This window comes from Prionailurus viverrinus, chromosome C2 (assembly GCF_022837055.1).
Source record: "Prionailurus viverrinus isolate Anna chromosome C2, UM_Priviv_1.0, whole genome shotgun sequence".
In the NCBI taxonomy this organism is placed as follows: Eukaryota; Metazoa; Chordata; class Mammalia; order Carnivora; family Felidae; genus Prionailurus; species Prionailurus viverrinus.
Genome location: NC_062569.1, coordinates 34,201,655 through 34,490,012, shown reverse-complemented (window position 1 = coordinate 34,490,012; position 288,358 = coordinate 34,201,655). Strand labels below are relative to the sequence as shown.

Here is a 288,358-nt window from a genome sequence, read left to right as displayed (position 1 = left end):
AACAAGCCTGAACTTTGCTGAGTTCTACTCTGTATGCGCACAGACTAGGCTCTTATCCATCTCCCAAACAAAATGCCATCTCCCAGACTTGACAGGGACACCAGCTCCATCTAGAAATGAGGAATCTCAGAAATCACATTAATTTTTTTTTTAATTTTTTTTTCAACGTTTATTTATTTTTGGGACAGAGAGAGACAGAGCATGAACGGGGGAGGGGCAGAGAGAGAGGGAGACACAGAATCGGAAACAGGCTCCAGGCTCTGAGCCATCAGCCCAGAGCCCGACGCGGGGCTTGAACTCACGGACCGCGAGATCGTGACCTGGCTGAAGTCGGATGCTTAACCGACTGCGCCACCCAGGCGCCCCAGAAATCACATTAATTTAGCCAGTCTGATCCCAGGAGACTCAACAGCACAGCAAAATCTCATGGAGAGGGGAGCCTAGGTAGCTCAGTTGGTTAAGTGACTGACTCTTGATTTGGGCTCAGGTCATGATCTTGTGTTTCCTAAGATCAAGCCCATTGTTGGGCTCTGTGCTGGCAGCGGGGAGCCTGCTTGGGATTCTCTATCTCCTCTCTGCCCCTCCCCACCTCCCAAAATAAATAAAGTTAAAAAAAATTTTTTTTAATCTCATGGAGAAAGTTTTTAAGGAGTGGATTTCCAGATCCTCTTCAAACTGTCCAGCTTCTGCCTCTCTGGGGCTGGTGCTTGGCGATCCACGTCTGTGTGTATAAGTCAGTTCCTCCAGATGATTCTGATAAAGACTATGAACCCACATTAGGGAACCACCGCTGTGCCCAATTGAATGGAAACTGAAGTTTCTCCAAGTGGACTCCACAAAAATACAGATTCCAAAGAATCCTCCTTTGGGACCACATGGACTCACAAAGAGCCTGGTTCAAACAGCAGATGTTTGTGTGAGTGTGTGTGTGTATGGGGGTGGGGGGAATACATGTTTGTTTTTGTGTGCTTTTGTTGTGCTGTTGTCTGTGCACGTGTCAGTCCTCTTTGGCCACAAGTAACATAAATCCACCAGAGCTGGCTTAAACCAAACAGTGCGGGTGAGAGGTTGTTATAAGGACTTGTAAGGGAGCGCTGGAGCCCTGGGAGGGGTGACAGCCAGACTTCCTGAAGGGCTAGAACAGGGGCTGGGGTGATGGCGGCAGCCCAGGTAGCTTCCTGCCACAGACTAACTTTTCTTGCTGCCTCTTCAAGCCTCTCCTCTGCTCTGTCCAAGGGAGGACCTCAGGGGGCACCTGGGTGGCTCAGTCAGTTAAGCGTCTGACTTCGGCTCAGGTCATGATCTTGCGGTTTGTGAGTTCAAGCACCATCTGTGCTGACAGCCCAGAGCCTGGAACCCCCTTCAGATTCTGTGTCTCCCCCTCTCTCTGCTCCCCTCCCCAGCTCACACTATCTCTCAAAAATAAATAAACGTTTAAAAATTTTTTTGAGGACCTCAATTATAGCTATTATCTCTGAGTCCCAATTCCACTTTCCTGTGAGAGAGAAACTGGCTCACCTGGGTCAGATCTTATCCTGGAGGTCCACCGGTGGTCCTGTCAACTGGAGCCACTGGCAAGGTGGCAGGTCCTGTAGGTATTTCTGAGGGTCTCTTCCTAGGGGGAGAGGGCAGCCACGGCACTCATTGGAGGGTAAGAAGACAACCCCTGAACTCTGCTTTGCTTCAGTCTGGCCCCTCCAACCATGCAATAAGTAGTGAGCTGCACTCCAAATGCCACCTGGGAAGTCAAAAAAAATATTGCACCCAGGCTCTACATCTGGGGTGAAAACTCCATCAAGAGTTTCAAAGCAACCCAGGTGAATCTAATATACAGCAAGGGTTGAGAATCATATAAATAACCAAATAGGAAACCTATAGCCAATTTAGCCATTACTTAAATACACAGCTTCAAAAATACAACTAATTAAGAGGATAATAATTAAAACCTAATGGGTTGCATATGACTGATTTTCATCTAAATTGGAAAGTGACATCTTAATCCAAATTTCAAATGCCATGATTACTAACATTTAACATTTTCTAAACCTCTTGATATAAATGTTCAGTTACATTCCTAAAGAAACGTGCCTTTTCTAGAGATCCTAAACCACTAGAACAAAGGATGCCTCCCCATGGCTTTGGTTGACTGACCCCAGCCCCCCCCCCCCCCCCCCATAGACCACCTGCCCCTTCTTTTCCAAGGTCTCCAGCTTGTTGGGGCAATCTGAAAGCTCCCAACGCTGAATCGCACTGACCTTGTTTGCTCATGCCCACAGGCCTGTGCTTCAGGATTCCCACCCAGGAGCATCTGACACAGGAGACCAAAGAGGAGAGGTTGTGCCTCCTTCATCAAGCTAGCTAACAATGATCAAAACTTTGTCCTAGTTCATGGCAAGCTTGAGGAGTGTCTTCATTTTGTTTTGCCTTGTTTTCCCTCCTGGTGAATTCCCAAACAATTTATCAGCCAAACAGCAAATATTTCATAAACAGCTATGATGTGCAAGGCACAGAGTAAAAAGAGAAGTATCATCTCCGAGAGATCCAGTCACTGGCAGAAGTGCAACAGCGACCCCTCTAGGCCTGGCCTTGCGTGGATCCCAACAGCATATGAAAGGGATCCCTTTCTCAGCTTCCTGTTCTTCCCAGCCTGGCCCAGGGCTGGGACTCAAGCAAATGGGAGAGGGAAAGGATGACAGGACGGAAAAGGGAGCTGTCATGCTTGGTTGAATGCAGGAATGGGGGTGGGAGTTGGGGGATGCTGCTCTTCCCAAGCTTGAACCACCCTGAGAACTGTTTCCTGGCCCCAGCACCAGGTAGCACAGACGGCAAGACCAAATTGCCTTCAGAAAACTGGGAAAGGCAGTCACACAAAGGCCAGTGGCTGATGCAGGCTGTACAGGCTGGGCATACATACCATGACCACTTTGAGGTACAGAAAGGGCTTGGAGATGCCAAAAACAGCCTAAGGTAGCACTTTTCAAAGTGTGGAGCCCAGACCATCAGTATCACCTGGGATCTTGTTTGAAATACAAACTCTCAGCACCACCTCAGACACACTGAATCAGCAACTCTAGGGGGTGGGAACAGCAACCCAAGGCCTCCAGGTTATTCTGATCCACACTGAAGTTTGAGAGCCATTGGTCCACTCTAGGGAATGCAAGGAGGGAAGGCACTTACTTGTCCCAGATAGCCCACTCCTGAAACACAGAGTAAGTCTAACCTCTTCCAGGCTCTTAGATCTCTAAGCAGGTTCCATGACCTCAGATGTCACCCCAGCAAGAATTACTGCCACTGTCCTCCCCACCACCCACCCCCTATAACCCATCCCCCACCCCACCCCACCCCCACAGACTCTCCCTGTCAGAGATGACTCACAGCCCAGGCACAATGACACAGAGCCAGGGGCCTCTCTGGAGGCTGGGGATATGGAGAGAAACATCACCCTGCCTGGAGTCCTAGGGCAGTTAGTTACCAGTGTTTTTCTTTTCTTTTTTTTTTTTTTTTTTTTAGTTTTTTTTAATGTTTATTTATTTCTGAGAGAGAGAGGGAGGGAGAGAGAGAGAGCAAGAGCCAGTATGAGCGGGGGAAGGGCAAAGAGCGAGGGAGACAGAGGATCTGAAGCCCGCTCCATGCTGATGGCAGCAGGGCTTGAACCCACAAACCGTGAGATCATGACCTGAGCTGAAGTTGGTTGCTTAACTGACTGAGCCACCCAGGTGCCCCACCAGTGTTTTTCAAAGGCCTTCAGCACTTGCCCACTTACCTACACATGCTGCTGGGAAATTCCAGCCCCTGAGCTTTGGAGTGGGACTTGCTTGGTACACTGCTGGACAAAGGTGGTCAATCAAAAACAGGCTCCAAAGGAAAGTGAAGCTAGGCATATTCATATCTACCAAGTGATTCTCAAAGTGGTGTCTGTGGACCAGCAGCATCAGCATTACCTGGAAAACGTAAACTATGAGACCCCACTCCACCTACAGAATCAGAAAATCTGGGGGTGGGGCTCAGCAATCTGGGCTCGTTCTTGTTTTTTTTTTTAATTTTTAACGTTTATTTTCAAGAGAGAGAGAGAGAGTTGAGCCAGGGCACGGGCAGAGAGAGGGAAACACAGAATCCGAAGCAGACTCCAGGCTCTGAGCTGAGAGCACGGAACCCTACGCGGGGTTCGAACTCAGGAACTGTGAGATCATGGCCTCAGCCGAAGTCGGACACCCAACCGACTGAGCCACCCAGGGGCCCCAGCAATCCGTGCTTTAACCAGCCCTCCAGGAGACTCTGAGGCTCCCTTACCCAAATGTGAGGACCACTGGCGGGGAGCTGATTTCAGCTCATCCAGGAGCCAGCCCAGCAGCGGGGTGCCTAGCTGACTTAAAGGATTAGGACCACCCCACCCCCCCCCACCCCCCCGCGGGCTGTCGGCCCGGAGGCCGGGGACTGCAACGTCCCCACCGCGTAGCCGAGCTGCCCCCCAGTCCGCGGTCCCTGCCAAGTGTCGCGGGGTCTGCAGGCCCGGGGCCGCAGGCAGTGGCCTCGCGGGGAGGAATGACGGCCGTGAGACTCCACTCTGACTTATTTTGTTCCATTCCGGGAGGAATAATTTGTTTCGTATTGGAATCAAAGCGCCTCTCGCGGCGCTTCCGTTTTATCCCGGCCGCCCTGGGGCGGGGCGGGAGGAAGAGGCTCGGCCCCGCGCCGCGGCTGCTTCCCATTAGCGCGGGCATGGTCCCCATTACGCTGCGGAGCCTGTCCCAGCTAACCGGACGCAGCTGACCCGCCCCTGCGCCGCGACACCCAGAGACTCATCCCTCCCCACCCTGATGGCAGATGGCCCCGGTGGCGGGATCCGACCCAGGCCGTCCAAAGAGCTCACCTCCGCGGCTTGGCAGGCACGGTTCCTGCCATCACCCCGTTGGAGGTGCTCCTTGGGGTCAGACACTGCCCTTCGGAGGGCACTTCCAGGCCTCATCTTTTCAGTGGAAGTTGGTTCAGGGGGCTCCTCCACGCCAAGCGCGGAGCCCAACGTGGGGCTTGAACTCACAACCCCAAGATCAAGATCTGAGCTGAGATCAAGAGGAGGACGGACACTTGGGGGCGGACGGACACTTGGGGGCGCCCGGGTGGCTCCGTCCGTTGAGCCTTAGACTCGATTTCGGCTCAGGTCATGATCTCATGGGTTCGTGAGTTCCAGCCCGGTATCCGCGGCATTTGCTCTGACAACACAGAGCCTGCTTGGAATTCTCTTTCACACTCTTTCTCTGCTCCTCCCCTGTCCGCTCTCTCTTTCTCTCAAAAAATAAATAAGCTTAAAAAAAAAAAAAAAAGTCAGACACTTAACCAACGGAGCCACCCAGGCACCCCCCCCCCCAAATTTTTCACTATTAAGAAAGAACAGGGGCACCTGGGTGGCTCAGTCGGTTGAGCAACCGACTTGATTTTGGCTCAGGTCATGTTCTCATGGTTCCTGGGGGAGTCAAGCTCTGCACTGACAACAAGGAGCCTGCTTGGGATTCTGTCTCCCTCTCTCTCTGTCCCTCCCTTTCCCTCTTTCTCTCTCAAAATAAGTAAACAAAAGAAAGAAAGAAAGAAAGAGAGAGAGAGAGAGAGAGAGAGAGAGAGAGAGAAAGAAAAGAAAGAACGAACGAACACATTGCAGTGGGGATCTTTGATATTTGTTTCTTTCCTTTAAATTGTTGAGGGGTGCCTGGGTGGCTCAGTTGGTCAAGTGTGGGACTCTAGCTCAGGTCATGATCTCACTGTTTGTGGGTTCGAGCCCCGTGTCAGGCTCTGTGCTGACAGCTCAGAGCCTGGAGCCTGCTTCCCATTCTGTGTCTCCCTCTCTCTCTGCCCCTCCCCTGCTCATGCTCTGTCTCTTTCTCTCTCAAAAATAAACATGAAAAAATGTTAATTGTTGAGTGTATACTATATTTTAATAACTTTTGTGTGATTATATAGGCAATAGATATTTTTTGCAGGGAATGTGAAAAAGCCAGGACATTATAAAAATAAATAAAAATCAACTATCATCCATCCCAACTCCCCTTTTGTTCATCAAGCTTTTCTTACTTCTGAACTCTTAATATCATGCATCCCTAGATTCCTACAACTTCACTCACTTTCATCTTGCTTTGTATTTAATAGTTGCTTGTCTTTTCAATACTTCTTCATTATGATATCATTGAAACAAAGGCCAAACCTTTTTCATCTGGATAATAACCATAACAGCTACTTTTTACTGGGTACCTAGTCTGTAACAGACCTAATACAATGTTATCTCACTGAATTCCCATAAACTATATTATATTTCCTATTATTATATGAGAAAAGTTAGGCTGAACAAACTTAAATAACTTGTGCAAGGTCATGCACGCATCTTGTAAATACCAGCCTTGGAACAGAAGTGACATCACATTCATGCCCTCTCCCTGTGTGAGCTTAGAGTAGAATTGCATTGATAGATGACCGCTAAAATCTCTTCTGATTCAGGACTATATTAATCTAGTTGTGATTAATAACCTGCTGTATCTCTGCATCAATTACAATACTTCCAAATCACTTTAAGAATTTAAACAGTGAGGGCTTTACTATTTCACAAAAGAGAAGACTTTGAGGTTAGTGGCTCCAGGCTCTGGATACAGTCACTCAAAGACTTGAGCAGGAGCCCTGCTACTTGTTAGCTTTTACCTCTGTGGACTATAGCAGGTCCAAGCATCACATTTAGATTTTAAAATGTCCAATGGGAGGGGCTCCCGGATGGCTCAGTCACTTGAATGTCTGACTCTTGATTTCAGCTCAGGTCATGATCCAAGTCATGGGATGGAACCGTATGTTGGTTCAGCGTGGAGCCTGCTTCAGATTCTCCCTCTCTCTCTCTCTCTCCTTCTGCCCCTCTCCCCCACTCATGCTCTGTCTCCCTCTAAAATAAAATTTTAAAAAATAGGGGTACCTGGGTAGCTCAGTCGGTTAAGCATTAAGTGTCCAACTTCGGCTCAGGTGATGATCTCATGGTTTGTGGGTTTGAGCCCTGCATCCGACTTTCTGCTGTCAGCACAGAGCCTGCTTTGGATCCTCTGTCCCCCTGTCTCTCTGCCCCTCATCCCATGTGCGCTCTCTCTCTCTCTCTCTCTCTCTCTCTCTCTCTCTCTCCTCAAAAATACATAAACATTTTTTTAATGTTTATTTATTCTTGAGAGGAGAGAGACAGAGTGGGAGTAAGGGAGGGTCAGAGAGAGAGGGAGACATAGAATCTGAAGCAGGCTCCAGGCTCTGAGCTGTCAGCACAGAGCCTGACGCAGGGCTTGAATCCACGGACCATGAGATCATGACCTGAGCCAAAGTCGGACGCTTAACCGACTGAGCCACCCAGGTGCCCCAGTACATAAACATTTTTAAAAAATAAAATAAATAAAATGTCCAATGGGAAAAGGACCCATTTCTTTGAGGCTCTCTCTTAGGAGTCTGGACCACTTTCCCAGAAGCCCTCAGCAGACCTCCCTGCTCATCTCATGGGCCAAGGCTGAGCCACACGCGTGTTCCTATTTGCTGGCAAAAAAATGAGACCACTGTGGCTGGCTCAGACAAATTGGGGTCTGGCCCAGAGTGGAGCCAGGGTCTCTGCAGTATTTGAGTTGCATCCCTAAACCTGCATCCCTGAGCAAAATTAGGGTTCTCTGAAGAAGGAGAGGGGGGAATTGGCTGGGGGGCAGCTAGCACCATAATCTTAAAGGGGAATATACCAATAAAGTAATGAATGTGAGCTAAAGTGAAAGCAATTTGAAATTTTCCTCCCCGCCGCCATGCACACTTGGAATATTATTACTCTTCTTTAAATATGTCTATAGTTTTTTAAGATTTTATTTATTTTTTTTTTTTTTTTTTTTAAATTTTTTTTTTTTTCAACGTTTATTTATTTTTGGGACAGAGAGACAGAGCATGAACGGGGGAGGGGCAGAGAGAGAGGGAGACACAGAATCGGAAACAAGCTCCAGGCTCCGAGCCATCAGCCCAGAGCCCGACGCGGGGCTCGAACTCACGGACCGCGAGATCGTGACCTGGCTGAAGTCGGACGCTTAACCGACTGCGCCACCCAGGCGCCCCTAAGATTTTATTTTTAAGTAATCTCTACATCCAATGTGGGACTCGAACTTACACCCAGAGATCAAGCATCACATGCTCCACTGACTGAGTCAGCCAGGCGCCCCTATGTCTATAGACTTAAGTAAATTAGTTAAATGACAATTGTCAAATGATAGTGTTTTAGTTAGACTCTGAAATTTCTTTGGGGAAAGAAAAAGGGACTCAATTCCATGGCCTGGAGACCAGACTACCCTCAAGATCAGAGGTTTCTCTGTGGTCTGGCCTTGTCTCTCCTGGACTGCCTGGTCTCCCCCAGGGACTCCCTGCTTCTCAGCATGTCCCCCTAGTCTCTACTTTCTCAACTGGGTCCCTCCTGGGTTTACTGGCCACTGAGGCCCCTCCAATTCCCACTTCCTCTGCAAATTGACAACCTCTTTTGGAAATTCCTAATTCCAATCGCCAAGACTAGTGACTCTGTTTGGGGCTGATAATCCTGCCAAGACAAGCCACCTGAGAGGTTGCTGGCCTGGCCAGCATCTGGAGTGGCTGCCCTGGGGAAATGAGCTACCCCAGCTCCAATCGGCTCTGACCAAGACAGGGAACAGAGTCACTTGCCACAAAACCCGACTGTTGAAATGTGCCCCTTTGGGAAGTCCCAGTAGGGATGGGGCAGGGCACTTCCCATTAGGTCTGACACCTGAAATTCATTTTGCTTTTCTATAACCAAACGTGCACTCCAGGTAAGTCAACCCTATCTAATTCAATTCTGAGCATATAGTCGGTGCTCAATAAGTACCAACTAGTTAGTCAACTCATCCCAAGGAGTTGCTATAGGCCAGTGTTTATCCAACTTTAACATGCATGCAAACCACCTAGAGCTTATGAAAATGCAGGTGTTAATTCAGAAGATCTAGAGTGGGGCCTGCAGTCCTAAAACACTCACAGGCAATACCCTTGCAGATCCTCTGGAGCACACTTTCAGCAGCAAAGTTGTGGGCAACCTTTGGGCTTCCTTCCAACCCAGGATATATATAGTGTTAAGACTCCATCAGCGTGCACCCTCCCCTGCCGCCAGACTGCCTGTGACTTGCCCCCATCAACCAGACACTTTCCTCCTTCAGTTCCTTTGCTTGGACATTTCCTCTGCTTCAAAGTCCTCCCTTAGTTCCATGTTCTCCAGATCACCACAGCACTACCGATATTTGGGACCAAATCATTCTTTGTTGTAAAGGGCTGTCCCGTATGCTGGAAGATGTTTAGCAACATTCCTGGTGTTAAAAAGAAAACCATATGCCCAAAATGGCATCACTTGGGCCAGGCCAAGTCACCAAACCCGGAGCTTACCTGACCTAACTGCAGTTTCAATCTCCCCCTGAAATGTAAGTCTCCAGGCACCTGGGTGGCTCAGTCGGGTAAGCTTCTGACTCTTGCTTTCTGCCGAGGTCATGATCTCACGGTTCCTGAGATCAAGACCCTCCTCCGGTTCTGGCTGACAGCACAGAACCTGCTTGAGACTCTCTTTCTCTCACTCTCTCTCTCTGCTTCTCCCCCTCTCAAAATAAAAAAATAAGCTTAAAAAAAACAAGAGGGGGGCCTGGGTGGCTCAGGCAGTTAAGCGTCTGACTTTGGCTCAGGTCATGATCTCATGGTTTGGGAGTTCAAGCTCCGTGTTGGGTTCTGCATTGGCAGCACAGAGCCTGCTTGGGATTCTCTCTCTCTCTCTCTCTCTCTCTGCCCCTCCCCTGTGCTTTCTGTCGTTGTCAAAACAAACAAACAAACAAACAAAAACAACAGCTAAACTTAAAAAAGAAAAGAAAGAAATGTCTCAACCAATCAGTCAGGAATTTTCTGAGAAGCACCGATGAGGTAACATGTCACATAGGCCCTCTCCATCCCCCAAAGGAAGATGAAGTAATCCACCTAATAAGACTCCCTCTCTTTCCCTGTAAGGGAAGCTACCCTTGTTGTGAACAATCCTATCTTTTCCTTCACTAATAACTTTCTTACCCCACCCTCCTTCCCATAAAAACTCACAATTTTGTGTAACTCCCCAGAGCTCCCTTCTGCTTGCTAAATGAAATGCTGCCTGGTTCATGAATCACTTAATAAAGCCAATTAGATCTTCATACTTACTGAGTTGAATTTTTGTTCTTCAACAGTAGTCTCTACCTGTTAGATGCCGGTAGCTCCCTTCCTCAGCTGTGACAACCAAAAATGTCTCCAGCCACTGCCATGTGTCTCCTGGGGGACAAAATCACCCCTGGTTGAGAACCACTGCCCTAAGACTTTGAATCAGAATCTACATTTTAACAAGATCCAAGGCAATTCACACGCATATTAAAATTTGAGAAGCATCGCTCTACGATACAGCTGTAGTCCCTTCACCCTCTCCTCTGAACTCTCACCCCCTTTGCTACCTGTGCCTCTTACTGGACAAGTCCTCACACCTCTCCTGTACTGGCATTTAGCTGTAGCTGGGAGGCCCAGCTTAAGCCCCACGTGTTCTCAATGCAGGAATGCAGGTATGCCTAGAGGAGGCGCACACTGAAATTGTTTCTATCTGGCATCTATTCTCCTTTCTTCTTCTAAGAGAACCTTGACGTCCTTCCTTTTTTTTTAAAGATTTTATTTTTAACTAATCTCTACACCCAACATGGGGCTCAAACTCACAACCCCGAGATCAAGAGTCGCACTTTCCACCAACTGGGCTAGCCAGGCGCCCTGAGAACCTTGATGTTCTATGGGAGAATGACCTCCCCTCACTCTCATTTCAGTGGTCCAGATGGGGCCACCTCTATTCTCATGGGAGAGGATATTGATTTCAACCCATCTTCCACACAGATTGCTTTGGTAGCAGGCAAGTGAATTATATGCCAAGGAGACCTAATTCCAGAACTTTTGTGGGGACTAAAGACAAAGGGAAGATCCCGTTCCACCAAGACTGGTGGCTATGAGGAAGATAAAAACCTGGAAGTTTTGGGGTCAGCCAAGTGGAAAAAGTCAGCCTGATTGAAGCCAACACAAAAGAAAGGACTGAGTTCTGACCACAATGTTTGAGCTCATGGCTCCAGCCATACCTGAAGACTTGCCATGAGTTTTCAGTGATATAAAGTAATACATTTCCTTTAAAATTTTTCAATTTTTTTTTTTTTTTTTTTTTTTTTTTTTGACAGAGAGAAAGAGAAAGGGAATATGAGCTGGGGAGAGGCAGGGAGAGACAGAGACACAGAATCTGAAGCAGGCTCCAGGCTCCGAGCCATCAGCACAGAGCCTGATGCGGGGCTCGAACTCACAAACTTTGAGATCATGACCTGAGCTGAAGCTGGATGTTTAACCGACTGAGCCACCCAGATGCCCCAATAAATTTCCTTTAAAACAATTTTTTTGAGCAGCTTGAGTTTCCATCACTGCAAACAGCAGACTCCCGGCTAACGTGTGTTAGCTGTCTAAGGAGTCAGGGCTGTCTGAGGAGTCGGGTCATCACGGATATGTGCCGGGATCCTATGCAGCCACAGGCTGAGTTAGAAATCTTCATCAGGAGGGTCCTAAGACCCCCAACTACCAGCAGTACCGCATCCGTGCCCAGGTCACCAGATGCAACCCCGATGCGAGGGAGGGAGCATCCTCCTACCCCTGCCAAGGTCACAGCCCGGCTGCAGTGAGACCACAACTGTGAGGTCCCTGTGGATCCTTGAGGACTGCCACTTTGACGGCTTGGCAGATGCCCCCTGGATTGAAAATAGCCTCAAGCCAGGATAGGGAAGAGCCACCACCCTCAAGTGACTTCATAGGCAGCAAAGTTCCACAAGGGGGCAGGGCAGTCCAGAGCAGACCAAGGTGGGAGAAATGTGTTTATGAGTTCTCTGAAAATTCCCCTGGTGAGTCGGGCGGCACTGTGGGGACAGGATAGCTCTGCAGCAAACTGAGGTCTTGCATTCTGCAGATAGAGACTGAAGTCACTGAAGTCAGGGTTAGAGCTGGGTACCCTTAACACCCACCGGCGGGAAAGGCTCAGTGGACTTTAGTTTAGTAATGTTCCTGAGGATGCCCTGGGGAGGAGGCAGAGGCTCAGAGGGAACAGCCACATGCTACACTGGGGCTCCCAGCTTCACCAGCATGGCAGTGAGACAGCAGCGATGCCAGGCCCAAAGGGACAGCAAACAACTCGGCTGTAATGTGTGGGGACCAATGTCACAAGGGCCCTGACATCAAGCAGGATGGGGATTAGTCAGAATCGGTATCATTTGAAGAGGACCACAGCTGCGCTGTTTCTCTCAGTGTATTTGTGGAATGGCATTAGGTCCTCTGTGTGTGGTCTCAGACCTCTCCCGGGCACGCTGGCAGGGAAGGGAAAGTCCGGTGTGCGTGAGTAAACTTGGAAGGGAATCCCAGCAGCAGGGACCTATAGGAGCCAGGCTCTTCCTGGAGCCTCCTAGCGGCTAGGAGCCTGGGGACAGCTAAGGGTGAGGTCTGAGGCATCCTCTCAAGCCAGGATAGGACATCCACAGTTCAGTCATGTGGCCTCTCCCCTGAGCATAAATATAAGTGCCTCAACCTGCAACAACTTAGGAAGCAGAAACCAAACTCCAGCAGGTAAACAAACTGGTGGGAAATGTGCTTTGCAAGTCGAAGCACCAGAGGAAACTCTAGACTCAGAGGCTCTGCGACCAAAAGCCCCTCACACATCACACAGCCCAAGTCCCTCAGGAAGCCAAAAACCTGAGAAGGCAGGGGACTTGCCCAAGGTCACACAATAAGTTGGTGACAGAGCCAGGAGCCAAAGGCAAGCCTCTCGATCCCCAAGTCTGGGGCTCTGTGCCATGTGCTATAGGACTCCCCTCCTGAGGGAAACCTCTATATTTCAGATGAGAAAGACACAAGGATTTTTGTGCCATGTGTTTATCTTTGCATCTGGACTTCACACACTGGAATCTCAGAGTGGAAGCTCATTGCTATCACTTCCTCACAATAATGTCTATTGCCCTGACCTATAAAACTGCAGCCTTTTTAACCCAAACCAGCCGGAGCCACTGCTGAGTTAGATGATAACAGCAGGAGCCATTATTTACGGAACACTGGTCAAAGTTCTCCAGTGCAAAAGGTGAGAGATTTTAAGGAATTGGCTCATGAGATTTTGGGGTCTGGCCAGTCTGAAATCCTGAATCCTGTAAGGCATACATACCACCAGGCTGGAAATTGCAGCAGGAGTCCATGTTGCAATCTCAAGTCCAAAGGCAGTCTGAAGCAGACTTTCTTCCTCCTGAGGGGACTGCAGTCTTTTCCTCCAAGACCTTCATCTGTTTCGAGGCTCTCTCACATTACTGAAAGGTAATCTGCTTTATTCAATGTCAATCACATCTAAAAAATAACCACAGAGCAGCATCTAGACTGGTGTTTGACCAAAGAGCTGGGTATCGTAACCTAGACAAGTGACACATTAAAAAAAAAAAAAAGAAAGAAAAGAAAAGAAATCACAGGGGCACCTGGCTGGTTCAGTGGTACAGCATGGGACTCGTTCTCGGGGTTGTGAGTTCAAGCCCCATGCTGGGTGCAGAGCCCACTCAAAAATAAATTAGTTGAGTAAGTAATTAAAATAACCATCACAAAGGGGCGCCTGGGTGGCGCAGTCGGTTAAGTGTCCGACTTCAGCCAGGTCACGATCTCGTGGTCCGTGAGTTCGAGCCCCGCGTCGGGCTCTGGGCTGATGGCTCAGAGCCTGGAGCCTGTTTCCCATTCTGTGTCTCCCTCTCTCTCTGCCCCTCCCCCGTTCATGCTCTGTCTCTCTCTGTCCCAAAAATAAATAAACGTTGAAAAAAAAAAAAAAAGTTTAAAATAACCATCACAACCTGTTACTCAGTGCCAGGCACTCAGATAATCCCCAAAACAACCCTATAGGCAGTCATCATCATCCCCACTTTACAAAAGACAAAACCAAGGGCTTAAACCGCAGAAACCACAATAAGTGGGGGACCAGGTCTGAAACCCCAGTCTCCTATCCTTGTCCATAACTTCCTCCTACCTCATCCCTTCCTCTTACTCAGTTGCTAGAGCACCAAAAGATGCATCTAGGCTACGGGTTCTCAGTTACGGATGCACATTAGAATCGCTGGTAAAACTGATTTAAAAAACAAACAAAAACCAACATTCAGACCTCCAGCCCCCACCTTACCCCCCCACCCCAAGACCCTGATTCTGTTCATCAGAGGAAGGGCCCTGAGTGTCAATATTTTAACCTCCCACTCTCCTAATGGGCAGTGAGGCCGAGAATCCCTATTCTAAAAAATAAAAAAATAAAATTATGTTTATTTATTTTTGAGGGGTAGGGGGAGAGGCAGAGAGAGAGGGAGACACAGAATCACACAAGCGCTGACAGCACAGAGCCTGACACAGGGCTCAAACCCAGGAACCTCGAGATCATGACTTGAGTCAAAGACGCTTAACTAACTGAGCCACCCAGGCACCCCAAGAATCCCTATTCTAGACGGTGGGACAGTGAAAGGCATGAGTACCTCTCTTTTGAGGAGTGTAGATTGCGCAACAGAAAATACACAACTTAAAGGAAATCAAGTGGTTATAAAGTAGCCTGTGGGAAAACTAACAAATATTTTTCCTCTCTCAGCATGAAATTAGCCATTTCCTCTCTCATTTTAAAGTAGCTTACAGAGAGTACTTCCTTAATTATTTAATTGGAAATACAAAAGGGGGAAAGTGAGTATACTTTATTCCGGCAATAAACATGTTGTAAGCACCTGCTGAGTATCGGCCACCATGCCGGACTGCCAGCAGTCACGTCTATCAAGGTGCCTATCCTTAGCCAGCTAGTCATTGAGTGGGCAGTCAGAACCACAAAACAATGTGGGAAGTAGACAGAGACCTGTCCCGAAGGTCCCAAAGTCCAGAGATGGTGCCCAGCCACAGAGCAGGGACGTGAAACACGGAGCTTGATACTGTGAAGCCTGCGTTTTCAGAGACTTCCACTCTGAGTGGATGTCCCTCCCTGATCACCAAGGCCTCAGGGTGCTCACGGCAGCCAGCCCCTGGTGAAGGGAATCATCCAGGGCTCCTAGATGCCCGATAGGACCCATACTGTCCTTGCCTGTTCCACCAGTCCTTAGTGAAATACGAAAAACTTCCATTTAGAGATTCTTGGTGTTAAAATGCCCCCTTCTTTTCTGAAGTGATCATAGCATTTGTTTTGGCCAATGTCCTGATGTGCCAAAGCAAGTCTGTGTTGTTTCCCCAATAACTATAGGGGATACTTCACAGGCTCATGAACTCCAAAAACCTGGGAACCACTACATGAGACAATGGCTCTAGGCCGCATACGAGTGGGAATCTCTGGGAACCTCAGACTCTGCACCCAGACTTGTCCCCACTCTGTCTACCCATAGGCTTTCTCAATAAACTGCATGACACGCCCAGATTGTCAGCTCTTTGAAAGAGAACACCGAAGTTTTGGAGCATGATATTTGCAGAATTGTTGAACTGGCTATTTTTGTGGGCTTATGAGGAACAAACAAATACAGTCTCATACTATGTAAGGTAGAAAACAAGGATAGCATAACAAACCAGGAGAGCGGCCCACAACCTTTGGTTTCTCCCGCCCCAGACCTGGGATCTGGCCCATCAACTGAAAAAGGGAATCACCCATGGTAAGAGTGGCTACCAATAATACATTAAGGTAAATCTACTACAATAAAATAAAATTGTCTTTGAGTAGGCAACAACCTTATGAGGACAAAAAGGACAAAAAATTTAATCAAATTTAATCAAAAAGAGACAGTGAGAAACCTTGGGGGAAGCCCCTTGCCACCCTCTGATGGGAGGGCTCCACCAGCTATAAAGCTGCCTCTAGCAGGGTTCCAACCTTGGGGTGGATGGGCCAATCCTGCCAACATCAGGAAGGGTGTGGACTTGACCCTTAACGGAAGGCTCCTGCCAGGATGACGGAAAGAGAACTAGCACACCTGCACTCCCAGGGATCACAGGCCTATGTTCAAGGGAAGGGGAGGACTTCCAACGGAAACAGTATTTTCTTTTCCCTTTTTTTTTTTTTCACAATGACTATGCATCATTTTTATAATCACAAAGGCCCTTTCAAGATTAGAATAAAAAGAACAATATAGGGAACACCTGGGTGGTTCAGTGGGTTGATTGCGGCCTCTTGATGTCAGCTCAGGTCAGGATCCCAGGGTCGTGGGATGGAGCCCCACAGTCGGCTCAGGGCTGGGCATGGAGCCTGATTGAGATTCTCTCTCAATCTTTCCCCCGCTCCTCTCCCCGGCTCGTGCTCTAACTCGCTCTAAAATAAAAAATTACAAATTAGAAAAATAAAAAAAATATATAGATGGGGTGAGGAGGGGACTACAGAGGGCCACTACACCAACCACGAAGGCAAGAAACTTGAGTTCCAACACCAAGAACTATCCTGTTTTGTCATTCCTCAGCTCTTCAAAACCGATCCCCACCTAATCGTGCAAATTTCCAAAGATCCAGGCTCCCAGCCACTAAGTGAAGTAGACTGAGGATCTGCTTTAGGGGCTGGCCTAGAAAGAGACGCCCAAAACCAGGATCCCTCGGGCAAGTGACCCCTAAGGTATGTCTGGTTCGAAGCCTGCGGCCGCCAGGTGTCACCCTAACCTCTGCTCCCACTGCTGCCGGCTTTGCCTTCCCCTAAGGTCTGGGGGCAGGGCGTCCACCCACGCGGCGCACGCCGGGACGCGCCTAGTGCCGGTGAACCCGTAGAACTCGACCCAAATGCAAAGGCACCGCTTGCTTTTACCCCCCAAACTCTAGTACCGGGCAGGGACATCAGGTCCCCGCGAGGACACTGGAACAGCCCTCGGCCCCGCCTTCTGACCTCCTTCCGCGCGGAGAAGGGGGGTCAGATGAGACCCGAGGTGGGCCCGGGGAAGAAGCCAGGCCGTCCAAAAATGAGGAGACCTCACGCTTGAAAAGTCACGTTTGTGGATGACAAGGTGGGAGAAGAGGCCAGAACCCCGACCTTCCTCCCTTTTCCCCGCCAGCCTCGCCCTGCGCTCCGCCCTCCCTCTGCCCTCCTTCCTCTTCCCGCCTGGGGCAGAAGCAGAAGTGTCTGAATGCCGGCAGGAAACGGGCCCGGAGCTCCCGGGGTTCCCAGCGCGCCAGGCCAGGGGGTAGGTCCTGCGCGCAGCCGAGCGAGGCGCCGACTCGCGCGGCAGGGACGCCGGGCCAACGAGGCCCGCCAGGGGGCGCTGCGGCGCAGGCCGGCTGCCGGGGGCGTGGCCGGCAGACGCGGAGGGCGTCGCCGCTGGTCACACTTCCTCAGAAAGAAGCCGAGGGACCTTGAGCCCAGAGTAGGGAGAAGCTCTTTGGCTGCTACCCCCAGCAGGATTCGCGTTGGGCCCTGAGGGCAGGTCCTCTGTCTTGCCGGCTGCTGCACCGTCACTTCCTGGAACAGTGCATAATAAATACCGTATTCACCAAATATTGATTGAAAGCCTGCTAATGCCAGGAAATGTCCTTGGCACTGGGGATAAATGAGTGAACAAAACAAAGCCCAGGCTCTTGTGAGGTTTATATTCTGTTGCGGGTGCAGGGAGGGGAGGCAGGAAAGACGAGCAATAAGATAGAAGTAGTAAAAAGCAGCACATGGATGTCAGAGGGAATAAATGCTATGTAAAGCAGAGTAAGGGGATAAGGAGTTGTAGAGTGGAGTGGGGATTGTTATTTTCTGCAGTGTTGTCAGGGAAGGCCTCTCAGAGGGAGACGCTTTAGCAGGTACCTAAAAGAAGGGGCGACAGCACCCAAGCAGCTAGCTGAGGTAAGAGCAGAAAAATAACAAACACTTCACACTTGTGTGAATGAGTTTTCCAAGTAGGGCACCGAACCGGGCAATGGTTCCTCTGAGACACCTAGGCGCCCTCTCTCCAGACTTGTCTGCCCCCCTTCAACCATCCATCCATCCATCCATCCATCTATCCATTTTCTTAGTCAGCAGTTGGGGGAGCACCTGCCTACTTTATGCTGGACTGTATGCTGGGTGTATTTCATTTTCATATCCTCTACAGCCAGGATATGGAAGTAAAAAAGACATACTGCTTGAAAGAAAAAAGGGCCTCCACCTTCACTCTGGTGGGACAGAGACTGTCACAGCCTTCCTGGAGAGTAATTTGATAACTTTTTTTTTTTTTTTTTTTTTTAAGATTTTCAAGCAATCTATACTCCCAACGTGGAGCTCAAACTCACAACCCCAAGATCGGGAGTTGCCAGTTCTTCCAACTGAGCCAGTCAGGCGCCCCAACAGCATCTTACTTGTAAATGTACTTACCCTTTGTAGATGGAACTAGAATGTATTATGCTAAGCAAAATAAGTCAGTCAGAGAAAGACAAATATCATATGACTTCACTCATATGTGGAATTTAAGAAACAAAACAGATGAACATAGGGGAAGGGAAGCAAAAATAAGATAAAAACAGAGAGGGAGACAAACCATAAGAGACTTTTAAATACAGACAACAAACTGAGGGTTGTTGGCAGGGTGTTGGGTGGGGGGATGGGCTAAATGGGTGATGGGCATTAAGGAGGGCACTTGTTGGGATGAGCACTGGGTGTTACGTGTGAGTGATGAATCACTAAATTCTATTCCTGAAATCATTATTACACTATATGCTGACTAACTTGGATTTAAATAAAAATAAGTAAATAAACTTACCCATTGAACCAAATGCCTCAATATGGGACTACTGACTGGAGCTAGATTGACTGGGTTTTTGTTTTTGTTTTTTAAAGTTTATTTATTTATTCTGAGAGAAAGAGAAAGCAAGTTGGGTGAGGGGCAGAGAATGGGGGTGGGGGGTGGGGGAAAAGTGAGAATCTCAAGCAGCTCCACACCATCAGTACATAGCCCCATGCAGGGATGGAACTCACAAACGGTAAGATCATGACCTGAGCCAAAGTTGGAGGCTTAACCAACTGAGCCACCCAGGTGCCCCATTGTTTTTGTTTTTTAGGTAAACTCTACACACCCAATGTGGGGCTTGAACTCACAGCCTCAAGAACAAGAGTCATATGTTCTGTTGACTGAGCCAGCCAGGTGCCCCTAGAATGTCTGGAATGACTGGGTTTTAACTCCAGCCCCATCTCTTATCAGGTCTAGGACCCAGGAAATATTGTCTACCTGTATGCCTAAGCCTTCACATGTATAAAATTAAGCTAATAATAATGATACCTAACTCAGGATTTTTGAGAAAATACATCACAATGGTTTAGAGCAGTGCCTGGCTCATAGCAAGTGTTAGCTATCATTATTTGCTTCGGCAAATAGTAACTACTTGACAAACTACTTGACAAAAAACACAATTTGACCTGTTCACCAAAATGCTCTCTATAAGGTCATCTGCTTAGCTACATTTTGTCGCAACCTCAATAGGGACATGACTAGGCAGATTGTGATGAACACCTTCTATAGAATAAAATATAACTTTAGGAAGATCTTGCCAATAGAGACATCTTGAGACCCGTATCAGCAAGTCAGACCAAATGTCAAAAAATGGTGAGTCCTGTGCAATGCTGGAATGTGTGTCATGGGAGGACTGAGGAGGAATTGGCTCTAGGGGCCTCACTTCCTCCCATGAGAGCTAGTTTGACCTGTTATCTGAATAGTCAGTCAACATCAATCAAAATTTTAAAATACACGTAGTTTTTGACCCAGCAATTCTACTTTTAGGAGCTTATTGTAAACATATACTAGCGCATTTGCACAAAGACTCATGAACGAGGTTTGTGGCAGTCTTGTCAAAGATGGAACCAACTTTGGGGCACCGGGGGGCTCAGTCAGTTAACCACCTGGCTCTTGATTTTGGCTCAGGTCATGATCTTATGGTGTGAGGGATCAAGCCCCACATCAAATTCTCTCTCTCTCAAAATAAATATAAACAAACGTAAAAAAAAAAAAAAGATGAAAACAACCTAAATGTCTGTCAACAGAGGAATAGTTAAATAAATTATGATGCATTTATCCAATGATTGTGTAGACATTAAAGTTAATGAAGCCGATATGGAAAAATCTCCAAGATGAATGAAATTAAAAACACAAATTAACTGGGGTACCTGGGTAGCTCAGTTGGTTAAGTGGCTGACTTTGGTTCAGGTCATGATCTCATGGCCTGTGAGTTTGAGCCCTGCATCAGCCTGGAGCCTGCTTCAGATTCTGTATCTCCCTTTCTCTCCTCCCCTCCCCCCCTCAAAAAAATAAATAAACCTTGGAAAAAGGGGGGGGGGGAATTGGGTGGCTGGAAAATAGAGGTAGGAGGGAAACATTTCATTGAATATTGTTTTGTGCCTTTTGAACTTTGAGCACTGTGAATAATTATTCATTCAAAACAAACAACAATAACAACAACAACAACAACAACAAAACAACCAGTCCTAGCAGGCCTCTTGGTATATCCTATAAAATATCCCATTCTAACCAAAGCATTAATATAACAAGAATTAGACAGATAAATGAACTCAGCAGTACAGGTTCCTCCTCCAAAAGTCTTCCCTATTCTTGTTAAGTTATTGTCTCAGGACATTTTATCTGAGCAAAGATCTGGGGAGGCATTCAGTAACACTAGACGGAAAGTCTGAGGTGCTGGTCTGAGCTTCCTGAGGAATCAGTGAAGCTTCCCAGAGGGGGAAGTCAGGGACCCAGTGGCAGGAGCTTAGTGGCACCCTGAGGAGGCAAAACTAATCCAAGTAGGAGACAGAGGAGACAGAACTGAAGAGCCACAAAGTGAGACTGGAGTGCAGATGGCCAAGAGGCAATCGGTCAGCTAAGTTGGGGAAGAGGGTAAGCTGCAGTGGAACAGAACATCCTCCAGGGTCTGGAAACTAAAGAGGAGAAGAAGGAGTGGCCCATTTACCATGTCTCCCATGACCAAATTTGTGCTCCCCATGCCTGCAACTCTGGACTCTGCAAGGTAGAAGGTTCTAGTCCCCAAACGGGCTACACTCTTGCCAAAGAATACAAGTTCCCACTGAACTACAAGCTACGGCTCCTCACTAGCATCCTGCCGATGACAGAAACAGTCACCATTGTGGAAAAGGCAACTGACCCTGATCAGCAGAAGGAGGTAGAACTACTTTTACACAGTGAACAAAGGGGAACACATGTGGAACCACTGACAGTTTGGATTAGATCATTCTTTGCTGGGGAAGACAGTAGTATGCATTGTAGGATATTCAGCAGCATCACCAGCCCCTACCTGCTAATACCAGTAACACTCTCACAGCTATGACAATGAAAAATGTCTCCAGGCATTGCCAGATGTCACCTAGGGAGCAAAATCATTGTCAGCTGAGAACCACTAATATAACTAATAACAGCAAAACTTTTCTTCAAAAAGAGATCAAGTTAAAATGGAATCATACAAAAATCCTCAGTTAAAACCAGAGGAGGCAGAAAAAAGGGGACAGACAAATAAAGAACAAGAATAAAAATAGGAAAAAGTTACAAGTATGGTGAATATTAATCCAGTGATATTAGTAATCACTTTAAATGTGAATTGTCTGGGGCGCCTGGGTGGCGCAGTCGGTTAAGCGTCCGACTTCAGCCAGGTCACGATCTCACGGTCCGCGAGTTCGAGCCCCGCGTCAGGCTCTGGGCTGACTGCTCAGAGCCTGGAGCCTGTTTCCGATTCTGTGTCTCCCTCTCTCTCTGCCCCTCCCCCGTTCATGCTCTGTCTCTCTCTGTCCCAAAAATAAATAAAAACTTTAAATGTGAATTGTCTCAAGAGAATCAGAAGACAAGCTACAAATAGGGAGAAAATACCTGAGAACTCTCCTACTTTCTGCTCAATTTTGCTGTAAGCTTAAAACTGCTCTAAAAACAAGAATATTTTGCAAATAGTTTTCAAATGTGAATCATCTAAATACACAGATTAAAAAACAGAGATTGTGGGGCGCCTGGGTGGCTCAGTCGGCATCTGTATTCGGCTCAGGTCATGATCTCATGGCCTGTGAGTTCAAGCCCCATGTCAGGCTCTGTGCTGACAGCTCAGAACCTGCAGCCTTCTTTGAATTCTATGTCTCCCTCTCTCTCTGCCTCTCCCCCACTCATGCTCTGCCTCTCTCTCTTTGTCTCTCTCTCTCTCAAAAATAAGTAAACATTAAAAAAAAAACCACAGAGATTGTGAGGACAAAAAAATGGAAAGATATTCCACACTCATGGATAGGAAGAACAAATATTGTTAAAATGTAGATTCTATCCAAAGCAATCTACACATTCAATGCAATCCCTGTCAAAATACCAAAAGCATTTTTCACAGTACTAGAACAGACACTCTTGAAAATTTTTTGAAGATTTTATTTTTAAGTAATCTCTACACCTAACATGGGGCTCAAACTCACAACCCTAAGATCAAAAGTTGCATGTTCCTCCAGCTGAGCCAGCCAAGCACCCCAACAGTCCTAAAATTTTTTTTTTTTTTTTTAATTTTTTTTTCCAATGTTTTTTATTTATTTTTGAGACAGAGAGAGACAGAGCATGAATGGGGGAGGGGCAGAGAGAGAGGGAGGCACAGAATCGGAAACAGGCTCCAGGCTCTGAGCCATCAGCCCAGAGCCTGACGCGGGGCTCGAACTCACGGACCGCGAGATCGTGACCTGGCTGAAGTCGGACGCTTAACCGACTGCGCCACCCAGGCGCCCCCAGTCCTAAAATTTGTATGGAGTCACAAAAGACCTCGAATCGCCAAAGTAAACTTGCAAAAGAAAAGCAAAACTGGAGGCATCACAATTCTGGACTTCAAGTTATATTACAAAGCTGTAGTAATGAAAACAGTATAGTACTGGCACAAAAATGGACACATGGATCAAAGAACCGAATAGAAAACCCAGAAATAAACTTACAATTATATAGTCAATTAATCTTCGACAAAACAGGAAAGACTATCCAATGGGAAAAAGTCTCCTCAACAAACAGTGTCAGGAAAAAAACTGGACAGCAACACGCACAAGAATGAAACTGGACCACTTTCTTACATCATGCATGAAGATAAACTCAAAATGAATTAAACATCTAAATGTGAGACAGGAAACCATTAAAATCCTAGAAGAGAAGAGAGCACAGGCAGTAGCTTGTCTGACATTGGTCACAGCAACTTTTTTCTAGATAGGTCCCCTGAGGCAAGGGAAATAAAAGCAAAAATAAACTATTGGGACTACATCAAAATAAAAATGTTCTGTACAGCAAAGCAAACAATCAACAAAACTAAAAGGCAACCTATGGAATGGGAGACAATATTTGCAAATAACATATCCAATGAAGGGTTGGTATCCAAAATATATAAAGAACTATGCAACTCAACACCAAAAAAACAAATAATCCAATTTAAAAATGGGCATAAGACATGAACAGACATTTCTTCAAAGAAAGCATACACAGATAGCCAACAAACACATGAAAAGATGTTCAATATCACTTATCATCAGAGAAATGTGAATCAAAACCACAATCAGATATCACCTCACATCTGCCAGAATGGCTAAAATCAACAATATAAGAAACAATAAGTGTTGGGAAGGATGTGGAGAAAAGGAACCCTCATGCACTATTGGTGGGAATGCAAATTGGTGCAGCCACTCTGGAAAACTATATGGAGGGTCCCCCAAAAAGTTAAAAATAGAACTACCCTATGATCTAGCAATAGCACTACTGGGTATTTACCCAAAGAATACAAAAACAGTAATTCAAAAGGATATATGCACCCCTGTGTTTATAGCAGCATTATTTATAATAGCCAAGATATGGCTGCAGACCAAGTGTCCATAGATTGATGAATTGATAAAGAAGATGTGGTATACATATACAATGGAATATTATTCAGCCATAAAAAGAATGACATCTTGACATTTGCAACAACACAGATGGAGCTAGAGAGTAAAATGCTAAGCAAATAAGTCAGAGAAAGAGAAATACCATATGATTTCATTTATTTGTGGATTTTAAGAAACAAAACAAACTAGCAATAGGAAAAAAAGAGAGGGAGAGAGAGAGAGAGAGAAGAAACAGATGCTTAACTGTAGAGAACAGTTACCAGTTACCATACCCCTGATGGTTACCAGCAGGGAGGTGGGAGGGGGGGGATGGGTGAAATAGGTGATGGGGATTAAGGAGTGCCCTTGCTGTGATGAGCACTGGGTGACCTATGGAATTGTTGAATCACTATATTGTACACTTGAAACTAATATTACACTGTACGTTAACTATACTGAAATTAAAATAAAACTTAAAAAACAAAAAAAGAGAGATTGTCCAAATGGGCAAAAATCCTTAGAACTAATATCGTACCTAACAGTGAGAAACTGGATGCTTTTCCCCCAAAATTGGGAACAAGTCAAGGATGCCTTCTGTCACCATTCTTTTTTTTTTTTTTTTTTTTCCCATTTCATCTGCCTGGGTGGCTCAGTCAGTTAAGCATCCAACTCCAGTTCAGGTCATGAAATCACGGTTCGTGAGTTCAAGCCCCACATAGGGCTCTCTGCTGTCAGCACAAAGTCTGCTTCAGATCCTCTGTCCACCTTTCTCACTGACTCCCTCTCTCACTGTCTCTCAAAAATAAATAAATAAGTCATATATATATATATATATGTTATATATGTATATAAAGTAGTAGGAGAAATATATATAATTTATATAAATAAATAAAATAAATAAGCCACACACACACACACACACACATATATATATATATATATAAAGTAGTAGGAGAAATATATATAAATTTATTTATTTATTTATTTGTTTATGATAGTATTAAAGTATTATGTGGCCCTTATGTGGTCTCTAGTGCTTGGGAGGAGGCAGAACTGAGTCTCCGAGAATGTGAAAACATTATCTCAAAAAGACAGTAGCAGCTACCGTGTCAAGTTTGACAGCCCAAGCCACACCCAGGGCATACACACAGCTGTGTGTGGTCGGGCTTGGGCTCTAGCTCTCGGGGAAGAACAGGGGGTGAAAACAGCTTTGTGACAACTGAGCAAAGAGGAGCCAGCGTAGAAGGGTCTGGTGGGAGGAAAGGGGAAGGTGAAGGAAGGAATCTTGCTCTCCTTTCTCCTCCTACTTAGTGGCTGAGGCGTGTGACCCCAGCAAGGGGCCAAAGTAGGAGGTACCTACTTGGATCCCATTAGGGAGAGGCCACTCCAGGACTGGTTAACTGGCATTGCCAGGCAGTGGAGTACCAGCCATAAGAATAGAGACAAGCTGTTCCAATTTCTGCACAGCTTGTTTCCCGGCCTCTAGTACTTTCCTCGTGATTGTCTCCTGGCTTTCATAATCCAGGATGACTTCCTTAGTGTTGAGGGAGAAGCTAAAGGCTCAAAGTCCATGGCGCTTTGCAACTAGAACTTCTGGTACTGTGCTCATGCTGACAGCATCTGCCCCCACCCAGCTTCTGCAGCAGGTGAGGCCACAGTCTCATAGGTGGGGCCCACCACCATCACATACGTGCCTTGCTGAAGCTTTCTCTGCCCCCCCCCCCCCCCCATTTGTTTCCAGGCACCGTGAGCCTTCTGCCTCACATCCCGGTCATAGGCCTCAGACATGACAGGGAAACAAGTTCCAAACCTGTCATCATTGGGCCTTCTGAGAGGGCTCGAACCACAGAAACCAGGTAGGTTGATGTGATGACAGATCAGCATGATGTCTCCAACCTCAAACTTGGAGCTGCATCAGTGATCACCAGGGTGTCCACACCCGGAAGGCAGAAAACCCTCACTGGGATTGTCACCTTTGAGAGCAGGTCGACTTCATCCCTGTGGAACCCCGCCTGCATCATCACTCAGGATCTGCCATTCAGGAATGCAGACCCATGGGTGTTTGGCTGGCACTGTGCTTTGGGGAAAGTTTGGTATCTCACTCTAGTGAAGATCTAGGCCCGAATCAACTGATTGGCCAGACCTCCTAACCCAGGACCACAGATCGCTGCCACTTGAGGCCAGTGTTTGGTGTGGTACAGGGGCCATTTTGCAGTGTTCTGATATGCTTCATATGTAAATCCATTCTCCCTGGTCCCACAGACTCCCTCTCCGGGAGCCTGCCCTTCTACACTCAGATACACTCTGCTGAGCTGTTGTCGCTGGGTAGGGTGAGGCACATGGTCGTTCTCTCACCCCTCTTTTTTTTTTTCCAAATGTTTATTTATTTACTTTTGAGAGAGACAGCATGAGTGGGGGAGGGGCAGAGAGAGAGGGAGAAAGAGAAACTCAAGCAGGCTCCCCACTGTCAGCGCAGAGGCGGATGTGGGGCTCAAACTCACGAACCTTGAGATCACAACCTGAGCCCAAATCAAGAGTCAGTCCCTTAACTGACTGAGCTACCCAGGTGCCCCGTTCTCTCACCCCTCTTAATCAACCTTGTGCTAGGAGTCCTAGTTACTACAATAAGACAAGAAAAGGAAAAAAAAGATATGCAGACGGGGGGCACCTGGTGGCTTAGTCAGTAGTAGGGCATGCCACTCCTGATCCCAGGGCTGTGAGTTCATGTCCCATAATGGGCTTAGAGCTTACTTAAAAGAAAAAGAAAAAAAAAAAAAAAAGATATGCAGATTGGGAAGGAGTTACAGGTGACATGATTATCTATGTAGAAAACCCCAAAATGACTTCTGGAGTTAATAAATAAATATAGCAAAGTGTTAACTCATACTGATGTAAACAAATGATTAAATAAATGAATGAATAGGGGAGAAGTGATAAATCTCCTATGCAGAAGAATTCCAAATAATTTATGTTAAAGTCCTAAACCGCAGTACTTGTGACTGTGACTTTACTTGGAAAGTCTTCGCAGATGGGATCAAGTTAAGATGAGATCACTAGGGTAGGCCCCCATCCAATATAATTGGTATTCTTATAACAGAGGGACACAGACAAAGACAACAGGGGAAGAACACCTGGTGCCAGTGGGAGCAGGCACACTGGAGTGTTACATAACAAACCAAGGAAACCCAAGGTTTGCCAGCAGCACCAGAAGCTAGGAGGGGGCACAGATGAACTTCTCTAGAAACTTCAGAGAGATGGGGCGCCTATATAGCTCAGTTGGTTGGGCATCCGACTTCAGATCAGGTCATGATCTCACAGTTGGTGGGTTTGAGCCCCATGTTGGGCTCTGTACTGACAGCTCAGAGCCTGGAGCCTGCTTCAGATTCTGTGTGTGTCTCTCTCTCTGCCCCTCCCCCACTCACCCAGGCGCGTGTGCTCTCTCTCTCTCTCAAAAATAAATAAATAGGGGCGCCTGGGTGGCGCAGTCGGTTAAGCGTCCGACTTCAGCCAGGTCACGATCTCGCGGTCTGTGAGTTCGAGCCCCGCGTCAGGCTCTGGGCTGATGGCTCAGAGCCTGGAGCCTGCTTCCGATTCTGTGTCTCCCTCTCTCGCTGCCCCTCCCCCGTTCATGCTCTGTCTCTCTCTGTCCCAAAAAAAATAAATAAATAAAAAATAAAAATAAATAAAAATAAATAAATAAATAAATAAATAAGCATTTAGAAACTTCAGAGAGAACATGGCCTTGCTGACACCTTGATTTCAGACTTCCAGCCCCCAGAACTGTGAGAGAATAAATTTCTGTCATTTTAAGCCACCTAGTTTGTGTTAGTTTGTTACTCAACCCTAGAAATTAATACACCCCCTGAAGGAACCTGAACATAACTCCCTACTCCTCCTTTATGTGTATGTTGGACATAGTGACTTCTTTCTAATGAGAACAGTATGGAAAGAGGGAAAAAGAGTACTTTGACCGTGGAGAAACCTGACCACCTCAGCCAGGGGATTAATGTCAGTATCAACAATGATAACTCATACTGATGGTGTGTACCTTGATATGATATAATGAACATGGGTCTTTTTCTCTGTGGTTGTCTTCCCTGAAACCTATAATGTCAAGCTAACCATGAGAGAAACATTGGAGAAATTCCAATAGAAGAGCATGGTACAGAAGGGACTAGTGCTCCTCAAAATTGTCAAGACCATCAAATCCAAGGAAAGTCTGAGAAACTCTCATAGCCAAGAAGAGCCCAAGGAGATAACGCACAGCAATATGGTATCTTGAATGGGATCCTGAATCAGAAAAAGGACATTAGGTAAAAATCAAAATCCATTTAAAGTTTCTGAAAAGACAGTAAAACACAAATACTGCCAAAATGTCAATATTCTAAAAAAAAAAAATTTTGTAAAAGTTAACAGCATTTTTTAAAAAGGGATCAAGTTTATTGTGGTATTTGCTCTAGAAAAATTTATCAATGGATCCTTATACCAGCTCTAGTGGTCACTATAATAGGTCAATTGTTTTCCACTGAAGTTTTGTGTTCTTTGTAGCAAGATTGTTCCAAGTGACTCCTTTACTTGGTGATTGTGGATGAAAAATGAGATCCAGAAAGCCAATCTGGCCAGGTGATCCCTTAGAAATATACAGAAAGAATGAAATCCTGACTAACACAGAGCAGTTGTATATAATCATTTTAGTTAAAAAAAAAAAAATCATCCTTATAGGGGAAATACTATTTTTTCACTACACATTACATTATGGAAACTAAGGCACGGAGAAATTTAATAATCTTCCCAGATCATATAGCAAGTAAGTGGTCTAGCTGAAATTTGAGTCTAAGTTCCAGACTCTGGATCTAGACACTCTAGCATAGCGTGGGAAGCCAAACTGTAATAGAGAATTTCATGATACTTTATGAAATCAGAAGAAGAGGAAGTCTGAAGGGATGTTTTATGCAAGTCATAATAAACTATCCCAACCCCACAACTTAGTACATTTTTAGAGAAAGCATAGCATAGGGATTCAAAATGTGGGCTCTGGAACCAGGCTGCCAGAGCCCAAATCCCAGCTCTGCCACTATCTTGCTGTATGATCAAGACAAGTTACTTAGCTTCTGTGGTCAGCACAATAATGTTGTCTCTAAAGATGTCCATGTCCTAATCCCCAGAACCTGAGAATATGTTAGGTTACATAGCGAAGGAGAATTAAAGTTGCAGATGGAATTAAAGGGACTAAAGAACTGACCTTAAGATAAGGAGATTGTCCTGGGTTTCCTGGGGTAGGCCCAATGGGATCACAAAGGTCCTTAAAAGTGGATGAAGTCCCCAGAGAAAAAGAGATGTGACAATAGAAGCAAGATCGAAGTGATAATGTATAAGAACTCAGTCCACCAATGCTGGCTTTAAAGTCGGAAGGGAGAGGGTGCCTGGGTGGCTCAGTCCATTGAACCTCCGGCTCTTGAGTTCAAGCCCTGTATTGGGCTTTACGCTGACAATGCACAGCCTGCTTGGAATTCTTTGTCTACCCTCCCCCCATCTCAAAATGGATAAACTTAAAATAATAATAATAATAATAATAATAAATAAATAGAAGACCAAAGCAAAAAAAAGTTGGAAGGGAACCATGAGCCAAGGGATGCAGGCAGCCTCTAAAAACTGCAAGGAAAGGGCGCGTGGGTGGCTCAGTCTGTTAAGTGTCCTACTTTGGCTCAGATCATGATCTCATGGTTCAAGAGTTCAAGCCCTGTATCCGGCTTTGTGCTGACACTGCACAGAGCCTGCTTGGGATTCTCTCTCTCTCCCTCTCTCTCTGCCCCTCCCTCACTTGCACTTTACTCTCTCTCTCTCTCTCTCTCTCTCTGATAAATTAACTTTAAAAAATAATAATAAAATAGAAAAATAAAAGCTGCAAGGAAACAGATTTTTCCTTAAAGACTTCCAGAGGAAAGCAGCCTCACTTACACCTTAATTTCAGTCCAGTGAGACCTGTTTCAAACCTCTGACCTCAAGTATTCTAAGATAAATTTCTATTGTTTTAAGTCACATAGCTTGTGGTGTTTTATTATAGTAGCAGTGGAAAGCTAACACACCTTCTCCATTTCAGTTTCCTCACTTATAAAATAAATTTTTCTCATTATCTCTATTGTGAAATTAGAAAAGAAAATATAGGGGCACCTTGCTGGCTCAATTGGCAGGGCATGCAACTCTTAATCTCAGAGTGGTGAGTTCAAGTCCCACATTGGGTGTAGAGATAAGGAAGGAAGGAAGGAAGGAAGGAAGGAAGGAAGGAAAGGAAGGAAGATGGGAAGGAAGGAAGGAGAGAAAGGAAGGAAGGAAAAAAGAAAGGAAGGAAGGAGAGGAAGGAAGATGGGAAGGAATGCAGGAAGGAGAAAAGAAAGGAAGGAAGGAAGGAAGGAAGGGAAAAAAAAGGAAGGAATGAAGGAAGGAGAAAAGGAAGGAAGGAAAAAAAGGAAGGAAGGAGAGGAAGGAAGGAAAAAAGAAAGGAAGGAAGGAAGGAGGAAAAAGAGAGAGTGAGAAAGAGATAAAGAAAATACAGATAGAACCATAAAAGAATGCCCAGCACATAGTAAATTGCTGAAAAATGCTAGAAAAATAGTAAAATAAACAACTGAGGGAAGAAACCACAACAGATGCTAAAAAGATTAAATGAAATGTTGTTCAGTAACAGGATGTTAGAATGGTGACCAAGCGTTACCTCACAGTTTACATACTAAATGCAAAAAGGGGAAGTGTCTACAATGGAGAAATCTAGCAACCACCATCTAAACTCAGTCTTCAAACATAACATCGCCAGAGGTAGAACAACCTAACACTGATGTCCCTCCTGATAGGAGGCAATGTTAAAGTACATTATCTTTGAAATATTTCTCACCAGAAAAGTTAACCTGAATCTAATCAAGCTGTAGAGCTGACTTTCAGTTGGCAGGAAATACAAAGAATAGAGGAAGAAGTTAAATAACAACACGAAGAAACATCGAGATAAATCCGGAATGTGGGGACACCGTAGAACTGCCCTTGTCTCTTCAAAAATGTTGCATCATAAAATAAAAAAGGCTGTGAGGGAGTGGTTCTCTCCTCCACAAAGTCGTTCAGGAGACCAGGCCTACCCCATCTGTGATGCTGCCATCACTAACACACCTCCTATAAGGAAGAGAAAGGGGACGAGCAGAATCTTGCGTGGTGGCTTTTAAAAGGTCACCTGAGAAAGTGGTACCCATCAGCTTCCACTGGCATTTCTTTGACCATAATTTCACTTGACCCCCATCTAACTGCAGGAGGGTTGGGAAAGTGGCTGGAAGCTTGGAGAAAAGAGGAAATGGGTTCAGGGTGCATCTAGCCAGCCTCCCCACACATATAACACCCTTTTACCCTTCCAGAAGTTCAGGTCTCAGCATGGCCTCTGCCAGGGAATCCTGAGCTGTGCACTCCCTCAGTGCTGAGCCCTTTCTCCATCTGACACGGACCGGTAACCCAGTGTCCTCCTTTCTCTCCTCATCCCCAATAGTCAGTCAGTCTCCAAAGACCAACATCTCCAACCTTACATATCTCTAAACAGCCATCACCTCTCTGACCACAACTGCCAGGGCTCAGTGCATCAGCCTCCCATCTGGCCTCCCTTCATGCAAGGCTCTTGCTCTCAAAGGATTTATATTCTTGTGTAAGGCTGAAAGTGAGCAAATAAATAAAAAGACAAAATAATTTAAGATGATGGTAGGTGGTAGGTACGAAGGAAGCAGAGGCTGAAGTGATAAAGAATGACTATCTAGGGGTGGGGAAGAAGAGCTAAATTACACAGGGTGGTCAGTGAAAGCCACCCTGAGGATGTAGCTGTGGCAGATAGCGATACCCAGAATCATCCAGAAGAACACTATTTCCATTCTGTGTAAACCCTGACACTCCCTCTTCAACTCCCTCTTCCATGTTCCCTCCACTTGAAGTTGGACAGGTCTTTTGACTTGCTCAACTAATAAAGTACAGCAGAAGTGATGCTATGTGACTTCTGTCATAAAAGACAGTACAGCTGGGGCACCTGGGTGGCTCAGTTGGTTAAGCGTCCAACTCTTGATTTTGCTCAGGTCATGATCTGAGGGTTTGTGAAATCGAGCCCCATATCAGGCTCTGCACTAACATTGTGGAGCCTGCTTGGGATTCTCTCTCCCTCCCCCTCTCTCTGCCCCTCCCCCACTCGTGCATGCTCGAGCTCCGCCTCTCTCCCTCTCTCAAAATAAATAAATAAACTTAGAAAAAAAAAAGTGAAAGACAACACAACTTCCATCTAAATCTTTTGGGACACTTCTCTAGAAACCAAGCCACATGAACAACTGAGGCCCCCCAGGCTTCCACGCTGCCCGCCGTGTGGGTAAGCCATCTTAGAAGCAGATCCCCAGTTCTCTGGTGATTTGCCCCAGCTGATGCTGCTTGGAACAAAAATGCATCTTTCCCATCAAGCCAAGCCCAAATTACAGATATATAAGCAAAATAAATGACTTCTGTTTTGAAGCCACTGAGTTTTGGAAGGTTTCATTATAGAACAATAGTACTGGACTGAGGCCTAAATACTAAGGAGCCAGCCATGAGGAAATCCTCATGGAGCATTTTAAGCATTGCCAACAACAAATCCTGTGGTGCTGAGACAGGAACAAGCTTAGTACGCTGAAGGAACAGACACAGCCGTGGGGCTGAGGGAGAGAGCAGCACACGTGTGACTGGAGAGAACGGCTGAGCCCACATTGCACAGAGCCTCGCTCACCATGGGAAGAAGTTAGAAACGAATCAAAAGTGCAGTGGGAGTCTTTGGAGCGAAGTGAGAGGGGATTTGTCTCGTCCTTGAAAAGACGGCTCTGGCCGCTGTGAGGAGGGCTGTCTGTAGGCAGACAAGCGTGGAAGCCGGGAGACCAGTTAGCAGACCACTGCACTTGTCCACGATGTCCATAGAGGCAGCAGGCCCTACTGATGGAAATGATAAGAAGTGAGGGAGAAGGAAAAATAAACACAAACTTCTAGGTTTTTCTCTCAAGCAGCCGGGTGAATAACAATGGTACTGGCTGGATGGGCAAGGCTTGGGGAAGAGCAGAGAGGGTAGTGGTGGGGGGAGACTTCCCGTTCCCTCAGGATGTTGGATTTCGATGTGGTTAGAGAAAGAATTCAAGCTGGTTAAATAATTCTCACTAAGCAGTTATGGGCAGGCTAGTACAGAGCTTCTGGGTCTGATGGGAGTGGAAATTCTGATAAGTACTTGGCTTTTCTTAAGAATTCCTTTCTGGTTTTCGTTTGCCTATATAGCTTTAAGAACCTCCATGCAGAGTGTGGTTGTTACAATTGCTGTGGCAAACATCCCAGTTGGAAGCTGAAACACACCCAAAGGAGGAAATTGAACTCAACATGGAGGGGACCCAGCCAGGCACTTTCCCAAACCATACTCCATTAGCCAGTCTGGAGAAGAGCTCCTGAGTGTCCAAGAGGAGGGAACTGGGCTTTAGGTGTTCACTGAAAGAAAGACTAAAAAAAGAGGGCAAAGAACAACGAGCTTCTGGAAGGACTCTCAAAGCAGGAAAAGACCTAAGCTGCTAGAAGCAGCTGCTGGATCTCCTATGGGGAGAGGGAGAAGGAGGGGTATGGGGTGGCCCCAGAGGAGAAGAAGGGATCCTAGGCCAGGCCACAACTATATGTCTTCCTCACCTTTCCTTCCTTGCCTTTTTCCTTACTTCCTCCCCTTTCTTCTCCAGCCACAGTTGGAGGAGCTAGCCCATTCCATTCAACTCTCTCCTTCCACAGGATGCACCACTCCCAGAGCTGAGAAGGAAGGTTACTCTCTTCACCTGGTCTTCAGCAAAGATCATTCATCCATCTTGGGCTTCTTGGAGATCACATCACAGGATCCCATGTTGCACCGGTCAGCAGAGGGAAGCAGGGTGTTCAGCCAGTCTCTATACAGGCAAAGAATGGGCAATCACAACAGCAGGGACGGGTCACTCAGTGACCTGAGTCCCTTTGCCGATTCCCACTCAGAGTCCCAATTCCACTAACTCCTCTTGTCTGTATTTTTCATGTTTGTTTCAATTTTTTCCCAACTGTCTCCTCCGAGGGCTCACAGTACCTGCTGCCCAAATATTACTTCTTCACTCTCTCTCCAAAATATGGCAAGGGGTCTCAAGAGCCAATGATAACACATACCTGGACATTGCTTCATTTATTCATTCAATAAGTCTAGGGATGCCTGGGTGGTTCAGTCAATTAAGTGACCGGCTTTGGCTAAGGTCATGGTCTCTCAGTTTGTGAGTTCGAGCCCCACATCAGGCTCAGTGCTGACAGCTCAGAGCCTGCAGCCTGCTTTGGATTCCGTGTCTCCCTCTCTCTTTGCCCCTCTCCTGCCCACACTCTGTCTCTCAAAATAATAAATAAACATTAAAAAAATAAGTCTTTATTGAGCTCCTACCACATAGGATTATGAAAAAGGCTTGACAGTGATCCAAGTGAAAGATAATGGAAACTTGGACCAGTATGGAGGTAATGAAAAGTGGTTGGATGGTAGATATATTTTGAATGGTAGAGCAAACAGGATTCCCTAATGGACTGGACATGAGGTGTGAAGGAAGAAGGGAAGGATGCATGGGGTGCCAGGCTGGCTCAGTCTGTGGAGCATATAACTCTTGAGCTCAGGGTCATGAGTTTGAGCCCCACATTGGCCATAGAATTTACTTAAATAAAAAAAAATTTTTTTTAAGAAGAGAGGGGCACCTGGGTGGTTCAGTCGGTCAGTGTCCGACTCTTGATTTTGGCTCAGGTCATGATCTCACAGTTTGTGAGATGGAGCCCCGTGTTGGGCTCTGCACTGTCAGTGCTTGGGATTCTCTCGCTCTGTCTCTCTCTGCCCCTCCCCCCCCCCCCACTAAATAATCATTTTTTTAAAAAAAGAAGAGAAGGATGCCTCCAAGTTTTTGGCCTACACATCTTTAAGAGGCTATGCCTCTGTATTGCCATTTTCTGCCATAGGAAAGACTGCAAGACAAGTAAATTGAAAGAAATAAATCAATGGGGACATGTTAAGTTTGAGATGCTTATTTAGACATTCCAGTGGTAATATTCAGATAGCAGTCCAAAGTTCCTGAGAAAGGTCCAGGCTATATAAGTAAAAATTTTCAAAACCTTAGCCTGCCTTTCTCTGTTCATAAGTAAAAAGAAATATTGGAATTAGAGGAGCCTACAGAATCTCAACCAGTAAACATCAGGAAGTATAAGATTAAGCAAGATATCTAGAAATGCTGTGACTAACATTGCCTGACAGAGTTGGAGAGTCACCTCTCCCAAAGACTAAGTGAGATAATGTATTTAAATAGACTTTAGAGCTTCTAAGCTCCTATACACATGGGCACCATTACTAAATCTGTCTACAGCAGTCTCCTAACCCATAGAGACTAATGTAGGAATAGTCTTACCCCTGCTAAAATGGAAATCCACCAATGGTCTTTCCAGGTCCCTTCCCTCACAAGGGCAATATGACTATTAAAAACCAAACACCCTTTCCTCTCTCAGTAAACTTTTTTCATCCCTTTACCTGGGCCTATCCCTTTTCCTATTTACAAAATAAAAGCTTCCATGCATATTAATGAAAACAAACAGAGGGTAGGGAAAAGGGAGTAGGGAAAAGAGCAAGACCTTATATAGCAATAACCAACCTTAAATTTCTTGTTATGTGTTTTTGGGTTTTTTTTTTAATTTGTTGTACCGTGCCTGGATGGCTGTCGGAAAAGCAAGCTTTTTTTTTTTTTTTTTAAATATTTATTTATTTTTGAGAGAGAGAAAGACAGAGCATGAGTGGGAGAGGAGCAGAGAGAGACGGACACAGAATCTGAAACAGGCTCCAGGCTCCCAGCTGTCAGCACAGAGTCTGATGCAGGGCTCAAACCCACGAACCGTGAGACCGTGACCTGAGCCAAAGTCTCACGCTTAACCAACTGAGCCACCCAGACGCCCCAGAAAGTCATGCGACTCTTAACCTCAGGGTCATGGGTTCAAGCCACATGTTGGGTATAGAGATTACTAAAGAAAATTCAGAGGGGATGCCTGTGTAGCTCAGTCGGATAACGGTCGAACTTCTGCTCAGGTCATGATCTCACAGTTCATGAGTTCGAGCCCCACATGGGGCTCTCTGCTGTCAGTGCAGAGCCCACTTCAGATCCTCTGTCCCCCTCTCTCTCTGCCTTTCCCCTGCTTGTGCATGCACTCTCATAAATAAATAAATAAATAAATAAATAAATAAATAATTTTGTTGCTTTATTTTGAAATGTTTGCTGTCAGTGTAATTATTGTTCTTTTGTTGATTATTTGTTTTCTCTCTCTAGATGTTTGGGTGGGGTTTTTTTTTCCATTTGGGTTTTTTTTTTTTAAATAGACTTTTTTTTTTTTTTTTTTTGCAAAAGGCTGAATCACCTATGCCTGTTACTTATCTCTTAAGTGTCTTTTATTTTATTTATTTTTTTTAATTTTTTTTTTCAACGTTTATTTATTTTGGGGACAGAGAGAGACAGAGCATGAACGGGGGAGGGGCAGAGAGAGAGGGAGACACAGAATCGGAAACAGGCTCCAGGCTCTGAGCCATCAGCCCAGAGCCTGACGCGGGGCTGGAACTCCCGGACCGCGAGATCGTGACCTGGCTGAAGTCGGACGCTTAACCCACTGCGCCACCCAGGCGCCCCTAAATAGACTTTTTTTAAGAGTAGTTTTAGATTCACAGCAAAATTGAGTGGAAAATACAGAAAGCTCCTATTTACCTCGTATGATATAATGATTTATAAGAAATATGTATTTGGCCATATAGTTCTCAGATATATTTGGTCTTCATAATATATATTTCCCAGATATATGTATTCTTCCTCCATAGTTTCTGAAAACGCTTCAGAGACATAAAAGTGAAATGGGTGTCTTATTATTGAAGGTGACTGTTGGACCCCACCCAAGGGTGGGATCTGATTGCCAGATGGACGCACCAGGTGATTAAACGGTTGTAACTTTCAGTCCCACCCCTTTCACAGAGGTGAGAGGAGTTAGTGGTTGATTCAGCCAATGACCAATGACTTAGACAATCATGATTATGTAACGAAACCTTCATAAAAACCCAAGAGGAGAGCTTTTTGGTCTTTTTATTCCAGAGAGCTTTCACACTTAGGGAACCATATGTTTCCACATACCACCAGGTCAGGCCCCAAGCTGCACAGGGACAGAAGCTCCTTTGTTGGGGAACTTGCTGTATGTATCTCTTCATCTGGCCGTTGATTCATATCCTTTATCATATCTTTTTATGTATCATTTCCTTTAATAGAAAACATAAGTGTTTCCCTGAGTTCTGTGAGCCGCTTTAGTAAATTAATCCAGCCTAAGGAGGAGGTTGTTGGAATTTCCAGTGTGTAGCTAGTAGGTCAGAAACACAGGTGATAGTGTGGGGCTTGTGACTGGTGTCTGAAGTGGGAGGTGGGGGCAATCTTGTACAACTAAACTCTTAACCTATGGAACCTGATGCTATCTCTGGGTCGGTAGTGTTAGAATTGAGTTAAATTTTTGGACACCCTGCTGGTATCCAAGAATTGCCTGGTGTTTTGTGGGGTGAACCCCTACACATTGGGTCTGAGAATTCTAAAAGACCCCCTGACACCTAAACACAGACTGTCAACATCCTATACCAGAGTGCTACATTTGTGGGGTGCCTAGGCGACCCAGTCAGTTGAGCATCTGACTCTTGATTTTGGCTAAGGTCATAAACCCAGGGTCATGTGATGGAGCCCGGTGTTAGTCTCTGGGCTGACCATGCAGCCTGTTTATGATTCTTTCTCTCTAACAAACTGAGTGTTGATTGGTGGGGCGGCGGGAAGAGGAAGAGGGAAGGAGAAATTGCAAGATGAGCATTGAGGAGGGCACTTGTTGGGATGAGCACTGGGTGTTATTTACAAGTGATGAATCATGGGAACCTACTCCCAAAGCCAAGAGCACACTGTATATATAACACTGTATGTTAGCTAACTTGACAATAAATTATGTTAAAAAAATTGTCTCTCTCTAAAAAAGAAGTATTCTTGACCATTGATACCTTTGTTACAACCAATGAACCTATATTAACATTATTATCACTCAGAGTAGACTCACTCTTGGTGTTGTACATTCTATGAGTTTGGACAAATGTATAATGCTATTCATCCACCATTATAGGATCATACAGAATAGTCTCACTCCCCTAAAAATCCTGTGCTCCACCTATTCATCTATCTTCCTCAATAACACCTGCCAACCACTGATCTTTTCACCATCTCCATGGTTTTCAGAATTTTTTTTGCATTTTTACAGACTGTCATATACTTGGAATCAAACAATATGTTTGTTGCCTTTTCAAGATTGGCTTCTTTCACTTAGTAATACGCATTTAAGTTTCCTCCATATCTTTTTATGAGTTAATAGCTTATTTCTTTTTTAGCTCTGGATAGTCCACATATTGATGTAAAATGTTTGTTTACCTGTTAACCTACTCAGTCACTGGTTGTTCTCTGGATGCTTTTAACATCATCTCCCTACCTTTGATCTTCTGCAATTTCCCTAAAAAGAGTGTAAGGTGAATTTATTTACATTTTTTATTTATATTTATTCCTGGGATTCATTCTAATTTCTGAATCAGAGGATTCATATTTTTCATCAGTTCTGGGAAATTTCTCAGGCACTTTATCTTTGAATAGTGTCTTTTCTCTATTTTCTCCATGCTTTTATTCTAGAAGCCAGTTGTCTATATGTTAGACCTTCTCATTGCATCATTCATTTTTCCTAACATTTCTTTGTTTCTCTGTATTATATTCTGAATAATTCCTACAGATCTATCTTCTAGTTTATTAACTTCCTCTTTAATTATATCTAATTTGCTTTTTGACCTGTTCACTTAGTGTTTTAAATACTTCACTCTTTTTTAAAATTTATTTATTTATTTTGAGAAATAGAATGCAAGAGAGGCAGAGAGAGAAGGAGAGAGACAGAATCCCAAGCAGGCTCTGCACTGTCAGCATGGAGCCTGTGTGTTCGTTGAACACACGAACTGTGAGATCATAATCTCAGCTGAAATCAAGAGTTGGACGCTTAACCAACTGAGCCATGCAGGCACCTCAATATTTTACTTATTTTTTATTGAAGTATAGTTGAGATACAATGTTATATTAATTTTGGTGTTATATATATATTTTTTAATGGTAAAAAACACAGAACATAAAATCTACCATCCTATCCATTTTTAAGTGTACATTTCAGGAGTATTAAGTATATTTACATTATTGTGCAGCCAGAATCCAGAACTTTTTCATCTTACAAAACTGAAACTCTGTAGCCACCAAACAGCAAATCCTCATTTTCCCTTCCCCCTGGTAACCACCATTCAACTTTCTGTTTCTATGAATTTGACTACTTTGTGATTTTTTAAAGATTTTATTTCATTTCATTTCATCCCATTTCATTTCATTTCATGTCATGTCATTTTATATAATCTCTACACCCAACGTGGAGCTCGAACTTACAACTCCAAGGTCAAAAGTCATACACTCCACTGACTGAGCAGCCCTATGCTCCAAATTTGACTATTCTGGATACCTCATATAAGTGGGATTATACAGGGCACTTGGCTGGCTCACTCAGAGGAGCATGTGACTCTTGATCTCAGGGTTCTGAGTTTGAGCTCCATGTTGGGTATAGAGATTACTAAAAAAATAAAATAAACTTTAGAAAAAAGGGAGATCATACAGTATTTATCTTTTTGCAACTATCTTATTTCAGATAGTATAATGTTCCCAAAATTCATCCATGTTGTAACATGTAACAGAATTTCTTTTTAAGGTTAATAATATTCCATTGTATGTACATACCAGCTTGTTTATCATTCATTCATCAATGGACACTTGGGTTGCTTCTGCATTTTATTTATTGGAAACAATGCTGCTATAAACATGAATGTGAAAATATCTCTTTGGGGTATATCCATGGAAGTCGGATTTCTGGATCATATGGTAACTGCCATACTGTTTTCCACAGCACCTGTAATATTTTACATTCCTACCAACAATACACAAAGCTTCCGGTTTCTCCACTTCCTCATCAACACTTGTTATTTTCTGCATGTAGGGTTGCATAATGTTTGTTTAGGGCAGAATAAAGCACAATTGTCTTGGAACAACAAACATAGACTCCTCAATTTTGAAGTTCCTCATTTTTGAGGGAAGTTTCCAACCACCCTACTGTAGTTGATTGTTCTTTGGCCAACCTGAGATACAGACTGAAAGGGGAGTTTCATGGATGTGTGAAAATAAGGTGCAATAGTGTTTCCCCACAGCTTCTGTAGGTCAGTCCTCAGAGAAATTTGAAAATAGACTTCTGGGACACCTGGGTGGCTCAGTCAGTTAAGCGTCTGACTCTTGATTTCAGCTCAGGTCGTGATCTCACAGTTGTGAGATTGAGCCCTGAGTGTGGCTCTATGCCCAGGGTGGAGCCTTCTTAAGATTCTCTCTCTTCCTCTCCGTCTGCTCCTCCCACTCTTGTGCACGGGCTCTCTCTCTCTCTCCCTCAAAAGAAGAAAGAAAGAAAGAAAGAAAGAAAGAAAGAAAGAGAGAGAGAAAGAAAGAAAGAGAGAAAGAAAGGAAGAAAGAAAAAATGACAATTTTATTTTATTTTATTTTTTGGAGCTCAGAACCCTGGGTTTTACTTCTGGTACTTTGGCTCAGAGGATTTGTGATGTTAGGCAAACTTCCTCCAGGAATTTTCTTTTTCAGGGAATACAGCTAACTCATCTCTGGCTCCAAGGCTGGCACAATGGCTGTCACAGTTCTCTGAATGTTTGTTCTTGCTTATCTGTGCATTGTTTTGTTTTATTTTTTAATTGTCTTTATAGAACAGTGAAAAATCCACCTTTATGGGAAGTCTTTGCATTTCTATGTGGTTCTTTGCACCACGGCAAGCTAGACAGAAACATGACTCTGTGATTCCCACTCAGGGAAATATGTGGAAATGAAATGACTCTTGCTATGGCAGCGAGACCACTGGGTGGGAAGAAAGGTGTACATGGCACCAGTGATGAAGTTTTGGGGTGATGGTGGGGTGGTCCGGAGCTGACGCCCAATAAAGAATTCTTGAAGACATCTTTGGTACAAAAAGGTGATTTTAGAGTTCCCCAGCGCTGGCTGCTCCCTGGTCCCTGTCGCAACCACAGCTGAAGAACAACCACAGTTCGAATTGTTCACGAAGGCTGGCAGTGATGGGGCCAAGACTGGGAACTGCGCCTTCCCCAGAGACTGTTCATGGTACTCTGGCTCAAGGGAGTCCCCTTCAACATCACCACTGTTGACACGAAAAGGCTGAGTGAAACAATACAGAAGATGTCCCAGGAGGGTAGCTCCCAGTCCTGCCATATGGCACCGAAGTGCACACAGACACCAACAAGACTGAGGAGTTTTTGGAGGTGGTGCTGTGCCCTCCCAGGTACCCCAAGCTGGCAGCTCTGAACCCTGGATCCAACACGGCTGGACAAAAAATATTTGCCAGATTTTCTGCTTACATCGAGAATTCCAACCCAGCACTCAATGAAAATTTGGAGAAGAGGCTCCTGAAAGCCCTGAGAGAGATATTAGGCAATACCTTGGGGACCTCTAAAGCTAGGACGGTCCTTCAGAACTGTCCCAAATTAAGGCAAAGGGGCATGTGTTTGTACTGCATATTTACTAGTCATTGGATGCCACCTGTCGCCAGGGAGGGGCTTAGAATTGGCAAAGCAGCTACATGCAACTGAAAGCAGCTCTCTGTATAAGCTGTCAGCAGACAACATTCCTGGCAACTGTCTGAAGTGCCTTGTCCTAAAGAAAAGCACGTGGATAACATCCCACAGTATCCAATACACCCTTATACTCCTATTCCCTTCTCCAGAAACAAAAACCATGACCTGTGTGTCTCTCTCCAGATCTATGTTTTTAAAGTCATTTGCATATATATTTTCATATACATGTGTATATGTATAGAGCTTTTCTTTTTTTACTTCAAATGATTCATAAGAGGGGCGCCTGGGTGGCTCAGTCGGTTGAACGGCCAACTTTGGCTCAGGTCATGATCTCGCGGTCCGTGAGTTCGACCCCGCGTCGGGCTCTGTGCTGACAGCTCAGAGCCTTGAGATTGTTTCGGATTCTGTGTCTCCCTGTCTCTGACCCTCCCCTGTTCATGCTCTGTCTCTCTCTGTCTCAAAAATAAATAAACGTTACGAAAAAAAAAATTTTTTTTAATGATTCATAAGACATGCATCGTTCTATTGCTTTGTTCACTTGTGTTGGAGATCTTTCCATTCAGGTACAAATAACTCTCTCTTTTGTTAACAACTGCATAATATTCCATATTGTGGATGTCCAATTTCATCAAATACTTTTTTGACATCTATTGGAGTGATCGTATAGTCATCCTCAAGTTTATCTGACTCTCAAGATTGTTTGAATTGAAAATGCATGAGCACAGCAAAGAACATTTCATTTTATTTTATTATTTTTTTAAGTAAACTCTACACCCAGTGTGAGGCTCAAGCTTACAACACTGAGATCAAGAGTCACGTGTTCTACGGACTCAGCCATTCAGGCATTTATTATTTATAAATATTTATTTATTATTTATAAATAAATAATGTTTATTTGTGTGCATGTGTATGTGTGTGTGTGTGTGTGTGTGAGAGAGAGAGAGAGAGAGAGAGAGAGAGAGAATGAGCAAGCAGAGGAGGGGCAGAGAAAGACAGAGAAAGAATCCCAAGCAGGCTATGTGCTGTCAGTGCAGAGCCAGAGGCAGGGCTTGAACTCCTGAACTGGGACACCATGACTTGAGCTAAAATCAATAGTCTGAATGCTTAACCAACTGAGCCACCCAGCGGCTCCCAGATTTAAAATTGTGAAATAAAAAAAAAAAAAAAGCATAAAACTATTAGAGGAAAATATGAAAATAATACCATAACCTCAGTTTATAATGGAAACATTTTCCAAGCATAAAATGAAACCCAGAAACCATGAAGGAAATTTTTGACTTTTTTTTTTTTTTTTTTTTTTTTTTTTTTTTTTTTTTTCGTAGGCTCCACACCCAGCATAGAGCCCAACAAGGGGCTTGAACTCACCTCTCTGAGATCAAGACCTGAGCTGAGATCAAGAGTCCAATGCCTAACCTGACTGAGTCACCCAGGCTCATAAAATTTAAAACCTTGTAGGCAACTAAACACTCACACAAAACAAAAAAAGAAGATTGTAAGACGAGTGATAAGTTAGGAAAATATATTTGAAATGCATATAAGCATCTAAATCACTAATACACAAGATATATAATGAATAAAGAAGAGAGGTGGCTAGGTGGCTCAGTTGGTTAAGCGTCTGGCTCTTTAGCTCAGGTCCTGATCTCATGGTTAGTGGGTTTGAGCGCCACATCAGGCTCTACACTGGCAGTGAGGAGCCTGCTTGGGATTCTCTCTGTCCCTCTCTCTCTGCCCCTCCCCTGCTCTCCCATGTTCTCTCTCTCTCTCTCTCTCAAAATAAATAAATAAACTGAAAAAAAGAAAAAAGGATTTAAACGTCAGGGGCACCTGGCTGGTTCAGTCAGTAGAGGATGCAATGCTTGATCTAGGGGTCTTGAGTTCCAGTCCCACATTGGATGTAGAGCTTACTTATAAATAAATAAATAAATATTTTTTAAAAGAATATAAACATCAGTAATATCCATTACTGGCCAAGCTATGGAAGAATGGATGCTCTATTTTATTGGTGAACAGAAAAGAAATTGGTAAAGGCAGCTTAGCAATTTCTTTCCAGAATTTAAGTAGTCATCTTTTTTTTTCTTTTTTTTTTTTTAGGGAGAAAGAGAGAGTGCTTGTGTGTAAGTAGGGGAGAGGGACAGAGGGAGAGAGAGAGAGAGACAGAATCTTAAGCGGGTTCCACACTCAGCGTGGAGTCCTACGCAGAGCTCAGTCCCACCACTGTGGGATCATGACCTGAGCCAAAATCAAGAGCTGGACATTCAACCAGCTGAGCCACCAAGGCACCCTAAGTGGGCAGATTTTGGCCCATAAATTTTACCTCTCTAAATTGATCCTAAAGAAATACACATGTGTACAGGGAAGTAAATGCAATATCTTGAATGCGGTACAGTTTGTTATTGCAAAAGGTTTGAAATAACCTAAATATCCATTAATGAGGACATTTAGTCGAATTACAATACAGTCATGCTGTAAAATACTAAACAGTAATTTAAAAGAATCAGACAGAGCTGATGTTGAAGTCTTCAATAAACACATAGTATGAAGAAAAAAACCTGATCATATATTTAAATATGTATACATACATATATACACATATATATCCTTATTTAAACATATATATGCATGCATGTGCACACATACAACAACCTTCATCAGTGGCTATAAACTTGGGAGGGTACAGAATTGATCCTTGGGTAAAGTAACACTTCCACTTCTTATACATATTTTTCAGTGTGATTTGAAAATATTACAATGAGTCTACATTATTTTTGTGATTTAAAAAACAAATTCAAAAAGGAAAAGTTAATACTGATTGATAAGATAGTACCAAAGAATATAAAAAACAGCTGTAATCCCATCATTTAAAAAACATTTCTTTCTCAGGGTGACTGGATGCCTCAGTTGGTTGAGTGTCTGACTTTGTCTCAGGTCATGATCTCACAGTTCGCGGATTCAAATCCCACGTCGGGCTCTGTGCTGACAGCTCATAGCCTGGAGCCTGCTTCGGATTCTGTGTCTCCCTCTCTCTCTGCCCCTTCCCCACTCGTGTTCTGTCTCTGTGTCTATTAAAAATAAATAAACAGTAAAAAAAATTTTATTTTTTTTCTTTTTTAGTTTTTAAAGTAAACTCTACCCCCAATGTGGGGCTCAAACTCAGACTCCGAGATCAAGAATCCAATGCTCTATGGACTGGGCCAGCCAGATGGCCCTGTAATCCCACCATTAAGAGAAAATCTGTCAACATTTTTTCAAAGATTTTATTTATTTAAAAAAAAAATTTCTGGGGCGCCTGGGTGGCACAGGCGGTTAAGCGTCCGACTTCAGCCTGGTCACGATCTCGCGGTCCCGGAGTTCGAGCCCCGCGTTGGGCTCTGGGCTGATGGCTCAGAGCCTGGAGCCTGTTTCCGACTCTGTGTCTCCCTCTCTCTCTGCCCCTCCCCCGTTCATGCTCTGTCTCTCTCTGTCCCAAAAATAAATAAACGTTCAAAAAAAAAAATTTTTTTTTTAATTTTTTCAGTTTATTTGTTTTGAAGGAGAGAGAGCACAAGCAGGGGAAGGGCAGAGAGAGAGGTAGAGAGAGAATCTGAAGTAGGCTTTGCACTCTCAGCACAAAGCCGGATGTGGGGCTTGAACCCATGAGATCATGAGCTGAGCAGATATCAAGAGTCAGGCACTTAACTGACTGAGCCACCCAGGCGCCCCAAGATTTTTTTTAAGTAATTTGTGCACCCTAAGGAGGGGCTCAAACTCACAACCTGGAGATCAAAAGTCACATGCTCCACAGACTGAGCCAATCAGGCACCCACAACTGCCAACATTTTAATATAAATCTTTTCAGCTCCTTTTCTTTGTATAACTAATTTTTTAACCTAGATACAGACTGAACAGTATTCAAATTCTGTTTTTCTTTCTTCACTTTTTCTCTACAAGTTGTCTAAGGTGGCATTCTCCTTCTTTCATTAAAGTTATTATTTTCATTCAGTTTCTCCCTCTGGGTGAAAGTCAAAGCCCTGAGCTCAGGAAGGACACTCCTCTGCTGATCACTAAACCAGAAACTCCAGATCCTAGCCCCAGGGCAAAGGAACGGTTTAGGGGGAGCCACTACCACCCAGTACTATGAGCATCAGACTACTTTGGGTCTCATGGTAAGCTGAAGGTACACCAAGATGCTGGGCCTGAGGACCAGGGGATCAAACTAGGGGGCCAAGGAGCCCTGAGTATGGCTGACTGGGTTGTTGAAAAGAACTGCTAGAACACAATCAGTAAAGGAAGTATAGCCAAGGTGAGGCTCCGCACTGCTGGGGAATCCCGACTCCACAGAGACTGAACTTTGCCCCCTTCATGTGAGTTGCAGGACAGCATGAGTTGAAAGCGGGACTTTCCGCGCAACGTGCTTTCTGCAGTAGGAAAACCTTACACTTTCGCTTAGTTCACAGGGGTGAGTGTTTACTTAGACATCAAGGGTAAATCCACACTTGTGGTTTACAAAAGATTCTTGAACAACACTCCTTTAGACTTAGACAATGACGAGCAGGAGCAGGTCCAACTTTCGCTTGGTCTTAGCTAGACTGCCCGCAGCATCCTTCAGGCCCCAGCAGCACCTGCGCAGAACGGCCTGGAGCAGAACCAGCACGTAGGTGAGCAGGTGGAGGCATTATGGAGGATGGAAGGGGAACCACCAGTTGCATTAGCCTCTGAATATAATCTAATTGTAATTCTGCACAGTATGGGATAAGAATCTATGGACAAGTTTATAATAAGAGGAAATAAACATTTAGTTTATAAGAGTCAGGAAGGAGGCAGGAGAACTGATTACAGAACAGAAAAGGAAAGTTACCAAGACTATGAAATGTTTTAAAATCTCTTTCCAGTAACCATTTCTCAATAGATACATATCAAATAGTTATGTTATACACTTTGTTTTTTATGTTGTACGCTTTAAACTAATACAATGTTACCTATCAATTACACCTCGGTAAAACTTGGAAATTTTTTTTTCAACGTTTTATTTTATTTTTGGGACAGAGAGAGACAGAGCATGAACGGGGGAGGGGCAGAGAGAGAGGGAGACACAGAATCGGAAACAGGCTCCAGGCTCTGAGCCATCAGCCCAGAGCCTGACTCGGGGCTGGAACTCCCTGACCGTGAGATCGTGACCTGGCTGAAGTCTGACGCTTAACCGACTGCGCCACCCAGGTGCCCCAAAACTTGGAAATTTTTTAAATGCAAACCCGTTCCTTAAAGTAAAAGGGTCCTCTGGTCCCTCCCCTCCACCCACCCCCATCCCCCCACCCAGTCTAGACCCTAAAGATTTTAACTTTTTGTTTCTTTGTAGGTTTTAGGACCAGCACGGAGCCCAGCACGGAGCCCAGCATGGGGCTTGAACTCAGGACTCTGAGATCAAGATCTAATCTGAGATCAAGAGTCAGATGCTTAACTGCCTGAGTCACATAGACTCTAAATGCCCTAGACCCTAAAAGATTTTAGCAGTACCATTAGTAAACATACCTGCTGATTTGTAAATGAACACTATTGCAGTAAGATGGTCTTTGGCATGGCCAAGGTCTTCGTAATTCCCACCACCTCTATATTTTCCCAGCTCTTCTACAAAGTAAGGAGCTTCATAAATGTTTGTGGTTGATGGCAAAGTTGAGTTTCTGTTGTCAATTCTGATAATTCTCCCCCAAGGAGTAGGGAAAAGTCAGAAATGATGCAAATAATCGACTCCATGAATATATCTATTTTTTATTTTTATTTTTGTAAGTAAGCTGCATGCCCAGCATTCAAGAGTGCCATGCTCTACTGACTGAACCAGCCAGGCACCCCTCCATGAATATATTTGGTTTTGAAGCATATGTGTATTGTGATAATTTTTTTGGTAAATTAGCCTTTATTGGTAGTCACCCAGCATGTTTAATAGTTAATCCAGGAATGTCCTTCTCACTAAAGATGTTGTAAGTGTGTCTAAAAGATCCTTCTGGTAGGGGCGCCTGGGTGGCTCAGTCGGTTAGGCGGGTGGCTCAGTCGGTTAGGTGGCCAACTTCGGCTCGGGTCATGATCTCACGGTCCGTGAGTTCGAGCCCCGCATTGGGCTCTGCGCTGACCACTCAGAGCCTGGAGCCTGTTTCAGATTCTGTGTCTCCCTCTCTCTCTGACCCTCCCCCGTTCATGCTCTGTCTCTCTCTGTCTCAAAAGTAAATAAACGTTAAAAAAAAAATTAAAAAAAATAAATAAAAGATCCTTCTGGTACAAACTTCCTCTCACTGATCCTGTGGTGTATGTGACATAGAGTCCACCAATCAAATCCTCTCTTTTAGGGCTTTGACATTTGAACAAACTGAGAGGAGGGGTATGACCTTTGATCTCAGTGGGCTAAGAAATTGGGTAGAGCTCTAAAGCCCAAAGGGAATTTATTTATGGTCCATATGGTAGATTCAAAAAGGGATACTGTGATTCAATTCCTTCATACATTATTCACTTAACAAACATTTCCTGAGCATGCAATATACACCAGACACTGTACGAGACGCTTGCACACACTCATTTCATTTAACAGATGAGGACAAATTCAAAACCTTTCAAGAAATTTGCTCAAGTTCACACAGTCAGTCTAAAAGATCTAGGTTTCGGGAAGCCTGGCTGGCTCATTTGGAAGAGCATGCAACTCTTGATCTCAGTGTCATGAGTTCAATCCCCACGTTGGGTGTAAAAATTACTAAATAAATAAGTAAATCAATTAACCTTTAAAAAATAAAAATAAAAAATAAAATAAAAGGGCAATTTTCAAGCCCCTGTGTCCTGACTAGCACTGTCCCCAGTCCTAGTGCTTTATTTACTATTCCACAGTTGATTCTCCAAAACTTGCCCACATCCAGTATTAGGGGTGAATTGGGGAAAAGAAAAAAAAGACTCTTGTTAAACAGATGAGGTTGACTTAAAAAGTAGAACTAATTTTATTTCAATAAAGTGAGTACTAAAATTTATCTACAGTCCCTGAGAACACATTGCTGGTAAAAGCAGAGTCTGGAAAGGAAGATTTCTTAGGAGAAAATGGATAAAGACACACACACACCAACACACAGAATTCTCCCTAGATCAGAGGAGATGACGTTCAAATAGCCACTAGAAAGCTGATGGTTGGGGCGCCTGGGTGGCTTGGTCGGTTAAGCGTCTGACTTCGGCTCAGGTCATGATCTCGCGGTCCGTGAGTTCAAGCCCCGCGTCGGGCTCTGTGCTGACAGCTCAGAGCCTGGAGCCTGTTTCAGATTCTGTGTCTCCCTCTCTCTCTGCCCCTCCCCTGTTCATGCTCTGTCTCTCTCTGTCTCAAAAATAAATAAACGTTAAAAAAAAAAAAAAAGATTTGAAAGCTGATGGTTGAGGTGTTTGAAATGAATGAAGTAAACAGTGAGACTCCTGGCTGCAGGTGAAAGAAACCCAGCTCAACTAGCTTAGACAACCACAGAAAAAGCCTCAAGGGCAAGTGCATCTAACTAGCTCTCTCTCTTCCTCCTTTTTTTCTTGTCTGTACATCTCTCTGCATGTCAACTCCACTCTCGCTCCGACAAGTTCCTACAAGTGAATTCAAGGATAGCTGTTGGCAGTTTTCAGACCACATCTCCCAACTACCCCACCCGAGAGCTTCGCTCCTTCTCTTAGTGCCAATTCAAACATCCTGGTGTAGGATCTGGGGCTTAGAGAGGGGGAAGGGGAAGGCAGCCAGTGGCTTTAATTATCCAGAAGAAATGGGAAGACGTGAGCCTGCAATTAAACAACTAAATGTCCTCCACATGGAAGTCTAATTTTCATTGGCCTCTGTTCTTTCTTGTTACAATTACATCACTGTTTCCACAAATTTGGGGAAAATATGGATAAAACAGGAGGTTAATGGGCTCAACTGTATCTTTCATCTATTTTAACAGCATTATTTTCATCTATGGGTATATTCTATTGATTAGCTTTTATGCCTTTTAGGCCTTGAGGGACTGTGACACATGGAAGTTTGAGAATGCTGATCATCTCTGCCAGAGATCATCTCTGCTGATCATCTCTGCTGATCATTTCTGCTGATAAGTAACTGCCAGAGATATTTTGGTAGATATTTTTCTTTTTACAATGACTCATCTTCTTCTTTTTTAAAAAGACTTATTTTTTTTTATGTTAATTTAATTTTGAGAGAAAGAGGGAGAGTGCATGCATGTGCGAGAGCAGAGACTAGGAAGAGAGAGAGCAGGAGAGAGAGAATCCCAAGCAGGATCCACACTGTCAGCACAGAGCCCAACTGGGTCTTAATCCCATGAACTGTTAGATCATGACCTGAGCTGAAATCAAGACTGGGCCCCTTAACCGACTGAGCCATCCAGGCGCCCCTTGACTGATCTTATATTTCTGTTATGTGGTCTATTAACAAGAATAATTCCAAGGACTTAAATATAACATTTCAAAATTAATAAAGCATTGTATACCCCACCAGATAGATTCAGTGTTTGCTTGCAAAAGAATTCACTAGAGCCTTAGATTTGCATTGTTTTTCTCACTTAGCATAGAAAAAAGGAAGAAGGGGGGCCCAAACAGGGGTGGAGGGCCTGATTGACTCCCTGCCTTATCAGACACCCTGTGACCTTCGGTAGGTCCTTTACTCATTTAAGTTTCTGTATCATTCTCTCTGAAATGGATGATATTTCCCATTTGACAGGGGTATTAGGAGGAGTAGAGATAATAGATGTCTAGCACAGGGTATAAGAGGCTTAACAAATGATGCTTTTTATTGATTTTGGCCAAAACCACATCCTATAGATGCCCTGAAAGATCCTTATCCCAGGTCAGGAGGACTCAGCAATGCTCCAGTACACATTCACCTGCCCCAGTTACACAGAAAGGAATCAATCACCAGTGTATAGGGATCTTTCTTCTCTGAGCCCAAACTGCCCAACACAGCTCATGGTCTGTTTGATCTTCCTATTACTCTGCCATAGGACGTGTCTTACATTGTTAACTCAAACTGTGAACTCCCACATTGTTCACATGTTTCACCATCAGTTGCCAAACTGACCTCATTTCCCACCAAGCTAACTTCATTTCCGTTTTTGATAGGGTTACTAAACTGAATGGGTTCCGAGAATACTGCTGACACAGTATATCTGGATTCTGCAAAGGGGATGATAAGGTCCCGTGGTCTCTCTGTGGCCAGGACAGCCAGAAAAAGTAGTAGAAAGGTTAGATAGCAGAAGTCATAACTGCTACGAAGTCTATCCACTCATCCACATAGCAAATATTTATTGAGAGCCTGTGTGGGGCACTGGTAAGGCTCTATGGATAGAAGAGAACGAAACAGACAAAACTTTTGGAGCTTTCATTCTGGTGGTGGGAAATGAGACAATGAACACGCAAATCATCTGGAAATTTTTAAAGCTGATACGTGTTACCAAGAGAATAGCATACTTGGGGCAAAAGAGGGGTGCTCCTTTAAGTATAGTAGTCTAATGCTCTAAAGAATGAGGATGGGGCACCTGGCTGGTTCAGTTGGGAGAGCATGCGACCCTTGATCTTGGGGTTGTAAGGTCGAGCCCCATGCTGGGTGTAGAGATTATTTAAAAAATAAAATCTTGGGGGGTGCCAGGGTTGAGCATCTGACATCAAGTTGGTTGAACATCCGACTTCAGCTCAGGTCATGATCCCGAGGTTTGTGGGTTCAAGCCACGCATCGGGCTCTGTGTTGAAAGCTCAGAGCTGGAGCCTGCTTTGGGTTCTGTGTCTCCCTGTCTCTCTGCATCTCTCTCCCTCTCTCTCAAAAATAAATAAACATGAAAAAAATTTTTAATTAATAAAATAAAATCTTGGGGCACTTGGGTGGCTCAGATGGTTAAGTGTCCAACTCTTGATTTCAGCTCAAATCATGATCTCACAGTTCATGGGACAGAGCCCCACGTGGGGCTTTGTGCTGGCAACAAGGAGCCTGTTTGGGATTCTCTCTCCCTCTCTCTCCACCCCTCCTCCTCTTCTCTCTCTCAAAATAAATAAACTTAAAAAAATAAAGAGAGGGGCGCCTGGGTGGCGCAGTCGGTTAAGCGTCCGACTTCAGCCAGGTCACGATCTCGCGGTCCGTGAGTTCGAGCCCCGCGTCGGGCTCTGGGCTGATGGCTCAGAGCCTGGAGCCTGTTTCCGATTCTGTGTCTCCCTCTCTCTCTGCCCCTCCACCGTTCATGCTCTGTCTCCCTCTGTCTCAAAAATAAATAAAGGTTAAAAATTAAAAAAAACAAAAAACAAAAAAAAACAAGGAAGAACTTTAAAAATTAGCAGAACTATCTAATGATGGAATAAGTTGCCACAAAAAACAGTGTGGTAGGAGGTAGAAAATATACATACTAGTTAGGAAGACTCAATATTATAAAGATATCAAGTCACAATAAACTAATCTATACATTTAACATAACCAGGATTAAAATATCAAGTTTTCTTGGTGCCTAGGTGGTTCAGTCGGTTGAGTGTCCGATTCCAGCTCAGATCATGATCTTACGGTTCCTGAGTTCTAGCCCCACATTGGGCTCACTGCTGTCTATGGATAGCACACTTCGGATCCTCTGTCTCCCTCTCTCTCTGCCCCTCTCTCACTCATGCTCTCTCTTTCTCAAAAATAAATAAGATATTTAAAAAGTACGCCTTTAAAAGAATCGAATTTTCTTAACTAGGCAATTATTGTTTTAAGTATTTATTTATTTATTTATTTATTTATTTATTTTTAGTAGTCTCCACACCCAATGTGGGGCTTGAACTCAGGATGCTGAGATCAACAGTCGCATGCTCTTCTGACTGAGCCAGCCAGGTGCCCCCCCTAATTAGACAACTTTTTAAAATTAATACTCCAAGAATATCTGAGAAAATTCTGAAAAATAATTCTGAAAAAAAAGCAGACTACTTATTTCTAGATATTAAGCATATTAAACATAGAATAATTAAAAGAGTACAGTATAGGAATGGGACTAGTCAGATAGAACCATGAACCAAAATTAAAAGCCCAGAGGTGTGGGGCACCTGGGTTGCTCAGTTAAGCATCTAACTTCACCTCAGGTCATGATCTCTTGGGTTTGTGAGTTCTAGCCCCACGTGGGGCTCTCTGCTGTCATCCTGGCACCTGTTTCAGATCCTCTGTCCCCCTCTCTCTTGACCCTCCCCTGCTCACTCTCTCTCAAAAAAATAAGTAATCTTAAAAAAATAAAACAAACAACCCAGAGGTGCCTGGGTGGATCAGTTGGTTGAGCATCTGACTCTTGATTTTGGCTCAGGTCATGATCCCAGGTCATGATATCAAGCCCCAAGTCAGGCTCCACCATGAGCATGGAGCCTGCTTGGGATTCTTTCTCTCTGCCCCTCTCCCCTGCTCACGCTCTCTCTTTCTCTAAAATAAAAAATAAATAATAAATAAAATTAAGGGTGCCTGGATGGCTCAGGCAGTTAAGTGTTTGATCTTACTTTCTGCTCAGGTCATGATCTCTCAGTTTGTGAGAGAGAGTCCCACATCAGGCTCAGTGCTAACACTGCAGAACCTGCTTGGGATTCTCTCTCTCTCTCTCTCTCTCTGCCCCTCCCCTGCTTCCTCTCTCTTTCAATTTTTTTTTTTACATTTATTTATTTTTGAGAGACAGAGTACAAGTGGGGGAGGGGCAGAGTGAGAGGGAGACACAGAATCTGAAGCAGGCTCCAGGCTCTGAGCTGTCAGCACAGAGCCGGATGCGGGGCTCAAACTCACGAGCCATGAGATCATGACCTGAGCTGAAGTCGGACGCTTAACCGACTGAGCCACCCAGGCGCCCCTGAGGTTTATTTATTTTTGAGAGAGAGAGGCAGAGCGCAAATGAGGGAGGGGCAGAGGGCAAGGGAGACACAGAATCTGAAGCAGGCTCTAGGCTCTGAACTGTCAGCACAGAGTCCGGTGTGGGGCTCGAACCCACAAACCTGAAGATCCTGACCTGAGGGGAAGTCGGACACTCAACCGACTGAGCCACCCAGGTGCCCCTCTCTCTTTTTCTTTTTTTTTTTTTAATGTTTTTATTTCTTTTTGAGACAGAGAGAGACAGAGCATGGGCAGGGGAGGGGCAGAGAGAGAGGGAGACACTGAATCCGAAGCAGGCTCCAGGCTCTGAGCCCGCCGCACAGAGCCCAACAAGGGGCTCGAACTCACAGACTGCGAGATCATGACCTGAGCTGAAGTCGGACGATTAACCAACTGAACCACCCAGGAGCTACTCCCCTCTCTTTTTCAAATAAATAAACATTTAAATATGTATGTGTAAAATTATATCTATAACTTTTATATACTGAGTTTATCATAAAAACAGTATTCTTAGACACCTGGCTGCCTCAATCCATAGAGCATGCCTCTCTTAATCTCAGGGTCATAAATTCAAGCCCCATGTTGGGTGTGGAATCTGCTTTAAAAAACATAGTATTCTGGCACAAAAACAGACACACAGACCAATGGAATAGAATAGAAACTCCAGAACTAGACCCACAAACGTATGGCCAACTCATCTTTGACAAAGCAGGAAAGAACATCCAATGGAAAAAAGACTGCCTCTTTAACAAATGGTGCTGGGAGAACTGGACAGCAACATGCAGAAGGTTGAGACTAGACCACTTTCTCACACCATTCACAAAAATAAACTCAAAATGGATAAAAGACCTAAATGTGAGACAGGAAACCATCAAAACCTTAGAGGAGAAAGCAGTAAAAGACCTCTCTGACCTCAGCTGTAGCAATCTCTTCCTCGACACATCCCCAAAGGCAAGGGAATTAAAAGCAAAAGTGAATTACTGGGACCTTATGAAGATAAAAAGCTTCTGCACAGCAAAGGAAACAACCAACAAAACTAAAAGGCAACCAACGGAATGGGAAAAGATATTCGCAAATGACATATCGGACAAAGGGCTAGTATCCAAAATCTATAAAGAGCTCACCAAACTCCACACCCGAAAAACAAATAACCCAGTGAAGAAATGGGCAGAAAACATGAACAGTCACTTCTCTAAAGAAGACATCCGGATGGCCAACAGGCACATGAAAAGATGTTCAGCGTCGCTCCTTATCAGGGAAATACAAATCAAAACCACACTCAGGTATCACCTCACGCCAGTCACAGTGGCCAAAATGAACAAATCAGGAGACTATAGATGCTGGAGAGGATGTGGAGAAACGGGAACCCTCTTGCACTGTTGGTGGGAATGCAAATTGGTGCAGCCGCTCTGGAAAGCAGTGTGGAGGTTCCTCAGAAAATTAAAAATAGACCTACCCTATGACCCAGCAATAGCACTGCTAGGAATTTATCCAAGGGATACAGGAGTACTGATGCATAGGGCCACTTGTACCCCAATGTTCATAGCAGCACTCTCAACAATAGCCAAATTATGGAAAGAGCCTAAATGTCCATCAACTGATGAATGGATAAAGAAATTGTGGTTTATATACACAATGGAATTCTACGTGGCAATGAGAAAAAATGAAATATGGCCTTTTGTAGCAACGTGGATGGAACTGGAGAGTGTGATGCTAAGTGAAATAAGCCATACAGAGAAAGACAGATACCATATGGTTTCACTCTTATGTGGATCCTGAGAAACTTAACAGGAACCCATGGGGGAGGGGAAGAAAAAAAAAAAAAAAAAGAGGTTAGAATGGGAGAGAGCCAAAGCATAAGAGACGGTTAAAAACTGAGAACAAACTGAGGGTTGATGGGGGGTGGGAGGGAGGGGAGGGTGGGTGATGGGTATTGAGGAGGGCACCTTTTGGGATGAGCACTGGGTGTTGTATGGAAACCAATTTGTCAATAAATTTCATATTAAAAAATAATAAAAAAGGGGCGCCTGGGTGGCGCAGTCGGTTAAGCGTCCGACTTCAGCCAGGTCACGATCTCGCGGTCTGTGAGTTCGAGCCCCGCGTCGGGCTCTGGGCTGATGGCTCAGAGCCTGGAGCCTGTTTCCGATTCTGTATCTCCCTCTCTCTCTGCCCCTCCCCCGTTCATGCTCTGTCTCTCTCTGTCCCAAAAAAATAAATAAACGTTGAAAAAAAAAAAACAATAAAAAATAAATAAAAATTCTTACTTATGTAAAAAAAAAAAACATAGTCTTCTAAATCAATTGGGGAAAGACAGATTATTCAAAAAAAGGTCTTGGAGAAACTGAAGAGCAAAAATAAAATTGGACCATTGCCTCATACTTTATAGCAAAATAAATTCTGGATGGAGCAAAGGCTGAAATGTGAAAACTGAAAGAACAAAGGTACCAGAAGAAAACACCGGAGAATTTATATATGTATATATATATATATATGTATATATATATGTATACGTATATATATATGTATATATATATATACACACACACACATATATATAACATCTTGCTGTGGACAAGCCTTCTTCAGTATTGTAAAACAGACACACAAATAAATACATAAAACAAAAAGCTCTAAAAGAAAATACTAGGGGTGCCTGGGTGGCTCAGTCGGTTAAGCATCCGACTTCAGCTCAGGTCACCATCTCACGGTCCGTGAGTTTGAGCCCCGTGTCGGGCCTGGGCTGACAGCTCAGAGCCTGGAGCCTGCTTCCAATTCTGTGTCTCCCTCTCTCTCTGCCCCTCCCCCGTTCATGCTCTGTCTCTCTCTCTCTGTCTCAAAAATAAATAAACGTTAAAAAAAAATTTTTTTTTAAAGAAAATACTAATAACCTCCAGTTTTTTACCCCATCTTTATAAGACTATGATTGAAAATTGAAATTGTGTATATTTAAGATATACATGTTTTTATATACATATACATTGTGATTAGCACAATCAAGCTAATTAACATATTCATCCCCTCATCTAGTTACTCTTTTTTTGGTGCTGGTGAGAACCCTTGAGATCTACTCTCAGCAAATGTCAAGTATACATTATTTTTTTAATGTTTATTTATTTACTTTTGAGAGAGAGAGGGTGGCAGCAAGGGCAGAGAGAGGATGGAAAGAGAATCCCAAGCAGGCTCTGTGATGTCAGTGCATGAACCATGGGATCATGATCTGAGCTGAAATCAAGAGTTGGCCACTGACTGTGCCACCCAGGTGCCCCTCAAGTACATAATATATTATTATGAACTCTAGTCACCATGCTATACATTAAGTTTCCAGAATTTATCTTAGAGCCGAAAATTTGCACCTTTGACCAATATCTTCCCATTTCTCCCACTCTCAATCTCTAGTAATCACCATTCTTTTTTTTTTTTTTTTTAAGATTTTATTTGTTTAAAGTAATCTCTACACCCAACATAAGGCTCAGCCCAAAACCCCAAGATCAAGGGTAGCATGCTCTACTCACTGGGCCAGCCAGACGCCCCTCACCACTCTTATCTCTGTTACTATGTGTTCTACTTTTACAGATTCCACATATAAGTGAGATCATGTAGTATTTGTCTGTCTCTTATTAAATCAGGCTAATCAAAAATATATACATTATAATATACATTTCAAGTGTAGATATTGACAAGAAAAGCTGCAAAAAGAAAAACAAATAGGTAAAGGATATAAACAGCCCATACATAGAAAAATAAATACAAAAGGCCCTCATATATATGAGAGGATGCTCAACTTCATTCATAATAAAAGGACTACAAATGAAAACAGCTAGGGGTAACTATTTTTGATCTACCAAATTGGCAAAGTTTTTTTTTAAATGTTTATTCATTTATTTTGAGAGAGAGAGTAAAGACATTGACAGAGAGAGAGCAGTGGAAAGGGGGAGAAAAAGAGAGAATCCTAAGCAGGCTCCATGCTGCCATCGAGGAGCCTCACCCAGGGTTCGATGTCACAAACTGTGAAATCATGACCTGAGCCGGAATCAAGAGATAGACACTTAACTAATGGAACCACCCAGGTTTCCTGGCAAAAGTTTTTGGTTTTTTGTTGTTTTTTTGTTGTTTTTTAAGTCATTAATATCCTGGTAACTGCATGGGGAAAAATTACTCTCATAATTGAAGAAAGGAACACAAATTCATAAAGTCTCTACTGACAGCAACTGGCTATGTTTATCAAAATTACAAATGCAGGGCATCTAGGTGGCTCAGCCAGTTGAGTGCCCAACTTGGGCTCAGGTCATGATCTCCTGAGTTGGAGCCCTGCGTCGGGTTCTGTGCTGACAAGCAGAGCCTGGAGCCTGCTTTGGATTCTGTGTCTCCCTCTCTCTCTGCCCCTCCCCAATTCATGTTCCGTCCTCTCTCTCAAAAATAAATAAATATTACCAAAAAAATTAAAATTTATATATATATGTGTATATATATATATACATATATATATATATATATATATATATATATGCATAAAAGGACACCTGGTTGCCTCAGTTGGTTATATATGAGACTCTTAATCTTGGGGTCATGAGTTCAAGTCCCACATTACGCATAGAGCTAAAAAAATTAGTATATGTGCTTGTAAAAAGCATAGACTATCTCTAGAAGGCTACACATGAAAGTGATAGTGTTTGCCCCTGGGGAGGTGAACTGAGGGACTTGAAGGAGACAGATGGGGATGGAAGAGAGACTTTCTCCTCATTATATATATTCTTTAATGCCATTTGATTTTTTAAAAAATTCTATATTGCTCAAATATTATCTAATTTTAAAAATAGATTACAATCAAAAGTATGGGGTAAAATGTTTATATATGTGCGTGTACAAGTATAGAAAATGGCATCCTCACCATCCTGTAACAGTCCTTATCAATGGTAGGAAGGTGGGAGATTCCAGGTGAAGTTTAGCTTTTTACTTTTATACTCTGCCATATTGTTTCAATGTGTTACATTAAGCATACATTACTTTTCTATTTAAAAACAGGGCACCTGGGTGGCTCAGGCGGGTTAAGCATCCTCTGACTCTTGATTTCATGGGTTCAAGTCCTGAGTCAGGCTCCACATTGACAGCCCGGAGCCTGCTTGGGATTCTCCCTCTCTCTGTGTCCATCCTCTGATCACACATGCAAAATAAGCTCTCTGTCTCACTCTCAAAATAAATAAATAAACTTAAAAATTTTTTAATGAAAAAAATAAAAACACATAGTAGGTTCTTCACCAGAAAAGTGTTGGTACAAAGCCAAAAAGGCTGGGGCACCTGAGTGGTTCAGTCAGTTAAACATCCAACTTCAGCTCAGGTTATGATCTCACGGTTCATGGGTTCGAGCCCCACATCTCCCATCGGGCTCTATGCTGACAGCTCCAAGCCTAGAACCTGCTTTGGATTCTGTGTCTTCCTCTCTCTGTACCTCCCCCACTCCTGCTCTCTCTCTCTCTCTCTGTCTCTCAAATAAATATTAAAAAAAATTTTTTAATAAAAAAAAAAACAAAGCTGAAAAGACTACTTACAACGTGCTTTGAAGGAAGAGTTCCATGTTGGTAGGGAATTTCAGGCCAGATGGCAGCCGTCAGTAAAAAGAAAACACTCTTTAGTTCTATACTCTGTAACCCTGGGTGGACTGGCCTTATTACTCCAACTGGATTATAAACTCCTTAAGGACAGGGAGCCTGAATTTTGCTTTTTAAAAAAATGCCCCTCACAGTGCCTGGGTAGCTCAGTCACTTAAGTATCCAACTCTTGGTTTCGGCTCAGGTCATGATCTCACAGTTCATGAATCGAGCCCTGCATGGGGCTCCTTGATGTCAGTGCAGAACCTGCTTGGGATTCGCCCTCTCCCTCCCTGTCTTCCCCTCCCCTGCTCATGCTCTCTTTCTCTCAAAATAAGTAAATAAACTTTTTAAAATAAATAAGTAAATAAATAAAAATTCTTAAAAATAGCCCTCAGCTTTCAAAGAGAAAGCATAAAGGTACATCCACTTGCCAAATAAAGGGTGTCACTTGAATGCGGGGACGTGTTTTTTCACAGCTGACATAGTGCAGAATCAGTGCCCAGAGCTGTAAGGTCACATACTGTTGTTCTAACCTTTCCTATCACAAAGAGAAATGTAACACCATTTTCCTGGTAAAGAAAGCTCAGTCAGCACATTTTGGCTTTGGTGTGGTAAAACACGAGTTTATTTGTTCACAGTTAATGGACCAAGAAGGGTTGATCAGTACATTGCCAGGATCTCAGTCTACAGGACACCAACTACTATAGGTCTGGAAGCTACGACCTTTTCCTGGGTGCCCACTTAGTTATCTAATTAATTATCTAATTAGTTATCATTGATCCCTGTGGCATAAACCTTGACCTTAATAAACGTGTACTGACTGAATGAATGCAATCATGTATAAATACATGCCCAAATGAATAGACAAATTATGGGATAAACAGATGCATAAATGCATGCATTAATTAATGAATGAAACATTTTTTCATGGGGCAGACAGACATACATAGGCCAGGGATACTGATCCTGCCCTTACTGACTGACTTAGAAAGTAGAAATAGATACAAATTGCCTGAGACTGGGGACCAAAAGCAGCCCCGCTTCCTGGTCAGCGCCCAAGAGTGTGCCTAGCCAAGCAGAACACATAGCACAGGGTCAGAACTGCACAGACCCAGATGGGCTCCTGCCAAGGAACATTTTATCCCTCTTAAGGGCCAAAATACAACCGCTATTCAAAGAAATACCTACCTGAGTCCCCTGATTAAAAATATTTGGTTTCCTCTGTATTTGGCCCTTTATGATTCCAGATATTCTATCCCCATTTTTTATTCACACCAGGAAACGTGAATATGTCCGAATGTGATCATGCCCACGTTTTTGCATGTGTGTGCACATGTGGGTGTGCCTCTTAGTCTCCTCGACCTCCCCACCCCAGCCAAACCCACCACAGAGCAACAGAAAATAGCAATTATAGCTCAAAAACTAAAACGTGCAAAAGTCTAAAGTGGTCAAGGGGCATCCGGGTGGCTCAGTCGGTTAAGCCTCTGACCCGATTTTGGCTCAGGTTATGATCTCATGGTTCTGAGATGGAGTCCTGAGTCCTGTTCAGAGCAGACCCAGGAGCCTGCTTGAGATTCTTTCTCTTCCTGCCTCCCTCTCTGCCCCTCCCCCTCTTATTCTCTCTCTCCCTGTCTCAAAGTAAATAAATAAGCTTAAAAAAAAAAAAGACTGAAGTGGTCAAGATAAAAGACTATTGGGATAGTCAGCAGAGCATGTGACTCTTGATCTCATGTTGTGAGTTCAATCCCTGCGTTGGCTCTAGAGATAACTACAAAAAAGAAAAGGTAAAAGACTATATTAAATACTGTCTTAAAAGAAGGAAATCCAGGCTTACCTATTAAACTAACAAAGTTTTCTTTTTTAATTAGAATGTTCCATGTTAACTGTGGTCAAAGCAGGGAAACTGGCAAATTCCTGTTGGTGGTGGTATAAATTGGTAAAGCCCTTGGGAGAGCAATTGAGCAATGCATTGTGAAAGTTTTAATATTCCTACCCTATGTCCCACTGATTTCACTTCTTCTTACAAGGATATGATGCAAGAGAAATAATTTCTTATTCTTAGAACATAATTCAAAAACATTTTTTAAAGTTTATTTATTTTGAGAGAAAGGGAGAGCCCATGTGTGCATGGGTGGCGGGGGGGGGGGTGGGGTGGTGAGGAGGGGCAGAAAGAAAGAGAATCCCAAATCCCAAGCAGGTTTCTCACTTCTCCATGAGCTGGACTCAGGGCTTGATCCCACAACTGTGAGATCATGACCTGAGCCGAAATCAAGAGTTGGCACTCAACCAACTGAGCCACTCAAGTGCCCCTCAAAAAATGTTTTTAAGGATGGGAGTTACACAGGTATCTTATTTATTTAGTTGTTTGTGGGTTTATCTTATGTATGTATGTATGTATGTGTGTATATATTTAAATTTTAAGTAGGTTCCAGACCCAGTGTGGGGCTTGAACTCACAACCCTAAAATCAAGTTACAAGCTCTACTGACTAAGCCAGATAGGCACCCCTATTTATTTTTTAAGGCTCCATTTATTGTTTAAGCCATTTTTTAAAAGTTTACTTATTTTCAGAGAGAGAGAGAGAGCATAGGAGAGCAGGGAAGGGACAGAGAGAAAGAGAGAGAGAAAGAGAGAGGAAGAGAGAGAATCCCAAGCAGGCTCCAAGCTATCAACTTGAATCTGGATACAGGGCTTGAACTCACAAACTGTGAGATCATGACCCAAGCCAAAACCAAGAATCAAACATTCAACCCACTGAGCCACCCATGTGCCCAGTTTAAGCCATTTTTTAAAAGCAATCTCTATCCCTTCATGGGACTCAAACTCATGACCCTGAGATCAAGAGTTAGATGTTCTCCTGACTGAACCAGCCAGGTGCCCCCAAAAGCATTTTTTTAAGGCTCATTTATTTTTGAGAGAGAGAGAAAGAGTGTGAGCAGGAGAGGTGGAGAGAGAGAGGGAGACACAGAATCCTAAGCAGGCACCAGGCTCTGAGCTGTCAGCACAGAGCCCAACACAAGGCTTGAACTCATGAACTGTGAGAACATGACCTGAGCTAAAGTCAGACCCTTAACTGACTGAGCCACCCAGGTTCCCCTAAATAAACTTTAAATAGCAAGCCCTACCAACCCCAACTTCTCTCCAGGATGTTATCTGCCTTCTCTGCTTTCTCTCCATAGTACTTTTTATATATTCATGTTTGGCTGAATTTCCCCTGAAAAAAATTTAAGCAAATAGGTATCCTTAGTGTTCTTGAATAAGTCCTTACACATAGTAGACATTCAACAAATATCTATTTACTTTTTTTAAAACAAGAAATTTGTTTCAACAACAAGATGCTGACTTGAAGGGAAAAGTATCTAGGATTCACTTCTCTTAGAGTAATTTATCCCTACTTAAAGACAGAGTGCCCTATATCTAACAGCTATGTACAAAAATGTTATAAAATTGCCCTTGGTTTTACAATGATAAATGAAAAACATTAAAATTCTCCAATCACACAAGGTATGCAAGGATTTTTATGTTGCTCATTTTTTGTTGAACAGTGAGATCAAAATAACTTACTGGAATGTAAAAAAAAAGAGCTGAATGAGCATGCCACTAATGGAGAAAGGGGCTATTATCACAGAACCAGTATTTTTCCCCATCCCATCTCCATGTGACATGCACCAAACATAACATTGGCCATTTAATTAAAAAAAAAAAAAAAAAAAACACCTGCAATATGCTTGTGCACATCCACAGTACCTTAATGTACAATAAAGGAACGGGGAAGGGGAAAATGAAAGAATAGAGAAAACTATAGTACTCAGGATGTGGTGGAACCAAATTGTGGCTTTCTAATCGAGAATGCCTTCTTGGTCTGGAGGAACAGAGTTCTGGAGTGAAGTGGCAGGTTCCCTTTTCAGGATATGCCTCCCGTCAGCTGCTGGAACACATCAACTGTATCTTCACCCTCCGTTTCCAACTGTGCAGGCGTGTCTGTTTCATTAATTGGCTGCCCATCAAATCAGAATCTGATGTGCTTCATGGACAAATCCTGCCATTCACAAAAGGCTTTCGTTAGTTTACTAAGCAGTGTGTGCCTCTTAATCTTACCCTGCACCACAGAATCATCCTGCCCTGTCACCGTCAAATTCATACGATCATTGTTCTCAGTCTTGACTCCTTCCTTGGGCTTTTTGCGGGCCTCACTGAGTGCTGGGGTCTCTTCAGCTGCTGCTTCACAAGAGGTACCAGATCCGCACTTAACTAGCATACTAGCAGCACCAGGAGCAGCAGAAGGAGGTGGCAACAGTGGAGGAGGGAGACCTTAATGACTTCTTTATAACAGTGAAAATGAAAACAAACCACTAAAGACAAAAAAAAAAAAGCAATAACGATTAGGTACATTTTGGCATAGTCCTGTGATTAACTCTTTTGTCGTCATTACAAATGTAATTATGATAGGGGCACCTGAGTGGCCCTGTCAGTGAAGACTCCAACTTTGGCTCAGGTCATGATTTCATGGTTCTTGGGTTCAAACCCCGCATCAGGCTCTGTGCTGACAGCTCAGAGCCTGGAGCCTGCTTTGGATTCTGTGTCTCCCTCTCTCTCTGCTCCTCCCCCACTGGTGCTCTGTCTCTCTCTCTCAAATATAAATAAACATTTTTAAAAATGTAATTATTATAATTATATCAACTTGGAAAACAGACACCCTGTTAAGGGGGAACGCAAACTGCAAAATAGTACATAGGTGTGGTAGATTGTTACAGTGATGGCCCCAATGAACCATGCTGTATGTATCCGTATTTCATGAAGTCCCCTCTCACGCAGACTTTGGGTTTGGCCAAGTGACTTGCTTTGGACAATGGGACATTAGCAACGAGCCAGACTGCAGCTTGAAAACTGTTTGCACAGTGGGTCTTTTAACCTTTCTCTCTTCCTGCATCTGGAACCCTACTCCACAGGTAACATGCTGGAGGAAATGTACCACCCATGCCCATAGACAGCACTGACATACAAATGAGGCCATATTATACCATCCAGCCCCAGCTGAACCGCCAGAAGATTGCAGTGGCATAAATGACACTAGTTAATGATAACAGAAGAAATCCCCCCAGTTGATTCCTACCCAACTTGATGACTCACAGAATTGTAAGCAAGTAAAAGGGTTGTAGTGTTAAGCACTACATTTGGGGTCGTTTGATATAATTTCCATTTTGTTAAAGTAAGTGTGCATATGGAGAAGGAAAGTAGCAAAACTGTTTACATAAAAAAGAACTCACAGCAACCCTGTGATGAAAGAAACTCAGGTGAAGAAATCTCTTGACTAGGCATAACTTGACCCCACCTACCAGCAGAGGTGGGGTAACAACAAAAATAAGCACACAAATGAGTACGGAGGTTCTGTTTAGAGTGATGAAAAAGCTTTGTAAATAGTGGTGATGGTTTACAACATTGTGGTTTTAATTAATGTCATTAAATTTATATATTTTTTTAATCTTTATTTACTTTTGAGAGAGAGACAGAGTGTGAGCAGGGGAGGAGCTGAGGGGAGGGAGACACAGATCAGAGGCAGGCTCCAGGCCCTGAGCTGCCAGCACAGAGCCCGACTTGGGGGCCCAAACTCACGGACCTGAGCTGAAGTCGGATGCTTAACCGACTGAGCCACCCAGGCACCCCATAAATTTATATATATTTTTAAATGGATAAGGGGCACCTGGCTGCCTCAATCGGTGGAGCATATGACTCAGTCTCGGGGTTGTGAGTTCGAGCCCCACGTTGGGTGTAAGATCACTTAGAAATAAAAAATCTTTGGGGGTGCCTGGGTGGCTCAGTTGGTTGAGTGTCTGACTCTTGATCTCAGAGTTGTGAGTTTGAGCCCCATGTTAGGCACAGAGATTACTTAAAATAAAATCTTAGGAGCACCTCGGTGACTCAGTTGGTTAAGCATCTGACTTTGGCTCAGGTCATGGTCTCAGGGTTCATGGGTTCATGGGTTCATGGGTTCATGGGTTCGAGCCCCGTGTCAGGCTCTGTGCTGTCAGTTCTGAGCCAGCAGCCTGCTTCAGATTCTGGGTCTCCCTGTCTGTCTGCCCCTCCCCTGCTTGCTCTGTGTCTCTCAAAAATGAATAAACATCGGGGCACCTAGGTGGCTCAGTAGGTTAAGCATCTGACTTCGGCTCAGGTCATCATCTTGTGGTTCGTGGGCTCAAGCCCTGCATCCGGCTCTGTGCTGACAGCTCAGAGCCTGTTTCAGATTCTGCATCTCCCTCTCTCTCTGCCCCTCCCCCACTTGTGCTCTGTCTCTGTCTCAAAGATAAATAAACATTTAAATTTTTTTTAAATGAATAAACATTAAAAAAAATTTTTTTTAATCATTAAAAGATGGCAAGTTTCATGATGTATGTATCGTACCACAAAACCATATAACCAAAGTCGCCTGTCACAAACTTCCTCCCCAAAACAGGAATTTTTCTCTAACATACTGTTTAAGGGACTGCTCACCATGAACTAACAGTGAGCCAGTATGTGCTCCAGGTCATTTTCTTTTTCCACACAGATTTAGGCTGAGTGATGCAATCTGACCTCACCATCCTTTCAACTGCCATGAAGGTCAAGATGGGGGTGCTGGAGCTTACCTTCTGGCCAGATCCCCATACAACTCAAAGCTCTCTCCCATGAGGCATCAGGGTGCAGGATGCATTTACAGCCACACCCATAACCAAGAATTCTTGTTTCAAAACACCCTTCCTTGACTCCTACAGCAAGATGTGACATTCACAACCATAATCTGGCACTTACCCTTTTGCCTTCTGCTCTAACACAACCCTGGTTTTAGGCAACTCTATGAAACCAAACAACGGGTGGCAAATCTGGCAGAACTTTCCGGGTAGAGGAAGGGACACACTTGAAAACAGCTCTTCACTCTCAGTCCCTACGCGAATGAGCCCTTCAAGCAGTTCCAGGGCCTCCCTGGTGTCCTGTATGGGGCTGGGGATCCCACTTCTAAATGGTCAGTAGCCCTCTCACAGGGAAGGTGTTTGCCGAGTGCTTTCCTGGTTGGCTATTTTATCCTAAACTTGGATCTGCTGGGACTGACTCATCCCTCCCTCGAGGCACCGATACTCAGAATCAGGGGCACAGCAGCTGCTGCAAAATCCCGGCCTGGCTTGGAGCTTTCTCTCCTCTTCCCTGGAATGTACTGTAGCCCAGTCCTTGCTGCCTACCTCAGGTTCTCCAGTGCCTGGCCAATTCAGCACGGAGATTTAGTTTTATTTTTTTATTTTTATTTTTTTGGTTCCCTGCACAAGCATACATTTGTTACTAATTCCCTTACTCCTCATCCTTGTAGGCTGTCTTGAGCCCTTCTTTCTGGGAGGTACTTTCCCTGTGCTCCACGGTCCTGGTAATTACCCCTTCTAACCGTATTACAGGACCTTATTTTTTCCCCACTGCCTCTTTCCTTCCATTGTTGTGCAGAGGGAGGGGAGGCTGCTGAGTGTGCAAGGAGAATTGGATTAGGTAGTTGAATATCTCAGCAGCTCTCTTCCTGATTCTGCCTCTGCCCTTAAGGTCTCACTTCCAACAGCCCCACACCCGGTCCACACTGTCATCCACCTGCAAAACAGCGGATGAGCCCCAAGTGTAAGAGAAATCAATTAAGGATGCCTTGGCTGAGGTGATGAAAGGGAGGTTTTGGGACATTGCAAAGGTCATAGCATTGCAGGAGAGAAAAAAGTTTCCCTCAACCCTCGTAGGGAGGGTTGATCAGAAAATTAAATTGACAGATTAACAGGAGAAATAAAAATTTTACATGTACATGGAAGCCTTCCCAAGAAAAGACCCAAAGAAGTGACCAGAGCAAGAAGGTTTTATACCTTTTAGAGCTATAGAAATTTGTGAAGAATTGACAAGGGGTTTGGGCTAGGGGTAGTAAATGGTGAAGAAGTAACTTGGAAGATAAGAGCTAGTTTAACAAGGCTTTTTTACACAGCCTTCTCGGCCCTTATTTCTCTGTCCCTGGTAATTAGAATGTCCTCCTGTCTAATAGTATAGGGAGGGTACCTTTCACAGAGGAGTTTTATGACCTGTTTCAGGGAAGAAGGTGGGAGAGGTCAGAGTGACCCTCTTGCTTTTGTGGCTTCCTTCAGCTAGGGGCACCTGGCTGGCTCAGTCCATAGAGCCTGCGACTCTTGATCTCAGGATGGTACGTTTGAGCCCCACATTGGGTGTACAGGTTACTTAAAAATAAAACCTCGGGATGCCTGAGTGGCTCAGTCGGTTAAGCGTCCGACTTTGGCTCAGGTCATGATCTCACGGTTTGTGAGTTCCAGAAGGCTTCAGGCTTTCTGCTGTCAGCAGAGAGCCCACTTGGGACTTTCTGTCCCCCTCTCCCTCTGCCCCTCCCCCACTCACGGTCTCTCTCTCTCTCTCTCTCTCTAATAAACATTTTTAAAAATCTTTTTAAAAATGAATTAAATAAAACCTTAGAAAATTCCTTCAGCTTAAAATATTTTTAATAAGTCAAAATGCCATATTTTTGGGTAGCATGTCCTGGCCCTTATCAGCATGTTACTATTTACTAAGGTGAATGTGGATGATTCTGACATTACAAAATGAACTAAAGAGATTATAGACCAGGGCGGGGGGCGGCTGGGTGGGTTGGGTGCCTCAGTCGGTTAAGCATCCCGCTTTGGCTGAGGTCATGATCTCACAGTTTGTGGGTTCCAGCTTCCAGTCAGGCTGTGTGCTGACAGTTTGGAGCCTGGAGCCTGCGTGGGATTCTGTGTCTCCCTCTCGCTATGCTGCTTCCCCATTTGTGTTCTATCTCTCTCTGTCTCTCAAAAATAAATAAACACTAAAAAGAGAGAGAGAGATCATACACAGGAAAAAAAACAGTAATGTTGGTAAGAAAAGTAATTTGGTTCAGAGAAATCAATACCGAGAAAACGTATGTAAAATTTCCATTCTGGGACTATTTTCTCAATGATTACTTTCATTCTTTTTGGACAGTCGCCTCTGAAAATCTGAGAAGTTATGTAGAATCTTATCTCCAGGAAAATGCGCATACACATAGAAACCAAACCTTAGGTATTCACTGCCTCCCCGAGTTCCAGAGCCACACGAATGCCTGGTGAAGTGATGTCAGGAATCCGGAGCAGTGATCAGGCCTTTCCTTCTTTGTAAATCCCATCAAAAGTTCAGAGCAGTTCGGAGAAAGCATTCATTTGTTCATTCATTCAACAAGTAACTCTTTGAGAAACTTCCAAGTGTCAGGCCCCACGCTGGGCCACATTGTGAGGCAGAAAGAGGTGAATCGGACACAGTGCCTGCTCCCGGGAAGCGCACGTCTGGCGGGGGAGACCCACAGAGAACAGACAATACGTGTACAGTGATGGGGGAGGGGCGGTGGGAGCCCCGAGGGGAGGGGCAGAACTATTTCCCACAGCCCCCCCCCCCCCCGCCCGCCTACGGCAGTCAGTTCCTATACCTCTGACTACAATACAAAGAAAAGCGATTTTAAAAGCCCAAGTATTCCCTGAGGGGCTAGCAGAGTAGTCCCGGGCAGAGCTCTCACCTCACCCCTACCCCCACCCTGGCCCCATCCAGCTTCCACACCTCCTCTGGGATGGAGTCGGCTTGCCTATCTCTCCCCACAGGCTACCAGGCTGTCGCCCACCCCCAGGCCCCTGCCCCAACACACACATACCTTCCCCATGGGGGGCTGCTCCCCAGTCCTCTGACCAGCTTTTAAATAAGTAACCAAAATGGGGCACCTGGGTGGCTCAGTCGATCGGGCGGCCGATTTTGGTTCAGGTCATGATCTCGTGGTCCGTGGGTTGGAGCCCCGCGTCGGGCTCTGTGCTGACAGCTCAGAGCCTGGAGCCTGCCTTGGATTCTGTGTACCCCCCTCTCTTTGCCCCTCCCCCACTCGTGCTCTGTGTCTCAAAAATAAATGCTTAAAAAAAAATTAAGCAAATAACCAATCCTCTTTGCACCTCCTCCTTTCTTTGTTTAAACCCTGTTCACATTACTAGTTGAACTGCCTGGAAACAAGGAGTAACAAAAATAGCTAACTTTAAGGAAGTTACAGATTTGTAAGTAATGGCGAGAGTCCTGGTGTGAGCTGGTCTTTGTTCACAGGACCTAGAGCTGGGCTGGACTGGGCTGGGCTGGACCTGGGACTGGCCAAGCTTCCTCTCACCTCTTTTCTGAATTCTCCCTTCCTTCAGGGCCTCAGGGAAAAGTCTTCCTGGAAGTTTGGGTGTCAGCAATTCTGCCTGTCTGCGTTGGATTCTGCACCTGCTTATCCAAGGTGCTTGCCTATCACACCTTGGTCCACCTGCCCCTGAACACTCCTTTGCAGGCTCTGGCTGACCCTCTTCCCTTCCTGGGTTCAGCTCCTGACTCCTGAGGGAGAACGTCCCTCTCCTCCTAGGTCTTGGAAGAGTCCTCCCCAGGGCTCTGGGCCCTTTTGTCCTGACAAGCTTTCACCACTCCTAGTCTCTGACTTGGATACCTGGAAGTCCTACTGTAATGTGCATTTGCTTTGTAGACCACTCTACTCCAGTTTAGAAGATGAATACATTTATGGTTTGTAAGATAAAAGCAAAACCTTTTATAAATTTGTTCAGGAAAGGGGCGCCTGGGTGGCTCAGTCGGTTAAGCGGCCGACTTTGGCTCAGGTCATGATCTCACGGTCAGTGAGTTCAAGCCCCGCATCGGGCTCTGTGCTGACAGCTCAGAGCCTGGAGCCTGTTTCAGATCCTGTGTCTCCCTCTCTCTGACCCTCCCCCATTCATGCTCTGTCTCTCTCTGTCTCAAAAATAAATAAACGTTAAAAAAAAACTTTTTTTTTTTTAAATTTGTTCAGGAAAGATAATGAGTACAACATGTGTGTGTTGAACATGGAAAGGATGGAAGGACTAAGAGACACCTAATATCTTTGAGGTACTAAGTAGTACATGAGACACTGGAACTCTAAATATTCATGATATCCAGGGCGCCTGGATGGCTCAGTCAGTTAAGCATCCGACTTCGGCTCAGGTCATGATCTCACAGTCCATGAGTTCGAGCCCCACATCAGGCTCTGTGCTGACAGCTTGGAGCCTGGAGCCTGCTTCAGATTCTGTGTCTCTCTTTCTCTGACCTTCCCCCGTTCATGCTCTGTCTCTCTCTGTCTCAAAAATAAATAAACATTAAATAAATAAATAAATAAATATTCATGATGTCCTAAATATGCATAAGACACTGAATATTCATGTGTGAAGTCTTAAAGCAGAAGATGATAACCTGGGATGCCCAGGTGGCTCAGCTGGTTAAACATCCGACTCTTGATTTTCTCACCGTTTGTGAGACAAATCCCCAAGTAGGGCTCTGCACTGACAGTGTGGAGCCTGCTCAGATTCTCTCTCTCTGCCCCTCCCCTGCTTGCAAGCGTGCTCTCTCTGTCTCTCAAAATAAATAAATAAACAGAAAGAAAGAAAGAAAGAAAGAAAGAAAGAAAGAAAAGAATATGACAACCAGTCTGGCCTGGCCCCATCCTCTGACCAGAATAGACGAATAAAACCCATAGCTGCTTGGGGTGCTTGGCTGGCTCAGTTGGTAGAGCATGAGACTCCTGATTTGGGGGTTGTAAGTTCGAACTCCATGTTGGGTGTAGAGTTTACTTTACAGAAAATCAAATCAAATAAAATAATAAAATAAAATGAAATAAAATAATAGAATAAAGTCTTTAAAACCCATAACTGCTCACCTGGCTAATTGATGAGCAACATTGGTGGCCAGGTGTACTGGCCTGTGCATTTCTTTGGTGTCAGTGTGTGTCACTGATCCAGGGAAACTCCCATCTGTTGAGCATATGTTTGCTCCAACCTCAACTCTGGTCCTCGTAACTGTACCATTAGCAAGGAAGGCTGATGCGGCCAAGAGACAGAACATACAAACATTGTAATCCATGCCAGGATTCAGGTGGTGTCATGCTTCCACCCCATCGCATCTTATCCTAAATACACCATCCTACCCCCTTCCCCTTGCTTCTCCCTATATATTTTTCCTTAATTTTTTTTTTTAATTTTTTTTTCAATGTTTATTATTTTATTTTTGGGACAGAGAGAGACAGAGCATGAACGGGGGAGGGGCAGAGAGAGAGGGAGACACAGAATCGGAAACAGGCTCCAGGCTCTGAGCCATCAGCCCAGAGCCCGACTCGGGGCTTGAACTCACGGACCGCGAGATCGTGACCTGGCTGAAGTTGGACGCTTAACTGACTGCGCCACCCAGGCGCCCCTATTTTTCCTTAATTTAATAACGCACATGATTTGAACATTACCCTGGCTTTAAGACCTTTTCTGTTCCATGCCCTCTGACATAGCTGGCTTGAGTGCACTTGGAAGCTACTATTCCATCACTGTGTGACACCTACTCTCACAGCCCTTGTTTCTCCAAATCCTACCTAGCTGGCTATGACATTGAAGCTCAGCATGGGCTCCCATCTTGGATATAGTTTGCCGCCATCATTTCTCCCTTCCTCTCACCCACTGTCCTCTCAATAGCAGTCCTTCCCCTAATCCCCACCACAGTCTAGGGGGCCTAGAGGCTAATTTACCACAGATAACACAAGTCCTGTGTTAGGACAGGGCAAGGCTCAGGCCTCCCACATCTACAAGGAATACAAAGCCCATTCTCTCAACTGCAGGTGAGCCCTTTGCTATTCCTGTATGGTGGTTGTTGTGGTTATTGTTGTTGTTGTTGTTTTTCTTTTCTCAGTGTTAGGACCTCCTCTGCTATCAACTCCTTGAAGTCAGAGACTATTCCTATCTTCATTGTCCCAGCTTTTACCACAGGGTCTAAGACATACCACCTGCTCTGTAACTGCTAAACTCACTGTGTATTAATTATGCATTTTATTCATTCATCTGGAAAGTTCATTTATCTAGTCCATAACCAAGTTACATTTATCTAGTCTATAACCAAGTCCTAGCAGCTCCACCAAAATTGTTCTTAAATCTGGGTGCCTGGGTGGCTCAGTTGGTTAAGTGTCTGCCTTCAGCTCTGGTCATGATCTCACAGTTTGTGAGTTTAAGTCCTGCATCAGGCTCTATGCTGACAGCTCAGATCTTGGAGCCCGTTCAGCTTCTGTGTCTCCATCTCTCTCTGCCCCTCCCTTGCTCATGTCTGTGTGTGTGTGTGTGTGTGTGTGTGCGCGCTCTCTCTCTCTCTCTCTCTCTCTCTCTGTCAAAAATAAATAAACATTAAAAAAATTTTGTTAATTGTTCTTAAATCTTCTTCTCTTCCTCTCTTTTTCCACCCCATCACATTCTGGTCTAAACTTCTTGAGCTAGGTATTTTTCTACCTAGGAATATATCATAGCTTTCCTGCTTTCTCTATAAACTCCATTAACCTTTCTCCACACAGCTGATACCGTGATCTTAGAGAGATGAAAGGAAGAGGGAAAGAAGGAAGTAAAGAAGGAAAGTAAACAGCCAGCTTCATACTTCTGGAACCCTTGAAACGTGGCGTATTCCAGGCAAATTTCCCAATCATGGAAGAAGTGTGTCTGTGGCCCCACAAATATATTTCTGTTCTTTTTGTTTGTTTGTTTGTTTGTTTTTAAAGTAAGCTGTACACCCATTGTGGGGCTTGAACTCAAGCAACTCCTGAGATCACAAGTCCCATGCTCTACCAACTGAGCCAGCCAGGCACCCCCCTTTCTGTTCTTTTTCAAAGAAAGAAATTAGGGGGAGAGCCTGACTGGCTCATGGATGGAGCATGTGACTCTTGATCTTGGGGTTGTGAGTTTGAGCCCCACAATGGGTATAGAGATTAGTTAAATAAATAAAATTAAAAAAAATAATAAACTGAAACACTTTCAGGGTGCCTGGGCGGCTCAGTCAGTTGAGCATCTGATTGGGGCTCTGGTCATTATCTCACAATTTGTGAGTTCGAGCCCTGCATGGGGCTCACTGTTGTCAGCTCAGAGCCCTCTTTGGATCCTCTGTCTCCCTCTCTCTCTGCCCGCCCCCACCCCCCCCACTCATGCTCTTTCTCTGTCTCAAAAATAAATAAACATTAAAAAATAATAATAATAAAATAAAGTGAGGTGCTTTCAAAAAAATAAGAATGTTAAAATAAATAAATCAAGGAAATTAATTGGCTTTCTACCCTTCCTTTCACAGTTACTGTTAGTTGCAAATAACAGAGATCCAACTAAAACCTGCACTAGGGAAACGTGGAGTCATTAGCTCAAACAGTTGTGAGAAGTGTTGCCGATCTTCTGGCTTTAGGCCCGTCTAGACCCAGAATTTCAAATGATGTTCTTTCTCCTTCTCTTAGCTCTCTTTTACTCTGTATTTCAGTTTCATTTTCTAACCTCTTCTCTTCACATAATGGAAGACAGCTCTAGCTTCCCTTGATCTTCTGTCTGTAGTCCCAGGAGAAAAGAGACCCCTGCCATTTATGGATGATGATAAAGATGACTTCAGTTGGCTGAGTTGAAGTCACCTGTTCCTCCCTGAACCAATCATATTTATTATATGGTTAGGTCCCCTATTTATGCCTGGGGGTAGAGACAGAGCTCTCCCATAAGGAGTTTACCAAGCCCCTGTGGCATCAGGGATTGGGGCTTCCAAAGGAAAAATGGGGCCAGAAACAACAGAGGTCAAGGCACTTTTTTATAGAGTAGGAGTGGGAAGAGATTTCACATGTGTCCAACTTCTGGTCTCTCTTTATTGATAGTGGGTTGGTGGGTGCTTTTTCCCTTCCTCAAAAGCTGTAAGCTCCACCAGGGCAAGGATCTCTACAGCTTCCGCTCTCAGTTTTGGTCATCCTTGCTCTTCTAGCACATGGTAGACATTCACTTCTTCATTTATTCAGGGGGGAAAAAAAGGTGCTAAAGACACAGGTAAAAAAGATATGTGTCCTTGTACTCAAGGAGTAACAACTTATACATCTGCATTGGGCCAGTGTTTTTCAAATCAGAAGACTCATCAGGTGGTAAAATGAACTTGGTGGATTGCAACTGCAATTAAAAAAATTTTTTTGTTTCATTTTATTTATTTGAGAGGGAGAGAGAGAGAGAGAGAGAGAGAGAGAGAGAGAGAACAAGTCGGGGGAAGGGCAGGGGGAAAGAGAGAGAATCCCAAGCAGGCTCCATGCTCAGCACAGAGCCCGACACAGGGCTTGATCCCACGATCTTGGGATCATGACCTGAGCTGAAACCAAGAGTCAGACGCTTAACTGACTGAGCCACCCAGGTACCCCACAAGGACAATTTTTAAAACGTGAAATACAGGGGCAGCTGGGTGGCTCAGTTGGTTGAGCAACTGACCTCAGCACAGGTCATGATCTCACGGTTTGTGAGTTAGAGCCCTGCATTGGTCTCTCTACTGTCAATGCAGAGCCTGCTTCAGATCCTCTGTAACCACGCCCCTCGCTGCCCCTCCCCTGTTCATGCTGTCTCTCTCAAAAATAAATAGTAATACAGTTTAAAAAATCAGCTTGTGGGGCGCCTGGGTGGCGCAGTCGGTTAAGCGTCCGACTTCAGCCAGGTCACGATCTCGCGGTCCATGAGTTCGAGCCCCGCGTCGTGCTCTGGGCTGATGGCTCGGAGCCTGGAGCCTGTTTCCGATTCTGTGTCTCCCTCTCTCTCTGCCCCTCCCCCGTTCATGCTCTGTCTCTCTCTGTCACAAAAATAAATAAACGTTGAAAAAAAAAATTAAAAAAAAATAAAATAAAATAAAATTGTTTAAAAAAAATCAGCTTGTTCTGTTAAAAAAAAAAAACACCCCATGAAATAGAATAGAATAGAAAATACAAATGGACGACTAGACAACATCAGAGTGCATCACACACAATAGGGATATTTTTCTATTACATTTTTATTTCATTATAAACATCATAAATACACACACACACACACGCACACACACACAATGTACTGAGTTGCAGTGTGAAGTGCATTTCTTACTGGGAGCTGGTCAAAAGTTTCAAAAAGTCTCCCTTAAGGGCTGCCTGTACTGAAGTGTGATAAGATAGTATCCCTCCAGTTGAGAGCAACCCAGAGCTCCAGATATTAAGTCATGTCACTGGAAAATAACACCTGGGAAGCTCATTCAAAGAACCAGAGTGGAAGTGGAGACACAATTTCAGGATGCTGTTGCAGGGTGAACTCTGGATTTCTGTGCTTTGTTTGGCTTGTGCTACATCCTCAAGGCCATTTTATCATATGTACATTCAGGTGTGTGCTTTCTTTGTCTTTCTCTCTCTCTTTTTCCCCCACATAACAAATGACTTAACAGTTTTCAAAGTTGAATACAAAATTAAAGAAATTTTTTTTTCTGTTAGGTACGGTGGGTACCATTATGTACCATATGTAGTTACCCTAAATTGTATATTCCTAGAAAAAAACACTGAATTAACTCTTTTTCCTGGAGGACGGCAGTTAGTATGGCATGGAAGGACCAGGGGCTATTGCCCTGAACAAAATCTCTACTTCAGCAATTGCTGGCTCTGTGGATTCAGAAGAAACCTAATCTCCATTTGCTGAACATGGTCTCAGCAAGGTCCTGTCCTTGGTGAACATGGTCCTCAGCAAGGTCATCTACGGGAGGTATAAAAATAAACACTGTATCTTTGGAGAAAACCACAAGCCCAAAATGGTGTCACTTGGGCCACCCAAGTTACCAAACCCAAGCTAACATGATTGCAGTTGCAACCTCCCCGCAAAATGCATATCTTCACCTGTCAGTTAGCAATTTCCTCATAAGCACCAATGAGATAATCTGTCACCTGGGCCCTCTCCATTCCCCAAAGGAAGATGAGGTAATCTCTATAATAAGACTCTTACCCTTCCACATATGGGAAGGTGATTTTGCCTGAAACAATCCTTTTTTTTTTTAGGTTTATTTATTTATTTTGAGATTGAGCACAAGCAGGGGAGAAGCAGAGAGGAGGAGATGGAGAATCCCAAGCACGTTCCTTGCTGTCAGTGCAGAGCCTCACGCGGGGCTCAAACTCATGACCTGAGATGAAATCAAGAGCCACCCAGATGGCCCAACAATCCTATCTTTTTAAAACTTTCTTTCCCTATTCTGCTTTTGATAAAAACCTTCCATTTTGTACAAATCCTCAGAGTTCCCCTCCACTTGCTAGATAGGATACTGCCCAATTCATGATTTTTTTTTAACGTTTATTTTATTTTATTTTATTAATTTTTTTTTCAACGTTTATTTATTTTTGGGGGGACAGAGAGAGACAGAGCATGAACGGGGGAGGGGCAGAGAGAGAGGGAGACACAGAATCGGAAACAGGCTCCAGGCTCTGAGCCATCAGCCCAGAGCCCAGACGCGGGGCTCTAACTCACGGACCGCGAGATCGAGACCTGGCTGAAGTCGGACGCTTAACCGACTGCGCCACCCAGGCGCCGCTTAACGTTTATTTATTATTGAGAAACAGAGAGAGCATGAGGATGGGAGGGGCAGAGAGAGGAGGAAACAGAATCTGAAGCAGGCCCCAGGCTCCGAGCTGTCAGCACAGACCACGACACAGGGCTTGAACTCACAAACGCAAGATCATGACCTGAGCTGAAATGAAATCAGACACTTAACCGACTGAGTCACCCAGGTGCCCCATGAACTATTTTTAAAAGCCTGGCTGGCTCAGACAGTAGAGCATGCAACTTTCAATCTCAGGGTTGTAAGTTCAAGCCCCATGTTGGGTGTGGAAATTACATAAAAGCAAAATCTTTAAAAATAAATAAATAAAAATTAAAAAGCCAATTCGTTCATTAAAATTTACTCAGTTGGCTTTTTGGTGTTTAACAATAGCCTGTCTCTAAGAGTTTAGCATCCAGTGGAGTTATAAGTACATAAATAAATAGTCAAAATATAACCCCTAGATGTTAATGTAGTTTATCTGTAATAATTTTATTTATTTATTCATTGATTCATTCATTCATGTATTCTTTATTTTTACAGTTTCTTTTTTTTAAGTTTATTCATTTAGAGACAGAGAGATAGCATGAGCAGGGGAGGGGCAGAGAGAGAAGGAAAGAGAGGATCCAAGCAGGCTCTGAGCTGTCAGCACAAGGCCTGATGCAGGGCTCGATCCCATGATCCGTAACATCACGACCAGAGCTGGGAACAAGAGTTGACACTTAACCAATTGAGGCACCCAGGTGCCCCAATAAATTCATTTATGTTTTTCAGTCATTCAATACTTCCAAAAATATGCTTTGAAGTTATCTAGGTGGCAGACTTTGCTGGGGATGAAAAGACCAAGAAGACATTATCCTCGCCTTGAAGGAGTTTAATCCCACAGTGTTCAGTGCCAAGGTGTACACAATATTCCATAAGAGTTAGGCCCAGTTATTAAGGAGTCAGGCATATCTGAATCCAATATTAGGTACATTGCTTCCCAGGTCTTGTTAAAGCTTTCTGAGCCTCAGTTATCTGAAATAACATATGCATTGGAAAATGCATACAGTCATAGATCTACATCATTGGCTATTAGGAAGATTAAATGAACAAATTCAGAACTTTAGTCGGCACTAATAGTAGAGAAGCACTTGATAAATGTATTCTATTCATCTTTAAAAAACAAAACAAACAAACAAAAAAACCACTCTTCAGTGTTTACAACTTTGTATAGAAAATCAGATGCTGCAAATCAGATGTAGTTTTGAAAAACTAAACACTGAAATTCATAAATGAGTGAATAAATGTAAATGCAGATGAGATGTAGATAATAGTTGTAGATACAAAAGATTCTTTGTGTTTAAATTCTGAATTATTGGGGCTTCCCGGTGGCTCAGTTGGTTAAGCACCAACTTCAGCTCAGTCATGATGTTGTGGTTCTTGGGTTCGAGCCCCGCATTAGGCTGTGTGTTGACAGCTCAGAGCCTGGAGCCTGCTTCGGATTCTGTCTCCCTCTCTCTGCCCCTCCCCCCTTGCTCTCTGTCTCTGTATCTTTCTCTCTCTCTCTCTATCTCTCTCTCTCAAAAATAAATTGGGGCGCCTGGGTGGCTCAGTCGGTTAAGCGGCCGACTTCAGCTCAGGTCATGATCTCGCATGACCGTGAGTTCGAGCCCCGTGTCGGGCCCTGTGCTGACAGCTCAGAGCCGGGAGCCTGTTTCAGATTCTGTGTCTCCCTCTCTCTGACCCTCCCCCGTTCATGCTCTGTCTCTCTCTCTGTCTCAAAAATAAATAAACGTTAAAAAAAAAATTAAAAAAAATAAAAATAAATAAAATTTTTTTTAAAATTTAAAAATAAATTCTGAACTATTTTAGTGGGTTTTTTCCCCCTTTAGGTTATGTGTTTCTCAAATGTGAGTCTACATCAGTAGGCTAGGCTGGGTTTGCTGCAATTATAAAGAGCTCCTAAACCTCATTGGTTTAACATGGCAAAGGTTTATTTCTAGTTCACACACAGCCTGCATCAGCTCCTGTTGGCTCTCAGGGTAGCTGTCCTTCATGTGTTGGCTCCGAGATCCTGCTCCTTTCTTGTGGTACCTTCATATTAGCTAGTGAGAAAGAGAGAAAAACTCCCACCATTTCTTGAATGCTTCCACAAAGAGGGTGAGGTAACAGATAACATTTCTTCTCACATTTCACTGGCCAAAGGAAGGCTCATGGCTTTACTCAACTTCAAGAGTTCCATATGACTTCAGAGGACCAGGGAAGTACAATCCTCCCAAGTGCTCTGGAGGGTAAGAGAACCAGAAATATTATCTAGTGTGGTAATGTCCACCTAGGGCATCCCATGCTTTCTACACCCCACCTGGTCTTTTTTTGGTTTTTAAATGACCATGTTCCCTCCTGCCATAGGACCCCTAACTTGGCTATTTTCTGGACCACTTTTTGCTCCCATTCTTTGCCTGGTCTACCCTTCCTTTAGACCGAGGCAAGTTTTCCCTTCTTTAGGGAAACTTTTGCTTTCCTCCCCCATTATTATTTACTTTCACAGCATCAGGCACCCCCACGTTATGGCACTTAGTTGTAATTTGCAGTTAATCATGTGATGACTTCATTAATGACTGTTTCTTCCTCTGCAGCATATGCTGTAGGAATCATGTTGTTTTGCTCAGCCCTGTATCTCGACTTATTCCAGTGTCTGGGACTGTTGCTGAGTGAATGAAGAAGTGAATATTCTCAAGGGTCTGGGAACACTTTTTACCCTCCAAAATGTCTGTGTATCATGGATTTGAAAAACACAGCCTTGTATGAAATTCTCTTGGCAGCTGTTAAGGAGATACTTGACAAATACTTGCTGATTTCATCCTGAAAGTTGAGTCTAGATGGAACATCCCTAAACCCTCTGAGTGTGTAAGTCTTGATCTTGTAAGAGAAACAGTATTTATCTGCCCTTTGACCAATGTGAGGGTGAGAACTAGGGAAGTCATTTCACATTTCACTCTGGTCCCCACCCTTTCAGATTGAGTAATCCAGATTTTTGTTTTCAAGACCCATCCTACACCTGCAAGCTTCCCCATTCATTTGCATAGGTATTTCAAGACTGCTCTAGACCTGTGAGCTCGGCCTGACTTCAGTATCAAAAGCTGGTGTAAAAAACCAAACTACCTACATTTGGAAAGAAAGACTTGTTTAAGAAGCAGCAGAAATTAGAGTAAATCAACTCTTCATTTTATTGTTTGCTTAAGGAAAAAAGTTGTGATGGAGCCCATTTTTTTAGCCAAAATAATGTCCTTTGAAGTTAGGGCTTTGTTTTGTAAATACCCTTGTGAGCTGCCTGAGGAGCTGAAAATAAGCTCCTCAATAAAAATTCAGTAATGAATGAATCAGGGTGAAACTGCAAATAGGCCACTGGCATTGGAGCTTGAGAAATTTCTGCCTCTGATGCCTTCCTAAGAGGCCAGAAAATTCTTGATCCGATGTGTTCAGGTAGCAGATTATTTTTGATGTTAGTTTAATTACATTACATTATCTTCCTTATTTATAAACACAGGCTAAATTGGGGTGCCTGGGGGGCTCAGTCGGTTAAGTGCCCGACTTCGGCTCAGGTCATGATCTCACGGTTCATGGGTTCGAGCCCCGCATCTGTGCTAACAGCTCAGAGCCTGGAGCCTATTTCAGATTCTGTGTCTCCCTCTCTCTCTGCCCCTTCCCCACTCGCACTCTGTCTCAAAAATAAATAAACATTAAAAAAAAAAAAAAAAACCAGGTTAAATTGGAGTCCCGGGTAGCTTGTCTGAAACAACAAACAGGGCAGTGCCTTTGTTGATAAATAGTTTTCATTCCAGAAGGCAGAGTCACACCCAACCCCCCTGGGAACCGGGGCGACAATCTTTGATCTGGCTAACTCTGCATACCAGCCCTAACTCGTTTTAAAAGTGCCTGATTTATTGTTTTTCAACATTCAACTTCTATTTCTTCAGTGTATGACACCATTCAAGAGTTGCAAGTTAATAGGATTGAAGGCTAATTGCACTTAAAATACTGTGTGACCAGACTCCCTCATTTTGCAAAGGTGGTCTTTGAACTCACTTCCTGTCCTTCTAGGGCCCTCAATGCCAAGCTGACTCCCTCACTAGGCTCCACCCCTTCCTCTCTTGCTTTTTTCCTCTCCTTTCTCAGGGATAGTTGTATCTCTCACTAAATTACCCCCCTTTTATACATTTTCTTTATATATATATCTTATGTATTAAATACATATTGTATATATAACTGTTCCTTATGATAATATTTCCTTATAAACTATATATATATGTATATATATACATACATATATATATGTGATCATGACACCTGAACATGCTAAGAATTTCAACTAGCATAAAGGAGAATAACCATCAAAATTAAGCCTCTAGCTATCTTTCCTCCAGGTACCCCTGTTAGTTTATGTCCTTCTGATGATAATCTAAGCATAACCAAACACTACCATATTTTACTGTTCTGTTTCTTACATATCTCATTGAATAGTGTTTTGGAGACTGGCTCAGATCAGTTCATATAGAAATGCCTCATTCTTTTAAGAGTTGTATAATATCACATAATTCAGCTATAATCTCTGCATGTGTGCATGTCTAAGTGTTTTATTACATTTTCCTTTAAAGCCTTATGTATCTCTTACTTTGCGTTCCAGGAAAATGTAGTGTCCGGTGCCCCTTGAGTAACCTCTGCACCTCATCTGCCTCTCCCTTTCTATCCTCTTCCTCCCATGGTTGGTAGTCCTGGTCTGTGTATGGTTTCAACCTTTTTGTGCTGGTCTTGGAAGGCAGTTGAAGAAGACAAGAGGAGAGAGAGAGGCAGCATTCCCACAGCTGAAGGCAGGACAGGATGTTTGAAGCTTTGTTGGTTCTCTGATAAGTGAGACCAGCATCCAGGCCTCCTCCTTTAGAATTTAGGAATGATAACCACTTGCTCTATGACTTTGTACAAGTTTTATTGCCTGTAAGGGCTTTAATTTATCTCTGGGTAAGATGAGTAGGCTGTATAATGTGATTTCTAAGTCTCCAGGCTCCAAGTCTAAAATTTTAAGAAAATACTTTCTAATAATCCGCTGGTGTGAGTGTTAAGAGTATATCCCCTTTTGAGGCAGCTAGGTGGTTCAGTTGGTTAAGCATCCAGCTTCAGGTCATGACCTCACAGTTCATGAGTTGGAGCCCCACATTGGGTTCTCTGCTGTCAGCATGGAGCCTGCTTCAAATCCTCTCCCCCTCTTTCTCTGCCCCTCCCCTGCTAATTCTCTCTCTCAAAATCAATAAATAAACTTAAGAAAAAAGAGTATATCCCCTTTTCATTTATTTTGGGAGAGAGGGGGGCAGAAAGAGAGAGAGAGAGAAAGAGAGAGAGAATCCCAAGCAGGCTCTGCAGTCTGCACAGAGCTCAATGCAGGGCTCAAATTCATCAACGGTGAGATCATGATCTGAGCAGAAATAAACAGTTGGATGCTCAACTGACTGAGTCACCCAGGCACCCCTAGATATTTATAATTTTGAAGGATATTGACCAATTACCATCTTAAGGGATATACTCTTTTTTAAAAAAAAAATTTTTTTAAGGGATATACTCTTGGGCCGTTTGGGTGGCTTAGTTAAGCAACTGACTCTTGGTTTCATCTCAGATCATGATCTCACAGTTCGTGGGATTGAGCCCACATCCGGCTCTGCACTGACAGCATGGAGCCTGCCTGGGATTCTCTGCCTCTCTCTCTCTCTCTCTCTCTCTCTCTCTCTCTCTCTCTCTCAAATAAATAAACAAACATTAAAAAAATTTACAGATATCTATGCCTGTTGATCTAGTAATTTTATTTTTAGGCACTTATTCTGCAGTTACACTTGCATATGCACAAAGTAATATAAATTCAAAGTTGTTCATTGTAGCATTGTTTGTATAGGAAGAGATTGGAAACAGTCTATACATTAACAAGTGACTGGATGATTATAGTATATCCTTACAATGGAACACTATATAGTAAAAAAGAAAAAGAATGCAGATACAATGAAATACTATCTAGCAACGAGAATGAACAAAGTACTGTTACATTCAGTAGAGTATAAATATCAAAACAATGTAGGGGAAAGGTAGAGCAAAAGAAGCTAAACATAAAAAAAGCACACCAGGGGGTGTCTGTCCTGGCTGGCTCAGTTGGTGAAGCATGACACTCTTGATCTTGGGTTTGCAAGTTAGAGCCCCATATCAGGTACAGAGAATACTTAAAAAATAAAAAAGTCCTGAGGTGCCTGGGTGGCTCAGTCAGTTAAGCATCCAACTCTCGATTTTGGCTCAGGTCATGATCTCATGGTTTATGAGTTTGAGCCCACATTGAGCTCTCTGCTGTCAGCACAGAGCCCCCTTTGGATCTTCTGTCCCCCTCTCTCTTTGCCTCTCCCCAGCTTGCGTGCACATGCTCTCTCTCAAAAATAAATTTAAAAAATTACAAGAAATAAATAAATAACATTAAAAAAAACTTTAAGAAAGCAGATTAAAATACACATCCATGAGCAAAAAGAAAGAAAGAAAGAAAGAAAGAAAGAAAGAAAGAGGCACCTGGGTGGCTCAGTCGGTTGAGCGGCTGACTTCTGCTCCAGTCATGATCTCGCGGTCTGTGAGTTTGAGCCCCGCGCTGGGCTCTGTGCTGACATCTCAGAGCCTGGAGCCTGTTTTGGATTCTGTGTCTCCCTCTCTCTGACCCTCCCCCGTTTATGCTCTGTCTCTCTCTGTCTCAAAAATAAATAAATGTTAAAAAAAAATTAAAAGAAAGAAAGAAAGAAAGAAAGAAAGAAAGAAAGAAAGAAAGAAGCAGGCTCTGCACTGTGATTGCAGAGTCCAATTTGGGGCTCGAACTCGGGAGCCATGACATGGTGACCTGAGCTGAAGTCTGACATTTAACTGACTCAGCCACCCAGCACCCCTAATGAATCAATCTATTTAATTAAACGTTCAAAACCAATAACACCACCAACAGTGAAAGTTCAAAAACAGAAAAAGGAAATGTCCAGTGTTAGAAGCTGGGATAATAGTTGTCTCTGGGGACAGGGCAGTGAGTGGAAGGGGTTCAGAGAAGTGGGTTTTAAGATATTCTTCACGGGGTGCCTGGATGACTCTGTGGATAGAGCATATAACTCTTGATCTTGGGGTTATAAGTTTGAGCCCCTCCCAAACTGGGTGTAGAGATTACTTCAAAAAATTAAAAAAAAAAAAGATGTTCCTCATGTTCTCTTTATTGATTTGGGAACTAGTTACACAGGTGTGTTCAGTTTGTGAAAATTTATGATGTATGTGTAGTACAATTCTACACATCCATAAAAGTTTAAAAAGAATATAGTTACTGTATATGCTCTGATATAAGACAACCTGATATATATTACACGAAAAAAGCAAGTATGAATCAAATACTTCCATTTGTGTAAAAAAAAATAAATAAAAGGAGGGAAATAGGGGTGCCTGGGTGGCTCAGTCAGTTAAGTGTCTGACTTTTTTTTAAGATTATTTCTTTTCTTTTTTTTATTAATAATTTATCTTTTAATTTACATCCAAGTTAGTTAGCGTATGGTGCAACAATGATTTCTGGAGTAGATTCCTTAATGCCCTTTGCCCATTTAGCCCATCCCCCCTCCCACAACCCCTCCAGTAACCCTCTGTTCTCCATATTTAAGAGTCTCTTATGTTTTGTCCCCCTCCTTGTGTTTATATTATTTTTGCTTCCTTTATCTTATGTTCATCTGTTTTGTATCTTTTTTTTTTTAACATTTATTTATTATTGAGAGACAGACACAGAGCGTGAGCAGGGGAGGGGTAGAGAGAGGTAGACACAGAATCTGAAGCAGGCTCCAGGCTCTGAGCTGTCAGCACAGAGCCCAACGCAGGACTCGAGCTCACAAACTGCGAGATCATAACCTGAGCCGAAGTCGGTCGCCCAACCAACTAAACCACCCAGGCGCCCCTGTTTTGTCTCTTAAAGTCTTCGTATGAGTGAAGTCATATGATATTTGTCTTTCTCTGACTGACTAATTTTGCTTAGCATAATCCCCTCCAGTTCCATCCACGTACTTACAAATGGCAAGATTTCATTCTTTTTGATTACCGAGTAGTATTCCATCTTGTATATATACCACATCTTATTTATCCATTCATCCATCGATGGACATTTGGGCTCTTTCCATACTTTGGCTATTGTTGATAGTGCTGCTATAAACATTGGGGTGCATGTGCCCTTTCGAAACAGCATACCTGTACCCCTTGGATAAATACCTAGTAGTGCAATTGCTGGGACTTAGGGTAGTTCTATTTTTAATTTTTTGAGAAACCTCCGTGGTGTTTTCCAGAGTGGCTGCACCAGTTTGGATTCCCACCAGCAGTGCAAAAGAGAACCTCTTTCTCTGCATCCTCACCAACATCTGTTGTTGCCTGAGTTGTTAATGTTAGCCATTCTGAGTGTCTAACTGTTGGTTTTGGTCCAGGTCATAATTGCAGTTCATGGGTTCTAGCCCCAAGTCCGGGCTCCATGCTGACAGTGTGGAGCTTGTTTGGGATTCTCTCTCTCCTTCTCTCTCTGCCCCTCCCCTGCTCTTTCTCTCTCAATAAATAAACTTAAAAAAAGTAGGGAACTATATCTGTACTTGCTTATATGTGCATACAATACCTCTGAAGGATGCTCAAGAAACTGACAACATTGGTTTTGTGAAGAGAGTTTCATAGCTGAGAGAATTTTACTGCCGTTAGGTTGTACATTTTGAATTTCAAATCATGTGAATATATTACTTATACAATGAAAAGAAAACACTCAAATTCTAAAACACTCATAAAAAAGTTCTGTGATCTTAGGAAATACTCAGAAGTACTTGGAAAGAAAGAAAATAGGGGGAATAAAACCACCAAAAGATTATATGTTGAAGGTATAACACAGAAATCAGTGATGGGAAAGTGGGGGACATGAAGAACACTTGATTCTTCTAAAATTGGACAGGGGTGCTAGGGTGCCTCAGTTGGTTAAGCACCTAATCTTGGCTCAGGTCATGATCTTGCAGTTTGTGGGTTCCAGCCCCAAGTCCCGCTCTGTGCTGACAGCTCAGAGCCTGGAGCCTGCTTCAGATTCTGTGTCTCCCTCTCTCTCTGCTCCTCCTCCACTCCTGCTCTGTGTTTGTCTCTCAAAAACGAATAAAAATGTTTAAAAAATTAAAAAAATAATAAAATTGGACAGATAGAACCTTCTCTTTATGTTCACAACTTTACTTATTTATTTTTAGAGTTTATTTACCTGTTTTGGGCCGTCTGGGTGGCTCAGTTGGTTAAGCATCCCACTTCAGCTCAGGTCATGATCTCACAGTTCGTGGGTTCAAGCCCTGCATGGGGCTCTGTGCTGACAGCTCAGAGCCTGGAGCCTGCTTCACATTCTGTGTCTCCCTCTCTCTCTGCCCCTCCCCTTCTTGTTCTCTGTCTCTCTCTTAAAAAAGTAAACAAACATTTAAAAAATTTACGAAAATGTAAAAAAAAAATTAAAAAAAATAAAAGGGGGGCCGTCTGGGTGGCTCAGTCGGTTGAGCATCTGACTTCAACTCAGGTCATGATCTCACAGTCTGTGGGTTCAAGCCCCGCATCAGGCTCTGTGCTGACAGCCCAGAGCCTGGAGCCTACTGATCCTGTGTCTCCTTCTCTCTCTGCCTCTTCCCCATTCTCACTTTGTCTCACTCTGTCTCTCAAAAATAAATAAATGTAAAAAAAAATTTTTTTTTTAAATTTATGAAAAGTTTATTTATCTTTTTTTTTTTTAATTCTTTTTTTTTTTTTCTGAAATTTATTGACAAATTGGTTTCCATACAACACCCAGTGCTCATCCCAAAAGGTGCCCTCCTCAATACCCATCACCCACCCTCTCCTCCCTCCCACCCCCCATCAACCCTCAGTTTGTTCTCAGTTTTTAACAGTCTCTTATGCTTTGGCTCTCTTCCATTCTAACCTCTTTTTTTTTTTTTTTTCCTTCCCCTCCCCCATGGGTTCCCGTTAAGTTTCTCAGGATCCACATAAGAGTGAAACCATATGGTATCTGTCTTTCTCTGTATGGCTTATTTCACTTAGCATCACACTCTCCAGTTCCATCCACGTTGCTACAAAGGGCCATATTTCATTTTTTCTCATTGCCATGTAATATTCCATTGTGTATATAAACCACAATTTCTTTATCCATTCATCAGTTGATGGACAGTTTATTTATCTTTTTTAGTAATTCTACACCCAGTGTGGGGCTTGAACTCACACCTAAGATCAAGAGTCGCATGCTCTTCTGACTGAAACAGCCAGGCACGCCTGTGTTTACAACTTTAACTACTATTTAAGAACTAGTCACAAATTGTTTTTTCTTTTAAAACTGTGTTTACTAGGGGTGCCTGGCTGGTTCAATTAGTACAGCATGTGACTCTTGACCTTGGGGTCATGAGTTCATGTCCCATGTTTGGCATAGAACTTACTTAAAAAAATAAAGTAAAACTATTTATTGGATTAAAAGAATAAGTTAATGCATACACTGGTTATAACAAGGAAGACAATTTGGGACACCTGGGTGGCTCAGTTGGTTGAGCAACTGATTCTTGGTTTTGGCTCAGGTCATGATCTTGAAGTTCATGAATTCCAGCCCTGCGTGGGGCTCTGTATTGACAGTGCAGAGCCTGCTTGGGATTGCCTCTTTCTCCCTGTTTCTCTGACCTCCCCTGCTTGTGCATGCACTCTCTCTCTCTCTCAAAATAACTAAATCAAGTTAAAAAAAATGAGTAAGATAATTCAAAGATCTACACATATTAAAAAAGATAACTCCCTCCCACCCAAGTCTTCCTCTTTCAGCCCTCTGAGGCATCCAATGTGATCAGCCTACTGTAATTCCTTCCACCCCTTTCTCTATATTCATATAAACATATATAAATGGTCAACAATAAACTAAAAGGATCATACCACTCTTTATCACTCTACAATTTGCGTTTTTGATTTTAATAATATATCTGGACATCCCTCTGGGTCAATACAAATAGTTCTAACTCATTTTCATCATCGAATAATATTCCATAGTATGGATGCAGGGCAACTGATTCATGGATCCCATTATCTATGGACGATCAGCTTGTTCCCAGTTTGTTTGTGTTTGTTTTACACCACAAACAATATGATAAGCATCTGTCTTAGGTTCCTGTGGTTACTTTAACAAATTATCACAAACTGGGGGACTTAAAACAGAAAGTTATTCTCTCATAATTCCTAAGTCTACAAGGCTGAAATAAAGGAATTGGCAGGGTTGTTTCCTTCTAGACACTCTGAAGGAGAATTTGTTCTATGCCCCTCTTCCAGCTTCTGGTAGCTGCCAGTGATCCTTGGCGTTCTTTGGCTTGTTCTTTCCCATCTCTGCCTCGTTGTTTTTTGTTTTTTTTTTTTGTCCCTGCCTCATCTTTCACATCACCTTTGTCTCTGTGTCTCTGTATCTCAAATCTCCTTCGGCCTTTCCCTTACAAGGACACTTGTCATTGGATATAGGGCCCGTCCTAATTCTAACATGATCTCATTTCAAGATCCTTAACTTAATTACATGTGTAAAGATCCTTTTTCCAAATAAGGCTATGTTCCCAGGTTTTGGGTGGACATATCTGTAGAAGGGTCAACATTCAACCCACTGCAGCATTCTTGTGTATATCCTTATGGATATTTTCTTTAGCTTTTCCACAGGGCAGAGTTAATGTATTTTTTGGTCAGTTGGCAAGTGTGTGTATTTTAAAGGCTAATAAATATTCCCAGGTTACTTCTAGAAAGTTTGCAGCTATTATACTTCTATCAGAGGTGTACCAGGGCTCCTTTCCCCAGGTATCATTGATTGCTTTTGTTAATGTTTGCCAGTCTAATGAGGGAAAATGGATTATTGTTTTAATGTTTTTCCATAACTATTAGTGAAATAAGCGTCTTTTTAATGGACCACTAGGATTTTCTCTTCCATTAATTGCCTGCTTGTATACCTTGCCTATATTTTTATAAAACCGATCCAGCTGGGTTAAAAAAAAAAAATCCATTTATAGGGGCATGTGGCTGGCTCATTTGGTAGAGTATGTGACTGCTGCTTTCTGGGTTGTGAGTTCAAGCCCCATCTTGGGCAGGAGAGCTTACTTAAAAAAAATCCATTTTTAGAAACTCTTACGTTTCTGATACATAGAGATATGTATGTTAGAGATACAATGTGTTTCCCATTTTTTTAAAAGTTATTGTTTTAAGTTTATTTATTTTGAAAGCAAGGGCGGGCGGTGGGGTGCAGAGTGAAAGAGAAGGAGAGAGAGAATCCCAAACAGCCTCTGTACTGTCAGCAAAGAGCTGGATGCAGGGCTCAACATAACAAACTGTGAGATCATGACCTGAGCTGAAACCAAGAGATAGACATTTAACCAACTGAGCCATCAAGGTGGCCCTGTCTGCCATACATTTTGTTGTTTTATTCCATTTTTCTTTGTCTTGTCATTGTGATGTCATGCAAAACTTTCACAATACTTATGTAGACAATTTTTTTCTTTAATGATTCTGGGCTTCCTGTCTGGCTTAAAATTTCCCCCTCACGAAATAAATGTCATATCACTATTCTTTAAAAAATTCCCTCTAAGTGTTTGTTTCACATATATATACATATATATGTAAAATATTTATTTAAGTAATCTCTACCCCCAAAGTGGGGCTCTAACTCATGACCCCCAGATCAAGAGTTGCATGCTCTTCCAGCTGAACCAGCCAGGCGCCCCTGTTTTGTATATTTTTATATCTTTAATTCTTCTGGAATTTATTTTTGAATGTGGTATGGTTCTAGCTTTGATATATTATAAATATTCAATTAAACTAGGATAATTTATCAAACTACTGTTTTACCACTGGGCTGTTTGCCATCTTTGCTTTATAGTAGGTTCTACTTCTAGATTCCATCCTCGGTTACTCAAATATTTGCTTGAGCTATTATAGCAGCGAAAGTTAAAATAACTCTAAAATATAGTAACTTTACAATAAGTTAAGATTTTAGCTTTTCAGTAAGTGAAATTGAAGTGTGCCTCTAAGAAAGTCTATAAAATTTCCTGGTAGAGGTCCAAAGATAACAGGAGATAAGGTATGCAAAGGGGGCTGTGTAAACTATAAGGCACTACATACAAATGATAGCTGTTACTGTCGCAAAAATGAACACACAGAAAAATAATCTTGGGCTTGGAAGGCTGTACTTCTGCTTTTATGACCATTAATATAGCAGGACTTGAAGAACCAGCTGTGAAGCAGCCAATCTAGCAACTCCATCTCCAGAAGTGGAGTGACAGAAGAAGGGGGAAAAGCGATGGGCTGCGCCCAGTCAGCGAGGAGTCAGTTCAAAGTTCCAGAACGGAATTCGGGAGAGGGACTGGGAAGCGAAAGCCAACAAGGAAATCTAGAGCAGAGGGGTGTCTCGGGAGGGGGCTACGAAAGACGGGGCAGGTGGCGGTTCTCTGCTGAAGGCGGCCTGTTGGAGATCCCCAATCCCACTGTCTTCCAGAAGCCACAAAGAGGAGCCGAAACGGCGAGCAGTAGCGTCCCGGGAGGGCAGAGAGCCCGAGAGAACTAGGCGGCAGTACCGCCTCTCCCTCTGCCCTGCCGGGCCAGTCCCGCAGGTCTGGCGGCGGCCGCTGCGGGACCGGGGATTGGTCCGAGCAGCGCGCGGGGCGGGGCGAAGGTTGCTGGAAGGCCAGCCGGGGAGGTGGGCGCGCGCGCGGGCACGGCGGCGGCGCGCGCGTGCTCCGTCGGTCGGTGCGGCGGCGGCGGCAGAGCGGGCCATGGCTGTGGGTGGCGGGCCAGTGTAACGCCGCGCGGGGCAGGCGGGAGGCGACCGGGAGAGGCAGGGATGGGGGTGCCTCAGCGGGACGGTCGCGGTGGCCTGGGCTGCTGACCGCGTAACCGGAGCTAGGAGTCTGCGGCGGCGGAACACCGGGCAGGTGAGAGCGGCTGCGCGGGACCCGGATGCGGCGCAGCCGAGTGGCGGCGCGGTCGCGGCGGCGGGTGAGGTGCCCCCGCGCGGGCGGGCGGCGCGCTCTAGCCCGCCACAGCCTGCGGCGCCGGCGAGTTGTGTACCCGCGGCGCGCTTCCTGCCGTCGCGGAGGACACCCGCCCGCCGGCCTGCGGGGGCGCTTCGCTCGACTGCGGCCCTCCCGGGGCTCTCTTAGGTGAGCGGCGCTTCCTGGCCACAGGGCGGCCGAGACGCGACCGGTAGCCCCGGCCGCTGGCGCTTTTGGTGGCGTTCCTGAAGGGCCCTCTCTGGAGAGGCGGCGCCCTCGCCCTGTCTCTCCTCCGCCTTTGCGGACGTCCCCGCGGCTTCTCCACCCTCAGGTGCCTTTTTGTGTAGAAGTGCATTTTAGGGGCGGGGATCCTGGGCTGTTGGGGTACGGTCGTGTTTTCAAATTCCACCGCCTCCACTGACCAGCCCTGGGACCTTGGGCCCAAGTGTCCCGATTTGTTAATGGGAATAATAATAATACGTACTTCACAGGGTTGTTTTGAGGATAGGACCGGATGATGTGCATGACCGATCAGCCAGAGCTCGGTAAGTGGTAAGCTATTAGGAGCAACCCTGGTGCAGCATCTTTTCTCGTTAGCCATTGCTGATTCCAGGCTGCGGGTGTACGTTTGGGGGCACATTTATTTACAGACTGCTCTGGTGTTGCAGTAACCTCCACTGAAATTGCCTAATATTGGAGACTGTTCTCTTACAGTGGCCAAAATAGAATCGTCTATTTCCCATACTAGAATCTTGTAGTCTCTTTCTTGCTAAGGCTTACTTGGTCTACCTGTCTCAGGTGCTGAGTGGCAATTGTTGAAATAAGACCGAAAGAATTTTAGGATTCGCTTAGGATGGAAAATGGTGGGACACACAAACTGGAAGTGCTTTGCAGTTTAAATAATCTTAAGTCACACTTAACTGTCACTTGTTACAGAGTATAAACACACGAGGAATATGGAAACAGACTCATTTTTCTGCGTTGCTACATCCGAAGGGAGTGACAAGTGCTTTTGTAAACATCATTGTGGGTAGTGTTAGTGTCTGGTGAAGTCATCATAATTAAATTAGATGAGTACTTACTTTGAAGCACTGAGTGAATGTTTGGAAATGTGATTCCTAATAAAATCATCTCCGAGTCAGTATTCTCAGCAGTTCATTAATCATTTGGGGATTTTTATGCAACGCTGTAAGGTTTTTATGGTAAAAGCAGAACTGTTTAAGTCATGATAATGTAGCATAAGACAGTGGTCAGGATAAAGATCTTAGTTTCAGAAGGCAAGTGTAGAAACAAGTAATAATCATAAGCTTTAAAAATGAAAATTGTATTCACTAAAGCAAAAATGACTAACAACAAAAAAACTTTGTTTTACACCCCCTGATTCATACTCTGATGAGGATCTTTGACCTTCAGGGTGTTTTTTAGAAGTGTAGAAAATTGAGTTGTCTTTTAATTTATTGCCATTTTGCACCTCTTGACTGTGTTTTCTACTTTGTAAAGAGACTCATCCACAGAGACTTTGATTCAACGTATTTTTGAATGTGAACAAAATACACAGAAAAAAAATTAAAATTAGACCTTGTAATCTAAGATACGTTCTTCCTAAATTGTGATTTTTCCTCTTGTCTCACTTTAGATTGGTGAACCTGACAGTAGAAGCACTACTGTGCTAGCTGCTGAAAAGGCTAGGGGTCAGAAGTCCCATCTTGCTTCGTTCTAGGCCTGGACTTGGGTCCCTAATAGCTGGGGCTTTGGGGATGTCACTCAAGTCTTTTTGGTTTTGCCTTAGTCTTTTTATTTATAGAGTTTGAGTGGGTGTGTGTCACAAGGTTTGGGAGGGTGGTGATGGACTAGTGAATCACATTATATAGAAGAACCTTCCAGGATACTGCACTTTTATGGTTTCCTTCTCTTCACTCCCTTTCTCTCCTTTTGTTGATTTTTCCTTCTCCCTGAATTCAAAACATCCTAATGCCTTAGCGCTTCCAAGCCATTCCCTCGACTTAAAAAAAAACTTTTTTTAAAGTAAGATCTGTGCCCAGTGCAGGGTTTGAACTCACAACCCCAAGATCAGGAGTCACATGCTCTGCTGCCTATGCCAGCCCAGTGCCCCTATCCCCTCTACTTTTTTCTTTTCTTAAAAAAATTTTTTTTGAGTGTAGTTAACACACGGTGTTACATTAATTTCAGGTATACCACATAGTGATTCAACAAGTGTATACATTACATAATGCTGTGCTCACCACAAGTGTGGCTACCATCTGTTGCCATACAATACTATTACAATATCACTATGTTCCCTCTACTGTTTTTCTACCTGTACTCTCTCCAGGTGATCTCATCATGTCCACTGTCCATGTGCTGTTGACGTTCAGATTTTTTTTTTTTAATATTTTTAAACGTTTATTCATTTTTGACAGACAGAGCATGAGAGGGGAAGAGGCAGAGAGAGGGAGACACAGAATCTGAAGCAGGCTCTAGGCTCTGAGCTCTCAGCACAGAGCCCGAGACGGGGCTCGAATTCACAGACTGAGATATCATGACCTGAGCTGAAGTCGGATGCTCAACCGACTGAGCCACCCAGGCGCCCCCCCCTTTTTTTTTTTTTTTTTAAATATTTTTAAACGTTTATTCATTTTTGACAGACAGAGCATGAGAGGGGAAGGGACGTTCAGATTTTTTTAAAAGATTTATTTATTTTGAGACAGCGAGCAAGAGTGTGGTGAAGGGAGTGGGAGAGACAGAATCCCAAGCATGCTCTGTGCTATCAGAGCAGAGCCTGATGTGGGGTTCGATCTCACAAACTGTGAGATTGTGATCTGAGCTGAAATCAAGAGTTGGACTCTCAACTGACTAGCCACCCAGGTGCCCGACGCTCAGATTTTTATCTTCAGTCCTGAACTTTAGATTTCTTTTACTGCCTTTGTGGTATCTTCACTCCATTTGCCTTTAGGCATCCAAAACTGAACATGTTCAGAGTGGAGCTCTTGATTTGTTTCTCAGCCTTTTCCTTCCTCAGCACCCCTCTGCCCTCCTCCTCCACCCCCGTTAAGTGAAAAATCTGGTGGTCATTCTTAATTCATCCCTTTGCCTCACTGCGCCTCCATTCCCCACATAATCAGTCCTTCAGCAAACCCTGTCAATTTTACCTCCAAAATACATTTCAGGTATATTTACTTCTTTGTTTTTATTGCCACCAACCCATTTCTTCTTGGGCAGTAGCTTCTTACCTGGTCTCTTGCCTCTGGTCTTGCTTTGCTGTTTCAAATAGTGATCAGAGTGATCTTTACTCACTTTCCTGCTTCAGTGGCTTATTACACTAAGAAGTAAATCCATACTCTTTACTTGCATTTTCTGCTATTATCTTGCTTATTTACTTATTTATTTGTTATGGCTTTTTTCCCCTTCGGCATACTCTAAACTCTCTGAGGGCTAGGATCTTGTCTGTCTTCTATATTGGTATTCTTGGTAACCAGAACAGTGCCTAAAACATTTAATGTTGAATGAATGAATGTGTGAATGAAATAAGTCAGTCTTTTTTTTTTTTTAACGTTTATTTATTTTTGAGACAGAGACAGACAGAGCATGAAGGGGGGAGGGGCAGAGAGAGAGGGAGACACAGAATCGGAAGCAGGCTCCAGGCTCTGAGCCATCAGCCCAGAGCCTGACGCGGGGCTCGAACTCACGGACCGCGAGATCGTGACTCGAGCTGAAGTTGGACGCTTGACCGACTGTGCCACCCAGGCGCCCCCAGTCTTTTGATTATAAGTTCAGCATGTGTTGAACAAACTTATTCTTTTTGGTCCCAGATTTGTGCAAATAAGGAAGTAATCAGAGGGCCTAGAGGTATTCTGTTAGGCATCCTTATTCCTCAGTCTTGGTTAAGGGGTGCTGTACCTCCTGAAGAGGCTAGACATTAAGCCACTAATAACAACAAATGTGATTTTTATTCATTGTGTACTGGTTCATTAGTATTTTTGTAAATAAGGAACCAAACAGGTTTTCCAGGCTTGTGTTCTTTTGAGACATTGAATTTTGGTCTTGACTGGAGGGGATTGGTTCTAGAATGTGATACTTTCATTTAGTATTGCATACCAAATCCGATAGGGTAGCAGTTGGAATGTTTGCAGAGAGCAGGTGTGTTTATTTCAATTACACTATTTAAAAAAACAAAAACAAAAACGGAGACCCCTGATCCTCTGTGTGTGTGTGTGTGTGTGTGTGTGTGTGTGTGTGTGTGTATGTGTGTATGTGTGTATCCATCCTCTCAACCATTTGATTTGGAATTATCATGTCTTGGGGATAAATTCTTACCATTTGGTTTCTTTCTTTTTTTTCAGGATTTTATTTTTGAAGCATGGGATTCTGTCTCTCCCTCTCTCTCTGCCTTTCCCCCACTTGAACTCTCTTATTCAAAAGAAATAAAATATTAAAAAAGAGTGTATAATTCCATTGTCAGAGTAGAAATAGAGAAAAAATATGTTGGAGGAGAAAAGCTTAGATTAGAAGAATAATGCTGACTTAACATTTAGTGAAAGAGAAGAAGAAAAGGAACATAGGTGAGAATATCATCAGTTTTTTTGGCTGACATAAGACAACTTCCCTTATCACTCCTCTTACCTCTCACTGCCCTCCCCAGATTTTGTCACCTGGATTTTTTTCCCTCTCCTCACTCTTCATTCCCTGATTGGTATGGGCTCTTTTTCTAAGGAGTACCTGTGAGCCTTCAGTAGTTTAATGTCTGCTGTAATGCTTTGAGAGGAAACTATCCTTTTCTTGAAGAGGCCTGCCTTCTCCTAGTCAAGGTCTGTCTGCCTACATTTTCTAGCCATTGGGTCCAGCTTTCTCTTTAGACTGGCTCCAAACTGGTGCACTTCCTTTTTAAGTTGTTGTTCTACCATAGATTCCATAGTAGCCTTTATGTTATCTCCAGGTTAAATAGTTCTGAGTCACAAGCTTCTAGTTGAGAGAGAGAAAAATGAAAGGGATTAGATGTGTGGTTGGGTGTGTATAGTGTGTTTGTTCTAGTTGCTCTGATAATGCAGATTGTGTCTCTAATTTAGACCTTTCTTTTTCAATAGGCTTGTTTATTATTATTCATTAAATAAACACTTTTTATATAAATTTCATATAAATATATAATTTTTGTATAATATATGATGTACAGTAAATATATAATACACTTTTAGATACATATTTTTAAATATTAAAATCAATTATTATTATATTATCCACAATCAGCATGGAGGCAGACATGGGGCTGGATCCCAGGACCCTAGGATCATGACCTGAGCCAAAATCAAGAGTCGGACACTCAACTGACTGAGCCACTCAGGTGCCCCTATTTTTTTAGATGACCAAAGAGATTTTGATAAAAAGGCATTTCTAAAAGAGGATGACATTGAATTAAAAAAAATTTATATACAGTAAAACTCTAATTTTTAAAATTAATTGAAAATGTTTTCAGTACAGTTAATGTACAGGGTATTAGTTTTAGGTGTACGGTGTAAATGATTAAACAATTGTATTCATTACTCAGTGCTCATTGTGATAAGTATAATCTTTATTGCCTATCACCTAATTTCACCCATCTCCCACCCACCACTCCTCTGGCGACCATCAGTTTGTTCTCTGTAGTTAAGTCTGTTTCTTTGGTTTGTCAAAACTTAATTTTTTTCGGGGCGCCTGGGTGGCGCAGTCGGTTAAGCGTCCGACTTCAGCCAGGTCACGATCTCACGGTTCGTGAGTTCGAGCCCCGCGTCAGGCTCTGGGCTGATGGCTCAGAGCCTGGAGCCTGCTTCCGATTCTGTGTCTCCCTCTCTCTCTGCCCCTCCCCTGTTCATGCTCTGTCTCTCTCTGTCCAAAAATAAATAAACGTTGAAAAAAAACTTAATTTTTTTCATATACAGTCCTGAGGGTTTTTTTTTTTTTTATTAAATGTTTATTTATTTTGAGGGAGAGAGAGTATGAGCCAGGGAGGAGCAGGGAGAGAGGGAGAGAGAGAATCCCAAGCAGGCTCCATGTTGTCAGCGCAGAGCTTAACATGGGGTTCAAATCTCACAAACCCTGAAATTGTGACCTGAGCCAAAAATCAAGAGTCAGATGCTTAACCGACTGAGCCACTCAGGCGTTCCCCTCCTGAGTTTTAACACATGCATAGATTTTTGTAATTATAGCCACCACTAACAGTATACAGAACAATTCCAACACCTCAAAGAATTCCCTTGTGTTACTCCTTTGTAGTCCTCTCCCTTCTCATTCTGAGCACTTGGATTCATTTTATTTATTTATAAAAATATTTATTCATTTTTGAGAGAGAGCGAGACAGAGGGTGAGTCGGGGAGAGGCAGAAAGAGAGGGAAACACAGAATTCGAAGTAGGCTCTGAAGCAGGCTCCAGGCTCTGAGCTGTCAGCATGAAGCCTGACCCAGGTCTCAAACCCATGAACCATGAGATCATGACCTGAGCCGAAGTCAGATGCTTAACTGAGCCACCCAGGCGCCCTTATTTGTGTTTTAAAGAGAAAATTTTTCATGGCTAGAATATGTTAGAACTAGAATGAGTGGATAACTGATCACCCTAATTGTTGGTTTTCTTTTGGAAATATAAATGAGATAATTCCAGTCTTCAACATGCAATAAACTAATTATCCTTGTAGATGAAGGAATGTTTAAAAAGGCTTTAAATTAAAAAAATACTGTATAACTTCTGAAAACTGTCAAGTGAGGTGAATCCCATAATGTCAGCTTATATAAAGGACCATCTAAGAGAATTTGGAGGCTAAGTCTGTGATAATAATGGATTCATCTCTCTGGTAAATCTAGACTTCCCATTTACTGCTCTTGGCAGGGTTAGCTGGAGATTAATTTTGCCAAGGATTATGTTATGAAGTCTCAGTTTTTCTTCCTAACTTCTCTCTAGCATTGTCACTTTCTGCTAGCCTACTTTTTCCTAGCACTTAAAGTTGTTTTTAGCCTAGGGATTGAAGGGAGGATATGCTATCTGTATAACTATGGTGTGTTGCAAATGTAGCTTTCATTTATCTTATATATATTAGTTTCAACCTAAAGCAGTTAATAATGTAGAAACTTCATCATTTCCTTACAAAATTCACAAATCCTTACCCTGAATCCTGGCTTCAGGATCTGTTTTCCCCCACCTCTTCACCAAGAATGCATACCTCCTCATTTCCTGCAGTATTTAAAGCAGTTCGCTTGAGGTTATTATCATTGCCCTTTTAACTGGTGTATTTACTGCTGGACCATCCCCTCTGTTGTGGTATTGCTAGAGCCAGGTCTGCAACTCACAGTCCTCTGGTGCAAGCTAGGAAGAACTGACATGCTTGTTCCTGACTCTAGCTTGTCCTCCCCTGGTGCTGGAATCACTTGGGAGACCACCAGGCAAATGCTTACTTGTCTTCAGGGGAAATGCGATCCTGATTATCCATGCCTTCAGGAGAAGGATTATGTGGATTAAAAGAAATCCATGAGTAATCCAGAAGCTTTATTTAAACTGCAGTTTAACCACATTCCTGACGATAGTTTTTCCTTGCATTTCTAATAACTGTAATATTTACTAATTTCGTATCTATCTCCTACCATATAGAAGTATTGGCAATTGTGAAGTAGGGAAAGGATGGGAGGGGTCAAAGGAATTAGATAATGAACAGGCTTTGCCCTACATAATTTGGTGTTGACTGGGTGGTTTAACCACAGTGCTTACTAGACCTCGAAGACCTGAATTCCATGAATTCCTTACCTGCTGAGCCACTGGAAGAAATTTGAGGTGACTGTCAACAAAAGGGCAAACTCCATTTTGAGACATTTGCTCCTTACTAGTTTAAATGATTGAGCTTTCATGATTTAAATAATGAGTACTTCAGACCATCAGAATTATAAGTTTAATGCAATTTGAAGTTTTCTTTAATGTTTATTTAAAAATTTAACTTTTCAACAATTTTCAGAGGAATTAAACTGAAAAACTGCAGTTTGAAATAGAGATTGTCTCTCTCTCTTTTTTTTTTTTTTTTTTTTGGAGTTTATTTTGAGAGAGAGAGAGAGCTGGGGCAAGAGCAGGGGAGGGGCAGAGAGAGAGGGAGAAAGAGAATTCCAAGCAGGCTCCCCACACTCAGTGCGGAGCCTGATACAGGGCTTAGAGTCAACAAACCATGAGATCATGACCTGAGCTGAAACTAAGAGTGGGATGCTTAACGGACTGAGCCATCCAGGCGCCCCGAGATGCTCAGTTTTTGTAGCCAGACCACTTACTACTACCTCTGACAAGTTACTTACACAGTAATTAATTTCTATTAAAAAAAATTTTTTTTTTAACATTTATTTATTTTTGAGACAGAGAGAGACAGAGCATGAACGGGGGAGGGTCAGAGAGAGGGAGACACAGAATCTGAAACAGGCTCCAGGCTCTGAGCTGTCAGCACAGAGCCCGACGCGGGGCTCGAACTCACGGAGTGCGAGATCATGACCTGAGGTGAAGTCGGCTGCTTAACCAACTGAGCCACCCAGGCGCCCCTAATTTCTATTAAACCGTTGAAATATGGTCAGTTAAAATTGTGTATTTTTTTTTTTTTTGGTGCAAAAATGTGTTACTAAAGCATGAGGACAGGGCCCATGGGCAGATAATAGCTGCCTAAAATTTTGTACTCTTGAACTACCAATTTAGTGTAGGTCTTGTATTTATATACTAATAAAAGCAGTGTTTATAAATCATTACAAATTGCTGCTGTTATGTTATCTGAACAAAAATTATAATTTGTTAGCTAAAACTTACCTCTCCAGTTGTATATTTTATTTTATTTTTTTTATTTAAAAAAAAATTTTTTTTTTCAACGTTTTTTATTTATTTTGGGACAGAGAGAGACAGAGCATGAACGGGGGAGGGGCAGAGAGAGAGGGAGACACAGAATCGGAAACAGGCTCCAGGCTCCGAGCCATCAGCCCAGAGCCCGACGCGGGGCTCGAACTCCGGGACTGCGAGATCGTGACCTGGCTGAAGTCGGACGCTTAACCGACTGCGCCACCCAGGCGCCCCTCCAGTTGTATATTTTAAAAAAGTTAGGTTTCTGATCCTCTTGTAGTTCATAAGCGTGATGATTGGGTGTTCATGTTGTTGTGTGATATGTGCCTCCCTTAAACCTTGTTACGACCTTGGCACATTGCCCGTCTGACATAGGGAAAATAAAAGGTTCCATATTTATCAGCTAGATACATATATATATATATGTTTGTGTGTATATGTGTGTGTGTGTGTGTGTGTGTGTGTGTGTGTATATATTATTCCCCTTAATTGAGATTCATTATGGGTAGTTTTTTGGGGGGAGGGGTGTCCTGGGGGACAACCATCTGGGATTCTCTTAATATGTTTATTTTTTGCTAGAGAGCCTAAGGAAATATCCATAGGAGTAGATAGATGATAGTTAGTTTTGACAAGGTGGTGATCAATTGAAATTATTTTTGGGGTTTTTTTTTTTTTTTTTGGTGGTTAGGAAACTTTCACATTTTCATTGAAAATCATTGGTTGTCTTAAGTCTTAGTATACTTTACCCACCATTTCATTATTAATATTTTTCCTAAGTAATTGGTATTGTTCTGGGTTTTAGGTGCTGATTCTACCTACAAGAAATGTCTACTGTGTGTGTGTGTATGGTAGCTATGTATGCCATATCAACCAGCAGCAATGATTTCATCCTTAACTTGTGAAGAATTTATGATTTCTTTAATTCTGTATATTGTCACCTATTTCCTTTCTTTTTCTCTTTCTTCCTTTCTTTTCTTTTTTTCTCCTCTTTTCTTTCTTTCTTTCTTTCTTTCTTTTTTTTTAAAGTAATCTCAAGCTCAACGTGAGGCTCGATTTACAACCTGGAAATCATGTGTCACATGCTTCACCAATTGCTCCATCATTTTTTGTCATTTAAAGTTGTGGCTGTCAATATAGCCCATTAGAAAAACCACTCTTTTGCCTCTGAAGGAAGGTTGGCCCAAAGAATGGAAAGAACCTTCTATTTGAATATGTTCAAGTATGTAATACCTTTTGTACCATATGAAATTCAGAAAATAAGGGGAGAAGAAAAAAAAAAAGAACTTGCTCTTTGTGCTTACTATATGGGATTAGACTATAATAGTAGTTAACATTTATTGGATGCTTACTTACATGCCATGTTATGCTTAGTGGCCTTCCTAGATTTTATCTTCATAAACTTGTAATGAAGGTAGTGATGATATCCTTGCTTAAGAGATAAGGAAACTGAAGCTTTGGGGGATGTTAACATGCCAAGCATCACATAGTTGAGGAAAAGTCAGGTTTCAAACTCAGATCTGACTCTAGAATTTACGTGTATCTATCTTTCTTTCTTTCTTTCTTTCTTTCCTTCCTTCCTTCCTTCCTTCCTTCCTTCCTTCCTTCCTTCCTTCCTTCTAAGATTTTATTTTTAAGTACTCTCTACACCCAACATGAAGCTTGAACTTACAACCCTGAGCAAGAGTGTTTTGCTCCACCTGCTGAGCCAGCCAGGTGCCCCTAGAATTTATATTTTTAACTGATTGCATCATACAGTTCTTTATTTTTTAGGTCCTTCAGAGGAAGGTTAGAAGATACTATATAAGTTTAAAGTGTTGTGTTTTTTTTAGTATGATAATCACCACCTTCATCTTACACTACCTGTGTAGTATTTGGAAACAGGATGCAATTTTCTGTTCATTGAACCTTTAACCTTTTTTTTTTAATTGAAGTATTAGTTTCAGGTGTGTGTGTGTGTGTGTGTGTGTGTGTGTATATATATATATATATATATATATATATATATTCAACAATTTAATACATTACTCATTGCTCACCATGATAAGTATAGTCTCCATCTGTCACCAAGCAATGTTATTACAGTATTATTGATTGTATTCCATATGCTGCATTTTTCACCTCCTTGATTTATAACTAGAAGTTTGTGTCTTTTTATTTTTTTTTTTTAATTTTTTTTCAACGTTTTATTTTTATTTTTGGGACAGAGAGAGACAGAGCATGAACGGGTGAGGGGCAGAGAGAGAGGGAGACACAGAATCGGAAACAGGCTCCAGGCTCTGAGCCATCAGCCCAGAGCCTGACGCGGGGCTCGAACTCACGGACCGCGAGATCGTGACCTGGCTGAAGTCGGACGCTTAACCGACTGCGCCACCCAGGCGCCCCTAGAAGTTTGTGTCTTTTAATCCATTTATTTTACTTATCCCCCCACTCACCTCTCAACCATTAACTTTCTTTTTCTAACTACTCTTAAATAACTTGATATAGATATAGCCTAGTTTTATTGTACGAGTTATGAGTTAAAAAATTGGGGCTCCTGGATAGCTCAGTTGGTTAAGCGTCAGACTCTTGATTTCAGCTCAGGTCATGATTGAGCCCTGTGTTGGACTCCCCAGCTGGCAGTGCAGAATCTGCCTAGGATTCTCTCCCTGTTTCTCTGCTCCTCTCCTATTCTTGCTCTCTTGTTTATCTCTCTGCAAATAAATAAATAAACGTTAGGGGCGCCTGGGTGGCGCAGTCGGTTAAGCGGCCGACTTCAGCCAGGTCACGATCTCGCGGTCCGGGAGTTCGAGCCCCGCGTCAGGCTCTGGGCTGATGGCTCAGAGCCTGGAGCCTGTTTCCGATTCTGTGTCTCCCTCTCTCTCTGCCCCTCCCCCGTTCATGCTCTGTCTCTCTCTGTCCCAAAAATAAATAAACGTTGCAAAAAAAAAAAAAAATAAATAAATAAATAAATAAACGTTAAAAAAAATAAATTATTTGATGTAGTATGCCTTTGTTTTGAATGTATAAAAAGCTTTGCTTTTGCCTTGGCTTTATAGTTAGAAAGTATGTGGTTTTAGGGGTGCTTAGATGGCTCATTCGGTTGAGCATTGACTCTTGGTTTTGGCTCAGGTCTTGATCCCAAGGTTGTGGGATCCAGCCCTGCATTGTGCTCCGTGCTGAGCATAGAGCCTGTGTAAGATATTCTCTCTCTCTCTTTTGCCCTCTCCCCGACTTTTCCCCCTCCTCATGATCTCTTTCTTTCTCTTAAAAAAAAAAGAAGAGAAAAAAAAGAAACCTGTGGTTTTATGCTTTGTTATATATATGTAGCTAACAAAAATACTTAATGTATGATCTGGTATTATTAGATGTTCTTGTAAGCAGGTGTAGATCATCTTTACAGAATTTTCAAATACGAAAACTCTGAAGTATTTTTTCCTCTCCTGCCTAGGTAATTTGTTGGGTGCTATATTGAAACATCTTGCTAAACTTGATCCTAAAGTGTTGGGAATAGAGGAAGGTAGACATAAATTTACTTTTGTTTCATGAATTTACTTTTGAATAAATGAACCAATAGATTACAGTTATTAATCCTTTAATTAAAAAAATGAATAGATAAGCATTACATTTGTGCTGTTTGGCCTCCCCCCTCCCCCACATTCACATGAGAAAAGAATGTGAGCATGAACATTATATCTATCATTAATAGTATTCAGACACATAGAAGGGGATGCTCAGTTTGTGAGTTGGAATCCCTCTTGTTGGCATGGAGCCCACTTTGGATGCTCTGTCCCCCACCTCTCCCTCCCCCACTCAGTTGCGTGTTCTGTCTCAAAAAGGAGTAAACATTTATTAAAAAAAGTTTAAAATTCTGTCACATGGTTGTAATGCAATTTAATAACAAAAGTATTCAACAAAAGCTTAATTAGATAAGATTAAACTTACTTTGCTGTTATGAATAACCTTATAGTGAACATCTTTGAACTGAATCTTTGGATACAATCATTATTTCTTAGGTATGACACATGAAGACTTGGAATTGCGTTTGAATATCACATTTCCTCTTTTTATTTTTTTTTATTATTTTTTTAATTTCCTTTTTTTAAATTATATAAATTGCAGAGGTTGGAATTATATAGGGAAAGGGAAACTAATGTATATTGCATCGTGAATGGTAGATAGTCCTAATCTACACAGTGTGCATAGCTCTTTAGCGATCTGCACAGAAGTATTCTAAAACCAATCATTTTCCTTTCATCTATTTCTGTACTCATTGGACTTGTTCAGTTTTTATTCGGTGTCTCAGCCATTAGGTGTATATGAAAAAGTTCTTTACTTTTTTCTATATAAGCCTTTTATCTGTTCTCATTTAATTTTGCTATTTATTTTTTTAAAGATGTCATTTTTTTTTTCTTTTTTTTTTTTTTAAATTTTTTTCAACGTTTATTTATTTTTGGGACAGAGAGAGACAGAGCATGAACAGGGGAGGGGCAGAGAGAGAGGGAGACACAGAATCGGAAACAGGCTCCAGGCTCTGAGCCATCAGCCCAGAGCCTGACGCGGGGCTTGAACTCCCAGACCGCGAGATCATGACCTGGCTGAAGTCGGACGCTTAACCGACTGCACCCTCCAGGCGCCCCAAAGATGTCATTTTTTAATGTAATCTCTACACTCAGTGTGGGGCTTGAACTCATGACCCCTAGATCAAGTGTTGCATGCTCTTCCAACTGAGCCAGCCAGGTCCCCCTCTAAATTTATTTAATTTTAATTGAAGTACAGTTGGACATATTAGTTTCGTGTGTACAATATAGTAATTCAACAATTATATACATTATGAAATGCTCACCAAGATAAGTGTAGTTACCATATAACACTGTACAGAGTTATTACAATATTAATTTTAACTCCAGTGTGGTTATCATACAGTATCGTACTAGCTCCAGGTATAGAGCTATTACAGTATTAATGACTGTATTCCCTATGCTGTGCTTTTCATCCTGTGACTTTTTTTTTTTTTTTTTTTATAACTGGAGGTTTGTATCCACTTCCTTAACCTATTTTGCCAATCCCCTTTACCTATCTCACCTATCCCCCAACCTCTACCCTCTGGCAATCCCTAGTTCTGTGTATTTATGAGGAGTCTGTTGCTCTTTCTTTTGTTGTTGTTTTGTTTTTTAGACTTCACATATAAATGAAACCATACGGTATTTGTCTTCCTCTGACTTATTTCACTTAACATAACAACCTCTAGGTCAATCCACATTGTCATGAATGGCAAAATTTCATTCTTTTTAATGGTTGAGTAATCTTCCTTTTTGTATATATACTATATCTTTATCCATTCATCTATATCATTGGGCATTTAGGTTGCTTCCATACCTTTGCTATTATAAATAATGCTGTAGTAAACATGGGGTGCATATAGCAGTTTTGTTTTCTTTGGGTAAATACTCAGGAGTGGAATTACTGGATTGTATGGTATTTCTATTTTTAGTCTTTGGAGGACCCTCCATGGTGTTTTCTGCAGTGGCTGTACTAATTTACATTCCCACTGACAGTGCACGAGGGTTCCCTTTTCTTCACATCCTTACCAACACTTACTATTTTTTATGTTTTTGATACTAGCCATTCTGATTAGTGAGATTGTGGTTTTGATTTGCCTTTCCAGATGATTAGTGATGTTGAGCATCTTTTCATAATGTCTGTTGGCTGTCTGTATGTCTTCGGAAGCATGTCTATTCAGGTTCTCTGCCCAATTTTTAGAAAATTTTATTTATTAACTGAACATTTAAGATTTTATTTATTTTTATTTTTTTAAGACTTATTTTTTATTTTTGACAGAGAGAGTGTGAGTGGGGGAGGGGCAGAGAGACAGGGAGACACAGAATCTGAAGCAGGCTTCAGGCTCTGAGCTGTCAGCAAAGAGCCTGATGTGGGGCTCCAACTCATTAGCCTCAAGATCATGACCTGAGCTGAAGTTGGACACTTAACCAACTGAGCTACCCAGGCGCCCCAAGATTTAAGTAATCTCTACACCTAAAAAGTGGAACTTGAACTCACAACCCCAAGACTAAGAGTCACATGCTCTACCAACTGAGTCAGCCACCTACCTCTCTCTGCCCATTCTTTAATCAGATTGTTTTTTGGTGTTGAGTTGTAAAAGTTCTTTATATATACATATTTTTAAATTTTTAGTTTTCAAAAAAATTTTTTTTTTTTTAATGTTTATTTATTTTTGAGAGAGAGAATGAGACAGAGCAAGAGCAGGGGAGGGTCAGAGAGAGAGGGAGACACAGAATCCAAAGCAGGCTCCAGGCTCTGAGCTGTCAGCACAGAGCCTGACGTGGGGCTCAAACTCACGAACTGTGAGATCATGACCTGAGCTGAAGTCGGATGTTCAACCGACTGAGCCATCCAGGTGCCCCTCAAAAAAATTTTTAAGTAAGCTCTACACCCAATGTGGGGTTTGAACTCATGACCCAAGATCAAGAGTCACATGCTTCACTGACTGAGCCAGTCAGGAGCCCCATGTTCTTTATATATTTTGGCTATTAACCCCTTATCAGATATATCATTTGCAGGTATCTTCTCCCATTCTTTAGGTTGCCCTTTTTGTTTTGTTGATGGTTTCTTTTGCTGTGCAAAAGCTTTTTAGTTTGATATAGTCCCAATGGTTTATTTTTGCTTTTGTTTTCCTTGCCTGGGGAGACAGATCCAGAAAAATATTGCGAAGGTTGATGTCCAAGAGATTACTACTTAAGTTTACTTTTATGGTTTCAGGTCACACATTTAGCTCCTTAATCCATTTTGAGTTTATTTTTTGTGTATGGTGTAAGAAAGTGGTTTGGTTTCATTCTTTTGCATGTAGCTGTCCAGTTTTCCCAGCACCATTCATTGAAGAGACTGTCTTTTCCCCATTGTATATTTTGCCTTCTTTGATGTAGATTAATTAATTGAGCAGATAAGTATGGGTTTATTTCTGGCTTTCTGTTTTATTCCATTGATGTATATATGTCTGTTTTTGTGCCAGTACCATGCTGTTTTGATTACTGTAACTTTGTAGTATAGTTTGAAAACTGGGACTGGGGCGCCTGGGTGGCGCAGTCGGTTAAGCGTCCGACTTCAGCCAGGTCATGATCTCGCGGTCTGTGAGTTCGAGCCCCGCGTCGGGCTCTGGGCTGATGGCTCGGAGCCTGGAGCCTGCTTCCCATTCTGTGTCTCCCTCTCTCTCTGCCCCACCCCCGTTCATGCTCTGTCTCTCTCTGTCCCAAAAATAAATAAACGTTGAAAAAAAAAATTAAAAAAAAAAAAAAAAAAGAAAACTGGGATTGTGATACCTCCAGCTTTGTTCTTTGTCAAGATTGTCTTTGCTATTTGGGTTTTTGTTTTACTTTATAAATGTTAGGATTATTCGTTAGAGTTCTTCAAAAAATACTATTGGTATTTTGATAGGGATTGTGTTGAATCTGTAGAGTGCTGTGGGTAGTATGGACATTTTAACAATATTTTTTCCAGTCTTTGAGCAGGTGTATCTTTCCATTTATTTGTGTCAACTTTGAATTTTTTTCTCAGTGTCTTATAGTTTTTAGAATATAGTTCTTTCATCTCTTTGGTTAAATTTATTCCTATTTATTTATTTAAATTCCAATTGGTTAACTTAATAGTGTAGTATTGGTTTCAGGAGTAGAATTTAGTGATTCTTATTCCTAGTTATTTTATTCTTTTTGATGCACTTGTAAATGGGATTGTTTCCTGAGTTTTCCTTCTTCTATTTCGTTGGTAGTGTATAAAATGCAGCAGATTTTTATATCTTGATTTGTATCTTGCAACTTCACTGAATTTATCAGTTCTAATAGGTTTTTTTGGTGAAGTCTTTAGGGTTTTCTAAATATCCTATCATGTAATCTGCAAATAATGACACTTTTACTTCTTCCTTCCCAATTTGGATGCCTTTTATTTCTTTTTTCTTGTCTGATTGCGGTTACTAGAACTTCATTCAGTACAATGTCGATTAAAAGTGGCGAGGGGTACCTAGGTGGCTCAGTCAGTTAGGTGTCTGACTCTTGGTTTTGGCTCAGATCATGATTTCATGGTTCATGGGGTTGAGCCCCATGTTGGGTTCTACATTGACAGCATGGAGTCAGCTTGGGATTCTCTCCCTCTGTCTCCCTCCCTCTTTCCCTCTCTCACCCTCTCCCTCCGTCTCCCTCCCTCTTTCTCTCCTTCCCTCTCTCTCTTACTTTCTCCCACTTGAGTACATGCCTGTGTGTGTGCATACACCCTGGCTGAAAATAAACATTTTTTTGTAAAGGGGTGAGAGTTTTTCTCAAATTTTTTTTTGACAATAGGTTTATTGATTATACATATATATATGTGTGTGTGTATGTGTGTATATGTAATTGCGTACCATACAATTCATCCATTGAAAGTGTATAATTCAGTAGTTTTTAGTATATTCCAATACATACAAAAATCAATTTTAGAACATTTTTTATCAGTGTAAGAAGAAATCTTTTAGCTATCATTGTTCAATCCCATCTATGCCCCATCTCTAAGCAATGGCTAATCTACTTTATCTCTGTAGATTTGCCTAGTACGCAGTCTTCTGTGATTGGCTTGTTGTACTTGGCATAATATTTTTAAGGTTCATCCATACTGTAACATATATCAGTACTTTCTTTTTGCTGAATAATTCTATTTTCTTTTTAAATTTCATTACTAAATGTGATTTGCTAAGTATTATGGTTGTTAATCAGGAGATTATTCATGCCCTAGGTTTTCTTTCTGTATATCATCTGCTTGTTAACATTTTGCTACATATTCATTAAACTGTAAAAGTATTGTTAGAGAGAGGGAAATGATGTAAATTTTAAAGTGAGTTTAGTGGTACCTGGGTGGCTCAGTTAGTTAACGTCCGACTCTTGATTTTGGCTCAGGTCATGATCTCACAGTTTGTGAGACAGAGTTCTGTGTCAGACTCTGCTCTGACAGTGTGGCGCCTGCTTGGGATTCTCTCTCCCTCTCTCTCTTTGCCCCTCCCTCACTGACATGTGTGTACGTGCACGTGCTCTTTCTCTCTCTCAAAATAAATAAATAAACACATACATAAAAAAAAAAGTTACCTATTAATGTCCTTGGCAAGAATTTTAAAAGGGGCTTGAAACTATGGGGTAAATGAAGCAAAATGTGGAAATTACACCTAGATTTTACTTTTCATGTTTTTTCTCAGTCCCCTATTGTGTCTTGTATTCCTTTGAGCTAATACTGTGTATACTATCTACACTTGAACCTAAATTAAGGACAAAGGTAATTAGCTGTAGAATTGGAATGTTGGAGAAGACATAGTGTCATATTCAGAGCACTTCTATCCTGAAACCCAGTCCAGACTAGTTTCCCACAGAGTTTCACAGAACACCTTGAGTTGCTTTACTGTAATCTCAGGTATTTTGCCGTGTGTGTATTTTGAAGAATGGTTTCTCAGTTAACCTATGAGGCTTAAACAGACATTTAACTCTCGTGTCGTCTTTTAGAAAGAGGTTCGTTCCTGAAGTGTTTTGTTTTTTGTCTCCAATTGGCTTCTTTTTTTGGATTGTTTAGATTGGATTTGGATTGTTTTCAGTTTTGGCCTGTTATAAATAAAGCAAGTATGAACATTTATTTTTTGTGTGAACAAAATATTTCCCTTTTCTGTGATAAATGCCAAAGAGTGCAATTACTGAGTTGTTGGGTAATTACATGTTTAGTTTTATAAGAAACTGCCATAGTCCCTTTTATCATAAGAGGAGTAACACAGAATCCTTATATAAACAGATGCTAGTTGCAGTATATAAACAAATCCTAGCTGAGCTGCTGTTCTGGTTGAAGTAAGCTTGGAGTTGCACCTGCTTGATTACCACCCAGTGACTGTGCCAGCCGTGTGTGCACTCTTCTTCCAGCCTGGAACTTTATCCAAGGCTGTATAGTTGAAGTGACATTAAAAAATTAAAAAAAAAAAAAAAAAGGTGGGGGGTGGGGAGTGCCTGGCCAGATCAGTCAGAAGAACACGTGACTCTTGATCTCGAGGTCCTGAGTTCCAGCCCCACACTGGGTATAGAGATCACTGAAATAAAAATTTGGGGGGGGGGAAAGACTTAGGAGTGATTTTAGGCTTATTACTGGCAGAGCTGTTATTGGCACTCAGGTTTCTTGATTCTGAGTTTTTTTGTTGTTTTTATAAATCAGGATTATACTTTCATATGTACATTTTGAATGGTCAAATAGTCCCCACAAAGTTTGTGATGAAAAACATAGTATTATGCTGCTCCGTTCTCTTCTAATATAATTATACCAGGGTATTTGGTATTTGTGTGTGCCCACATATATGTAAATGTATTTTTTAAAGTTTATTTACTTTTGCGCATGAGGGCATGTGAGCGAGCAGGGGAGGGGCAGAGAGAGAGGGAGAAAGAGAATACCAAGTAGGCTCCACGTGCTGACATTGTGGATCCCATTGCCGGGCTCGAACTCACAAGAACCATGAGCTCAAGACCTGAGCCAAAATCAAGAGCCTGATGCTTAACGAACTGAGCCATTCAGGTGCCCCTAGCATATGTATTATTTTGTACTAAATTATATTCTTTTTATTTCTCCTTTATTTTTTTATTAAAAAAAATTTTTTTTAACGTTTTATTTATTTTTGAGACAGGGAGAGACAGAGCATGAACAGGGGAGGGGCAGAGAGAGGGAGACACAGAATCTAGAACAGGCTCCAGGCTCTGAGCTGTCAGCACAGAGCCCGATACGGGGCTTGAACTCAAGGACCGCGAGATCATGACCTGAGCTGAAGTCGGTCGCTTAACCGACTGAGCCTCTCAGGCACCCCTATTTCTCCTTTATAAGACAGTATGCTATGTTAAAAGATATATATGTAATTACTTAAAATTATGTTTCCTTTGTATTATCTATAAATTTTATTGCAGTGTGGTAAGAGGATGTTATGAAATATTTATTTTACAAAAGGGAGCATTGGGTCTGACATGACTGAGCACCCCTAGAATAGATGGGATATGTTGGTGCAGTGCATGGGAAGACTCCAGTGGGAGGGAGGCTGGCATCTTGGAGTAATTGAAAGGAGACTGTATATAACTTTAGAAGAGAGAGTGAGGGGGACAGATGTGTAGGATGAGTCCAACAGGGAGGCAAGGGCCATGTGGGACCTTGAAGGAGGAAGCTTGGAGAGTTGTTTGATTAGAGCAAAAGCTGAGGAGTTTCGAGGTATGAGTGACTCAGTCAAGTGCAATTTATAGCTGAAATGGACTTAAAGATCATATAGCTTAATCATCCTGCTTTACAAATAAGAAAATGGAAATTGAGGGAATTTTCCCAAGGTGAGACAAATCATGAATGAGCTGGAGCTAGAACTTGACCTTGGTAATTCATTGTTTACACTTGACTGCCAGGCAGAGGGATTACTTTTTTTTTTTTTTTAATTAATTTAAAATTTTATTTTTAAGTAATCTCTGCACCCAGTTTGGGACTTGAACTCATAACCGCAAGATTACGAGTCGCATGTTCCCCTGACTGAGCCAGCCAGGTGCTCCCATAGGGATTACATTTTAGACCGTTGGGAGCATTTCAGATTTCACCAAGAGAATTCCAGGATAGAGATGGCTGTGTGCAGGCTGGAGGCAATGGGTAATAGGAAGCCACAAAGTCAGGGCCCCTAAGATTTTACCCTCTGATCAAAGTGAATCACTAAATATGAGTTCAGATCTTGACTTATGATGTTATTTAATAGTTTTTTGTGTTAGTGTGCTTGGTTTGTCTTCTAGTAAGTATGCCCGTGACTTTTTACTTCCTACATATTTTGGCTCAAATACTTTGTAAGTTATGAGTTGTACTTGTTAAGTTGCCCCAGCATGAGATTTGAATTAAGCCGCCAGCTTACTAGAATCTATTACATTTATTAATATATATACCCCCAAACCGTCCACCCTCACAAAAAGTAGTATAGCATACTCATTGTTCTTTGTGTCTTTTGTTTGTCAGTTACCAATATATTTGATAGTTTTTAGGTATTGAACTGTTTTATTCCTTTTCATGGCTTCTAATTATTTTGTTGTCAATATTTTTCTCTATTTGTGTATGAATGGACATTTAAATTTTATCTATAATCTTTCTGCTACAGTTTTGTCTAGTTTTATAGTGGCCAGGTATGATACAGTTTGTGCAGGATATGTGTGGAGACAGAGAAAGAGAAAGGCTATGATGCTGATAGAGCAGGGAAGGAAGATGAACAGGAGAAAATCTGGGAAAAGCTAGAAGAATGATTGGAGGGAAAAAAGGAGAGAGGAATAAGGATAGGAGTGAAATAGCCCTGGTCTTCCCAAGGCAGTACTGAAACCCAAGACTCAACCTTTCTGTTACTGTCTTGGGACCAGACTGAGTTCATAGTTGTTTTTTTTGTTTGTTTTTTTAAAAAATTGTAATGTTTATTTATTTTTGAAAGAGAGAGAGAGAGAGAGCACCAGCAGGGGAGGGGCAGAGAGAGAGAGAGAGACAGAATCCAAAGCAGGCTTCAGGCTCTGAGCTGTCAGCACAGAGCCTGACATGGGGCTTGAACCCCCCAACGGTGAGATTGTGATCTGAGCCCAAGTCAGAGGCTCAACTGACTGAGCCACCCAGGCGCCCCGTTTTTGTTTTTGTTTTTGTTTTCTTTTTTAAAGAAAGCTTGACTTTTTTTTTTTTTTTTGAGAGCACAAGTTGGGGAGAGGAGAAGGGGCGGTGGAAGAAAGAATCTCAGGCAGGCTCCATGCTCAACCTGGAGCCTGATGTGGGGCTCAGTCCCACGCCCCTGGGATCATGACCTGAGCCAGATCAAGAGTTGGACATTCCACCAACTGAGCCACCTAGGTGCCCCCTGAAATCATCTTTATTAGCATGTTATCTTGGGCAAGTTATCTGTCCTCTGTATGCCTCCGTTTCCTCATCTGTAAAATGGGATAAATGGGATAATACCTCATCATGTGTTAATTCATACAGAGCTGTTAGTGTAGCATCCATCCACATTGAGAAAGCTTTCTGCTCCCTTTTACCTCCAAACTTTGCTCTTATTCATTTTCATCTCAGGTGTACTTTTCCCCAAAACCGTCTAGGTTGCACTAAGAGCCCCACTTTTATATCCTATACCTTTGTCTTAGCTTTCACCCCATTCTTTTGAAATTCCCGTAGCTAATTATTTACCCCTTAGGGTGGAGAACCATCTCTTGTAATGTCTTTTACAATTTAGTTTCACCCTGCATCCACCACTAAAATACTTAGCACAGTGCCTGGCATACAGTAGGCACTTGATAATGTTTGAATTAAACTGAAGAAAGCCTTGGGCCTTAGGAACATTGAACCTAGAGAAATACTTACCTTTCCACCCATTCCCCAGCCATCCACTTTCATTCCCTGAGGCAAGCAATGGCTAAAAATTCATACCCTATGGCTGCCTGGGTAGCTCATTCGGTTAAGTGTCTTGACTCTTGATTTTAACTCAGGTCATGATCTCACATTTTGTGAGATCGAGCCCTATTGGGCTCTGCACTGACAGCATGGAGCCTGATTGGGATTCTCTTTCCCTGTCTCTCTGCCTTTCCCCCATTCATGCTCTCCCTCTCTTTCAAAAAAAAAAATATTAAAAAGTGTGTACTCTAAATATTGTACATTGTTCTGTACATTGTAGTCACCCCACATAGAGGATGAATAAAGAGTTCTAATAAAGTCAGTTGAAATACCATGTCATGGTATTTATAAATCCATTTTTTCCCAGCCCTTAATTTGATTTAGGGTACAAGACATAATAAAATAAGCAGGGGGCGCCTGGGTGGCGCAGTCGGTTAAGCGTCCGACTTCAGCCAGGTCACAATCTCACGGTCCGTGAGTTCGAGCCCTGCGTCGGGGTCTGGGCTGACGGCTCAGAGCCTGGAGCCTGTTTCCAATTCTGTGTCTCCCTCTCTCTCTGCCCCTCCCCTGTTCATGCTCTGTCTCTCTCTGTCCAAAAAATAAATAAACGTTGAAAAAAAAATAAAATAAAATAACCAGCACTGTAAGACAACCTACAGTATAATGCTAAATTGTGTTTTAAAAATCCTTAAGATTCTGAGGAGACCAAGGTCAATGTGAGCTGGACTGGTAAAAGAAGACATCCTGGAAACCAGACTTGAATTTGGTCTTGAAGGACTTGATGGTGAAACTTTCTCAGTGGAGGGTTGGGACAAAATCTAGACTACAGGCATTAAGGGAGCTAGTAGGGAGAGACTAATGGAGATGATGTTGGCTGTTAAGGAAGGAAAAGGAAAAGGATGGGAAGAAGGGAAAGAGGGACGAGTGAGGTATGTATGTTTCTGGAGTCAGAGGAAAGATCTGGTTGGTAGGAGGGGATTGAAAATGCTAGCAAGTGAGGTAAGTACGGGAATTAGATGCCTCAAGATGCTGGGTTTAGTTTTAATTTTTTAATTATTGATTATTGAACAGGTAATACACTTCTATGATTCAAAATTCAAAAGGAAACAAAGCATACAGTTAAAAGGCTTTTTTTTAAGTTTATTAATTTTGAGAGAAAGTGAGAGAGAGAGAGAGAGAGAGCTAGAAGGCACATGCATGTGTGAGGGAGGGACAGAGAGAGAGGGAGAAGTGTCAAGCAGGCTTCCATGCTGTCAGAGCAGAGCTGGATGTGGGGTCAAACCCATGAACCATGAGGTCATGACCCAGCTGGAAGTAAGAGTCAGAGGCTCAACCGACTGAGCCACCCTGAAAAGTCTCCCTTCTATCTGTTGTCCAGCCACCCAGTTTTCATTACTTGAGGCAACCAGTGGTTACAAACGCGTTTTTCCTGAGTGCTTATATAAGCAAATACATATGTTTTTATATATCTCCTAACTTTTTTAAAAAATAAAAATGATAGTGTACTCCAAACATTGTTCTGAGTGTTGCTGTGTTTTTGTTTTTTTTTTCATTTAGAGACTTTGTTTTTTTGTTTTTTTGTTTTTTTTTTTCAACGTTTATTTATTTTTGGGACAGAGAGAGACAGAGCATGAACGGGGGAGGAGCAGAGAGAGGGAGACACAGAATCGGAAACAGGCTCCAGGCTCTGAGCCATCAGCCCAGAGCCTGACGTGGGGCTCGAACTCACGGACCGCGAGATCATGACCTGGCTGAAGTCGGACGCTTAACCAACTCGCCACCCAGGCGCCCCGAGACTTTGTTTTTTTAATAGTTGCATGCGTAGCATTCTCTTACGTGGGTATACCATTATGTACCTAACCAGCTCCCTATTGGTAGACTTTTAGGTTTACAGTTTTTAGACATTACAAGCAATCCTGTAATGAATAAATAACATTTAGATTTTATTCTGAAACATTTTGTTCAGATTCTGTATGATCTAAGATCTGGATTATGACCATTGAAAGAAACAAGGCAAATTGACATACTGTAATAAATGGCTCAAATTCAGAGTAGTGATTAACAAATCTATGTGTATGGATATAATTTATGTGTTTGTGGGCACTTCCACAAAGAGCTATAGGAGCCATGGAATGATTGCGTATAGTATAAAGCTTAAAAGTACAAAAATTTATTGTAAAAAGTAAGCCTCTTTTCCCCTGCATAGGGATCCCTGTAATGTCCCAGTTTCTTGTATTTTGATGATCGTGTTTTTCAACATCCAGCCATGGGCAGCATCACCACTGGCCATTCTACTTGTTTTCCTGTGTAACTCCAGAAATTGCCCATCCTCTCACTACATAAATGTTAGCTTATTTTTCTGTTGGTCTTTCTAGCTCTTTATCTCCTATTGGTCTCTTTTCAAGTCTAACTTACTCCAGAATAATTTTGAATAAATAGGTGCCAGATACCCTGAGATTCAGAGCCTTCTGTCTTCAGTCCCAGCCTTGACCAAATAGGATGATGCCAATTTAGTCATTCCTGGGGTTCCTCTGTCTGCTGAGCATGTTTAGTTATCATGTGGCTGGATGAATACACTGGTGGTACTCCGTAATGTTTCTTTTCAAGTCTGATAAACCACTTAAGATTTTATAAACAAAGCACTGATGTGTTTATGATAGTATGTTAACCCATCTTTCTCTTAGTGTATATAAAACCTGTTGCTCATGCTGATATAATTAAGGAAATTCCGATACTTTTCATAAGGGGAAGGACAAATCCTTTTAAAATGGGAAGTGGATTTTCTAATGCTGATTTTTTTATTCCTTTTTTTAAAAAAGTTTGTTTGTTTGTTTATTTATTTATTTATTGTGAGCAGCAGGAGCAGGGGAGGAGCAGAGAGGGGGGTGGGGAAGAGAAAGTCCCAAGCAGGCTCTGTACTGTCAGAGCAGAGTCTGACACAGGTCTCAAACTCACAAACTGTGGGATCATGACCTGAGCTGTAACTAAGAGTTGGATGCTTAACCAACTGAGACACCCAGGCACCCCTGATTTTTTATTCTTAATGAGTTTGTTAAAGGCTACTCTCAGTATACCTAGGAAAGAAAAAGAATTCCTAAGGAATTGTGTATCTTGCATTTAATGACCAGATTACAGCTTATATTGTAGAGCTGGTTTTTTTTTTTTTTTTTTTTAATGTTTATTTATTTTGAGAGACAGAGAGCTGGTGCACACATGCACAAGTGGCGGAGAGGCAGATAGAGAGGGAGAGAGAATCCCAAACAGGCTTCATGCTCAGTGCCAAGCCAGACGAGGGGCTTGGTCTCATGACCGTGACGGCATGACCTGAACTAATATCAAGAGTCAGATGCTTAACTGAGCCACCCGGGCACCTCTTGTAGAGCTATTCTTAATAGTTGATGAGATTATCAAATGAGAATAATGTTATATCCACTTAAAGGCCATAGAAGGCTTTTTGATTAGGTAATATAAAAATAAATAAAATTTAGAATATAGTGAAATTTTAGTGAACATAATGGATATTAGTTTCCTGTGACAAGAAAACTAGAAGAAACACTTATTTTCTAAACCATGATATTATGGTTCTATAACCAGTGTTCTAAGGTTTTGCCAAAGTGAATGTCTTTGTACTGGTTCTGTATTTACGGTGTGTTGCTAATGCAAAAATATTCTGTGATTTTAACTACTAAAAGTTTAATAAGAGTTCTGCTTTTATTAAATTTTATAATAGGAGCTAGGAAATTATTTTGATGACTGTTATTTTCTAAAATACTCATGGCTTTTTCTCCAGAAGAGGTCAAATAATTTGTCAGGTTACTTGTGTTCCTATTTCCTTATCTAGAAAAAGTAGTAACATTTCTAATCTGTTTGTTGTAAGTGATTTAACAGTAAATGAGTGCTTTGCCAATATATGGAATACTAGTGAGCTGACTCCAGTCAAAATTCAGACCTTTGGAATGTCAGATTTGTTCTGCCAAGGGTTGGGGCTTTCTTGGGCATGCAAGCTACCAAGACTTCCTGAAAAGGGTGGCCAAGAGCCTTTGCATTTTAGAGCTTATTTTACAGTGTAGAGTACAGACCTAGGGAAGGAGGCCAGCTGCATTTTAGAACTTCATTTTACAGTTTAGAGTACAGACCTAGGGAAGGAGGCCATTTCTCTAGGGTGTGCAGGCTGCTCCCCTAGAGCCCCAGGCTCTTTTAGCTCTGCATTGAATTTCCCCATCACTCCTGAGAATTGTTCAAAGAGCTTTTCTCTTCATCTTGGTTAGTGTGACATCCCATCCCAACCCATCCTAAGTCTTACTGGAAAGGGATCTCTTTTTCCTTGGTGCAAGTACTTCTTCATATATCCAATTAATGGACAAACCTAAACATATTGGTTGAGCATCAAGGTACTGGGCTAGGTGTAAGTGAGAGATGCACGTATGTGTCCTATCTTCAATAATGTTATGATGTTGGTATTTAATTTGATTGGGAGGATGATATTTATTATTATTTATTATTTTAGAGAGTGAGAGAGAGTTCACGCCAGGGAGAGGGGCAGAAGGAGAGTGGGAGAGGGAGAGAGAGACAGAGAGAGAAAACCTTAAGCAGACTCCATGTTCAGCATGGAGCTCAACACAGGGCTTGATCCAATGACCCTGGGATCATGACCTGAGCCGAAATCAAGAGTCACTTGGCCGATCAACTGACTGAGCCACCCAGTCGCTCTGGGAGGATGATGTTCATTTATAAAAATGCAAGGTGGCATTGATTTGAAAATCAATGCAAATAAAGACAGGAAAATACATTTTTTCACATTCTAATTTGATTGACAAAATTTCAGGAAATTCATGAGCTGGGAATACCTGTTTGAGTCTTAGTCATCAGTCACTGGCACTCTCCCTACCTTAACACCAACACTCCTCCCCACCCATTTTTTTTAAACAGTGGGTAAATTGTCTTGTTACAGAGGTGGATACTTTTATTTAGTCAGAAGACTGGAGCAGTGGGTGTTTGTTTACAGTCTAAGATACTTTTTAGGATCTGCTTTCCTTGTTCCCTCAGGGCTGAACTTTGAAAAGGTCTAATCTAGTGTGGTCAGACCAAGTCTGAATGGTATCCTTTATTCTAACTTCTGGAATTGTTATAAATGCAAGATTTTCTTTTGTGCATTTCTGTTAGCTAAAGAACTGGCCATGGAAAAATCTGCTTTATTCACATATACCTTTTGATATTAAGGTGTATGACTATTTTCTTGTTTACTATATATTTCCTATATAGTAATACTTATTTGTGGAGTGTTTATTGAGAGGATATATGGTATATGCTGTATGAGGCACTTGGGGATGCAAAGTCGAAGGCTTTGGCATTCATGGCTTCAAGGAATTTTAAGAAAGACAAATGAACAGATAATTCTGATGTTGTGTGGTGAGTGCAAGTGATAGAGCCAATCCAGAGTATTGTGGGAGCCCAGAATGGAGCAGTGGTTCTCACAGTATGGGGGCCCTAGTGATCCCTGAGCTCATAAGGATCTGTAAGGTCAAATCTGTTTTCATAACTTAAGACATTATTTGCTTTTTTGATGTCATTTGCTTACAAATATATGATGGAGTTTTCCAGAGGCAATATAATTTGTGATATGCCAATACATTGGATACAGAAGCAGAGAAGAGAATCTAGCTGTCTTCTATTAAGCCAGACATTTAAGTAGATTTGCAGAAATATAAGGCAGTATTACTCTTTTCACTAAAAGTTTTGTTTTGAAAATTATGGTTTTTAAAGTTAAAATATGTTTAAAATGTTTTAAATAAACATTTAATAGATCTGTTAATTTTTACATGGTAAATATTTTAAAATCCTTGTTTTTAACTTCATGTTCAGCAAATATTGATATAACTTAAGAGCTTTTGAGTCCTTGATAATTAAAAAAATTTTTTTAAAAATATTTATTTATTTTTGACAGAACGTGAATAGAGGAGAGCAGAGAGAGAGGGAGACATAGAATCCCAAGCAGGCTCCAAGGTCTGAGCTGTCAGCACAGAGCCCGACGTGGGCTCGAACTCATGAACTGTTAGATCATGACTTGAGCCGAGGTCAAATACTCAACCCACTGAGCCACCCAGGTGCCCCTCAATAATTTTATTTTTAAGATTTTATTTTTTTAACTAACCTCTACACCCAATGAGGGGCTTGAACTTACAACCCTGAGATCAAGAGTCACATGCTCCTCCTGCTGAGCTGGCCTGGTGCCCCTGAGTCCTTGATAATTTTTAAGAGTGTGAAGGGGACCTGCAACCAAAAAGTTTGAGAACCATTGGAATAGAAAATTTTAAACTATTTCTTTTTTTTTTTTTAATTTTTTTTTTCAACGTTTATTTATTTTTGAGACAGAGAGAGACAGAGCATGAACGGGGGTGGGGCAGAGAGAGAGGGAGACACAGAATCGGAAACAGGCTCCAGGCTCTGAGCCATCAGCCCAGAGCCTGACGCGGGGCTCGAACTCCCAGACCGCGAGAGTGTGACCTGGCTGAAGTCAGACGCTTAACCGACTGCGCCACCCAGGTGCCCCGAAAATTTTAAACTATTTCTTAGGAGCAAGGTGGTCAAGGAAGGATTTTCCCTAGGAGGTGATACTAGGGCTCAGTCACAAGTATTTAAATAATTTCCACCTGGGATGTAAAGTGGGAGGGAGTTGCAGAAGATAGGTAGGAAGAGGTGGATCACTCAATGTCTTGTTTGTCAGGTTGAGAAGTTTTTTCCTGCTCCTGTAGTCCTAAATAGGAAGTTTCTAAAATGTGCTCATTTCTATCCTTACATGTGAAGTACTCTAAAAAGCTGTTTTACTATGTGTATTTTTAAATATAAGGAGTTTAGAAGATTGTGTTTTTGATTTTGTGTGAATTGTTAAAGTGAAAAAGTATTCTGGACACTACCACTTAGCATTGACAACACATTAGTAATTTGCGTATTCTGAGTCCTAGTACTACCTAAATGCAGTTTTATATTTCCTATAAAATGTAGGTTTCAATTGACCATTGTCAGTGATATAACATTTTTATAAATTGTTTTTAATATGCTAGTTATGGTTATTAGCTAATAGTGATAGAGATCTTCTGAACCAGGTGGTTAAGTTGATAGGAAAACTCAGATCCTCATTCAAATAGATGGCCAGTGAGAAAATAGTAACAAAGGATATATCTGATAAGGAATATATATAAAGAACACTTTTATAATTCAGTAATACAAACTTAAATAATCTAATTTAAAAGTTGGCAAAAAGTTTGAGTAAACATTTTTCCAAGGAGGTTATACAAATGGCTAATAAGCACATGAGCAATTGCTCAATGTCATTAGTCATTAAGGAAATGCAAATCAAAACATAAGAGATACCACTTTTTAGGGTGGCTGTAATGAAAACACGGACAATAACAAGTATAACATGTAGAGTTGGAACCCTCATACGTTGCTGGTTGGATTGTGAAATAGTGCAGCCACTTTGGAAAAATAGTGGTCAATTCCTCAAAAAGTTAAATATAGAATTACTGTGTGACCCAGCAATTCTACTTGTGGGTATATACTCAAAAGAATTGAAACACATGCCCGTACAAAGACTTGTACATGAATGTTCAAAACATTATTCACGATAGCCAAAAAGTAGAAACAACCCAGATGTCCTTCAGCTGATGAATGTGTAATGACACGTAGTTCATCCATACAGTGGAGTAGTATTCAGCCTTAAAGAGGAGTGCAGTTACGTTTATACATGCTCCAGCATGGATGAACCTTGAAAACAATGCTAAGCGAAAGAGACCATTCACAAAAGTATTTAATGATTCCATTTATATAAAATGTCCAGAATAGGCAATTCCATGGAGAATTATTTGAAATAATTTCAGACTTAGAGAAAGTTTAAAAAATAACAAAGTTAAAGTTGTATGGATTAAAAGTTATCTTTCCTGGGTGTCTGCCTGGCTCAGTCGGTAGAGTGTGCAACTCTTGATCTCTGGGTCGTGAGTTTGAGCCCCACCTTGGGTGTGGAGATTACTTAAAAATAAAATCCTAGGGGTGCCTGGGTGGCTCACTGGGTTAAGTGTATGACTCTTGATTTTGGCTCAGGTCATGATCTCAGGGTTTTGTGAGTTTGGGCCTCATGTTGGCCTCTTCACTGACCCTGTGGAGCCTGCTTGGGACTCCCCTCCGACCCCCCTCCCTGTCATTTCTCTCTGTCTCTCTCAAAATAAACAAATAAACCTTAAAAAAATCTTAAAGAAAATCTATCTTTCCTCCTTTTCCAGTGGAAGAAACAAACATGTAAATAATAAATGAGAATTATAAGCACTAACAAGAATTATGAAGGTAATAAAGTGGTATAAAATGACCCAGGTTATAGCTTAACTGTGGCAGTCCACAGAAAGCCTCTTAGAAGAGGTAATTTTTGGTTGAGACATGAATGTTAGAAGGTCGCAGATAACCAGGGGCAGAACATTTGAAGCTGAAAGCACAGCCAGTATAAAAGCACAAAGTAAGGAACAAATTATGGGAGGAACAGAAAGCAAACCAGTGTGATTAAAGAGTAGTGAATGAGGAAGAGAGTGGAAGCTGAGGTCAGAGGTTGACAGATATCAGATCATATAGGGTCTCTGCAGGTTATAGGTGCAACTCAGGTAGGGTTACAATGGGATGTTTTTGAAAGGTTTTAAACAAGGAATTGGAGTTACCTGATTCATGGTCTATGAAGTACATTTTGGGTTGCTTTGGCACAGATGAACTGTAGAGAGGCTAGAGTAGAGGCCGAGAGACTGATTAGGAGGGTGTTGGAGCAAAACAGCCAAGAAGTATTGATGAGGACTTAGACAGGGACTGTGTCGGGAACAATGCAAGTGTTGAATTTGGTGTGTTTTAGAGGTAGAGCCAGTTTTTTTGATTGTTTCTGTTTGTGTCTGAGATAGTGGATGCAGAACAGGAGGATGTCATTAGTTTACATTTTTGCATTGTGAAAATATTGAAAACAATATAAATACCCATAAACAGTGGTACATCCACATAGTGGAGTGCAGTGCACTTGTAAGAAAAGAGTGAGGAAGAGCCTTGTGAACTGATACAAAGTTATTTCCAGGGCCTACTGTTAATGGAAAAAAGTGCAAAAGCATAACTATAATGTGTTAGCCTTTTATGTAAGAAAAGAAGGAAATAGGAATATAAATATGTATTTGCACATAGGTGCCAAAATAAATACAAGAAGGATAAGCCAGAAACTACTGAGATTGGTTTCTTACAGGATTTGGGTGGAAACGGTGTAGAAGGGATGAAGGGGAAGAGAATGGAAGTAGTAGGGATAGAGAGAGGGATGCTTTTGTGAGAGTATCTTTTTGTGTTAAGTCTGAGTTTTAGAACTATATGAATGTTTAACATAATGAAAAACAAATACATAAAATCTATCTGGGTGGAAAGAAAACAGCCCAAGTGAAATAAAGACACAAACAAATGAACCTAACTGGATTTTTCTAGTAAATAACAACCACATTGAAAGGGAAAAAGAATAAAAACTAAACCAGTTAACTACACAGAATTTTGACTATACACCACAAGCTCAAAACAAAAAAATTTCTAAACAAATACTGAACTGTTGTCAGTAGAATTGTTTTTCACAGTGGTTTGAATTAAGAATTCTGTAACTACTTTACATATTTTAGGATTGAATGTGTTTACCAATATGTTGAAGATAAAGAGATTTATCACTGTGGTAAAGGGAATTGTAGGGGCACCTGGATGGCTCAGTCGGTTAAGTGCCTGACTTTGGCCCAGGTCATGATCTCACATTTTGTGGGTTCAAGACCCTCATCAGGCTCTGTACTGACAGTTTAGAGCCTGGACCCTGCATCCGATTCTGTGTCTCCCTCTCTCTCTGCCCCTCCCCTGCTTGTGCTCTGTCTCTCTGTCTCAAGAATAAATAAATATTAAAAAAAATTAAAGGGGTGCCTGGATGGCTCAGCTGGTTAAGCATCCAACGGCTTAGGTCACGATCTCATGGTTTGTGGGTTCGAGCCCCGCATCAGGCTCTGGGCTGTCAGTTCAGAGCCTGGAGGTTGGAGGTTGGTTTGGATTCTGTGTTTTCCTCTCTGCCCTTCCCCCATTCACGCTCTCTCAAAAAAACGAATAAACATTAAAAAAATAAAAAAATTAAAAAGGGAATTGTAAATATGGATTGAACGATGTTGTGTTAGATTGGAATTTGAGATATCAGTATAAAATTACTAGTCTTTTTAGATAGAGACAGAGATAAATAGAAATGTGTGTATCCATGGTTCAGTATACATCCATGTATTTCCTAGTTATGTTTACTGTTCCTTAACATTCTCTGACAGAAAACAGAAAGCTTTACTGAATTCCTGGATTTGGAAGACAGTTTCATGGTTAACTAGGAAGTTTTTAACAGGCATCCTTAAAATTTGTTTTTCTCTCTGGTTCCTAGTTTTTACCATTATTTGATAAAATTTGGAAACCCATTCTGAATTATAGGCACCTGCCATACAGTTCTTGGTTATATATGAATAGTTGATTATTTTGTTCTCTGCTTTCTTTTCATCAGGCCACTTGGGACAGCCCATATGGGAAAGCTCATACAAGTCAGTGTTTAAGACACAATGTGGTGCTTGCTTCAGCAGCACATATACTAAGATTAGCATGGCCCCTGCACAAGGATGACACGCAAATTCGTGAAGGGTTCCATATTAAAAACAAAAAACAAAAAAGACAATGTGGAGGAATACTTGATCCCTATAATCCTATCTACCTTCTTAGAAGATACTATACATCCTTGTTTTTTGTCATTATATCATTTCTTAAAAACAAAACATGAACAAAAGGTCATAAAAATTTAGCACTTCATCAACTATTATCCTTTAATAGACACACATTTTTAACATAGTTTTATGCAACATTCTTGAAGTGATTGAGATAATATTTTCAGTTGTTTTATATTAACCTAGAATATTAATAGATATCAGTAAGGGAAAGTGTTATTGGAGTTGCTGTTTCTTTCATAGCAGGGACTGAATGAAGTAAAATGCCTTTGGGGTTAAGAGAACATTAAGTGGAATTTCCTCCATGCTCACAATTTGTCTACATGTGTAGTTTCTTTAATTCAGTCACTGAACATTTTTGATTACCTGCCATTTGTAAAGGCACTTTGCTGAGTACTTGGGTTATAATATGAGTATGACTGTCTCCTTTTCCTGAGGGATCCATAGTCCAGAAGGGAAGATAAGCAAACTCATATTTGCAATGCACTGTGATAAATGAGACACACACAGGTCACAGCAGGATCCCATGGATGGGAGTGAGTCTTGGATTAGGAAAGGCTCTAGAGAAGAAGTCACCTCAACTGACGTAGGTACATAGGAGTTGGGCTAATGGACAGGGTGCTGGAATGAGCAGCATTTGCATAGATACCATACTATTTTGCATTTTAGGTAAATGAGAGGTGGATGATAAACTCATTAGGGAGGATAATCCAGGATATGGGTTATCTCATTGTTTTAGTTTGAGGAGGAGATATTATTGGTTGGCAAACTCTGGATGCCTTCATTTTGTAGGTTCCCTTATTTATTAGACCATGACTTGGTTGTTAGGGTGAATTGCTGGTGAATAGAAAAGTCTAACCTGTGGACTCATAGACAAGAAGGAGAATCCTTAGGTGAGGCTTTTGTTCTGAAGTGACTGGAGAAATAATACACACACACACACACACACACACACACACACACACACACCAAAACTACTAAGGGAGAAGAGGTTGACCCTGAACCCGAGAAAAGGAAAACAGAATTACAGAGAAAATATCTTTTCTCTAGAAGACTAGTGTTAGAGATCTTGGGCTGATGGCTTAAGCCAAATGGACGTGGTCACACTACAGACTTCAGTGAGATAGATGGGCATTGCTGGGATCTTGGTTATAGAAATGGTAAAAAAAAAAAAAAAACCAAGCATAGTTCCTGTCACCATGTGTGTATATTGATAGTATTTGGACCCTTTTTGGCTTATTAATTTACTGATCTATTTAGTAGTAATGGATTCCCATGGGATTGAAAACTTTTTAAACATAGAAAAGTTAAACAATGTAAACCTTCCCACCCCTAGCCCTCAGCCACCCTGTTCATGTTTACCCCATTCCTCCAGTGTGCTTATCCCACCCAGGGAACTATTTATTAGTTTACGTATCCTTCTAGAGTTTCTTTATATTAATAAAAACACAGATTCTTATTTCTTTCCCCTCCAAAACCCTTATTTCTTTCCCCTCCAAAACCCACCAATTCCAAAACCAGCATATTATATCTGTTGTTTTACAAATTGGTCTTCCCACCCTTCCCTTTACACATTGTATTTATTACTAAACAATGGAAATCTTCATAGAAGATCTTTCCAAAGAGTATGTACAGTTTTGTTTTTTAATTTGTATGGTTTCCTTTTGGATCATTTAGCCAGTTCTCTCTTGGTAGACATTTTAGTTCTAGTTTTTTATTATTGTAACAGTGTTGCAGTGAATTACCTTGTACATGTCATTTTGCCCATGAGCAAGTATATAATTATGGAATAAAAATTCAGATGTGATATTACTAATCAAGGACCATATATCTTTGTAATTTTGATAGATATTGCCAAAATGCCCTTATGTTTGGACCCAGACTCCCACTGATTATAAGGGATTATGAGAAATGTGTATTTCTCCCCACCAAGCTTTCTTGACATTTGTTTGGCATATAACTTTATATAAGTTTAAGGTGTACAGTGTGATGATTTGACATGTGTATATATTGCAGAATATTCACCACTATAATGCTAGTTATACACCTTTCACATAATTCACATAATTACCATTTGGTTGTTGTTATGGTGGATAATGTACATTTCTTCACAGCCTTGCCAGGAAAGTACCTTAAAACAGGGAGTTTTGCTAAACTGATAGATGGAAAATGGTGTCTCAGGGTAGTTTTGTTTTATTTCTCTTTCTCTACTTATTTGTAAGTAAGCTCTGTGCCCAACGTGGGACGCAAAGTTAGGATCCTGAAATCAAGAGTCATGGGCTCTACAGACTTAGCCAGCCAGATGCCCTTCAGTGTAGTTTTAATTTGCATTTTTAAAATGTTTATTTGTGTGTGTGTGTTTGAGAGAGAGAGAGAGAGAGAGAGAGAGTGAGAGAGAGAGAGAAAGTTATCAAGCACAAGCAGGAGAGGGGCAGAGAGAGAGGGGGGCAGGGAATCCAAAGCAGGCTGCTTGCTGACTGCAGAGTAGCCTGATGTGGGGCTTGAACTCATGAACAGTGACATCATGATCTGAGCCAAAGTCCAACATGTAACAGACTGAGCCACCCAGGTGCCCCTGATTTGCATTTTTATAATGAATGAGATTAAGAGTCTGTTCATATTAAGGCTTCTTTTTTAAGTTTATTTATTTTGAGAGAGAGAATGTTCATGCGTGCACATGGGGTAGAGGGGCGGAGAGAGAGAGAGAGAGAGAGAGAGAGAGAGAGAGAGAGACAGACAGACAGACCCAAGCAGGTTCCATGCTCAGCGCAGAGCCGGATGTGGGGCTCGAACTCATGAACCCATGAGATCATGACTTGAGCCAAAACCAAGAGTCAGACACTTAACCAACTGAGCCAGTCAGGCGCCCCTGCTATTAAGACTTAAAAAAAAATCTTTTTTCTGTGAGCTTTCCTTAACTATTTCATGATTTTATTTTATTTTTTTGTATTTTTTGTATTTATTTTTTACTTTATTTTTTTTCAGTTTTTGTTATTTATTTATTTTAATATATGAAATTTATTGTCAAATTGGTTTCCATACAACACCCAGTGCTCATCCCAAAATATGCCCTCTTCAATACCCATTACCCATCCTCCCATCCATCCCACCCCCCACCAGCCCTCAGTTTGTTCTCAGTTTTTTTTTTTTTTAATATATGAAATTTATTGTCAAATTGGTTTCCATACAACACCCAGTGCTCATCCCAAAAGGTGCCCTCCTCAATAGCCATCACTCACCCTCCCCTCCCTCCCACCCCCCATCAACCCTCAGTTTGTTCTCAGTTTTTAACCGTCTCTTATGCTTTGGCTCTCTCCCACTCTAACCTCTTTTTTTTTCCCCCCTTCCCCTCCCCCATGGGTTCTGTCAAGTTTCTCAGGATCCACATAAGAGTGAAAACATATGGTATCTGTCTTTCTCTGTATGGCTTATTTCACTTAGCATAACACTCTCCAGTTCCATTCATGTTGCTACAAAGGACCATATTTCATTCTTTCTCATTGCCATGTACTACTCCATTGTGTATATAAACCACAATTTCTTTATCCATTCATCAGTTGATGGACATTTAGGCTCTTTCCATAATTTGGCTATTGTTGAGAGTGCTGCTATAAACATTGGGGTACAAGTGCCCCTATGCATCAGTACTCCTGAATCTCTTGGGTAAATTCCTAGCAGTGCTACTGCTGGGTCATAGGGTAGGTCTATTTTTAATTTTTTGAGGAACCTCCACACTGTTTCCCAGAGTGGCTACACCAGTTTGCATTCCCACCAACAGTGCAAGAGGGTTCCCGTTTCTCCACATCCTCTCCAGCATCTATAGTCTCCTGATTTGTTCATTTTGGCCACTCTGACTGGCGTGAGGTGATATCTGAGTGTGGTTTTGATTTGTATTTCCCTGATGAGGAGCGACGTTGGGCATCTTTTCATGTGCCTGTTGGCCATCTGGATGTCTTCTTTAGAGAAGTGTCTATTCGTGTTTTCTGCCCATTTCTTCACTGGATTATTTGTTTTTCGGGTGTGGAGTTTGGTGAGCTCTTTATAGATTTTGGATACTAGCCCTTGTCCGATATGTCATTTGCAAATATCTTTTCCCATTCCGTTGGTTGCCTTTTAGTTTTGTTGATTGTTTCCTTTGCTCTGCAGAAGCTTTATCTTCATGAGGTCCCAATAATTCATTTTTGCTTTTACTTCCCTTGCCTTTGGGATGTGTGAAGTAAGAAATTGCTGTGGCTGAGGTCTGAGAGGTCTTTTCCTGCTTTCTCCTCTAGGGTTTTGATGGTTTCCTGTCTCACATTCAGGTCCTTTATCCATTTTGAGTTTATTTTTGTGAATGGTGTGAGAAAGTGGTCTAGTTTCAACCTTCTGCATGTTGCTGTCCGGTTCTCCCAGCACCATTTATTAAAGAGACTGTCTTTTTTCCATTGGATATTCTTTTCTGCTTTGTCAAAGATGAGTTGGCCATACTTTTGTGGGTCTAGTTCTGGGGTTTCTATTCTATTCCATTGGTCTTTGTGTCTGTTTTTGTGCCAATACCATGCTGTCTTGATGATTACAGCTTTGTAGTAAAGGCTAAAGTCTGGGATTGTGATGCCTCCTGCTTTGGTCTTTTTCTTCAAAATTACTTTGGCTATTCGGGGCCTTTTGTGGTTCCATACAAATTTTAGGATTGCTTGCTCTAGCTTTGAGAAGAATGCTGGTGCAATTTTGATTGGGATTGCATTGAATGTGTAGATAGCTTTGGGTAGTGTTGACATTTTAACAATATTTATTCTTCCAACCCATGAGCACGGAATGTTTTTCCATTTCTTTATATCTTCTTCAGTTTCCTTCATAAGCTTTCTATAGTTTCAGCATACAGATCTTTTACATCTTTGGTTAGATTTATTCCTAGGTATTTCATGCTTCTTGGTGCAATTGTGAATGGGATCAGTTTCTTTATTTGTCTTTCTGTTGCTTCATTATTAGTGTATAAGAATGCAACTGATTTCTGTACATTGATTTTATATCCTGCAACTTTGCTGAATTCATGTATCAGTTCTAGCAGACTTTTGGTGGAGTCTGTCCGATTTTCCGTCTATAATATCATGTCATCTGCAAAAAGTGAAAGCTTAACTTCATCTTTGCCAATTTTGATGCCTTTGATTTCCTTTTGTTGTCTGATTGCTGATGCTAGAACTTCCAACACTATGTTAAACAACAGTGGTGAGAGTGGACATCCCTGTCGTGTACCTGATCTCAGGGAAAAAGCTCTCAGTTTTTCCCCATTGAGGATGATGTTAGCTGTGGGCTTTTCGTAAATGGCTTTTATGATGTTTAAGTATGTTTGTATTTTTTTTTTTTAAACATTTATTTAGTTTTGAGAGACAGAGAGAGAATGTGTGTGTGGGACAGTGTGTGTGTGCCCACAGTGTGTGTGTGTGGACAGAGAAAAGGAAACACAAAATCTGAAGCAGGTTCCAGGCTCTGAGCAAGCTGTCAGCACAGAGCCTGAAGCGGGGCTTGAACCCATGAACCATGAGATCATGACCTGAGCCACCCAGGTGCCCCTCATGAAATTTTTTTTTTTTTTTTAAAGTAGGCTTCACAGCCAGCATGGAGTCCAAGGCAGCGTTTGAACTCATGACCCTTGAAATCAAGACGGGAGCTGAGATCAAGAGTCAGATGTTAACTGCCTGAGCCACTTAGGCACCCCTTTCATGGAGTTTTGAAGCAGAAATGACATTATCTTCATTTATACTTTTTTTTTTTTTCCTAGTTCAAGTATAACATGTACAACAATCCTAAGGGTATAGTGAGACAGATTTTTATAAGCTTCTGACACTCATTCTGAGGGTTTTGGTTATTATTATTGTTATTTTTTAAGTTTTCTTTATTTAAGTAATCTCTGCATCTACCGTGGGGCTTGAACTCATGACCCCGAGCTTAAGAGTGGCATGCTTTTTCGACTGAGGCAGCAAGGCACCCTGGTCTTGGTGATCTTTTACCAGAAGGTATCAACAGAGATTTCAGACCACAGCCAGGATATTTATTTTTCTTCAGATGGTCCTTACATGGTTTGTATACTAATATATTAAAGTTGTAATTGTCTCATTAGGCTGTCAGGAAAAAGACTCAAGTTCACATGAACTGACAATGACCTATAGATGAAACCTGCTGCCTGATAGTGCCTGTAATGTGTATTTTGATATCAGAGGAGTTACAAAGTGAAAAAAAACTTTACTTCATCTGAAAATGATGAAATGTGTTAGATGGTGGCAGATTGTTTTCCTAAGAGGTTATATTAATTTATACTGTCACTAGGAAAGTAAAATATTTTGGCTGTTCTGTATTTTCATAAGCAGTTGATACTGTCAGACCTTTTTGTCAGTCTGGCACATGTGAAATAGTGGTACACTGTGCTTTTTTTCTCCTTTTAACTTTTTCCAATGGAGTATAACACATAAAAGGCAAAAAAATCATTATGACTTATCACAAAGTAAAAACAGATCCTTGTGACCATCACCGAGAAGTATAGCATTGCCAGCAATCCAGAAACTCTCCAAACGCACACCGATCCTGTCACCATCCCCCACCAACCATAACTAGTGGTTACTTCTTTCCCAGAGGTAATTGCTGTTCTGACAGCTAACACCATAGATTAGTTCTGCTTGTTTTTGAACGTTGTATACCTGGAATCATGCAGTGGAGTGCCTTTGTGTCTGGTCTTCTTTTCAGCAATATGCTTATTACATTTATCCATGTTATCTGTAGCTAAGTGTAGCTTAATAATAAGATGGACAAAGCTATATATATTCTCATTCTTAGTATGTGTAAAACAGTAGTTCCTATTATTTGTGTGTGTTAGAGGCACACTTCTGTTTTTTATTGAGGGATTTGCAAATTATATTTGTTGCTGAAATATCTTTTTGTAATTCAGATATTCACATCTAAATTAATTAAAAAATATATGTAGGTCTGGTATTTGAATCTTTTTTCTGAATTATTTATTTTTATGGTATGTGATAGATTTCTGTGGTTCAGAAATAAAAAGTATAAAAAGGTAAAGTCTCCCACCTCTATTCCCAACTGTATGTGAGTAGTTCATATCCACCCCTAACATCTCACTCTGCCTAGGAAACTGGTATTACTACCTTCTTGTGTGATCTTTCGGCATGTCTTAATGAATATAGATTTTTTTAAAGTTTATTTATTTATTTTGAGAGACAGAGCAAGCAGGGGAGGGGCAAAGAGACAGGGAGAGAGAGAATCCCAAGCAGCTTTGTGCTGTCAGCATGGAGCTAAATGTGGGGTTCAAACTCATGAACCATGGTATCATGACCTGAACTGAAACCAAGAGTTGGATGCTTAACCGACTGAGCCACCCAGGTGCCCCTGAATATAGATTTTTATTTCTTTCTATTTTTATTCCTCTACCAAAAGCACATTATAGTAACTACCCTGTACTTTATTGTTAATTTTTTGCTTAACATCTTGCATATTTTTATTTATAAAAATTTTTAAGTTTATTTATTTTGAGAGAGAGAGTGAGTGGGAAAGGGGCAGAGAGAGAGGGAGAGAGAGACAATCCTAAGCAGGCTCTGCACTGTCAGCACAGAGCCTGACATGGGATTCAAACCCATGAACTGTGAGATTATGACAGCCAAAACCAAGAGTCAGATGTTTAACTTACTGAGCCACTCAGAAGCCTGGAACATCTTGCATATTTTTATATCAGTCCTTTTTTATAAAGCTCTCGAGTGTTCGTTTTCCTTGCAATATAGTGTTCCATTGTGAAAATATATTATAGTTTATTCATTCTCTTTTGGGTTTATAGTTTTTGGCTATTTTTAGAGGTGTTTTTTTTTTAATGTTTATTTTTGAGACACACACACACACACACACACACACACACACACACACACAGTGCAAGTGGGGAGGGGCAGAGAGAGGGAGACACAGAATCCAAAGCAGGCTCTGAGCTGTCAGCACAGACAGCTGATGTGGGGCTCAAACCCATGAACCCAGGCACCCCAGTTTTTGGCTATTTTGAATAATACTGTGAACATTCTAGTAAATATCTTTTGGTGAAATGTGTGCACATTTCTTTTTGATGTATGTCTAGGGTGGAACCCCCTGTCATAGGTATGTGAATTTCCATTGCTCCACATCCTCAGCCTCCAGCTTAGGTAGGCTTATTAGTTTCTTTAAATTTTACCTATTTTGGTGGGTTCACAGTATTATTTTATTGTGGTTTTAATTTTTATTCTCTAATGAGAATGTCCATTTTTTCCCTATGCTTATTGGCTATATTGTTTTTTTGAAAAACTTTATTTAAAAAATACCCAGAAAAAAAAATATATATAATCTCCATTTGTTAAACAGAAAGAAAGAAAAACAAACTCCTGTACTAGCAGTCTTAATCTGGTCCTTTCTTGGGTAGTAGGTATCAAAGAATTGACCGTTCTAATTGTGTTTTGTAAAACAAAAACAAAAGAAGGGGAAATTCACGTTCCTTTGATGTAGGGCTAGGACTTTGTGGTAGTATATGAGGAATACTCTGAATTCAGTAGGAAGAGGAGGAAGAGGAGAGAGATGAATGTATATCATGAAGTGATTTTGAATTTACATGGCTTTGCTTGCTTATTTGTGGGCGGAGACTGGAAGGTTGAAATCATTGTTAAGTAGTTTAGCTGGCTCCTAAATTATAATATAACTAGCATGATTGAAGCATAGTGTTGATTTTGTTTTTGTAGAAAAGTACTTACTAACATTTTTTAAGGGGCACCTGGGTGGGCTCAGTTGGTTGGGCATCCGGCTTTGGCTCAGGTCGTGATCTTGCGGTTCATGAGTTCAAGCCCCATGCCAGGCTCTGTGCTGACAGCTTGGGCCTAGAGCTTACTTTGGATTCTGTGTCTCCCTCTGTCTGCCCCTCCCCTGCTTGCCCTCTGTCTCTCGCTCTGTCTCAAAAATAAATAAACATTAAAATTTTTCTTTTATTTGTTATGAGAGAGAGAGTGAGCACACATGACCACGAATGGGGAGGGGCAGAGAGAGAAAGAGAGAATTCCAGGCACACTCTGCATGGACAGTGCAGAGCCCCACTTGGGGCTTGGACCCATGAACCATGAGATCATGACCTGAGCTGGAGTCATGAGTCAGCCACTTAGCTGACTGAGCCACCCAGGCACCCCAAAAAGTATTTTTACTTGAACAAGACTAGAGATAGAATGTGTATAGGGGTTTTGGTTTGGCCAAAACCAAAGAATGGCCACATAGGCCATTCTTAGTGCTTAGTAAGCTTTTGAAATCCACCCCTCCCACCTGTCTTTTTACAGTTTAAGGGATATTTATTGTTTGTCCAGAATTTTTCCCTTTCTTTTCATAATAAAGTTGTGAGAGTGAATCTTCATGTGTAAGGTTATTCATGTGTATCCCTTCATGTGTAAGGGATATTTATTGTTTGTCCAGAAACTTTCCCTTTCTTTTCATAATAAAGTTGTGAGAGTGAATCTTCATGTGTAAGGTTATTAATAACATTATTTTTACCTAAAGCTTATTACTAGGAATTTTAATAATACATTTTATTGAATTGTGTGTTTGAATAAATCAGAGTAATTTTGTTGACTGTTCAAGAAGAGTAAGCAGTATACTTACATTCATTATTAGCCTATATTGTGTCAAACTGGTTATTTAAAAATTTTTTTTTCTTAACGTTTATTCATTTTTGATAGAGACAGAGTACGAGTGGGGGTGGGGCAGAGAGAGAGGGAAGCACAGAGTCTGAAGCACACTCCAGGCTCTGAGCTGTCAGCACAGACCCCAACACAGGGCTTGAACCCATGATCATGACCTGAGCCAAAGTCGGATGCTTAACTTACTGAGCCACCCACGTGTCCCTCAAATTGTTTTCTTGTTTTGTTTTTTTTTTGGTGGCATTTGATACATATCTTTTTTCATATTTTCAAAAGACATCGTTTTTTAGAGCAGTTTTAGGTCACAGTAGAATTGAGTAGAAAGTACAGAGAGTTCTCATATATCCCTGTCCCCACATGCATAGCCTCCCTACCAACATCCTGCACTAGCAAATTGGTTTATTGTTTTTTTTTTTTGCAAATTGCTTTTTTTTTTTTTTTTACTTAATTGATCCCTTACTTTTGGAAAAGTAAGCAGCTTGATATATTTTGACATTATTCTAAAGTTTTATAACATTCTTCTCATTTAAAAAAGAATCTTATGGACCTTAATTACAAAAACAAAGAAACCAAGAGTAGAATTCAATTACTTGCTTCCTAACAATTTTATTTTGAAGATACAAAATGAAAAAGATTTTCAACCTGTATAGCAACAATTCTGCTGTCCTTTGATTCCTACTAATTTTATGAAACTTTAAGATTTTTCTCCCTTTTAAATATTTAAATGTAAAATATTCTAATCAGATGCATGGAATTTGTATTAAAATTTTTGACTTGATGTATTGCTGACAAGATGTAAATAGTTCCAAGCTTTGTGCTCTAATCCAGTTTGAGTGGGCTTGCCCAGAAGTAAATTAAATGATGTGATTAGGATGCTACTATCAGTAAAGGTCATAAAGTCCTTTAAGATTTTATTAGTGAAGAATGGGACATAATGGCTGAGAGTAGAGGGTTGTGAGCTCACTGGTCATTGGAAAGCACCCATGGTTTTGGACTCATGGGAAGGCAAAGCCATAAAACTTTGTGAAGACTATAGGATTTTCTCAATGAGACAGAAGCATCAACTTAAAAAAGATTGATAGTTGTAAACACATTAAAATTAATGTTCACCTAAAGACACCATAACGAAAAGGAAAAGATAAACTTAGAAAACAATTATTGCAAACTTGGAAGAAAATAGTTGTCATGTATATAATAGAAAATTAGTGTCCTAAACAGGGCTACTTCATGGGTATACAACCTGTTCAGTCACACAGGGCCTCACACTTATTTTAATACTAAACTATCACTGTTTTATAATTCATAATTTTTTAATAATGGCCCTGCTTTTTAATTTTGGAATGGGCCCTGCAAATTATGTAATTAATCCTGGTTCTGAATATATAAAGCCTACTAACTAATAAGAAAAAGACAACCCAATAAAAATGGCCAAAAACTGTGAACAAAGGAATGCAGAAAGGAACATAGATACTTAGTAAACATTTGAAGGGTGCCTGGGTGACTCAGTCAAACATCTGACTCTTGATTTCAGCTTAGGTCATGCATGATCTCATGTCTTCATGTGTTCGAGCCCCACTTCGGGCACTGTGCTGACAGCACAGAGCCTGCTTGGGAATCTTTCTCCTCTCTCTGCCTCTCCCCTCCTCATGCTGTCTGTCTCTCTCTCAAAGATAAAACAAAACAAAACAAAAAAAACATTAAAACTTGTGAAAAGGTCTTACATCTCATCAAGTAATACAAACAAATCACAGTAAGGTTGTATATGTTCTGTACTGCCACCAATTAAGAAATCTCACTTTACCAGGTATTGGCAAGGATTGTGTCATCAATTTACATGCTGCTGGTGAGTTGGTAGAGTGAGTTGGAAGACAACTTGGTGTTTTGGTAAAGTTGGGAATTTGCATATCCTTTAACCCATCAATTCTACTTCTAGGTTTGAAGCATACCCTAAAGAAATTCTTGTTCATTTGCCGCTGGAGACCTGTGTAATAATGTTAATAAGAGCAAAAAAACTGCAAACCATTTAAATGCCTGAAAACAGAATGGATAAATATACTATAGCTATTTATGTAGTGGAATACTATAGAGCAATTAAAAAGTAACATGGATAAAGCTTAGAAAAATATTTGAGTGACAAAATTCAAGTCCCTGAAAATTCCATACAGTATATGAATTTATCAAGCTGAAAAAGGGAGCCAGGGACACAAACCTAAACAAAACATTGTTTAGGGATATATACATATGGGACAAAGTTATTTTTTAAAGCGTGATGGAATAATTATTCAAGATAAAGGTGGGGATGAGAGGAGTATGTACATAGATGTGATGTTATTGCTCCTCTGTGGGATGGTGATTTACGGTGTTCATCTTATGTTTGCTTGCATGCATCTTTCCATATATTTTGTGTATGTCAGATATTAAAGGAGAAAAGGGGAGAAATGAAATAAGCTATAGTTGGCAGCTTATGGTGTAGACAGAGGGATAGGTTGAGAAGTAGAAAGAAAATTAGCATGTTACAGAAATAAGGTTTCAAGAAAGAGGTGACCTAAATGAGAAAACTTAGATACTTGTATAGGATGTCCACTTAAGTCCCTTCTGTCTCTAATAGGATTTCATGTGTTTTTTATATTTTTCTCATATTTAAAAATACAGATTATAAGCAATCAAATGTCATATAAAATTTATTTTATTTTTCTAAGTTTATCCATTTTATTTTGAGAGAGAGAGAGAGCATGCGTGCAGGCATGTGTAAGTGGGGGAGGAACAGAGAGAGAAAGAGAGAGAGAAAGAGAGAGGCGGGGGGAGAGAATCCCAAGCAGTCTTTGCACTGTCAGCACAAAGCCCATCTCAGGGCTCGAGCCCATGAACCTGGGGATCATAACCAGAGCTGAGCCACCCTGGCTCCCCTATTTTATCAATTCATTTTATTTTTTCATTTAAAAAAATGAATGAATTAATTTTTTTTAAATGTTTCTTTATTTTTGAGAGAGAGAAAGTGCGAGCAGGGCAGGGGCAGAGAGAGAGGGGGACAGAGGATCTGAAGCAGGCTATGTGCTGACAGCAGAAAGCCCGACTTGGGGCCCGAACCCATAAGCCAGGAGATCGTAACCTGAGCTGAAGTTGGACGCTTAACCAACTGAGCCACCCAGGTGCCCCATCTTCACTTTCTTTTTTTTTAAGTGGGCGGATTTCTTTTTTTTTTTTTAATGTTTATTTATTTATTAATTATTTTTTTAATGTTTGTTTTTGAGAGAGAGGGACAGCATGTGCAGGGAAAGGGCAGAGAGACAGAGAGAATCCCGAGCAGGCTCTGCACTAACAGCGCAGTTTGGGGTTACATCTCACAAACTGTGGAGTTAAGACCTGAGCCTAAGTCAGGAGTCAGACACTTAACTGACTGAGCCACCCAGGTGCCCCCAGATTTATTTTATTTTTAATTTAGCTAATTTAGGTGTTAATACCTTTTTTCTTCCCCCTTTTTTTGTAGCATATCGTCTAATTTGAAAGTCTTCCATGAAAACTTCACTTTAAAAAAATAAGTAATGCCATCATCTGTTATCCTAAACGACTGAAATGGGGGCTGTCAATTTGAGGTAAGTGTCTAAATTTGTATCTTTACTTACATTAGTTTTCCAAAAGTTAAATATAGAAGGAAAATATGAATATTGTTTAGATTCTAAATCTTTTAGTTAATCTCTGTATTGGGGGGGTGGGTAGAAATCCTAGACTTTGTGCTTTTTTTTCCCCCTAGTCTTTCTTTTAAAATAGTCTGATATTTAGGATTATGTTTACCCCATAGTTAATGGAGCTTCATGAAGGAGACAGGTGGGATCAGTGTTGTTGAAAGCTTTTCTAGAGAGGCTCATTGAAAACTGAAGTTTTGGGGCGCCTAGGTGGCGCAGTCGGTTAAGCGTCCGACTTCAGCCAGGTGACGATCTCGCGGTCCGGGAGTTCGAGCCCCGCGTCGGGCTCTGGGCTGATGGCTCAGAGCCTGGAGCCTGTTTCCGATTCTGCGTCTCCCTCTCTCTCTGCCCCTCCCCCGTTCATGCTCTGTCTCTCTCTGTCCCCAAAATAAATAAAATTGAAAAAAAAAAAAATTTAAAAGAAAACTGAAGTTTTTTTGGAGTTGGCATTTAGGTAACACTGCTGGACAGTAGGGACCATTTCAGGACAGTGTTTGTGGCTGCAAATAAGCTTGCAGTAGAATAAAGAGTGAAGAGGAGGCGATGAAATGAATATTTCAGCTCTAACTCATTTATTAAGTCAACACGTAGTGTGTATTTAGGATGTGGTGGTCATTTTCCTAAGTACTGGAATTATAGTTAGTGTGACCATATATTCTGATGTAAGCCTCTTGTAGATCAATTAATACCTGTATTTTTTATCTCCATGACTTATTTATTTATTTGAGAGAGAAAGAGAACATGCGAGTGGGGGGAGGGGGCAGAAGGAGAGAGAGGAAGAATCTTAAGCAGGCTCTACACTCAACATGGAGGCTGAAGCAGGGCTTAGTCCCACGACCCTGGGATCATGACCTGAGCTGAAATCAAGTTGGATGCTCTGGGATCCTGTGTGGCTCGGTCAGTTAAGCATCCAACTTTGGTTCAGGTCATGATCTCGCAGTTCATGAGTTCCAGCCCCACATTGGGCTCTCTGCTGTCAGTGTGGAGCCTGCTTTGGATCATCTGTCTCCCTCTCTTTCTGCCCCTCCCCTGCTCTCTCTGTCTCTCAAAAATAAAATAAACATTTTAAAAAAAGGGGCGCCTGGGTGGCTCAGTCAGTTAATCATTCGACTCTTGGTTTTGGCTCAGGTCATGGTCTCACGGTTTGTGGGTTCGAACTCTGCATTGGGCTCTGCTCTGGCATTTTGGAGCCTGCTGGGGATTCTCTCTCCCTTTCTCTCTACCTCTCCCCCTTGCATGAGCACGTGCACTTGGAATGTGTCCGCGCTCTCTCTCCCTCTCTCAAAATGAATAAACATTAAAAGAAAGAGAAGGTTTAATGTTTATTTATTTATTTTGAGAGAGGGAGAGAAAATCCCAACCAGGCTCCGCACTGTCAGCGCAGTCATGTCCTGAACTGAAATCAAGAGTTAGATGCTTAACAGACTGAGCTAGACAGGTGCCCCGAGAGATTTGTATTCTAGTTAAATTTTAATGAGAGAGCCTCACAGGAATTAAAATTTTGGAGGCTTAAAAAGAATGTGTTAGGGGCACCTGGGTGGCTCAGTCAGTTAAGCGACCGACTTCAGCTCAGGTCCTGATCTCGCGGTTTGTGAATTCAAGCCCCGCGTCGGGCTCTGTGCTGACAGCTCAGAGCCTGGAGCCTGTTTCAGATTCTGTGTCTCTCTCTCTGCGCCTCCCCCCCCCCCCCCCCTCTCTCTGACTCTCTCTCTCTCTCTGTCTCTCTGTCTCTCTCAAAAATAAACAAAGAAACAAACAACAAAAAAGAATGTGTTGCCAGAAACTTATGGTTACTGTGTCTGTATAACTTGCTTACGATAACAAATGTACTAAGTACTTTTGCTTGGCTCAGGAGAAAGCTATGTGTTTTGATTAGTAGGCAAGAATAACTGTGATTTCCCAGGATAGGACAAGATGATTAAATGAGCTAGAATGATTTTTTTATTTAATGTTTATTTATTTATTTTTTTTTTGAGAGAGAGGGAGAGACAGCACAAACAGAGATAGGGACACAGAGAGAGGGGTACAGAGGATTTGAAGCAGGCTCTGTGCTGAGAGCAGAGAACCTGATGCAGGGCTCCAACTCACGAACTGTGAGGCCATGACCTGAGCCAAAGTCAGACGCTTAACTCACTGATCCATCCAGGCGCCCCTAGAATGATTTTTACCCCCCAAAGAGTATACTTGTTAACCTTTGAGATTGGAAATTTTGTAAGGATGTAGAGAAGTTTTCATCTTGCTGTTGACTAACACATTGTCTGTGTAACAGTTCAGAAAAGATATTCTGTGTTCAGATGCATAAATAGACCAATAAGAATTATTAAGGGCAAAAAATATCGAAGGGATTATAGCTCCTGCAGAGGTTTTTGAAACTTTGCACCTTGATTGTAACTGTCATTAAGATTTGAAATTTTTTTAAATATTTAATTTATTGTCTAATTGGTTTCCATACAACACCCAGTGCTCATCCCAACAGGTGCCCTCCTCAGTGCCCATCACCCACTTTCCCCTCCCTCCCACCTTGCCCCCCCCCCCCCCCCCATCAACTCTCAGTTTATTCTCAGTCTTTAAGAGTCTCTTATGGTTTGACTCTCTCCCTCTCTAACTTTTTTTTTTCCTTCCCCTCCCCATGGTCTTCTGTTTAGTTTCTCAGGATCCACATAAGAGTGAAAACATATGGTATCTTTCTCTGTATGACTTATTTCACTTAGCATAACACACTCCAGTTCCATCCATGTTGCTAAGATTTGAAAATTTTGAAATAGATCATATTCATTGTCTTCACTATTATAATTATGCCTTTTGTTGGTAAATGACATGTTTTAATTTCAAAAAGCTTACTTTAGAAGCTTCTTACCATGTTACATGAACACTGAATAAACTGAGTGTTTTAAACTTGTGTTCTGGTCTTTACTAGGTCCCCTTCTCCAGTTCTTGTCTTTGCCTCAGGGTTCTTTTTCTTCTATGTGTATTGAGTGTTTACGCAGTTAGAAAAAATGTTCATAAAGATCATATTGTTGAGTGCCTACTGTTTCTGGTCCTTTGATAACATGGTTTTTGCTTTTACTCAGAGAATAACTGTGGTCAGATTGTCATATAGTCTACCATAGACAGTAAGGATATTGTGAAGGAAATTCTGGCTATCTGTGTAGCATGACCTTTCAAAACTGTTTTCTTTGCTGCAAGCATCTCACTTAGCCTTTTGACTGCCACATGACAGAGGAAGTAGTATATAAGGGCAGAATAAATGGCTGCCTTGTTGATCTCAATACAGTTTTCCAATATAAGAGCATGCTAAATAGTCACATATGTTATTAAATAACATTGTTTCATTTATGTGGAAGATTAACAAGTCTTATGCATAATACATAGGGTACATTTTAAGTATAATTTTGTAAAAATTTGTAAGTTAAAGTTGAAATAGAAAATAAATTTATGTTACTTTTAAAAAGAATGTTACTTTGGGGTACATAGGTGGTGGCTCAGTTGGTTAAGCATCCAACTTCGGCTCAGGTCATGATCTCATGATTTGTGAGTTTGAGCCCCACGTCAGGCTCTGTGCTGACAGCTTAGAGCCCAGAACCTGCTTCCAATTCTGTGCCTCCCTCTCTTTATCTGTCTCTCCCTGCTTACATGCTTGCGCGCTCTCTCTCTCTCAAAAATAAATAAACATAAAAACATTAAAAAAAAGGGTTTTAATTTTTTATTCAAAGTTTTAAGAATTATTAATGATTTGAAATCATTATATACAGCCCATGATGAAAAATTCACTATTTTAGTGGGCAGATATTTATTTTTAAACTTAAAAAAAATTTTTTTTAATGTTTATTTTGGGAGAGAGAGTACAAGCAGGGGAGGGGCAGAGAGAGACAGACACAGAATCCAAAGCAGGCTCCAGGCTCTGAACCGGTAGCATAGAGCCCAATGTAGGGCTTGAACTCAGGAACTGTGAGATCATGATCTGAGCCGAAGTCAGTTGCTTAACTGACTGAGCCACTCTAGCGCCCCAGTGGGCAGATATTTTTAAAGCAACTTTGGAGGTACCTTTCTGCTGTTCTTGAGTAGTCAGGAGAGTCTTCTTTAAAACTGTGAAGCGGCTGGGGCACCTGGGTGGTTCAGTTGGTTAAGCATGCAACTTTGGCTCAGGTCATGATCTCATGATTCATCGGTTTGAGCCCTGCATCAGGTGCTCTGCTGTCAGCACAGAGCCCGCTTCAGATGCTGTCTCTCTCTCTGCCTCTCATTCATTCCCTCTCAAAAATAAACATTAAAAAAGAAAAAACTGTAATGGGGCTATAAAATTGTTGAATTACTATGTTGAATATCTGAAACTAATATAACATTGTATGTCAACTATGTTTCTTTTTTATTTCAAGTTTTTTTTTTAGTGTTTGTTTATTTTTGAGAGAACGAGAGAGAGAAACATGAGCGGGAAGGGGCAGAGAGAGAGGGAGACACAGAATCTGAAGCAGGCTTTAGGCTCTGAGGTGTCAGCATAGAGCCTGATGCGGGGCTCGAACTCACAAACCACAAGATCATGACCTTAGCCGAAGTCAGACGCTTAACTGACTGAGCCACCCAGGCGCTCCAGTGTCAACTCATTTCAATTTAAAACAAAAGAAGGGGCTCCTGGGTGGCTCAGTCGGTTAAGCTTCCGACTTCAGTTCAGGTCATGACCTCATGGTTTGTGGGTTCAAGTCCAGCAGCAGGCTCTGTGCTGATAGCTCAGTCTGGAACCTGCTCTGGATTCTGTGTCTCCCTCTCTCTCTGCGTCTCCCCTGCTCAGGCTCTGTCTCTGTCTCTCTGTCTCTCTCAAAAATAAATAAACATTAAAACAAAACAGAATGCTGTGAAAGGGCCTAGGTGACGTGAATAAGCACCAGCCTGATTTTAAACTTTAATTTTATTTTCAGCTAGTAGCTGAGCTTTATAATGTTTGTATTTATTTATTCATCATTGAGCAGATAGTTACTGATGTCTTGTATCAGGCACTGTACAGAACCTGAAAGATAAAAGATCCTGTCCCTTTTGTAAGGAACTCACTATCTAGATATTAACAAGGGTAATAGGAATAAACTTTAGCAGGATCAAAACTCCTTGCCCTAGCTGCTAATTTCAGTTCCCTCCCAGAATCTAGACAAAGGTTATAAGGGGAAGCAGTAAGGACATGAGGATGGTCAGGATTCTTTGGTTGGAGCAGTGCTGGCGGACAGGCAACTGCAGGTGAGAGGAAAAATGTGGAACTTGACATGAAGGTCACAGAGCAGAATGGGAAATGGGTTCCCATCAAATGGACTCTTCATGCCTGGTGCTGCCTAGGAGGTTTACGTATGTTATTGCTCTTAATCCATTAAAAAAAAAAAGTGTGAAATTTAGCATATATACAGAAGAGCACATAAAACCTTAAGTTAAAATTTAAAGAACAATAGAAAAATAAAACCTCTGCATGATAGGCAGGCCAGTTCTGTGTGCGTTAGTTACTTTATTGTTTTTTTTCTTCCTCTCCCTAAACTACTCTTAGCTGAATTTTTTGTTGCTTCCTTGTTTTTCTCTGTGGCTGTACCATCTACATTTATATCTCTGACCAATACTTTGTATTTATACTTGAGTAAATGAAATCATATTGTGCATATTCTTTTTTTTCCTAACATTGTTTACAGGGTCCATTCATAGTTATGTGTATAGCTATATTTTCTTAATTTTCCATTTTGTTAAAATATTCAGTACAACTTACTGATCCATTCTATTAATGTACATTTAGGTTGTGTCTAGTTTTCAGATAGTATGAAAAATTTGACATTTAACATTCAGGTACACGTGACATCATAGATTAAGAGTTTTTTCAAGGCTGTATACCTAGTAATGGAATTTTTGGTGCCAGACTCTTTGGAAGAGGTTGATTCAATTTATTCTCCCACCAGCAGTGATCTGTGAAATGGTATCTCCTTGTGGTTTTGTTTTTTTTAAATTGAAATGACTTTTTTTTAAGTTTATTTTTGAGAGAGAGAGAGAGAGATCACACATGCACAAGCAGAGGAAGTGGCAGAGAGAGAGGAGAAAGAATCCCAAGCAGGCTCTGTGCTCTCAGCCAGAGCCCCACATGGGGCTTTGATATCACAAACTGTGAGATCATGACCTGAGCCAAAATCCGGAGTCAGAGGGCTAACTAACTGAGCCACCCAGGCGCCCCCCCTTGTGATTTTAATTTATGTTGCCTTGGTGACTAATGAGGTTGAATATTTTTCCACCATGTATTTATGGATTTTTCTGGCTGCTGTGAAATTTGTATTTAATTATTTTGCCCATTTTTCTATGATTTTTGATTTATATAATTTTTGTATATTTATTTTCACACTAAATTTTATAAAAATTGTTTATTTGATCATTTAAAAATTTTAATTCCAGTATAATTTTTATATAATGTTATACTAGTTTCAAGTGTACAATATAGTGATTGAACAGTTCTGTACAATACCTAGTGATCATTATAGTAAATATACTATTAATGCCCTTCACCTGTTTTATCCACATCGCACCCACCTATTTTTTTACAGTTTATTTTGAGAAAGAGCGAGAGACAGCTCAAGAATGGGAGGGTCAGAGAAAGAGGGGGAGAGAGAGAATCCTAAGCAGGCTCTGCACTGCCAGCCTGAGCCTGAGGCGGGGCTTGAACTCATGAACTGTGAGATCATGACCTGAGCCAAAATCAAGAGTTGGATGCTTAACTGACTGAGCTACCCAGGTGCCCCTCACCCACCTATTTTATTCACTTGTTCAACATTCTTCATTGAATCTTTTTCTGTTTTTTTTTTTTTTTTATTAATGTTTATTTTTATTTTTGAGAGAGAGAGACACACACACAGTGTGAGTGGGGAAGGGACAGAGAGAGAGAGGGAGACACAGAATCTGAAACAGGCTCCGGGCCCTGAGCTGTCAGCACAGACCCCGGCATGGGGCTCGAACCCACGAACTGCAAGATCATGACCTGAGCTGAAGTTGGACACTTAACTGATTGAGCCACCTAGGCACCCCTGTTATTTTATTTTTATTATTTATTTATTTATATATCAAGAACACCTTAACATGGCCTACCTCTCTAGTATCATCCTGCTTCTGTTTTCTGCTTCTCTGTGTCCCTCATAGCTGTCTTTGAACTCCTCAGATGATTAAGGCTTCTTAGGTCTTTGCATATGTTCTTTCTCAACTTTGCTTAGCTAACTTCCTCTCTTTCTTCTAGCATGTGTTAAAAAATCCTCTTCCCTTTGCACTCTTTTGTATATATGCCTCAAATTCACATACTTTGTGTGTAAACTTATTAAAAATATAGTAATTCTAGTCAGATGACTAGTCAGGAGGAGAAAGAAGGCTGTCGATATGTTCATTTCTATCAGGGAATAAAAATGCATTGTGCAGGGGCACCTGGGTGGCTCAGTCGGTTAAGCGTCCCACTTCAGCTCGGGTCATGATCTCACATTCCATGAGTTCGAGCCCTGTGTTGAGAGCTTGGAGCCTGAAGCCTGCTTCGGATTCTTTAAAAAAAAAAAAAATTTTTTTTTAAGTTTATTTATTTTTGACAGAGACAGTGCGAGCATGACCTGGGGAGGGGCAGAGAGAGAGGGAGACACAGAATCTGAAGCAGGCTCCAGGCTCCAGGCTGTCAGCATGGAGCCGGCCGCGGTGCTTGAACTCACGAACTGTGAGATCACGACCTGGACGCTTAACCCACTGAGCCACCCAGGCGCCCCCTGCTTTGGATTCTTAAAGCTTTCTTTAATTTCAGTGTTTTAGCCAATGTATTTTAAATTCTTTGAGAGTATCTCTTCAGTTTCCAGATGGTGTCATTTTGGAAGCTGGGAAATAAATGAACCTCTAATAGTAGCTTTTACTTGAAAAAATGATCAAGAGGAAAAGTATAGGTTGGTTTTAAGAGCTGCATTCAGTGAGGAAACATTTTTGTTTAGCTTTTGTGTTAGTGGTATGAAATTGATAATAATGACATTTTTCTAGTTTATTTCTTTTCTTAGTAAGTTATTTGTGACAGTAAATGATGTGGGTGGTATGAATGAATAAAATTGAAAATCACATTCCACAACAAAGCAGTATTTTAAATGGTGTATTAAGAAGATGAGAGACAAAAATAATGCTGTTTTAACACCAACAAATTGGACAACCCAGAAGAAATGGATCAGTTCTTAGAAACATATTTGATCAAATCTGAATCATGAAGTAGAAAATCTGGACAGATTACTGATAAGGAAATTGAATCAGTAACTGAAAATTTTGCAACAAACAACAGTCCAGGACCAGATGGCTTCAGTGGTGAATTCTACCAAACATTTAAAGAAGAATTAATACCAACCTTCTCAAACTTCTTTCAAAAAACAAAGGAAGAGCAAATTCTTCTAAACTCATTTTATGAGGCCAGCATTACACTGATAGCAAAACCAGACAAGGACCCACAAGAAAAGAAAATTATAGACCAATATTCCTGATGAATAATAGATGCAAAAATCCTCAACAAAATATTAGTAAACTGAATTCAGCAATACATTAAAAGAATCATATACTGTGATCAATTAGAATTTATTCTGGGGATGCAAAGATGGTTCAAGATCCATAAATCAGTGATATATGTCACATTAACAAAATAAAGGTTTAGAAACCATGTTATCATCTCAATAGATACAGAAAAAGCATTTGACAAAATTTGACATCCATTTATGATAAAAATGCTCAACAGAGTACAGAGAAAAACATAAGTCAACTAATAAAGGCCATGTATGACAAGCCACAGCTAACATCATACTCAGTAGTGAAAATGTGAAGAATTTTCCTGTAAGATCAAAGAACAAGAAAAGGATGCCTGCTCTCACCCCTTTTATTGAACATATTATTGGAAGACCTAGCCAGAGCAGTTAGGCAAGGACAAGAAATAAAAAACCTGCAAATCGGAAAGGAATTAAAATTGTCACTCTTAGCAGATGAAGAAATGAAGATAAGATGTAGAAAATCCTAGAGACTTCATCAAAAAGCTGTTAGAAGTAATACATTTAGTAAAGTTGGCAAATACAAAAATCAATCTACAAAAATCTGCAAAATTCTATATTCTACTGACAAACTATTAGAGAAATTAAAACAGTCCCATTTACAATTGCAACAAAAAGAATAAGATATCTAGGAATAAATATGACAAAGGAGATGAAAGACCTGCACACATAAAACTACAGGACATTGATGAAATAAAGAAGACATAGTGAACAGAATAATAGCTTGTGTTCCTGGATTGGAAAAAATAATATTGTAAAAATGTCCATACAACTCAAAGCAACCTACAGATTCAGTGCAATCCCTATTATAATTCTAGTGGCTTTTGTTTTTGTTTTTGTTTTTTACAGAAATAGAATAAACAATCCTAAATATGGAACCACAGAAGATCCTGAGTAGTCAAAGTAATCATGAGAAAGAACAAGGCTAGAGACATCCCACTTACTCATTTCAAAATATATTACAAAGTTATAGTAATCAAAACAGTGTGATACTGTTATAAAACAGACATGTAGATCAGTGGAACAGAATAGAGAGCCCAGGAATAAAGCCATGCATACGTGTTTAATTAATTTATGACAAAGGAGCCAAGAAAATGCAGTGGAGGTAAGGACGATCCCTTCAATAAAAGGTGCTGGAAAAGCTGGACAACCACATACAAAGGAATGGCACTGAATCCATCTTGCACCACACACAAAAATTAATACAGATTAAAGATGTGAACTTAAGATCTGAACCCATAAATTCCTAGATGAAAACATACGCAGTTAGTTTTCCTGTTTTGATTCTGGCAATGATATTTTGGATTTGATACCAAAAGCAAAGGCGATAGAAGCAAAAATAAATGGGACTACATCAAACTAAAAAACGTCTGCACAGCAAAGGAAACCATCAATAAAATGAAAAGGCAACCTATCGAATGGGAGAAAATACTTGCAAATCATATACCTGGTGAAGGGGTAGTATCCAAAAGGTATAAGGAACCCATACAAGTTAGATGTGCCCTGCCCTCACCCAAATTAGATATCTGAATAGACATTTTTCCAAAGAAGACTTGAAAATGTCCAACAGGTACATGAAAAGGTGTTCAACATCACTAGTCATCAGGGAAATTACCATAAAAAAAACCTCAACAAGGTCATTACCTTGCCCTATTAGAATGGCTAATATCAAAAAGAGAGGCAATATAAGTATTGGTGAGAATGTATAGAAAAGGGATCCCTTGTGCACTGCTGGTGGAAATGTAAATTGGTGGAGCCAAAATGGAAAGTACTATGGAGATTCCTCACAAAACTACCGTATGATCCAGCAGTCCCACTTCTGGGGTATTTATCTGAAAGAAATGAAAACACTAACTGAAAAAGATGTCTCTATGTTCATTGCAGCATTATGTGCAGTAATCAAGATGAGGAAGCAACCTAAGTGTCCATTGATGAATGAATGGATAAAGAAGTTGTGGTACACACACACACACACACACACACACACACACACACACACACGAATACTATTTAGGTATAAAAAGAAGGAAATCTTTTGTGACAACACGGGTGGATCTTGAGGGCGTTATTCTAAGAAATAATTCAGAGAAAGACAAATATATGATGTCACTTATGTGTGGAATTTTAAAAAAGAAAACCCAAAACAACTAATTAATACAGAGAACAAACTGGTGATTGCCAGAGGCAGGGGTGGGGTGTGGGCAAAATGAGTAAAGGGGGTCAAAAGGTACAAATTTCCAGTTATAAATAAGTCATGGGGGTGTAATGTAGAGCATGGTGACTATAGTTAATAATACTGCATTATGTATTTGAAAGTTGCTAAGAGAGTAGATCTTTAAAGTTCTCGTGGCAAGTAGAAAAGTAATTGTCTTAAAAATAATGCTGTATTTGAATCTACTCCTGAAATCATTGTTTCACTATATGCTAACTAATTTGGATGTAAATTTTAAAAAATAAAATTATAAAAAGTGAAAGTCTAGGTTGTTAAAAACTAAAAAAAAAAAATGAGCATCTGTAAGGTCTGGTTATGAAATAAAGTGATTCAAAGAAAAAAAATAATGCTGTATTTGAGGTTTTTGAAATAAAATGTGATTTATTAGATTAACTGTAGAGCCTTGTTATAAATTAAATACAGAACAATAGCCAAAAGCAGAGTTTGAAGCATAAATAGATGAAGATTTCAGATTTTTTGAGAACCTAGACCTAGTGACCTATGATGAATTACTATACTCCAAACCGTGGAACTCCCAGCACTTGTTCTGTGGTGCACATGTCATAGGCAGAGCAGTGTGTGGCAGTGGTGGTGGGGTTTCATGACAGTGATACTGTGGTACTGCCTCAGCTTTTCAGGTGAGGTCTGATCCCCAGACACTACCTTCCAACTTCCTTTGTGAAGTTCAGGCAGGTATTTTATACTTCCCTTTTCCAATCAATAGTCCATCATCATCTCTTGTGATTGAGGTTCTGTAAGGGTTGAGGTGGAAAATATTACAGTCAGTAATATGAGCCTTTACTATCTCTCTCTGTTTTATTACTTCCAGCAGTCTAAGAAGGTGCATCATCTGAATGAAACAAAACAGACAAATCTCCCATTCATGTCTCTCAGCTGACCTGGGTGCTCTGGTACAGGCTGGGTTGCAGACTGCTTCATGTTTTATTTTTGTAAGCCCTTCTTCCCCCAGTCACATGTGTGTTACAGTATCTTGAAAACTATAAGTAGCTAATAAATATTTATTAACTTGAATTCCTTTTTTTTTTTTCTTTTTCTTTTGGTCAAGCCTAGCACTGAAATGACACTCAGCCTGCCTCTCCTGACTTACCGTGTCCTCCAGATAGAATAGACAGTGAAAGAGAGTGTTGGTACCAAGGGAAATATCTCTTTGATTTTTCTAGCTTTTTTTATTTTTTCGAATTCTCTGTTTACTGTCAGTAGTGAAGGAGAAATGAAAGCTACACACAGAAGCATTTTGTCATTCATGGCTGGATGGCTTAGGAGGATAATTGGTCTCCGAAGAAAAGCATTTAAATAGACAAAGAAATACTTGCATACACCAAAGTTAAACTAGTGTCTAAAGTAGTAATCCTGAAGTGGTTTGGGAGAAATGCCAGCTTTTTAGGATGCTGCTTTAATTTTTATGTATTACAACTTATTTTCAAAATGACAGCAGACAGAGCTAAAAGGTTCAGAGCCTGGAATAGTTCTTTTTTCTACAGCTGTAAAGCTATTTAAAATTCTTCTCATGTTACTGTTTGCCATCCAGATGGCTTTCTGGCACTGATTCAGTTCCTAGATGTGAGGGCTGTTGGTTAGTTACTCACCAGCATCACCACACACTTGTACAATTTGGCTCATGACTCACCCTCACAGCACTTACATGTGGGTATCCTTTACTAGATAGTCATTTCTTATTGTCATGATGTCACTTGTTATAAATAGGTACTAGAATTGGTTGGATAATGTTTCTGGGATGAAGATGCGTGACATACTCACCCCCCACCCCCCAAAACCCCAAAGGACAGAAACACCCAGTAAGTCTGTTGGACCCATTGCCACTGTAATGAGAAACAGAAACAATTGTCTGGATGATGAAACTTTTGCCTAAAATATATGTATCTGTATAGTAGATGTCAGAGTATATCCAATAAACGCGAATTATTTGCTTCACTCCTCTACTATTAGCCACAGTGATTAAAAAACAGAAAAGAACTTGTTTCAGAAGTCAGAGTTGTGGTGAGAGGTTAGGGAGAAGAAGGGGTTTGCTATCTTAAAGGGACACCCAAGGAGGCTCTGAGTGCTTGCAGTGTTCTATTTCTGGGTTTGGACTGTGGTTTGCTTTACAGTACGTGTTTGCTTTATAGTAACTCATTGCATACTTTTGGTGTACTTTTTTATTACTTTAAACAATAAAAATGTTTAAAAATAGGGAATACTTGCCAATCATGTAGGAGAATTCCCTCAGCTGTGTCTTCAAAGGCTAAAGAATAAAGTCACCATGTTTTGAACTAGATATTGGTAGTAAGTTTTTGTCTTACTAATTTTATCTATTTAGTAAAATAATCCTTTTACCTGGGGCGTCTGGGTGGCTCAGTTGGTTAAGCGTCCAACTTCGGCTTAGGTCATGGTCTCGCAGTCTGTGGGTTTGAGCCCCATGTCAGGCTCTGCGCTGACAGCTCATAGCCTGGAGCCTGCTTCGGATTCTGTGTCTCCCTCTCTCTTTGCCCCTCCCCTGCTCACCTTCTGTCTCTCTCTCTCTCTCTCTCTCTCTCTCTCTCTCTTTTTTTTTTTAATTGTTTTTTTTAACGTTTATTTATTTTTGAGACAGAGAGAGGCAGAGCATGAACGGGGGAGGGTCAGAGAGAGAGGGAGACACAGAATCGGAAGCAGGCTCCAGGCTCTGGGCCATCATCAGCCCAGAGCCCGACACGGGGCTCGAACTCACGGACCGTGAGATCGTGACCTGAGCTGAAGTCGGACGCTTAACCGACTGAGCCACCCAGGCGCCCCCCTCTCTCTCTTAAAAAAATAAGTAAACATTAAAAAAAAATGTTTTTAACTTAAAACATGATTATGGTCAACAGTGATTTAAATAGGCTTAACAATTAGTTCCCATGCCCAGAAGTACCATTCATTTAGTAGTGGAACAGAAGGGATAGGGTGAGGGGAGAACATTGTGGGGATGAAATAAAACTACTTGGAAATATGTATCCAATTTGAATTATTTATTATCTTGTTGATAAGCATGATCGAATATTTAGGTTAGAAGAAGGGAGGGCAGACTAAAAAATAGAACAATGAAGAACTTAATTAGCATTACTTAATAAAAAATTAATATTTGAAGGGCGCCTGGGTGGCTCAGTCAGTTAAGTGTCTGACTTTGGCACAGGTCATGATCTCACTGTTCGTCAGTTTGAGCCCTGCATCAGGATCTGTGCTCACAGCTTAGCGCCTGGAGCCTGCTTCAGATTCTATGTCTCTATCTCTTTCTGTCCCTAACCCTTTGTCTCCTGCACCCTCTCTCTCTCTCAAATATAAATAAACATCAAAAATATATTTAAAAATCAATGTTTGAATCAAAACCATTTATTACAAAAAATTTTTATTAACATTTATTCATTTTTGAGAGTGAGAGAGACAGAGTGTGAGCAGGGGAGGGGCAGAGAGAGAGGGAGGCACAGAATCGGTAGCAGGCTCCAGAATCAAACTCACAGACTGCGAGATCATGACCTGAGCTGAAATCGGATGCTCAACCGACCAAGCCACCCAGGTGCCCCAAGACATTATTTTGTTTTGTTTTGTTTTGTTTTGTTTTGTTTTGTTTTGTTTTAATTTTTTATTTAAAAATTTTTTTTGTATTTTATTTTATTAAAAATTTTTTTTAATGTCTGTTTTTGAGAGAGAGAGAGAGAGAGAGAGAGAGAGAGAGAGAGTGCGAGCATGAGTGGGGGAGGGGCAGAGAGAGAGGGAGACACAGAATCTGAAGCAGGCTCTGAGCTGTCAGCACAGAGCCTGATGCGGGTCTCAGACTCACAAACCATTAGATCATGACCTGAGCCAAAGTCAGTTGCTTACCTGACTGAGTCACCCAGGCACCCCAAGACCATCTTAAACAGGTTAGCAGTATATATTTTTTTAATTTTTAAATTTTTTTAAATTTTGAAAAAAACCTTTATTTTTTATTTTTATTTTTTTATATATTAAATATAATTATTGTCAAATTGGTTTCCATACAATACCCAGTGCTCATCCCAACAGGTGCCCTCCTCAGTGCCCATCACTCACTTTCCCCTCTCCCCCAACCCCCATCAACCCTCAGTTTGTTCTCAGTGTTTAAGAGTCTCTTATGGTTTGCCTCCCTCCCTCTCTGTAATTTTTTTTCCCCCTTCCTCTCCCCCATGGTCTTCTGTTAAGTTTCTTAGGATCCAAATATGAGTGAAAACATATGCATCTGTCTTTCTCTGCCTGAATTATTTCACTTAGCCTAATACCCTCCAGTTCCATCCACATTGCTTCAAATGGCCAGATTTCATTCTTTCTCATTGCCGAGTAGTATTCCATTGTATATATAAACCACATCTTTATTCATTCGTCAGTGGATGGACATTTAGGCTCTTTCCATAATTTGGCTATTGTTGAAAGTGCTGCTATAAACATTGGGGTACAAGTGCCCCTATGCATCAGCACTCCTGTATCCCTTGGGTAAATTCCTAGCAGTGCTATTGCTAGGTCATAGAGTAGATCTATTTTTAATTTTCTGAGGAACCTCCACACTGTTTTCCAGAGCAGCTGCATCAGTTTGCCTTCTCACCAACAGTGCAAGAGGGTTCCCGTTTTTCCACATCCTTTCCAGCATCTGTAGTCTCCTGATTTGTTCATTTTGGCCACTCTGACTGGTGTGAGGTGGTATCTCAGTGTGGTTTTGATTTGTATTTCCCTGAGGAGTGATGTTGAGCATCTTTTCATGTGCCAGTTGGCTATCTGGATGTCCTTAGGAAAGTCTCTATGTTTGTCTTCTGCCCATTTCTTCACTGGATTATTTGTTTTGTGTGTGTGAAGTTGGGTTCTTTATAGATTTTGAATACTAATCCTTTATCCAATATGTCATTTGCAAATATCTTTTCCCATTCCTTGGGTTGCCTTTTCGTTTTGTTGATTGTTTCCTTTGCAGTGCAGAAGCTTTTTATCTTGATGAGGTCCCAGTAGTTCATTTTTGCTTTTAATTTCTTTTCCTTTGGAGATGTGTGAAGTAAGAAATTGCTGTGGCTGAGGTCAAAGAGGTCTTTTCCTGCTTTCTCCTCTAGGGTTTTGATGGTTTGCTGTCTCACATTCAGGTCTTTTATCCATTTTGAGTGTATTTTTGTGAATGGTGTAAGAAAGTGGTTTAGTTTCATTCTACCCAGGTGCCCCAAGACCATTTATTTTAAATGGAACATCTTAAACAGGTTAGCAGTATATATATATTTTAATTTTTAATTTTTTTTAATTTTGAAAAAAAAATTTTAACATTTATTTTTGAGAGACAGAGAGACACAGAGCCTGAGCGGGAGAGGGGCAGAGAGACAGGGAGACACAGAATCTGACACAGGCTCCAGGCCCTGAGCTGTCAGCATAGAGCCCAACAATGGGCTCAAACCCATGAACCATGAGATCATGACTGGAGCCAAAGTCGGATGTTTAACTGACTGAGCCACCCAGGTGCCCCTATTTTAAAACATTTTTTAAATGTTTTAAATGTTTCAAATTTTTTAAATTAAATAACTATTTTGAGAAAGAGCTAGATAGAGAGTGAGCAGGGAGGGGCAGAGAGAGAGGGAGACAGAGAATCCCAAGCAGGCTCTGCACTGTCAGCTCAGAGCCTGATGTGGGGCTTGAACCTACAAACTGTGAGATCATGACCTCAGCCGAAGTCAGACGCATAACCAACTGAGCCACCCAGGCACCCCAGCAGTGTATTTTTGAATAATGAGGTGATACAACTTTAAGAAAAATAATCTTTATAGGAAATTACCAACATTCTTTAGATTTAGGAATCTGGTGAATTAAAAATTTTTCATCAGCCCATTTGGTCTAAAGAAATAATGCCAACAATGTTTCGTCTCCCCATTGGAATACCATTGTTGTATCTAAATTTGTTTATACTTTTACCTGATAATTATGACTTTTAAAAAGTTGTTTGGGGGCGCCTGGGTGGCGCAGTCGGTTAAGCGTCCGACTTCAGCCAGGTCACAATCTCGCGGTCCGTGAGTTCGAGCCCCGCGTCAGGCTCTGGGCTGATGGCTCAGAGCCTGGAGCCTGTTTCTGATTCTGTGTCTCCCTCTCTCTCTGCCCCTCCCCCGTTCATGCTCTGTCTCTCTCTGTCCCAAAAATAAATAAACGTTGAAAAAAAATTTAAAAAGTTGTTTGGAATGTGTATGTTATTTAAAATTTTCTAATGCCTTTTAAATAAACATAGCTAATTTATGTAGCTTATTTCAAACATTTGTTCAGTGATTATCAGTGGGAGGTGTAAAAAACAAAGCAGGGTAAATGTTTTGAATTGTAGAATACCCTATAATTTGATGTTCCCTACGCATTTTGAGATTCACTGCATTAAAAAAATTAATTTAGTTTTAATTCCAGTGTAGTTAACATACAGTGTTATATTAGTTTCACATGTACAAAATAGTGATTGAACAATTCCATACATCACCCAGTGCACATCTTGACAAGTGCACTCATTAATTCCCATTGCCTATTTCACCCATAGCCCCACCCACTTCCCCTTTGGTAACCATCAGTTCTGTATAATTGAGTGTCTGTTTCTTGGTGTTTCTCTCTCTCTCTCTGTCTCTCTCTCTCTCTCTCTCTCTCTCTCTATTTCCTGTGCTCATTTGTTTTGTTTCTTAAATTTCACATGTGAGGGAAATCATGTGCTTTTTGTCTTTCTCTGCCTTATTTTGCTTAGCATTATACTCTCTAGCTGTATCCATGTTGTTGCAAATGGCAAGATACCATTCTTTTTATTGCTAATAACGTTCCATTGCATATGTATACCACATCTTTTTTATCCATTCATCTATCACTGGACACTTGGGCTGCTGCTGTATCTTGGCTATTGTAAATTATGCTGCTATAAACATTGGGGTGCATGTATTCCTTTGATTTAGTGTTTTTGTATTATTTGGGTGAATACCCAGTAATGCAGTTATTGGATCATAGGGTAGTTCTATTTTTAATTTTTGAGGAACCTCCATACTGTTCCAGAGTGGCTGCACCAGTTTACATTCCCATCAGCAGTGCAAGAGGGTTCCTTTTTCTCTACATCTTTGCCAACACTTGTTTCTTATGTTGATTTTAGCCATTCTGACAAATGTGAGGTGATATTTCATTGTAGTTTTGATTTGCATTTCCCTGATGATGAGTGATACCTAGCATCTTCTCATATGCCTGTTGGCCATCTGTATGTCTTCTTTGAGAAATGTTCATGTTTTTTGTTCATTTTATAATTGGATTATTTGTTTTTTGGATGTTGAGCTGGGTAAGTTCTTTGTATATTTTGGATACTAACCCTTTATCTGATATGTCATTTGTAAATATCTTCTCCCATTTTGTAGGGTGCTTTTTAGTTTTGTTGATTGTTTTCTTTGCTTTGCATATTTTGATGTAGCCCCAATAGTTTATTTTTGCTTTTATTTCCCTTGCCCTCACAAGACATATCTAGAAAAATGTTGCTATAGCCAATGTCAGAGAAATTACTGCCTGTGTTCTCTTCAAGAATTTTTAGGGTTTCAGGTCTCACATTTAGGTCCTTTATCTATTTTGAGTTTATTTTTATGTGTGGTATAAGAAAGTGGTCCAGTTTCATTCTTTGGCATGTAGCTGTCCAGCTTTAGCAACACCATTTATTGAAGAGACTCTTTCCCATTGTGTATTCTTGCCTTCTTTGTTGGAGATTAATTGACCATATAATTGTGGGTTTATTTCTGGGTTTTCTATTCTATTCCATTGATGTATGTGTAATATTTCCCAACAAAACCCCAGAATATCTTTCGAATGCTGAATTCTGTTAGTACCCAGAGTGTGCTGAGGATGGAATTTTTTTTAAGGAAAAAATAATGGCAGTGGTACAATTAAAATTGAAAAAATACAGTTTCTAACATAATGTAAGTGTGAAATACATACGTTAGCATTCTGTGAAGTCTACTTAGGGCATTCCATTAACTGATAAACTGTAGTTAATTTAAACTTATTTCAGAGGAGTATTTGAAATTTGCATGTATTTGAAACTTTTTTTTCTTAGTAGGATTATATTATGAGGTGTCTTGGAAATTTAAGTGCTCTATTTTTTTAAGATTTTATTTATTCTGAAACTAATATTACACTAAATGCTAACTAACTGGAATTTATCTATTTATTTATTCATTTATTTAGAGATTGTGCTTTGTACACATGTAGGTGAGGGACAGAGAGAGAATCCCAAGTAGGCTCCATGCTTAGAGCAGAACAGTGCAGAGCACAATGTGGGGCCCGATTTCACAACCTTGAGATCATGACCTGAGCCAAAATCAAGAGTCAGACGCTTAACCGACTGAACCACCCAGGCACCCCTTGAACCATTTATCTTATAAAGAGTGATACAGGGGCGCCTGGGTGGCGCAGTCGGTTAAGCGTCGGACTTCAGCCAGGTCACGATCTCGCGGTCCGTGAGTTCGAGCCCCGCGTCAGGCTCTGGGCTGATGGCTCGGAGCCTGGAGCCTGTTTCCGATTCTGTGTCTCCCTCTCTCTCTGCCCCTCCCCCATTCATGCTCTGTCTCTCTCTGTCCCAAAAATAAAAATAAACGTTGAAAAAAAAAAAATTTTAAAAAAAAAAAAAAAAAAAAACAAAAAAAAAAAAAGAGTGATACAACATGATAGTAAGAAGTATTTAACAAAAATAAATGCTGTAACAAGGAAGTAAAAATACATTTGCTAAGACTCGAAGCATCATGTCAACTGTTACCCAAGAGGAATTAGTACAGCTCAGCTAACCCAGAACTGTTTTGTGGGATTTCTGTATAAATTGTAATTTTGGGAAATGCACAAGAGCAAACTACCTGGTAGGTCACTAGAGACCACCTTTTGAGGAGCTCTAATTCCTTTCATACCAGGCAGTCAAGGCTGATGGTTGTATGCTGTGAAAAGGAGTCATGGCTGTTCCTTTTATTGGAAAGAAACAAGTATTATTATAAATTAATATTAGTCACTGGTTATTGAGTGCTTTTTGTCATGTGCTATGCAAGGTGCTTTTCTGTATGCACCATTTTATTTAATTCTTACACTAACGCTGCAAGGTGGAAATTGCTTATTCTTATTGATAAATTAGGAAACTGAAAGTCAGAGAAGTTAGGTAAGTTACCATGGTTGTACCAGCCAAGTTGTACAACAAAGCATGTAGATGAAACTAGATTATGAAAAGGACTTCTTAGTGTTTAAATAATAAAATCTCTGTGGGTCTAGTTCATTATTGATGAGCTATATGCTAAACTAAAGAGAATGATAAAATTCAAAGTTAAATACTTGATGACTCTTTCTTAACTATGAACAGTTACTCTGAACTCTGTTCAGAGTTAAGAAAAGTAACATTTATATACTGGATAATTTTATCTGAGATGATTCCTTTATTGAGTTTGAATGTATTTTGGAGTTTGTCTTTTAAGACATAAAGACAGTAATCTATTTTTTTGAGGGTGGGAAAACTTTAGTAACAATATTTTATTTAAATTTGTACTGTTTTAGCTATGTTTTCCTCTTCAGGATAGGTAGTGTGATGGGAACTATTTGTGCATTGTAGATTATTTGTTGGTAAGTTTTAAAAGAGAAGAATTCCTTAAGACTGAAGTTTCGTCTGTGCCTGGGTTATCCACAGAAGTCATTTCTGTATGTAAAGTATGTGTTGTCATTTTATTTAAAAAAAAATGTTTTTTTTAACGTTTTATTTATTTTTGAGACAGGGAGAGACAGAGCATGAACAGGGGAGGGTCAGAGAGAGGGAGACACAGAATCTGAAACAGGCTCCAGGCTCCGAGCTGTCAGCACAGAGCCCGACGCGGGGCTCGAACTCACGGACTGCGAGATCATGACCTGAGCCAAAGTCGGCCGCTTAACCGACTGAGCCACCCAGGCGCCCCTGTGTTGTCATTTTAAATATTTGTTCTGCTTTCATGGACGTTGAAATAAATCTGGCTTATAAAATAAACTTGTTTTACAGAGGCACACTATTTATAAATGTATTCTGTCTATATTAAGGTTAAGTAGTAAGAATATAAATCTGTGGTTTATTATATTCAGTTATTACTCTTATTATTTTTTAAATGTTTATTTTTGTGTGAGAGAGAGAGTGAGGGAGAGGGAGAGCATGAGCGGAGAAGGGGCAGAGAGAGAGGGGGACAGAGGATCCCAAGCGGGCTCTGTGCTGACAGCAGAGACCTTGGTGTGGGGCTCGAACTCAAAATCCGTGAGATCATGAACTGAGCCTGAGTCAGACGCTTAAGTGACTGAGCTACCTAGGCGTCCCCAACTTAATTTAGTTTTTATTTAAGTAGGTTCCATGCCCAACATGGGAATCATACTCACCACCTTGAGCTTAAGAGTTGAATGCTCTACTGACTGAGCCAGCTTGGAGCTCCATCTTTGGAGATATCTTTTATGTAGACTTGTGATGATTCAGATAAAATAACCATCTTTAAAAAATGAAGTGCTACTCTCTTCAGATTTTTAGTGCTTAGTATAATGCATACTTTGCTGTAAACAAATCAGTTGAGGCTGATTTGTTGTTTTTGAACAATATGGATGTGAGGACTCAAGCCCACATGAATCAAGATCCCATCACTTAATGGTCTGTGATTGAAACCTGAAGGTTTGAGATCGTAAATGTAATACTCTTTAAAAGTGTTCTGCCCTTTTCAGTGTTAATGTACTTGTATGAACATTCACTTTTCTTCTAGCTCTATCATATAATAGGAAAGAAGTAAATACTAGGTAAATGCTATTGTATTTAGTTTTTAAAAATTCTTTTTCAAAGGGTACCTGGGTGGCTCCGTTGGTTGAGTATCTTGGTTATGGGTCAGGTCATGATCCCAGGATCATGATCCATGTTGAGCATGGAGCCTGCTTAAGATATTCATTCTCTCTCTTTCTCTCTCTCGCTCTCGCTCTCGCTCTCTCTCCCACCCCCCCTCCCCGCTTGAACTCTCTTTCTCTAAAATTAAAAAAAAAAAAAAATCTCTTTCAATTTCAGAGTTTCTTCCGTGATTTTCCAGAGTAGGTTTTGGTTAAATCTGTTGAACTGTATAACAAGTTTATGTTTGTTTCTGCTAATCATTTGATTTAAAAAAGTAAAATCTGATGGCTCTGATGGCATATTGCTAGGGAAGCTGAGAACATTTAAGCCCTTTCCTCTCTTTCTGCCAGTGAACAATTGACAGGATATAGGTTTGTAATTATAGTCTAAGGGTTTAGTTGAGTTCATTGTCACTGCTAAAGTTCCTGTGTCCTCTGATAGCTTCCTGGAAGAGTTGTTTTCATAGTTGTTTCATACTTGTCCTCAGGGTTCAAACAGAAGAAGGATGGGAGACTGAGGATTCTGCTGGGCTAGGTAACCCTGTGAAGAACATTTTTTTAAAAGAGAAATAAGGGGGGGAAAATTTAAAAGTATGCTAATTGCTTGGGAAAAAAAAATCTGACTTTGGTCCCGGCTCTGTTTCTGTGTCATCCTTGATAATGAATTTCTCTGGGACTTAGTATTTATTTATTTATTTATTTACTTATTTATTTATTTAGTTAGTTAGTTAGTTAGCTTGTTTTCTTTAAAATGAGAAGGGTATGTAATTTTTTTTTTTATTTATTTTGAGAGAGAGAGTGTGTGTGTGTGTGTGTGTGTGTGCACACACGAGTGGGTGGGGTGGAGGTGGGAGGGGAGAGAGAGAGAGAGAGAGAGAGAGAGAGAGAGAGAGAAAGGGAGAGAATCCCAAGTAGGTTCCCTGCACTGTCACCCTGAGCCTGACTCGGGGCGCAGACTTATGAACCGTGAAATCCTGACCTAAGCTCAAATCAAGAGAGGGACGGACGCCTAATCAACTGACCCCCCTCAGGTGCCCCGGGTCTGTAACTTTTAAGACCTCTGCCAACCTGAAGCTCCTGGGTGAATTCTCAGGCTGAACTCTCGAGTGTGGTGCTCTCTGTGAAATCAGGTTGACTAAGGGAAATAGGAACCAGAATATATTTTGTGTTTAAATGTGTAGCAGTAATTTTTCTTCAGAATATCTCTACAAAAGATCACCTATCGGTTAGCACTTGATTTGTTACCTTGTTTGTTTAGCAACCATGCCACAGTTTTAGTCTGACAAAGGACATGCTGTTTCAGCAACAGCACAGTGTATTTTGTGAGTATGCCCCCTCTCTCAGTAGTATTGAAGAGCTGCAAGTTACTTAGGCCACTGCACCTGTAAGTTTGTTTACTAAGGGTCTAGAAAATTAAGAGCCAGTCGTACTGGCCTTACATTCTTCTGACTGGTTAAGGGGCTAGTTTTCTTTACTTGACCTTCTTTTACCCTTCAAGAATTAACCAAAGACAACATAGCCAAATACAAGAAACACCATTGTTTGCCAGTAGAAATGTATGATAAATTGGGTTCATTACTATTTTAAATACAAGAGTACAATTAGGTCTAGATAAAAACATTTCTAGGTAATTACTACTTTGATAAATAGTAGGAATTGTCCTAGAGCAGTGGTTCTCAAAAAGTGGACAGTGTGAACTCGCTCCTCTACAATGTTTTTGAAATTCATAAAGGAGTGATTTTGTTGATATAATGATTTGGGGGAAGTGCTCCTTACTGTTAGATAATAGATAATTAGGTGTCCCGCAATGCATAGGACAGTCTTTTACAACAAAAGTCTCAGATACAACACAATTTTTTAATTTTCTTCCAGATATTCATGCAGGTGAAAAGTGTATTTATTATTATCTGAGCCGAGATCTTAACTTTTTATTACACAAAAGCATAATACAAAATATTTTTTACATGACTTCAAAATATTGATTTTAAAAGATATAAATTTGGGAAATCTGTGGTCCCATTGAGTGGCATTTGTAGTATTTAATCATCAGTACAACACATTTGGACTAGTCTGCATTTGTGTTTGTCATATCCGTGGTGATTCTGTGCTTAGAGGCAAACCTGACTGCTTCATTAGGCAGTAAGTTTGGTCATGTGTAAGTATTCACATACTGAGAGAAACTTTATTAATTTATTATCTTATTTATCCTTTATGTTATGGTTAGGACATTATATGGGTTTATTTTGAAATTAGGTATATATATGTTATATTGTTGCTGATTTATAAAGTTTGTAAAATGTTTGTTTAAAACGAGTATGGAAAATGAGAGGATTGAAAACCATTCTTCTGGGGTGCCTGGGTGGTTCTGTGGGTTAAGCTTCTGACTCCTGATTTTGGCTCAAGTCATGATCTCATGGTTTCTGAGACTGAACCCCACACATTAGGCTCTGTGCTGACAGTGCAGAGACTGCTTGGGATTCTCTCTCTCTTTCTGCCCTGTTCCTTCTCTCCTCTCTCTCCTGTTCCTTCTCTCCTCTCTCTCTCAAAGTAAGTAAAAAGCATTAAAAAGAAAAAATTCTTCTAAGTAGTATTTAGCTTAAAATACTTGAAAACCTTGAGAATTGTTCTAATAAAGAGTGCTTTTATTAAAATTTTTTTTGTTTATTTTTGAGAGGGAGAGAGAGACAGTGTGAATGGGGGAGGAGCAGAGAGAGAGAGAGAGACCCAGAATCTGAAGCAGGCTCCAGGCTCCGAGCTGCCAGCACAGAGCCTGATGTGGGGCTCGAACTCACAGACTATGAGCTCATGACCCGAGCCAAAGTTAGACACTTAACCGACCAAGCCACCCAGGCGACCCAGTGCTTTTATTAAAATAACACACAAGTACAACCTATATGTTATATACTGTATGTCTGTAATTATATACTATATGTCTACCTGAGTGGTCTGAGGTTTGTTTTGTTTTTTAATAGGCTCTATGCCCATCGTGGTGCAGCTTGAACTCACAACCTTGAGATCTAGTAAGTCACTTGTTCAGTGACTTGGCTGGCTCGGTTGGTAGACTGACTATGCAACTATTGTTTTTGGGGTTGTGAGTTCAAGTCCCACATTGGGCACAGAGCCAACTTTTAAAAAAAGAAAAAAGTGGGGTGCCTGGGAGGCTCAGTCGGTTGAGCCTCCCACTTCAGCTCAGGTCATAATCTCATAGTTCGTGAGTTTGAGCTCCACGTTGGGCTCTATGCTGACAGCGTAGAGCCCAGAGCCTGCTTTGAGTTGTCTCCCTCTCTTTCTGCCCTTCCCCTGCTCATGCTCTTTCTCTCTCTCTCTCTCAAAAATAAATAAACTTTTTAAAAAAAGAGGGACACCTGGGTGGCTCAGTCAGTTAAGCATCTGCCTTTGGCTTGGGTATGATCTCAGGGTTCGGTTCGTGAGTTCAAGTCCCACATGGGGCTCTCTGCTGTCGCCTCCAAGGCCACTTCCAATCCTCTGTTTCCCTCTCTCTCTCTGCCCCTCCCCAGCTCATGCTCCCTCTGTCTCTCAAAATAAATAAACTTAAAAAAAGAGTCAGGCTCCCTTCTACCTGAGTGTTTATAAAGTTTGACAACAGTCTCAGCTATTAGTAAAATATTATTAATATGACACTGTTGCGGTAGAAAGTAGTATAACCTTGCAATATTATTTCCTTTGATAATTTACTCCTGGTTGAGAGTAACATTTCCAAGTCTCTATTTAAAAACAGTACTGCTTAACAAGCATCTTTATTATCTTGCTGAATCATTGGATTTTTTGAATTAGTTGACATTTTGAAAGTAAGGATTTTTCCCCTGAAACTGAAGATCAAGTAATTGATTTTGGAAACTGGTACGATGTTCCTTTAGTAAGCAAAGAGCTTGATTAACTTTAAAGCTAAATGATTAAACTTCCCTTTTGGTTGCATTTTGAGATGACATGAGAAAAATACTTTGCAGCTTATTTTGCTAGTTTAAAATTTTTAATTTATTTAAATGTTTCTAAAGATTTCTATTGTGAAATACATCATAGATACAGAAAAATACAAAAACATAAATGTGGAGTTTAGTGAATTTTTCTGAAGTGAAATTCTGTATTCTTTTTCCTTATATTGAAATTCATGGTTATCCTTTGACATTATGGGAGTTCTCCAGTCTGTGTAAATTTAATAGATGCCAATTTTATGGGAGTAGCAGTTACGTAAACAGTACAGTTCTGTAGTTTAAAATACATCATTTATGGAAGAAAATGCCTATACTGTTACTATTACACAGTGAGGGTGAAGTGCTTAGGTTATAGGTGAGATTTTCATGTTCCTTTTCATACGACAGGAACTTATGGATTGGAGACAAAGTGGTATTAGGCAAAGCTTGATTCATTGCATGTGATGATGCAGTAAGAATTCTGTATGTTTCTTAATATTTTTCTGCTTTACTCTTATAGAAAGATACATCTGCTATAAAATATAGACTGAGATTTTGTAAAGCCATAGGCAAATAGGCTTAACTGAGTTAAGTAGACTTATATGAGTTCAATCCTTTCAGTTTTTTAATTTTAATGAGTTCTAAGAGACCTATATGTGTATGGCATTTTATCTGTATATTGGTAAATATTACCCTGACTTCATGTAAAGATGTCATCACCTTTGTGTGCTTTTTATGGATTTAGACTGTTCACTGAAAGACTACATTGAAGGCCATGTAAATTTTTCCTGTTAAGCATGATTTAAATCACATTTTCAATTTTCCAGTATATTTGTTCTACTAAGTGACTTCCATAGAATTTGTTTCTCTCATTCATTAATTCATTTACTCATATGTAAATATTTACTGAGACATAATGTGTTTCAAAACTGCACATAAAGAGCTGGAAATAATAGGACGTTGGGAGCTATTTGTAAGTAGTGAGCTTCAATGTAGTATGCTCCTGATTTGACATAGATCTGCCCTATGCTTGGGTGCACAGAGGAGTATTAGGGAAGGATTCCAAGAGTCTAGAAGAGTAAGAGTTGATCAGGAGGTTATGTAGATGAGGACATTTTAGGGAGAGGGAATGATACATTTAAGGTAGGAGGCAGAAGAGAGTATGGGATATGCTGGCAAGTATCAGTGGTTCATCATGGCGAGGTTAAGGACAGAATGTGTGAGAACAACAATGAGAAAGGAAGGAAGGTAGGAGTCTATGAATTCATTCCTGTAGTTCATATTAGTTATAACTACTTCATCAAGAAATTCTTAAATCTACCGTAGTGCATTTTCCTCCAGTGCCCCAGAAATTCAGAATTTTATATCTGGAGAGTTAATGCTGTAGGGTGGTAAGGTGCAGTCTCTTTGAAAAGAATGCTATTCTGGGTTTCAGGCCTTAGGAAACCTCAGCGTTTCCAATTGTCTGGTAAGGGTGAGATCTTAGAGGTTCTGTTTTTATAGTTTTCATGCTCCTTTATTCCTATTGTTACACATTAGGTGATTTGGTTTCAGTTATGAGAGTCTTGGCCAAAAATCCATGCTGAAGAGTAGGGGTGTGTAAGGTTTATTATTATTGTAATTGTGTGACAGATGGCTGATGTTTCATAAGCGTTTCTCAATTTTAAATGCTAACTTTTGTTTTTCCTCTCTCACCTTTTTTTTTTTTTTTAAACTCCTGATTCGTTTGTCGTAAATGCTGTGACTTGGTGTTCAGGAGTTGGCTTTTCCCCATGTTTGCATCATGGTAGATGAATATAGGCAAAGCATGGTCTTTATAATTTGGGGTAGCATGTTTTCTTGAACACCTGATATTTGCAAGGTTGAAAAGCTCCTCAACTAAAGACAGTCTCCACAGGCTGTTTTGCAGTGATATACCTAAAGCAATTCCAGGACCAGTAACTGTTAATGACACCTGTAGTAACTTCGTGTAGTTTTGTTCATGTTTATAAAAATATCAGTTTAGGGTGCCTAAGTATGATGACTTCTCCATACACTGTGGTCAGAGATGTACTTTCAAAAGCACTGGGGCAAGCCCTCAAGGAGCTTATAGTTAACATAATGTGGTTTATTATGGTTAAATGTCTCAGACTTTTTTTTTCTGGTTTTTAATAGTTATTATGTAGAGGGTGGTGTGAGGCTCACCCTGCAGTTAGACTCAAGTTCAGATCCCAGGACTGCCACTTGGTAGCCATGGGATCTCAACCTCTTTAAGTTCCTCAAGGAGTAGTAATATTACCATAGGGTGGTAGTAAGAGTAAAATATAGAAATGCACATAAAGAACTTGCTGGAATGCTGGCACAGAGTAAGTACTCACCTTCAGCTATTTTATTTTATGGTTTATTTATTTATTTATTTATTTAGAGAGATAGAGAGCATGCGATCAGGGACAGAAAGAGAGAGGACGGAAAGAATCGCAAGCAGGCTCCACGTTGTCAGCATGAGCCTGATGCAGGGCTTGATATAGTGAAATTGTGAGATCATGACCTGAGCCGGAGTCAAGAGTCAGACACTTTACTGAGCTACTCAGGCGTCCCTAAACATTTTTTTTTAGATTTTATTATCCTGTGAGCTTTTTTTTTCTTTTTAATTGTAGGAGTAGATATAATAATGTTTTGTCTTCAAGATTACTAAATGGCTACTATGTGCTAATCACTTTTGGGGAAACAAAAGTTGAAAATATATAATTGACAGTTCAAAAGAACTTAGGGCTTTTGAATAAAAATAAAAAATAGTAATTAGCAGCAAACATTTATATTGGACTTACTAGGTTCCAGGTGTTCTTTCTTCAGTTTTTATAACTATGCTATAAGGTAGTTACTGTTGATTTCACCATTTCACAGATGAGAGAGCTTAAGCAGGGGGAAGATAGGGGTGACTGGGTGGATCAGTCTGTTGGTTCAGGTCACAATCTCACGGTTCAGGAGTTTGAGCCCCTCTTCAGGTACCACGCTGTCAGCGCTTATTGGGGTTCTCTGTCTCCCTTTGTCTCTGCCCCCTCTCCTGCTTGCATTCTCTATCTCTCTCTCTCTCTCTCTCTCTCTCTCTCTCCCTCTGAAAATAAATAAATAAAAAGTTAAATAGTAGGGAGAAGGTGTGTATTTGCCCAAGATCTTTCAGCTAGTGAGGGATGGAACCAGCTCTCACAATGAAGCTGTTGGACTGCTCTGCCCACAGAAACAAGACTGGCACATCAGAAAGGCTCAGGGCCTGCACGAGTGTCAGTGTGATGGGTTCAGTCTATGAGCTGTAACAGTTAGCAGGGAGAAATTAGTAAAGGCTAGATGTTCAGGGAGGGAAGAGAGCTGTCATTTACTAGAATCTACTGTGTCTGGCTATAACACATTAGCTGCTTCAGTCTTCATGGTGATCCCAGGAGGCACATTTTATTATTTTCCCTTTTTTTAGTTATTGGACGCTCAGAAGTTTAAGTGACTTACTAAAATTCACATAGCTGGTAAGTGGTATAGATGGGATTTAATAAGACCTTTTTTCTTTTTAAAGTAAGCTCTGTACCCAGTGTGGGGCTTGAACTCATGACCTTGAGATTAAAAGTCACATACTCTGCTTACTGACTGAGCCAGCTAGATGCCCTAACAAAATCTTTCTGTTATTAAAAATTGCAAGTATACACAAAAAGAGAGGAGTAATGTAATGTACTTATCACCCAGCTTCAATAAGTATCAACATTTTGCTTTCTTGTTTAATCTGTTCTAAATTAAAAAAAAAAGCTTTATTGAAGTATAATTGCCATAAACTGCAGGTATTTAAAGTGTACAGTTGGATACATTTTGATATATGTACATACCCTTGAATCATCACCAAAGTCAAGGCAATGAACAACACATCCATCACTCCCAAGAGTTTCCTTATGTCCCTTTATAATCTCTCTTCCTATTTCTCCCACCCACCCTTCCTCCTCGTCACTATAGACTGGTTTACATTTTCTAGAGTTTTATGTAAGTGGAATTATATAGCATGTACTCTTATTGTCAGGCTTTTTGCACTCAGCATAATTATGTTGAGATTCATTTGTATTGTTGAATGTTTCAGTAATGCTCCCCCCTTTCCGCTGTATAGTATTCCACTGCATGAATATCACAGTTTTTTATATCCATTTACCTGTTGATAGACATTTGAATCATTTCTAGTTTTTTGCCAATATAAATAAGGCCGCTATGAATAATTGTGTACAAGTTTTCGTGTGTTTATATGCCTTCATTTCTTTTTGCATAGCTTTAGAAGTAGGATGACTGGGTCATATGGTAGGTATATGTTGAGAAACTGCCAAACTGTTTTCCAAAGTAGTCATACTATCTAACATTCCCACCAGCAGTTTATGAGAGTTAGAACTCTCCTTTGTATCCTTGCCAACACTTGGTGTGATTGGGGTTTTTATTTTTACCTATTTATTTGTTTGTTTGTTTTTTATTTTAGCCCTTGTATTAGGTATGTGGTAGTGTCACATTCTGGTTTTGATTTGTATTGACAAATAATATTGAACCCTTTTGCCCTCCGTACATATTTTTCTCTTTTAAAGTAAGCTTCTATGCCCAAAGTAGGGCTTGGACTCATAACCCTGAGATCAAGAGTTGCATGCTCTTCTGGCTGAGCCAGCCAGGCAGCCCTACCATCCATACATATTTGATGAAGTGTCTGTTCACATCTTTTGCCAATTAAAAAATCCGAGTTTTATTTTCTTATTATTGTATGTTGAGAGTTCTTTATGTTTTCAGGATATAATCCTTCATTGACATGAAAACATTTTTTCCTACTCTGGGGCTTGCCTTTTTGTGTTGTAGACAGTATCTGGGTAAAGGCAGAAGTTTTGAGTTTTGATGATGCTTGATAGCTTTTTATTTTATGAATTGTGCTTATAGTATTATATCTAAGAAGTATGCAAAATCCAAGGTAAAGATTTTCTCCTATATTTTTTCTTTTTTTTTTTTTTTAATTTAACGTTTATTTTTGAGAGACCAGAGACAGAGTGCAAGTGGGGGAGGGGCAGGGGGAGAGGGAGACACAGAATCCAAAGCAGGCTCCAGGCTCCTAGCTGTCAGCACAGAGCCCGGTGAGGGGCTTGTACTCACAAACTGCAAGATGGTGACCTGAGCTGAAGTTAGATGCTTAACTGAGCTACCCAGGCGCCCCTCTCCTATATTTTCTTCTAGAAGTTTTAAAGTTTTGAGTTTACATTTAGGCCTATGATCCATTTTGAGCTAATTTTTACTTTTGGTAAGAGATAAGAATGAAGATTCACTTTCTTAGTATATGGATATCTGGATTTCAGCACTATTTGTTGAACAGACTGTCCTTTTTCTCATTGACTTACCTTCACACCTCTGTTGAAATCAGCTGTCCCTTCACTTTTTTAAAAAATGAAATTTAAAGCAGATGCCAAACATAAAGTCATTTTACCCTTGCATATACTTTGTTATGCATCTCTATCTGGCTCATTATCAGACTGATTATTAGAAACATAATCACCGTGCCATTATTACTATTTTTTGAGGTGAGGGATTTTTTTTTTTTTTTAAGATTCCATTTTTAAGTAATCTCTGTGTCCAGTGTGGGGCTTGAACTCACAACCCCAAGATTAGGAGTCACATGCTTCACTGACTCAGCCAGCCAGGTGCCTTACCAACATGTCATTATTACACCTCGCAAAAGTAACAGTATTTCTTTAAAATATCTAATATTTAATTCATATTTAAATTTCCCAGTTTGCTTCAGAGATAGGTTTTTATAGATGATTTGGTGAAATTAGTGTTCGATTTGGCTGTCTCATAAATGTTTTTTTATTCTTTAGCAGTCCTTGCACCATTCTCTTTCCTTTTTTTTTTGTTATTGAGTAGCTTGTTTTGTTATTTTTTATTGCTTATATTATTGGTGATTCATTCTGTACTTGACTGATGCTTCCTTGAAGTCTTTAACTCCTTTCTCTATTTCCCCTATTTCTTGTAAACTGGTAAATCAGATCTAGAGACTTGATTAAATTCAGGTTCAGTTTTTTTGTTAAAATTTTTTTTAATGTTTATCCATTTTTGAGAGACAGAGAGAGAGCACGTACAGGGAGTGGCAGAAAGAGAGGGAGACACAGAATCCAAAGCAGGCTCTAGGCTCCAAGCTGTCAGCACAAACTGTGAGATCATGACCTGAGCCGAAGTCAGAAGCTCATCTGACTGAGCCACTGGGGCACCTCTGTTTTTTGTTTTTTTAAATCAAGTATATCCTATGGGTAGTGGTTAATCCTGTTCCATTCAAGAGGAGACCTATGTCTGGATTATTCTTAGGATTTAGATGGTGTCGACCTGATATGTTCATTGTAAATTTCCTCATCATCCTTTCACTTTAGTTTGTAAATTTGTTTTAGTATCCATTAATTATGCATTATTGCCTCAGTTTGTTGTTTGATTAGAAGTTGCAAGGTGGTGTTTTTCTAATTCTATCATTCTTTTTGTGTTTATGAGCTAAAGTTGTAATAGTTAAGAAAAAAAAATTACCCTCATCAATTATTTGGTTACCCTGACATAATTTAGCACAAGCTGGTTAAATGTTTATTTCCCCACTATTTTATTTTATTAATTTCTTTTTTAATTTTTATTTATTTTTGAGAGAGAGAGACAGAGTGCGAGCAAGCGTGCTAGCTGGGGAGGGGCAGAGAGAGAGTAGACACAGAATCTGAAGCAGGCTTCAGGCTCTGAGCTGTCAGCACAGAGCCTGACCCGGGACTTGAACTCAAAAACTGTGAGATCTTGACCTGAGCTGAAGTTGGCCACTTAAACAACTGAGCCACCCAGGTGCACTCAGGTTCTTTATCAGTTTTCAGAATAGTGTGAGTTGGTCTTAGCACTCTCTGGTGGTGATCAGTGAAGCATTTGTTTCTTCTTATTAAGTCACCCATTTATATATATTTGATGTGTTTCAACTCATGGATGTCATGATTGCTTTTGATGCTGAAAAATGGCTTTGAGTTAGCAATTGTCTCTTTTGGTATAACAATTTCATTCTTTGAATAAATGGGATTTGAATGTTGGTTTAATTAACTTCAGTGCCATGTTCTTCCCACTGTTATTGTTGTGCTTCCTTGCAGGAAGCCCTCAAGGAAGTCCTCAAGGTGCAGTTGAGGGGTGCATTTATTGGAATAGGGGCTTGATTCCAGGAGTGTCAACATTTGTATGAACGTAGTTCTAACAGCAGGAGGGCAGAAGATACTTGTGGTACAAAGGCCTGGGCTGTTCATTAGTAGGACAAGTATGACAAGTAAAGAAAAATAGGCTAGAGACATAGCACAAAGGACCTTGCCAGCTGGTTTAAGGGACTTGGTCTTTTTAATACTTAGGTGGTGGGTCATGACAAGTTCATGACATTTTCTTACATGAGGTTGATAGAAAAGTATTTTTGAAAGAAGGCCCTCTTGATTGCTATTTTCATTGAAGTTTGCAGAGAAGAACTCAGCCAAAGAAGCCAATATTATCTAAGTAAAACCTGGCAAGAATCACTTGTTGAATGGTTCTTAACTTAATTTCTTAGAAACCTGTAATCTTTAAACCTTTCATTTTTCACATGTGATATGTTGAATTTATGTTGAGTCAGTATGGTGTGTGTATATAATGTATGTAGTGATAACTGAAAGTGTTTTTAAATAATTTATTTCTGGTGGCTTACTCTTTAATTGACCTCCTGTTATGTAATTGGCTATATTGAAATCCAAAGAGTAATTATGGATTAGTGGGCTTTATCATATTTTAACATAAGATTTGGCTAATTTTCTGTTTCACTACATTTTACTTAATAATTTCTAGGGCCTCATGGTTATGAATGTGCTTCAATTTCATAATGCCTCCTGCTATGGCAGACATCCTTGACATCTGGGCAGTGGATTCACAGTTAGCATCTGATGGCTCCATACCTGTGGATTTCCTTTTGCCCACTGGGATTTATATTCAGTTGGAGGTTCCTCGGGAAGCTACCATTTCCTATATTAAACAGGTATGTTAATAGGTAAAATTTTTATCAGTGTAGCTTACTTACTATATTATAGGAAATGTTACTTGTGTAAATCATATGGTCAGTTTGAGAGAAGATTAAGCTTTGGGTCACTACATATTAAAGATTTTGATATTTGCCTTGTATTTTGTGGACATATAAAACAGTCATTCTTACTGTCACTTTTAATCCATATGTGATACCTGATTTAAGAAAAATCAACTTACGTTGATTTTAAATGTTAGTTTAAAACGTTTAAACATTAGTTTGAAACGTTAGTTTTAAACGCTCATTCAGGTTATTAAAAGGAATTTGACATTGTTGAAGAAAGTTTTGTGTTAAAATCTTTTTAACTGTCTCTTCCTTCCTCTTCCCTCCGTACCCCACTACTTTTCATGGTGACTATGGGGAGGAAAAAGTTTTCCCTCACTAGTGAATGGCGTGTCCTCCTTTGGAAGCAAAGTCTTTTTTTTTTTTTTTTTTTTTTTTAAACGTTTATTTGTTTTTGAGAGAGAGACAGAGTGCGAGCAGGGGAGGAACAGAGAGAGAGGGAGACACAGAATCTGAAACAAGCTCCAGCACAAAGCCCTAATGCGGGCCTCAAACTCACCAACTGCAGAGATCGCGACCTGAGCTGAAGTCGGACATTTAACTGACTGAGCCACCCAGGCGCCACCCCCACCTTTTTAAGTTTTTATTTAAATTGCAGGTGGTTAACATACAGTATATGTTAGGTAGTTTCAGGTGTGCAATATGGTGATTCAACACATATACAACACCCTGTGCTCCTCACAATAAGTGCACTCCTTAAGCCCCATCACCTGTTTCACCCATCCCCCCACCACCTCCCTTCTGGTGAGCCTCAGTTTGGAAGCAAATTCTTTTACATAACAAGGGTTGCTTGTTTTGTTGGATTATTTTTTGAAGTGAATTGATGAATGCTATTGATTTGTGAAGACTATGAAATGTAAATGAAATTATTTTCTAAACTTTCTCTTTAATGTTTTCCAAATAGCTGAACCCAATATGAAAATCAGGGGTTATATTTTTAAGAAAAAGTTTTTATGACATATGTTTATGTTTTTTTTTTTTTAAGTTTATTTATTTTGAGAGAGAGGGAGAGTATATGAATCCCAAGTAGGCTCTGAAATGCCAGCACAGAGCCTGACGTGGGACTCAATCTCATGAAGTGAGATCTTGACCTGAGCTGAAATGAAAAATCAGATGCTTAACTGAGCCACCCGGGACCCCTACCTAGCATAATATTTTAAAGTTCATCCATATATAATAATGAACCGAAATTTCATTCCTTTCTAAGACTTAGTAATGTTCCATTGTATGGATATACCACTTTTTTATCTGTTCATCTTTTGATGGGCATTTTGGTTGTTTATCTTTTAGCTATTGTGAATAATGCTACTATGTACATTGGTATACATATCTTTTTGAGTCTCTGCTTTCATTTTTGTGGGGTATATGTCTGGAAGTGGAATTTTTGTATCATATGGTAATTCTTTTTTAACTTGAAAAAATTTTTTTAATGTTTATTTATATTTGAGAGAGAGAGAGAGAGAGACAGAGCGCAAGCAGGGGAGGGGCAGAGAGAGATGGACACAGAATCTGAAGCAGAATCCAGGCTCTGAGCTGTTAGCACTGAGCCTGACGTGGGGCTCAAACCCATGAGCCATGAGATCATGACCTGAGTTGAAGTTGGACACTTAACGAACCAAGCCACCCAGGCGCCCCTGTTTTAACTTTGTAAAGAACTGCCAAAGAGCTTTCTACAGCAGTGATACCATTTTTCATTCCCACTAGCAGTACACAAATGTTCTGGTTTCTCCACATTCTGGCCAACAGTTGTAATTTTTGTTCTTGTTTTTTTAATTTTTAATTTTTTATGTTTAGTTTTGAGAGAGAGAGAGAAAACGAGCAGGGGAGGGTCAGAGAGAGAGAAGGAGACACAAAATCTGAAGCAGGCTCAAGGCTCTGAGCTGTTAGCATAGAGTCCAACATGGGGCTTGAACTCATGAATTGTGAGATCATGACCTGAGCCAAAGTGGGACGCTTAAACCAACTGAGCCAGCCTGGTGCCCCTATTTTTTTTTTTTAATGTTTATTTGTTTTTGAGTGAGAGAGACAGAATGCGAGCAGGGGAGGGGCAGAGAGCCAGGGAGACACAGAATCTGAAGCAGGCTCCTGGCTCTGAGCTGTCAGCACAGAGCCTCACATGGGGCTCTAACTCATGAATCACATGATCATGACCTGAGCCGAAGTTGGATGCTTAACTGACTTGAGCCATCCAGGTGCCCCTGTTTGTTTTTGATAATAACCATTTTTATGTCTGTGAAGTGGTATCTCATTGCAGCTTTTCTTTGCATTTACCTCATGACTAATGATGTCAAGCATCTTTTCTTCTTCTTAATGGCCATTTGTAGAATTGTCTATTCAAGACTATTGCACATTTTTTCACTTGTCTTTTTTTTGTTACTGAGCCGTAAGAGTTCTTCAATTATCCTGAATATTAATCGCTTATCAAATATATAATTTGCAAACATCTTCTCCCATTCTTTGGTTTGCCTTTTCACTATCACATTAGTGTCTATTCATATATGAATTTTGTAAAATTTTGATGAAAATCCAGTTTCCCTATTTTTTCTTCTGTTGTCCATCACTCCTTTTTCATATATAAAACTGAATCTGAATATTAGCTATGAGTTTTATCCCCAGTTTGTTATTTTCAGCTTTTGGCTTTTGTACTGGCTGCAGTTAAAATTTATCATCCACCTTGTCATTTATATAGTGATCTTTTACATGATCTCATCCAGGAGACTTGGGGGAAGTGATATGAGATTCTGCTTATTTATACTGATAGAGCAATGCTAATTAATGAAGATAACCCTGATGAATAGAAAATAATGCAGGAAAAATACAAATTTTGTATGGGAGTGATGATACATACGTTAAAATTTTTTCTATTTTCTGATTAGATGTTATTTATATTCATAAGAATGTTAAATATGGATGTCTTCATTGATTCTTAGCCTTCAGAGATATTCACTTAAAAAAATTTGAAGTATAGTGGTACCTGGGTGGCTCAGTTGGTTAAGCATCTGATTTCAGCTCAGGTCATGATCTCATGGTTTGTGAGTGTGAGCCCCACATCAGGCTCTGTGCTGACAGCTCAGAGCCTGGAGCCTGCTTCAGATTCTGTGTCTCCTTCTCTCTCTGCCCCTCCCTTGCTCATGCTCTGTCTCTCTCTCAAAAATAAACATTAAAAAAATAAAAAAAAATTGAAGTCTAGTTGACATATTATATTACTTTTAAGTGTACAACCTAGTGATTCAATAGTTAAGTACATTTTGAAATGCTCACCATGATAAGTGTAGTTACCTTCTGTCACCATACAAAGTTATTGCAATTTTACTATGTTTTTTCTTCTGTGCTTTTCATCTCGTTGGGTTACTTATTTTATAAATGGTATTTTTGTACCTTGTATTCCCCTTCACCTATTTCACCTGTCCCTTCTGCTCCTCCCCTTTGACAGCCACCAGTTTGCTCTATGTATTTATGAGCCTCCTGTTTTTGTTTTTTAGATTCTATGTATATATGAAATCATACGGTATTTATCTTTCTCTGACTTATTTCACTTAGCATAAGACTAGGTTTTTTTTTTTTTGATGTACTTATAAATGGCATTGTTTTTAAATTTCTCTGGAAGTGTACAGAAACAACAGGTTTCTGTATATTAATTTTGTATTCTGCAACTTTATGGAATTCATTTATTATTTCTAATCGTTTTTTGTGGAATCTTTAGAGTTTTCTATATGTAGTATCATGTCTTCTATAAATAGTGACAACTTCACTTCTTCGTTAACAATTTGAATGTTTTTTCTTTATGTCTGATTGCTGTGACTGGGACTTGTAGTATGGTGTGTTGAGTTAAGGTGGTGAGAGTAGATATTTTTATGTTGTTTCTGATCTTAGAGGAAAAGCTGTCAGCTTTTCACAAGTAAGTATGATGTTAGCCATGGGTTTGTCATATATGACTTTATTATGTTGAAGTATATTTTCTCTCTTCCCACTTGTTTTTATCATGCAGGATCATGAAATTTTGTCAAATGCTTTTTCTGCATCTACTGAGATGATTAGATGGTTTTTATCTTCCATTTTGTAAATGTGGTATGTCATATTGATTGATTTGTGGATAATGATCCATCTTTGCATCCTTGGAATGCAAGGATTGTGGTGAATAAACCTTTAAATGTCTTGCTGAATTTGCATTACTAATATTTTGTTGAGGATTTTTGCAGCTATGGTCATTGGGGATATTGGTATGTGGTTTTCTTTTTTTGTAGTGTCTTTGTCTGGTTTTGGTATCAGGGTAATACTGCCCTTGTAGAATGAATTTGGAAGCATTCCTTCTTTTTTAGATGAGTTTGAGAAGGATTGATAGTAAATCTTTTATGAATGGTGGAATTCACTGGTGAAGCCGTCTGGTTCCGGATTTTGTTTGTTGGGAGTTTTTTTTTCTTTTGATTTTTTTTTAAAGGGTTTTTTTTTTTTTTAAGTTTATGTATTTATTTTGAGAGAGAGCAAGCATGAGCAGAGTAGGGGCAGAGAGAGAATAGAAGCAGGTGCTGCGCTGCCAGCACAGAGCCTAACATGGGGCTCTCACGAACTGTGAGATCATGAGCTGAGCAGAAATCCAGGGTTAGACACTTAACTGTTTGAGCCATGTAGGTGCCCCTTTTGGGAGGGTTTTTGTTTTGTTTTGTTTTGTTTTTTAATTACTGATTCCATTTTGTTACTGGCAATCAGTCTGTTTAGAGTATCTGCTTCTTTCTGATTCAATGTTGGAAGATTGTTTCTAGGAATTTATCCATTTCTAGGTTTTCAAATTTGTTGGCACATGATTTTTTGTAGTAGTCTCTTATAATCCTTTATATTTCTGTGGTGTCAGTTGTAACTTCTCTTTCATTTCTGATTTTGAGTTCTCTCTTTCTTGATGAGTCTGGCAGATACTTAATGATTTTGCTTATGTATGTGCATTTTATGTGCATTATACTAGTACATTAACTACAAAAATGGGTTAATAGTATACATATTCTACTACAAGTTGGCATTTCAAAAAAAAACAACCTTAATATATCTTGGACAGTTTCCTATGTTACCTTTTATTTTTATTTTCACAGATGTATAGTACTTTATTATTGATTTAGTCAATCCTTTATTGCTAAACACTTGGCTTGTTCTATGTTTTTGAGTTTTACAAAGAGTGCTGTAGTAAGTATCTTTGTAGATGTATTTTATACACTTGAGCAAGTTTTTCTGTTCCAGAAAGTGTCTAATTTTTTCCTGCAGATGTTATGGAAGCAAGTTCATAATTACCCAATGTTTAACCTCCTTTTGGAAATTGACTCCTATATGTTTGCATGTGTGAATCAAACTGCTGTATATGAGGAGCTTGAAGATGAAACAAGAAGGCTCTGTGATGTCAGACCTTTTCTTCCAGTTCTCAAATTAGTGACAAGAAGTTGTGACCCAGGGGAAAAATTAGACTCAAAAATTGGAGTCCTTATAGGAAAAGGTAATTTAAGTACTTCCTAGTATGAATTCTTACCATGTTTGTTGCTATATGTATAAACATGTAGTAAGTATAATCTAAGACATTGTAGAGTATGGCCCAAGGACCAATGCTTGTCTGTAAATTGTTAACCAGTCTGAGATCAGGTAAGTTTAAAATTTGAGAGTAAATGTTTATAAATTCCTGTAGCAGTGTGATATTGCCACAGTATCCCAGGGGTTATATTTTTTGCATCCTTTTCTAGTGACTTATTTTTATTTGCAAAATAATGTTTCTTGGCAGATTGGAAAGAAAAAAGTTGTTCCTTTGTTTCACGTAGTTTGAGAAGAGATACCTTTTCTGAGAGATACATTCTCTGTTTCTTTTAAATGCCTCTACGGTATAAACACAATTTATATACAACTCTCTATACCAACCAAGATTTTAAGCTGATTGATAAATTCCAATATTCTTGACAAATTTTACTCCTTAATTTTTCTTTAAGTAGAGTTATTTTTGTAGTGAGTGAAGATAAATTATGTCCATGTTCTTCTTTGCAAATTAATTCCAGGGAGAATTGTGAATAACAAAGAAAATCTGGTACAGTCTTGCTGTAATAATCATAACTGTCTCAGGGGCAATGGGATATCAGTATCCTGCTTTAGACAAGATACTAACTTGAGTTAAGTACTATAAGAGGTTAACTCTGGAAGAGACTTGAAGTTTGTTTGTTTGTTTGTTTATTTTTGAGTAGCAGTTTTGGGTTGTTTTATTTATTTTATTTTATTTTATTTTATTTTATTTTATTTATTTTATTTTATTTTATTTTATTATTTTATGTTATGGTATTTTATGTTATGTTATGTTATTTTAATTTAATTTATTTTATTTTATTTATTTTATTTTATTTTATTTTATTTTATTTTATTTTATTTTTTTAAACTTTTTTTTTTTAACGTTTTATTTATTTTTGAGACAGGGAGAGACAGAGCATGAACGGGGAAGGGTCAGAGAGAGAGGGAGACACAGAATCCGAAACAGGCTCCAGGCTCTGAGCTGTCAGCGCAGAGCCCGACGCGGGGCTCGAACTCACGGACAGTGAGATCGTGACCTGAGCCGAAGTTGGACACTTAACTAACTGAGCCACTCAGGCGCCCCTGTTTTATTTTAATTTAGAGACTTGAAGTTTAAATACAAAACCAGAATATCGACTGGTGGTTGTTGGATTTGGATTGGCCTCTGTATTGATTAAATTCACTATTACAGGATAATATAGTACCATCCCATTTAGGATTATACGTACCTTTAAGATAATCTAGTGCCATCTCCTCTAAGAACCATGCCCTGTGAGATTGCATTCTTTGATGGTGACCTATAGCAATTCAGGCTAACTAATGATTACAAATGTGGGACTACACTCTTCCCTCTGAGTACATAGAACAGAACCTTGTTGATTTACTGAATGACAGCCTGGTATTCAAAAAGTGTTTTTTTTTTTTTTTTTTTTGTAATTTTTTTTTTAAGTTTATTTATTTATTTTGAGAGAGAGAGCACAAACACATGTGAGCAGGGGGAAGGGCAGAGAGGAAGGAAAAGAGAATTCCAAGAGGCTGCATGCTCTTAGGGTAGAGCCCAACTTGGGGCATGAACCCACAAACCTTGAGATCACGACCTGAGCTAAAATCAAAAGTCAGATGTTTAATAGACTGAGCCACTCAGGCACCCCTTAAAAAGGTTAATTACTTCAGAGGATAACTAGTTTGCTTTAGGCAATATTTTTTCCCCCTTAAATAGGTTTGTAATTATTTACCATACAAAATTTTATTTTTTCCCTAAGATTTTATTTATTTATTGTTAAATAATTTTCATACTCAACATGGGTCTTGAACGCACAGCCCCAAGATCAAGAGTCACACACTCCACCAAGTGAGCCAGCCAGGTACCACCCAAATTTTCTTATATATTAATGACCTCAGTAGAGAGCATTCCTTTCTATTTGCCAGAGCTCCAAAGATCTTTTTGATAAATTTTAAATTCTCCATTACAAAAAATCTCCCCTTTGAATTGAAGAATATATGGAAAAGTAAAAAGAATAAACACAGTTTTATCCAAGACAAGAATATTCACTGGCAATATTGAGATATATAGTTTTTTCCAAATGGCTGTGTGTGTGTGTATGAAGATATATAACTTTTGTATATTTCTATACTGATGAAAGGAAGTAGATCATAACCACACTGATTGTTAAGGAAGCTAAAATATTTGATAACCCAAAAGGTTAGCACCAGAGAGAGAGCTAACTTTTGTCAGGATATAGTTATCTTTTGAGATGTAACATGTTTTCAAAACTGAAATCTCTGCACTCTTCTAGTCGTGATCTCCAAAATATATGAGCTCATTAGCCACTATTAACCTCTACATAAGCTTGCCAGACTTAGCAAATAAAAATATAGTAGATTGAGATATTAAATGGGATATACTTCCTGATAAAAATCATTCATTGTTTATCTAAAATTCAAATAGAATTGAGCATGCTGGTTTTTTATTTGGCAACACTGACTTTGCCCTGCCACAATGCAGGGATTATATAGATGTAGGTATAGGTATAGGTGTAGGTATAGGTACAGGTATGGGTAGATGTATATCTTGAATTTCTCTTTCTATAAGTAATGTGACCATATTTCCTTCTGTATCATAAAGCTTATTATATAAAAAATTTTAATGCAGTGTGCCCTGCAATTTGATTGATCAAGATGCAAAGAGTGTTTTATATTAACTTGAACAGTTTTTAAATTCTTAACTATTTATAAATCATATTTTAGATTTTCAGTGCATCTAGGAAACCTGATGTTAATGATCATATACACAAATTCAAGTGTTAACATTAATTTAGGAGTTTGAGTAATTCTGTTTATTATTTTACAATGAATTTTTACTTTCAATACCTAACAAGTCATTTTTTGCCATTGCTAATTTGTATGTGGTGACTACAACCGGGACTTGGTGAGGTCATGCCTCCTGGGAAAACAATAAACAATTATTTCAGTTTAACTTCAGGAACAAGTTTGCTGCCTCCTCCTCCCCAAAGAAAACAATAGATATAATTGCCCTGATGGGTCTAAAAATACCTTTTCCTGAGTGATAATATATTTGATCATTTTATTTTTTATGTTTATTCTAAGTAATTATTTACAGAGCTGCTCTTTGGATTCTGATTATCCTCTGTAGTGAAGGTACCTGTCACCCCTGCATTCATTTCTCCAAATACGCATTAGGAAATCTTGATTGGAGGATTTTGTCAGCATCCTGAAAAACATGTTTGAATACTCCCTTATTTTCCCCGACCTGTAAAGTTGTGGTGTAGTTTAAAGTGAAGGATATCTAGAGTCTGGAGGACTTTAACAATGTCGTTAATGTGAAGAAATTATTCACTCAATACTTCTTTTATATTAAAAAATTATATTTGATTCTAAGCTAAATAATATTCTTATCTTAAAATTTAAGGTTTGTTGGGGTGCCTGGGTGGCTCATTTGGTTAAGTGTCCAACTCTTGCTTTCAGCTCAGGTCATGATCTCGTGGTTTATGGGTTTGAGCCCCATGTCTCTCTCTCTCTCTGCCCCTCCCCCACTCGCTCTGTCTCAAAAAAAAAATACATAAACCTAAAAAGAATAAAAATTTGAGACGTTTTCCTAGGAGCAGTTGGGAAACTATTGAAGGGATTTAAATAGGGGAGTAACATCAGATTTGCATTTTTGTTTTTTTGAGAGAGCAAGAGAGTGAGTGCATGAGTAGGGGAGGGGGAGAGAGGGGCAGGAGGAGAGAGTGATAATCCCAAGCAGGCTCTACACTCAGCATGGAGCCCAATGAGGAGCTCCATCCCATGACCTTGGGATCATGACCTGAGCCAAAATCAAGAGCTGGACATTCAACCACTTAACCAACTGAGCCACCTAGGTGTCCCCATCATATTTGCATTTTATAAAGAATTATTCATACTGGAAAATGGAGCATGGGTTGGAGAGATTAAGACTGGGAGTAGAGAAATTAGTGAAAAACTGATGTAGTAATCCATGGGAGGGGCAATGATGGACTGGGAATAAATTAATGGCTGCAAGAACTAGGAGAAGTAGACAGGGTTGAGAGACATTTAGGAAGTGGTTTAGACGTGATTTTTAGTAGATAAAGGGAGATAAAGAGTTTGATTTTTGTTAAATGTAGTAGGTACACATTTCCCTTTCCTCACCTGTAATACCTGTGTCTGTGAGTAGAAAGAGCTTCAGCTGTGCTGGCAAACAAGCTCCAAAATCCCTCAGCTAGTCTGCATAAATTACAGTTCTTTCATGGCTGAATAAGAGTGTATATTTCCATTCCAGATCCAAAACTATCCAGGAAATTATAATGTACTCTCAAGATTTTACCTTTGCTGCATTCATTATGCGGCTTAACCATTTTTATGGTTTTTTGTTTTTGTTTTTGTTTTTTTTTTTAAATTTTTTTTTCAACGTTTATTTATTTTTGGGACAGAGAGAGACAGAGCATGAACGGGGGTGGGGCAGAGAGCGAGGGAGACACAGAATCGGAAACAGGCTCCAGGCTCTGAGCCATGAGCCCAGAGCCTGACGCGGGGCTCGAACTCACGGACCGCGAGATCGTGACCTGGCTGAAGTCGGACGCTTAACTGACTGCGCCACCCAGGCGCCCCCCATTTTTATGTTTTTATATTTAATACCACAGATTGATTCTAATATTTATTTTTAAATAATAATTGTTTTAATATGTAAAAGAAAATAGACAATGGAGATAAGTCCACTGTCCAGGTAACCCTGATTGACATGCATATATTCAGATAGTATAGATTCAAATGATAGGGTATTAAATGGCCTTATGGAACAAATACTGGCAGGCTGCTTCCCTGTACTTCTGTCATCAGCACTGTGAAATACTGTCATCATCTCAGGTATCTTTTCAGAACAAAAATGTATACATATTCTATACTCTTTCTTTTGAATTTGCATAAAAGGAATCTTGTGAGACTCATTTTGTCCCTGCTTTTTACATTTAACTTACCTGGAGCTTTTAATGTAACAATACCAATCTAATCTATCCATTGATCACTTCTACTACCATATAATGGTATATGGATGTATCTCAATTTTAAAACTAGGTCTTAATGATTAACTTTATTTCCAGTTTTTAAATTATTATAAACAAAACTACAGTGAACATTCTTGTACTGTTAACAGTACGTTGTACAAATAATGTACTTCTCTAGGTTTGTGGAAATAAAGACCACCCAATGAGAACAGACTATTTACTCAGAGCTTGCTATTATAGTAAAGGAGCTTTTTGTTTGTCAGTGACCCAAAGGCAGGCAGGGGTTGAAAAAGTGTTATGCTAAAGAAGGGGGAATGCCTCTTGTATGGCTGATTGGAAGTTTTTGGCCAGAAGCTGGAGGTGGGGGGGGGTCACTAGAAGTTGGGCATCTTATGTGGATGATTTGGGGGTGCATATTTGGCACTTACTGGCTAGTAGTGGGTCTCTCAGGCTAAAATTCCTGTTGGCAGAATTTTGAGGTCAAAGAATGTATGTGTATGTTTATAATTTCTAATATTAAATAAATACGCCTTCCAGTACAGGGTGTTGTTAAACTTTAAAATGTTTGCCATCTTACAAGTAAAAGTTTATGTATACAAATTTCTGCATGTTTATTTGTTGTAAATTTCTAGCATTGTTTATTAGGATAATGATAAGTTTATGAAAAGGTTGCTGTATTTAGTTGTCTGCATGGTAGAAGTGGTTCATAATTAAGTACAGTGAAGAATAATTTTATATTCATGAGATTTTTGACTGATATAACCATTGTTGAAAAATCACAGTGAAACCTAAGTTTAATCTATAAAATTTAAATTTACTGAGCCTTAAGTAAAAATGTGAGTTTTAAACTGATTAATTTAAAAGTTTTCAGATTCTTAGGCTTTCTCAGATATGATAAACGTGATTTTTACTTGGTTTGTAAAGAAAAACTGGATAGTTTATAGGTGGTTTTATCTAATTATTGAGTTTATTTCTTATTTTGAGAGGGAGAGAGAAAGCATACGAGCATGTGTGTATAAGTGGGGAGGGACAGAAAGGAGAGAGAGAGAATCCCAAGTAGGCTGCATGCTGTCAGCAGGGAGCCCCATTTGGGGCTCCATCTCATAAACCTTGAGATCATGACTTGAGCCAACCCTTAACCAGCTGAGCCACCCAGGCGCCCCTTATATGTGGTTTTAAAATGTGTATACTATTTCCGTGATTATCTTTATCAAACTGGTACCTAACTACATTTCTTTGAAAGATTTCAAGTTTGTCTTCTTTAGAAAGCTGATTGTGTGTTCACCTTCTATATATGAAATGTGTTATTTTATCTGGATATTCTTTTGATCCTTGTGTAATATTTTCCTATCCAGTTTTGTTTTCTTGATAAAAATTGAACGTCCAGTATATTTGGTTGGATATATTTTGTATTTCTTGTATTATTATTAGCTACTCAAAATGACACTGTAAAAAAATTTGTTTAGGTCTACATGAATTTGATGCACTGAAGGATCCTGAAGTGAATGAATTCCGAATAAAAATGCGCAAATTCAGTGAAGAAAAGATTCAGTCACTTGTGGGATTGTCTTGGATGGATTGGCTAAAACAGACGTATCCACCAGAACATGAACCATCCATCCTTGAAAACTTAGAAGATAAACTTTATGGAGGAAAGCTCATTGTGGCTGTTCATTTTGAAAATTGTCAGGTAGTGTTGTATTATTTTAAGAAATATTTTGTAAGAAATCTGTGATTTTACCTGAATGCAGCACCAATCTTAGAAGAGGTTCTTGCTCACTTGGTAAATGCTGTTACAAAGAGCATTTTTAGATTTAAGATGGAAATTTTAGCATTAGGTGTGATACATGCTTTGCATGTGTATGATTTTTGATGCAATGTTATATTAGTCTAGATTGGGTTTGGAAAATTGCAGTTTTTGAATGGTTTTTATACTTAAAAGGGATGTAAAAAAACTCAAGGAATTTTTAAGAGATGTTAAAGAAAGAGAAAAAGAATGAAAAGAATATTGACAAAGACTCATAGGTTGTCAGCAAAACCTGGGTCTTTACAGAAAAAGATTGCCAACCCCAGTCTAGACAGTGTTTTTTAGTTACTGGGTTTTCTCATGTGATTTTGCTCTTGTCTATAAAATGAAAGCTTTGATCAAATGATCTCTTTTTTCCATATTCTTATATTTGCATTCTTTAAATATGTAATTAAGTGCTGATATGGAATTGGGCATTATAATGGAGTGTGTATATACAGTTAATCCATATCTGAATAGTCACAGTTATTTTAGAAGCCAGATTATGGTACTACCTTTGTATATAGTATGGTCATTTTATCATCTAGGATCTGGCTTCGAATTAGGGTAGGAGTTCAAGAATATTTTGTTCTTTCTTCAGTTACTCTGATAACAACAATGATATAAACCCATTTTAGTAAACATTCTATATTAAGCACTTCACCATGCTAAGAGCTATGAAAGGTATTTTTGTTATAGTCTCCACTTTTAAATATTAATTTTTAATTTTTTTAGAGAGAGTGCGAGTGGGAGAGTGGGAGAGAGGGACAGAGGGAGGAGAGAGAGAGAGAGAGAGAGAGAGAGAGAGAGAAAGAGAGAAAGAGAGAAGCTTAAGCAGTCTTCACACTCAGCGTGGTGCCTAATGCAAGTCTCGATCCCACGACCCCAGATCATGACCTGAGCCAAAATCAAGATTCAGACACTCAACTCAATGAGCCACCCAGGCACCCCTTTATTCTCCACTTTGAAAAACAACTCTATAAAGTGTTATCATCCTCGTTTTATAGGGAAGAAACTGAAAGGGAGAGAAGTTTTTTGTATGTGTGCCAAGGCCTTATAGCTGGTCTGTGGTATAGTCAGGATTTTCTCCAGATGTTTCTGGTTTTATTCAGTTCTGCCTCCTTCCCAACAATATGTATCTAAATATTTGTAGGAACAAATGCAAAAGCAGGAGCCTGCCTTCTGGCCTTTTACAAAGGAAGTTTATATAGGTTAAAAAAAAAACACAACAACAACAAAAACATTTGATGCTGTATCCTGAGATATGTTCAGACAGAAGTTCAATTAAACCAAGATTTGGATATTATAAAATCTCAAGATCAAATTTAAAATACTGTTTAGGGAATTCTGCCCTCTTGAAAGAGCTGGAATGGGGAATTTTATTTACTGCTGTTAGGTGACTAGAAGTCAACTTGAAAACACTGGCTCAGGGCAATTTGCCCATCTAGGTCAGTCTGCATTTCATTACTTATGGGTCAGATCTCTACTGGCTGTGCATATCTTAATGTAATCATCATTGTAAAAAAGTATGTGTGAAAATAAATGTTTTGAAATTAAAAGAGAAATGGAGATACTGTAAAATCTTAGTGGATTCCAAGCATAGAATACTTTTTCAATTTTATATATATATATATATATATATATATATATATATATATATATATATGGAGAGGTTTTTTGTTTAAGTTTTTAATAATTCATTGCTCATCAGGACAAGTGCACTCTTTAATCCCCATCACCTGTTTCACCCATCCCCCCACCTACCTCCTTTCTGGTAACCATCAGTTTGTTTTCTACAGTTAAGAGACCCTTTCTTGGTTTCTCTCTCTTTCTCTCTTTTTATGCCTCCTTGCTTGTTTGTTTTGTTTCTTAAATTCCACATGAGTGAAACCATGTGGTGTTTGTATTTCTCTTACTGACTTACTTTGCTTATCATTATACTCCCTAGCTCCAACTGTGTTGTTGCAAATGGCAAGATTTCATTCTTTTTTTTATGGCTAAATAATATTCTGTTGTGCATATCCCATCTTCTTTATCCATTCACCTATCAGTAGACACTTGGGCTATTTCCATAATTTGACTATTGTAAACAATGCTGTTATAAACATGGGGGTGCATATATCTCTTTGAATTAGTGTTTTTCAATTTTTTTGGTGAATACCCAGTAGTGTGATTACTGTGTGTAGAGCAGTTTTACTTTTAACTTTTTTTTTTTTAATTAAAAAATTGAAAGCATTTTTTTCTATCTTTAAATTTTTGAGGAACCCTCATAATGTTTTCCACAGCTGCTGGACTAGTATAATTTCTCACCAACAGTGCAAGAGAGTTCCTTTTCTCCACATCCTTGCCAAAGATTGTTGTTTCTTGTGTTTTTGATTTTAGCCATTTGACAGGTGTGAGGTGGTATCTCATTGTGGTTTTGATTTGAATTTCCCTGATGATGAGTGATATTAAGCATTGTTTTGTGTGTCTGTTGGCCACCTGTATGTCTTCTTTAGAAAAATGTCTATTCATGTCTTCTGCCAATTTTTTCATTGGATTATTGGTTTTTTAGGTGTTAACTTGTAGAAATTATTATTTTTTTTTATAATTTATTTATTTTGAGAGAGGGAGAGAGCATGAGCAGGGGAGGGGCAGAGAGAGAGAGAGAGAGAGGGAGAGAGAGAGAGAGAGAGAATATGAATCTCAAGCAGGCTCCGTTCTTTCAGCCTAGAGCCCAATGTGGGGCTCCATCTCTTGAACTGTGAGATGATGACCTTAGCCGAAAGTAAGAGTCAAGATGCTCAACTGACTGACTCACCCAATTTGTATAAATTCTTTATATATTTTGGATACTAACCCTTTATTGGATATGTCATTTGGAATATCTTCTCCCATTCTTTATGTTGCTTTTTAGTTTCATTGATTGCCTCCTACACTGTGCAGAAGTTTGTTATTTTGGTATAATCCCAATAGTTTAGTTTTGCTTTTGTTTCCTTTGTCTCAGGGGACCAAAAAGTTGCTATAGCTGATGTCTGAGTAATTACTGCCTGTGCTCTCTTCTAGGATTTTTATGGTTTTCCTTTCTGACATTTAGGTCTTTAATACATTTAGAATTTATTTTTGTGTATGGTGTAAGAAAGTGGTCCAGTGTCATTCTTTTGAAAGAAGCTGTCCAGTTTTCCCAACATCATTTGTTAAAGAGACTGTCATTTTCTCTTTGTATATTATTTTCTTCTTTGTTGAAGATTAATTGACTATGTAATTGTGGGTTTTTTTCTGTTGTTTTTTTTTTTAAAATTTTTTTTTTTTAACGTTTATTTATTTTTGGGACAGAGAGAGACAGAGCATGAATGGGGGAGGGGCAGAGAGAGAGGGAGACACAGAATTGGAAACAGCCTCCAGGCTCTGAGCCATCAGCCCAGAGCCTGACGCGGGGCTCGAACTCACGGACCGCAAGATCGTGACCTGGCTGAAGCCGGACGCTTAACCGACTGCGCCACCCAGGCGCCCCTCTGTTTTTTTTTTTTTTTATTTTGTTCTGTTGATCTGTGTGTCTGTTTTTGTGCCAGTACCATCTTGTTTTTTTTTTTTTAATTTTTTTTTTAACGTTTATTTATTTTTGAGACAGAGAGAGACAGAGAATGAATGGGGGAGGGTCAGAGAGAGGGAGACACAGAATCTGAAACAGGCTCCAGGCTCTGAGCTGTCAGCACAGAGCCCGACGCGGGGCTCGAACTCATGGACCGCAAGATCATGACCTGAGCCAAAGCCGGCTGCTTAGCCGACTGAGCCACCCAGGTGCCCCAGTACCATCCTGTTTTAATTACTACAACTTAGTAATATATCTTGCAGTCCAGATTTGAGATGCCTTCAGCTTTGCTGTTCTTTGTCACATTTGCTTTGGCTATTTGGAGTGTTTTGTGGTTCCATACTAATTTTATGATTGTCTGTTCTAATTGTGTGAAAAATGCCATTGGTATTTTGATAGGGATTGCATTAAATCTGTAGATTGCTTTGGATAGTAGAGACATGTTAACAGTATTTGTTCTTCCGGTCCATGATCATGGAATGTCTTTTCATTTCAATGTATCATCCTCAATTTCTTTCATCAGTGTCTTATAGTTTTCAGAGTATAGGTCTTTCACCTCTTTGGTTAGGTTTATTTCTACATATCCTATTATTTTTGGTACAATTTTACCTTTTTTTTTTTTTTTTTAGTGTTTATTTGTTCTTGAGAGAGAGAGAGAGAGAACATGAGCAGGGGAGGGGCAGAGTGAGAGAGGGATGCAGAATCTGAAGGAGGCTCCAGGCTCTGAGCTGTCAGCACAGAGCCTGATGCGGGGCTCGAACCCACAAGCTGTGAGATCATGACCTGAGCTGAAGTCAGATGTTTAACCGACCGAGCCACCCAGGCACCCCTTTTTGGTGCAATTTTAAATGGGATTGTTGTCTTAATTTCTTTTCTGCTGCTTTATTATTAGTGTATAGAAATGTGTATAGAAACAGATTTCTGTATATTGATTTTGTATCCTGTAACATTACTGAGTTCATTTATCAGTTCTAGTAGTTTTTTGGTGGAGTCTGTAGGGTTTCTATATATAGTATGTCATCTGTGAATAGTGAAAATATTACTTATTCTTTACCACTTTGGATGCCTTTTATTTCTTTTTTCTTGTCTGATTGCTGTGGTTAGGACTTCTAGTACTACAGTGAATAAACGTGATGAGAGTGGACATCCTTTTCATGTTCCTGGTCTTAAGGGAAAAGCTCTCAGTTTTTCACCTTTAAGTATGATCTTAACTGTGGGTTTTCCATATATGACCTTTATTGTGTTGAAGTATGTTCTATCTACTCCTAATTTGTTGAGGGTTTTAATAATGAATGGAGGTTGTACTTTGTCAAATGTTCTTTAAGCATCTGTTGAATTGATCATGGGGTTCTTATCCTTTCTCTTATTGAAGTGTTGTATCATATTGATCAATTTGTGAATATGGAACCGTCCTTGCATCTCTGGAATAAATTCCACTTGGTTATGTGAATCATTTAAAAAAACTTTTTTTTATATTTATTTATTTCAAGAGAGAGAGAGCTAGTGAACGAGCACTAGCAGGGTAGGGGCAGAGAGGAGAGACAGAATCCCAAGCAGGCTCTGCACCATTACTGCATAGCTCAGTGTGGGGCTTGCGCTCACAAACAGTGAGATCATGACCTTAGCCAAGATCAAGAGTCAGATGCTTAATCGACTACGCCATGGGGTACCCCATCGTCATTACTGCTAATGACCAACATTAGGAAGCAGCATGTGGGAATATTAAACTAAGCATGAGATGAAATGTAACAAAGCATACATACAGGTTAAAAAATGATTTTCATAGGATTGTTAGGGAGAACTACAGATAGCAGTTTCTTTGAAAAACGTGAAATTTTAGATCACCACATAGTCACTATCAGCCAGCATAGAACAGGGCTCTTAATAAGCAAGATAAATATAATCATGGAATTATCATGTTTCAGATTTAAAGAACATTAGTCCCAACAGCCAAACCACAAAGGCATTATTTTTAATTCCAGGAGTCATAATTTATTAAAGATACCAATAAACCTGAGCATCGTTTTCAGACCTGTGTTGTTTTCTTTTTTAACCTCACTCAGCATAAGTTAAATGAAATTATTCTCTCAATTAAGGGATGGGGGCAGATGGCATTTGAAATTGTGTCCTGTGTGTTAGGGAACAGGGCAGGTTGTACAGAGGGTAGAAGGAGGTGGTGACTATACTTTCTGGGAATTTTTGAGAATATATCAGAAGCATGGGCAGAAATGTGAGAACAGTGAAGCATATACAGTAAAACTATGAAGAAGTATTTCTTCACCCATCTAGACATTATCTGAATTAGCCCAGTTGTCATGATATATATGTCATCACTAATTAATTGTATCCCTTCCTGCGAAGCAGAAATATCTATCCCACTTAATACGCCCAGTGTCTTTGTTGCATAGTCTTTCTTATATAGTTGTTTGTAATCATTGAGCAATACAATGCAAGCCAGTTCCTCAGGAAAATTACAAGTCTTTTAAAGGTGCAATATTTTGTGAAGTATTTCAAAGAGATGTTGGAAAACTGCTTGAAATACAAGAAAAACTAGTTGACTTCTGACCAGTCGGTCTAATTAACATTTATGTGAAAAATATTAACAAGGGTGGTGAGACACTGGTAGTAATTTAGAAGACATGAATTTTATCATCAAGAGATTAAGATTGGTCTTTGAAGGAAAGTTTTGAGCTGTTGGTACTATATATAATTCCATTTTATAAATGTAAGTTGAGCTTTAAATAATGCGAGGGTTACTGGTGCTAATCCCTTTGCATTCAAAAAACCAGGTATGGGGCTGCATGGGTGGCTCCATTGGTAAATGTCCAACTCTTGATTTCAGCTCAGGCTGTGGCCTCATGATTCGTGAGATCAAACCCTGCATTGAGGCTCTGTGCTGCCAGTGTGGAGCCTGCTTGGGATTCTCTCTCTTCCTCTCTCTTTGTCCATACCTTGGCTTGTGTGTGCGTGCTTTCTCCCCTGCCCTCTCAAAAAAAAAGAAAATCCATGTATAACTTTTGACCCACATAAAACTTAGCTACTAATAGATTCCTGTTGACTGAAAGTCATATTTGGTTTACACATATCTAATATATGTATTATATACTATATTTTTACAATAAAGTAAGCTAGAAAGAAGAAAATGTTATTAAGACATAAGGAAGAAAAAACACATTTACAGTATTGTACTGGATTTATATTAAAAAAAACATAATTAGGTGGACCCACACAATTCAAACCCATGTTGTTCAAGTGTCAACTGTATATCCATTGTCTCAGTTGTATCTTTCATAACTGATTATGAAACATTCATATTTCTGTTTGTTTTTTGTCTATTTTTTGAAGTTTATTTATTTATTTTGAGAGAGAGAGAGAGAAGAAAGGGCAGAGAGAGAGTGAGAGAGAGAATCCCCAGCAGGCTCTGAGCACTGTCAGCACAGAGCCCAATGTGGGGCTTGAACTTACAAATCATGAGATCATGACCTGAGCCAAAATCAAGAGTTGGTCACTTAACTGACTGAACCACCCAGGCACCCCTGTTTGTTTGTTTGTTTGTTTGTTTGTTTGTTTGTTTTAATCTATTTTTAAATTATGTAGTGTGTGTCTTACTGATTTGTACAAGTTCTTGGTATTTGGGGGGGGGGGTAGTGAATTTTTGTCATTCATAGGTGTTGGGTGTATATTTTCTCGAAGTGTGGCTTATCTTTGTTATTCTTTTTGTTTTGTTAGTTTTGTTTTGCTTGGTTTTTATCCTCAAGTTCCAGTCAGTGTTCACATTTCCTCAATTGTCATGTCTCTCTCTCTCTCTCTCTCTCTCTCTCTCTCTCTCTCTCTCTCACACACACACACAGCATATCAACTTCATTATTGCTGTTATATGAAATAATGTTGATTTACGTATTTCTATTGGATGTATGCCTAGAAACAGAACTGGTAAGTCATAGGTGTATGTGTGTAATCAGTTTTTAATAGATACTGCAAAATAATTTTCCATATTTATATTCCTACCAGTAATATTTTGAGAGTTTAGTGTCTCCACATCTTTGCTAATACTTGATATTGTCACATTTAAAAACTCTTAAAATTTGTCATGTTCTTTTTCATTGAGTTTCAAATTTCACTTAATTATGTTTTATGTCTTGGAGTTCTGTTTGATTCTTCTTCAGATATATTTGCTCTTTATTCATTTTCAAACCGTCTTTAATTCTTGAAACATACCAACCATATTTATTTTATTTTCTGAGTATTACTTCCAGTATCTGCAGTTTTTCAAGCCCAGTTCTCATTTCTGGTCTTTTCTGTAGCTTCTTGCTATCTGATAATGAGAGTGTTCTCCAGTTTTGTGTTTCTCAGTGTATGAAATAGAGGGTAAATGGGAATCATAGAATAATTTTATGATTTATTAAGCTGCTTAGGCATTATCCAGATGTGTGCTATATAATATAGTAATCAGTAGCCACATGTGTATATTTAATTTTAAATTTAAGTTAATCAAGTAAAATTAAAATTCATTTCTTTTCATAGCCATATATCAAGTTCTCAAGAGTCACTGTGGCTAGTGACTTTTATTGGATAGCACAGAATAGAATATATCTATTATTAGAGGTTTTTTGGGTAGCACTGCTTTAGACAGTTCTGACCATTTGTAGTATGTTAAAAAAGAGTATCATATCTCTTTGTGACTCTCTTTTTAAAGTTTAAAAAAAAATTTTTTTTTTTTTGAGAGAGAGAGGGTGGGTGAGAGGCAGAGAGAGAGAGAGAGAGAGAGAGAGAGAGAGAGACCCAGAATCCAAAGCAGGCTCCAGGCTCTGAGCTGTCAGCACAGAGCCTGATGTGACTCTTTTTTTAAAGATAGATTGCTTTTAAGCTCTATGAAGGTTAGTTTTAAGGTAGATAGTGCAAGGGGATTAAATAAGAAGTTATATTTCTCTTTAGGATAAACATGAAGCATTGCTGAAGTAGAAGAGTATTACTGGAAATGGAGAGGTGAACAGTTGGCAACCCATTAGAATGTAAGATCATTGGTATCTTAGTGGGAAGTCAGGTGAGGGAGGAAAGTGGAATCATGAGTCCTCATATGACTCTGAGGATCCTAGCTCATGTGCTTTGATGCCTATAGTAACAACTCATATAGAGAATTCAGGAGAAAAGGGGTAAAAATACTAGAGAAAATAGATTGGAATACCCAGTAAGTTCATATTTAAAAAGTTGGAATTTTAGGTACCTTGTAGAAAAGGGAGATGACTTAACTTGTTAGAAATATTGTAGAATCCATCTCTGGTCAGTACAGGGAATTCTGTAACAATCACATTTGTCCAGAGTAGCAGTTAGCTGCCTTTGGAGATGGTGAATTTTCTTATATCCTTTAGTATGTGATCATGTGGTGTGAAATTATTTTGCTAGCTTTTGAGAAGTTCCAGGTGTTATTAGATCATCTTTACTGTCTGTACCTTTGGGATTTATGGTGAGCAGTTTTGATAATATCCAGTCCCTACTGTATCTTCATTTTTCATTAATTAAAATTTCTTTTGTTTCTTTTTGTATGTTATAAAATTGGACAGAATTGTTCATTTAAGTTTAATTACTGTAAAGTGTACATCTCTTGTTACCATTGACAACATAAAATTCTCAGTTTAACTAAATTTGAACAACTGCAGGTTTTTGGTGTAAAATTTTTAAAGAAAGATATTTGGGAAATGCGTTTGATAAACTTTCTAATGATAATTTTTTTTTTTTTAACGTTTATTTATTTTTGGGACAGAGAGAGACAGAGCATGAACGGGGGAGGGGCAGAGAGAGAGGGAGACACAGAATCGGAAACAGGCTCCAGGCTCTGAGCCATCAGCCCAGAGCCCGACGCGGGGCTTGAACTCACAGACCGCGAGATCGTGACCTGGCTGAAGTCGGACGCTTAACTGACTGCGCCACCCAGGCGCCCCTTAACTTTCTAATGATAAACTTTAGTTAAATATTAGTGTGACCTGTGGGATCTGTGGTACTTTGTGTAGTGTAAGACGACTTGCAGACCATCAAATCTTAACAAATTTGACGGGACGCGTTTTAAAAGTTATTTATTTTTTAATTTTTAAAAAAATTTTTAAGTAATCTCTGCATCCAACGTAAGGCTTGAACTCAGAACCCCAAAATCAAGAGTCGCATGCTGTGCTGACTGAGCCAGCCAGGTGCCCCTGGACACATTGTATTTAGAAAACAGGAGGGGCGCCTGGTTGGCCCAGTTGGTTAAGCATCTGACTTCGGCTCAGGTCATGATCTTGCAGTTTGGAAGTTTGACCCCTACTTTGGGCTCTGTGCTGACAGCTCAGAGTCTGGAGCCTGCTTCAGATTCTGTGTCTCCCCCTCTGCCCCTCCCCTGCTCATATTCTCTCTCGCTCTCACTCTCTCTCTCTCTCAAAAATAAATAAACATTAAAAAAATCCTTATAGAAAACATGAGGGGTGCCTTGATGGCTCAGTTGGTTAAGGCCAACTTTGGCTCAGGTCATGGTCTCGTGGTTCGTGGGTTCAAACCCTGCATTGGGCTCTGTGCTGAGTGCTCAGAGCCCGGAGCCTGCTTCGGATTCTGTGTGTGTCTCTGCCTCTCTCCCGCTCGCACTGTCTCTCTGTCTTTCTCTGTCTCTCCCTCAAAAATAAACAAACATTAAAAAAATTTAAAAGAAAATAGGAATATGTACTGGAATGTTAAATGTGAAGGATATACTTATGTAACATATATATACACATGTGGATATTATGTATGGCTATATCCAATGTAGTAACAAGTACAAATGTGAAGAGTGATTTTTTTCAACACAAGTATAAAATTGTTCCTTTTTTCTACTCCCCTTTTTAGGATGTGTTTAGCTTTCAAATATCTCCTAATATGAATCCTATCAAAATAAATGAACTGGCAATCCAAAAACGTTTGACTATTCATGGGAAAGAAGATGAAGTTAGCCCGTATGACTATGTGTTACAAGTCAGTGGGCGAGTAGAATATGTGTTTGGTGATCACCCACTAATTCAGTTCCAGGTATGTGTATTCACCGTCAGTTTACCAGAGATATGTGTGTGTGTGTGTGTGTGTGTGTGTGTGTGTGTGTGTGTGTGTGCATTTAATAATTTAAATTTCTGATAAAAATGTGTTGTCACATTTAGAGTATTTAGAACCTATAGAAAATTATACAGAATTAAATAATAGATATTCATAATCCTACCTACCTCTGAGATAACCATTGTTAACATTTTGGCATGTTTTTGTCATTTTACTTAAGGTTATATATATTTTTGGTATAATGATTGTATGTTTAATGTTTGTTTCTAAATGTTTGCTTTCTACTTTTTTGGTTGTTTCAGTGTTATATCATGGTTTCCTGTAGCATTATGAATTCTTAATAAAATTTGCTATAGCTACCTACTTTTTTATCATGTAAACATAATGATTTATTATTTTTTTAAAAGAAAGGCTTAAAACATTTTTTTAATGTTTATTTTCAAGAGAGAGAGAGACAAAGTGTGAGTGGAGGAGGGGCAGAGAGAGAGGGAGACAGAGAATCTGAAGCAGGCTCTCAGCTCTGAGCTGTCAGCAGAGAGCCTGATGTGGGGCTCAAACTCATGAACTGTGAGATCATGACTTGAGCTGAAGTCAGAAGCTTAGCTGTCTGAGCCACCCAGAAACCCCAACATGATGATTTAGATAGAAAATATTCTGCGGGAAGTAAAAAAACAAGATATTTTGATTAAATGGTCACTAAATAAATTGTATAAAAACTTATAAATTTTCATTGTGAATAGAAAACTTTTCAGTTTCTTTTATAGGTTATATATATATTTATATATATAATTACTATATGTATAACATGTAAAATTGCCCTCCCCTCCCTTATTTGTTTCTTCCACATATGGTAGGAATTTTGTAAGGGTTAGGTCTGGACATCCTCAAAAGACTTCCTCTGTGTTTGACATTCCTATTTCCATGCAATCATGAATTGACTTATAGTGCCTCAGATTGTTTGTCGAATAAAATGAAGTTTAAATAAGATAAAAGCAGTGCAGTACTCCTCCCCCACCACTGTCCTTTTAAAGGATAGAATTAATGGCTTTGACTTCAAGGAACTTGAAGATACTTTTGTTGCAATTGAATTTGGAGACTAAAAAATGGTCATTACATAAAGAATAATGCTAAATGCCAAGTTAGGGGTAAATAGTAACAGGATTTTATAAAGATATGTGTTTATTCTTATTTGTGATTTTTATTGTTTTGTTTTAAGCAAGAGGGATAGAGACATACTAAACATTAAGTGATGTCTATTTGAGAATAAGGAGCTGTGATATATTAGCGGCTAATAGAGGATTTTACATGTTTCTTTTCACATTTTTAGCATGGCCCTGAATTCTTGTGGTTTAGTAGGTAGAAGGTCTAGAAGCAGTTATAACTTCTCTGCTTTGAGAGCTATGGCATTCTAACAGTCAACACTTGAACTCTAGCCCATGAGACGAAGAAGGAAGATGAAAAGTATTTGGTGGTAGCATAGGAGTGTTGACTTCTTTATGTTTTGCCATCCTTTAAGTAGCCTTCTGCTTCTTTAACACTTTTTTTTAAACTTTAATTAGTGGAGGGTATATTGTTCTATTCAAACTAGGATTTGTTATAAAGAGAAACAAAGGCTTGTATACGTTTTTGTACAGGGTCATAGTGAAAGAGAAAATATACCATGTACTCAAAGGAATGTGAAGGAGTGGAATGATAAATATTTCATAGTGAAAAATTTTTTATTGAATATATTTAGCATAATATCATCTAACTGCCAATTACAGACAATTCTGGAACTTTTTTTTTTTTTCCAACGTTTATTTATTTTTGGGACAGAGAGAGACAGAGCATGAACGGGGGAGGGGCAGAGAGAGAGGGAGACACAGAATCGGAAACAGGCTCCAGGCTCTGAGCCATCAGCCCAGAGCCTGACGCGGGGCTCAAACTCACGGACCGCGAGATCGTGACCTGGCTGAAGTCGGACGCTTAACCGACTGCGCCACCCAGGCACCCCTGGAACTTTTTTAATTTCAAAAAATTGTACTTCTTGGTTCTGAATTGAATACAATATGTTGAATCATACTTTGTCTGTATATGAGATTTATTCTTCTGAGAAATACATTAGGTTTCTTTCTTCTCAGCTTGTTAGGAATCTTGGTAATGTGAATAACCACTCCTTTTCTTTTGTTTTTTTTTCTTTTCTTTTATTAAAACAAAAAATTTTTTAAATGTTTATTTATTTTTGAGAGAGACAAAGCGTGAGTCGGGGAAGGGCAGAGAGAAGGGAAACACAGAAATCCAAAGCAGGCTCCAGGCTCCCAGCTGCCAGCACAGAGCCTGGTGCAGAACTTGAACCCACCAACTGTGAGATCATGACTTGAGTTGAAGTCGGACGCTTAACTGATTGAGCCACCTAGGCGCCCCTCCTTTTCTTATATGCCTTTGGAGAGTCATCCTGGTCTCATTGAAATAAAACAAAGCATCAAGCTCAGATGACCAGTATGTTTTTAAAAGGAAGATAGTAATGGTTGTCTGGAGCCCTGTGCTGTAAAGGTACCAGGCTTCCCTCAGGGATCCATCCGAAAGTCTAAGTTGACTATCTCAGGATGTGAAGAAATGGCCAAATGTGTACTACATGTTCACTTGTCCTGACTGATTGGTCAAAGCTTGCACTGTGATATCACAGTCTCTCCTGATCAAGTCCCACCCCTAGAAAGGTGAGCCGATAGGTCAAACTGTCCTGTATTAAGCACAAAGAAAAGGCAAAACATCTACACTGAGGAGGTACATGTTTCTTCAGGGTTTAGCAAACAAACAAACAAAAAAGATAGATTTAAAGATGCCAGGAATGTAACTCAGCTCTTCTGATTTTCCTTTCATGTATTAAAAAGAGGAAAATATCTTTTATAGGGTTGTTAGGAAAATTAGCTATAAATAATCTTATGTTCTTAGGTGTTCAATTAATGGTAGCTATTTTATGTTGTGATTTTAATTTCTCATATTCTTGATGTTAAGATATATTTTTACAGTACATTTGATATAGTGGTGTTCATCTTAATTTTGTTCTTCTATCAATTTACGTTTTTGTTTGTTTTTGTTAAGTAGGTTCCACACTGGGTGATGGGTGGGTGTGGCAGGGCCTGAACTCACAACCCTGAAATCAAGGCCTGAGCAGTGATCAAGATTTGGACTGTTAACCGACTGAGCCACCCAGGTATCCCTTGATTTAAGTATTTGCTTGAAAATCCTTACCTTATTCTTTCCTTGCCACTGTAGTATATCCGGAACTGTGTAATGAATAGGACCTTGCCTCATTTTATGCTTGTGGAATGTTGCAAGATCAAGAAGATGTATGAACAGGAAATGATTGCCATAGAAGCTGCCATAAATAGAAATTCATCAAACCTTCCTCTTCCTTTACCACCAAAGAAAATGCGAATTATTTCTGTAAGTTTCATGTGTGAACTTTTGGTAACCCCAAAAGCATGTGATTTTGTTTTAGGTGATGTGCTTCAGCCTCACACATATTTTCTCTGTTGATTTTTCCTTCTGTGAAAACCAATGCAGATTTGCCAAAGATCAATTACCATTTATTGGTAATTTTCTTTTTCTTTCTTTCTCTTTCTCTTCTTTCTTTCTTTCTTTCTTTCTTTCTTTCTTTCTTTCTTTCTTTCTTTTTATTTCTCTTTTTCTTTCTTTCTTTCTTTCTTTCTTTCTTTGTAATTATCTTTCTAACTACTATCCTTTTTCCTCAGTGCAAGCTGCATATAAATATAAATATGTTATTTCTGGTTTTGGTGTTCTTTTGGTGCCACAGATAAATGTCACCAAATTAAAAATTTCTTGAGATTACAGCTAAACATAGACTTCAGGGAGCAATTTGAGACTTTCTAGTAGAAAAGTTAGACGTGCAGAAATAGTTGGTTTACTGGTATAGTTCATTTCTATCAGCTTAGCTATGAGAGTGTTTTTGGTATAACTTGCCTTCTTCTTACTGAATACTTTTAGAATTTAAATATATCAAAAATACCATCTTTTCCAGAATGTAATATATTTATATAAAGCAAATCTTAAATTTCTGTATCAATTGGAACAGTTAACATTTTTCAATAGTTATTCAGTTTTAACAGATTGTATATTTAATCTCTCTTGTTGAGGATTAAGATATTAACTGTATATTTAAATGGTCAATTTTTTTTAATTTTTTTTTTTAACGTTTATTTATTTTTGAGAGAGAGAGAGCATGAAGAGGAGAGGGAGACACAGAATCTGAAGCAGGCTCCAGGCTCTGAGCTGTCAGCACAGAGCCCGACGTGGGGCTTGAACTCACAAATTGCGAGATCATGACCAGAGCCAGAGTCGGTCACCCAACTGACTGAGCCATCCGGGTGCCCCAAATGATCAATTCTTAAATTGTTTTTAATGTTAATTTTTGAGAGAGGGAGAGAGACTGAGAGTGGGGGAGGGGCAGAGAGAGAGGGATACAGAGGATCCAAAGTGGGCTCTGTCCTGACAACAGAGCCTGATGTGGGGCTAAGACCCACGAACTGTGAGCCGAAGTTGGACAGGCACCCCTAAATGGTCAATTCTTAATTCATCCAAAGCTTTCATATTATTTGTTTATGGTGCTTAATATAGTCACTTTCTTAACAGTATTGAAATGCTGCCAGTGTTTTGCCTAAGAACAAAGTGCTAATGGTTGTGGTGCTTATTTTAGTACATGTGACTTTCAGTTGTTAGTTCAGAGGTCTATTTTTGTTATTTTGTCAATGGACATGAGAACAGATAAGATGATTTCATTGCTAGCATAGAATATTTATTTCCTTAATTAAAATACTCTATTTCATTCTTTTGCAGCATGTTTGGGAAAATAACAACCCTTTCCAAATTGTCTTGGTTAAGGGAAATAAACTTAACACAGAAGAAAGTGTAAAAGTGAGTACTTGTTAAGATTTGAGTGTTTTTTTAATCTGCTGCATTATTTGAATAACTTACTGATACACATAAGGAATGTCACTTTGGAGATTAAATTTTAGGTATACCGGTCAATTGCACAGGATAAAATATGGCGACTTTTAATGTAAGACAATTAAGAATTTTTGTCTTAAAGTATTCTTTGAATAGTTGGAGATGTACTGGATAAAGTGACATTTTCCCCTGATGTATTATGTAAAAGAACTTGCTTTAGATCAGGAATTCACCAGGTACAGTTTAAGACAAAACTATAGGTCACAGGTTCCTATGCAAGCTTTAACTCTGCTTTGTCAGCCTTGCTGCACCCAGCCTCCTTTTTCAGCCCCCTTTTTTTTTCTTTTAAACTTGCTGAACACAGAGAAAATGTAATACCATTTCCTGGAAGAAAATAGATGACTACATTGTGGACCACAAGTTGTTAACACATGGAGATTTATTGCATAACCCCATACAATTAAGTAAAGACTTAACAAGGCATTTTGTCTTAAAGTGTAAAGCATGCATTTTCCCCTATTTTGCTTGGCAGGAAATTAAGTGAATAGTTTTGTGATCCAAGAAAGAGATTCACTTAGTTTGAGATGTTTGCTGGCATGAGGACATATTCAGGAGCATCTTGCCAAAGATTACCAGTGACTTGCTTTTATAAATGGACTTTAAAGATCCTTTAGTTAGCTGTCATTAAAATAGGACTTTTTTTTTGCTTTTACATTCTCAGCTAGGTTTTAATTTTTAATGAGTGTGTTTATGACCAGTTGGCCTTTGTTTTCTGTTTTAGTGGTAATTGTTTTTTCTTTTATTTAAACTTTCCTTATTAATTTGTGTCCAGTTGCAAAAGTAGAACATGATTGTTGCAACAGGTAAAAAAATTTAAATGCCAGTCATGAAAACAGTTATTGATCTTTTTTCCCCAAATTGACTTGAGAAGCCTTCCTCCTATTAATTTTCTGAATAAGTTTATATAGAATTAGTATTATTTCTTCTTTAAATGTTTGGTAAGATTTACTCCAAGACATCTGACCCTAGAGTTTTCTTTGTGGGAAGGTTTTTAATTAGGAATTTAATATCTTTAATGGATATATAGTCATATTTTTATTTCTTTTGTGTCAGTTTTGATAATTGTTTTCTGAAGTATTTGTTTTAAGTTGTTAAATTATTACGTTCATAATAGCCCCTTAAATTAGTTTTCTATTGCTGTTTAGCAAATTACCACAAACCTAGCAGCTTGAATACATATTTATTAGCTTGTATATCAGTCAGAAGTCTAGGTGTGGTGTGACTGGGTTTTCTGCTTATGGTTTTACAAGGTTGAAATCCAGGTGTTAGGTCGTATTTCTTCTGAAGACTCTGGAGAAGAATTTGCTTCCAGTGTGATTCAAGTTATTGGTCAAATTCAGTTCCTGGAAGTTGTAGAACTGAGGTCCTCATTGCCTTGCTGGGTCTTGGCAGGGGATTGACTGGGGATTGCTCTTAGTTACTAGAGGCATCTTTCAAGCCTGGCTCTGTGGCTCTATTTTTAACTCTATAGAAATGGAGAATTTGTCAAGCATCACATTCTTCCCACATTTTGAATCTCTTGCGGGGAAGAGCCTGGTCCCTTTTTGATGGCTCACTAATATCTCCCTTCTTCAAAGTTAGCTATGTCAAATAGTATAACCTAATCACAGGAGCGAATCCATTATATTCACAGACCCAGAGATCCTATGGGGCACATGATTCTCTACAGTTTGTAGTGAAAATCCTAGGTGTTCAGTGAAGATTCACTATTCTCCCTGGCTGGCACTTGAATATCTTTTGACCTTTTTTTTTTTTTTAATTTTATTTTTTATTTGTTAACAAATTTGTAAATTTGTTAAAATTTACATCCAAATTAGTTAGCATATAGTGAAGCAATGATTTCAGGAGTAGATTCCTTAATGCCCCTTACCCATTTAGCCCATCCCCCCTCCCACAATCCCTCCCATAACCCTCAGTTTGTTCTCCATATTTATGAGTCTCTTCTGTTTTGTTCCCCTCCCTGTTTTTATATTATTTTTGTTTCCCTTCCCTTATGTTCATCTGTTTTGTCTCTTAAAGTCCTCATGTGAGTGAAGTCTGTCTTTTGACCTTTTAAGTGTGCTTAGAATTCTGTAGCATAAAGCTTTCTGATCAGTCTTTTCCTAGCCTTGTGGTGTTCCACTTTTCAGGTATGAATATTCACATTCAGTGCTGTCCCAAATCTAGAAGATGACACTAGTGCACACAGAGCTCAAGAAGCCCTCTGGTTATAGCTCTAGCGGGAAAGAGGTCTTCTAACTCTGAGAGAGAGTGAGGATCTTCCCACTTTTCCCCTCTATTATTTGTTTCTTGTTGTTTTCTCTGTTCTCATTTGCCCCAGTTTCTAAGAAGTTCTGTGGCATTAGTAGCAGTGGTGGCAGTGGTAGTGGCAGCAGCAATAGCAGTGGGGACAGGACTAAAATGCAGAGAGTTGAACCTTCCTCTATGTTTAGAAGAGTTGTAGTATCAGGAGAATGGGGCAGATCCTCACTGGCTTTTTTGTTTTCCTTTCTCCTTTTCTCTTGTGCTATTAGGCATAGTTCTAGGAAGTGTGGGTGAATAAAGCCTCAGCTTTCTGGCTGGGTGATTAAAAAAAGGGGAGCCCCAGACAACCAAAAAGTACTTGGATGATTGGAGAGTGGGAGGAGCTTAGGAGAGCAACCCCTTTAAGCTGTTTATGCTTACAGGTTTATTCCTAAACTGTACATATGTGGATCTGAGTCTTAACTGCCAACACACTTTGAGAAATGAACTGTAGCATAAACTACCACCCAGGTCTCAGTCTGGTCACTGTATACTGCACACATAGGACAGATCCAATAGCTCTGTAAATAATTTGACTGAATTGGTATTAGAACCATAGCTTCAAGGGGCTTGTTGCACCATGGAGTCTTAACCTAATCATTGTCTGCTAAAATATATTAACATTTTCTGTAGGATATAAACAAAACCTGGAGTCCCATAACATAGTGGTCAGAATGGTCTGGGATGCAATTTAAAATTAATTGGCATATGAAGAACTAGGATGATATCAAGTTGTATGCATGATGATAATCAACAGGTGTCAGTGCTGAGATGACATAGATGTTAAGTCACTTATAAAAATGCTGCAAGTAAGGGCAAACACAATTGAATGGAATGGAAAACTGGAAAGTCTCAGCCAAGAAATAGAAGATAAAATAGGTACCATTTGGAAAATTTAGAACTGAAAAATACAGTAACTTATAATTTATAAAGTCATTGAATGGACTCAGTGGTAGAAATGTAATGAGAAGGGAAAGTCAGTGATTTGAAGATTAATAAAAATAGTTTTCATTTTGAACAAAATAGAGAAAAATGATTGAGGGAGAAAAAACCCTTTACAGCCTCATATACTGTGCAGCAATATCAGAAAGTCAAACAGTATCAGAACGTTGAACATCAGAAGGTAATCTGAATTTCAGAAAGAAAAAGAATATAGTTCAGAAAAACTTTTTAAAGAAATTCTCACTGGGAGCTTTCCAAAGTCGGTAAAAGACATAACAGATTCAAGAAACTCAAATGAACCAGAAATTGGATAAACACATAGAATTTTAAGTTTAGGTACATCTGATATCACACTTATTAGTCCAATATCCTAACACTGCCCGGACTAGTTATATGGTTCTCAGCACTCTTATATTTAAACTATTAAAATATATGACCAGAGGCACCTGGGTGGCTCAGTTGGTTACGCGTCCTACTTTGGCTCAGGTCATGATCTCACAGTTCGTGGATTCAAGCCCTGCATCGGGCTCTGTGCTGACAGCTCAGAGCCTGGAGCCTGCTGTGAATTCTGTGTTTCCCTCTCTCTCTGCCCTTACCCCGTTCTCACTCTGTCTCTACCTCTCAAAAATAAGTAAACATTAAAAAAAATTTTTAAATAGGGGCACATGGGTGGCTCAGCTGGTTAAGCATCCAACTTAAACTCAGGTCATGATCTCACAGTTTGTGAGTTTGAGCCCCGTGTCGGGCTCTGTGCCGACAGCTCAGAGCCTGGAGCCTGCTTCTGATTCTGTGTCTCCCTCTTTCTCTGCCCTTCCCCCACTCACGCTCTCAAAAATGAATAAACATTAAAAAAAATTTTTTTTTCAACCATAAAATATATATAACCTGAAGAAAGAAACTACCTTAACGTTTTTCTCTTTTCATTTCAGTGCCAAGAACACTAAATAAATACTTGTGATATGAATTAATACATTTTAATGTAACGATCTCTAACATCTTTATTTTCTTAGTTAAAGGTAGCATAACATTCCTTCCAAAAGGCAGAACAGATCTGCTTTACAAAGTGATGCACTCCATGAAACTATGGGAATTTCAGACTATTCATATCACTGACATTTTTTTGTGACTAGTATGTACAGGCAGAAAGTAGTAGATTTTGGCCATTATTACTGAACAAGAAGGAAATTAGGTGCAGTGTTGGGAAAAGTTTCATGTCCTGCCCAACACAGAAACATGTTTAATTGTTGATTTCAGGAATGTAGTCTATCCTCCTTGCTGTAGCAGAGTGGGGAAGTTCTCTGCATGCTAAAGCCTACCTTCTCTTGCTCTCCGCATGTTTTGGGGCTTGTGCAAAAAGGGTTTCCTTGGAAGTTTACTGAAGTTGGACAATAAAACATGACTGTATTAAGCATGATGGTGCTCCAAAATTCTTTACTTTTCAAATCTTGAAGATGATTCAGACCAAGCATCAGGAAATGGGACAATTTTGACAAAATTCCATTTGATACAAGTTCAGAGTATAGTTTTTCATGTCTGCTATCATGAGAGATTCTAAGTTCAGAAAACATGTGGGGTTTTTTTTGTTTTGTTTAATTTTAAGTGTAGGTCATTTTTAGTACTCTTTGTTGTTTTTAAATTTTTTCTTTTTTAACATTTATTCATTTTTGAGAGACAGGGAGAGAGAGAGCATGAACAGGGTAGGGGCACAGAGAGAGGGAGACTCTGAGCTGTCAGCACAGAGCCCGATACAGGGCTCGAACCCATGAACCGTGAGATCGTGACCTGAGCCACACAGGCATCCCTCTTGTTCGTTTTTTTTTTTTTTTTAATTTTTTTTTTTTTTCAACGTTTATTTATTTTTGGGACAGAGAGAGACAGAGCATGAACGGGGGAGGGGCAGAGAGAGAGGGAGACACAGAATCGGAAACAGGCTCCAGGCTCTGAGCCATCAGCCCAGAGCCTGACGTGGGGCTCGAACTCACGGATGCAAGATCGTGACCTGGCTAAAGTCGAACGCTCAACCGACTGCGACACCCAGGCACCCCTCTCTTGTTCGTTTTTAACCAGGTATCAACTTGAATCATTTTAGTGAATTACTAGATTTCTCAAGTAGATACAATCTTAATGACTTAATCTTAAATCACACTTTGACTAATTATAATTAGATAATGAGTAATATTTCAACACTTTTTCAGAATATGCAGGGTCTCTTTTTTTATTGTTACCATGTCTTGGTTAGAGTCTTTATTATTATTTTTTTCTAGATCATACCCTTTGCTATTCTTGTTTATAGTTAGTACAGAACTTTTCAAGTTCATTATACTTGCGTTTTTTTTTACCTTTATATCCAGCTGATCCATAGTTTTACTTCATTCCTTATATCTCAATTCTGGTAGAAGTTGGTTGATGGAATTATAACTAGCAGTTTTTGTTTTGGTTCTTTCAATACTAGCTGACATTTATTGAGTAATTATGTAGTGGACTCCTATATGTTTTTGTTCTCAAAAATTGTCAAAACCAAGAGATGCTAACATTTTTCCAGTTCAGCAATTTATTGTAAGTAGCTTTTTTAAATCACAAAAACATTGAGAAACATTTATTTCTTTATAGTCTACTTGTTATTTTTTGAATAAACTATTTCATATGTAAAAGGTAATAGAATTCATAAGACTTATAACTGTTCAGGGTCACCGAAAGTAAGAACTGAATGTCACTTTTATCCTGAAATTCCTACCTTATATCCTATCATACAAAAGATACAGAATGTGTTTTTTGTTTTTAAATTTTTTTTAACGTTTATTTATTTATTTATTTATTTATTTATTTATTTATTTATTTTTTCAACGTTTATTTATTTTTGGGACAGAGAGAGACAGAGCATGAACGGGGGAGGGGCAGAGAGAGAGGGAGACACAGAATCGGAAACAGGCTCCAGGCTCTGAGCCATCAGCCCAGAGCCCGACGCGGGGCTCGAACTCACGGACCGCGAGATCGTGACCTGGCTGAAGTCGGACGCTTAACCGACTGCGCCACCCAGGCGCCCCTAACGTTTATTTATTTTTGAGACAGAGAGAGACAGAGCATGAACAGGGGAGAGGCAGAGAGAGAGGGAGACACAGAATCCAAAGCAGGCTCCAGGCTCTGAGCGGTCAGCACAGAGCCCAACGCGGGGCTCGAACTCACGGACCGCGAGATCATGACCTGAGCCGAAGTCGGACGCTTAACCGACTGAGCCACCCAGGCGCCCCCAGAATGTGTTTTTTGTATGTTTTGTTTTACTTAATGATTTATTGAATCTTCACAAATGTAAGAGCTAAGTGTACATGTACTTGATCTGTCTCCATTTCTCTTTCTCTCAGCATGCGTGCGCACACACACACGCATGCACACAGACCCTATACAAAATTTTGACTTTTAAAAAAAAAATTGAGAATATTTAATAGTCAAAAAAGTCAGGAGCAAGATTCACGGTAAGTATGATTATATTAAGATCCTCTGTAACTGTTTGATGTTGGATTACATATTTTGCTTTCTTGTAGTATACCTCATGGTCAAAGCAAAGAAAACATGATCAGTTATAATATTCAGAATCTCTTAAGATAAACAAACTAGTCATTCATGTGTTTGTAGCTCATCCTGATACTGTTGTAAATTGAGAGATATTTGTGGCTCCTTATGAAGGAAACACAGTGGGAAGTAAAGTGGGCATCATCACTCATGCCAGCATGTTTACAGTAGGTAAAATAACATTTCACGTATCTTTCTTCTATAGAATCTTTCACTGGGTAGATTTAAAATATAATATGAAGTACAATTGAGGAAAAGTTATTCTGTAAGAGACAAAAGTAATTCACTCTCAGTTTTATACTCAACCATGTGATGGTTTATGTTTAATTGAATGGTAATATTTGAACTTCCCAAAGAAATAAATGTACTGTGTGTCTTTCAGGAAATTTTGAATGCATATTTTTTCCCCAGATTGGGTTTTGGGTAAGGTTTAGGCAGCAGGTACTTTGTTGTGCCTATGTAAGGTCAGATATAGATATGAAATCCAAGCATAAATACTTTGATCATCAGGTGAGCCTATAGTGGAATTAAAGTAGTCTTAGGGACATGACGTTCATAAGCAGGGTTCATGTGTGAATAGATGAAAACCCCCACCCTACCTCCACCTACATCTTTACATGGAGATTTGTGGAGGATCTGGTGCAAATGAAATAACCTGCATTTTTCTGGAAGAAAAATACTCTTTAACCCCTTTACTTCATCCCAGCATATTTGCCGTCTTCAATCTTCCCCGCCCACATGACTTCATAATTTAGTAACAGTGATCTGACTTCATAATTTATTAACAGTGATTTATCTATATTTGGTGAGTATTGGATTCCTTTTTTTATTAGCTACATAATTTGATCTTCCTCATTACTTGCTTTCCTTATCTTATAAATAATAATGGACTAGTATTTCATTGTTCTAATGTTCTATAACTTCTCAATAGAATAGGTTGACCAACAGGAGGTATCCATCACAGCACGTCGTCTTTAGGTAGCAGAAAACCTGATAAAAAAGGGAGCTTAAATAAGGGCTTTAAAATTTTTAATATTTGTATTGAATGTGAGGAAGGCTCATCTTATAGAAGAGTAAATGGCTCTGCAAGTTTTCAGCAGTTAAGTAATGGTAAGAAATGTTCTTGCAGTGATGAAACAATAATTTTACATTTGAGACTGGTTAGTCATGGTGCTGGTTGGCCAAAAAACATGTAGTATGGAGAGGAGACAAGTGATTAGGTTTATTCAGGGTATGGACCTCAGTTGTGTGTGACAGAGGGAGAGACCAGCATTGGCAGAGAGTTTTAGGGAAGGCAAAGGCGGACAAAGCTGATGGGGAAGGAAGGGAAGGTGTTGGTCATTGAAATGAGGCTAAAAATGGGCAAGGGGATTTTCCTGTGGGAGTGTCAGAGTGAGTTAGAAGGAGAAGTGGCTAGAAAGTGAGATGTAGCAATTAGTGATTGGGAGTTGCTACGGTGTGGCAAAGTCAGATTCTGCATGTGATTGGGTTTGTGGGGCCGAGGGGAAGGAGAGGAAGTACTGTGGAGATTTTGAGGTCAGGAAACTCGGAGGTCAGATGGATTGATTGCTTTAGGCATGTGGGCCCTGCCTCAACACCTCTTAGTTTTTTTCCCCTCTCATTTGGATTTTTCACATCTTGGAAAACAATTACTGATATGCTCTTTGTAAGAAAATTGAAAAACTGTACCTCCTTTGCTTATTATTCTTAAGCCTTTGCCTGTAGCCCAGATACTTCTTCAATTCCAGACTCCTGTTATGACAGGTGTCAGTACACATTTCTGTGTGTGTGTGTGTGTGTGTGTGTGTGTGTGTGTGTGTGTGTTATTTATTTTTGAGAGAGAGAGAAAGAGAGAGACGGTGAGTGTGAGGGAGGGGCAGAGAGAGAGAGCAAGAGAGAGAGAGAGAGAGAGAGAGAGAGAGAGAGAGAGAGAGAGAATGAATCCCAGGCAGGCTCTACCTTGCTTGGTTGGGATTCTCTCTTTTCTTCTCTTTCGGCCCGTCCCATGCATGCAGGTGAGCATGCTCTCCCTCAAAATAAATAAACATTAAAACGAACAAAAAAAAAGAGGGACATCTGGGTGGCTCAGTTGGTTAAGCATCTGACTTCGGTTCAGGTCATGATCTCATGGTTTGTGAGTTTGAGCCCCTCATCAGGCTCTGTGCTGACAGTTCAGAGCCTGGAACCTGCTTTGGATTCTGTGTCTCCCTCTCTCTCTGCCCCCTCTCACTCACACTCTGTCTCTCTTTTTCTCAAAAATAAATAAACATGATTTGCACTTTCCTGAGTAAAAAAAAAGAAAAAGATAATGACTAGTGCATAGTGATGGAACCTTTCCTAACCTCCTGATAAACTAAAATTACCATTCATTGTGTGTTCATTAATTGATGCTCAGTTTTCCTGAGGTATCTCAGGGAGGAAAAGAAAACTTCATAATCTTGAGTTTTGTGCTCTTCCTATCTTCCATACAATTTTACTAACACTAAATTCCATCTTTTGAGCATTTCATGAGAGGGCCATTTCTTAGTTGCTTAGGAGAAAATAATTATGGTTCTTATAGGCAATTGCAGTTTTCTTTACAGAATAAAGTAATTGTTATTCCTATTTTGTCTTGGCCTTTAAAAATACTAGTATTGTCAGTGTCTCATAGTTTAGATACTTTGAGTATAACATAAAGGCAAATACAAAGATTTCCTAAAAGTGCTGTTGTATAAATCTTTCTTCATAATTATTATCGTATAATTTACAGAGTAAAAAAAGAATCTGTAGACTTTTTGCCTTATTTCAGGGAACACAGGGGAATATCATTTAAAGTACTGTAGACTTGGGGCGCCTGGGTGGCGCAGTCGGTTGGGTGTCCGACTTCAGCCAGGTCACGATCTCGGAGTCCGGGAGTTCGAGCCCTGAGTCAGGCTCTGGGCTGATGGCTCAGAGCCTGGAGCCTGTTTCTGATTCTGTGTCTCCCTCTCTCTCTTCCCCTCCCCTGCTCATGCTCTGTCTCTCTCTGTCCCAAAAATAAATAAACGTTGAAAAAAAATTTTTTTTTAAAAAATAAAGTACTGTAGACATAGACTTAAAAGTTGCTTAAGGCTGTGACTACTCAGTCTTGACAGTGTCTGTTTATTTTATTTATGTAAAAAAATTTGTTTAATGTTTGTTTAGTTTTGAGAGAGAGACAGCGCATGAGCAGGGGAGGGGCAGAGAGAGAGAGAGAGAGAGAGAGAGACACAGAATCCGAAGCAGGCTCCAGGCTCCGAGCTGTCAGCACAGAGCCCAACGCGGGGTTCGAACTCACGGACTGCGAGATCATGACCTGAGCCAAAGTCGGACACTCAATCCACTGAGCCACCCAGGCACCCCATGTCTGTTTATTTTTTATTTATTTGTTTATTCTTTTGACACTGTTTAAAAACAGATAACCTTGAATGGTTTTTTAAAAAGTAATACAAAAAATGATTTCCATTTTCATTCATATTTGCATTAAATTTTATGAGTTTTAGATTGATTGTGAGCATTTGGTGTTATGCTTGTATTTAGGATCTTAAATTTAGATCATCCAGCTATTTTGTTTGGTGCTTTCTAGAATAATATTTTTGAAGTATTTTATTTTGTGTCATTTGTTTGTTTGTTTGTTTTTGAGAGAAAGAGAGTTCGAGCAGAGGAGGGCAGAAGGAGAGAGAGAAAATCTCAAGCAGGCTCCATGCTGGGCACGGCGCCTGACACAGGGCTTGATCTCATAACAGAGATCATGATCTGAGCCCAAGTCAAGAGTTGGACCCTTACCCAACTGAGCCACCCAGGCACCCCAATTTTAAAGTATTTTAACGATAACATTATAAAATATAATTGAAAATAACTTAAGAGAAGGATAAGTCACCAATGTTCTTACTATCATAGTACTAGTTTTATTTGTATTCATTTCTTTGTACTGTCAAAATGTGAATATGCTTTTAGTGAGTATATATTGTATTTTGTTATTTTATTTTTTATTTAAGCTTATACAGTATAGGCTTGTACGCAGTGTAGGCTTGATGATGGTTTCAAAGTAGGAAAATAAGGGCGCCTGATGGTTCAGTTGGTTAAACCTCTGACTCTTGATTTCCACTCAGGTCATGATTGCAGGGTTGTGGGAGCAAGCACCATGTCAGGCTCCATGCTGAGCCTGCTTAAGATTGAATCCTGCTTAAGATTCTCTCTCTCTCTCTCTCTCTCTCTCTCTCTCTCTCTCTCTCCCTCTCTCCCCCTCCCTCCCTCCCTCCCTCCCTCCCTTTGCACCTCACCTCCACTCTCTCTCTCCTTCTAAAATAAAAATTTTTTAAATGTAGGAAGAGACTTGGGAGACATTCCATCCATCACTTCCTTTCCAGTTTTGCAGAAGAGTAAGACAAGATCCCGAGTAAATGAAGTCAGTGGAAGTGAGCATATGATAGTAATAGTTTTTATATTTATGGTCTTGGTTTCTGTAGATCTGTTTATACATACATTGAGACCTCTTGGATTAAGTGAAAAATAGGTTAAAATAACAGTTCAGTGAAGTATCTACTGATTAATTATAGCCTGATGGTTCTGTGGACAAAAGGTTTTTCCTAGAGTTGGTATGCTCCTTCTCCCAGTATACGATTTTTCTTCAAAATAGAGGTGTTCAGGGGCGCCTGGGTGGCGCAGTCGGTTAAGCGTCCGACTTCAGCCAGGTCACGATCTCGCGGTCCGTGAGTTCGAGCCCCGCGTCAGGCTCTGGGCTGATGGCTCGGAGCCTGGAGCCTGTTTCCGATTCTGTGTCTCCCTCTCTCTCTGCCCCTCCCCCGTTCATGCTCTGTCTCTCTCTGTCCCAAAAATAAATAAAAAACGTTGAAAAAAAAATTAAAAAAAAATAGAGGTGTTCATTAGTACAGTGTTCATAAATCTGTGTTTGTTTTTCTCTCCTTCATCATAGGTTCATGTCAGGGCTGGCCTTTTTCATGGTACCGAACTTCTGTGTAAAACCATCGTAAGCTCAGAGATATCAGGGAAAAATGATCACATTTGGAATGAACCACTGGAATTTGATATAAATATTTGTGACCTGCCACGAATGGCTCGATTATGTTTTGCTATTTATGCAGTTTTGGATAAAGTGAAAACGAAAAAATCGACTAAAACTATTAATCCCTCTAAATATCAGACCATCCGGAAATCTGGGAAAGTGGTAATTATGCACTACTGAAAAATTTTTATAATGGAATGATTTTAAGACTCTGAAATAATTGAGTAATATAAGTGAAATTTTATCATATAACTTTGGTCCATAAGAAGTGATTTTAAAAAGACAATATCCATTTTTATATTCTGTTTATTTATTTTCTCTTCTGGCAGATTTGTTTTAGCAAATGTCCTACTGTAAGTGTTCTATTATAAATATTATACTTTTAAGAAGAGAGAGGTGAGGGGTGCCTGGGTGGCTCAGTCACTTAAGCGTCCGACTTCGGCTCAGGTCATGATCTCACAGTTTGTGAGTTTGAGCCCTGGGTCGGGCTCTGTGCTCACAGCACAGAACTTGCTTTGGATTATCTGTCCCCCTCTCTCTGCCCCTCCCTCACTCATTCCCCCCCTTTATTTATTTCAAAATAAATAAACTTAAAAAGATACAGATAAAAATGAATGAAAAGATCTAAAAAATTATATGTCCACAGTCCCTTAACTAAAATTCTAGGTGCCACATATACTTGAACACTCAGAATTGTTTGAATTTTAGAAAGATTACACAACACACTTCACTCAACACACCCTTTGGGATCTGGAGCACAAATCTGTAATCAAACACATCAGTATCCAACAGTGAAATCTGTGACTTTCATACTGAATGAGACAAATGAAGAGTATCAGTTAAGTTCATGCCATTTCTGACCACGTTTTACTGTCAAATGAATTATTTATTTTTTTTAAGGTTTATTTTTGAGAGAAAGAGAGCGCTTGCATGCGCGCATGAGTGGGGAGGGGCAGCGAGAGGGGACAGAGGATCCAAAGCAGGCTACACACTGACATCAGCAAGCTTGATGTGGGGCTGGAACTCATGAACCTCGAGATCATGCCCTGAGCCGAGGTCAGATGGATGCTCAACCGACTGAGCCACCGAGGTGCCCTGCACTGTCAAATGAGTTATGAACAGACCTTTAGTTTTTCGAGTTTGTTAGATTTTGAGGTTGTGGAAAAAGGATGGTGTACCTGTTCTGATACTCTCATCTTCCATTTCCTGTTTTTAGTCAGGTCTTTTTCATTTTCTTATAAGTTTAGAAGGCATGGAGGCATGAATTGTATACTTTTTTAAAAAAACTGGTTACTATATTTATGTATGTGTATTTGTATCCTTTATTTTTTACTGTGAGAATGCAAGGCTTTTCTTGTGGCTATTACCATATAGTTAAAAAAAATAAATTTTAGGATGTGAAAGTCACAGAAGAGTTATTTCCTCAGTGTTTTTTCTTCCACTGATACAGAATTTTACTAAAAGCTTTTGACTATTTATGAGTATTTTTGATAAATTGTGACCAAGTTAATTGGTCTAGATACCTGTGTAAGTCTGTGAGCTTGGCACTTCCTTTTTAGAAATATTAATAAATTCTACAATACCAGAGTACATTGCCTTCTCCTACGTAAGATTTACTTAGGCTTAAAGCTCTTAAAACATACAGCCTGACATTATATCATGCATAGTTTCTTGAATCATTAAAAATTCCTTATCACTTGCAATGTTTATACATTAAATACTGTTTTTTGGATATGTTATTTTATCATGAGACATTAATTGGCTTTCAGAGTTTTCTTGAACCACTGTAAAGATCTTGAACATTTTTCCATGTATATCTTGTTTTATTTTGGATGATTTTTTGGAAATCATCGGGAACTCTAGCAATTTCTACAACTAAATTTTTGAAACAAAGGGCATGTACACATTTACATGCTAAAGTTCATTTTCAGCGTATTTATGCAATGGTATCTTTTTCAACAGCATTATCCTGTAGCATGGGTAAATACAATGGTTTTTGACTTTAAAGGACAGTTGAGATCTGGAGACATAATATTGCACAGCTGGTCTTCATTTCCTGGTAAGATTTATATCCTAATACTTAAAGAGTAACTTTTGGCATGTGGACTAGTTACTGTTTCTTTATGACTCACTATTCTTTTAGTTTAGTAAAGAAACCTTCATTTCATATCTTTATTATTCTTTCTAAAACAGATTCCCACAGATTGTTTTAATATGTTTAAAAAGTGATTTATATCTGAATATATTTGTTTTCTTAATGAATATGTTGTTGTTTTAAACATTTTATTTTTGCAGGTTTTGGAGAAAGTGTCCTAAAAAACAAAGTCTTATAACAACCTTTGTTGTGCTTAGTCGTACTAAATTTACTGCACTAATAGAAGGCACATCCACTAATATGGGAGGAATAGTAAAAATACAATAAGTGTTTAGTTGGCTTTAATGCGAAATTTGAGCTATAATTTGTCTGTATTTCTTAAATATTATGCAGAGCACCCCAATAAGGTAGATAGTTTTATCTCCATTTTACAGATGAGAAAAGTGAACCTCAGAGATGATAAGTTGGTCAGTCGTACATAATTGGCTCAAAACCAGGGTTTATACAAAAGATTGCTTGACTCTTTCCATTATTCCATATTGGTTTTTTTTGAATGTTGGAAGTTTTTAGTGTAAGCTTTGCATTGTAATAGTGGTTTTCTTTTTTTCCCCCTGCCTTCATAGCTCATTAATACAGTTAATAAAATTGTGAATTTATGTGCATTTTAAAATTACTTTGTGGGTGACAGACGTTTGAAAATATTCATTTATTAGTAGTTGCCATCTGAGAAACTGGTTTTGGATAATCAGTTCCTCACAGACGTATTTAAAACTCCTCATATTCTAATATTTTATGTGTATATATATATTCTTTAATTTCTGCTCTTTCCTACATATACTTGTAATAGTTTTTATTAATCATGTTATTCCCAAAATATAGAATAGTATGCATTTATGCATTTCTTAAGAGAAACTGTGAGTGTCATAACAGTAAAAGTTATGCATTTCAGCAGTTATACTTCTTTCAAAACCTTAATTTAGATTCACACATGTTCTCCAGAATCTCCAAGCAACTTGACTCGTATTTTTGGCAGAATTGATGATTTTGGACAGTATTAACTTGGCATACCATGAACCTGACTTCATCTCTAACAAAATATAACATGAAAAATAATAAATGAACACATTTTCTCTGCATGTATCAACTCTAGAATTGTCACTTTATCTCTGTAGGAGTGAGGCTGAAATACAAATAGTCTTTTTTTTTTTTTTTTCAAATCTATTATCTAGAGTCCCTAGGTCGTCACTAAAGGGTATATAATCACATTTCTGGTTGCTTTTATATCTTTCCCGATTTCTTCATGTGTACACTAGGAAATATTCTATTTTTTTTCCATTCTGAAAGAAAGTAGCATTTTCTGTGCAGTGTTCTGCTCTTGCCCTTTTAACCTTATGTATCTATCTAGAGTGCTGCTGATGCTTTTTAAAGTAGACTTATCTTTTGATAATTTAAGCAAGTGTTACAATGAATAACCTTGCTTATGTGTAGGTATTTGTATAAGATTTCCTAGAGATGGGTTTATTGTGTTAAAGAATATATACATTTGTTACTGTACACCTGAAACTGATAAATCACTCTATGTTAACTAACTCGAATTAAAATAAAAACTTAAAAAAAAATAAAAACTTGGAATTTTAAAATAAAAAAGAGTAAATACATTTGTAATTTTGATGAATAATCACAAATTGCTCTCCAGTAGAGACTGTACCAATTCATACTCTCTATAATGTATTAGAGTGCCTTTTTGTAACCCCTTTTAAGCAAGGTTACCTCTATGTGTTTGGGACTGATAAGAATACTAAAATGGTACATTTTAGTTTAGATAGATTGCATGTTATAGGACAAGGAAGTATAATGCTACCATAAGATTTTAGTTTGCTCAGAAATCTGATTTAGAAGTGTATAAATGATGAGAATTGCTTCCTTCTATGAAATTTGACGATATTAAACATGAGCAAAGAATTGATCAGGACCTGAAACTTGCAAATACTTTGTGAAGATTTTCTAGCATTGGCAAATAATTCGAGTGTGCATAGTATCTGGATATTAGGCCTGGACACAATGGATTTTTATCTTTTGTTTCCTTAGGAGAGAACAACTGCTAAAAATCAGTGTAAGGAAGGACATACTAGTTTGCAGACGGGAGACTTGAGGATGTACTGCTAATTCTGTTCTCTTATCTTGAGTTTAATGTCTTTTTAATAGTTTATCTGTGAAATGAAAGTTACATGAACTCCGGGGTTTTATGAGAGCATTGAAATGTAAGATGCCTATGCACAAGTCTGTGAATGGACCATTTTAGAGTGTGGGAGCAGTGCCTTGAAGAAAGAAGCAGTTTATAGCAGTACCACTTGAATGGAGTATTGCAGAGACTACTGGAGAGGTGTTTAACTGTATCAGCAGTTATGGAATGGTCTAGGAACATAAATAGCATTAGGTTTGTTCAAAAAAATGTCATTGATGACCCTCAGAAATAACAGTTTGGGTACTATGGTGACCACAGAAAATAAGAAATCTCTATATGTGATGAAGTTAGGAAAATTTTTTGGGTCACGTTATTTTGATGGGAAGCAATTCCAATGAAGTCTTTTTCAAGATTGAGAATTCTTACCAAATTTGAAGGAAGATGTGAGGTACGTATTAATTTTTGTAAACTTTCTCATTTTAGAGATGTGTGTAAACGCATTCAACTCTTGTGTCAAGTATTAGCAGAAAATTAGAGGCTTACTGATAAAATTATCTGACAAATTCCTTAGGTAACATACTTTAAAAATAATTTTCATGGTTGAAATCTATTAAGAATTTTAGTTTAGTTTCAAAAACATTTTTTGAGAATCAAAATTATTTGCATATTTTAGATGAACTTGAAGAAATGTTGAATCCAATGGGAACTGTTCAGACAAATCCATATACGGAAAATGCAACAGCTTTGCATATCAAATTCCCAGAGAATAAAAAACAACCTTATTATTATCCTCCCTTTGATAAGGTAAGCTAATTATTTTAAAGGCCGCTATGTATGAAAATCATTGAATTGTTAGTTCTTGGCTCTACATGTTTATAATGAAACTTTACAAAAACTTTTTCTTTCCAAACGTCACATATGTTGTCAGCTTGATTCAGTGGAAAGACCACTGAGCATGGAGCCAGCTAACTCTTACTTAGTCTTGGCTTCATCACTGACCAGGTAGAACATAGTATCTCTGGAAGTCAGGTTTCTCATTTATAAAATGAGGAAATTATAATGGTTCTCTGAGGTTCTTTTCAATTGAAAACAGCTGTAAATGCATTCATATGTAAATCTGAGCATGTGAAAAGTCCTTAAAGTTTGCCCAGCATATTCAGGGATTAAAGACATAGTCACTGCTGTTGTTGGAATTGGTATTCAAAGAACAGATAGTTTATGTTGAATATTACTATTAGGAAGACTTCCTAAGGTACTGTTATTTATGTAGAATCTATACCAAGGACTTCCATTTCTAAACACATTTCCTTAGTATACAAACTGCTTATCTTGGCAATCTGGAGGGTATCTCGTGGATTTGAAAATGGGGCTTTGCTAATTTATATTCTAAGAGAGCTAAGTTGTCATATGTTTTATCTTCAGGCTTGGCATCATTGCTTCACGTGTGATTGATGCTGATTTTTATGAGAAAATCTTGAAGCAAATTCTCAGAGAATAACTAATTTATTTTATTTCCTTAATCTATGTGAGAATAAACTTCCCTTAAAAATTGATAATATACCGGTCAGCTAAGCATTCGACTCATGATTTTGGCTCAGGTCACGATCTCACGGTTTATGAGTTAGAGCCTCACATCGGTCTCTGTGCTGACAGTGAAGAGCCTGCTTGGGATCATCTCTGCCCCTCCCCTCTCTGCCCCTCCCCTGCTCATGTTCTCTCTCTCTCTGTTTTTCAAAAGAAATAAATAAATTTGATATCACACTAAATAATATTCAAATCAATTGTATTTTAAAATCCAGCACTACCAGACCTGTATAGAATAGATTTCTAAAGTAGTATGTAAATTAAACTTGTTACCTAATGTTTCTTCTTTACTCTCATTTTAATTGAACTTTATCAACATAAGAAGCAACTTTTCGGGGCACCGAGGTAGCTCAGTTGGTTAAGCATCTGACTGTTGGTTTCAGCTCAGGTCATGATCTCATGGTCCATTCATGCCCCACATCTGTCAGTGCGGAGCCGGCTTGGGATTCTCTCACTCCATCTCTCTCTACCCCTCACCCGCTTATGCTGTTTCTCTCTCAAAATAAATAAATGTAAAAAAATAAAAAAATAAGCCTTTTTATTTCAAATTCTTCTAAAGTATTTTCCTGATTAGTAATAATAGGGGTTATTACAGCAGAAATCTCAAATCTCAGATATGTCAAGAACCATAGACCTTAGTGTTCATTGAGTAGAAAAAGGTATTTTGACTCCTCTTTGCATTCATGCCTTGGCTTTATTCCTTAGAATAGCAATTTAACCAGAAGGCATAGCTACTTGTGATACATTTAATAGTATAAGCTGCAACTATTTTTGTGTTGTTATAGTGTGAGTTCAACAATTATAGTTTCTTTTGGATGAAATGGGGGGAGAAGCAAAGTAGGAGGAGAGAATCCCAAGCAGACTCTGAGCTCTCAGCGCTCAGCTGGGTGCAGGACTCGATCCAACAAACCATGAGATCATCACCTCAGCCGAAATTAAGAGCCAGATACTGAACCGACTGAGCCACCTAGATGCTCCAAAATGGGGTGCATTTTATTATTATTTTTTGAGGTAATTAATTTTTTAAATTTACATCCAAGTTAGTTAGCATATAGTGCAACAATGATTTCAGGAGTAGATTCCTTAGTGCCCTTACCCATTTAGCCCTTCCCTCCTCCCACAATCCCTCCAGTAACCCTCTCTTTGTTCTCCATATTTAAGAGTCTCTTCTGTTTTGTCCCCCTCCTGTTTTTATATTATTTGTGCTTCCCTTCCCTTATGTTCATCTGTTTTGTCTATTCACGTCCTCATATGAGTGAAGTCATATGATATTTGTCTTTCTCTGACTAATTTCGCTTAGCATAATACTCTCTAGTTCCATCCACGTAGTTGCAAATGGCAAGATTACATTCTTTTTGATTGCCGAGTAATACTCCATTATATATATATATATATATATATATATATATATATATATATATATATATATATAAAATGTGGTGCATTTTGGAGCATTTTTACAAATAGAACACCCTCTGCAAATTTAAATAGTTTTCACCTGCTATTTCAAGAGAGGTCCAATTATTAAAAAACAAAAAAAATATTGCTTACATCACTAAACTTTTTGCTTTTGTAATCTCTTAGTCTGTCTTTGAAGATGAATTTGAGATAGAGGGTTTTTCTTTAAATATGTATAAATATGTTTATAATTATTGGGTTTTTTTAATTGTACAATTTATATGCAATCATTTAAAATATCAGTTAATACAGATAGAAAAGGTGAAGGTTCCCTGTGTTTTTTATTTAATAGTTTTTGTTGTGATCATTTGTGTACCTTTTGCTTTTCAAGTCAATTTTGTGGTTATTGATTAATGACTGTACTCTCATTTTGTTTTTATAACAACCCTATGAAATAGGATAAGAGTTATCACTGCACTTTACATTTGAGGATACAGTTAAATTATTCATTTAGGATTATATAACTCAGTATCAGGATATAAATCTTCAGATTCTTTAACCACTGATTTTTCCCGTCTTTTCAAGAATCAGAGTCTCTTTAAAGGGCACCTGGGTGGCTCAGTTGGTTAACCATCGGACTCTTGATTTTGGCTCAGGTCATGATCTCACAGTTCATGGGTTTGAGCTCTGTGCTGACAGTGCAGAGCCTGCTTGGCATTTTACCTCTTTTTCTCTCTGCCCCTACCTCATTCTCTCTCTCTCACTCTCAAAATAAATAAACTTACAAAAAAGAATCAGAGCCCGTTTAGAACTTAATGAATTCAAACAGGTGTCTCTTGATACTCTACTTTTGTTATGTTAATTCAGAAAAACAGTGACAAAAACTTACTATTTAGTAACTCTTGTATACCTTTGCATTTTCTTAAGCAGAAAATATTTACCTGTATTTAAAATTCTTTCATATGCATATGCAAGCCATTGCTTATTTTGTCTAGAGACAATGCTAGTGCACCCTAGGAGTCACAGTCCCTTATAATAATACCCTTGATACCCAGTTGTCAAGAGTTTAAAGATTGGGATGGGGGGGGGGGGGGGCGCCTGGGTGGCTCAGTCTGTTGAGTGTCCAACTTAGGCTCAGGTCATGATCTAATGGTTGGTGAGTTCCAGCCCCGTATCGGGCTTGCCGCTGTCAGTGTGCAGCCTGCTTTTGATCCTCTGTCCCCCTCTCTCTCTACCCCTCCCTGCTCGCATTCTGTCTCTCAAAAATAAATAAAAATATTTTCTAAAAAGATTTAAAAAAAAGTTCGAAGATTGGGAATCACTGTATAATACCATTTTGCATTTAAAATTCATGTTTACATTATAAAGCATAGAAATGCCAGACCATATGTTGTTTCTTTTAGTCTAAGTACAATTATAATCATTTACAATTAAAATTTTCCAAATGCAAGAGCCAAAATTTAATTTTAAAAGTTTTTTTTTAACAGATAATCGAGAAGGCAGCTGAGATTGCAAGCAGTGACAGTGCTAATGTATCAGTAAGTATCAAGGTTTTAAAAGGACCCTTTCTCCTTATTAGTTACTTTCATCTCATTTATGGTAATGAGCTTATAGATGACCATACTCTTATGGAAGAATAGCCTGAGAGTGTATGTGAGTATGTACATACTATGTTTTTTGTTGAATGGCAGCTGTTTGTAGGTGGTCTGTGTTCAGTGGTAAACCCTTTTCTGATATAAGCACAGGTTTAGCAGCTTGTCTTTTTTATTGTATTGTATTGTATATACTATATATATATATAGGTGCCATGCTCAACATGGGGCTTGAACTCACCAGTGTGAGATCAAGAGTTGCATGCACTACTGACTGAACCAGCCAAGCACCCCCAGCAGCTAGTCTTTAAGGGATGCTATGCCACCTCATAGATTGACACTACTGTCTTTTTGAATAGTATTCAGTTGGATGAAGAGGCTGTAATTTTATTTATCTCATGTAACAGCATATATAATCAGGCCAGGATTTACAGTGCTGGGGAATCAGTTTCTTCCATCTTGGTGCTCTGTCATGTTAGTGTGTACTTTCTGTCTCAAGTTTAATACTGGTGCTTAAGTTTCTTGTGTATTATGGTGCAGTCAGCAAGGAATAGGGAAAGCAAGAGTAGAGGCCGTACCCATTCTTTTTGAGGATATCATTTATATGCCTCATTGCTGCTCACATCTCATTAATCAGGACTTCCTCACATGGCCATACCTAACCACAAGTGAGGCTGGGAAATGTAGTCGTAGGCTGGGCAGTCATGTGCTTGGCCAGAAAAAGATTCTAGTTAATAAAGGATGAAGAGCAGAATGCATACTGAGGAATAAACAGTAATTTCTGCCACACATACCCATTGTTTGTACCCAAAAACTACGAAGTAGATTACTTTGTTTAGTTTACACCGTATGCAATTTTTCTACCACCTATACTTTTTAGTTTAATTTTTTTACTCTTAAGATCATTTAAGACTTTTCTGAGTCTGACCTAATGTTCTCTTACCATGTTGTCTGTTTACAGTTTTTATGTGTCTTCCGTATAAGGCCATTCTACATAGAACGGTTAATTATATAGAGGCCAGAAGGCAAAATGGAGAGAGTGTATGTTTTTTTCATTTACACAGAATCAAAGCTCTATTTAATGTTGGCTAGTTGGAGAAATGTCTGGCTCAGGGTGTCTTCTGCTTTGCCATTAAGAGTTTTCAAAAATATCCATAGTCCTGCAGTACAAGTCATCTACTACCATAAATACTTTGAGAGCACTTCTTTTTAATGACACCAAAGAAGTGCAAGTATACGCTTATCAGCTTGCCATGCAATTATAGGCAGACCTTGGGGATACTGTGGGTTCTGTTCCAGACCACTGCAGTAAAGGGAATATCACAATAAAGTGAGTCATGAATTTTTTGGCTTCCTACTGCATATAAAAGTTATGTTTACACTGTACTGTAATCTTACATGTGCTACAGCATTACACCTAAAACACAATATACATACCTTAATTTAAAAACACTTTTTGTTAAAAAGTGCTAATCATTACCTGAGCTTTCAGCAAGTTCTAATCTGTTTGGTGGTGGAAGTTCTTGCCTTGATGTTGATGACTTCTGACTGATCAGGGTGGAAGTTGCTGAAGGTGGGGGTAACTGTGGCAGTTCTTAAAATAAGACCACAATGAAGTTTGCTGCATTTATTGACTCTTCTTCCTTTTAGGAACGATTTCTCTGCAGCATGCAATCTGCTTAATAGCATTTTACCCACAGTAGAACTTGTTTCAAAATTAGAGTCCATCCTTTCAATCCCTGTTGCTGCTTTATCAACTAAGTTTATGTCATATTCTAAATCCTTTGTTGTCATTTCAACAGACTTCACAGCATCTTTACCAGCGGTAGATTCTATCTCAAGAAACCACTTTCTTTGGGGCACCTGGGTGGTTCGGTTGGCTAAGCATTCGACTTTGGCTCAGGTCATGATCTCACAGTCGTGAGTCTGAGCCCCGCATCGGGCTCTGTGCTCACGGCTCAGAGCCTCGAGCCTGCTTCGGATTCTGTGTCTCCCCCTCTCGCTGCCCCCCCCCCCCCCGCCTCAAAAATGAATAAACTTAAAAAACACTTTCTTTGCTGATCCATAAGAAACAAGTCCTCATCTGGGGCGCCTGGGTGGCACAGTCGGTTAAGCGTCCGACTTCAGCCAGGTCACGATCTCACAGTCCGTGAGTTCGAGCCCCGCGTCAGGCTCTGGGCTGATGGCTCAGAGCCTGGAGCCTGTTTCCAATTCTGTGTCTCCCTCTCTCTCTGCCCCTCCCCCGTTCATGCTCTGTCTCTCTCTGTCCCAAAAATAAATAAACGTTGAAAAAAAAAAAAAAAGAAGTCCTCATCTGTTCACATTTTATCATGAGATTGCATCATGTCTGTCACATATTCAGGCTTCACTTCTGGTTCTCTTGCTGTTTTTATCACATCTGCGGTTACTTCCTCCCCTGAAGTCTTGAAACACTCAAAGTCATCCATGAGGGTTGGAATCAACTTCTTCCAAACTCCTTGTTAATGTTGATATTTTGACCTCTTTCATGAATGATGAATGTTCTTAATGGCATCTAGAATGGTGAATCCTTTCCAGAATGTTTTCAATTTACTTTGTCCACATCCATCAGAGGAATCACTGTGGCAACTTTGACCTCACAAAATGTATTTCCTAGATAATAAGGCTTGAAAGTTGAAATTACTCCTTAGTTTATGGATTGCAGGGTGGATATTGTGTTAGCTGGCATGAAACAACATCAGTCTAATTGTACATCTCCATCAGAGCCCTTAGATGACCAGGTGCATTGTCAGTACTAAAGTTTTGAAAAGAATCTTTTTTTCTGACCAGTAGGTCTCAACAGTGAGCATAACATATTCAGTAAACCATGTTGTAAACAGATGTGCTGTCATCAGGCTTTGTTGTTCCATTTATTATAGAGCACAGGCAGAGTAGATTTAGCATAATTCTTAAGGGCCATCGGATTTTGGAATGGTCATTTAGCACTGGCTTCAACTTAAAGTCACCGGCTGTGTGAGCCCTAACAAGAGAGTCTGCCTGTCCTTTGAAGCTTCGAAGCCAGACATTGACTTCTCCCCTGTAGCTGTGAAAGTCTTAGATGGCATTTCCTTCTAATATAAATATGTTTCGTGCACATTAAAAAGCTGTTGTTTAGTGTAGCCACCTTCATTAATTATGTTAGCTAGATCTCTGGACAACTTCCTGTGGCTTCTATATCAACACTTGTTTCTCCTTGAACCTTTATGTTACAGCGATAGCCATCGCTTCCTTTCATGCCCCCTCATACCCATATCCCCCCCATTGGGAAGGGGGGGAAAGCCACACTCATTTTTTTGATGTGCTTATAGCAAAGTGTGTTTGCTTTGATTTATTCTAGTCAGTAATCACTGTTATAATATGTATATGGTTTTTGAAAAATCCACATGTAAAGAAAAATAGAGAATATAAATGTTAGTGTTAATTGCTTTCCACCATTATCTTACTTTAGTTCAAACATTTGAACAGGTGTATAAGATCACCATTTACCCTATACAGTGTAGGTTTTCATTACTGATTATTTTGGGTTTTGCAAAAGAATGTAAGATTCTGTGTTTTCTTTGGGCTTCCTGCCACATTTCTGGTAGTTGTTTATTTTTACCTTGGCTTTATTCAGTGCTGTGCTTTTCATAGCTCGGTAAACAATCACAGTACAATTATAGAGCCAATCCCCTTGCTTTTCCCTCTTAGTTTACTCATAGGTCTTCAGGATATTTACTTACAGTAGGTCTGTAGAGTCTAATTTTGATTCACAAAATTACAGTAGGTTTGCTAGCTTTTTGCAGTATTTAACAGCAGTCTGTGTTTCGCTGACATGAACAATTTATACTGTGTTGTTTGCAGCAGCAGGTTTCATTTTGAGATGTGTAAGTAAGTGTAGGAGTTTGATTTTCAGATTCTGATGACTTGTCATGATAATTTTTCGGAGAAACCCTGTCAAGCCTGTAAAAGAGAGCATACCATTTTTAGGTTGAAGGTCTGAATATAAACCCATTGTAATCGTACATTGTGTGTGTGTGTGTGTGTGTGTGTGTGTGTGTGTAAAATAATTTTTTTAAAGAACGGTTTTAGGATCACAACAAAATAAGCAGGAAGGTACAGAGATTTCTCATATACCCCTATCCCTTCACATGCATCTCCCTTTCCCATTAGCGACATCACTCACCAAAGTGGTTTATTTGTTGCCAAGAATGCACCTATATTGACAAATCATAATCACCCAAAGTCCATAGTTTGTTTACCTTGGGTTTCATTCTTGGTGTTGTGTATTTTGTGAGTTTGGACAATGTGTGATATGTTTTTATCACTATCATATTATGCAGAATATTTTTACTGTCCCATGAATCCTCTGTGCTCTGCCTATACATTTCCCCACCCTACCCCTGGCAACCACTGATCTTTTTATTCTCTCCATAGTTTGGTCTTTTCTACATGTTATATAAGTTGGAATCATAGAGTATGCAGCTTTTCAAACTGGCTTCTTTCCCTTAGTGCTATGTACTTAAGGGTCCTCCATGTCTTTTTGTGGCATGAAAGCTCTTTTCCTTTTAGTGTTAAATAATACTCCGTTGTCTGTATGTATTACAGTTTATCCATTCGCCCACTGAAGGACATCTTGGTTGCTTCTAAATTTTGACAATTTTGAATAAAGATGCTGTAAACATCCATGTGCTGGGTTTTTGGTGGGCATAAATTTTCAACTCCTTTTGGTAAATACGAAGGGGCATGATTACTGGATTGTATGGTAAGAGTATGTTTAGTTTTGTAAGACACTGCCACACTGTCTTTCTGAGCAGTTGCAGTGTTTTGCATTCCCACCAGCAGTGAATAAGAGTTGCTCCATATCCTCAACAGCATTTGATGTTGTCAGTGTTCTGGATTTTGGCCATTCTAATAGGTGTGTAGTCTTATCTCTTATTTGTTTAATTCGCCTTTCCCTGATGACATATGATGTTAAGCATCGTTTTATATGCTCTTGTTATGTCTGTACCTTGTTTGGTGAGCTGTCTGTTCAGGACTTATATTTTAGTCTGATGGTTTATTTTCTAATTGTTGAGTTTTTAAGAGCTGTTTGTGTAATTGGGTAATGGTCCTTTATCAGGTAAGTCTTTTTGCAGGTATTTTGTCCCAATCTGTAGCTTCTCTCTTCATTCCCTTGACAGTGTCTTTCACAGAGGAGATAATTTTAAATTTACTGAAATCCAGATTAATGGTTCTTTAATTGATGGATCATGCCTTTGGTATTATATGTAAAAAACCATTGCCAAACCCCAGGTCATCTAGGTTTTCTCTTATATTATCTGCTAGGAGTTTTATAGTTTTGTGTTTCACATTTATTTTTACTAAGTTGGGTAGTGTCAATCCTTCAACTTTATTGCTTCTTCATTATTGTGTTGGCTGTTCTGAGTCTTTTGTCTCTCCATATAACTTTAGAATCGCTTTATTGATATCTACAGAATTTAGATTGGGTTTGCATTAAATCTGTTGATTACGTTGGGAAGAGCTGACATTCTGACAGTACTGAATCTTACTATTCATGAACATGGAATATCTTTCTGTTTATTTAGTTCTTTGATTTCTTTCACCAGAGTTCAGTAGTTTTCCTCATATAGATTTTGTACATATTTTGTTAGTTTTATACCTAAGTTTTCATATTTTTGGGTGCTAACGTAAGTGGTATTAGGTTTTTAATTTCAAATAGCACTTACATTGCTGATATATAGGAAAGTAATTTACTTTTGTATACTAACCTGTGTTCTACAATCTTGCTTTAATTATGTTCCGGTAATATTTTTGTTGATTCTTTCAGATTTTTTACATAGACAGTTCTGTCTGTGTAGAGAATTATAATCCCCATTCTTTTGTACATGTGCATATATTATTTTTAATCTCATTACTTTAGAAAATAATATAACTAGTTTAATGCTTATATGAAATATCAGTTAAAAATTCCTATTCTGGAAAGGTTTTTTGTTTGTTTTTTTTTTAATGTATTTTGGCCTAAATGATAAAGTTTTTCTTTAAGTATGGGAAATGAATCTCTTTTTTTTTTTCATGTTACTATAATTCAGAGTCTAGATCCAAAAAATAGCACGGGCCATCTTCATTATTTTAGTTTATTCTTACAAGGATTGGGAAAGAAAATGGGATAACTGTATTTGTTTCATGTTTAGTTTTATCCAAGATTTATTGCTTAATCCAGTGGTTTTTATGCCTCTGAGCTAACAAGACACTTACACTTTTTTAAAAACTTCATATGTTTGGTTTGCCTTTGTTGTTTTATTTGTTTATAGAAATTAAAAATTAAAATGGAAAGATAGGAAATTCAGTTCAAATAATAAATGACTTTTTAATCCAGATTGCAATTCTGCCACCTAGTGTTTGCACATGGACTTTTAAAGAATCCGTATTCCCCCCCTTTTTAAGAACTGTTTAAAAATAATTCTTTCCTTCATCCTTAGCTTACAAATTTAATATTCTATCAATAAAACATATAAAAAGGGCATCCATCCTTAGTAATCTTTTTAAGGAATTCGATTTTTAGTATCTTACATGTTAAAGCTCATAAATTGTTTATAAATTTCTTGTATATAAATTTGCTAAGTGTTTGCCAATGCTGTTCACAGAATTAAATTATGTGATGAATGAGTATTTTACTTTCTTAGAGTCGAGGTGGAAAAAAGTTTCTTGCTGTACTGAAAGAAATCTTGGACAGGGATCCCTTGTCTCAACTGTGTGAGAACGAAATGGATCTTATTTGGACTTTGCGACAAGATTGCAGAGAGAATTTCCCACAGTCACTGCCAAAATTACTGCTGTCGATCAAGTGGAATAAACTTGAAGATGTTGCTCAGGTAAGAGTAAAAGATAATTTTTATAATTCTTTTTGGGAATATATAGTACTTTGTTGATTTCATGTACATTGTCCTTTCTTTTTTTTTTTTTTAAAAATTTTTTTTTTTTTTTAACATTTATTTATTTTTGAGACAGAGAAAGACAGAGCATGAACGGGGGAGGGGCAGAGAGAGAGGGAGACACAGAATCAGAAACAGGCTCCAGGCTCTGAGCCATCAGCCCAGAGCCCGACGCGGGGCTCGAACTCACGGACCGCGAGATCGTGACCTGGCTGAAGTCGGACGCTTAACCGACTGCGCCACCCAGGCGCCCCATACATTGTCCTTTCTAACATAGGTATCTCTTCATAGATTGGATAATTTTCCATAGGAGAAATTTTCATGTTTTAAACCTTTACATATACTCTAAGTGATAGACTAGAAAGTTTAAGATTTTAAAATTCCAGATTTTAGGTAGGTTTTCTATATCTTTCACTAAGAACAATTAAAACATTGCTTTTGGTGTAATCATTGTAATTACTACCTGCACGTAGTAAGTAGGTTCTGGATTATTTCTAACAGTTTCATTCAATGAGCTCCAATGTTTTAATATTAAAATGACTTTAATTTTTGCGATGACTGTTCTAAAATGAACGTGTATTGTTTGAAAATTACCTCTTTCTAGAAGCTGATGTTTTAGGGCATAAACCTTTTAGATCACTTTTAACATTCATTTTAGTTGGGCAGTATTGATGAATGTTTGCCCTGAGGCAGAATAAAAAAAGGAAAAAAATTGTTCAAAGAGCCAAACAAATTTTAGTTTCTTGATTTAATTTTCAGAACGCTGGAAAAAGCACTGTCATTTATTAAATGCAATGGTTATCAGTGCTCTATAGAAAGATCCTTGAAATGGTTTTTTAATCAGAATGAATACATTTGGTATGTTTAAAATAACCAAATTTGTTTACCTTACTTGTTTGAATTCAACTGATCTTTTTAAAAGTTTTCTGGTCTTAGTAAATCTATAGCAACTTAAAAAAATTTTTTTTAATTTAATTCTAGTTATATTAGCGTTATATTCGTTTCAGCTGTAAAATCTATAATGACTTAAAAAAATTTTTTTTTAACGTTTATTCTTGAGAGAGCAAGAGAGCGAGAATGAGTGGGGGAGGGGCAGAGCGTGAGAGGGACACAGAATCTGAGCAGGCTGAGGTGTCAGGTCAGAGCCTGATGTGGGGCTCAAACTCATGAGCTATGAGAATCATGACCTGAGCTGATGTCGATGCCTAACAGACTGAGCTACCCAGGTGTCCCATAAAATGACTTTTAAAGATTTTCAAGAAATGCATATGTATTTTAATCATATATATTTAAAATTTATTTTTATTTTATTTTATTTTATTATTTTACTTCTCTAAGTTTAGAGTTTAGAAAGGACTTCTCTTGAGTTTATTTCTAGTATTTAACAGTTTTTTGAATCATGTTACCTAATTGTATTATAATGTACCTCATTTAAACTATTTATACAGTCAGATCATATGAACATTGTTTACTCTGAAAAGGAACTATTTTTGTCATTTAGATAGGTTTTGATTGTTTTGACATAGTTATCTTCTGACTACTTACTTATTTACATTCAAGGTTAGTTTTCTATGAAATCCCTGTAACGGTGGAACATAAGATATAAGCATTTTTTATTTGACACATTTGCCTGCTTCTAATGTATCCATTAGTGTTCAGTTCTAACTGCTTATCCAAGAAATCCATCATATTATTATTTTGTATAGCATTAAAATAGAAGAAATTTTTGGCTGTACTCTTAAGGATATCTGAGAGAGAGGTTTCTTAGGTCAACTGTCAGAAAATGGAATGAGCCAGTTTATGCATAATATTTCTTTATTTGAACCCTGGGGACAGAAATTTTTTTTACATTCGGGAATTTAGCATACTTGTCTCATTTCCATGAGGTAATCTAAAGCATTGTTTTCAGATATAACCTAATGTCCTCCATTTCAATAGAATAAAGCCAATCCTAATCCTCTTTTTTAGTAGTTTTGAGAAAAAAAGTTGATGGAATAAATAGTAATGTGCTTGGAACTCTTGGGTGTCATGATCTCGCAGTTTGTGAGTTTGAGCCCCACATCGGGCTCTGTGCTTTCAGCTCAGAGCCTGGAACCTGCTTCGGATTCTGTGTTTCCCCATCTCTCTGTCCCTCCCATGCTCATGCTTTGTCTCTCTCTGTCTCTCAATAATAAATAAACGTTAAAAAAGTTAAAAAAAAAAAAAAGTAACATGCTTGCTTTCACAACTTTGTCCCATTGCCAGTTACAGTGAATGAGTGCAAAAAATATATAAACTGAATTTTTAATAAATTGACTGTCTTAAGTAGAGAGCCAGAGCCTGGTGCAAAGTTTGTATTCCAATAAATACTAAAGGCAAAAGCCGTGGGTGAAAATTCTGTAGAAGAGCAGCTTCTCCACTGCCCCAGGATTTAAAAAAGAGTAGCCTTCCATTAATCCACAGGAAAATATTCTGTTGACATATTGTGGAAGGGGTTTCGATAGTCTTTGCAAAAGGCTGGTAGTTAATTGGCACTGCCTTCATTATTTATATGGCTGAGTCACCTTTTCCCTATTCACTCTCATAGCTTTCCTCAAACTAAAGTAGTGAATTTTGCAAATTTTTTTAGTTTACATTTATATAATTAATTCTTTAATAATTGTAAGTAATCTTACCAAAGGTAACTTCTTTCCAATAGTAGTGCTCTTTTTAATTCCCAGCATAGTTTAACCATCTAGTATTACAGAATGTTATCTGCCCTGTATTGTTTTTGTGTGTAGTGTTGTAGTCCATGTGTTAACTGGGGATGCTAGTTTTTTTTTAACTACTGTTTCAGACCCTCAGGAAATGGTCCCCCTTGACTCCTCTTTCCATAATGAGGACTGTTGGTCTATTAGAACTTTGGGCAAAGTGGGGAGGGTGGTCTCATCAGTGATAAAAAGTGGTCTGAGGTAGGTGTTTCATATCTTTAAACCAGTATGTGTCAAACTTTTTTTTCATTATTACACTTGTTAGGAGCATTTTTAGACATTTTTTCTCTAATAGCCCTGTCCCCATAATTCAAAAGTGTTATTTTTTTCTGTAAATGTAAAATAATAGAAAAATTTAGTTAATTTTTTTAAAGTGTATTTATTTTGAGAGGTGGTAGGACAGAGAGAGGAAGAGAGAGAATCTCAAGCAGTCTCTGTGCTGTCAGCACAGAGCCCATCACAGGGCTCTATCTCAGGAACTGTGAGATCATGACCTGAGCTGAAATCAAGAGTTGGATGCTCAACGGACTCAGTCACCCATGCACCCCAGAAAAATTAATTTCTTAAAAAGTATCTTCAATGAGGTTAAATTTGCTTGATCTGAGAAAATACCTTTTAACTTAGCTGCTAGGTATTCATTCAAATATTATTGACCTATTTTGGGCACTTGACATAGTTAATGAGAGCAGTTGAATAATTAGTAGAATTAAAATAATAAACTAATTAGAACTACCCTACAACTCAGCAATTGCACTACTAGGCATTTATCCAAGGGATACAGGTGTGCTGTTTCAAAGGGACACATGCACCCCCATGTTTACAGCAGCACTATCAACATTAGCCAAAGTATGGAAAGAGCCCAGATGTCCATTGATGAATGAATGGAGAAAGAAGATGTGGTATATATATACAATGGAGTATTACTCAGCAATCAAAAAGAATGAAACCTTGCCATTTGCAACTATGTGCATGGAACTGGAGGGTATTATGCTAAGTGAAATTAGTCAGAGAAAGACAAAAATCATATGACTTCACTCATATGAGGAGTTTAAGAGACAAAACAGATGAACATAAGGGAGGGGAAAGAAAAATAATATGAAAACAGGGAGGGGGACAAAACAAAAGAGACTCATAAACATAAAGAACAAACTGAGGGTTGCTGGAGGGGTTGTGGGAGGGGGGATGGGCTAAGTGGGTAAGGGGCATTAAGGAATCTACTGAAATCACTGCTTCACTATAACTAATTTGGATGTAAATTTTAAAAAATAAAAAATAAAGTTAAATAAAAAAAAATAATAATAATACACTAAAAACTATGTTTAGTTCTCAAAAGTCCAAGTTTCATGCATAAGGTCAAATGACAAATGACAAGGTGGCTAGCTGGCAGATACTCACTGGCTACCTCTTGCAATATGACTGTGAGATTGAGCAGTCAAGTGAGAGAAGTCCTCTGGTCATTTCCATCTGTTTGCCATGTTTTTGTAGCTCTAATCTTGCATACATTTTGTGTGTTTTCTTTGGAAACTCAAGAAAACCCATTGAAATCTATCAAATATTAAGTAATAAGATTTTTGTCCAACAGGGGTGAGCTTTGAAGGACCACGAATCATAATTATCAGCTTTTTAAAAAAATGTTTACTTAGGGGCGCCTGGGTGGCTCAGTCAGTTAAGCCTCCGACTTCGGCTCAGGTCATGATCTCATGGTTTGTGAGTTCAAGGCCTGCATCGGGCTCTGTGCTGACAGCTCAGAGCCTGGAGCCTGCTTTAGATTCTGTGTGTGTCTCTCTCTCTCTCACTTCCCCTCCCCCGCTTTTAGATTTAAATGTTTAAATGTTTATTTTTGAGAGAGAGAGAGAGAATACAGGAGTGTGTGCTTACCTGTGCATGCAAATGAGGAGGGGAGGGGCAGAGAGGGAGGGAGAAAGAAGATCTCAATTAGGCTCCACACTATCAGCACAGATCCCGAAGCAGGGTTCACTCTCACCAACTGTGAGATCATAACCTAACTTTAAATCAAGAGTCTGATGCTTAACTGACTGAGCCACCCAGACTCTCCTACCTTTATTCCTTGATCATTTCTTTCTCTCTCTTTCCTTTACAAAATTACAAAATTATTTAATGGCTAATGATTGTAGAATCGCATATTCAATGTATCATTCTATTACTTGCTTATCTATAGAGTATTTCAGTAAAGACATTATTAATTTATGTAAACAGCAGTGGATTTTTGAGTCCTATGTAATTGTAAGTATGCTTTTTCTTTCTTTTGACCCATCTCTGCTCCTGTGTGCCAAGGAAAAATAGATTATTTCCCCCCCCCTATAATTTCTGAACCAGTTTCAATTTTTCAACAGCTTCAAGCCTTACTTCAGATTTGGCCTAAACTGCCCCCCCGGGAGGCCTTGGAGCTTCTAGATTTCAACTATCCAGATCAGTACGTGCGAGAATATGCTGTGGGCTGCCTGCAACAGATGAGGTATACTACAGGTGGCTTTCTTTGAGGAAAGGAATAACTTGGGTGTAGATAGTGAAGGTGATGTATGTTGAATGTTTCATAAGAAAGGAAAGAGCTAGGAATTACTCAGTTTAAAGCATATTTTTCATCTATTCTTCCCTATTCCCTTCTCTACCTCCCTCTCTCTCAAAGACTCCTTCCTTTGTCTTTCATGTTTAGCCTATATTATAAAAGAAAACCCAAAAACATACTGGGTCAGAAGGTCCCCAAGATCACCCTTGGTTTCCACAATTCATTAGGACTTACAGGATGCAGCGCATACTCATACTTTTGGCTCTGACTTATGAGACGAAAGGAGACAATGTAGAATTGGCAAAGGAAAAAGATTCATGGAGCAAAGTCTGGAGGAAACCATCAGAAGCTTCTAAGAGTTCTTTACCAGTGGAGTCTCAGTGAATATACTTAATTCTTCCCAGCAGTGAGTTGTGAGAACGTGTCTGAAATATTGTCTACCAGGGGGGCTTGTTAGAGACTTGGTGGCCAGGGTTTTTATTGGGGGCTGGTCACATAAACACCCTCTGCCAAACACAAAAGCAAAATCCTAGACTCCTAGAAGGAAAATGGGTGTTGGGGCATCAACCGTTGGGTAAGAACAGTTTACACACACGAAGCCATTCTAATCTGTTAGGTGGTGGGAAGCCTTCTAAAAGCTATGTTTCCAGATGCCAGCCAAAAGGCCGGTGTAGTTAACAGCCTTTCTAAAAGGATAGCAGTCAGGCCTGCTGCTATGTTAACTCTTTTCTGTCCACCACTCAGAATTAAGAAGTGTTAATATTTTGGCTTTTTTAAAAATTTTATACTTTTAAGCAAATAACATTACAGCTAAAGGTGAAATCCTCATAGTTTTGTTACCTAGTCCTGATTACTTTCACTTCCCAAAGACAACCATGATTATGAATTTGGTCTGTATCCTTTTATACCACATTTTTCTGTTGATGCTGCATTTTTATATCTATAAAAATATGTAGAATAATATTGTACATTACAAAATTACACCAATATGTTTTGCCATATGTATTATTTTAAATCTTGATTTTAAAAAATTCATTGTTGGGTTTTTGAGGTCATTCTTTACCATTACATATAAATACAGTCTTTTTCTTTCACTACTGTGTAATATTCTATCATAGGGATATATCTTATTTGCCGCATTTCCCTATTGAAGAGCATTTTGTTTTCCCCAGACTTCCCTGTTCCCCAGTGCTTCAGTGAACATGTTTGTACAGTCCCGTTTGGCTAGTACATGTATGAAAATCTGTTAGATTTATTTGAAGAAATGTCATTATTGAGACCATCTCAGACAATGGGCATATTCAGGTTTATCCATTTCTCGTTTCAAAAATGAGGTTTATACTGTATGGCTATTTGAAAAAATAGAAGTTCTGAGAAAATTATGGATACTGTTATACTTTTTCTTCTTGTTAAAGTCATATATGTTTCAAGCCACATGATATCCAAAAGAAATTACACAAACTTTTCAATAGTTGTTATCTTAAGGGAGTGAAGTTAGAAGTATAAGGAAAGAGGAAGCCTTCCCAATTTCCGTACTTCCTTTCTATCTTTTACACCATTTATAGGTTGGTTGGTTTTTTTTTTTTTTTTTAACGTTTATTTATTTTTGAGACAGAGACAGAGCATGAACGGGGGAAGGTCAGAGAGAGGGAGACACAGAATCTGAAACAGGCTCCAGGCTCTGAGCTGTCAGCACAGAGCCCGACGCGGGGCTCGAACTCATGGACCGCGAGATCATGACCTGAGCCGAAGTCGGACGCTTAACCGACTGAGCCACCCAGGCGCCCCTGTTTTTGTTTTTTGAGAGAGAGTGCCCACGCACAGGCAATAGGTGACTAGGGGGGTGGGGGCACAGAGGGAGAAAGAGAGACTCTTAAGCAGGCTCCATACTCAGCGTGGAGCCTGATGCAAGGCTTGATCCCATGATCCTGGGATTGTGACCTGAGCTGAAATCAAGAGTCTGACATTCAACTGACTGAGTCGTCCAGGCACCTCCCTTTTGTAGGTTTTATAAAAGGCACAGATTTTACAATAAACTTAAGATTGGTGAATAGTTTTAAAAAATGAGGCTGCAAGTTGGGCTTTAGTCTCATCTCCCTACATTTGCATTGGAGATCTGAGGGAAAGGGGCTACCTGGCTCCCTTTATACTGAGCCAGGTCTTTTCTTTTCTTTTCTTTTCTTTTCTTTTCTTCTCTTCTCTTCTCTTTTCTTTTCTTTTCTTTTTTTTCCTTCTCTTTTCTTCTCTTTTCTTTTTTTATGTTTACTTATTTTTGAGAGAGAGAGAGAGAGAGCGAGCGAGTTGGGGAGGGGCAGAGAGGGAGACACAGAATCCGAAGGACGCTCCAGGCTCTGAGCTGTCAACACAGAGCCCAATGTGGGCTTGGAACTCACAAACCATGAGATCATGACCTGAGCCAAAGTTGGATGCTTAACCAACTGAGCCCTCCAGGAGCCCCCCAGGTGTTTCTCTTAAATAAACTCATATACAGGAAGAGATTGCTGTGATCTCCATGTTCTATATTGGTATTTCTGATGCATTTTCCTATGATAAATTTTTGGCTAATGAGGTTTTTTTTAATATAGTGCACTGGGTTTCAGTCCCAGATCTGCATTAGACTACTATCCTAACCATTTATTGCCCAAGACTATAGTTAGTAAGTAGAGGACTTGGAATTCATCTCACCTGACCACTGGAATTGCCTCTGATAAGAGTGTGTTTATAAGTGTATGATTTAGAAATGGACACAAAATAGAGAACTTCTTAACCTTAATTAATTCAGCTCATTTAATTACAATATTATGTTGTATTAATTCAGTGAATCAATTCTCAGTTACACTCATTTCCTTATCCTTTAAATTATTTAAAGTTAATGTTTTAACACACTGATAATCTGGGAAAAGGAATTAACCCTAATGATTAGAAAGGAAAATAAATTACTAAAAAGTACTGATGGAATTTTTTTATTTAAAAAAACTGGTTGCCTGGGATACCTGGGTGGCTCAGTGAGTTAAGCCTCCAACTCTTTCTTGGTCTTGGCTCAGGTCATGATCTTAGTTTGTGAGTGCAATCCCCGTGTCAGGCTCTGTGCTAACAGTGTGGAGCCTACTTGGGATTCTCTCTCTCCATCTCTCTCTGCCCCTACCCCACTTGCACTGTCTCTCTCTCAAAATAAACTTAGAAACAAACAAACAAACAAACAAATGTGTTGACTGAGTATATAACTTTTCCTGCATGATCAGAAATCAGTATTAAAGTACCCGATTTTATTGTAACTCTGAGCTGATGTTGGATGCTTAACTGACTTAGCCACTCAGGCCACCCCTCTTGTGTTATTTTAATAGTGGGACAGTGAATGTAAGCATACATAACAAGCCTGACCCAAAAGAACCATTGCGTTTCAGTAAGTTAGTGTTTGATAGTTTGATGGGATGGGATCTCTTTCTGGCATTGGTTGTTGAGTGACTTAATTTGTCTTTTGTTTCTTTTAGTGATGAAGAACTCTCTCAATATCTTTTACAACTGGTGCAAGTTTTGAAATACGAGCCTTTTCTTGATTGTGCCCTCTCTAGATTCCTATTAGAAAGAGCACTTGCTAACCGCAGGATAGGGCAGTTTCTATTTTGGCACCTTAGGTAAGTCTTTTATATTTTTAGATTTGTGTCTACCTGGTGCTTTTGTAAATATAAATCAGCATAATACGGGACATTTACTGTAATAGTTGGCTGGTTTACTTGTTTCTGAGCCATTTATAACATTCATACTCTTCTTGGTGTCTTCTATTTCTTGATACCCAACTCTTAATTTTCAGGATTTGGCAAAGTAATTCAGATAAGTGTCCCATCAAGCCTCCTTGATTTTTAACTGAAACTAAAAATTAATGTATTGCTATTTTCTAGTAAAGTGCACTTACTTTGTTAATATTCTTGGGCTAAAACCACACTTACTCCTTCTGAAAGGCTTTGGGTACCAATAGATAAAGATTTTAAAGTTTTCCTATAACAAGAGCAACATTATTTTCAGCTTCTTTATTAGGTCAATTTTAGAAATATGTGAACCTTATTTCACCAAGTTGATATAGGAGTAAAATCAGAAAGGATAAATGAAGTCCTTTTTTCCTAGGAAAATTGTTGGTTCCTGATTTCTGAGTCTGTACTCAGACATTTTTGTTTTTTTCATCTGGACTTGAGAATACTGAAACTGACTGTCATAAAAATAGGACTTTCCCCCATTTTAGCTAAACTTTTTAAGGAAAATGAGCTCTATATTATTTTGATAATGATTTTGGAAGCTACATTTCTGAATCTTGATTTCCTTTATTACTCATAGAGGTTTTTCCTTTCTTATTTTTAACTTGTCATCTTTTTCATCCAGTTCAACCTTCCTATTTTTAAGCCCTTCCGGGAGTAACAGAATATGTTGTTCCTTCCTTTTTCAAATGGGTACACCATTCTTTAAGTGAGAAAAAATTGAATTGAAGCTAATTGAGGGATTAGTCACTTGTGTGATGTGAATCAGATCTTTGCATTTCACTTTATTGTCTTAATTGGCAACGTTCTGTTTCAACTACAGAAAGCAAACAAGGTGAGATATGAAAATTTTGGATTTTTGGAATAAAAAATTAATTATATAATCACACATGTTTTTGATCTGTGGTGTTTAAAGAATTGGGAAGTTGCCCATCCCACTAATATTTGTGGACAAGATGATGTATTCTTCTGTGTTTTGATTGGCATCATACATTTATTTCATAATATGAAGTCAGTATTTTTATTTGGTGATCTGAAGTGTTTTATATGCAAATTATCTTAATATTATTAACTTATTTGTAGGTCAGAAGTGCATATTCCTGCTGTCTCAGTACAGTTTGGTGTCATCCTTGAAGCATACTGCCGGGGAAGTGTAGGGCATATGAAAGTGCTTTCTAAGCAGGTATCTGGTTTTTGTTTTTGTTTTTGTTTTTTAAATTTTTTTTTTATTTTCATGTTCAGTTTGCCACATGGTATTTGATAAATTGTATCATATGCTATTTCTCCCATTATTCCATGGAAGTTTCAGTAACTGAACCTAATTAATACATTAAAAAAATTTTTTTTAAGTTTATTTTTCAGAGAGAGACAGTGCAAGTGGGGGAGGGGCAGAGAGGGAGGGAGACACAGAATCCGAAGCAGGCTCCAGGCTCTGAGCTGTCAGCACAGAGCCCAACGCGGGGCTCGAACTCACTGTGAGATCATGACCCGGGCTGAAGTCAGATGCTTAACCGACTGAGCCACCCAGGCATCCCATTAATACATTTTTAAATAAAAATTTAAGTCAAGAAATGAAGTGTTAAATTTAGCCGAACGTTAATTGAATGCTCCCTCAAAAATGAAGGATTCTTCCTAGTATCTATATTAATAATATGCCTTAAGTTTTAATGGGAAATACCCATGTAGACATGCTTAACAATGGGTTTGATGGTGATGGTGACAAAGGTCATGAAATTTTTAGACCCTGTTTTTTCATATCCCTGAGTTACTGTTTCCAGTTAGTATAGTATTTATGATTCATATATTCTGCCATTTGTTTTAATTTGAGATATTTTGACACTTAAATTCATAGTTGTTATAACATCTAGAATTCAGAATCCTCAAGCTGCTTTTTCAAAATATATATACAGGCCTATAGTCCCTTATCTTCTTTCCAGGACTTCATTTTCTCATCATTGCTGATGATGAGATATTAGTGAGATTAATCAGTCAGATATTAAATGCTTATATGCCAGGAACCATATTAAATGTTATAAGCATGTTATTTTACTGTCCTTATTATGTGCCACAGTAGTTGCTAATACTGTCGGGATTAGACAAGGGAGAAAACAGAGGCTCCAGGAGATTAACTAGCTTGCCTAAAAACCCAACTATTAAGTGACAGAAAGAATTTTTAAAATTAGGGCTGTCCAGCTAGAAAACTGTTATACTCGGAGTTTTCAAACCTTCGTGGCACCACAACTCTCTTTTTGAAATCAGAACTTAAACATAAATCCAGTATATAAAATAGTGTCATTTTATGAGTATAAATGTATTTTGAAGCTAAAATAAAATATAAGCCATTAAACAGAACCATGAAGCTATTTTACTGAATACAGAATTTCAAAATCGGGGGCTATTGATAGTTGTAGTCTCAACATCCATTTATTTCTTTTGGAGATAATCCTGATTTATATAGGTAGTAATTGCAAGTAGTAGTGGTCTTTTGATCGCTTGCTTGCAAGTGAGAAGCATAACCATGGCCCAGGCTTGATATGGCCCAGGTGGGTCCTTCATCCCCTGAAGGATGTGATGAGAGCATTTCTGCCATCAAAATAAAGCAGCCCTTTATTCTAGCTTCTTCATGCCAGAATTCTTATTGACAGGTAGCAACAATATGCTCTTGTTCTTTAGCATTGATTTTTCTTGCAATGAGTATCATCCAAATAAACACAAGAAGGTTTTCTTAATGGTTAAATATGCATTTACTCAGAATTTACTGTATGCCAGGATTACTGTTAGGTATTGGTAATATGAAAATAGTTATTTTTTTTTAAACTATGTTATCTGAGTTTGAGAGAGAGAGAGAGGGAGAAAGACACACTGCATGAATGAAGGAAGGACAGAGAGAGAAGGAGAGAGTCCTAAGCCAGCTCCACACTGTCAGTGCAGAGCCCAATGTGGGCTTGAAGTCATGAACTGGACCTGAAATCGAGAGTCAGATGCTTAATCGACTGAGCCACCAGGATGCCCCAGTTATGTTATTGTTATCAAGGAGTTTATATTTCCATAGAGGAGGTATACAAATCAATAATTAAGAAATATATGATTAAGCATTATGGGAACATTATGGAAGCACAAAAGAGAGGCATGTAACCAAGCTTAGGATATTAGGAAAGAGTTCATAGTGGAGGTGACATTTGTAGGTTTTGCTGGTCTAGTTGGTGTGAGTTCAGTGAAGAGTATGTTAATGTTTTACAGAGAAGCAACCAATAAGAGTGTATGTATGCACTTGACCCTTGAACAATATGAATTTGAACAACATGAGTTCACTTATACACTGATTTTTTTGACACAGTACAGTACTATAAATGTATTTTCCCATGATTTTCTTAATATTTTCTTTCTTCTAGCTAATACAGTATATAATACATATAACACACAAAATACATGTTAATCTACAGCTTATGTCACTGGTAAGGCTTCCCATCAGCATAGGCTATTAGTAGTTAAGTTTTTGGGGAATCAAAAATTATACCCAGATTTTCGACTGTGTGGGTCTGGAGGTGGAGTTGGTACCCCTAAACCCTTTATTCAAGGGTCAGCTGTATAGAGAGAATGAAGCAGAGGAGGATGGTGAGATTGTATTAAAAAGAGTTGTCTCATGTGATTATGGAGGCTAAGAAATCCCAAGATCTTCAGTTAAGGAAGCTAGAAACCCAGAAGAGCTGATGGTGAAGTTCCAGTCTGAGTCCAAAGACCTAAGAACCAGGAGAGTCAGTAGAAAGTGTCAGTCTGAAAGCAGACAAGTTTAACACCCAAGGAGTTTTAGGAAAAGACCTATGTCCCAGCTTAAGACAGCTGGGCTGGCAGAGTTCCTTCTTACTTACTGGAAGGTCTGCCTTTTTCTTCTATTCAGAACTTCACAGGTTCTGATAATACCCATTAGTATTAGGAAGGCCAGTCTTCTTTACTCAGTCTACCCATTCAGATGTTAATTTCATCCAAAAATACCCTCACAGACACACCCAAAATGATGTTGGACCAAATATCTGGGCACCCTATGGCCCAGTCAAGTTGATACATAAAATTAACCATCACAGATCAACTCAGCATGTATACACAGCTTTGTAAACCATGTTTAATCTCCAAATAAAGACTGTGTAGCAAGTTGAGAATTACTTCTAACATAATACAAATACCTTCAGTACAAGCAAAAATGCACTAACTTTTTCCCCAGAATAGGAGGTAATATCCTTGAGTGGTGTTTCCTGTTCTTGCTACACTATAAATTAAATACTGCGATGTAACATTAACACTTAAATACTATGATATAAAATCAATACATCTAGGTTACATGATAAAGGAAAAGAGCCGGAAGGAAACAGACTGTGTATGTAAATATAGCATATACATCTATGTTTATGTATATATACACACACATATAAAAACACATTCGTATCAAAACAAGGAGGAGATACTCATGACAATTAATCTTAATTTCTGTAACTTGTCATGTGGTTATAGCTGGTATTTATTATTACCTTCTTCCAACTCATTCTGTATTCCCTCTGCCTTTAATAAGCATTTTACTTTTGGTTCTTGACTTGTTGGGTTGACCCAAACCTTCATTCTTAAAGGGTCCAGGCCATTAGTAGTCCTACCTTGTAATTAGGTAGCTTGTAATTGTCCATTGATCTTAATCACAGGACATGGTAATGCTAAGAAGAGATCTCCTACATTTTAGGCTTATTCTTCCTTACCTCTGTGGAACAGTAGTCCAATTTCTCCTTGACAGTGAGTATCAGTCACTCCAGCCAGCATCATAATGCCTTTTTTTGCCTGTTGATCCAGAGGCTTGAGGTGCCCAAAGTGGCTGGGCTGGAGTCTTAACTTCCAATTCAATACAGTCATTGCCATGTCCCCCACTGGAATCATTCTTCCCTCTATAACTAAGACCTCTGTGCCAGTAGAGCATAAGGTTGCAGGAAAAGAAGCAAAAATTTTGCTAGTGGGTCCCTAGAGGGAGTACTAAGTGGTACAACTTTGACTTTTAAACCTTGATTTCTGGACCCTTGAGTCCTGGCTATGGGAGAAGCCTTGTCATATATTGGATGCTGACTCAGAGCATATACAGCTTTCTGGAGTGCCTTGCCTAAGTCCTGCAAGGTATTGCCACCTAGCTGCTACTGTAAGTTAGTCTTCAAAAGGCCATTCCATTCTTTTGTCAAGCCAGCTACTTCGGATTAGTAGAGAACATGTTAAGACTAGTGAATTTCATGAGCAGGAGTCCATTGTTACACTTTATTTGCTGTGAAATGAGTTTCTTGATTGAAGCGATGCTGTGTAGAACACCACAATGGTGGATAAGGTGAGTCCACAAATGGTCGTTTGACAGAAATGCATTGTATTCAGGGAAGGCAGATCCATATCCAGAGTTAAGTTTCTATTCCAGTAAGAACAAAATATTGCCTCTTCCATAGTGGAAGCAGTCTGTTGTAATCAGTCTGTCACCAGATAGCTGGCTGTCCATCCGAGAGAAATGGTGCTATATCAGGAGCTCATCAGCAGCTGGTCTCAGCTGCTGGCATAGCAGGCACACAGTGGTGGTCATAGCCAGGTAGGCTTTGGTGAGTGGAGGTCCATATTGCTGAACACATGTATAACATCCATCCCTGCCATCTTGGCCACCTTGTTCATGAACCCACTGGGTGATGACAGGGGTGTTTGGGAAAAAGGCAGACTGGTATCCACAGAATGGTTTTTCCTATCCACTTGATTATAAAAATCCTCTTCCAAAGACACCCTTTGGTGAATATCCAATGCGACACTTTTTTCTTTTTTTTTTGCCTCTTCAGAGAAGTCTATCCTATATCTCTTCCCCATATTTCTTACTAATTTTCCAGTCATGTTCCTTCTACGTCCTTGGCCATAAGCCAAGCTTTGGTCACAGCTCATGAATTGGTATATAATTGCATGTATTGCTGTTTCTCCTTTCAGGCAAAGTGAAACCGTAAGGTGCATTTTCCAAATGCACCACAGCAAGGATTTCACTTCACCGTTGTCCTTCAGAATTGTTTCCGAAAGAAGCTGTAGTTCCATAGTTGTCTGCTTTCCTGTGGTGTTTAGATACTGTGTAAAGCCATTTATAAACCGTGCTTGAGTCTTCTCTTCCTGTGTTAACTGGTTGAAGGGAACTCCCTGTGACGACATAGGTGCAGGGTAGGAAAGAGAAGGTAGTGTAGCAAGAAGAGGAAACCGTGGACATTTGAGTCACTTCTTCATATAACTTACTGTGCCTTCAGGGCCTGCTCAGGCCCAGTCTTATATATACACTTCATTTGATGATGGAGTACTATTTTGCTTACCCATCTTTATGGCTTGGTGGATCAGACAACACCCAGTTCATAATGGGCAGTTCAGGTCACATGCTTGCTTGGTAGCCAGTGGTTAAGCAGTCAATCTTACTGAATCCCAATAGTAAGCTAAGAGTGGTTTCTCTAAAGGAGAGTACTTCTCTACAGGAGCTGGCAAGTGTCGTTTCCAAAATTCTGAGGACCTGTGCTATGATTTATCTATAGGGACCTGCCAAGGGCTCCAGATAGCATCTCTGTCTGCCACTGACAGTTCAAGCACCATTAGACCTGCTGGATCATATGGACCAAGTAGCACACCAGCTTGCACAGCAATCAGGACCCATTGCAGAGCTTTCTTTTGTTTGGGATCTCACTCAAAACTAGCACCCTTTTAGGTCACTCAGTAAATAGGCTGTAGTACATGACCCACATGAGCAGTATGTTGCCTTTACAATCCAAAGAGGCCCACTAGCCATTGTGCCTCATTTTTGGTCATAGGAGGGGCCAGGGCAACAAATTATTCTTTACCTTAGAAGGGATATCTTGATATGCCCCATGCAAGTTGAACCCTAGGGGTTTCATTGAGATAAAAGGTCCCACATTTTTATTGGATTTATTTCCCACCTTCGGACATACAAATTTCTTCAGATCTAAAGTAGTTGCTATTTCTTACTCACTAAGTTCGATCAACCTAATGTTATGAATGTAAAGGTGCCAGAGTGGTGTCTTGTTAAAGGGAGAGGCAGTCAAGAGTCAAGTCAAGAGGCAGTCAAGTCAAGTTGTAAATTACTTTACAATTTGCAAAGTAAATTGTGATAAAGGGCAGGAGAGTTGCTATACTTCTGAGATGGTGCATTGAAAGTGTATCGTTGGCCTTGACAGCTTAAACAAACTTCTTGTGGTTCCTTATTGACAGATATGGAGGAAAAAGCAATTGTTAGTAGGTGTATACCACGTACCAGGAGATGTGTTACTTTGTTCAAGCAACGAAACCATATTTGTATACCACTAGTTAATGTTAGGATGATCCACTGTAATTTTCCAAGCGCCATCTGTTATCTGTACAGGCCAAATAGGCAAGACGAGTGGGGCTGTGAATCTACACCCCTGTATCTCTCAAGTCCTTGATGATGGCACTCAACTGTGCAGTCACTGCAGGAATGGGTTACTGCTTTTGGTTTACTGTTTTCTGAGGTAGAGGAGCTTATAATAACTTCCGCTTCCCATCAAAATAGCCAGGGACCCAATATGGGGATTCTGCCAGCTGTTGAGTATATCCATTCCAATTATGCATTCCAGTATAGAAGAAATAACCAGAGGATGGATCTGAAACGGGCTCCATGCTGACAGTAGAGAGCCCGATGCAGGGCTTGATCCCACGAACTGTGAGATCATGACCTGAGCCGAAGCCCGACACTTAACCAACTGAGCCACCCAGGTGCCCCTAGTCCCCTTAATTTTATAGTCCTCTTAAATATATCTCATGCCTATCAATGTCTTTTGTGTTCATGGCTGTTGTCCTAGTCCAATTCATAATCTTCTCTCACCTGCATGTCTTCATTAACCTCTTAAATTGCTCCCCTTGTTTCCGTTCTTGCACATGCAGACCCTTCTCTGCACAGCAGCTAAAGTGACATTTTAAAAATGCAGATGGATTATGTCATTTCCATTTTTTAAATCCCTAAAGTAATTCTCATTGCATGGAGAATAAAACCCATTTGGGTTTTTGTTTGTTTTTTTTTTTACCATTTAATTGGCTTTATTAATTGATTCATGAATTGGGCAGTGTCCCATCTAGCTAATCTAGTAGAGGGGACTTGGGGGAGCCATGCAAAAAAGGGTTTTACAGGCAGAAATGTGGTGGAACAATAAGCAGATGAAAAGAAATGATTGTTTTAGGAAAGTCACTTTCCCATATTAGGTGGATTTCCTCATTTTCTTTTGGGGGTTGAGAGGGCCCATGTGACAGATTACCTCATGGTGCTGACCAGGAAATTCCTGACTGACTGTTAAGACTGCACTTCTGAGGGAGGTTGAAAGTGCAGTTAGGTTAGGTACTGAGCCCCAGTTTGATGACGTGGCCTAGCATTTTGGGCCTGTCCTTTTCTTTTACATTTCCCCTTTGATCATGCTCTAAGCTCAACAGAGATGTGATCAAGATTTAAAGCATTAGCACCACTATCAGATACTATTCTGAAGTTCTCACAGTTTTTATTGTTCTTTTGTATGGTATACATTATCCATAGGTTATGATGTTTTTGCTTAATTCCTACATATTCATAGGTTATGGAAGTTAGTCATTCTTCTTGTTCTTTGACATTCCAGTCTTAAGGAGTTCATTTGTTTGATGGTTAGTGGCTGCAAACACGCATTTAAAACTTATGAGAGAATATAGTGTGCCAGAGAGATTGTTATGGTAAGTATAAGCAGGATAATTCCCAGTGTTTGGAGTGCACGTTAGACTCATGGTCCCCAAGACACAAACCGAGCAAAGAAAGACCCTGTTGAAGGAGTCACCTTTTTAAGCCAAGTGGCTTGCTCTTGTGATCTTATGTAATTGAGTTTCAGCTTCCTGAGAAATGTTAATCCAGATACAGCAGGTGGTGTTGGCCACAGCAGAGATACCTTCTTGCTCAGCTAAAAGATAATCGAAGGCCATCCTATTATCAAGAACGGTTTTGGCCAAAGAGCCTAAAGATGGTTGTTGGGCCTCTTTTGTTTTAGCAGCAGATTCTGCAATAATTTTAAGGATTGCGGAAAAGTACCTGATCACAGGCTCATTTACATTTATCCCTAATCAGAGGAGTGAGTCCTGAATCATGAAAGCCTCCAGGCAGGTGCTTTCTAACTCAACTATGTAACTTCAGGGAAGCCAACCAATGAGATGTCTTATTTTGCTTGTGAAAAGTTAGGGGAGGGGCTTAGTTAGATTTTCTTAGCAGAACTTAGCTCTTTTAATATTCGAGAAGACTCAGTTTTCCTAAGTAATCAAAGACCTGATAAAGACAGCAACCACAATAAATTATTTTGATAAAACACAGTATCTTTGTTTTCTAGGCAGATCACTTAAAGATAAAAAAAAAATTTCCATAATCTGCTATCAAAAGTAGACTTAAAGTAAAAACCAGAACAAAACCTTTGTCATTTTAACAAAAAGAAAATCAAATTCTAATTTTGCACCAGCTTGCTTTTTATATTAAAGCTTATTCCAGTCTTAGTCCTGATCACACATAAAATTCCTTTCCAAAGATTTCTTCTTTCACAAACTTTCTACAATTTTTTCCTCAAAAATGTATCTTCGTTTCTCAAACTTTTTACCAAAAACACACATTTCGATTTCTTTGCATATGGAGATGTTTTCCTTATTTCTGTAGTTTTAATTGCATATATTAATTAGAATTCTTAACCTTTAGGGGTGCCTGGGTGGCTTAGTCAGTTAAGAATCCAACTCTGGATTTTGGCTCAGGTCATGATCTAACAGTTCGTGAATTCAAGCCCCACATAGGACTCTGTGCTGACAGTGTGGAGCCTGCTTGGGATTCTCTCTCTCCCTCTCTCTTTCTACCCCTCCCCTGCTTGTGCATGCCTTCTCTCTCAAAACATTTAAAAAAAAAATTCTTTTTTATTTTAATGTTTATTTTTGAGAGAGAGCACACACACAAGGTTGGGGGGGTGCAGAGAGAGGGAGACAGAGGATTGCAAGTGGGGCTCCTTGCTGACAGCAGAGATTGTGACCTGAGCTGAAGTTGGTTGCTTAACCGACTAAGCCACCCAAGCACACCCCCCGAAAAAAGAATTCTTAACCCTTAGAAACCTTAGTTCCTAGTGAAAACTAAGAAGTTAAGGAATTATAAACTGTTATACCAGCATTTTTTAGATTTGCAAATTCATGAATACTTTTCATAATTTCTAGAAGCATAGACCTTCTTCACTTTTCCAGTGCACTAACACATCCAAATATCTTTTGGTTTCTCTGTAGTAAGCCAAAAGTAGATAAACCTGTGTTTAATAATTAATGGTTTGGTATTTTCTTATTTGGAAATGATCTAAATATTCAACAGATTTCTATTATATTTATTTTAACTTAGGAGAGTTCTAAAGTTTCAAGTTACCAGAGATTTGGAAGCTGTTTTTAAGTACACATAGAATAAAATATAATTCTCGCTAAAAACTTTATTACCTCTTATTCCACTTCTGTTTAAATCATTTGTTCTCAACAATTATGTTTATTTTACCCATGAAAACTTCATGAGTCATTAGACAAAATCACCCATCATTCTAAGTTATTTTTTGCTGACAGACTAGAACAGAAATGAATTTAGCTGATAAATTCAGGTAGAATAAAAGTTGTTTATCTACATTATATTCAATCTTGATAATTCTAAAGATATGCCTGTTTCCAGTCAACCAATGAACTTATTAAACTTGCTTTAATTTACCAAAAGTTATTCCAGAGCATGTGCACTTGAAAAACATTTGGGATAGTTTCTATTATATTTCTGAGAATTTTATGAAGACTAAGTTTATGCAAATGCTTGGTTTTTTTAAAAGCCGTTTAAAGAGAGCTCTTTTACAGATTAATTTTGGCAGTACCATTTGGAGGTAGAAAGTACCACACATGTAAAACGTATGTCTGGACACACACACCAACACAGATGGAAGCAAACAGAGACCTTATAGCTTATAGCTTTAAATTACTACCATGGATTAGATACAATAATACAAAAATAGTTGCCTCTAAATTATTTTTCTAACAGATAGAATAAGATTGGGTTACCTGCTTAGGTGAATACAACTTTTTCTAATACTTGTGGAGAAGAGTCTTGTCCTTAACAAGTCAAGTTCCAGATGACCTTTTTTCCCTTCTGATAAGAATTGGGGCATCTGGGTGGCTCGGTTAAGCGCCCAACTTCGGCTCAGGTCATGGATCTTGTGGCTCACAGGTTCCAGCCCCACGTTGGGCTCTGTGCTGACAGCTCAGAGCCTGGAGCCTGCTTTGGACCCAGAAGGGTCTTCCTTTCTTTCTGCCCCTCCCCCTCTGGCACTCGGTCTCTCTCGCTCATAAATAAATAAGCATAAAAAAAAAAAATTAAAGAGTTACCTCCCCGAAGTTTGTATGTCAAAGAAATGGTCTAGATAAGAATTATGGAGAATACTCTGGTAGAACATTTATATCTTAAAGGCACAGGGGGAAAAAAAGTAAGCTCTTCCTATAACTTTTGTTCTCTTAAGACCAGAATTTATAATACTTCCAAGCCTACTGAGATAAATAGGGGAGATTTGGGGCTTGGTAAAAAGTATTGGTGGATTTTGAGTTGTTTTTGGAGCTACATCTCTGGTCCTGTAAAGACTAGGTTTGTAAAACAAGGGCAGCTGTTTTTAATTCCTCAAAGAATTGGGTTGCTGCCTAAATTATATCGAAGGGCCGACACACCTATCCACCTATGTTAGAGTGTTTTTCTTTCCCTGTGGGTAAGTGTAGGAGAGAAAGCCTAAAAAATTCCTATCAGGCTCTGAATATCAGCTTCCAATTTAGCTTAGGGGAGAAGGCCTAAAAAAATTCCTGTCAGGCTCTGAATATTATCTTCCAGTTTGGCCAAATTTCTGATCATAAAGTTATTCAGTCCTTTAAAATATCTTGTAAGATTTCAGCCTTGACAGTTAACTGTCTCTGGCTGTATTAAACAGTCCCATAGACCTAAGAGGCATCTTCAAAGTGGATGCAAAAGAGGTTGTCTTCACAAGATCTAGAGTCCCTCCCAAAGATAGCCAAAAGAACAACTTGCGTATCTCAGGTGACCAGAAAGCCAAGCCAAGTTCCTAGGATAAGAAACAAGACCAGCAAGAAGGAAATAGCCTTCTCTGGGAGAGAAAGGATCAATAACCAATTGGTCAGGAACTGGAAAGGAAAGGACAGTGTGAAATTTTACTTCCCTCTCTTGACTGGGCTCCAGAGGTAATCTCTTTATAAAAGATTTCAGGGTCCTCCCTGGTTTAAGAAATTCTTTGACTGTGGCCCTCAGTTCAGCCTTTGAGCAGGATGTGAAAGATAACCTGCAGAGAATGGCCTGTAGCCTCAATTGGTCTTATTTTATAAGTTAACTGTTTAATAGTGTCTTTAGAGTGGAAAAGCAGTTCAGATAGAGGGTTATGGATACTCAAAGGATAGAGGAGAGCAGTAGGAATTACATCACTTTTATGCCTCAGTCTGTTACAGTCTTTTGTTTTAAATACCTTTTCTCTTTAATTTTTCATTAGCTTTTGCAATGAATCTTTCAATGAAACTATTTTGGAATTTTGAAACCTTCTGGAGATTTCTGCATACTAATAAGTGGATATCCCATTCTGTTTGTTTAATTTGGGAATGCTTGCTTTCAAGTGCATTTCCTAAATGTCTTATCTAATTGGAAATTTCCACGTAATGAACGTTACCTTTCTAGGTTTTCATTAGTAAGATTTTGCCATTTTACTAGCTATCTGAAATTTCCTGGACTGTAATGTGGTGTTTTTCCTGATTGGATGAGGGCCCCAAATGTGGAGCGATGATTGGGTGAATAGTTCAGGGTGGTGAAAGGATTCACCCCAGGCAGACAGAACAAAGGAGATAGAAGTTTATTGAGTACACTGCAAGAGAGGCTGGCAGGACAGCAAAGGAGAGACTCTCTGCAGTGTGGCAGTAGATTAGGGCTGTTTTTAGAGGGGGAAGGTGAGGAGGTATGGGGACCTATGGAATTTTCTCTTTTTTGGTAATTGTGCCTCTTTGTCAGTAGCCCGTTGGTCTGTTCGGGCTTATGGATGTTTTGAGGTGGGTCACCTGATGGGTCTGTCTGTATTCAGCCAAGTGGCTCCTGTGGGTCTTTTTTTTTGCCTTGCTTTACATTCCATTGCTCAAGCCTGTTGTCTAAAAGTGGCCTCTATGTGTAAATCTTTTTTTTTTTTAATAATTTTTTTTAATTTAATTTTTTGAGAGAGAGAGAGAGTGAGCAGGGGAGGAGCAGAGAGAAAGGGAGACAGTGAATCTCAAGCAGGCTGTCAGCATGGAGCCTGATGTGGTGCTCAAACTCACGAACTGTGAGATCATGACCTGAGCCAAAACCAAGAGTCGAATGCTTAACCAACTGAGTCACCCACGCTCCCCTACATGTAATTCTTAGATATAAAATAAGCAGTTGGGCTGGAAGGTAGTGTGTTCAACTCTTTAGATTTAAGGGATCCTGTTTGTTTTAGCTAGACCTTTGGGTTTCTTAGAGTTAAAGTAATACCTAAGAGAGACGTGGTAGGGTTGGGAATTATGGCATGTTTACAGTGTCCCTTTTCGCACAGAAATTTTCTTGATGTTGGCAGGTGACCTAGTGTCAGTCTAACCCATTTCATGAACAATTTACCCTGTTACAGGAGTCTTCTTAAAGTGGCAGATGCTCTAACAGCCTTTGACTGCATGGCCCATTTTTTGCAGCTTTTTGACCTCTGAGATCTCTGTTAGGAGTAGCCTTTATTTCTACAAAACAAGACCAAAAAATATGTGCATTTTATTATACCACAGTAACTGAGAGATGTTACTGTGTCTTGGCCAAGAAAGAACCTTTATGCACCACCAATTCCCATGGAACCTTGGACTTTGGAAGGGATAAACCAGCATATGCCAAGGAGTATGGAGGATGGACTCATTCCAAATAAAATGGAGAACGACAGCTGCCTCCAGCAGTTCCCAACAGGGAAAGATTTCAAACAAATGGAGAATTGCAGACTAAACTGTCAGCAGTTTCCAATGTGGAATTCAGGGACAGAACTAAGACTTGGGGTTTTCCACCTGGGAAATTGTGTTCTGAAAGGCTAGGGGCTTAGTTCTGGGCAGATACGTCTGCCAACTCAATCTGACCTGCTCTGTAAAGGAAAACCAGTTAGATCAGGAGCTTGATGCAAAGAGAGCGGAGCTCAGAACCGAGAGGGAAATGGTGAGAAAGACCGCAAATTCAAAAGGGTTCATGGTACCACACCTGTGTTTCTCATTCCTGAATGCCACTGGAAGTTTGCATCAGATCCTGAAGCTGCCACAAAATTTTTAGCAGTGAATTTTAAGATCTAATTGACTTCATTGATTGATTAATGAATCCAGCAGCATCTCACCTAGCATGTGGAAAGGATCTCCCCTGAACTTTTACCAAAGCTTGTAAAGCCCTGCTTGATGAGGTCCTACATCATGAATTGACCTCACTCATGATCAAACCGCATTGTACATTTTCTTGGTTCTCTGGGAACCTTAGCTTGACTTTTTTTTTTTTTTTTAATGTTTATTTATTTATTTATTTTGAGTGAGAGAGAGTGATCAGGGGAAGGACAGAGGGAGAGGGAGAGGGAGAATCCCAAGCTGACTCTGCTATCAGCAAAGAGCCCCGTGCAGGGCTCAGTCTCACAAACTGTGAGATCATGACCTGCACCAAAATGAAGAGTGTGATGCTTAACTGACTGAGCCACCCAAGTGCGCCAACCTCAGCTTGACTTTTATAACAGTGTACATATGACATATGTATGATTACATTTTTACTCTTGACTGATGAGTAGCAAGAGGGAGGCGGTACACTTTACATAGCAGTTCTTGTTATTACTGTAAACCTATGAAAAGATAGGGTGTTGAAACACTTAAAGTTTTTGACTTATGGCCATGTGGGTATTCAGGACACTATTCCAGGAAATGGATATCAATACAGTTAGTGATGGGGCCTGAAATTCGCAACTGTACAAACATAGAAGAAATTCAAATTTGAAATACTTCAAAAAGTTCCTGTTTGCACAGTCTGTTTTTCAACTGGTTCCCTTTTCACCAGTGTTTGTACAGCTCCTGAAACTGTTGAGAAATGGAGTGTCTGTGGCTAACTTGGCAAGCTTCAGCCATCTCGATTTTCATCAAGCTACATAGAACCTTCCAGTTTCCTGTGAGCAAGCCCTCAGCCTGTCTATAAAAACTGCATGACTGAATTCACATTCCTACAGAGTCTTAGTGGTTTCTTTTCATAGAAGCAAAGTTCAAAAACGAAAACATTATGTAAAATAAATCTGTTCATGGAAGTTCAAGCCAAGGTGTTCATGTTTGTTGTATAGATGTTTTATATGCTTGTTATATATAATTTACATGTTAATATAAATGTGTTTATATTAACAAGCTGTTTCAGTTTTAATGACATAATAACAAAATAAAATACCCTTTCTTATGACTTATGGTTGGCCAAGGCTGTTTCTAGTGGATTTTTGCATAACATGACACGGAAAGATCTCAGTTATTAAACAATGAAGTTGACTTTTAAACACAATGGTTTTGATTCAGTTGGGCATTGTTGATTGATCTTGTACTAATTGCATAAAGTTTTTTTATTTGCATAAGTTTTGATAGCCGAAGTTACTTCATACAAATACTATAGACTTAGACAACAACTACTATTATCTATATTCATATTTATTTTATTACACTATAATTCATTTAACTATACTATTCGTGGCAAGAGAATATATTGAGAAGATATCACACAAGAGTGATGACAAAAACTAGATGTTAAGGTTGAATGATGGGATCCCCAGGATTACTTGTACAAGGATTTTCCTCTTCTACTATGGCATTGAACAAACGGAGTGGTTCAGATTGTGTTTCAAATTCTACTACTCAGTGAGCTGCAGAGTTCTGAGTACTTTAAGTGTCATCTTCTTACCCACAGTTTATGTCCTTTTACTTTTCTCTGATTTTTAAGACTTTATTTAAGAAAAGGATTGAAGAACATTTGAAAAATAGTACTTTAAGTCACAAGTGATAAAAATAAGTTTTTTAGTCTTGTTATAATTAATATGTTTGTCATAAGCTAAGCACTGATTTTACTTTGGCTGGTTGTTGAGGGCTTGTGTTGGGGAGAGGAAAGGATTAGTTATTAATATGATCACATGATACTATAATATTTTATATTATTTTTAACCATAAATAAATTTTGTTGGTGGGGAAACTTATTTTTCAGGTTGAAGCACTCAATAAGTTAAAAACTTTAAATAGTTTAATCAAACTGAATGCAATGAAGCTAAACAGAGCCAAAGGGAAGGAGGCCATGCATACTTGTTTAAAACAGAATGCTTACCGGGAAGCCCTCTCTGACCTGCAGTCACCTCTGAATCCGTGTGTCATCCTCTCAGAACTCTAGTAAGTGACCATCTTTGCTGTGCTCAGTGACTTTTCCATAAAAATAGCAATGCAGAAAGAATTTCTGAGTGACTGCCTTGCAGGAGCAATAAGGCTAGCTGTTAGCTCCAGTAAGTACTGTATATTTAAAGAAGGAAACTCTTAAATTTCTCAGAGGTTATTTTTGTGTGTACTGGGACATATACCTACTAGCTAAACTTACCTGTGGGATCCATGAAAGTTATTACAAGGTATTTTCCTTTCAGTTGTATGTGATTACATTTGTTTTCTATGTTACTGGTTTCTAAGGGTTGAACATCCTATGTATGCAAAATGTTGGCAACCATCATAGATTATTAACTAAGTTATTTTCCTATTTCAAAATTAGATCTTAAATTGATTTGGAAAATTATTTCTCACTTTTTCATTCCCTTCAAAAGTAATAATAGAAAAGGAATGATGTGTATCCCCTTGTGTTAGGATTCAAAGTTGATCCCCCTGTAAGAAGTAATGAAGTTATAATATTCCTAATTTTAATCTAATGCTATGATCTGGTTGTTATTGACTATTTGTAATAACATAGAGGTAAGGAAGAATAGTAAAGAAAGAAAGGAAGAATTTTAAAGAAAGAAAGAAAGGAAAGAAGAAAGAAAAGGAAGAATTTTAAACGTAGGTAGTGAGAAGGGCAAATCTGGGTTTTCAGTCTAGCCCATCTGGCATCACTACAGGCCAACCAAAGCTGTCACCCCAGTTGCTTTTTTACCAAGAGGAAATGTTCTAGTTTTGACTTCTGCAGACCTGATTGGAACAGGTGAGGGTTTTCCCCAAGTCTAATACATCATGGCAAAATTTACAGTCTTGCCATTTCTTTAAATTGAAGTGGACTAATTTCCCCCTTGTTTGATTTCAGTGTTGAAAAATGTAAATACATGGATTCCAAAATGAAGCCTTTGTGGCTCGTGTACAACAACAAAGTTTTTGGTGAGGATTCAGTTGGAGTGATTTTTAAAAATGGTGATGGTATGTACTGAGATTTTTACAGTACCAAATTCCTTAGTATTTTTCATTTGTTGTCAGTTTGCTTTATCTGAAAAATGGTGTGTAAACATATAACAGATGCAAGCCCAGAGGTAGCTATCAATGGGCATAAGGTTGAATTTGGCGTGTCCTGTGAATCCCTTTTTTTTCCTCTTAGAAAATATCTTTACAGCTTACTTACATACACTGTTCTAATAAATCTTTTTTTCCTACAAAATACAAAGTCTGTCTAATTCTTTGGTAAGAAGCTTGTGAAGTACAGTATTTTCAGTAGTATATTCATACATTCTGTTTCAGTGACAGCAATTTTGATATCGCTGCCATAGTTTTATATTTTAATTAAAATGTCTTAATGACTCATATTTTTTGACAGGAAATGCCTCTGAGGTGATTACACCAACCAGACAGCCACCACTCATTAGTTGTTATGATTACAGATAAGTCACGTAAAATTCATTGCACTTCAGGTTCTTCATGGTCATAAGGATTATAGTATTTGTATGTTGGGTTTATTAAAAAGAATAAAAGGTACATTAGTAAATATGCTTACCATAATATGTGTGCTTACAACTATTTTAAAAAGAACTTGTAGTGTTTTGCTAGACATCTAATCCCACTTGATGATACGAATGTTACTATGTAAAGCAATACTTTCAAAGCCCTCTGTTACCTCAAAATTATCCTTGGATATGATAACAAATAAAATCAACTGTTACAATTCTGTAATCTATCATACCATACAATTCTTTATGTGATTTTTAAGAACTTCCTGTGCATCCCTAAACGCAACCAGGAAAGAAAAAAATCAGCAGTGTGAATTGTATAGATGTTGTAGATAGCCATTACTGTGTTATACAGTATTATGTCATCCATACAATCAGTATTGTAGCTTACACATGGTAAACAATTGAAAATTATTTTGTTTAAAGTAATCTCTACACTCAATGTGAGTTTGTGGGGCTCAAACTCATGACCCTGAGATCCAGAATCACATGTTCAACTGCCCGTGCCAGCCAGACACCCCTATTAAAAATATTACTTACCTTGGGGCACCTGGGTGGCTTAGTAAGTTGAACGTCTGACTCTTGGTTTTAGCTCAGGTCATGGTCCCAGGGTTGTGGGATCCAGCCCTGCATCACGCTTCACACCGAGGGTGTAGCCTGCTTGGGATTCTCTCTCTCCCTCTGCCCTGTTTGTGCGAGCGTGCATGCTCTCTCCCTCTCTCTCTCTCAAAAAAAAAAAATTTACCTTAATTTCTGAAATAGTGTTACAGGCACGTGCTAGCCAGCAAACCTAATATTTAACAAAATAAGTATACTCAACATTAAAGTTTTGGGAAAATATTAACACTATTGGTCATTGATTTTAGTTCTGTCTGAATTAGTAGTCTTGAATTAATGTTATTAGACATAACGTGGAAAGCATTTATAATAAAGCAGAGTATTCCCCCCTTAGATTTACGACAAGATATGTTGACACTCCAGATGTTGCGCTTGATGGATTTACTTTGGAAAGAAGCTGGTCTGGATCTTCGGTGAGATTTCTAGTGAATTTATTTTTGTCTCATGTTGTATTCCTTCCATAGTAAAATTGTAAAAATTTTTATTCCTTCCCTCCTGCTATTATTATTAACTGGTGTTCATGGTAATATTTATAGAACATTTTATAGTTCTATGGTATACTGTCAAATGCATTGTCTTACTGAAACCTCATCAGATATAAAACTGTGTATGTTACAGAGACTCCAGAAAGAAAGGTTTGCACTTTCAGTAAAGCCTAGACAGGCAGCAAAAGTCACACTCTAACCTATGGTTCTGAGGGTACTCTCAGGGAGGATGCACTGGTGGTCATGAGAATGACAAGGCCAGAGAATGGCCTGCCCCTCTTCTTAGCCTGGTAACACTGATTCCTCTACCTTCCCTAAAGGGAAGTGTTCAAGGGTGCTCCAGGGTTTTTAGCTTGTCACCATTATTAGAGGTAGACAGTAGAACAGGTTTATGGCAACAGAAAAAAGAAAACATAATGGATTTTAAAAGTTTAATCGGGAGCCTGGGTGGCTCAGTTAAGTGTCTGACTTCGGCCTGGGTCATGATCTCATGGTTTGTGGGTTCAAGCCCGCGTTGGGCTCTGTGCTGACAACTCAGAGCCTGGAGCCTGCTTCGGATTCTGTGTCTCCCTCTCTCTGTGCCCCTGCCCTCCTCATGCTTTGTCTCTCTCTGTCTCCCAAAAATAAGTAAATGTTGAAAAAAATTTTTTTAAGTTTAATCAATGTCAGATCTTCTTAGGTCAGGAGCAAATGAAGAGAATCACAAACAAAATGTTGATCATTTACCTAACAGTATAAGATTTGAATCTTGCAAACCTACAAAATTAAAAGTCAAGCCTCACATTGGGCCTAATATTCATAGTGAATAGAACAGAGGGATAATGATCCTAAATATTTAAAGAGCTCATAGAAATAAATATGGAGAGGGGCACCTGTCTGGCTCAGAAGAGAGTGTGACTTTTGATCTTGGGATCTTGAGTTTGAGCCCAATGTTGGGTGTAGAGATTATGTAAATAAATAAAACTTAAAAAAAAAAAAGAAATATGGAGAAAAAATGTGAAAAGGCTATTCATACAAGATATAAAATAAATATTAGTCATAATTATGTGAACACATCAATTCCAACATATAGGTACAAATACAACATACAATTCCAACATACAAGAACAGTTGGATACCACTGATTTCCTAGCCAAGATTTTGTTAAACGATAAAATAGCTTAAGATACGATTGAAGCAACAAAAACACGAGTATTCACATGTCTTTGTAAATTAATACTAACCTCTCTGTATCAAGTTTATTTATACCTCTAGTATTCCCAGAATTTACTTTAAAATTAGAAATTGGAAAGAGGGGCACATGTGTGGCTCAGTTGGTTAAGCATCTAACTCTTGATTTCCTGTCCTGCCTTCCCACATCTCAGAATTTACCTTTTCCTCTTTTACCTAATTCTTTATATTTTATTTCTGTAAATTGTGCACTCTTTCATACATGAAAGTATAGAAAATAATTTAAAATTTTTATGTGTTTTACTTTGGGATTTAATACATGTACATAATTTAGCAATTAAATGACAGATGTTAGTATGTCTCCAACTGACTTTTTTTTTTTCAATATATGAAATTTATTGTTAAATTGGTTTCCATACAACACCCAGTGCTCATCCCAAAAGGTGCCCTCCTCAATACCCATCACCCACCCTCCCCTCTCTCCCACCCCCCATCAACCCTCAGTTCTCAGTTTTTTTTCTTTTTCTTTTTTTTTTTTTTTTAACATTTATTTATTTTTTGAGACAGAGAGAGACAGAGCATGAACGGGGGAGGGTCAGAGAGAGGGAGACACAGAATCTGAAACAGGCTCCAGGCTCTGAGCTGTCAGCACAGAGCCCGACGTGGGGCTCGAACTCACGGACCGCGAGATCATGACCTGAGCCGAAGTTGGCCACTTAACCGACTGAGCCATCCAGGTGCCCCTGTTCTCAGTTTTTAAGAGTCTCTTATGCTTTGGCTCTCTCCCACTCTAACCTCTTTTTTTTTTTTTTCTTCCCCTCCCCCATGGGTTTCTGTTAAGTTTCTCAGGATCCACATAAGAGTGAAAACATATGGTATCTGTCTTTCTCTGTTGGCTTGTTTCACTTAGCATCACACTCTCCAGTTCCATCCACGTTGCTACAAAGGGCCATTTTTCATTCTTTCTCATTGCCACGTAGTACTCCATTGTGTATATAAACCACAATTTCTTTATCCATTCATCAGTTGATGGACATTTAGGCTGTTTCCATAATTTGGCTATTGTTGAGAGCGCTGCTATAAACATTGGGGTACAAGTGCCCCTATGCATCAGTACTCCTGAATCCCTTGGGTAAATTCCTAGCAGTGCTACTGCTGGGTCATAAGGTAGGTCTATTTTTAATTTTTTGTGGAACCTCCACACTGTTTTCCAGAGTGGCTGTACCAGTTTGCATTCCCACCAACAGTGCAAGAGGATTCCCGTTTCTCCACATCCTCGCCAGCATCTATAGTCTCCTGATTTGTTCATTTTGGTCACTCTGACTGGTGTGAGGTGATATCTGAATGTGGTTTTGATTTGTATTTCCCTGATAAGGAGCGACGTTGAGCATCTTTTCATGTGCCTGTTGGCCATCCGGATGTCTTCTTTAGAGAAGTGTCTATTCATGTTTTCTGCCCATTTCATCACTGGGTTATTTGTTTTTCGGGTGTGGAGTTTGTGAGATCATGGAGTGAGATCATTGGAGTTTGTGAGATCATGACCTGAGCCGAAGTCAGACACTTAACTGACTGAGCCACCCAGGTGCCCCGAGACATATGTATTTTCAACTTTACCACCATTGTCCAAATGGTTGTACCAGTGTTGTTTCCACCCAGAAGTATCTCCTTGCCAGTTAACTTGTTGATTTTTTGCAAATCTAATGGATATAACATGGTGTCTCCATAGAACTTTAATTTGCATTTCTTTTATTAATATTTTGGTTCAGTATTGTTTTCATTGTTGAAAAGTACTGTGTTTTCCATTGCTATAAATTACCTAGGTTCCTTAGGGGTTTATACTTTTTAGTACATTATTTAAAAAAAATATTTTTCTCTGTGCAATTATTTGCAAGGATATTCTTCTATAGTTTATTTTGCAAATTTTATTTGCAAAGTTAGTGTGCTTTCCCCTCTTCCCTCTCTGCAAAGATTTGGTTCTGGTGTTGATTTTGGAGTCTAGGTCTTTTTGATTACTGATTTTTCTTATTGATTATTGGACTTACCAGATTTTTTTCCCCTCTTGAGTCACTCTAGAGGTTAAGAATTGTCTAGTTGATCAGTATTTTCCATTTACTGTCATACATTTTTTAGAATAGCCTTTTATTATTTATTTATTTATTTATTTATTTATTTATTTATTTATTTAACGTTTATTTTGAGAGAGAGAGAGAGAGAGAGAGAGTATACACACAAGCATGGGAGTAGTGGGGAGACAGAGAGAGAATCTCCAGCAAGCTCTGTGCTGTCAGTGCAGAGCCTGATGGGGAGCTTTATCCTATGAACTGTGCAATCATGACCTGAGCCGAAATCAAGAGTCAGACGTTTAACTGACTGAGCCACCAAGGTACCCCAAGACTATTCTTTCTTCAGTAAGTTGTCTTGGCACTCTTGTCATGCATCAACTGACTATAAATGTGAGGGTTTTTACCTAAACTCTAAATTCTTTTTCATTGGTTTACATGTTTGTTTTTATGCACATTCTTGATTCCTGTGCTTTGTATTAAGTTTTGAAATTTAGAAGTGAGTCCTCCAACTTCTGTTCATTCTCTTTATTTATCTGGGAAATCTTAATTTCTCCTTTGTTTTTGAAGAATACTTTCACTGGAATTTGAATTCTCTGTTTTCAGTCTTTCACCACATTTTAACATGTCCTCCCACTGCTTTCATGCCTCCAAGATTTCTGATGAGAAATTATTTAATTTGGCAGGGGGTGAGGGGAATCCCTGTAAGGGATTGGTCACATCTCTCTTATTATTTTCAAGATACTGGCTTTTTATTTTTTCCTTAATGTTTATTTTTGAGAGAGAGAGAGAGAGAGAGCATGAACAGGGGAGGGGCAGAGAGAGAAGGAGACACAGAATCTGAAGCAGGCTCCAGGTTCTGAGCTGTCAGCACAGAGCCCGACATGGGGCTTGAACTCACAAACTGTGAAATCATGACCCTGAGCCGAAGTTGGACACTTAACTGACTGAGCCACCAAGGTGCCCCAGTGTTTTGGGTTTTGTTTTAATGTTTATTTATTTTATTTTGACAGAGAGAGAACACACACATGTGAACTGTGGGAGGGCAGAGAGAGGGAGAAGGAGAGAGAAAATCCTAAGCAGGCTCCGTGCTGTCAGCACAGAGCCCGATGTGGGGCTTAATCTCACAAACCATGAGATCATGACCTGAGCCGAAATCACGAGTCGGACGCTTAAGCGAATGAGCCACTCAAGTACCCCTCAAGATTCTGTTATTTGAATCTTGACAGTTTGGTTATAATATATTTAGTCCTTCTTGGAGTTTATTTGACTTTGAATTCATTGAGCCTCTTGGATATGTAGATTATTGTTTTTCACTAAATTTCAGAAGTTTTTAGCTTTTTTCATATACCTTTTTGCCTTTTTTCTCTCTGTACAACCATTATGTACTTGCTGGTTGTGTTAATTTTTCATTATTTTCCTTTTGTTCCTCTGATTGGATACTTGATCTATCTTAAAGTTTGCGGATTTTTTCTCACTGCTGCTCAAATCTGCTATTACGTCTGTCTAGTGAATTTTATATTTCAGTTCTCCTTTTCAACTCCAGAATTTTTATTTGGGTAATTTAAATTTGTTTCATTTGTTTCTTTTTTAAAAAACTTAAAAAAATATTTATTTATTTTTGAGAGGCAGAGCGGGGGAGGGGCAGAGAGAAAGGAGACAGAGATTCTGAAGCAGGCTCCAGGCTCTGAGCTGTCGGCACAGAGCCTGACGCAGGGCTGGAACTGAGGAACCATGAGATCATGACCTGAGCTGAAGTTGGATGCTTAACTGACTAAGCCACCCAAGCACCCCTAAATAATTTGTTTCTTAATAATAGAGACTATATGATCATAATTCATCATTCTCAGGCTTTCCTTTCCTTTAGTTCTTTAGACATGATTTCTTTTAGTTCTTTGAATATACTTAAAATAAGTGTTTTTACGTTTTTGTCTAGGGGCACCTGGTATTCTGACCTGTTACTTTTTACAAATATGCTGTCAGTCTGAATGGTATTTTTTTACCCCAGTGCAGAAAACAAATTTCTCTTAGCCTTTGGTTTCTGCAGTTTTACTATAGTTTGTTAGTGTATGGATTTCTTTTTATCTTTTCTCCCCTATTCTCAGTGTATCTCTACAATTAGCGAAAATACAGCTTGTTTTAGTTCCTATAAAACTCTCACAGTCTTCTGCAGCTTTAATAGAGGTGTGTTGGATTTTCCTGTTTTGTCCTGCATGTCTCTTGACCTGTCTTACCTATTTCCCACTTTTATGTGCCATTCTTTGTAGTTTCTTGTTTACTGTCTTTCCAGTTCACTAAATTTCTCTTCTGCATTGTCCAGTTTCATTTCCTTGTGTAGTTAATAATGTTTGGTTTTGAATTCATTGTTAGTGTCGACTGTGTTTTCTCTGAGGGGTCCTTTGCTCCCTAGGGTATGAAAGTACCCTCCCAAAATGAGTTTGTGCTTAATTTCTACTGTTCCCCAAGGTCTTTACACACAATCAGTCGGTTTTTATTTTAACTCTTAGCCTTCATGCTCTCATATTTCATAGATAGTTTATACTTGGATCTCTGAGAATGTAGGAAAGCTTGAGTTTCTGCATTTTCATGAAAGTTCCCCTCCTCCCCCCATCTAGTGCGCAAGGTAGATGGCAGACTTTCATGCCACATCTTCTGGTCAGTGAGCAGACATTTTCTAGTTCCCTTTTCATACACTTGACAGCGCTAGCGCTTTCAGATCCCCAGCTTTGTTTAGGATTGCAGGTCTAGATCCTGTCTCTTATGGGCCCAAGGCCATAGCTGTCTTCTCATGGACATTAAATTGTCAACCAAGTTAGTAGTTTGCTCAGCCAGTGCTATGAATAGTTTCTGGGACCCAGGGTTCTCCTTTTCTTTCTTTATTTACCATAACTATTTATAAAACCTTTTGACTTTATCTGTAATTTTTATGTGTTTTAGAATCTACAGCAACTTAGTCTACAAGTTTGTTGGAAATAGTTATACTTGACATTGACTTTATTCTTATAAGTATTTCCTGATTAAGTTTTGAAATTTGAATTGTTTTCTTCATAACTAAATATATTTTAGGGTTTTTAAACTTAAGACACTTGTGGGGCGCCTGCATGGCTCAGTTGGTTAGGCATCTGACTCTTGGTTTTGGCTCAGATCAGGATCTCACAGTTCCTGGGTTCGAGTCCCACATCAGGCTCTGTGCTGACAGCATGGAGCCTGCTTGGGATATTCTCTCTCTCTCTCTCTCTCTCTCTCTCTCTCTCTCTCTCTCTTCTCTCTCTCTCTCTCTCTCTCTCCCCCCCTCCCTTCCTCCCTCCCTCCCTCCTCTCTTCTCTCTACCCTCCCCCACTCATGCTGTCTCTGTCTCTCTCCAAATAAATAAATACATTTTAAAAATTAAAAAAAAAAAAATCCTTGCTAAACCAGGCATAGTATTAGGTTCTTCACCTATGTAATGTCATGTAAGTTAAAAATACTCTATGAGGTGGTATTATTCTTTTTTAGCAGATGAGGAAAATTAAGACTAAAGGGATTTTTTTAATTTAATTTAATTTTTTTATTTTTTTAAGAGAGGGCACAAGTGGGGGAGAGGGGCAGAGGGAGAGAGAGAATCTTAAGCAGGCTCCACCCTTAGGTCTCTATCCCACAACTGTGGGATCATGACCTGAGCTGAAATCAAGAGTCAGTCCCTTGAGTCAAGTCACTTGAGCCACCAGGTGCCCCAAGGCTCAAGGGATTTTAAACAATTTGTCAAATGTTACAAAAATATTAATTGAAGGAGCCAAGTTCATATCCAGGTCTATCAGACTGTACACTTGATGTTATTTCTTCATTTTACCAGTCTAAGCAAGAAAACAGTCATGGGAAGACATGTTTAGTAGTAACCCTTTGTTTATCACAGTGTTGTGGTGCCCCAAATAGTAATTTTCCATTGATTTGAGGTTTTATTTCTTTAAAGAAAGCAAGAGTTTTCTAGTCTTGGATCCTTGCAGGATAAACTTTTTAGTGCTGTTGAAGTAGAAAGAGCAATTTGCTGTTGGTGTTTTTCCTTTTATGGGACTTACAGATATGATTGGAATAAGGGAGTGAGATTATAATGTATCTAAAAAGGACCATTTGAGCACTATAAGTGACAGACTTTTGCTTTTATTTTTTTTTAATTTTTTTAAAATTTTTTTTTAACATTTATTTATTTTTGAGACAGAGAGACAGAGCATGAACGGGGGAGGGGCAGAGAGAGAGGGAGACACAGAATCGGAAGCAGGCTCTAGGCTCTGAGCCGTCAGCCCAGAGCCTGACGTGGGGCTCGAACTCACGGACCGCAAGATCGTGACCTGAGCTGAAGTCGGATGCTCAACCGACTGAGCCACCCAGGCGCCCCAGACTTTTGCTTTTAAATTAGGAGGAATTTATAATATAATGGTGTAAAAAAATAGAATTAGTTTTGCATAGGTATCAAGTTTTTTAGTCAACCACATACATGTAAGAAATACTGGATGGATAAGAGGAATGGGTGGTTGTGAATTCTGCCTGAGGAACATAAACCCAGAGGGTCTGGTCTACACTGTCCCCCAGCCCACCCCCTACTTTTTGTATATAAAGTTGTATTGGCACAGCCACAGCCCATTTGTTTACATACCGTCTTGTGGCTGCTTTTATACTGTAACTGCAGAATTGAGTAGTGACCTGATAGTCTGTAATATTTACTCTCCGGCTTAATCTCCAAAAGTTTGCTGACCCTTCCTATAAAGTAAACTGCCGCAGGGGTGCCTGGGTGGCTCAGTCAGTTAAGTGGCCGACTTCGGCTCAGGTCATGATCTCGCGGTCCGTGAGTTCGAGCCCTGCGTCGGGTTCTGTGCTGACAGCTCAGAGCCTGGAGCCTGTTTCAGATTCTGTGTCTCCCTCTCTCTGACCCTCCCCCGTTCATGCTCTGTCTCTCTCTGTCTCAAAAATAAATAAACGTAAAAAAAAAAAAATTTTTTTTTTTTTAATAAAAAAAATAAACTGTCGCAAAAATGATTTTATCATTTTATCAAATGATTTGATGCCAGGCCAGATCCAAGGACTCAGAGAAGGTCCTGCAGGAACAGCCAAGAGGGTCCCTGGTTTCACACAGGATAGAAATTATTTGGGAGCCAGCAGGAGGTGGAAGAATTTTTTGAAGATAAAGGGAGAGCAGATACAGATGAACCGTCTGGAACACTGGGAAAGGAAAGGAGCATGAGTATGGTTTTATCTGAGGTGTGGGGGTTTTTATTGGGGACAGTCGTGTGGTGTACATGTCCTATCAGGCGTCCAGGAACCAGGTAGAACAAGGGCAGAGGCCAGGTATCTATCAGAGTCACTTGTTTCTTGAAACCAGTGGTCTTGGCATTGAGATGCCTAGCGCCAGTGGTTTCGATATTACTAATTTTGCTGGAAGACTCCAAAGATACCATTCTTTGTCCCTTACGAGGAGGACACGCATTAAGGCATATGTAGGGCCGGGGTGCAGGTCCTAGTAAGAAGAGAAGCAGGAAAAAAAGCAAAGGGAACAAAAGAGCTTTTTCTTTCGCGAGTCCCTTTGGTTTCCCTGTCTCCCTTCCATTGCCTTAATTAAAAATTCCCAACCAAGTTCTTTTCTCTTTGCTGTTTTATTTTACCCATTCTATTCAACTGTAAAATACATATAGCATCAAATGAAATTCATTGTGTGACCTCAGGCCAAGGGAGGAAACCACATGTGGGAGTGCTAGAAATAAACCTAGTGTCTCTCTTATGGGAAGCAACAAGTATCTAACAAGAAAAAGGAACTTGTCTGTCCAGGGAGATCTCTGCTGACTTTTTGTACTCTGACCCCATGTTTTTAAAATATGTGGAACTTTAATTCTTTAGGGTTCATTTCCAAATGAATACCATTTTCTCACCAAACTTTTTTTACTCTTTCTATAAATATGCGTGCTTCACTGTTCCCATTGTTTGTTTTCTTTTGGCCAGCTGTTCAGGTTAAGCTGGGTCACATAGCACACACTCTTGTAAATTCAATCTCAAATCTTCAGGTACCTTCTATGCTGTATTACTTTGACCAGAATAGTTTAGTATTTGTAACAGTGCCATGTTAGCATGAATGAAAGTGCCTATTTCTCATTTTCATTTTTCTCTGATGTCCCAAAGATACTCTTGATATTTTTCATACTAAATTAGAACATCTGTAAACCTATCAGTATGTTAGAACACTCTGACCTCCTCAGTCACCAAATAATAGGTATTCAGCCTCTTCTGTCAAGTCTCCTAGGTTGTCTGTATGTAAATCTGTTTGGCCTTCGGTAGATTTCATAGTCTTCTACCACCCCCTGAATTTTGGACAGTTGTCTTCATTGTGACTTTACATCTGAGTTACATTAATGGGATTTACTTCCCTTTTAAGAGTGCTAATCAACACTTCTGTAATGACACTGGTAATAGCAGTCTTGGAAGGATTAGGGAAGAATATGGAAACGATGCAAACATTAGGTAAAGGAATTACACTTTCCTCTTTTGGAGGCAAGGGGCTAAGTCACCACTCAAATTGGGTCAATATGTCAGAGTCAAGGCCCAAGAAAACTTTCTACATACTCATTAAGAGTAGGGTTATGGGGCTGCCATCCCCTCAGCTGTAGAATTTATATTTTAATTATTGATTAGTGGAAAGATAACAAAGTGCTCCTTGGATCAGAGAGTCTGAGAAAGGAAGGGAAACATTACCAGTTGTTCTTATGGCCTTTATAAAGTTGAGTGCAAAACAGGCCTATGTAAGATGATCAGGGCTCTAAGAGTTTGTCCCCAGCCTGACTTCTGTCAAACTGTCTGTCTGACAAGGATGTTTTTTCCTTCCCATTGTGAGAGTTTCATCCTCAAGACACTGAATGCTTTTATCATTGCACGCTTTTGAAGAGGAAGTTGTTGGATTTTTGCCCAGTTTGGCTTCAAGTGAGGTGGGAGGAGAAGCAGGAAAGTGAGCCAAAGTGCAGTTAAACCAACAGTGTTTGCCTCACATGTGTTGTGTCATGATAAGAATAGGGGTGTTGGGAAAGCTTCTATGCTCCAAGCTACTTTGCTTATCGAAAGGTAACTTTTTAAAAGGAAACAAAAATAAAAACAAAAACAAAACAAAGCAAAAACAGATGAAAAGCAGTCTGTTGGTATATCACACTGCCAGCATGTAGTTTCGTGATTCTGTTCCCGACCTTACTTTGTTAGAACTAAGAAAGTGCTTAGAAGAGGCATAAAATAATTGAATTCTTGGTTGTATCAAAATTTAGGGACTGTTTATTAAAATCGGCTCTTTTATCTGATTATTAGACACAGTAACACATTCATACATTCTCTGACACACACACACACACACACACACACACACACACACACACCCCTCTTTCTTAAAGTCCTTCAAAGCTTTCTGAGTGTCTTTAGCAGAATGACAGAAGTTCTTACATGGCCTATAGGGCCCTGCATAGTCTTTCCAACACTGATGGTTTCTGGTTCTCACCTTGCCTTTGCACTCCTCCTTGTATTTTCCTCTAGCTGTGCTGTCCTTCCTACTCATCAAGATGCTGCTTAACTCTCGACATGTTCTCATAGCAATTCTCATTCAGAGATCACATGCACATTGTGCATTTGTGCCTTGTCTGCTCAGTGAGAGCAAGGACTGCTTTTTTTTTTTTTTTTTTTTTTTTTTTTGCTCCTTTTTGTGTCACCAGCAGCAAACAATGCTTGGTACTTAGCTGTACCCATATATTAATTGAGTCCATGAATTTCATCCATTGCATTTTCTCTAGTCACCTTTTATTTGAACTTCCCAAGGTATCACATTCCATTTTGGAGTCGTTGTAATGGTAATACAGTTTTTACAAAACTGGAGAAGATGTTTACAGCCAAAAGAAGAAAAGGATAATGTTAATATGTAAAGATGTCCTATGTATCACTAATGAAAATATTTAAAACCCTAATAAATAGGGAAAGAATGTAAATACTCAGTTCACAAAAGAAATTATTTTTAAATGACTAAAAGAGGTGCACCTGGGTGGTTCCGTTGGTTAAGTGTCTGACTCTTGATTTCTCCTCAGGTCATGATCTCACAGTTCACGAGATTGAGCCCTGCATAGGGCTCTGTGCTGACAATGCAGAGCCTGCTTGAGATTCTCTCTCTCCCTCTCTCTGTCTCTCCCCCACTCATGCACGTGCTCACTCTCTTAAATAAACAAACATTTTTTAAACAATGGCTAAAAGAGACCTGAGAAAATGTTTATTTTCATTAGGGATCATATAAATGAAATTCAAAGCAAAGTGCTACCTATCGATTTAGCAAAAATTATTTTAACAAGAACAGCTCAAGAGGGCTGTTACACGGTCAGTGATTCTAGAGACTGTGTTAAGTTATAAAGAGAGTTTTAGAGCCACACAGACTTGTTTTAGATCTTAGACTTAGTTAAATATGTGACCTTTTCCAAGTTACTTTTGTTTCTCATTTGTAAACTTGAGATCTTACCTTACAAGGATTTTTATTATTAAATTTGTCTATTCATTCAAAAATATTTAAGGGCGCCTGGGTGACTCATTCTGTTGAGCGTCTGATTTCGGCTCAGGTCATGATCTCACAGCTTGTGAGTTCAAGGCCCACAATGGGCTCTGTGCTGACAGCTCAGGGCCTGGAGCCTGCTTCAGGTTCTGTGTCTCCCTCTCTCTCTCTCTCTGCCCCTCCCCTGCTTCTCTCTCTCAAAAATAAACATTAAAAATTTTTTTTTTAATTTATTGTCTACTTTGTGCTAGGCACATTCTCAGGCACTGGGGATATAGCAGGGAACAAAACATCCCTGCCTGGTAGAACTTTCATCCTAGTGGTAGAGAGAGAGACTGTAAGCAAACACATAAATAAAATGTGCAAGATGTTTGGATTGTGTTGAAGGCTAAAGAGGAAATAAAGTGGGGAAGAGATAGTAAGTATTATGTCACAGACAGTGTCACAGTTTCAGATAGGATGATCAGGAATTTCTCACTGAGACAGTAACATTTCAGCAAAGGTGTCAAAGAGGGTCATGTAGATGTCTTGGGTAAAGAAGTAAATCATGTAGAAGTCTTAGGGAAAGATGTGCTAGGCAGAGAAAATAACACATGTAAAGGAATGAGGGAATATTATGCCTGATCTGCTTGAGGAATAGCAAAGAAGCTGGTGTAGTAGGGATAAAGTGAGCAAGAGGGAGGATACTAGGAGAGGTGAAGTGGGACCAGATTGAAGGCTGGCTTTGTGAACTAGGCAAACATGTCGGCTTTCACCCTAAGGTGGGAAGCCTTTGCAGAAATTAACATGGAGTGACATAATATGCATACTTTTAAAATGGATTAGTGATGGGTATTGAAGAGGGCATCTTTTGGGATGAGCACTGGGTGTTGTATGGAAACCAATTTGACAATAAATTTCATATATTGAAAAATAGGTAAAATAAAATGGATTATATTGCTGTTGCATTTTTTTTTTAATGTTTATTCATTTTTGAGAGACAGAAAGTGAGAGAGTGCACGAGTTGGGGAGTGCCTGAGAGAGAGGGAGATGCAGAATTTGAAGCAGGCTCCATGCTCTGAGCTGTCAGCATAGAGCCTGATGCAGGGCTGGAACTCATAAACCACGAGATCATGACCTGAGCTGATGTCAGACTGATTCAGACTTAACCGACTGAGCCACCCAGGCACCCCTGTATTGCTGTTGCATTTAAAACAGACTATGATGTGGAAGCAGACTAATAAGGAAACTTGAATAATTGAGTAAGGGTTGATAGTGGCTTGGTCTATGGTAGAAGCAGAAGGAAGAGTGGAGGCAGAGAAGTACTTTACACATTTTCAAGACAGGTAAATGCTGGGCATGAGATGAAGAGTCAAAGTTGACCTTAAGGTTGTGGGTTTGAACAACTAGAAGGATGGAGTTGCCATTCATTAAGCAAGGTAATGTGTAAAGTGCCTAGCCCACTGCGTGGCCCCTATTTGTTATGTGCTCCATAAAGGGTGATTCCTTTCACCAAAATTTAGAGTAAAAACGAAAGACTTTTTTTTTAAGGTTTAAAAAATTTATGTAAGTAATCTCTACACCCCACATGGAACTAGAACTCATGACCCTGAGATCAAGAGTTGCACTCTTAGGACTGAGTCAGCCAGGTGCCCCAAAAACCTTTTTCTGATATGCTTCTGTCCATCTACATAAAAAAGTAGAATATTTCACCAGAATAACTAGATAACAAATTATACATGTAGCTAGTACATTGGCGTTCTAGTAAATTACTCCATTTGTTGGCCAAGAGATTTACTCCCTAACAGAATATAGAACTTGTATTTTTCCATATGACAATAATAGAAAAATGGCAAAGGTATCAATAGTAATAAAACTTTTAAAAACATCAAAGAAGAAACTTCCTCTATTAATGTTTCATTTTATGGATAACATACACATGTGACTATGCCCATTTTTTTCCCTTTCAGGATGCTGCCTTATGGCTGTTTAGCAACAGGAGACCGCTCTGGCCTCATCGAAGTTGTGAGCACCTCTGAAACAATTGCTGACATTCAGCTGAACAGTAGCAATGTGGCTGCAGCAGCGGCCTTCAACAAAGATGCCCTTCTGAACTGGCTTAAAGAATACAACTCTGGGTCAGTTTGTTTATCATTCTTCTGAACAAACAAACAGCCAAACAAATCACTATTCTTCCAAGTAGAATCAGCAGTGTCCTAGAGGAAATGGTAGTGTTATTTATTGCTTTATTTCAGGTTAGATCAGTGACAAATAGGCCTTCCTAAAGTCTTCCTAAAGATGGTTAGCATTAAATTCTACTTTATCTAGATCACATTTCAAAGCCTTGTAGTAGTTACAATCTAAGAATTTACCATTTTTTAAAATAATTTTTTTAAATGTGTCAACTTCTGTAATTACGTGAATGTATGTATGAACTTAGGTAAGTTTTCAGAGGATTTTTACAATAGAAGTAAATGAGTTTGTAGACTGTGATCTCTCCAAATTAAAAAATACAATGCTAGGAATTGTGTTATTAATGGTTACTGTGTTAGAAAAGTCCTGATCATAGGCAATTAAGGAATTTCACAGTGAGGGAAAACACTATAAATATTTTTGGCTAAAGACTTCAAAGGTGGACTTACATTTCATCATTGGCAAAATCCAAGGACTGGTATGTGAGAATTAGTTTTCAGATTTTGATCTTAAAACCTTGTCTCTAAAGGATCTGTATTACTAACTTCTAATTTGAGTCAGTGACTTGAACTGTTGAAAATTTAATAGTTAACTTTTCAATATGGAATTCTAGTGTTAGGTCAAACTGACCAAAAAAGGTTCAAATGCCCAGCATCATTGAGCAAAGCTGATGGTGACCTTGTATAATTACAGATATGAAGCTACTCCCAAGCCCAGGGAAACACAGCAGTTTGAATGGCTTAGGTCCATTATCTGGTTCCTGCTGATTCTTCTCTGCCCTGCTCCTGCAGTGATCACCCTCCATCTCTCGGCTGATCCAGCATGTTTGGCTCATAGGGTTTTGGCAGCTCTGTGTTCCCTTTCTATTCACAATTAAAAAGGAAACAGAAGTGTGAATTGGGTCTCATCTCACACTTTTAGAGACTGAAAACCTTCGTTGCTTCTTTTTTTCTCTCTCTCTCTCTCTCTCGTATTCAGGGATGACCTAGACCGAGCCATTGAAGAGTTTACCTTGTCCTGTGCCGGCTACTGTGTAGCTTCTTATGTCCTTGGGATTGGTGATAGACATAGTGACAACATCATGGTCAAGAAAACCGGCCAGGTGAGCTGCTCCCCAGAGTCTGCCAGGGGCCTTGGTGATGCTGTTACATACAGCACAGTCTCTTGTGAAATTCAGGCAGGTTCTTTGGTGATTCTGGGAGGCATGTCTTTGTGCTTTCCTTTATTTCTCCATCCTTTATTTCACATACCATCTGCTTCATATATTCATTGGTGTATTTGCTCAAAGTTAGGTGATAAGCCTTTAATGTTTGAAAAGTCAATTGCAGTTATTCAGAATGACCCTATTCTTTCAATATAAGATCTGGGGAAGAATTAGTGATAAGGACATAGGACACTAAGCCCCTCCCCCCCCCCCCCCAAAAAAAAACTTTGCCAAGGAAAAATATGGGCAAAAAAGAAAATGTAGTCATAGTATATACCATTGCCACATGCCTTAGCTTTGAAATGTATTTATATAGCCTGAAACTGTGATATAATATGCCTCATTGTATAGCATTGCATCAGCACAGAGTACTAAATCTTTACCTTCCATCATAAAAATAGTAATTCAAAATTAGGAAGTAAAAAATAAGAGTAAACAAACATACCATTTTTGAAAATGGAAGAAAATCACATGAAAGATTGGAGAGAAGTTACCTCCAAGTGGTAGCACTCAAGGTGTTGAGGAGTTGGTGGGGCAAGAATGTACTCTCTTTTTTGTTTTTGTATGTAAAAATATTGACTGAAATAGTTTAATGTGTGGAACTATTTGACTTTTTAAAATCAGACATGTTTATTATTTGGGCGTATTTTCCTTTTTAAAGATTTGTGTTTCCCACTGAGTAAATGTAGTTTAATATTAGGTCCAGGTTGTTATTAAGAATAAAAGATCTATGCATGTTAGAAACATTCTTCCCATGTGACCTCTTGCTTTTGAAAAGAGAGAAGGGCTCGTGAACATTTTATAATAATTGTTAAATCACTGTTGTATACCTGAAACTAATACAGTACTATTTATCAACTATATGTCAATGAAAAGAGAGAGAAAAGAGAGGGAAACTATACATCAAGAAAAGTTGAGGATCAGTGTAGTATTGGGGGTCTAGGACTGCTGAGATCTTGCCTTTCTATTTGGAACCACAGAAATTAAATCCCATTTGTTTCCCAGCTCTTCCACATTGACTTTGGACATATTCTTGGAAATTTCAAGTCTAAATTTGGCATTAAAAGGGAACGAGTGCCTTTTATTCTTACCTATGATTTCATTCATGTGATTCAACAAGGAAAAACAGGAAACACAGAAAAATTTGGCCGGTGAGTATTGCCCTCATGTCATGGATAAACATCTGACATTTTCTCATCTGACTAGCTAGACTAGCATTTCTTAGCTGAGATATATTTAGTTCAGGGAAACAGACTGCTACCTGGGAGGCTTTGGGGGAATTTGCCTGTCAGATCCATGTTCTGGTGTAGAGAGGGGAAATAGAATCTAGAAATTTGAAATAAGCTACTATGTTTTATTCTAAGAGTATACCACTTTTTACCTGTCTTAGAGAATTTTCTGAAACTGTTAAGACATTTCATAGTAAGATGCTGAGAGAGGCAGCCATTTTGCTCTCATTCTAAGGGAGCCAGGGCTCAGGACTTTGTAATCTCTGGTCTAGTCCTCACTACTTGTATGTTTCTTCTTGTCTTCGTTTCTTCACCTTAAAATAGGGACGTAGGGCGCCTGGGTGGCTTAGTCAGTTAAGTGTCCAACTCTTGATTTTGGCTCAGGTCATGATCTCACAGTCATGAGATTGAGCCCCACGTTGGGCTCCATGCTGTCAGCGGATTCTCTCTCCCGCTCTGCACCTCTCTCTCTCTCTCTCTCTGTCTCTCACTCACAAAAATATAAATAAATAAAATAGAGACAAAAATAAATTTTAGGGCTATTATGATAAAGTTATATGATATGACCAACTCATACTATATGCTTGCCAAATGATTGCTATTATTTCTATTTCTGCCTGAGTTTCTGCAGAATATATATCTGGGTTCATTTTTCTTTTTGGCAAAATTAGGGAGATAGCATCGGATGATTCTCTTGAATAATTGTCTTTAAAAGGAGAGGGGGGAAAGGCAAGATGATAGGGAGGTGTAGTGCAAAAAGCATTGATACTGACTTGGGGAAAATCAAACTAGTCTCTGGAGTTAGACTATAAATCTGGAGTCTAGAAATATGTTCAGAAATCCTCACAGGTTATAATTACCATTTGTTTTGTAACAGCTTTTAGGTCTCAGAATTAAAAAGCACAGAGTAAATGTTATATAGCCTTTTATTAGAATTTCAATTTAGTTGGGTTTTTGAAAAGATATGTGTGATTTTAGACATTCTATGTAAATTTTATTCTTGGGCCAATTTTCAAAGCGTTTTAAAAATCAGAAATGAACCTTTAGTTCAGTAGAAAACTTCTAGCTGTTATGGAAAGTCTAGATATGTCTGTCTTGTTTTCCTTTGTGAAATTTGCTCTCTCTCCTCTAACATCATGTTCTTGTGATTTGTTGTATCAACTCAAGTTTCCGCCAGTGTTGTGAGGATGCATATCTGATTTTACGACGTCACGGGAATCTCTTCATCACTCTTTTTGCACTGATGTTGACTGCAGGGCTTCCTGAGCTCACATCAATCAAGGATATACAGTATCTTAAGGTACAAAACCCTTTTCTTTGTATATTGGAGTTTGTAGGCATGAAGCTCAGCTGTACCTGCCTATTTCATTCACATGTTCAAAGGGAATGGAACAGAGCCATTTCCTGTGAAACTGTTCCTGCCCAGGAGTGGTAGTGACAAGAAGCTGAGTAATTCTCTTGTGAGAACGTGAAGCACACAGCTTCGTGATGGCTGGGGAGGCATGGCCGAGATTTCAACATTTGCATGTCGCTATGGAGGATGTATACGATCAGATTTTTTCCTTTCATTTTTAGGACTCTCTTGCCTTAGGAAAGAGTGAAGAAGAAGCGCTTAAGCAATTTAAGCAAAAATTTGATGAGGCACTCAGGGAAAGCTGGACTACTAAAGTGAACTGGATGGCCCACACAGTTCGGAAAGACTACAGATCTTAATGATCAGCCTTTGCTCCTAATGTATTTGTTGGTTTTGTTTAGTTTTCATTTTGCACTTGCACTAAATTGAACATGACCCTGCCGGAGATGTTTTAAAGGGAATGAAATCCTAGAACTCATTTAAATTAAGAACAAGGCATCCCACAGAACCTAATCTGCACAGTTCCTGATGACCACCCTCTGCTTCATTGAATGCTTCCAAGATTCATCATGAAAACTCTCAACATTATGGATAATCATTTCCTGCTGACTTTGCACGCCGAGGAATGCTACTAGAGATTGTTTTCTGTCGTCGTCGTCTTCTTCTTCTTCTTCTTCTTCTTCTTCTTCTTCTTCTTCTTCTTTTTTTTTTTAAAGTATTTGGTACTTTTCCAGAAAGGTGTAAATACTTCTTTTTGTATTGTGACCAAGTGTTATCAGTCAGCCAACTTATCCACTCCTGGGCACTGGTAGTTGTTCTTATTTTCCAAATGAAGCTTAAAAGAAAGGTATCTTTCTTCCCCTTTTAAATTGTGTAAACTACAAATTATAACATAATTTGAAATTATGTTGTTTTTTTTTTCAAAAGAAATCTCTAAATCTATGGAAACATTAATTCTTTTGTTGATATTTATCTACCAGGACAGCATCATTTCTAGCAGGCTTGCTGAAGACCTGCTGGTGAGGCAAATATAATATATATGTTGCATATATATTTATAAAATTTCTAGTGGGAGTTCTATATAAAAAGACATTTCTTTGGTTTTTTTTTCAGTCTGTGTTTTAAAGTTTTACAAAAAGAAGAGCTTTTTCCTAAGTTACTTTTTTTAGTTAACTATGTGATCCAGTTCTTCCAGTTGCTTCTGTAATGAGGCACATAGTACTTTCAGTTTTTACATGGTATCTATGAAAGAGTTCATTTCATAGAGCATAATACTTGAGCAAATGCATCCAAGACAGAAAGCAAATGAAAAGGAAACTATTTATGGAATCATCTCCACACCTAAAATTCAGTATTTTAGTAAAATGCCAGCTGTTCTTACTGTATTTATTAAAACTTGTAATAATGTGATTTTTTCAAGGATATTAGCTCAAATTGAAATGGTTTCATGCCACATGGAATTCTTTAATTTATTTGTTGAGGTACCATATCTTTAGGGTGCTAGATGGCAAATAATGTTAATATGTGCAATAAGAACTACTGGTTTGAATGTGTAAATGGATGCTCTTTCTGAGTACTGGCAATATCCATCAAAACTACTGCTTTTTCTCCAAAGACTTTTGGGAGCTCTCAATCCTCAGTGACATGAGAAAGAGAACTGATTATTTGCCCTGTGACTGAGTTTTCTATAGGAATTTTATTAAAGATTGTTTAATTTTGTTGTCCTCCTTCATGTTCTCAGTCAAATAAATGGGTGAGCTGGTTTCAGCTGCTCTTGGGATTTGTGGGCTGCTTCTTTATGGACAGCACAGGCCTTTAGATCTTGGCACTGGGACTCTAAGAAATGGCCAAGTTAAGGGACAAATCAATCTGAGGAATAGGCTGAGGCTCATGGTCTCTTCTCTGACTTCTACCTCTGCTTCCCAGCCCCAACAGGCAGTGTGGGAAGCCTCTTGGACCGTAGTTGGTGCCTGAGGCTCATCAAGTTTCCATACCTTTGTGAGGTACCCTGAGGTTGGGGAGAATGCCTGTTCAGTTACTCAGTACCCAAGCCAAGGCCAGACTGTGGCCACTTTGTAGCTCTCTTCCGTGGGGCAGATGTTCAGGGGAAGTCATAGTTTCTTAGAAATAAGTCAGCCGAGGATGGAGATTGACCTCTAAACTGACCATTCAGGGCTGGTCCAAACTCAGTGAGAGTTCCAGGAATAGGACTGTGAAGGATAGATTTGTTCAAGGCTCTTTGTCCGGTAGCAGTCTACCAATACATGCACTAGGTCGCAGGTCAGGAGTTTGGAGACTGGTGAATGTTGCCAGCTGGAAGTGGGCCCCACTGCTTCCAGAGGGGTCTCCTCACCCTACACGGAACCTTGGTTTAAAAAATACATATATTCACAATGAATGTGAATGTCAAGAGTAAGAAAGAGAAATAAACAGTCCTGCGTGTGAGCCCAGGATGACTCTGTACTCCCCCTCCACCATCTCTGCCATAAGCCCCTCAAAGATAGCCAGGACACTATGACACAGTAGCCCTCTGTATCTGCCAACCACTCATAACAGGTGCTCCCCACATACTTCCTGAATTGCATATTTCTGATTCTCAGGGGCTCTGTCAGAGCCAGAGAGGGGAGGTGGAAGGCAGAGGATAGCTAACCAAGAAGTCTGGGCTGCAGGGTCAGCTTGTTGCATGGGGTCTCGTTACCCATTACCTTGCCTGTTTAGTGCTCTGGTCAACAATAAATCTTAGCCCAAAACTTTTGGCTCCTTGTCTTTTGGTCCTTCCCCAAGTTTATCCAAGACATTGCTTTACCCTATACATTTCCATACTTGAGGGCAGCATCTGTGTCTGCCTGGGTCTGGGAAGACAAAGGATGGCTTTGTTGAACAGGTAATTTCGGAGTATTAACCTAGTATATCTATAGGCAGACTCTGGGCTGTAGAGACCAATACTTGGAATCCAGCTCTGCCTCTGTGACCCTTGAGTAAGGTATTTTATTTCTCAGGGTTTGAGCTTCCTAGTGTGTAAAATGGGACTGATAATAACTGCCCCACTCACTCCTGTATGGTGGTGAGAGGCTAGGTTAAGACGGTGAATGGGAACGTATGCTGAGTCCCAATTTAGAGGCAAACTCATTTCTTTCCCTGCTTCTACTACTTGAAGGCCACTAAAGGGAGGAATCTCAGAGAAGGAAAGCCCCTTCCAGAGCTCTATCCCTGTCTCCTGACTGAGGAAGTCCTTCAGTGTATTCTCAGTTCTGCCTTGTCCAGCCCATGGCCCTGACTCTCAGCACCAGACCTGCCAGGCAGCCTGTAATGCAGAGGTCACTTGTCTGTAGAAGAAGGACTGTGGGAAGGAGAGCAGGGAGGTACCTGCCATGTGACCCTGACTGGGGGGGGTGGGCAGCTTTTAAAAAGAAGGGGGCAAGGGCTGAGGTCTCTTGGATCAGAGGGCGTCTGAGCTGAGTCTTCAAGGACAGACAGAAGCTAGGTGAAGGGGCGATAGGTGAGACTAAGCAGGAAGGTACAGCATGTTGTAAAGTCCTGGGTGGGCGGAAAAACAGGATGCACTAACAGGCTCAGTAGTTGTTTTTTTGCCCCTGCCTCTTCTCCTTCCTCCGCTCCAGAATGCTGCACTTGTCCAGCTCCAGCTGGGATCTAAACAACAGTCATGTCATCCTGGAGCCTCTTCCTCTTTCAGTATCTGTGGCAGTTTTATCCCCTTGTCTGATGATTGGAAAAGTATCCGATATCACCGTCTGGTTTATTCCTGCTCTAAAATGTGTAACTAATGGATTTTTGGAACTCACTTTTAACCCACTTTTAATAAAGCCCAGGTTTACCACTCAGAAAAGTCTGCCCTTTGAAACTCCCTACTTTTCTGTATCTTTTTTTAGTGTGAGAAATGGCACATAAAGTATATAAAGCAATAAGGCATATAAATAGCATTAGCATATTCTAGAGCAGACACCCAGATAGCCATCAGATAGGTCAAGAAGGAACACTACCAACACTTCAGAATCCCTACCAGTCCCCCTTCTTGGTCAGGACCCCCTCCTCTCTGCCAAGGTAATCACTGTCTCTTCTTTGAGGGCAATCATCTTATTTCCTTACTTTACAGTTATGCAGCCTACTTAGTGGGTTGGGCTTCTTTTGCTCAACATTATGTTTTGAAGATTCAGCCAAGTGGTTGCATAATTCATTATCACTGTACAACATTCCATCTTCGAGGTATCCTATAATTTATAAATCTTTTCTACTGTTGGGACACATACAGGTGGTTTCTAGTTTGAGGCTATTACAATTAAATAATGCTGCTATGATAATTACAGTTTATCTACTGATTCATGGATGTATATATTTCAATGTATATACTTAAGATTAAAATTAATTGGTCATAGGATTATGCCTATCTTTATTTTGACTAAGTAATGCTAAATAAGTGGTGTGCCAACTTTATTCTTCCTCCAGTACTTAATTCTTATTGTTCCATATTCTCACCAGTACCCAGTTAGCCAATATTTTTAAAATTTTAGCCATTCTAATGTGTGAGGTGAAGTAATTTGCATTCCTTGATTGGTAATGAGATTAAATTGCTTTTTCATATTTTTGTTCATTGGGTTTTCTCCTTTGTGAAGTACCTGCTTAATTCCTTTGTCCATTTATTAATTTTAGATACCTACCATTTGAGTTCTTGTTTGTTTTAATGAGTTTTTTTTTTTTAATTTTGCTTTTTGTTTTTTGTTATGTGAAATTCTGTGTGTGTTTCATATGCAAGCCTCTTGTCGGTCACATGTTGAAAATTTCTTTGCCACTCAGCATGTGACTTTCTCATTCTCAATGTTTCTTCTCATAGCTATGATCTTAATTTTAATGTAAAATTTATTTCCCCTTATGATTGATATCCCTTGTACAGGTTTTTCCCTCCTGTAAGGCCATGAAGATATTCTCCTGGATTATCCTCTAAAAACTTTTTTAAAACCTATTCCGTTCAGGTCTATAATGTATCTGAGATTGCTTTTTGTATATAGCATGAAGTGTTTTTCTTATATGGGCACCAAGTTGCCCTAGTTTCTTTTATTGGGATCCTTTCCCCACTGTTCTATAGATCCACTTTTGTCATAACCCAAGTGTCCATATATGCAGGAGATATTACTGGACTCTAGAAGATACCCAGTAGATTTCATCTCCCTCTTTTTATTTTTTTAAACTTATTTATCATATTCATACATAGCATGTGGTGTGAGCTAGGCATGCATCTAAACTGTATGTGTTTAATCTTTGTAACAACCTCCATATGGGTACACGTGTTCTTCCCTGCTTTACAGATGAGAAAACTGAGGCACAGAAAATTAGGTGATTTCACCATAGTCACAAAGTAGGAGCCAGTATTCAGACTCAGAGACTCTTTCTTAAGTATCCATGCTTTTTCCTCACAGTTATCAATGATGCCTCAATTCATATTTCAGAATCTGCTTGAGATCTACAAAAAGAAACCTGTGGAAATTTTGAATGGCATTGCATTAAATTGTAGATTAGCTTGAGGCAAATTCACATCTTTCAGAATATTGACTCTTCCAATCTATGACAATGGAGTATCCTTCATTTAGATCCTCTTTAATTTATGTCCACGATGATTTATACTTTTCTATGTAGTCTTATATATCTTTTGTTAGATTTCTGGGTAAGTGATTTTAAGTTTCATTGTTGCTAATCAATAGCAGTGGTTTTCCACATGGGGTCCCCTGACTAGAAGTGTTCACATTGCCTGGGAGCTGCTTACAACTACAAATTCTTGAGGACTTCCCTTCCCTCCACAAGACCTGCTGAATCAGAACCTCTGGAGACTGGAGATGGAATCCAGCAACCTGTATTATATTTATTGAGAGAGAGAGAGAGAGAGAGAGAGAGAGAGAGAGAGAGAGAGGAGAGAGAGGAGGGGCAAAAAGGTGAGAGAGAATCCCAAGCAGATTCCACACTGTTAGCACAGAGCCCAACCCAGGGCTCGGTCTCACAAATTGTGGGACCATGACCTGAGCCGAAATCAAGAGTCCGATCGATGCTTAACCAACTGAGCCACCCATGCACCACCAGGCAACCTGTATTTCAGTAAAGCTTTTAACAAGTTTTGGAGCAATCAGTAGACATACAATTGATGTTTGCATTTAGCAGACATACTAAACATTCTTATTAATTCTATTTGTAGAACTTACTTTGAGTTTGCATATATGTCCTGCAAATAAAGTTTTATTTCTTCCTTTCAATTCCCTTCAACATTTTTTCTTTTTCTTGACCTTCTGCACTGTTTAGAAATTGCCATAAAATGTTGAACAGAAGCAATATTCACTCTTTTTACTGATCTCAAAGGGAAAGATTTTTTTTTAAGTTTTTTTTTTTTTTTACATTTATTTATTTTTCAGAGACAGACAGAGCACAAGTGGGGGAGGGGCAGAGAGAGAGGGAGACACAGAATCCGAAGCAGGCTCCAGGCTCTGAGCTGTCAGCACAGAGCCCGATGCGGGACTTGAACTCACTGACTTGAGAGATGATGACCTGAGCCGAAGTCGGATGCTCAACTGACTGAGCGACCCAGGCGCCCCAAAGGGAAAGATTTCAATATTCAGTATGGTTTATGCTCTGGAATCTGGATCTTTTACCAGATTAATGAAGCGTGCTTCAATTCCCAAGGGATTTTTTTTTTAAAATCATGAAAGGATGCTGAGTTTAATTATTTTCCTGCATTTTGCTAAGGTTTTTCTCATTTGGTAAGTTATATCAATTGATATCCACATTAAAAAAATTTTTTTTTAATTTTTATTTATTTTTGAGACAGAGAGAGACAGAGCATGAACGGGGGAGGGTCAGAGAGAGAGGAAGACACAGAATCTGAAGCAGGCTTCAGGCTCTAAGCTGTCAGCACAGAGCCCAACGCGGGGCTTGAAATCACAGACCGTGAGATCATGACCTGAGCCGAAGTTGGACGCCCAACCGACTGAGCCAGGCACCCCGATTTCCACATTTTAAACTGAAGTTTACATTCCTAGAATGAGCCCAATTTGATTATGATGTATTTTAATATATTGCAGGATTTCATTTACCAATATTTCATTTGGGATTTTACATCTATTTTATCAATGGGATTGGCCCATAAATTTCTTTTAAGGTCTGTGTCAGGCTTTGTTACCAAGATTCTCTGACCTTATAACACAGGTAAGATTGTCATTATTGTCATTATTTCTTACTTAAAAATTTGATAAGAATTTGGGCAGTGACATATATCAGATATTTTCTTTGAGGTGTGGATTTCATTAACAGCTAGAGTAATATTCAGATTTTTATTATATTGTCTCCGTTTTAAAGAGTTGTAATTTCTAGGAATATGTCCATCTGCATTTTAAATGTTATTTCTATAAAATAATTGATGTGTTAGGAGTTTATTAATGTTGCAGTATTTGTATTGATGCCCTCTTTTCATTCTTGGTATTAGTCAATGCTTCCTCTGCTTTCTTAATTAGTCTCACAGAGGTTTTTCAATTGTATTGGTCTTTACAAAGAATTAGTTTTTGGCTTTTTTGATTCTCCAATGTGTCTTTGTGTTCTGCATTTCCTTCCATCCCTATTATTAGCTTCCTTCTACTTTATTTGGTCTTATTTTCCCCTTCCAATTTTGTGATGGTTGCTTAGCTGTCAACTTTAGCCCTTATAATAACAATATTTATCTGCATCCCATAATTCAGAGATGAAGTCTTTTCATCACCTTTCAGTAAAAAGTATTTTCTAATCTCCATTTTTCTTTTTGTGTGACTTGCTGATTATTTAGAAGTATATTCATTTTCCAAATACATGTGGATTTTCTTATTGTTGATTTCTAGACTGCACGGCATTCAGAGAACATAACTATATGATTTCAGTTGTTTCAAATTTGTGAGGCTTGTTTTTATGACACAATATGGTCAAGTGTTATAAATATTCAGTGTGCATATGAAAAAAATCCATATTATGCAGTTAACATAGTGTTCTATATATGTTCATTAGATCAATTCTGTTGAGTTGTTTAAATTTATATATTTTTACTGAGTTTTTGCTGAGGATTTATGAGAGAGATCAGTTAAAATATCTCACTATGATTTTGTATTTGCCTATTCTAGTTATATCAGTATTTATAGAGTTTGAGGAAATATTATTAGGTGCTTACAAATTTAGAGTTCATTTATATCCCTGGTGAATTGAACCATTTGAAAAATTGCTTTAAAGTATTCTCTGTGTTTCTGATAATGCTTTTTTGCCTTAATGTCTACTTTAATTGATATTAATATAGTTGTGGCAGCTTTCATTTGGTTAGTGATTGCATGATGTGCTTTTTCTTTAATCTGTTTATAATCCTTATAAATGTTTCTCTCCTTTTCTCTCTCTCTCTCTCTCTCTCTCTCTCTCTCTCTCTCTTTTTAAGAGAGAGAATGTGAGCACAGCAGGAGAGGGGCAAAGAGAGAGGGAAAGAGCGAGAATCCCAAGCAGGCTCCACACTATCAGCGCAGAGCCCGATATGGTGCTTGAACTCACAAACCTATGAGATCATGACCTGAGCCAAAAATCAAGAGTTGGATGCTTAACCGACTGAGCCACCGAGGCGCCCCTTAAATGTTTCTGTTAAATCTGTTAAACAGTCACATTTACATTTAATGTAATTGCAAATATATTTGGAGTCAAGTGAACCATCTTACTATGTAGTTTTATTTTTTTCTAGCTTTTCTTTGTGTTCCTTTTTCCATTATTTTCTCCCCAGTTTCTTTTTCTAATTTTTTATTTATTTTTTAAAAGTCTATTTATTTTTGACAGAGAGCAAGCAAGCAGGGGAGGGGCAGAGAGAGAAGGACAGGGAGAGAGAATTCTATATGGGGCTTGAACCCATGAACCATGAGATCATGACCTGAGCTGAAATCAAGAGCTGGATGCTTAACTGACTGAACCACATAGGTTCCCTCCAGTTTTTGTTTTGTTTTGTTTTTTAATGTTTATTTATTTATTTTGAGAGAGAGAGAAAGTGCAGGAACAGGGGAGGGGCCGAGAGAGGGAGAGAGAATTCCAAGCAGGCTCCATGCTGTCAGCAAGGAGCCTGACACGGGGCTCCATCCCACCAACCATAAGATCATGATCTGAGCCAGAATCAAGAATTGGACACTTAACCAACTGAGTCACCCAGGCACCCCAATTTTCTTTCCAGTTTTAATGGAATTCTAAAATATTTTTTCTGTTAATTTGGAAATCACACTCTTTTGCCATTCTTTTATTGATTAAACTGGGTTACAACTTGCATAATAGACTTATCCTTGTCCAATGTTACTTGGTACTTTTATCATCTTCCCAGAAAATGCTAGTGAATCTATTTACTTCTCTCCAAATCTATATGGTATTGTTGTTGGATTTCAATTGTATATCATTGTTAAACCCCACAGAACGTATTGTTTTATATAGCTACTGTTCATTTAGATATATAGATGGTCTCCAATTTAACAATGGTTTGACTTAAAATTTTTCAATTTTATGGTGGTGTGAAAGTACTCATTTCAAATTTTGAATTTTGCTCTTTTCCTGGACTAGTGATAATGTAGTATGATACACTATTGTGATTCTGGGCAGTGGTAGTAAACCTCAGCTCCAAATCAGGCATGCCATCATGGGGGTAAATGAAAAACTTAAAACCATTCCACACCCATGCAGCCTTTCTGTATTTCACTTTCAGTGCAATGTTGAATAAATTATATGAAACATTCAACACTTTATTATAAAATAGGCTTTGTGTTTAATGATTTTGCCCAGCTGTAGGCTAACGTAAGTGTTCTGAACGTGTTGAAGGCAGGCTAAGCTCAGGTATGATGTTCGGTCAGTTTTAAATGCATTTTTGACTTACGCTCTTTTCAAATTACAATGGCTTTATTGGGACATAACCCCATCATAACTCAAGGAAGATTTATACATACATTTTTACCATCATCATTGCTTTTCGTCTTTTTTCTTGCATTTTTTTAAAATGTTATTCTTGAAAGAGAGACAGAGCATGAGCGAGGGAGGGGCAGAGCAAGAGAGGGACACAGAATCTGAAACAGGCTCCAGGCTCTGAGTTGTCAGCACAGAGGTGCAGGGCTGGAACCCATAAGCCATGAGATCATGACCTGAGCCAAAGTCAGACACTTAACCGACTGAGCCGCTCAGGCACCCCATTCTTGCATTTTTAAGTTTTCACCTGGGATCATCTTTTTTCTTAGACCAAAGAAAACCCTTTCATATTTCTTTTCATTGTTCTACTCTTAATTTCATCAAACTTTTATTTGCCTGATTATAAATGTTAGTTTTCTTGGGTGTAAAGATTTAGGTTGGTAATTACTTATTTCCTTTGAAGATCCTTTGAAGGGATCTTTCCTTTGCCATCTTGCTTATATCTTTTCTACAGAAAAAGGCAACATTTTATTTATTTATTTATTTTTGAGTTTATCTATTTTGAGAGAGAGACAGAGCAAGTAGGGGAAGGGCAGAGAGACAGGGAGAAAGAATTAATAGCAGGCTCTGCACAGAGTGGAGCCCAATGTGGGGCTTGAACTCATGAACTGTGAGCTCATGACCTGAACCAGAAACCAAGAGTCAGATGCTTGACTAATGGAGCCACTCAGGCACCCCAAAATGTAACATTTTAAAGGGACCTGGGTGGCTCCGTCAGTTAAGCGTCTGACTCTTGATTTCAGCTCAGGTCATGAGCTCATGGTTCGTGAGATTGAGCCCCACATCAGGCTCCACACTGACAGCACGGATCCTGCATGGGACTCTCTCTGTCCCTCTCTCTCTGCCCCTCTCCTACTCATACATGCTTGCTCTCTCAAATAAACATTTTTTTAAAAGGTAACATTTTAATATTTTTTTTCTACTCAGTACTTTTATTATTTTTTTAATATGAAATTTATTGTCAAATTGGTTTCCATACAACACCCAGTGCTCACCCCAACAGGTGTCCTCCTCAATGCCCATAACCCACTTTCCCCTCCCTCCCACCCCCCATCAACCCTCAGTTTATTTTCAGTTTTTAAGAGTCTCTTATGGTTTGGCTCCCTCCCTCTCTTTTTTTTTTCCTTCCCCTCCCCCATGGTCTTCTGTTAAGTTTCTCAGGATCCCCATAAGAGTGAAAACATATGGTATCTGTCTTTCTCTGTATGACTTATTTCACTTAGCATAACACTCTCCAGTTCCATCCATGTTGCTACAAAGGGCCATATTTCATTCTTTTTCATTGCCATGCACTACTCCATTGTGTATATAAACCACAATTTCTTTATCCATTCATTAGTTGATGGAATTTTAGGCTCTTTCCATAATTTGGCTATAACCAGGGAGATAACAAAACAAAGCAACAAAAGAAAACAAAACAACCACCCCAGGTATATCATAGTAAGTTTTAAGTTTTAATTTTTACTATGATATACCTGGGTGGTTGTTTTGTTTTCTTTTGTTGCTTTGTTTTGTTTTTGTATTCTCCCTGGTTATAGTCTGCAGAACTTCTTGAATCTATAGCTTGCTACCTTACATCATTTGGAAATTTCTCTTCTAATCTGCTTCTGCATACTTCTCTCCTTTTGCAACTCCATTTATATTTATTTGACCTTTAACTGTGCAGTCTGTATTTATTACTCCCTTCTCTGTAATCTCTTTGTATTTTTCTTCTAGATATTTTCTTCTTACATCTCTTCCAGTTTTGTATTTTTCTGATTTTGAGTTACTAATTTCATTGTATATTTTTCAATTCTACAATTTCTATTTGGTTCTATTTAAATTTTGCATAGTATCTTGGTTTTTTTTCCTGTTCCCTTTGAAATTCTCAGAGTTGTCTTTTGTTATCTTGAACATTTTAAACATAGTTATGTTAAGCTCTACATCTTTAATGAACTCTTAAATTGCAGCCCCTATGGGTCTGTTTCTATTGATGCATTATTTTTGCTAACACCAATTCATGTTGTCCTGTCTCATTTGATGTGTATTTATTTATGCTGGATACTCACATCCAAGGTAACTAATTTCAAGAACAAATCAAGTCTTTATTACTTCTTAAGTTATGCTCTTTGGGGCTCCAGCGCAAAATGTGGGAGTTTTGCTAGAGTTGCCCCCCAACATTGGCATTCCTGGACCCCAAGTTTTGTCCCCCCAGACCTGCTGAACTATAAAAAATGCTATTTAGTCTCTTGGCCTCTGGTAGAATCAGTCAACATTCCTAGGGTTAAATGGTGAGCATTATATGGACTTCTAAAAGTTTTTGAACTTTATGTAAATGGCATTTTAATTTTTTTAATGTTTATTTATTTATTTTGAGGGGCACCTTGGTGGCTCAGTCAGTTAAGCTGCTGACTCTTGATTTCGGCTCAGGTCATGATCTTGCAGTTTCGTGAGTTGGAGCCCTGTGCTGGGCTCTGCACGCAGACCATAGGTGGAACCTTCTTGGGATTTTTCTCTCTCTTCCCCTCCCCCACTTGTGCGCGCGCGCGCGCGCGCTCTCTCTCTCTCTCTCTCTCTCAAATAAACTTAAAAATGTATTTATTTTGAGAGACAGCAAGCGCACACACAAGTGGGGCAGGGGCAGAGAGAGAGGGGAAAGAGAATCCAAGCAATCTCTATGCTCAGTGTGGAGCCCAACACAGGGCTCGATCTCATGAGCTGTGAGATCATGACCTGAGGCGATATAAAGAGTTGGTTGCTTAACTGAACCACCTAGGTTCACCTGTAAATTGAATTTTTAAATTTAGTAAATGTCAGATTGTTTTACCAAGAACTTAAAATACTTATTTCACCCTCATAGTATAAAGGGGTACCCTTCCACATCTCAGACAGCAATATGTCATTGTTTTGTGGGGTTTTTTGTGGCTGTTTTCATTGTTAAAATAATTTCCCTAACTATAAATTAATTTGAGCATTTATTTTTATTTAAAAAATTTTTAATGTTTATTTTTGAGAGAGAGGGTGGGGGGGGAGAGGGGGAGAGAGAGAGAGAGAGAGAGAGAGAGAGAGAGAAAATGCAAGTGGGGGAGGGGCAGAGAGAGGGAGACACAGAATCTAAAGCAGGCTCTAGGCTCTGAGCTGTCAGCACAGACCCCAGTGCAGGGCTTGAACTCACCAATTGTGAGATCATGACCTGAGCCCAAGTCAGACGCTTAACCGACTAAGCCACCCAGGTGCCCCATATTGTTTATTACCTTTTTTTATGGTACTTTTTTACCTTGCAACTTTAAAATTTCTACATAGTCAAATGTGTCTGTATTTTATTTTATAGCTTCGTGATTTCCTTACTTAAGATCTTCTTTGCCCTTAGCCAGTCTCAGATGCTATAGCTCTTCAGGATTTAATCTTAGACTCCCTTCTTTTTTTTTTTTTTTTTTGGTCTACACACTTGTTCATTGATGCCATTCATTCCCATTGCTGCCCACATGTATAGCTGCAGGCCAGACCTGTGAACCGCAGTAACATGAATCTGTCTATCGTCAGTGGGGAGTGTGCTAGCTCCTGGGGGATCCAGCAGTATGTGGTCCCTGCACTCCAAGCTTGTTAGACGAAGCAGATAACTGTCTTAGTTTAGAGGGATGACTGGGAGACTTGTTGATATCTTGCACATTTTGTACTGCTATAAGAGAAAGGCTACAGTAAAAGATTAGCTCCAGAATATATGTAGAACTTTACAAACCTATTAGAAAATGTCAACTCAGTAGAAAAACATGCAAAAGAAATGAAAAGGTAATTCTTGGAAAAGAAAACCTGAGTGTCCAATAAACACGTAGGAGACTCGACTTCACTAGTAATCAGAGAAAAATGAAAATAAGATACCATTTTTAGGGGGGCATGTGGTTGGCTCAGTCAGAAGAGCATGTGGCTCTTGATCTCAGGGTCATGATTTTGAGTTCCATGTTGGGTGTAGAGATTTCTTAAGTGAATAAATAAAAACGTTAGAAATAATAAAAATAAAATGAGGCACCACTTAAAAAAAAAAAACATTGGATTGGCAAAATTTTAAAATCTTGACAACTTCCAGTTGAAGATATGAAGAAAAGAACTTCTGGTCAAAATTTATAATGGCACAACCACCTATGAGAACAATTTGGCAAATATCTAGTGATACTGAAGATACACCTACCTTTGATTTAGCAATCCCACTTCTGAGTGTATTAAGGGCAGTGCTTCTCAATCTTTGACGTACATATAAATCACCACGGGGGCTTATTAAAACACAGACTCTGAGTATGCCTGGGGAAGGACGGGAGATTCTTAACTCCTAACAAGCTCCTAGATGATGTCGTTGCTGCTAGTTCAATGACACACTTTAAATAGCAAGGCCCAAGAGAAACTCTTAAGCATATCCTCAAGGGACATACACAGAGATGTTCATTAGAGCACTGATGGTATTACTGATCATCTGAAAACTACTGAGGTGAGTGGATGACTAAATTCGTATGGTTGAATGCAAGAGTGAAAAGAAACTTGAGTTGCACATGTCAACTTAGATAAACCTCAAAAACAATGTTGAGTGGGAAAAAAAGCATGTTGCAGGAAGGATACATGAAGAGGATATTTAAAATTTTAAATAGTATTGTATACTGTTTAGGGATATATGTTTATATAGGAAAGGAATATAGACTTGCATGAGAATGACAAACATCAAAATTACAACAGTGAGGAGTGCCTGGCTGGCTCAGTCAGTAGAGCATGTGACTCGATCTCGGGGTTGTATGTTCAAGCCTCACATTGGGTGTAGAGATTAAAAATTATGGCAGGGGCGCCTGGTGGTTCAGTCAGCTAAGCATCTGACTTCAGCTCAGGTCAGGTCTCACGGTTTGTGAGTTTGAGCCCCATGTCAGGCTCTGTGCTAACCGCTCAGGGCCGGGAGCCTGCTTTAGATTCTGTGTCTCCCTCTCTCTCTGCCCCCTCCTGCTCACACTTTGTCTCTCTCAAAAATAAATAAACATTAAAAATTAAAAAAAAAGAAAAGAAAATTACGGCAGTGATTATCTGGGCAAGGCAGGGGACTGGGAATTGGGAAGGTACATGGCAATTCAGTTGCAATGTAATGCTTTAGTTACTAAACTGGGTAAATGGTATAACCCAGTTAAATAATACAACTGTCTGTTATATTATTTTCTATATGTTGCACATCTGAAATACCTCATTCAACAACTAAAACAACAAAACAAATAGCCTCTTATCTTTAAGATGAAGAGACTGAGGCTCAGGAACCTGACCTGTGCCTAACTTCAAATCCAGGCTGCACTGTTATATTACCATGCTGCTTCAAATGAACAACACAGAACATCGGTTCACCAAGTCAAAGGCAAAACCCTGTCCACAGGTTTGATTTCCACAAAGATTAAATCAAACTGTATGCCCAAGTATTTGATGTGGGACATGACGCACACTGAAAACAGGTTTTGACCTCTAATAATTAGAGTTCAACACAAGGTGCCTAAAAACACTTGCTTTGCTTTTTTTTTTTTTTTTTAAGTTTATTTATTTTGAGAGAGAGAGAGAGAGAGAGAGAGAGAGACAGCAAATGAGGAGGGGCAGAGAGAGAGGATCCCAAATAAGGCTCTGCGTTGTCAGCACGGAGCCCGACACAGGACTCAAACCCATGAACTGTGAGATCATGACCTGAGCCCAAATCAAGAGTTGGACGCTCAACTGACTGAGCCACGCAGGCACCTCAACATTTGCTTTGCTTTTGGACTTAAGTCTAAAACATTTGTTTTGGGGGGTCCCTGGGCAGCTCAGTCGGTTAATCATCTCACTTCGCCTCAAGTCATGATCTCAAGGTTCGTGAGTTGGAGCCCTGCTTCGGGTGTGCATGACCCCCACTGCTGTCTGTCTCTCTGCCCCTCACTCACTTGTGCCCTCTCTCTCTAATAAATAAATAAAACATTTGTTTTGGTACCAGATAAAATACGGCCATTAAAAGAAGCCCATTATTTAAGAGAAAAGAAAATACCCAAACACTTGAAAGCAAACCCAAATGTGAGTTGAAGAAGCCTTGGAAGAGTCTCTCTTAGTTCCCCTCCTAGTTTTCCAGTGGCTGTGATGCAAAGTGGGGGTGGAGAACAGGGGATCATTTCTGTGAAGGTAGTATAGTGACCCGCCAGTTGTGAAGACTTGAAAAAAAAGAGGAAGCAAATAGTCAAAGGCTAATTTTAATATGTTTGCTCTGCCACCTAGCATGTCGCCTGCCTACCCCAGACCTGGTGGAGCCAGCACCTTCCCTCTCTCTGTTCTCCCCTTAGTTCCTGTTCCTGGTACTTGAACCTGGTTGTGCCTCTGTTCTGCCCAAATCTCTTAGAAATAGGTTAGTGGCAGGGAGATA

General features: G+C 39.7%; 1 protein-coding gene, 1 non-coding gene and 3 pseudogenes across 4 annotated transcripts; 3 read left to right on the top strand and 2 right to left on the bottom strand.

Annotated features, from left to right (window-relative positions):
* Nucleotides 1-25,250: 25,250 nt before the first annotated feature.
* LOC125174426 (purine nucleoside phosphorylase-like) lies at nucleotides 25,251-41,292 on the bottom strand (annotated as a pseudogene).
* A 21,180-nt stretch (nucleotides 41,293-62,472) lies between these two features.
* Nucleotides 62,473-68,918, bottom strand: LOC125175166 (small ubiquitin-related modifier 2-like; annotated as a pseudogene).
* Nucleotides 68,919-90,262: 21,344 nt separating this feature from the next.
* Nucleotides 90,263-276,604, top strand: PIK3CB (phosphatidylinositol-4,5-bisphosphate 3-kinase catalytic subunit beta). Of its 3 annotated transcripts, XM_047874708.1 has the most exons (25): nucleotides 90,263-90,471; nucleotides 91,023-91,076; nucleotides 136,692-136,797; nucleotides 170,286-170,472; nucleotides 175,831-176,056; nucleotides 182,594-182,817; nucleotides 193,334-193,513; nucleotides 196,790-196,960; nucleotides 198,371-198,448; nucleotides 210,267-210,518; nucleotides 212,319-212,415; nucleotides 215,310-215,440; nucleotides 219,106-219,156; nucleotides 225,891-226,079; nucleotides 231,223-231,344; nucleotides 234,887-235,030; nucleotides 236,228-236,327; nucleotides 251,478-251,656; nucleotides 252,546-252,655; nucleotides 254,129-254,207; nucleotides 267,986-268,153; nucleotides 269,187-269,310; nucleotides 270,418-270,563; nucleotides 271,809-271,941; nucleotides 272,217-276,604. In XM_047874708.1, exons 4-25 carry the CDS (start codon nucleotides 170,302-170,304, stop codon nucleotides 272,352-272,354), a joined length of 3,213 nt encoding a protein of 1,070 aa, XP_047730664.1. In that variant the 5' UTR covers nucleotides 90,263-90,471; nucleotides 91,023-91,076; nucleotides 136,692-136,797; nucleotides 170,286-170,301; the 3' UTR covers nucleotides 272,355-276,604. The 3 variants fall into 3 exon arrangements, with proteins under 3 accessions (XP_047730664.1, XP_047730662.1, XP_047730663.1); XM_047874706.1 differs by lacking the exon at nucleotides 91,023-91,076; XM_047874707.1 differs by lacking the exons at nucleotides 90,263-90,471; nucleotides 91,023-91,076 and adding an exon at nucleotides 90,542-90,699.
* On the top strand, nucleotides 99,614-99,717 carry LOC125175892 (small nucleolar RNA U13). The gene has a single exon (XR_007156051.1). It is a non-coding gene; the product is annotated as a small nucleolar RNA U13 (small nucleolar RNA).
* On the top strand, nucleotides 123,377-123,463 carry LOC125175846 (uncharacterized; annotated as a pseudogene).
* Nucleotides 276,605-288,358: the final 11,754 nt, after the last annotated feature.

Bases quoted from the DNA above. Each gene is read 5' to 3' on its own strand.
- PIK3CB (XM_047874706.1), top strand. From the start codon at position 170,302: ATGTGCTTCAATTTCATAATGCCTCCTGCTATGGCAGACATCCTTGAC. The intron at 170,473-175,830 runs GTATGTTAATAG...TTTTTCCTGCAG, and splicing joins CCATTTCCTATATTAAACAG to ATGTTATGGAAGCAAGTTCA. The intron at 268,154-269,186 runs GTCAGTTTGTTT...TCTCGTATTCAG, and splicing joins CTTAAAGAATACAACTCTGG to GGATGACCTAGACCGAGCCA.